The 288,358-nt window shown below is 40.4% G+C and overlaps 10 protein-coding genes and 1 long non-coding RNA gene across 15 annotated transcripts; 8 read left to right on the forward strand and 3 right to left on the reverse strand.

Annotated features, from left to right (window-relative positions):
• The first annotated feature begins 7,235 nt into the window (after window positions 1–7,235).
• LOC110952618 (RP1 axonemal microtubule associated) lies at window positions 7,236–10,388 on the forward strand. Its single transcript, XM_051940463.1, has 4 exons — window positions 7,236–7,881; window positions 8,342–8,498; window positions 8,897–10,335; window positions 10,380–10,388. The coding sequence occupies exons 1-4, from the start codon at window positions 7,237–7,239 to the stop codon at window positions 10,386–10,388; spliced, it is 2,250 nt and encodes a 749-aa protein (XP_051796423.1). The 5' UTR covers window position 7,236.
• Window positions 10,389–10,427: 39 nt separating this feature from the next.
• LOC127531382 (calponin homology domain-containing protein DDB_G0272472-like) lies at window positions 10,428–16,415 on the forward strand. The gene has a single exon (XM_051940571.1). It carries the CDS (start codon window positions 10,465–10,467, stop codon window positions 15,730–15,732), a length of 5,268 nt encoding a protein of 1,755 aa, XP_051796531.1. The 5' UTR covers window positions 10,428–10,464; the 3' UTR covers window positions 15,733–16,415.
• A 1,657-nt stretch (window positions 16,416–18,072) lies between these two features.
• LOC110952603 (microtubule-associated protein futsch-like) lies at window positions 18,073–33,056 on the reverse strand. Its single transcript, XM_022196218.2, has 10 exons — window positions 32,980–33,056; window positions 24,579–31,662; window positions 24,388–24,484; window positions 23,469–23,550; window positions 23,274–23,382; window positions 21,970–22,101; window positions 20,546–20,635; window positions 20,302–20,445; window positions 19,496–19,680; window positions 18,073–19,417 (listed from the first exon to the last, which is right to left on the reverse strand). The coding sequence occupies exons 2-10, from the start codon at window positions 31,659–31,661 to the stop codon at window positions 19,255–19,257; spliced, it is 8,085 nt and encodes a 2,694-aa protein (XP_022051910.2). The 5' UTR covers window position 31,662; window positions 32,980–33,056; the 3' UTR covers window positions 18,073–19,254.
• A 1,712-nt stretch (window positions 33,057–34,768) lies between these two features.
• On the reverse strand, window positions 34,769–56,694 carry vps41 (VPS41 subunit of HOPS complex). 2 transcript variants are annotated; one of them, XM_051940572.1, is made up of 29 exons: window positions 56,476–56,694; window positions 56,138–56,176; window positions 50,885–50,914; window positions 50,640–50,747; window positions 49,127–49,204; window positions 47,298–47,372; window positions 46,281–46,343; window positions 46,128–46,193; window positions 44,454–44,573; window positions 44,220–44,366; window positions 44,068–44,134; window positions 42,693–42,790; window positions 42,484–42,613; window positions 42,234–42,349; window positions 42,031–42,149; window positions 41,033–41,114; window positions 40,819–40,911; window positions 39,738–39,865; window positions 39,423–39,567; window positions 38,393–38,434; window positions 38,254–38,304; window positions 38,036–38,173; window positions 37,304–37,358; window positions 37,092–37,232; window positions 36,860–36,996; window positions 35,812–35,911; window positions 35,675–35,719; window positions 35,517–35,596; window positions 34,769–35,104 (listed from the first exon to the last, which is right to left on the reverse strand). In XM_051940572.1, the coding sequence occupies exons 1-29, from the start codon at window positions 56,494–56,496 to the stop codon at window positions 35,024–35,026; spliced, it is 2,595 nt and encodes an 864-aa protein (XP_051796532.1). In that variant the 5' UTR covers window positions 56,497–56,694; the 3' UTR covers window positions 34,769–35,023. The 2 variants fall into 2 exon arrangements, with proteins under 2 accessions (XP_051796532.1, XP_022051909.1); XM_022196217.2 differs by lacking the exon at window positions 50,885–50,914.
• Window positions 56,695–62,624: 5,930 nt separating this feature from the next.
• pou6f2 (POU class 6 homeobox 2) lies at window positions 62,625–131,035 on the forward strand. Of its 3 annotated transcripts, XM_051940574.1 has the most exons (10): window positions 62,625–62,947; window positions 63,820–64,007; window positions 78,578–78,675; window positions 83,715–83,934; window positions 99,174–99,505; window positions 111,051–111,188; window positions 116,756–116,965; window positions 118,748–118,901; window positions 122,612–122,780; window positions 127,512–131,035. In XM_051940574.1, the coding sequence occupies exons 2-10, from the start codon at window positions 63,836–63,838 to the stop codon at window positions 128,017–128,019; spliced, it is 2,001 nt and encodes a 666-aa protein (XP_051796534.1). In that variant the 5' UTR covers window positions 62,625–62,947; window positions 63,820–63,835; the 3' UTR covers window positions 128,020–131,035. The 3 variants fall into 3 exon arrangements, with proteins under 3 accessions (XP_051796534.1, XP_051796535.1, XP_022051907.1); XM_051940575.1 differs by lacking the exon at window positions 62,625–62,947 and having other exon boundaries at window positions 63,574–64,007; window positions 127,620–131,035; XM_022196215.2 differs by lacking the exon at window positions 62,625–62,947 and having other exon boundaries at window positions 63,577–64,007.
• A 12,467-nt stretch (window positions 131,036–143,502) lies between these two features.
• On the forward strand, window positions 143,503–146,266 carry otulina (OTU deubiquitinase with linear linkage specificity a). Its single transcript, XM_022196274.2, has 3 exons — window positions 143,503–143,752; window positions 143,889–144,010; window positions 145,670–146,266. The coding sequence occupies exons 1-3, from the start codon at window positions 143,639–143,641 to the stop codon at window positions 146,085–146,087; spliced, it is 654 nt and encodes a 217-aa protein (XP_022051966.2). The 5' UTR covers window positions 143,503–143,638; the 3' UTR covers window positions 146,088–146,266.
• Window positions 146,267–151,280: 5,014 nt separating this feature from the next.
• LOC110952637 (retinitis pigmentosa 1-like 1 protein) lies at window positions 151,281–175,799 on the forward strand. 2 transcript variants are annotated; one of them, XM_022196271.2, is made up of 11 exons: window positions 151,281–152,098; window positions 154,253–154,542; window positions 156,352–156,915; window positions 159,113–159,304; window positions 159,574–159,894; window positions 160,976–161,043; window positions 161,187–161,293; window positions 161,401–161,544; window positions 166,659–166,787; window positions 169,879–170,148; window positions 170,553–175,799. In XM_022196271.2, the coding sequence occupies exons 2-11, from the start codon at window positions 154,394–154,396 to the stop codon at window positions 170,760–170,762; spliced, it is 2,154 nt and encodes a 717-aa protein (XP_022051963.2). In that variant the 5' UTR covers window positions 151,281–152,098; window positions 154,253–154,393; the 3' UTR covers window positions 170,763–175,799. The 2 variants fall into 2 exon arrangements, with proteins under 2 accessions (XP_022051963.2, XP_022051964.2); XM_022196272.2 differs by having other exon boundaries at window positions 154,256–154,542.
• A 370-nt stretch (window positions 175,800–176,169) lies between these two features.
• LOC127531383 (nicotinamide riboside kinase 2-like) lies at window positions 176,170–178,339 on the forward strand. The gene has a single exon (XM_051940576.1). The coding sequence runs from the start codon at window positions 177,415–177,417 to the stop codon at window positions 177,856–177,858; it is 444 nt and encodes a 147-aa protein (XP_051796536.1). The 5' UTR covers window positions 176,170–177,414; the 3' UTR covers window positions 177,859–178,339.
• Window positions 178,340–180,009: 1,670 nt separating this feature from the next.
• Window positions 180,010–196,262, reverse strand: ankha (ANKH inorganic pyrophosphate transport regulator a). Its single transcript, XM_022196270.2, has 12 exons — window positions 195,656–196,262; window positions 194,219–194,435; window positions 193,916–194,034; window positions 193,597–193,680; window positions 193,338–193,508; window positions 191,802–191,936; window positions 191,017–191,109; window positions 190,834–190,926; window positions 183,650–183,779; window positions 183,404–183,527; window positions 183,117–183,216; window positions 180,010–180,907 (listed from the first exon to the last, which is right to left on the reverse strand). Exons 1-12 carry the CDS (start codon window positions 195,749–195,751, stop codon window positions 180,779–180,781), a joined length of 1,491 nt encoding a protein of 496 aa, XP_022051962.1. The 5' UTR covers window positions 195,752–196,262; the 3' UTR covers window positions 180,010–180,778.
• Window positions 196,263–213,193: 16,931 nt separating this feature from the next.
• On the forward strand, window positions 213,194–215,719 carry myca (MYC proto-oncogene, bHLH transcription factor a). Its single transcript, XM_022196269.2, has 3 exons — window positions 213,194–213,423; window positions 213,693–214,387; window positions 214,703–215,719. The coding sequence occupies exons 2-3, from the start codon at window positions 213,730–213,732 to the stop codon at window positions 215,323–215,325; spliced, it is 1,281 nt and encodes a 426-aa protein (XP_022051961.1). The 5' UTR covers window positions 213,194–213,423; window positions 213,693–213,729; the 3' UTR covers window positions 215,326–215,719.
• A 1,330-nt stretch (window positions 215,720–217,049) lies between these two features.
• Window positions 217,050–257,039, forward strand: LOC110952634 (uncharacterized). The gene is made up of 2 exons (XR_002595815.2): window positions 217,050–217,172; window positions 255,544–257,039. It is a non-coding gene; the product is annotated as an uncharacterized LOC110952634 (long non-coding RNA).
• The last annotated feature ends 31,319 nt before the right edge of the window (window positions 257,040–288,358 follow it).

Below are 288,358 nucleotides of genomic sequence, written 5' to 3' on the forward strand. Positions count from 1 at the left end.
TGTGGCGGTCAGGATGCCAGTGTCTCACACTGGGAGGCCGCCTGTCTCGCCCTCTGCGCTCAGCGACTGACCCTTAATCAGGGGAAGGTTGTCTGATGCGAGCACAGACGGATAAATCACTCCTCACCCCGGGCTGCTATCTGGGCCTGGTTGTCCCGTCAGCCGACTGGCCCTCAGCCCGGACCCACCAAAGCTAACAGCCATGTAGTATTGAGCCCTGCGGCAAGGAGGACGCTGCACCCAGGAGAATAATAGTCCACATTCTGGGCATATCAGTATTTAGATTTATGTTGAGAGACTTGGTTGTTGATGTGCTCTATCCTCACAATCTGCAGACAGTGAAAAGACACCGGCTCTCTACACGGTTTCTAATCTTCCATTGTACTTTGTCATTGCTTCCTTTATATAATTAGTTTCTTCAGCTCACATTGTCTCTCTCCTGTAGTCTTTATGTAGTTTTGCCCAGAGAAAATATTCTTCTAAATAGTAAGAATTGAAAACAAAAACGAGACTGAGCCCCAGATGAGTGGATATTTATGTAGTTAACTGATTTATTTAAAACAGTAATGCATGAATCTGAATCAAAATGAGACTTCAACATCAGCAGAAAAATGTCCATAAAAACTGTCATTATGCAAAGAATAGCTCCATTTTATTGTATGCTACAGTAATTATTACTAGTGTATTAAATTCTGAGCAGCCTTTTACTGCTATAGTCAATAAAATGGGAGGAAATTTGAACGGCTTTATATACTGCTGGGGAATTAAAGACATATGATATTTCATAAACTGACATTAAGATGGAAAGTTAAAGTAACTACAGCTCTTAAATAAATGTTGGGGAGAAGAAAGTATTGTAGATTCTAAAATACACAGGAGTACAAGCGGTAGAAAATGAAAGTAGTTTCTCCATCATAAAGTGGTTCAGTAAGACAACTACAGGGTTCTTCTGTCCTTTAACACAATGAACATTTGATTAGAAAAGGTTCAGTATTAGTCATTTTCTCTTTAGTGTGAGCCTTTTAACATTAGAGGCAAAAATCATACAACACCTAATGTGAGAATTCTGACAAACAAACCTAACTGTTAAGCTAGCGAGCTAATGCTAGCCGCACAGTTAGCTACTGTTTCAAGTTTTAACATAAAATTGAAAGCTCATAATGTAAGTGTATCAATGTTGAAATGATTCCACTTATTTGTCATGCCTCAATTTTGATTAAAATCTTTTTCCAGCTACAAATGAACTTGGCTAAATGTTAATACTAGCTAATTAGCCACACTGGTAGCTAATGAAGCTAGTGAGCTGGTGAAGGCCAGTGCAAGTGAGGTGAACCGCTCAACGATTTCGGAAATACTACCCTCATATTTAGACATTTTCTCTTGTTTTAAGCACCTCCGTTTCTCTGATTCTTATTTTATCATAAGAATCGAAATATGCTGTAATATTATGTCAGTTAAATGCCAGTGAAAGCTAAGTGAATGGTAAATGGTCTTTATTTATACAGCGCTTTACTATACCCGCAAGGTACCCAAAGCGCTTTACATGATATGTTACATTCACCCATTCACACACTGATGGCGGAAGCTGCCAATGCAAGGCGCAAACCACGACCCATCAGGAGCAATTAGGGGTTCGGTGTCTTGCTCAGGGACACCTCGGCATGAGCACAACGGGCCAAGGCTCGAACCTTGAATCGATTGCAAGACGGCCACTCTATCCACTGAGCTATGCTGCCCATCGTGCAAGCTAGCTAGTTAGCCCTCTTACTAACATGATTGAAAATTCTAAAGTTCCTCTTAACGCAGGTTACAAATTGCTAATAATGTAGAAACAGCTTCACAATTAGCAGTTTAATGAAAGATTTTGTTGTTTGTGAAGTAGTTGTTGCTTAATTCAACAAGGTTAATGCTAATGCTAGCTAACATTAGCCAGACAGGTAAGCTAGTGAAGCTAGATGCTATATGGGCTAACTCTGATTTTACTAGCAAAACTGATGTGAATTAGCTCTTGTATAAATACATAAAACTTAATAAATACATATAATAAATAACAAATTGTGCATTTGAATGATTTGTAGCCTACATGAAAATCTAAACAGTAGGAGGCTAAGAAACTAAATGCTTAGTGAATAAACCTGCAGCAGATTTTTATTTTAGTCCTAGTCTTGCTTCTTAGACTACAGACAAATCGTAGTTTAAATGGTTAATTCATACAGCGCAAATACTTCAAAACATGGTGTGTTTTGGAAAAACAGTTTATGCATGTTAGTGATTGAACAGTTGAAGCAGATGTTGCTGAAAGAACAAAAGCATGAGCATGAAAACAAGGTCCAGCCCTAATTACCAAGAACTGTGGTCAGTTTGAGCAGGGCCTAATTGAATAATGGCGATATGGGGGTATGAGTGGGAGTGTGGAGTGATTTACGGCACAGAGGAGTGTGCTTATCTCTGCCTCTGTCCCATGCAGGAAACACTGGGATGTCACCAGGCAGATTAAAAGCTTGGCACAGCTGATACGAAGCGCTCAAAATGGACGGGGTGGGGACCTCTGACTGCTGGTTTTGTAGAGGAGGGAACGGGCGTCGGTGTGACCTTATGAGTCCCGTTTGGCAGGGATTCATTCAAAATCTGGGAATTCCACTGGAAGTCGAGGGGGGAAAATAGATGCAACGTGAATGGAATTTCAAATAGTAAGCATGTTCGTGTCTAAACTGCTGCCAAGTCACATTTTTTAGCTCACACCAAATGCCCCCCAAAGGAAAAGTGGCATTTATCAACATGATTGCACATTTTTTTAAAAATTCAAGCGTGATTTTGGGTGTCAGATGAGGTAAAAAGAGATGATATTTGCAGGATCAACCGCCCGATTTTGAAACGGTTTGTGGCCATGGTGCAGCTGTATCACTTTTAATTGAATTCCTGACAGCTGCAATGCCAGGAATTTTAACCAGTTCTGAGGGCTGGAGGGAAAAAAAACAAAAAAAACAAGCTGACCATTTACTTTAATATGACATTAGCTCAACATGACAGCAAAGTTGTGTTATTTTCTACGTAGCTGCTAACATATTTTTGCTCGTTTTAAGCGGGAGCCTCTTGAATTGAGGGAATACATGCAGACTGAGGAGGTGTTTGATGGGAACACAGGGAGACAGATCTGGAGGAGCAGCTGCATGGAGGACGCTGGGCCAAATATAGAAAGGGGACAAGGGCCAAAACATATCACACATTTTTTCCCATTAACAACATAGGTTTGAATCTAACTTGGCGCCAATTAGTTGCAGTATAGGCGCAAGGGCTTAAAAATAGAGCGTGGCGGGGGGTTGCAGTACACCCGGAACGCGGAGACAGATACCTCCGACATGGCGGCGTGTGATTTCACGTGTAATCATGTGAAGGGAAAATAACAGCGTTCATATCAGCAGCTGGTTTGTTCTAACTCTGACGTGGAAGGTTATGTGACAAATGGCGCCTCAGACATTTGCTGCTGCTACCTGTCATGCTGCATTGCACTGGAAAAAAGCCCTTCTCAAAACAAGAAAAAAAAAACTTATTTCAAAGAACTTTTACCTTTAAATAAGTGAAAACATCTGCCACTCAAACAAATGAAAAATGACTTGGTAAGATTTCTTGAAATAAGATATGATATTTAGAACATTGAGATCTTAAAATTAGCTGGGAAAACTTATTTTAGGCTATATTTTACCAGGATTGTCAAGCTTAGGTGTCTTAACCCCCTGTTGTCCTCATCTACGGCACCAAAAATATTGTTACCTTGTCTGAAAAAAATACAAAAATTCAGCAAAAAAAATTCCCCAATTTATAAAAATTTGCAAAATCTTTAGGAAGAAAATTCCTTAAAAGTTTCCCTTAAAAATTGTACTTATTTTTTTTAAATCCCCAAATTTGGCAAGAAATAAAAATTAAAAAAAAAAAACACGAAAAATGTAAATATTTTCAAAAATGAATACAAATCCCGGCCCAAAAATCCTTGAAATCATTGAAAAAAGGCCCTCATTCTTGCTGAAATGTCAAGTGTTAAGTGAATTTATCTTAAATCAAGTGGGATGAGACATTTTGACTAAAGAAAGGACAAACAGACTTGGTAAGATTTTGGGTTTTTGCAGTGTGAGCGCAGAGCTTTGGCTCGAGCCTATTTCCAGTCCGATTGGGGTATGTTTGGCAGGATCCACACTGCTCTATCAGTGTGACCAGCCGCTTTTTACTCTCAACATTTGCTTGCCTCTTATCTCCGCAGTGAAGGGCCAGGAATGAGGGGCATGCAGGCTTTGGGCCTACCTGTTTACGCTGAGGGCTTCCTCCATTGTTCCACCCCCCCAGCTTCCTTTTGTAGGATTTTTCACATTTTTGTGCTCGCTGTTGTTTTTGCTAACAGGTCATGGGCTCGGATCACGGGGGCCTTCCTGAACCTCTGTCTGGTCGGCCTCGCCAGGAATCCTTTCCTCTGTGGTTCACCTGAGATATTTTGACAGCAGCAAACTAAACAGTATGACAGAGTGTCATCACTTTATCCTTTTATACGGAGCTGAAACCCGATAACTTTTGTATGTTCCTTTGATTCCTTCACTTCAGCCCCCAGGTTTACTGTGGAATGAAGTCATCCCTTTTCCACTAATCCCATACAGAAATAGACTCAGTTCAGTCCAGTTTTGGTGTCTGTTATGCAACACGAGATAGTTCATGGTTAAGGATATACATGACCGGTTAATACCCTCAGTAATACGGTTCAACCTAATCTACTGGACTCCACTACCCTTCTAAACTTAATTGTATTTTGAGAACACCAGCACTATTTCATTACGTGTATTTTAGTGCCGGCTGTAAAAGTCTTTGTGTGTTTGCTATAATAAGAATGTTCAAGTTATTTTTAACTTTCTGCTCATGCAGTGTGTGTGTGTGTTCACATCACACAGGGTCGAAGCAAATGTCCAGAGACAAAAGGAATCTCTGATATCATTTATGAAATAATAATCTATTTGGAGGTAATAAAAGGATGTTTTTTCTCCTTCCATTGAAAACAAGTGCTCCTCTCAGAGGGTCCTGAGAACGAAGAGCCCCTTAATCCTTATTACCTAAAGTGGTCCTTAATGAGATTACAACCTGCACGAAAATTACAAGTGGATGGCTATTTACCATCTGCTGTCACTGACAGAGAAACACCTCGCACATTTTAGTCTGTGCAGCTTCCCACTTCAGGCTCAAGGAAAAAACACAGAAGCATTTCAAATACTGGTGAGATTTTTGCCACAGTTCCCTCTACAACATCACCAGGTTAAAATGTATGCACAAATGTGCTAGAGGCCCGTTTTGATATTAAATATACAGTAGAATTAGCCCAATAACTCTGAGGTCCTCATTGATCACTTCTTCGGCCAACAGTGACAGCTCTGCCTGCATCTGTGTGACACACCTTCCCCAAGAGGATTTACAGGCACTGCACTTGTAGGGGAGATTAACTCTGAGCAAAGATTAAGCAAATTACCCACGATGATGCCTCCTGAAATACATTGTTGCTGTGCAGTTCGTTCAATGGCCGTCATGATGTAGAGCACGGAATAACGGTTCATGGGTTCTTTCAAGACTTTTGTGATGCCATCGAAGGTGAGTTTCCTTTCGAACCCTGCAGCTGCACATTCATTTCCAGGCTGAGGTTTATTTAATTTATTTGCAGGCTCCAGATGTAATGAAGTGTTAGATTTGTAGTATTTGAAATGGCATTTTGCCATAAAACTTTTACCAGATTTGCTTTCACTTTGCTAACTAAGTACTGCAAATATATTTGCCCTGAAAATGGACAAAAAATTATGATGGTCTGCTGATAAATGATTCTAATATTGCTACTACTGCTGTAGTAATGCAAAGTGACAACTCTAAAATGCCTTTTGTCAACTTACAAATTAAATATGAGAAATCATTAGCATATTTAACAACTTAGTGTTAGAAAAAACATTTATCTCTTGCAGAAAATCTGTAACAATTTTGAAAAAATGTATTGATTGATTTAAAATGTTTTAAGAAATCATTATAACTGTATAATATAAATAATACAAGTGGTATAAAATCGTTTTTGTACCCAAAAATATATAAAGAAAGTTCTGGGAGAATAGAATTATCTGTCAAATGTGTCTGTATCATCTGCTGAGCCTTGCTGTGTTGCTAAAATCCAGCTAATGAAATAACTGAAGATAATGTTCACCTGACCGCTTTACCAGAGGGAAGGTCATCCCACCTGATGACCGCAGTCTGACAAAGTAAACAACATATGCCTGCAAGACGTCACTCAGCTGTTTGCACATAATGATTTACTTAAGTTGCCTTGAACAAGATGTTGTGTTGTTTGTCTTGATCCTTTTACAAATATCCTGTGAGGCAGTTTTGTTTACCACAGAGCCTGAACATGTGTGGACAGATAATTAGTCAACTTCAGTGAGGTTCATTAGGTTATTTTATAAAATGTTAAACTGACATTAGGTCTATTGAATAATAGATTCAGTATAATGTCTGCTAAAATAATTAAATTAGGTTTTTCAGACAAACTCTCATTGTCAAGTTTAGTGCAACACCATCATTATCAAGATTACCTACACCTGGGAACTGCTCTCTGTTAAGGGCTCTGCTTTGTAACCTAAAGTCTGAACTGACTCTGCATCTACTATAAATTACTTTAAAAAAAAAAAAGGCAAAGACAAGTCAAATAAGTTCAGAAAAAAAGCAAAGACGGTGTTTGTTTTGCACAATGAAGGCCGCTTGCTGGTCAGATCACTAAAAACAATTCTCCAACTTTCATCCTCAACAGCTGGGTAAACTGCGAAAAAAGTTCAAGGAAGGAGGTCCAGACCAGTAGGAGATTTGACCCAACAATTGTGGGAGAGATCAACAAGAATTACCAAATACAGCTTAGTTTAGAGGCAATCTGAAATATGATCAAGTAAGAATAAGAAACCTCTTAAACTGTTTATAAGACTGAAGCCCAACAGCAACTTTTGGATTGCCTTATTTTTGGATAAGTCAGAATTCATCCTTTATGGATTTCATAAAGCATATTTGGACAAAACCAGGATAGGAATTCTAGATAGCACCAAAGGTAAAGAAGAAGTGTTTTTCTAACAAAAGTCCAGCAACCGAAAGGTAGCAAGCAGAAGCAGCAGAACAAGAGGAAAGTTCTTTGTTCTTTCTAAGCCACATCTTTCCTTTCTCTCACATTGCAGCCAGTCAACGATGATGAATGAAACGGGGCTTCGCAGGATCCTCCCTGAACAGTATTCAGGGAGTGGGCACACTTCTGGCACCTCACGCCACCCAAGCATCATCGACCCCATCCTGTCAAAGCGGGTCTGCTTCTACAAAAGTGGCGACCCTCAGTTCAACGGTCTGCGGCTGGTCATCAACAACCGCACCTTTAAGACCTTTGACGCCCTCCTGGACAGCCTCTCTAAGAAGGTTCCCCTGCCGTTCGGGGTGAGGAACATCACGACTCCTCGGGGAGTTCATGCAATCAACACTTTGGATGAACTCGAGGATGGAAAATCCTACATCTGCTCTGACAGCCGTAAGGTAAAACCTATCAATTTGGCCCTGGCCAGGAAGAAGCTGCCACCTTGGTACCATGCCAGACCTGCTAGTACACGTCGGCGGACTGTGCAGCAGGCCAGGTTCTTCCCAGGTCGGAGTCTCCATAAGCAGGAGCAGACGCTTGTGCGAACCCCAAAGAGGCTGCTGGTGTTTTGCAATGGAGACCCCACTGTTAAACACACGGTGGTGCTTAACAACAAGACCACACGGAGCTATGAGGCAATTCTGGAATATATCTCAGCACTGATGCAGTTCCATGTGGTGAAACTACACACTCCTGATGGCAGACGTGTGAGTGTTCTCCACCGTCACTACAACACAACTTTTACAAGAGAAAGGAGGTTTTACAATGAGTATAACCTTGCAACTTACTAGAAACACCAGAACAAATTCACAAAATTCCTTCTCTTCTGCTAACGCAAAGAGATCATTGTTATTAACCCGTGAAGCACTGATTTAACCCTGGAACAAAATGACCGTCACATGAGGAGAGAAAGTCCTAAGCTTCTTTGGCAACTCATCCTAATACCCAGAAAGGCATTCTGGGATCCTGCACTGTAAGGCTTTAGGTCAAGGTTCTGTTATCGATTCAGAGCCTGCTGGTACTGCAATAAAGAACACATTACATTTATATTTATTATACCCATACATTTAATTTAGACTTATTTGAGTGATTATCTGTTTTAACTTCAAAGGTAACTGTACCATTAAATAAAAGGGACTAATTCTTCTTTTCTTCTATCTGGTGCAGGTTGATGGTCTTCCAGGCTTGATATTGTGCTCTGGAACTGTGGTGGCTGTAGGCAGGGAGCCTTTTAGACCCGCAATCTACTCCGAACAGAAATCACCGGCTCCAAAATGGCTGCACACCAAGCCAATGGCTGACAGAAGACAAAAGGCTTTGAACTGTAAGTTATATCCAAATCTGCATTTTCAATAGATGAGACCATTTTACAAATACATTTCGAAGAGTTCTCTAAGTCCAGTGGACATTTATTAGCATGACACACTTCAGTGCATGGGCAGTAATCTACCTGCTCTCATGGGATAAAGCCTGGCAAAGTGCTGAGGCAATAATATTGAGCATAATACCATAGATGGCCTACATACACTGTCTGCACGGCTGCTGGCTTTTGTACTTGATGAGCAGCGTACTATCATTCTAACTTTCCTTTTCTTCTTTCTCCCTTCATGCTTCTCTGGGATTCTTCTTCAAATTACCACCTATCCTGCTTGATTCTTGGATATTTCTACTTTTCCTCAAACTTTTTTGGCAACTGATTGACTCTTTTGACTCACTCCAAAGTTAAAAAGAAGTCTCTACCATATTCTTCAAAGTCAAGGAATTTCTCCCCATCATCAGAGCGGTACATCGTTCATCAGATTCATAACAGAATCACAGAGAGTTCGTGTGAAATACCCAGCAATCCCACTAACTCAGTCGAGTTTGAGTCCAGTCGTATACTGGAGTCAGTATCGGAGACGGAAGAAGACATCTGCCTCGGCGATGGAGCTGACGGACAGATCTGCTCGCTGCCCAGCGAGGACGACATTGAAAAGTCCTTTCGGGTGAATCAAGATGGAAGCATGACAGTGGAGATGAAGGTGCGGCTGACAATTAAAGAAGAGGAAACTGTCCACTGGACGACCACCCTGTCACGCTCCAGCGTAGCCAACCAGCTTAATGCAGCCTGTTTACCGGAGCCTGAGGCAGAGCAGGAGATCTGCTCACTGAAATCCACCTCACTGGATTTACAAAGTCCTACTTCTTCCATCGACACTATCAACAAAGACAAATCTAAGGACAACGATGATGAGGATCCACCATCGCCAAGCAACGGAGCTTTCAGTGAGAGTGGTACTGAAGAGGATGAGATCAAAAGTCACACCGATGTGGCGTCCCCCACAAGAAATCCTACCCCAGGACACAAACAAATTAGCACAAAGCAAGCCTCTGTGGAGAGCATCAAATCGGTGACGGCAGGTGAGATTCAGGAGGGAATGATTGGCTCTTACTCCTACATAGAACAGACAGAAAATAGAACCATGACAGAGCAATACTGCATGATCAAACAGAGCAGCACCAGACCAGTACCCAAACCTAGAAGACTTGGCTCTGTGGACACCAACAGCAGAAATGTCTCTGCATTCAAATCAGCAGGAATAATGCAGATTGATTCCAGTGGAGAGGAGGTCACTGAAACTGTCTTACACATATATGAACAACAGACTTGCCAGGACAATTTCCTTGCAAATGTTTGCACACACAGTGTGTCTGCTTCTGGGATTACTTTCAGTAGACCGGCGACTGCTGAAACAGGACATCTTTCCTCGAGTAACGAATTTGAACCTGAGCTCTGGAGACCCTCAACTGCCTCTGAGTCCATTAATATCTGGAGGGCTGAGAGTGTGAAATCAGATTTAAACTTGCCATCATTGAAGACTGCTGCAGTTGAAGCTGCGAATAAACAGCAACAATTCCAAAAGTCCACAAAAAGCCAAATCAAGCCCCAAGAAAAGAGGGTATCCCCAAAACCCAAGGTGATCAACAAAGATGTTCGGCGGCTTCTGACACCAGGGAATAGACAAAAAGAGAATTCGACAGGAGCAGTAGAGTCACGGAAGAAAGTAAGGACGCCTCCAACTTTCTCCAGTGTTGGGTTTATTAAGAGGATTTACGGAAATAAATTTAAATCAGCAAAAACTATGAAAAGGCTAAAAAAGAGGCAGGCACAAAACAGGGATGTTACAACAAATAGCTCACAAGTGGCGGATGATGCAATAAAAAGTGTGGCTAAAGCCCAAAACAAGCCACCAGCACTGAAAGAAAACACAACTGAGAGAGCTTCTTTGGAATCAAACAGGTTGGGCGTTATGGTAACCCAACCACGACGAGTACTGACACGGCAGACATCAATGCACATGGAGAAAAAGAGTGAAAGTGAGCCTTGTGATATTAGTGAAAGCATGTCACTGCCTGCTTTTAACTCCTCCACGTCTGTTACTAATGAATATGTAGAGAACTGGCTGGAGAAATCCCATCATGACCCTCCATCCTATCGAAATGAGAAAAGTAAAAAATTAGACAAAGTGACAGAAAACGGCAAATGTGTTGAGTCTGAGAAGAAGCATGGCTTGATCACTGTGGAAGAAAAGGTGAAGTGTTTGGAGAAGACATCAGAAACATGCCAAACTTTTGAACCACCACCTGAGAATCTTCTGGGGACATCTGTCAAACTGAGAGCACAGTCTTTTGAAAACAAATCAGCCGAGAATACCACAGTCAGTCAGCAAACTCCTCATAATGAGACAACTACAGAAAATACAGGCAATCACAGGAGCTTATTTCAGAAAAACACTGAAGACACAAAGCCTCTTTCAAATGGCATCTGTTCCCAAATGATTCCACCAAGTAGCAAAACCTCAACAGAAAAGCCATTGGATGGTGAAATGGAATATAAATCAACTCCAGTCAAAATCGCATTTCAGAAAGCTACACCTACCAATACTCTTTCAATGGAGCTACCACCACCTCCACCTGAGCTATCAGACACTGAATGCTGCATGAGCGATGCATCATCAGTGGCCAGCAGCTCATTATACAGAGACTCTTCCTTGAGCAGTGAAAGAACAGATAATCATCCTTCATCTAACAGTCCTACATCAGACAAGGTCGTACCACCAACTGACAGCACAACGGAAATAACATCAGTTTACAAAGACGTTCCTCCCACGCTGAGGGATGCACCATCGCCAACAACTCCATCTATTAAAAGGGCCCCTTTAGTCAGTAATCTGTCTCTTGAAAGGAAAATGTCTCTCAGAAAGGCTGGACTGGATAAATACACTCTAAGTAGCGATGTCCATTCAGAGACAAGCCCATTGTCTGCTCCCATCAGCACTATGGGTGATGCTGTGCTGCCAAATGGCATCTGTTTAACCAGGACTCAACAATCAATCAAAGCAGCACCAGAAGACACCCAGCAATCAATCTCAGATCCGATGGGCAGTCCATCATGCTGTACTTCTGTGTCACCAGCAAGTTCAACATCTGAAGACCGAGCGCCATCACCCAGTGTTTTATCAAGTGAGGGTTCAATGCGAAAAAATCTCCACATTAAAGACACAAAAACATCATCTTTAGTGCAAAAAGAGGCATCATCACCCAAAAGCTTAGTGAAAAAAGCAAAACTACAAAGTAGCCCTTCTCCAGAGAGGAAATTCCAAATGAAGAAATCCTCCTTAGAACTTCCAAGTAACCCTCCAAAATCATTGTCACAACACATCCGTCTTCCAGAGAAAAATGCATCTCCAAATATTGAAATACAAAAACATGCAGCCCCAAATGCCGGCACTCCCACCGAAAGAAAGCAGAAGCTATACAAACCAAAACTGCAAAAAAGATCCTCTCCATATTCTCAGTCTCTGGACATGGTGTCACCACCTGGCAAAAACAAATCAAGCAGGAAGTCGCTCTCCATAAATCTCTCCTCAGATAATCCATCAGAATCAACAAACAGGACACAAAAGAAAACATCTCAAAGGAAACGTCACCAAACGCCACAGTCAGTAAAATCACAACCTGAACCGGACAAAACACCAACTGGTGGTGCTCTGTTACCACCGGCAGCAGATCAGAGAGATGAAAATAAGGCAGATCAAGAGAAATCTTTGATGGGCGTTCAAATAATACCACAGCCATTAAACACCACAGACCAGCCAAACATGAAACCAGTTCTGGAGAAGATTTGCTTCTCAATCAAGTCAATCAGACAAATAACCCAGAACAAACGTCCGTCATGTCTGGAAAAGTCCAACAGCTTGCCTGACTTCTCCTCTCATGTGGCGTCTGCATTTGGCTCCTCATCTAAAGCTCTTCTTGCTTTCCTGTCCGTCATGACCCTAAAGGAAGGCATAACTAACCTAAATATGGATGAACTGAATGCAAACAATGTCAGCTGTGCAGAGGCTTTAAAAATGATCGACTCTCTCAGAGAAATTGCCAGCATTGAAGACTCACACAAACTGCAAACTAGCTTGTCAAATCTGCAACATTCAGCGTCGAAACAGCTCCTGCAGAGTTGGAAGGGCTTTCAGGAACTAAGCGACAAATGCAAAAGTCGTGGGTCGATGCCGGAGAGCTTAGAAATTAGAACCGAGGATGGTCCAGAGCAAGACTGTGGCAGTGAAGAAAGTGCTATCAATGAGATCATGGGTAGTCTTGACATACCTGAGAAGCTTAAGAAGGAACTGGCTTCGTTTAGAGTCGAATCAAAGAGTGACAATGAAGAAAAGATTATTGAGAGAGTGGAGATGCCAACGAATGACAATGCAAACCATTTTCCCAACGAAGACTGTGTTAATGTTACTCAAGAACACGAAGCTAATGTTGATGTGAGATCCATCATTAAAAAATTCACAGACATTAACCAGAAAAAACAATCTGGAATGGACAATACTCACCAGATAACAGAGACAGCAAAACACAAACCAACCAACCAGGCAACTAAAGACAACAACAGCCAACATGGGCAGAATGGTGAGACCAGATATCCACCAGCTAAACCCAATTATCAACAGATTTCTGAAGAAAGGCAGCGTTACAGTGCAGCCCTGTTTGTACAAGAGAACGGGTTGGACTGGCAGTCATGTATTGATGCAGTACATCAAGAACATCAAGAAGAGAATGAAGACAACTCAACTGAAGACAGGGCAAATCTTGAAAAAGAGCCAGAGGAACAAGATGTAGAATGTAGGCAGCTACAGACGGACAGCGAGGAAAGCATGAGAATCCCCGAGAATGAGTCAGAGCATGATAATAAATCAGGTTCAGAGGGAAGACAAGACATACCAAGTGCCAATAAAGATTTAGCACAAAAAGACAGCTGTGAGCAAACTGTGTCCAGTTCAGAGGCAGGTGAGCAGCAGAATTCAGAAGAGGAAGAGCGAGAAGTTGCATGCGAGGAGATAAAACCGGACAATAGTGAAATCGAAGACTTGTCCAACCCTGAAAGTCACTCTGACGAGGAAGAGGACAAGATGTCGAGTTCCAACTATGTGGAACTGAATGCAAGAGAGAAAGAAAGCAGTCCTGAGAGTGAAAATCAGTCAGAGGAAGAGCAATCACAGGTCGAATGTAAGGAGCTGAGCAACAAAGATGACTCATCTAAACCTGCATGCCTGTCCAGATCAGAGAAAAAACAGCGGAGTCAAACACGCAGCATGGGATTGAATGTCAGCATTGAGGAAAGCACCGGAAACTCAGATGAGTCATCTTCAGAGGAAGAGCAGCCTGAGGTTGATTTTAAGGAGCTGCAGGTTATTGTTGAAGAAAGTCTGTCTGGCATTGAGGATGAGGAGGACGATGACATAGTCCACCTTCATAATCCTCCAAAGGATGGGGTGAAAACAAAAACATTCAGAGGGTTAAACGCTTTGATAGAAGAGCCAGAGGAAGACAGAGATAGCTCAGAAGATGAGAACCTTCACAGTAATCAAACACAAACTTGTGACAAGAATTCAGTCGGCAGAGAGCTGAGCAATTTGATAGAAAACCAGGATTCATATACAAAAAATGGCAGCTTCATTAAGTTTGACAGTTTAGAAAAACATTTTAGATTCAGTGCAGATGATGATAGTGGGAATGATCACAGCGGCTGTGACGATCATGTAGAAGAAGAGCAACCAAATGTCAACGAAGAACATATCAACAGCTCAATGGAAGAAGAATTAAGCTACTATGATAAAGAGTCCAGCTCAGAGGAGGAACAAGTCAACATGGAGAGCTACATAGAAGAAAGCTGTGTACAGTATCACCAAGTTCCTGCATGGGAGACACAACCTGAAGCTACAAAATGTGAAAAGGCTGTGGAAAAGCTCAAGCATCACTCTGAAGAGGTAATATCCCAGTCTGTCGCAGAGAGAATAAGTCTTCTACAAAAGCATGTGGCAGATGCTCAGAAACTAAAAGATAGGACAGAAAGTTCTCCCATAAGACGTTTCTCACAAAGAAACGTCCCTGTTGAGTCGGATGAGGAGGATTCGCCCTTCGATTCCCCCACATCTCAGCTCACTCTCTGCACCCGATCAGCTCCACAGTCTTCACTTTCTTTCAGTTACGACTCCAGTGGTGTTATAACCACAGAGCCTGAAGGCAACAGGGTCAGATCCATCAGGGAAATGTTCTTGGCAAAAAGCACCCCAGACGTCCAGGAGAGGCGGTTCCCGAGCCAACACGAGTTAAGAGCCGAGACGTCGGTCAGCGGCGGCTATCAGTCTCAGACTTCGAGTGAGCTGTCCAGTGGTGAAGATGATTCGGCACGGAAATCGATCACTAAAGGCTTCGTGAGGAGAACAATCGAAAGGCTTTATGGCAGGAAAGATGCTCAACCCGATGAGGAAGCAGGTGAAAGACTCCCGCCAGAGCCAAAGCAGAAAAGAAAAGAACATTTGAACATTTTCTCTCCTTTTCACACAGCTCGGGCGAAAGCAATGTCCGAATTATCTTACTTTAGCTCTACCAATGCTCTGGACACCTTGAGTGAAGCGACGAGATGCATTGCTTTCAACGCACAAGTCGGGCCTGGAGACGGCGTTCCTCTGGATGACGGACAGTGGCTCCTCAGAGACAACACGTTGATCAGGAAGTCCGTTTCAGATCCAATTGGAATTAACAAAACCTTTACAAATGCTCCTAAAGACGTATGTAAGGACACAGAGGAGGACACTCCATATTCTCTCTTCAGCACAAAGTCTGAACTGGAAGAGAAAAACAAGCCAATAATAACTAGGAAGTGCACCTACTTTTCTTTACCTCATGCTAGTGCTAGCGAGTCAGACGCATGTCAGGATGACGTTAGCATGGTGAGCAAGAGCAGCGCCAATGGCAGCGACGGCATCATCGAGGTCAAGGACGACTCTGAGGACACCAAATCATGCGCAGAGAGGAACGGCATGCTGCCTGGTGTTGGTGATTTTAAGATCAAGGACAACAAAGTTCACCCGCTGACCGAGCCTCCACCCGACGAGGTTGTGGTGGTGCAGCCGGGGAAAGGTTACGGTGTTGTTAACAGGAGGTACCAGGAACCTGATATGTTGGACATTCTGTATAATTTTTGTGGTGAACATTGCCCCATCTTATGAGGGCTTTCATTTTACTCAAATCATCATCACAAACACAGATTCAAGAACTTTTTTCATCTAAATTCTGTTGGGCGACAGTTGAATATTTTCTCTTTGGTGCCTACATTTTGATGTTGCCATAGTCTTGGCGTGACACAGTAACAAATGTCAACTCACTTGAGCTAACTGTTGAATGTGTCGCAGATGCACAAGCCAACGGGTTAACGCTTATTCAGCCGCCACGTGTTTATAAAGAGATAACATTTGTCGGTTTTATGCCACGTGTTCGGCGTAAAGATCAACCATGCACAGTCTAGAGCAGCTCTTCTCCTCTTGCAGGTTGCCTGTCAACAAAACAAGTAGCCAGAGCATTACTGTAATCTCATCTTAAAACTCTTTAAACAGATCAAGTTCCCGCAGATGTCACTGAGTGAACGGGTCAGCTTGTTGTTTGACTTCACATCACGATGGTGCTGTTTTCTAAAGCACTCAAAAAGCAGCTCACTATCAAACAGGTTGTCTGCAGATGGTAGAATACTAATGTTGTATATTGGTTGTCTATAATGTAAATAAGACTTTTTTTGATTTTCACTAAGTAATCTTCATACAAATTTAGATGAGCTTCATCATTAGGATAATCTGTTTAATGGTTTACAATGTGGCAGCTGTGACATTTTGTCTTTTTAAATTGATGTGTAAGAATAAAGGTGTGTGTTTGCAAATGTTTGTCTCTTGGTTCTTTTTAATTTGTCAGGGCTAAATTCAGTCCAGTTCATCTTTTATGTATCCTGTAACCCTCCTGTTGTCCTCATTTACTGGCACCAAAAAAATATTGATCCCTTGTCTGAAGAAAGTCCAAAAATTCAGCAAAGAAATTTCCCAACTTTCAGAAAATTTGCAAAACTTTCAGGAACAAAATTCCAATATTTACTTAAGTGTTTCTTAAAAGTTTTATTTAAAAAAAAAAAAATCCCCCAAATTTGGCAGCAAAATTCCTGTAAATATTTTCAAAAAAATGAGTAAAAATCTTCAAAAAAAATCCTAAAAATATCTAAAGCAAAATTCGCTGGATTTTGGTTTGAATGTTCTTAAGAAACATGAATGTTCTTAAGAAACATTTTAATATTTCTTTTTTCCACCAAAAAATGTTCAAAGATTTCCCAAAAATGTTGAAAATGTTGACATCAGAAGTTTCACTGAAGATATATTTTTTCCCCACATTTTCAAACTTTAAAACGGGTTCATTTTGACCGACAGGACAACACGAGGGTTAACTCTCTAAACTTCAAGCAGTTTGTGGGTGTATTTTCTCCAGTCATTTTTAATTGTTGATGGTACTTTTCTTACTGTCATATAAAGTTGTTAATCTCCATGGAAACAACACAACCATGACTATAAGCAGAGAGACTCAACTCAGTGTCTCTGTATGACACAGAAATAAGATAAGAAAAATTAACAAAAAAGTTGAATTTCTGAATTTGTTACAAAAATGTACAAAAACTAACATGCACATAATTTTGCACTTGAACAGATGTTACCAAGATTGTAAACAACAGGGGCTTTGCATACTAGAGAAGCTAATTCACTAATCTAACAATTTTAAAACCTATACACCCTCTGTTATATATTTCACCATGCTGAATGCATCTTCCAACAGTTTGCTCCTCTGCATACTTTTTTGAGCCATGCTGCATTTATTTTATTGATCTATTTAATGCATTTTTTATGAGACATGCAGAATACAGTGATTTTAATGAAATAACACAATTTTAAGCTGAGCCCTGGTTATTTTTCCTGAATACACAACACACATAATACCGTAAATAATCTGATAATTCTTTCTCTTCCTACTCTGATAAATGGTACATTTCTGATGATTTATAACAAAGGAAACATGTCATGTTCATGCCTGTGGTTCAGAGGGTTAACCTCACACTGTGTATTTACCGATTGATTTGTGAGGATGGCCCAGTAAAAGTCAAGAGGCCAAGGTGGACGTTGTGTTGCAGATACCTTAGGAAGCTCAGCGTCGGTGTTTTCTATTGCTGATTAGCATCAGATCTGCGAGGAGGAGCGGAGACCTGTGTTTTCTCACTCTGTTTGAGGAAGCATTCGTGTTGTTCTAAGGTTGTTTTGCTTCTCAGAAGTTGCCATCGAGCTGGCCCGTGTTGTGACAGGAGCGTCGAGGAATGCGCTTTAGAGGGGGAGTGTTTACATCTGCAACTACAAAGAGGAAACGTGACAGCCAGACAATTCCCACAATTTAAAAGTAACATCGAATTTCACAAAAAACACAACGACCACTAGATGGCATCAGTGCAACTAAACATGTAGTCATACACTCACCTGTAGCAAAAAAAAGTGTTTTAAATTGTTTATTTAAATAAATATTTACATAACAGCTTCGTATAAATCAAATTTCATTTTCTTACACAACACATCTTTCTAAAAGCGACTGCTTCAACAAGGAGGAAGAAGAAAATAAGGGATGGATTACAATGACACTGTTAATCTGTGTGTTGAGAGGCATGTTGATCACCTGTTTTCAATCATAAAGGCAGTTGATATTCGCTCATTTAACACGTACGACCTCTGCTCATCTTCCATTATAAATCTTGTTATAGTATGCATAAATCTACATGATAATTTGATATACACTTTAATCATCGTTACTAAGGAATAGGAGGATGATACTCTACGCTAACAGAATAAAAAAGCCACGCGCTGCTCAGAGGTGGCGAGAAAGTAAAGAAAATAAATCAACATTTTAAGTCAAACATGATTCATTCAGGCACAAACAAAGCAAAAAGACAGCCTCGGTGAAATTGTAAGACACCACTCATACAGTATAGGCTACAATGCCCTGCTAAACGGTGTACAGTATATATGGCTCGGCTCGGAAAAAACATTTCAGGCGGAGTGATCTAAGAAAATTAGAGCACACGATTAATGCCCAAGCTACACTTCTAACCCTCTCCAGATGAGTCCTGTTTCCCGTGGTTAATCTGAAATATTACAACAAAAACATGACACTGATCGATGGGACCAAATGTGGGGGGAAAAAAAAGTGAACCCCTCGGTAGAAATTGTGCAGTTGTGTCCTTTCAGCATCGAACACAACCAGAGACGAAGGCAGCGTCGCCGTCAACAGTAAAGAGATGAATGAGAATTGATGTTACGCTTCTCAGGGAATTAAAAGTCAAAACATTGAAATGCTGTTTCTATTGCTGTCAGGTCATGCATGTAAACGCTATACGCCTAATAAAACCAATTGTTTACTTAAAAATGTATAAAGAAAATAGTCTATTTTTTTACTTTTCAAAATACTATGCAGGGAGGGATTAAAGGGTGAATTTATAACATTTTTCAACAACACCTTGTTGTTTTCATCCTGAGATTTAAACCAATGTGTAACTTCTCCAAGGAGTAATTTACAGTTTTTGTTGTATTATTTTTTTTTTTTTTACACATGAAGATTCAGTGTTTGGTGAGGGCGGCTCCCACTGGTCGGATGAATCCGTCGTTAAGTTTTCCTGAAGGCCGTCATACCGTTTTGGGTTGGGACGAGCGTGTTCCACTCACAAAGTTATAAACCAAAAACTGAGAAGTGCCAAAATAATGCGTGGCGAAGAGTTTTCCGTCAGGAGTGGGGTCCGAGAAAGCGATCTCGTCTTTGCTCAGGTACGAACCGTAGATGAAGTTATTCCTGCGGAGAAACAGACACGTTAATGAACTCGTTTTCAGCGGGTGTAGTAAGATCGTAGCGGTTTGTAGACGCGCTGACCTGAGGCACTCGATCATACGCGAGGCGATGCCCAGGCGTCGCATCATGCTGACCACCCAGATTCGACTGATGCCGCAGATGGCCGGTTCTGGTGTTGTGGAGCAGCACCAAGCTCTCTGACGCTCGAACATCACCTTCTCCCCCTCTGAGCCCTCCGGTGCCGGCTCCTCTATCACCCTGTAGCCCTGTGAGAACCCACAATCAGCATGCAGCCCAGTCTACTGCTTATAGGTGTAATTTTACATCATTAACCCCCGTGTCGTCCTGCGGGGCCAAATTGACCTGTTTCAAAGTTTGAAGATGTGGAAAAAAAATAGATTTTCACAGTGGAACTTCTGATGTCCACATTTTCAACATTTTTGTGAAATCTTTGAACATTTTTTGGTGGAAAAAAAGAGAAATTTTAAATATGTTTCTTTTAAGAAGATTCACATAAAAATCAACCAAAATCCAGCAAAATTCGCTGGATTTTTATTTTTATTTTTTGTGAATGTTCTTGAAGAAAACAGAAGTTTTACTGATACATATGTAAACACTTTAGATATTTTTATGATTTTTTTGGAAGATTTTTACTCATTTTTTGAAAATATTTACAAGAATTTTCTTGCCAAATTTAGGGGATTATTTTTAAATCAAACTTTTCAGGAATCATTGGAATTTTCTTCTTGAAGGTTTTGCAAATTTTCAGAAATTTGGGGAATTTTTTTTGCTGATTTTTTGGACTTTTTTCAGACAAAGAAACAATATTTTTTGGTGTCCATAAATGAGGACAACAGGAGGGCTAACACACATCTGCAGCCTCCTACCTCTTGTATGTGCTCTGCTATGAGACACCCGGCCACTTTCTTGTCATTCGAGATGAACAGGAAGGTTTTGGTCTGAGAGGGACACTTGGTCTCCACCTGCTGGAAGCCCAGGTCGTTGTCCACCATCTCCCTGATCTCCTCCACCTGAGGAGCAGCGATCGCACAGTCAAGAAACAACACGCTGATGGCAGCTTCAAATACTGTGATATCCAACTTCTGAAACGCTTGTTCTCTGTGAACATACCTTCTTCAAGGCATATTTGGGATCATCTGGCAGCACTAGAATGATCTTCCCATCAGGATACTCTCCCAGAATCCTCTCTTTTTTCCATCCCTGATTAAGAAGGTAAGAAGTGTTTATTTACAAAAGAGAAACAGAAACAAGCTTTTATTGTCCTAATGAGGAATTCATGTTATTCATTTGCTTTATACCAGGGGTGTCAAACATGTGGTCCGCAGCCCAAAAGCAGCCCGCCACAGGGTCCAGTTTAGACCGACTTTGAAAAATGTAAAAATTACAGAGAAGACATTAATTGCAAATTTTAAATATTTTCTAGACCATGACAAATTGTTTTGATCATAAAGTAAAATACTAGATTGCTCATTGTTTGTCATTTTGTGAATCATTTTTGTAATGTTTTGTCTTGTTTTGTTTTTGTTGTAGTTTGTCTCATGTTTTTGAAGAAATCTCACCAAATCTTAAAAGCTTGAAGCTGGGATGTTTCATTAAATCACTTCATTCTACGTGTCGCATTAAAAATTGGGCAAAAATAAACCGTTTGTATTAGACTCCACGAAGGACAAAAAAAATCTGTGATTCGTGGTGCAACCTAGAAGTCACTTGTGACTCAGCTATGAGCAAAAATTCAGGGATTTTTTAGGCTGAACTCTAGCAGACAGGAAGTACGCAAAGTACGCAAACAAATTAAAAATATAAATTATCTAGAGTCTTTTTCCAGTTATGGTAACACCTGTAGGCACTTTCGTTTTCATTGTAAAAAAAATCCTCTTCTGTTTGTTATTTAATTTATGGCCTTATGTTGCACAGCAGACATCTTTGAGTTGTTTCTACTTCTAGTTGTGGTTGTGTTGTTTCCATAGAGGTGTAGGATTTAATATTGCAGGAAAAAAACGAGCCAACATTGAGTTAAAAACATCCAGAATCTGCTTGAGGTTCAGAGGGTTAATGACAAAAGTCACAGAGTGATGTTTTATATGCTCAGGCTGTGATCACACTTAACTAATTTTATTCCGCTGACCTACTTTATTGGTGATAGAAAGTCAGAACCAATTTGTAAGGAAATGTGCTCAACAGGGAATTTTCAGGAGGAATCTCACCTAATACCTGCAGCCTCTGAGCCACATTTTATTCCTGTTATTGTTTCAGGAAACCATCTCGCTTCCCACAGTGCAGTCTGCTCAGATGACGGCCAAGACCCACATGTTCAGGTGCCTTTAGTGGCTTAATTGGTATGCAATTTAAGCTCATTCTTAACACCACCGAAGCGCTCGGCTGTTGAAATAAATTACCAGCACATGCTCGGTGTGAACGCACCTCCAGTGTACGCTTTAGAGAAGCACCGTGCACGAAGGTGTCGGTGTTTATTGCCTTGATGAGCAGAGAAACAAAGAGAGCAGACAAACAATAAGCATGCAGCTTCTTCTCACCACATATTTGACAGCGCTGATGAACTGGTTGTGAAAGAGTAAATGCTGAGATTCGTCCTCGGGGTTGGCAGCAGAGTAGAGCATCCCACACACGCTGCAGGCCACTGCTCCGAAATGCTTCTGTCCTGCATCCTGTGAGACGAAGAGACAACAGTTCACTTCTTACATCCTGATATGTTCTTCAGACAAACTACACAACAAAAATATGAATGCAACACTTTTGTTTTTGCTCCCATTTTTTATGAGATGAACTCAAAGATCTAAAACTTTTGCCACATACACAATATCACCATTTCTCTCAAATATTGTTCATAAATCTGTGATAGTGAGCACTTCTCCTTTGCTGAGATAATCCATCCCACCTCACAGGTGTGTCATATCAAGATGCTGATTAGACACCATGATTAGTGCACAGGTGTGCCTTAGACTGCCCACAATAAAAGGACACTCTGAAATGTGCAGTTTTATCACACAGCACAACGCTACATGTGTGGCAAGATTTGAGGGAGCGTGCAATTGACATGCTGACAGCAGGAATGTCAACCAGAGCTGTTGCTCGTGTATTGAATGTTCATTTCTCTACCATAAGCCGTCTGCAAAGGTGTTTCAGAGAATTTGCCAGTACATCCAACCAGCCTCACAACCGCAGACCACGTGTAACCACACCAGCCCAGGACCTCCACATCCAGCATAATAAAACAAAACTGCACCTTTCAGAGTGTATTTAGCTTCTGATGGCCAAATGTTTACTGGATCAGACTGAAATTCAAATCTAACAACATGACATTTAACCCTCGTGTCATCCTGCAGGTCAAAATTGACCCGGTTTAAAGTATGAAAATGTGGGAAATAAAATATATTTTCAAAGTGAAACTTCTGATGTCCACATTTTCAACATTTGTGGGAAATCTTTGAACACTTTTTTGGGAAAAAAATGTTAAAAATATTTCTTAAGAACATTCACAAAAAAATTTGCTGGATTTTGGTTGATTTTTTGTAAATGTTCTTAAAGAAAGTATTAGAAGTTTTACTGATATATATGTAATCACTTTAGATATTTTTTGGAAGATTTTTACTCATTTTTTGAAAATATAAGAATTTTCTTGCCAATTTGGGGGAAAACTTTTGAGGAATTATTGGCATTTTCTTCCTGAAGGTTTTGCAAATTTTCAGAAATTTGGGGATATTTTTTGCTGAATTTTTGGATTTTTTTTCAGACAAGGAAACAATATTTTTTGGTGCCTGTAAATGAAGACAACAGGAGGGTTAAAATAACTGAGGTGGAGATCAACTAATTCACTCACAATAATAGTTTGGGTGCCGTCTTTGTCGGCCTCCTTTAGCTTCTTGACTTCTTTTTGCAGACAAGCATCAGAGAGAGGAGTGCCGCCATCCTGAGGCTTCGCTGCTTCGCTGTGATAAAAACAAACGTCAGATTACTACAGGTTCCAATCGCTAAAAGGAAAAACACGTCAGACGGCTAAAGACAAGCTTCTTACTCTTGACAAGGCTTTTCCAAAGTCTTCAGTGCTGTTTCGACTACTTTTGCCTCGTTCTCCGGAGAAGGATCAACAGCAGTGACTGGAAGAAAAGAAGACTTTTACACCAGAAGCACTATTTTGTAGGAAGGTAGTTGACAAAAAAAGGAGAAAATAACCTAAAATGTGTTGGTAATTTACTGAAGTCATCAAATTAAAACTTCTGTTTCCAATTAATCCTCTGTAGCCCAAGCCCACCAATGGGTTCACAAGGCGAGGACAGGCTTAAAAATGCCAAAATTACACCCATTATTCTAGAAAAAAAAAAAACACAGTTAAAACAGCCTCGTTTCACCAAAATCACTTCATTCTACGTCATTTAAAAATTTGTCAAAAATGAAAAAAAAAAACACTCTCACAAGATTTTGTAAAAAAGCAAAAAAAATTGTGCTCTTCAGTGCAACCGTTGAACCATTACTAACTGAGCTGCCACTAACAGTCATGTGAGAAAAATTCGGTGACTTTTCAGTTGAACTGCAGGCTGTGTTTACATAAAGCAGATAAAAATGTAAGCAGTAAAATATATGTAGTATGCAGAATGACTTTTTCTTCAGTATTAGTGACACCTGTGGTCACTTTGTACATCTAAGTTGCTTATTTTTTCAATTTTTGTAAAGTTAATATTTAAAGAAATTCAACTCTTTTTCTCCTTTTATGATTGTAACTTTTTTATGCTGCACAAAATACATTTTTGGGCTTTCTCTACTTCTATTTAAAGTTGTGTTGTTTCCATAGAGGTACAAGACTTAATATTGAAAAATAAACACAGGTCAGTGATTCCAGCGCAAATAAGAATAAATGCTTACTGGACAATTTCCTGAAATCTAACTCAGTCTTTCACTGAGCAATGCAACAACAACACATTACAAAAAACACAAACCTGGAGGCTTTTCTTCACCCTGCTGCGTGTCATCAGACACTTTGGAGTTTTCCTCAGGGGGAACAGAAGAGGCTGATGAAAGTGGATCAGCTGCAGTCTGTATAAAAGACAGAGGTGATAAACAACATCTAAAGTGAACTCCACAAAATTATCTGTGGCACACATTATGAAACTATTTATTTCTGACTTACCTTGCATTTGCCTTCTTCCCCTGATGGGACGTTTGTGGGTTTCTGAGGCACTGGAGCAGCATCAGCCTTAAGAGCAGCAGGTTTGGTGTCTGAAGTGGTAGAAACAGAAGGCTGAGCTGCTGCTGCTGGAGTCGACTGTTTCAACTGTGCAACACTTGCACCAGCTGTCTTTAACTGTGGAGAGGCGGCAGAAGCAGCAGGTTTGGGCTGACCTGCAGCTGAGGCAGCTTTAGACTGTGGTGCAGCAGAGGCAGGAGGCTTCGACTGTGCTGAGGAGGCAGGTTTCGATGAAGCTGTGGCTGTAGTCGGGGCTTTTGACTGGAGGGCTGCTGGTTTTAACGGAGCTGCAGCAGGGATCTGTGCAGCAGGCGTGGTCTGAGCTTTGAGTTTGGCCTGGATGGAGGGCTGCGATGAAACTGCGGGTTTTGATAGCTTAGTCTGAGCTGCTGGGTTGGGCTGAAGGCCGGGTCGAGGCGGTTGTTTGGGTGCTGCTTGTGGATTGGGTTTGGTCGGAGCAACTGGTAACGGATCATCGTCTAGTTCAAAATCATCAAAGGAGTACTTGGGTCTGGGTCTGTACGGTTTGTACTCAACCTCACTCTTCTGTTTCTGAGCATTAAGCCCGTTGGGCATAGGAGGAGGGACTGCAGGGAGGGTCCTCTTGGCTGCTGATCGGGTCACTTTAGGAGCAGGTCCAGGAGCAGCTGCTGCTTTAGAAGCCTGAGCCTTGCTTTGCCTTGTTGATCGACGGTTCTCAGTACTAGGAGGTTCAGTTTTAGAGGCTTCGGTTTTGGCAGTTGGAGTTTTGGTGGGTTCAGCTTCAGTAGCTTCAGTTTTAACAGGTTCAGTTTTGGAAGTTTCCGGCTCAGCCTTGGGAACATCCGCCTTGGGTGCAGCAGGTTTGCTGCTGGTGGCAGGACTTGGCGGGGGTGTTTTTGATGGACTGGCCGTGGTAGCAGGACTGACTGGAAACAAAGAGGCGGCAGACAAGGGTGATTGCCAATCCATGTCTGAGAACATCTGATTTGCTTGGTCAGACTTTAGTTTCTTTACACGCGCCCAAGACATTTTCTCTCTCTGCAGCTCAACCTGTCGCAGCCTTTGGTATCGAGTCAGCTTCTTCTTCTCGTGGGCTTTCAGGGGCACTGTAACCTGCGTGATGAAGAAACGTCTCTTTTGAGCCTCAGCAGCAGGTTTGGCTTCGGCTGATTCGGCCGTCGAGGGCTGAGCTGCAGCAGCAGGTGCCTCCTCAGTGTGGGTCACTGAGGCAGAGCTTCCTTCCGGTCCAGCAGGAGTTGCGACGTTGACCGTGTCTTCGTCCTGCGTGCTAACAGGTGGACGCTCTTTCTTGCTGGCTTCACTCTTGGCTGCTGCCGCCGCCGCTGCTGCTGCTTGTTTCTCTTCCTCTATCCTCTTCAGCAGCATGCTGTCTGTGGCAATGTCCTCTGCGATTTCCTGACACAGGGCTAAGAGGTTCAGCTGCTGCCTGTTTGCTGTTCTCTTAGACGCTGCAGCCTTCTGCTCAGCCAGAGCTGCTAGACGAGCTTTGGTTCTCGCCTGCGTATTCATTTCTTGTTTCTTGGGTTTTTCCACCTCCTGTCCCTTTTTTTCCTCTTCAGTCTTTTCACCTGTGCTGTTCTGTTTCACGCTGGCCCCACTACTGCCATCTTTCATTTTCTTATTCACCTTTTCCTCGGACTTCTGCGGAGGGCCTGCCTCAGGTGTTTGCTGTGGTTTCTCTATGATTGTAATGTCACCGTCTTCCTCATTCTCCTCCTCTGCCACTACAATCTCACGGCCGATCTCTATGTCCTCCAGAATCTGCACTTCTTGTAGGTGAAAAGGACTCTCAGCATTCTCCATCACCACTTCATCACTGGCTTCATTTGTGTCTTGAACATGAGAGTTAGTCACCTCCACCTCTGAGGTATTAACATCCATAATGCCAGATGATGTTTGCTGATTAGAATTTTCAATATTCTGAAACTCTCCCTCTAAAGGTGAAACGTTTGAGCCCGTCTCCAGCTGTGATACCTCACCTGAACTGGTCACTGCAGCATCTGTGACCCCATCACTTGTTTCACATGGCTGCACTTCTGCCTCCCCAGATACAATTTCTTGGGAACCAATTAAAATCTTCTGATATTCCACTTCACCCACCAGCGCACTGTCTGGACTGACCTCCTCTGACAGCGAGGCCGACAGACCCGACTCGGCTGCAGCTTGAGTGACGATATCAAAGTGAATTTCGCTCTCTGGGACCGGCTCTAAGATCACATACTCTTCAGATGCACTATCTGGCATCTCGGCTTCAGCAGCGGCTGTAGTCGTCGTCACCCTGACATCTGCAACCTCCTGAACTCCGGCACCCTCCTGCACCTGTTCAGAAAACTCCGTGGCACTGACGCACTCTGGAAAGCCGTTCCTCTCACTTTTTTCGGCGACATCTTCTGACCGACCATCTGGCGCGCTGACGTCATCGCTGGAGCTGATCACTGCGACTTGTTTCACATCCACAGCCGCGTTATTCTGCTCCAACTGTGCAGGAACAGAACTCTCTGGCACGCTCGCAGTTTCTACTTCCATTTCGACTACTTCTTGGCTGCCTGTGACACAAATTTCTCCCTCGTTGTCCAGCTGTGGGTCGACACTTGCTCCATCATCTGCATTTTGAGAAAAGTTTGATGCATTCTCTTCTACCTGCTGGGACTCCGAGTTCTGTATGTCCAGTATAGAAATGCCATCATGCCTCTCTGCTGCTGCTGCGGCACAAATCTCTCTTCCATCGTTACTCTCTGGACTACTAATGGGCTCATACACTATCTGGTTTTCATGAAGCTCAGCCACTGACTGATTAACCGTCTTAATCTGCTCTTCTGCTGTCTGAATTACAATATCACTGTCGTCTGGTTGGCCGCAAACAAAAACGATTACTTCATTGCTTTCAGCTCCTTCTTCAATATTCCTGACGGATTTGTCAGCCTTGACCTCATTAATCACTTGCCTCGCCGTCTCCTCTTCTAATGCAGAATCTGCCCTTTCTATTGATCCACTTATTGCATCCATATGCACTTGTTCATCCTCAGCATCAGGCTCCGTCCGTCTGTCACTGGCTTCATTCTCCAAATCAGCATTTGGCGAACATTTCTGAATTTCATTTGCTGGGACCACGGTGTGTTTGCTGATTTCTCCTGTTACGTGGTTTTGCCGTTCTGCTACAGCTGCTGGATTAGAGCTCTCCTCCGGCGCTGCAGTAGTTTCCACATTACTTTGAATCTCAGAAACGTTAACGCATTCAGAAGCAGCCCCGTCTTCATTTTGCACACTCTCACAACTTGAGCCAATTAAATCTCTTCCAACATTATTGACTTTGCTGACCTCCTGGCTTCTCCGGTTTTGTATTTCCCCTCCAGACTTCAGATCAGAAATCTCCCCTGGTGTCACTGTTGTCTGCACGTCCATGTCTGATTGATTCTCTGCAGCGCTTGCACATCCAGCGCGAACCTTGTCATCTTCACCCTCAGCATTGATGAAATCTTTTTGTACTTCAGGGTCTGCGCTGACTTCTCTGACCTCCTGACCTCCCTCCCGGTTTTCTGCTTCTATTGTAGTTGCTGGCTTTGTTATCTCCTCTGTCTGTGTTTCCATTTTCGCAGGACTCTCAGCTTCACTGACACATTCTGTGAACACAACATTGTTAATTTCTTTACAGTCGGTTGTGGGAATCCTTAGTCCTTCATCTGATATGTCAGAGATGACTTCTTGACTGTTCTGGATAGACGTCTCTATTGTCTTTAGACTCTCTGCTACAGTTACAGATTGTGTATGTGTGTCTGTAGCATGTTTTCTGACATCCTGTTCCTCCTGGTTTTGCATTTCCACTGCAGATACCACACTAGGAACCTCCGCTGATGTCGATGCTGCCTCCATATCCACTTCATTTTGGCTTTTCTCACTTTTGATTTCCACTGAAGGCGCCGCTGTAGAAATCTCTGACGTTGATGTAACCTGCAGTTCCATTTTGATTTGATTTTCTTGTACAGTAGCACATTCGACATGCATCTTGTCCTCATTCTTCACATTTTGACAGCTTTCAATCATTAGGTCTTTGCCAACCTCTTTAGATATGCCGTCAGTATTTTGTATTTCCACGGCAGGTGCTGATGGTGGAGCTATCATCACTTCTGTTTGCTTTTTTAGCATCTCCACAGAAGGGGAAACCTCCACCGTCGATGCTCTCTGCTTCTCCACTTCAACAGTCACAGATTCCAAGTTCACCTTGTTGTCACTTTCAACAGTCTTGAACTTTTCAACCTCATGATCCTCATAAAATTCCCTCGATACACCTGTGGTAGGTTCACTGACCACCTGACTCGTCTGTCCATGTGTTTCCAGAACCGGTGCACTGCTACAGACATCCTCTGATGTGGCTGGAGTCTGCACATTAACGTCTATTTGTTTCTCCGCAGCAGCATCTTCACTGCTCTCCTGAACTTCCTGAGCAGGTACCTCCATGGTGAGTTCACTGATTTCTTCTCTCACTTTAGCTGTTGGATGAGAAAATTCCAAAGCTGTCGCAGTGTGCATTTCCATTTTGCTCTCGGGTCTACTAACAAACTTAAAGGCTTCCATGTTTTCAGATGTATCAGCTGTCACATGATCATGAATCTCAGTAGATATGACTAGTGTGGTAGGTTCACTGACCACCTGACTCGTCTGTCCATGTGTTTCCAGAACTGGTGCACTGCTACAGACGTCCTCTGACGTGGCTGGAGTCTGCACATTAACGTCTATTTGTTTCTCCGCAGCAGCAGCAGCAGCAGCAGCAGCAGCAGCAGCAGCACGTTCAGCATCTTCACTGCTCTCCTGAACTTCCTGAGCAGGTACCTCCATGGTGAGTTCACTGATTTCTTCTCTCACGTTAGCTGTTGGATGAGAAAATTCCAAAGCTGTTGCAGTGTGCATTTCCATTTTGCTCTCGGGTCTACTAACAAACTTAAAGGCTTCCATGTTTTCAGATGTATCAGCTGTCACATGATCATGCATCTCTGTAGATATGACTAGTGTGGTAGGTTCACTGACTTCCTGGTTGTCCTGCTTTTGCTCTTCTGAAGTAGGTCCTGGATTAGAAATGTCTGGTGTCGCTGTAGTCCGTGTTTCTATTGTGTTTTGACTCTCAGCTCCACCACCACATTCCAAGTTCACAGTGTTTTCCACCATTTCACAACGTTCATCCACGTGATCCTCGTGAAAGTTAGTAGATGTGTTTGTGGCAGGTTTGCTAACATCCTCTCCTTTCTGGTGTTGTCTTTCCACTGTAACAGTTGGATCTGAAATCTCCTCAGATGTCACTGAAGCCTGTATGTCCATGTTGGCACACTCGCTGTCCTTTTCTTTTTCTGTGCTTGAATCATTTTCAGATTCGGCAGTTATTTCTGCCGTGTTGGTATAAAGTTTGTGGTTCTCCTGATTGTGTATTTCCACTATCGGTGCTACTTGACCCTCTGGAAGTGCGACACATGCAGAAAGGACCTCGCCTTGATTTTGCTCATGAACAGCCTCACAATCGGGTGTGAGTGTTTCTGTACACCTGTCGGTCATCAGAGAGCCAGAGCTCAGTTGTAACTCGACCAAGGCTCCGGGACAAACTCTTTTTCTGTCACTTTCCTCAAGCTTTTCTTCTGGCTTTCTAACGGTTTTGTTGGCATTATCACACGAGCTGGTGACTGTATCTGGAACCTGGTCCTGCTTGTGTACAGATCTGGATTCCTCTTTGAAAGTCACTTGAATTTTGACACTGAGGTCTGTTTGAGTCTCTGAACTGCCAACAGAATCTGTTAGATTTTCACAAGTCTGACTTTCTGGATTACTACCTTCTACCAGGAACTGTTCTGGTGCTGAGTTTGTTTCCTCTGACGGCGCTTCATGCAGTATAACATCACTATGGGTGGCACAGACTCTTGTATTCTGCTTATCATCTTCAGACACAAACTCTGTAGACTCATTTTTTTTACTGTGAGTGCTCAGGTCTGTCTGATTTTCTGATCTGCATGCCGAGTCTGTTTTTCCATCTGCCTGTTCTTCACCTTCACAGCTTGGACTCACCTCTCCAGCAACAGAACAAAGTGTTTCTACTTGTGCTTCGTTATCTACATCCTTTTGGGTTTTAATGGACTCTGCTTTATCCTTCTTTTCATTTTCCTCAGATGTGGCAGAGAGTTCTGGAGCTGCTGCAGTGACAAAGTCTAACGTTTGTCTAGATGACGCTGGTGTTTCGTTGTCTTTGAGCTTTTGGCTGTCTAACTTTTGTAATTCCTCACGTTTACTTTCTTCAGCTGCAGACTCACATTTGATGCTAACATTAGTGCTCCCTGTTAAAGACGCTGAGGTTTCCTGTGACACCTCTTGTGGTGCGATGTCTGAAATTTCTCGTCTCTCTTGTTCAATGACAGATGCCGCAGATTCTTTTTGCTCAGTCCGAGTAGCATCATCCACGCTTTGAACAGATGCTGAATCTGAGAATCGACCGTAATTGTGGTCCATCTGTACGGGGTCCACAGGTGCAGCTAGTAAACTCTCCTGTGGGTCAGAAGTCGACTCCTCAGCTTTACGTTTGGCTTTGACTCGATTAGAATATTTTCTCACACAGCGCGCCTTGTCTTCATCATCCCTCTCTCTGAAGAAGTCAACCTTACTGCCGTCACTACTTAACTCGTCATCAGACTCTGTGGAGGCTGTTCGCTTCAGGGAAGCTTTGGAGTTCGCTCTCTGTGAGGGAGCTTCTCCACAGGAGGCACTTGTGGCTTTTAGGAGCTTGGCTTTTTTGACAGGAGGGTCAGAAATGGTTTTGCTGGAATCTTTTGGAGGAGAACTGGATGACTTGGCCGGTTTATGTACCCCTTCTACCGATAGTTTTTTCTTAGTCCGTGGGGCTGCTGTCTTTTCTCGCATATTTCCTGTTTTGGGGGACTGATTATTGGTAGCTGGTGCAGTTTTGGATGGCAGCGCTTCTCCATCGTCATCCAACTTCCTTATCTTGGGCTGAGGATCATGAGGAGCTGATCCTCTCTTTGGGGCCGGCATTCTGTGAAAACACGACATAAAAACACGATGAGGACAAGAAAATACAACACATGAAACCTAATCTTACGGTTACTATTTTACTGAGCTGCACAAGATATCGTTTGTATGTATGAGGAATATATATGTATTTTTGCTGCTTGATCCAAAAAGAAAACCGTCATGGTTTTCATTTTCTATCTACAAGAAATCTGTTTGTCACATGATGCAGAGTTTGTTGACATGCAGGCTCCACGTGTGCAGAGAAATAAGCGAGAACCAGGAGAGACGCACTGAAAAGGTAGATTTGGTTGCAAAAAAAGGACACAATATCAGTTGACTGGAAATGTCTCGGCTATAGGAAGAATGACACTGACCAAAACAGTGTCTTATACTACATGTGGCAACTCAATTTAATTGTCTGACCATTTAAATACACATCACAAAGCCAGATCTGGATGCCATCAGAAGAGAGAAACTATTATGGATGCTTTTTCCAGTGCTACCACAAACGAGAAAGGTTATAAAAATCTTATATCAGCTTTCTTTACAGTCTTTTTTTATTTTCCAAGCAGATGTAGTTCCCTATAAATCAGCCCCACCTTTGTTGAATGATTGAGTAGAGCTATTAAAGCCACCTGGTGAAAATTCCTGCATGTTTTCATATGGTAAATAAAGATAATCTCACACCTGAGTTGTTCTGATACAGTCCAGCCTTGCTATTGAACACAACCGGTTAAGATTCACATTTTTGCCAAGCATCTTGTAGTTTCTCTTGTTGGTGGAGTAATAAAATGGGAAGTCCTGCTAAACAGAAAGCCTGTCTTCAAACACCACCACAAACATCACAGACGTGTATTGATATACTCAAAAAAAATTATAAGTTGGATTATACTAACAGAAGCTATAATCACTCCCCAAGTGCATTAACTGTTACCTGTTTTTTTCCCTGCAAGCAACAAGGCTGGCTAACGTTGGACATAAACACTGAGAAATCGCAGTTAAACTAGCTGGCTAACAAGTGACACAACGTACGAGCTACATTTACTCCCGTATCCTACACTAACGGCCTTACAGACAGTCTGACAGGGACTGTTGTCGGCAGGAGTTGAGCAGTCAGTCAGAAATGGTCAGTTAGCTAGCAGAGAGTGGCTAGCCTGCTAGCTGGAGTGCTCAGTGATGGGAGCTAACGTTAGCAGCAGCTGCAACTCGCAACAAATGAGCGAAGCGAAGTGAAGCTAAACAGCAACCGGACAGACGGAGCAGAGGTTAAACACAGCGGAATGCACCGTACTAATGTCAGAGAACAGGTAAAGACACGACGCCCCGCAAGTAAACTCACTTTGATGTTTTCTTTTCCAACAGCAGCTGTTTTTTTCCCTGTGAATAAAAATTAACTGTACTTCCGGAGGGAAGCTGCGGATGTGACGCAGGCGCACTGAAGAGCAGGGTTGTAGATTTTTTTTTTTTAATTTTACATAAATGTATATATACAGACATATTTAAATTTTTATTTCCTTTTTTGTGATACACAAAACGCACTAATTGACATTATAGGAACTCTCTCGGCAGCTTAATGTTAAAAGTTAATAACTTGCAGGCAAAATGACAACAAAAACAGCTGTATCCTTTATAATGAATCATGTAAGACACTATTTTCATACAGAATTACACACAAATCTAAATTAAACGTGACTGTGAAATTCTAAACTGTTCCATAAAGTGCACATTACTAATTTTCTAAACCTAAAGCTGGTGTTTCTTTGCTCCTCTCACATTTTTATTCCATGTGGGCTCATTTTTCACTGCAATAATATTGTCCCGCACCTCTGTGAAAATTTTAATCTTACATTTGGTTAATTTTCCTGACGGGAACCAGGCCTGATAGGCTCATCATTATGATTATGATTATTGAGATAGCGGCACGGCATCACTATAACCATGACAACAAGTGAACAATACATCAGCTGCCTGCTGAATGAACAGCCTTGGGGGAACCCTACGCTCTCTTGTTCTCTCTGTTTTGACAGTTTCCGGCTCTGATTAATGTTTTTTTTTTTCTTTTTTTTTAAAGATAGCACTCCTTAAAACTTGTCAGCAGGTTTTGGGGTTCAGAGGATTAAAGTCCAACATCTGACTTGAAGGAACCAAACAAATCATTTAGGGCTGTTGTAGTTCCTTACAGGTTTGCTTAAGTTGATGCAATCAGACCAGAGTTACACAGGTTCAAACTGTGGAGATAACTCCTCTGGAAATGTGTGACAGGACACTCTGGTTAACCAACAACTCAGGAGTAGTCTCACACTTAGCCTGGATCAGGTTTGTTTCCTAGTTTCGGTTTACATAATAACTATTCTTGGATTATACTGAATTTACTGCTTTATGGAACCAAGAAGTCAGACTGACTGAAATGAGCTCAACTCACAAAATTCACTTAAAAAAGGATGCCTGTGAAGTGCAATAACCAGATTCATTAACAATCATCACATGTGGAGGTCTTCGTGTCAGCCAGATGTCCACTCTGGTGTTAAATAGGGCAATAAATAAAATCATTCTCTTTTATGACACATCTGTTGCATTCATATGTTGGAGTCTTAAAACATTTGCACAGGTGTGTTTTAATGTTGCATCTTTACAGCATTTTTAGCACTTTATAGGAACCAAATATCAAACCCTTACTGAAGTAAAAACTTCAGTAAAGGGTTTGGAGATACTACAGTATAAAAATGCTCTGTTACAAGTGAAAGCCCTGCATTTAAAATCCTATTTAAGTAAAAACAAACACCCAAACAAAAAACAGAAGTGTTACCCTCCAGTGCCAAACGTTAAACATGTTTTTTGAGCTTTGGGAGTTTTTTTCTCAACTACAGACACTGCAGTAAAGCACAAAACATCAGGGTTTCTTTTTTTGCAATTATTAAATGAAGTCTTTGATGATAACAAAATATATGATAATGTGCATTTCTCAAAGCTTTCTCGGCATCTTAATGATTCAAATATTGGCTGGCCTCTGCATTTCATGTGAAAGACGTTGGCCACTAGACTGTCTTTAACTTTTGACTAAATTCTTTGTGTCCATTTTAACTGATGCATTCTTAGTTAAACATGTCATTTATGAGACACAAACCAAGGAGTTTTTACACACTTTTATTTTTCAGACATTTCATCACCAATTTACATTACTGAAGAGCAGAGCAAGCACAGCACTTTACAGTTGTTAGATTAAAGTATACAGAGACAGTCCAATGGAAATATTTAGCTTTTTTTGCCAGTGTACAGATCAGCGACTGGAGGAAAGTGATGTTTTTTGATCATTGCACCAGAGAAGCTGGGAGAAAATGAGACATAAAGCATCAATAGTAACAGTGAGAGTGCACGAATCCTGTTCACTTTTTCATCTCAAGGATTCCACTTCCAGGTCCTCGTCTCTTTGCACTGCAGATGTCACAAAACTGCAGCCCAGGAATCTGAGACGGGAAAGGAAACACAAAACAACAGAAACGAAATGACAAAAGTCGGACAAAAACAAGACAAAGTATCACAAAAATGACAAAAGAACAATGAGTAATGTAGTACTTTATGATAAAAACAACTTGTCATGTTCGAGAAATTATTTTAAATTTATAGTTTCACAAATTTATAATCTGCAGTAATGTCGTCTGTAATTTTTAAACTTCACAAAATCATCTGGCGGGCCGGTTTTGGACCGCGAGCTGCATGTTTGACACCCCAGCTATAGAATAACCAAGATTTATCCATTATGTGTTTATATTTTTATTTATATATACTTCTGAGAGCTGAAAAAGAGCTGGGGCCGATGCATTTCACTGCCGTACCTTCTACTTGAAGATATGTTTGAAGTTTTCAGACGTCACTTACTGTTCCTGAAGATGGCAAACACTCCTTGTGAAACATGTGTCTGCAGTGAAACACCACCACACTGAAGGGTTTGGCCATATCTGAAACGTGGGTGTGACAGGAAACGTTCACAACAAGTAGCTTTAAAACTGTTGCATCCACTGACATAAATGACCTACCTGAGGGTAATATTGTAGCGTGACACGACTCACAAATGTTCTCCTCTGAAAAGAAAAGCAGAAACATTTTCGGGAGTTTAGTTTGATATAGATCACCTCCAGTGCTTCTACACTGACAGCAAAATCACTAAACCCACCATCGACTCTGACTCCTCTCATCTGAGTTCGATGCATCTTCTGGAGGAGGGACAAGGAGTCGGCCACCAGGATCTTCTTGCATCCTTCCCTCAACAGAATCTTAGAAACGAGAGAACAAAATCCAGTTAATAAGAAAACATTCAGATGGTAGACAGTTGGCAGTCTGCTTGTAAACTGACATATAAGGTGTTAACACTGATTACACCTCACAAGCTTTGAACCACTTCACATATTTCTTCTTTCATTAGATCGATGTGCCAGGTATGCTAATAGAAGAACAGGTTTTACAGCTCTTAAAAATAAACTGTAAGCATGGCAAGAGCCACTGTATAAATGTAAATTATTTCAGCCTTTTAAGGACATTAACCCTATGTCACATTGTTTCCCACTATATGCTCACTTCTCACAGCAACATAAGGTCCTGCACCTCCATGAGAACTCAACAATATCTCCTGTGCTTTATGACACATTTATAAAGACACAAAAATTGTAAAAAAAAAAAAAGGTAAAACTTCGCATTTTCTTGATTATTTACTTCACAAAAACTGCATGGACCTGGAATCAAGACGTACAACATTTTGTCAGCAGATGCTACAAATAGTGCTTCTACAAACTCTATATATTTTCCGACTTGCCTTCTCTCTGCTCTGTAAAACACAACCTGCAGTTCAGCCGGAAAGTTCTTAAATTTTTGTCACGACTGTTGATCACAGCTGAGTCTATTATGGCTTCATGGTTGCGCAGAAAGGTGCAGAGTTTTTTGGTTTTTACAAAATGCAGCTACTCCCAATGGTTTGTTTTTCGGTATTTTTTTTTTAGATGAAATATGAATAAAATGATCTTTATGAACTATCACAATTTTGAGCTTCTGTTTTCCTGTGAATAACACATAAGAGATGATTGATTTGAGGACTTTCAAAATGTTCAAAATCTAACGATTCGCTCTGATGAATTCTGTAATTTTGTTGATTTACTAAAGATAACATTCCTCTCAAACCTGCTTGAGTTTTTGGTTTCAGAGAGGGAAAAGGCAGAAGCTCTTCTAACCTGCAGATTGTAGTCATGGAGGATTTTCACGAGTGAATCCCTGAGGTTTGGGATCTCCATGCCTTCCTTTATGCGATGGATGAGCAGAATGGGATCAACATGAGTACCGATGTTGTTGAGGAGCCCCGTGATGAAAGCTAGAATCAACAACAAAGAGAGAAGACATGCAGTGACAGTTACTGACAATAGGACAGAGGTTAATTGTGAGTCAGTAGGAGACGTGGTGTCATACGTGGTTTGTCGATAGAATAAGAGATGAGATCCTCCCACAGCTCTGCATCGTCCTGCTCTTTAGCAAACTCTATGGCCTTGTCCACGTCCTCCAGCTCCTCCATGATCATCTGCAGGGCTCGTCTGCAGTTCCCCATCCTGCCTGGGAGCAACATGCTGGATTAGTGTCCTTATTTCAGACACCAAACACACAGAACCTTATTTAACACTTACTGAGCAGGAACACGGTCTCCTCTACAAAGTTCCTCTCCTGACAGATCTCAAGAGCCTGAGTGAGAAGACAGAGAAGCAACACCAGATTACTCATGTTTTCTAGCCTAGCCGCGCTAGACAACCCACGGCAACGAATTTAATTCTCTGCCAGGGTGGGTCTAGTTACCCTCCATAAGGCTCGAGGTTGGATTCTCCTAAAACTGGCCGGACGAATCACCATGAAGTGTAGAGTCAGAAGGCGGGCGTAACGAAGTGATGACAGAGGCGCGACGATTCTGACAGAAACAACCGGCGCACAATAAACAGTTATCTTTCGACTCGGCTTTGGCCACAGCCCTTAAAGTTTTGAAGCTAATATTCAACTTGAAAGATAAACAAAGGACGGCACTGAAGTGTTTCATTGAGAAGAAAGACGTATTTGGACTTATGCCGACGGGATATGACAAATCCTTAATATACCAGTTGGCTCCGCAGCTCCGCTGGTTGGGAAGCTAATGGGACTTAGCCACAATCCGCCGGCACTCTAGGAACTACGTCAGCCTATTCGTTGCACTGATTGGTTGTATACCTACCCAATTACTGCAGAGTGATTTGATAGGCAACCTTTTAGCCCGCCTCCCTCCCTGTCGAGCGGTCCTAGACCCTTGTGCCTTCAGAACATGGGTCTAGCGCGGCTAGGCTACATGTTTTCTACATTCAGCAGACTTTAATGTGTGATGGGATGACATGTACCTTCTCAAGAGGGCAGTGTGTGCTGTCTCTGAGGAAAGGCAGGAGGTTTGGTCGGTCGTACTCGGCGTACAGCCCGATCTGCCTCTCGTGGTACTTCTGGCCTTTGTGGTGGTCCCGCTTGAACAGTTTATGGAGGTACTGCAGGGGGAGAAGCTTGGTCAAACTGGCTGTGGGATCACTTTAATATTGTGAGCTGAGATGTTTGAATTTAAATTCACCACATGCAGAAGCTCAGGCCTGTCTGCCAGTTCTTCCACCACTCTGTCTGTCTGTTAGCAGAGAGAGGAAACATGAGGATCAGTGGACTTAAAGTTCATCAGAGAGACAAAAAGATTCAACAGAGTCGTGTTAGCTCACCGATATCTTGTCTTCATTGTCGAGGAGCATGTCAACGGCTTTCTAACAACAGACAGTCATACAGCAGTTTACTTACAAACAGAATATACAGCAGGACAGAGGCGTCAAACTCATCTTAGTTCAGCGGCTACATTCAGCCCAATTTGATCTCAAGTGGGCCGGACCAGTAAAATCACAGCATAATAACCTATAAATGACCACAACTCCTAATTTTTCCTTTGTTTTAGTGCTAAAAAGCACAATTCTGAAAGTATTCACAAGTAAGGAATTATCTTTTTGTAAAACATCATGAACAACCTGAAATTTCTGAAGAAAAATGAGTTCAGTTTCAGCACCATTATGCTTCAGTTTATCATTTACACATTACAACCTACAGCTCACAGAGTGTCTACAAAGGAACAAAACCTTTAGTCACAGCCATCTGGAACTGAACGATATAGCATTTTACTTTATGATCAAAATGACAAAAGACAGACAAAAAAGACAAAAACAACAAAAACAAAGCTACAAAAAAATGGACAAACGACACAATGGAGACAAAAAAGACAGAAAACGTCAAAAAGGAGACAAAAACAAGGAACAAAGCGAAACACAAGATGACAAAAATAAGACAAAAAACATGAGCGAGACAAAAGGAAACACAAAATGAGAAACAAAACAACAAAAACACGGGACAAACAACAAAGCTCAGACAAAACAAGCCAAAGAAAATACCCAAAACAAGACAAAATATTACAAAAACAAGGCGCAAAATGACAAAAGAACCATGAGCAAACTACCGGTAGTATTTTACTTCATGATCAAAACAACTTGTCATGGTGTAGGAATAATTTTAAATTTACAGTTTTACTAATTTATAATTTGCAGTTAATGTCTTCTCTCTAATTCTATAATTTTTACACTTTACAAAGTCGTCCCATGGGCCTGATTGGACCCTCTGGCAGGCCGGTTTTGGTCTGTGGGCTGCATGTTTGTCACCCCTGGAGTAGGAGGTCTGATTATGATACAAATGAATGCGACCGATTTTCACCTCTTTGTCAAAGTCCATGAGGAGGACGATCTTGTCCTCTATGGAGGAGAAGAGGTTGTGTTTGTGGATGAGCTGGTAAACATCTTTGTGCCTCAGTCTCAGGTAGATTTCTAAAGCTCTGTCGTAGCGCTGGTCATAGGTGTATCTGAAAGAGCAACAACACAGTCTCAGTGTCACAAAAACACCAAATAAGACATCCTGACTTCCACAAAAATGGCTCTAAAATGATGCATAGAGTAAAAAACTTTTTCTATTTAGTTCTAATATGAAAGGAATCTTGTGATGTGAACTAATGAGCACGTTCAGCTCACTCACAGCTCAGCCAGTGTGGTGAGCAGCGTGCCGTTGGTAGGATCCTTCTTCAGGTGATCAGTGACGGCCTGAACAATAGCCATGTTGTTATAAAGCTCCCCAGGCCATTCTCGGATCAGAGTGGCAAAACCCTGTGGAGAGAGAGAAAAACGGGCAAACTATCAGCAGGATTTTGTTTAGACATTGCAGCAGACACATGAAGCAGCAGGAATACGGTGGTTTTCTAACTCGGTGTTACAAGATTTAGGATTAAATTGTGTTTATTTGTGACATATTTACACACTTTGTGCAGTGAAATGCAAGCTGAATGCTACACAAAGCTGTGGAATAAGACATCATTAAGACAAATGCTCTTTTAAAAGAATACTTTAATAGAATAAAGTTATAAATGTGTGTTCAGTGTCGTGCCCAAGGACGCTTCGGCATGCAGAAAGGCCGGGAATTAGTGAACAACCTGCTCTACTGATCTGCAGCCGCCCTGAATTTGTTATTTCATGAAGTTGTCCTCCAAAGATGGACAAAAAGTACTGGAAAAGTTTGGAATGGTAAGTCCTGATTTGTTTAGCAAAAATTAAGTTTTAAGAATAGAAATCACATATGAAACGGGATTTTTTTTCTTTCCCCTCAAAAACTGAGTAGCAATCAGTTCATTTTCTACATTCTGGCCTTTTTTTATGATCAATTTATGCTGTTTTTGCATCAATTTATGGTGGAAATGTCTTTATTTATCCAAAAGAAAACACAAAATTCAAGCACAAGGATTACAAGATAGAGAGTTTTTTCAAAGCCTCACAGTGGAAGCAGTGGTGGCTCAGAGTTTGAGGTTCTGGGTTACTAATCCAAATGTCAGGGTTCATGTTTCAGAGCTGCTGTAACTTCCAAACAAGCGGAGTTACATGAAGAAAAAAGGAATCTCACAGTGCTCCAATGTATATGTGATAAATAAAGGCTTCTCTCATGCTTGTTTTGAGGAGGAGGAGATTTTTTACATATTCACAGGGACACATCCCTTCTAAAATCTATGCACATCAAACAATCAGTGACTAAAGGATTTGTTAAAGGAGATTACAAGACGACAACATACCTCGTAGTCAGTTTTCAGAAATTCATGCAGGATCATTTCATAGATGGCTGGTCTCAGACGCAGGTCTCCTCTTGGCAAATACTGACTGATGGCCTGTAATTACACAGAGAGCAGGAAATATATTGACGAGAGACACAACTTTGCAAAGAGAAACTTTTTATTGCAGTTTCATAATCACTTTAAAATAAAGCCATTAAGGAAACACAGACACTACCTTCAGCTGTCCGATGGTCTTAAACCTGTACACTTCATTCTCCCACAGTTCCATGTTTTTCCCAAGAACCTTTTGGCACTTCCTGTGTTGAGGAAAAAGGACTTAAATCATTTAAACAGCAAAGAGAAGCTCCTGATTTTACATTCACATCACAGCGGACTTGCCTGTTGCTATAAAAGCCAAAATCGGGTTAAAGATGGTGTCTGCGATTCTGGAAAAATCAGAGTATTTGTCTAATGTTGACATTTATTTAGTTAGCATATTTAGATAGTCACCACATGCCAGATTTATTTCCTTTAATTAGCTAGTGGGCTGTGAGGACATATAAATGTATTTGAATATGATCGCATATCATTCAGTGTAAAAAGGTACCAAAATGAGTATTCAAGTTTATTTTTGACCTTTAAAAAAAGCAGTAAAACAATCAATTTTAAAAGTACCTCAAGGCCCACTTACTGCTTTAACCTCTGGAAAAATGGAGTAAACTGACCATGAGTGATAATTTTCCCAGCGTGTAGAATACTGTCTCTATCAGTAGTAAAGGTCTGAATTACAGATCACTAAGGTCTCCTTGTATCCATTCAGCAGCCACGTTAAGCTTAGATAAAATCAATCTAAAATTTGTAGTGTTTTGTTATTTTATAACTCTGTGTGCACTTTATTCAGCTTGTCTGCACTATTTTTTATTAATTTATTCCATTAATTTTTATAACATGTTTTATGTAATTTCATTTTTTACATCTTTTATTTGATTTAATTATCTCACCTTTACCTGCAAAGCACTTTGAAATTCCTGTGTTTGACAAAGTGCAACACTAGTATAAAGAAACCTGCTTGCTATAATTTTAAGCACTGATTTGTATAAATGATGTGAAAATAGCCTGAAAAGTTTCTGTAATATGGACCCAACCAATATGGCATATGCTTTTAAAATATTTCATACACCTTCTCACTGTGTCTGTATCTGCAGACCATCTAAAAAAATAATAAAAACCCACCTAGCAGCACTGTCATAGTCTCCCTTCTCCACCAAGTGATTGATGTAAGCCATTCCAATCTTCTGGACATCGTGTCTCTTAATGTTTTTGAAGCTGATCTCTGCAGCCATCAGTGCCTCCTGTCACAGTTAAACCACAGAATTAAACCCTGACATCGCCGACCGCAACCTTCAGCAGCATCCGTAACGTTCAACAACACAAACCTCATATTTCTTCTTTTCAAGCAGCCAATCAATATGGTCATCCTGGTCTCGCTCTTTGGCCACAACGATGTCTTTGGGACTGATGATGTAGAAGAGCGACTCTCCCTCTGCGTGCTCTGTTAATGAAAATACATTTATGGCTGTGCGTGCTGCGCATTACGCCTGACATTTGATAGTCGATGCATAATGAAATCAGGACGCGGTAAAAGGCTGCGTGACATTTCTGCCAGGGCGGGTTTTATGGTCTCACCCAGGCGGTAGTCTCTGCACTCGTTGTCTTGGAAGTTGCGCACCGTCAGCGCGTCCGAAGAAATCTCCTCGCAGCTCTCAGGAAGAGGCTGGATGATGTCCAGACGAGGCCGCGCACGAAACTCCTCATCCTGAACACATGATGGGTGATAACTTACTTTACTGCACTTCTGTCCCCTCTAAACTTATGTGTTGAAGCATCACAGTTACCATTTGATCGGAGTTCTCCTTCACAAAGAACAAGGTGACCAGCTGATCTGCCAGCGGAGCCAAACCGCTGATGAAAAACTCAGTTTCAAACGCGGACACTGAAAGAAGCAGAAACACCTTTGAAATATTTCACAGGTGAAAGGATGAGTGAAGCTATAAAGAGAGCCGAGGGGGTTTAAGGTGACAGGATTTAATTATATCGATCCTGTGCTTTGTATCGCACATCTGTTGGCTTTATAGCAGCTTCACTGAATCACTGTTATCTGTGTGTGAAGGAAACTAAACAGGAAAATACGAGTGAAAGTGATCCAGAAAGAGAATCAAATCATCCCTATTTATGGTGTATTTAATCCAGTTATTTGTTGGATTCTTAACACAGCTTCGTAAAAATGTGTTTTGATGTGGCATATTTACTTTTTAGGAGTTGAGAAAAGTAGCTTTACTCTGCGTCTGACAACCGTTTTATAAAATATACTTTATCTAATATAGTTTGACAAATGAATATGAGTTCTTCACAGTGAAAGTAGCAACACTACAAATGAAGAATTAGCATCAAAATATGCTTTAAATATGTAAAGTAAAAGAAGTGGACAGAGTGGCACACTTTAGAATCATATATGTTAAAATATTAGATCATAATAATTGATTCCTAAATCACTGCAATGTTAAAGATGGAGCTAATTTTGCTTTGTACGCTTCCAGACAGCCAAATCTAGAAAAATAATTTCACAACTTATTAGCCGATTTACATAATAATACCCTGACAGTGCAAAATAACTAGAAACTAAAGCTAAAAATGAACTGTAGTGGAAGAAAAGGTGCAATATTTGGATCAAAAATCTAAAAAAAAGTGTCATGACATAGAAGGATGTGAATAGAAATGCTTAAAAAAAATGTGCTTAAGAAACTGCAGCCAAAATCCTACTTAAGTAAAAGTACAAAAGCACCAGTATCAAAATAAACCTGAAGCTAAAGTACTCAGTACTGCAGTATTGCCCATTTAAGAAACACACATATTTTATTACTTGATTAAAATGATTGATTAAATATTTCATACATCACTTTAATTACTTTATGTACTGCTGGGTTAAAATACAAAAATAATATAGCACAGTTTATTTGTTGATTTGTGCATTAATCTGAATCTGTAAAATACCAACTAAGGCTTTCAAACAAGTGTAGTCAAGTACAAATAAATACAAAATACAGAGGAGTTGAAGTACAACATGAAAATATTGAAGCAACGTACATAAAACTGTACTTGAGTAAATGCAGTTATTTGTAACGATGTCCTGTAATGTTACATGTATATAAATTCCTGTACAGACCATAAATGCAACGACTCAATCCAAATCATGACTACTGTGTTTCTTACTTATTTCCACATAGCGGCTGGGCAGATCTCTCATTTCAGTGGGATTTCGCTCTTTTACGACGCAAATCTGACAGAAAAAATGAGAAAATCATGCTGATAAACAGTCACAGTGCTTGTAACAATTCGGCAAATGAACAAGAAACAAAGCGAACCTTAATGGAAGTGCCCCAGCCTACGATGAGGGTGGTGTTGTCCTTCCAGCACAGACTGCACGGGTACATGTCGGGCCTCAGACTGGCGTTATCCCTCAACACGTTGGTGATCCGCTGCTTGGTGCTGATGTCATAGATTTTAACTCCCTAAATACAAGAGGAGGGTAACATGAGCGTCTTCACATTGTACAAACGACGTGATTAAAGTCGTGTGGTTGCCACAGGGCCTCTTACCACATTGTTGGCCCACGCGATCAGGTTGGCCCTCCACTGGATGTTGTTGATCGTTCCCTCGCCTTCGTGCAGAACCGACGTCTTCCAGCGATTCAGCCAGTTTCTTTCATACAGGAGAAGCTTGGAGGAGGAAATCAGGGCAACATTTAGCACCACAAAGTATGTATGTGAAGAAAATAAAGAGTGCAGCGGCTCAGCTCCACCTACAGAGGGCAGTAGATGAACAGCACATTGCACAGGATCGAGCATTCAGAAGCAGAAGCTGCAGATTTAACTTAAACTGCAAATAATGAACCTGATTTTCCCCCTTAAACGGAGACTTAATTCCACTCCAGAGCACTTCTACACGAAGAAAATGAAGACAGATTGTTCATTTGACTTCACATTAGCTTCACATTCACTGGTGGAAGAAGTCATTTTAAAGATCCATTCGGCTGACGTGGTTTGCGAGTCAGAGATGGTGTAAGAAACCATAAAGGAAGAGTTGAAAGTGTGTTGCGTTTCAAGCATGATTTCATAAATCCTTCTCACTCCCATCATAATGGTTACAGCCTCTTCTGGATACACACCATTTATTTGACGATGTAAGTGGTGTAAAAATCTGAAGAATTTAAAGTGTGTGTTCATGTTATAGTTTGACTCTCTTGCCTTTTAACAGCAGTATAGAGACTGTTGTGTGTTTTTAACCAGAATGCAATGTGGCATTGATGCGCTAAAGAGTGACTTCATCAATAGCGGTTTAACGTCCAGGCCTTGTGCTGTACAAGGCAGAGGACAAAGCCTGTCATTCACATTCCCTGCATTGTTACTGTCCTCACTACATAAACTGATACAAAAAAGCGCCCAAAAAGTGCATAATATTACCAAGGAGGCCGCGAGAAGGTTGTATGGGCTCTTTAATTCAGCAGTTGGGCTATGTTAATAAACAGTTTGCTCTACAAAGAGATGATATGACAAAAGAACTGGGGAGACAAAATTGAATTTCCTTTGACAGGATGTGGCTCCCGTTGAGGCTTATTGATTTTCATCACAGGCACCTTGTGGAGGCCTTCACAACTTGGAGCTGAGAGGAATCAGCACCAATTGAACGAAAATGGCACTAACAATGGAGTTTCATGGAAAAAGTTTCCCCTCACCCCTGTTGTATAAATGTCAGTATACTTTATTTATAGACGGCGCTGCAATGACGCCACATCAGTGCGGTTTATCGTAGTGCGGTGGGCGCGCTGTAATAGGCAGCTGGTTCTACTTCCGAAAAACAAAATGACAAATCTAATGTCTAAAATACTTTTCACCTTCCGCAATGACACATCTACCAGAGACAACTTCCAGGAAAGAGATCACTGTATGCGCCCGGAAATCCAAAGACTATGTACCCTCTTGATAATGACATCTATTTGCTGTGCTTGTGAAGCATTGCCTTTCAAACACTGTTGAGCGAACAGCACTTTGTGAAAATGGGCAGCTCTCCCGAGAGCACTCCAGCAAAGAGACAGAAAAGTAAGAGTCTTTCACACCAGACAAAAGCCTGCGCATCGCCTTCAGCCGAGCCAAAGTGAGACGGCTCGCAGGACTCGGTTTTACCCGGACACAGTCAGGATGAATCGCCACAGCAGGAAATGTAAAAAAAAAAAAAAAAACGGACACATAATGAATGCACAGATAAAAACCTACCTTGTTGCCTCCAGTGACAAACTGTTTGTAATTTGATCTGGTGAACTGAGGGTGTAACGCAACCACCTGCACAGGAAGGTTCAAGAGACTGAATTAGGCTTCTCTTTACACACATGTATGATAAAAGTCTGTAAATTAGCAGAAAAAACTTACTTTGACGGGACAGTCAAAGTTCTCGTGGAAGCCTTCTCTCGTATAGAGGCCGAACACCTGAACCTGAAACAGAGACGAGGCAGCAGAAAGGTGAATAACTCAAAATTTCTCCTTTAATTGCTGCCTCTGCAACTATCGGAGGCCAGCGGGGGAAGTGTGGCCAGAAAACACTTTGATTGGCTCCCTACTTCTCCGCTGGGTCACCAATTAGTGGACAAGCTGATTCTCTGAACCCTGCAGGGTTTAGAACAGAAGTCCTAATCTTAGACTTGACCACAGCCTCAGTCGGCTACAGTAAGACTCTAATGTACCATTAAAGTACATGACACCCACTTTTCCTTTATCCGAAGCCCCGAAAAGAGAAATACTTTTAAGATGTGGGAATAATGTAAAACTCTGATGCTATCTCTCTTCTCGAGCCGCATCAGTGATTAGGGATTAAGTTAGATTTCAAAGGATTAAAAACCGACTGAATTGGTGAGGGCAAACAATTGCTGTAGCATTGATTTTAATTGTCTGCTCCACTTTTTGTGCGACAAGATCTTGTTTTTGCCACCAGAGTGCTGGAAGTAGGGGGGAGGGTGATATCAGAGAGCATATCTTGACTGCAAAATCCATGAAGGATGGTGGTAATGATGAGAAGAGACAAGATAACAGCAAGGTGGAGAACATGGAGAGGGTATCCATAGACGGCTGATGGCTGACTGACAGCTCGACGGATTTGAGTGCAATCCTTTCCCCCTACTCTTCAAAATTGTTACAAGCTTTTTATAAATTCCCGCATCATGAAAAAAATATGGCTTTATGTGTAGATATGGTGGAGATAAAACTCTGGGTTAATGCTCTGATTGTGGAAGAAGTGGCTTCTAAAAATTCACTCCCCAAACACCTCAAGTTCCAAATCATTAGCATAAAGTTTAAGGCTGATAAGATGAGTTTTAGAGGAATTATGGAAGATGAAAAACACTGATTGGTCCAAGGATCAGTGACCAGCGGTGATGAGCGGGGAGATCTCACCTTGCCATCCTCGGAGCAGATGCCCACATGCTCTCCACTTTCATCCAGACTGATCTGGTTGATCTTCACCGAACTCTGAGGAGACACAATATCACAGCATCTTATTTCAGAGGTGGGGGGAATATCATTGTGGCCGGCCAAATGTTGCTGGCTGACATTTTACCCAAACTAAGTGAAATGCCAGGAAAAGCAAAAGGCAAAAAAAAAAAAAAAAAAAGAAGAAGAAGCAGCGAGAATGTAGTAGATGCATGGCTCCATATGTGTCGATGCATAAAGAGTGCATTAATACTGAGAACGTTATGGGTCCATTTAGGGCTCTTAAGATAAAAGGATCAACCAAATGGCATAAATTACAGGAAATGTTGCTTTAAAAACATCCCTGAAGTGTAGATGGTGCCTCTGTGTAGAGTAAAGGGGGAAAAAAAAGTTCTTTATCGCCTATTTGCCGATCATATGACATCCTTCTGACTTGTTCATTTTAATACAAATCCTCTTCTGCTCAGTGAAACAACTTCCTTGTTTCTTTCAAGCAACGACTGCTAACCATAAACACGTTCCAGAGCTGTGAAGCACTTGAATCAACGTGCTCAGCAGGAACACTGCAGTCAGAGGCACAAGTGCAGGTCCAGTAATGTGATGTAAAACTGCTCATTTGTGACCAAATCAGGCCTGATTACTGATTTATTTCAGACTTTCAAAGTAAATTAGCGATGGGAGGTTGTTTTCTACAGATAAAGTGAGCAAAAATGTATAGAGAAAGTAAACAGTGTCAGCAAATCACACTATGTAACATAATTAATGGCTATAAGGTCTGCATTTATAGTATTTGTGTGAAACCCAAAAATATCCCCTTCTGCTTCCCTCTGGGATCCAGTATTTTGTCTGCAGGGCTTTAGCTCATTGTGGACACTGAGGTCTGTCCTTGGTGATTTTTCAGGAAGGTAATAAAAGCAGAAGGAGGTTTGCATCCTGCAATAAAAATTTTGATGTTGGAAGTGTTTTATAGGCCAATCTTGTTTAGACTCAGTATGTTTAAGTGGGACGACTTCCGAGTGGTTGGTAGAACTGGAGTCCGCAGTCCTACTAAAAGCTCATCTGATCAAATCAAAAAAGGACTAAAGCACATCATCAACATCCTTCCACGATTAATCTGCTATTTTTGCTAGCAGGACAACCTGCAAACACCCGCAATGCACTCTCTAACCTATGTTAGAGGCCTATGTTTTCCAACTTTGAGCTCATCCTACCTAGCGGACACTGCTGGGTGTTATTTATTCACCATCTGTAGAAAAAAGCAAGCATAAACTTTGCAAACAGTTTGCTAATTTGTCTGTGTTTTATTCCTCAATAGTTCTTGAGCTTGGATCATCAGTTGGTATAGTTCTATTTTGTAAAAACATGAATATTTTTCTTTTCTTGCACTATTTCTTGTATTCGCTGCTGTAACACCAAAAAATTTCCCTGCTGTGGGATCAATAAAGGTTTTATCTATCTATCTATCTATCTATCTATCCTGACTGGTCTGTTGGTGAAACAACCAACTTCCTGTGTTTTTTATAATTAGCATAACAGCAGCATATCATTTGTTTTATAGGATTTTGATTGCAAACTCAAGCAAAACTAAAATTTCTAACAGATGACAGCAAGTTAGTTCATTTTCTCTGCACCCTGAATTTCTGAACCAAATTTCGTACCAAAACCATCCAATAGTTGTTGATACATTTCGTCAGAACCAGAGTAGTGGACCAGTGCCAGCCTGAAAATGCTGTTCATAGAGCTAACATGTCTAAAAATGGGCCTAAAGAATCTAATCATTTCGATGTACTCACAATCTCAAACTTCTGAGTTACATTTCCTTGGATGTCCAGCAGAAACACCTTTCCAAAATGGGTACCTAAGGCAAGAAACTGAGAGGAGAGAAATGCAAGGTAAATGAAAGCAGAAGACAACCAGTTTGAGATTTTAAGGAAGAACAAAAAAAAAACCTCCTGTGTTTAAGCAGGCTGTGGGAGAGGATAAAAAATATTTCCTGGAGCTGCAGTGACATGGGCAGAGTGGGGATTGGGTGGGCTTGGAGGCAAAACTGTGAAATTGCAGGGGGTGGAAAAGCCCTATTTATTAAAGCAGACAGTGTGAAATGGCATTTTTTCCACCTCAAATTAAAATGCTTAAGCATAATAAATGCACTGTACATCTGACTTCTTCCCATGCAACCCAATCACCTCCCTGCCCGGCACAGAGCTATTATTTCTACTGAGCAGCAACTGGTTTCTGTGTTTTGTGCTTCAGCAGATGTGTACGTGTGTGTGTGTGTGTGTGTGTGTGTGTGCGCGTGGGTCCGCCGGGACAAAAAAATTATAGAAACTGGGGGCTTTTGGCATTAGATTAAGTGTGTGTTCTTCCACCCCAGCCCCTGCTCCATGCCCTCCTCCTAATCCCCCTCCCTCCTCGACCAGCATGTGGATGTGCGGCGAGCCCACCATGCTTCAGTGCAGTCTATAATGAAATGCTTATATTTACAGGCACAGCTGAGCATGTCAGACAGAGCCCCTGCAATCTCCCCAAATAAAATAACCAAAAATAAATAAATAAAGGGTTCAACCTTGTGAGGCGGAGCGACTTTTAAAGGGATTTATCAGAATGGAATTGTTCAAATGAAATTCCGATTCAGACACTTAAAATATGAGGCAACATGAGGCAATGTGTGCCGTCTGTGGCTTTAAGGTGGTGGGAGTTTGCCACGGTGGAGTGGGGGGGGGCGCTGTGACCGCACACAGGTAGCTGCATGGCAGAAGGTACACGAGCAAAGAAAAATCCCAGGAAGAAAGACGGTCGCATCAAATTTGGCGTTTCAGCAAAGCAGTCTGTGGCACGGTTAAAAAAAGAAAGGGACCGAATCCTCAAAGTAAAAATAAATAAATGAAAATCAATAGTGGTTAATAAAACATCAGGTGAGGAGACATAACCGGGTATGACTTTTTGCTCTGCTCAAGCGTGCAAGTGTGCTGCCGGTGCCACGACGATTAACCATCTCGCCGAGAGTGGCCCTCTTAAAAATATCAACATTCGACGAACAGAGGAGAGGAGCGAAAATATGTAAGAGTGGGAATAAGAAGCGGAGAAGACAATGGTGCCTGGTGTCTTCTGATGCACCTCCCTGAGAGGAAAAGCAGCGGAGGTGAGAAAAGAATGGCCTGCCTTCACAGATTGAGCAGAAAGGACGGAAACCAACTTTGAAGATGACATCTCTCCAATGTGTTCATAAACAATGTGAGATCTCTCGTTGAGATGGGTGGACTTGCAGCTGAAATGCCCTTGTGGGTGGCGGATTATAACGTCTACCTTGTCATGGACGGTCATACAGCTGGCTGCATCGTTCTGGAGGATTTCTGTCACCCCATTGGAGAGCCTCTCATACTTCAGCTTGGGCTCCTCCTCGCTGTCCTCCTCCTGGTGGAGAAAGCAGTCCGCTGAGATGTAACATTCTCTTAAAGGCATTCATCACAACAGTGTCACCTCACAAACTTTGCGGCTGCCAGTGCTTTTAGAAAGCCATGCAGTGAACTGAAATTTGCAAAAATGTTCACCTCGAGTGGTGTTCTGTCTTCAAACGTGATCTTTGATTTAAAAAAAAAAACAAACAAAAAAGAGTGGAAAGTTTTACAAGAAGGTGAAATAACTTCATATGCTCCCAAAGCAACTCAGTTTAAAGGCACCCTGTTGAGTTTTTGACCTCTAGTGACTCTTCAGAGCAGTTTTTTTTTTTTTAATGTTTTCGGTCCTGTTTTGTAAGTTTACTGCAGTCAAGCACAAAGATGTGTAGAAACCTGAGCACAGCAATCACTATTTTGTCCCCAAAAGCAGGGAAGTAGACAAATGCTAGCTAATGACTATCAACGCAAACAACACACGAGTTTAAAAACTTAAAAAATAGCCAATATTTTTACTGACAAAAAGTGAATGTATGGCTGCACAATTATTCACAATAACCGAAATTCTTTTGCTTAATATTAGATGACGATTATTCATTGCTGTCAGGGGCCAAATATGTTTATTGCATTTTCACATTTAGAAAGAGCACTTCTTCCATTTCATTGCAGGAAGCCAGAATTGCAGTCAAGATGAACTGTGCAGCCCTAATAATATGCAAACATAACTTCTGGTTGTGTACAAAAAACTCCACAGGGCACCTTTAAGTTCATCACACTTAAAATAAGCGTGTCTGAAGAGCAGAATGGTTAAAAAGCACAACTGAAGCATTAATAACATTTTCTTATACAATTATAAAAACGTATGAAAAATCATATTCAATGACTTAGAAGACTTGATGTTTATTGCAGTTAACTGTGACAAAATAGACAATGTAGACGGGGGTTTTTTTAATCGAAATTTTGCTTTGAATCATACATTTGCAAGCATAATTTTGTAATAATCACCACAATCAAAAAGCAACAATAGCTAATAAACAAATTACTTCTCATTTTAAGCGTTTGTGGCAACAAAACCTCATTTTTACAAAGCTGGATAACGATTTTTGCTTTTTGTTTTTGCACATTCTAGACAGAATATGGGACATCAGACAACATTTATCTAAATTGAACTGGAACGAGGTTAAACTTCCATTTGGGGCTGCTCAGAGTAAACAGCTTATTGTTTTTGTCTTGAGGGATCATTTTGCCCGTTACATGTGAAAAAAAAAGTAAAACAATAAATAAATCCCCAGTTTAATATCCAGAAAGTCGACAAGATTTCTTTAGATTCTATTTCTTTTACATACATATTTTGTTTAGTATGATACCAGATAAGTTAAAACATAAAATTCTCACTTGGGAGAATCTGAAACTAAAGATAATTTGCTTGCAAAATGATCAAAGTACATATTTGTCTGTTAATTATCTCTTCCTTAGCCACTTGCACACACATATACTGGATTTAAAAGAGCATAACAGTCAATAGCCAGGCCCTAATAACCAATATGCAGGTAATTCATTCTGGGAGGCTGGTGAGAATACATATAAATGTGTGTGTATACGCAGATATATGCACTTGTTTGAAATGCAGGATAAAACAGTTTTCATCTCTTCATGAGGCTGTTCATCCCCAGTGAAAACACATGAATTTAAGCCTTTTCATAAAGCAAACTTAAGGTATTCTACTGCGTTACACTTTCCAGCATGAGTCAACATTTGCGGCCAGTCACAGCCTGAATATTGCTCATAATTCAGTTTATAACCAATGCTGCACAGTCTGTGGCTGCCCAGAGGGTGCATCAACTCAAAACATTGTCTGCCATTATGTGCTACTGGGTTGGAGGTGGGGGACAATAGCGTGGAAAAAATGTTATTTTCAAAAACAATCCTTTCCCACTCAACAACGCTATATCTAGGCTATTTCCTGTGTATTCTGGTTGTGAGATTTCTGATGCGAGGGCATTTGTCACGGGTTTCAAAGGCGTATCAAACAACAAAGGAAAACTTCATCCCCAGAGAGAAACTACCCATTTTAAAACTTTTGCCATCTCTTGTAAGTTGCTCTTTGTTTTGTCAACTACTGAGCTGGCCTTTGTGCTGTAACCACTTGTGCCATTTTCTTTGCCTGTTGGCAGTTAAAACACAACAGGTTGAGCGTTTCCTTGTGTGTAAAATACCGCTTTAAATGCACACCGAGGACTGCACCAGTCCCAGACATTTAGGATGAGAAAAGAAGGCGAGTCCCCTTCAATATTAGGAAAACAATGAGTCACCCTGGCACCGAAATCATCTGTCTTAACACAAAATAAAGCAGATGTTTCTACAGTACACACAGCACATATGAAAATGAAGTGTATGCGACAGCCTTCACAGTTAATACAACTGAACACCTGAGGGGATTTTAGAGAATTAGAAAAGCACCAAAAATATATATGCTTTGAATTAGCGGTGTTGAAGCTTCCAGTAGAGCTGCAGAAACGTCTCTGTGACTTAAAGCTCTTTATGAGCATTTTGGGAAAGCATATTTTATGACTGGATTTCTTGTAACTTACCCTTTGCTTTCTTATTTTTCTCAGGTTGTCTGTGACTATTAATACGAGAGATATAACATGGCAGATTTAAGGATAAATCCCCCATTTTTCAGTCATCTGTAGATGTTTTTGGAGCATCTTATGAGCAGATTATGAGAGGGAATCTGGACAAAAGAAACCAGTTATTCTTTTTCCTTAAACTCTCTGAACCTCAAGGAAGCTTATATGTGTTTATTTTGCTCCTATGACATTTTTATTCACTGTGGGTTCATTTTTTCACTGCAATATAAAGTCCTGCACCTCTATGGACCCAGCATGACCTGTCAAAAAGCTTCGTGAAACTGTTATAATGCCAATAGTATTAACTAAAAAGACATAAGTGAGGGCTGAGTTTCTTTAATTATTCATTTTACAGGAAAAATTAAAAACCTGGACTCCACATGTACGAGATTTTTCCAAGCGCCCACAGGTTCTACCAATATTGGGGATAAAAACGGGGTCTCCAAATCCTATAGAAAGGTTAATTGATAAGCCTGCATTTTAATTTTTAAAATTTCTAAATCTAAGCATTTTTCATGCTACTCTGCACATCAACTCTTTTTAACCATATTTCACCATGCTGTCATTCAACAACTTCTTGTCAAGTTGGTCCTCTGTATACTAATTTTCAGCCTAGGGCTGGCCCGAATAGTGGTTTCTGGCCTCCGAATATTCGGGCCCTATTAAAGACGAATATCCGGATATTGCGGCGGCGGAGACGGCCCGAATAGTCGGATCCGTTCGTCTGGTCTCCAGGGTCCACATTTTGCCCTCGTTTAGTCTTTAGTTAAACTGAAGAATTCCCAAACACCAGTCTTCAGCATCTTGTCTTGTGTTTATGCAACGAAGTGAAGCGTGGCTTCAGAGTCGGCAGCCACCCGGCCATTCGGGTGGTGTTTACAAACACGAACGGAGGAGCCGAAATGAGCTGAAGAACATGGCGGGATGAGCCGAAATGGGCCGAAGGCGCAGGGAAGACGCGAGCTCCGAATAATTTCGTTTGGGGGGAGGAGGGGGTGATCACATCGACATATGTGTATATGTTTATGTGATCACAGGATGAGATGAGCCGATGTGGGCCGAAGGCAGAGGGAAGACAGTAACGCTGCATATTCTTTCCGCCCAGTGACGTCCACCGGCAGGGGGTGGGGGGCGAATATTCGGATACCAAAATTAATATCCGGATAGTGCCGTAGCGAACGAATATTCGGGTCCAGCCCTATTTGAGCCGAGGTGCATTTATTTTATTTTTTCTCTCAATCTATCCCATTTGCTCTGCCTAAACAAAGCCTGCAATTCACCTGAGAAGAATATTTGTCACAGGAATGTTGGTTTCAGATAAATCAGTCTTCTCACTTGTGCTTAGGAATGCAGATTTTTAAAAAAAAATTTTTTTTTTCAGTTTTAACAAAATCTGCTGCAACTGGTTTATTTTTGGACATTTTTTTCTGTTTATACAGTTTCTGGCTCTGATAAATTGTGCAATTTAGAAAACACAAACTTGATGGCAGGCTTTGGGGTTCAGAGGGGAGAAAGATATTAGAATGCACTGGAAAATGTAATTTCACAAGAGAAACCTGTTAAAGTTTTACACACAATCCTTCTTGCACTCTCCAGTATGAATTTAAATATATTGTTCCGGGCATTAAGTGAGGAAAATCAGTGCAATAGGTCAACTAATATACTGCTTTTATTTATTATTTCTCAGGGTTTGATTCTTGGTATCCCACAGTTAAAAGTGAAACATCTTCCCTTGACAAGGCATCAAAAGAAGAGCAAGGAAAAACACTCACAGATCAGGCTTATTACTGCATTTTGCCCTCAAAAATCAGACTGGTCTGGCTAAATTGCAAACATGGGGAGGAGTGAGCCTCAGTTTATCGAAAGCCACAATTATGACAAATTGTTACTCTGCTCATTTCTTGTGTGTGTGACAGAGTGTGCAGCAAACAGGACCTCGCTGCCTTTATCCTGCTCCACTGCTGTCCACCTTCAACTGCAGCAGACACGAAGCCAGCTACAGTATATTGCAATATTCTAAGCAAATAATCAGCTGTTTGCAGCCACTTGCAGGAGACACACAGTCCCCCAGTCTGTAGTGCTGTTTTCCTGTGAGTGTTTTTGTCCTACAGTGCTGAACACATGGCGCACGGAGAGAAAACAAGATGTAGGAGCTCTTTCTATTTACAAACTCGGACTTTTTTTTCTGCTTTCCTTCAGCTCGCTCTTAACTGTTTTCTTGAGAGAGGTGCAGGTGTCCAACGCAGCCTATCCCTTATATTTCATTCCACTCTGCTTCCTATAAAGACAAATCCCCCTTCCTGCCAGACTGATGTCTAATGTTATATTTTATTTAGCCCATGTGTGATTCTCAGAAGCACAGGTGTACTGTAACATGCCAAAGTTCAGTCATACTATTGATGGATCTGGAGAGCTATCTGTAATTCATGAGTGTTTGACACCTCTCAAAACCTGACAAAGATCCTTCAGGGATCAAGCTGTGCTGATAAAGGCTGGCTATGTATTACAGTCCTTTCAGTAAGCAGGAAGCTTTATTTGAGTCCAAAAATCACTCATGCTTGACAGAACTATGCACACCCCTGACACTGACAATATGTTGCTGTTGATGCATTTCTACATCAACATAGTGGTGCAACTGCATGACATTTGTAGGTCTAGTTTTTCCTCATGGTTGTGGCCCTTTATAAACTTGCCTGTACGGATATGAACTCATCCAAACATGATTCCTTTCAGTAGGAAAAAAGGCAGCACAAATTAATACAGCTGTTGTGGCTCTTACCTCAGACTCATCTGTAAATTCCTCACTTGGTTTCCTTCCCTGCATGAAGAGAAATGTAGAGTTTTCATTAAGGCAAGACACCAGTGTTTAGATTTGGAGGTTGGCGCATTTGAATTCAAAATACTGCATTTCTTTAAAGAGTAAATATAGATATAGCATCACTGTCAAGCTGTGGCATTCCAAATTTACGCCCTCCACGCTAGAGAAATACCAGATAACAAGCCAAATAATATCAAAACGCAGCTGACAACACTCCTGTAAAGATTTCGGGTGTATTTTGCTGCAGTTATGCATAAAACATCAGCATTAGCCAGTTAGCTTTAGCATGTTGTGCTTACCTCCTCCTCCACTTCCGCCATTGTTGTATTAGTTAGCGGTATATCCGAAGAGAGTAGTTATGATATTTCAACATGTGTGAAGAAAACACATGTTAAATATCCCCTCAATGTGTGTTTTGTATCAAAAATATCCAGTGAAACGTTGCAAAAATAAGTGAATTGTTGTTGTCGAAGGCTGCTGCTGTCATCAGTTAAATCACATGACTGAACCAACGCTGCGAGGCATTGTGGGTATTGGAGTCATTCAGACGGAGGGGAGACGCCAAGAGTCGAAACGAAAGATGGAGACGGCAACTATCAAAAAAAGCAAGTGAAAACTTAAACGTGTTTTCAATTGTCGTATTTTTTGTCTGTAAAAAAGTCCGCGCTCATTTTAAGTTGGTTTTTAGTCGGTTTAAACCTATTCACGTTCTGTTTTTTCATATTTCAGACAGTAAGTTTTTTTTTTTTTCCAAGAAAATGTTCCGTTTCTTCGCCGGAAGCTGACAAAATCTGAACTGCATCAAGAGCAGGTATGTATAACCACAAATCACGGCTCCACGGACATTTTATTACACCAACTTCAACAGTTTGAACAGGTGCCAAAAGCTATAAATTAAAGGAAGACTAATGTCCTCCAAACTTTCCCCAAAGGGATAAAACGGTTGATTGGTGCAAGAATTAAATCAAGTGATGTAAAAGTAGCTAATTCAATATATTCACTCAAGTATAGATAGTGCTAATGAAGTGTTTCTATCTTATTAAACTTTATACATCTTTTCTCTTACATTTTCTGGAGGAATGTGATGAATTTACCACCAGTATATTTGCTAATTAACATTTTCATACAAAACATATAATAACCTATTAAAATACAGTGTTTAAATTGACCCTCTAGCAGTACACAAAGTAGTTCAAACGACAGCAACAGACATCAAGGAATCAATAATAATAATAACAGCAATTTAACACTTTCAAACATTTACTTTAGTAGATTTTAAAAAAAGCAAAACATCTACTTTTAAAGGAGTATTTTTACATGGCTTTGTTAAATACCTCCCCCACCGAGTGAAATAGCAGTATTGCATTATATATGTGCTCTTTGATTGTGTGAGGAACAAAACAGCATTATTACAAGCATTATTAGCAAAACTTAAAAGTGCATATCGTGCAGAATGGTCCCTTTTATCTTGGTTAATTAACGTTTGCTGTCTGATAAATGTTCTAGAGCAAAATGCGCATTATTTTCATCTAAAATGCATAAAAGACAATTGTACAGTATTGCAATTTTTTCCACCCGTGAATGGCTCTTGCATGCTTTCCTGGACCCATCACTCATGTATTCCTGAACAAAAAGAAATCTTTTATTTAAAACAAATACCAACAACCCAACTGTTTGACGTAAGAAACACCTTCAATGATTTTCAATGCTTGTTCCAATAAGACTTAAAGTTACAATTAGGTCATTGGTTTTCCATATTTGCAGACATTCCTGAAGATAGTGGCTAAATCAAGCCTTCTGATATTGGTCGACTCCTGTGGTCCTTCGTCACTCTGCTGACAGCTGCTTGCCAGAGTCCAGATGAATGCCAACGGTATGATTTGCCTCTTCTTTATTGAGATTGTCTCACACCCCCGTCTTGCCTCATCCATCCTCAGGAGAATCCTAATGCACTGATACCAAGGGGGAATAATTTTTTTTCTTCACAATCTGCTTAGCAATGATTTATTGATTGCGGCTTCCACCCTCACAGAGAATTACCGATCCTTTTTGGGAAATCAGATTTTCACACCTTTCATGGGTGTGTATGTGGCGCAGGTCTCCAGAGACAGTGTGAAGGGAAACTGACTTTGAGGAGCAGCGGTGTGTGAATCTCTGCGGTGTCACTACTCTGCTGCCAATGGTATGTCCAATGGATGGCCCTGTGATTCTCTGCTCCTTCCCCATCTCTCTCTATAGTGTTGCATTATTTATTAGCTGATAAATACAGTGTCCAAGCGTGATTTCAATATGCTTTCATTCCCTTTCAAAGCATTAAAACACATGGTTTGCCCACTCTCCTATCATAAGCATGCATGACCTCCTCCTAGGCATGAGCATTTCTTAGACAAAAAAGGAAAAAATAATAAAAACAACCCTTGCCCTCATAGGAGGAGTCAGATTAGTGCACTGAAAGCTTTGATGCTCCAGAATGTCAGCTCGGTGGATCGATCTAGCAAAAAAACACACACGCACACACCTGACCAATCAGAGGCGTCTGTCTGTTGTGGACCTGCTGGGCACCGTGGTTTACAAGCTTCAAAGAGCTCCTTTTAATACACTGCTTTGATAGCCCTCAGCCTCCACTGACCCACCAACCATCCACTGGGGAGCATTTTAGCTTTAGCGGAGTACAGAGGGATAACTGTTGATCATATTAACGAGCATGGAATAAAAAAAAGGGAATCATCTCAAGTCTTCACTATGTACACTGCTGGCCTACTATTTGCAAAGGAATGCACACAAAACAAGCAGATTTACAAGTAATTTTGCAATTAAAATGATGCAAACCTGCATTTTTTTTATGAATTAATCACAAAAGTATTAACAGCATTCATAGACATTTGCATGCATAAATATGCTCTTTTGAAATTGTCACTCAAACATTCAAGGTTTCATTTGCTGTAGGATATAAGAGGGGACAGTTTGGTTAATAACCCTAAGGGGGAGACAAATCATCATCTACCAAACCACATTAGACATCTCAGATTTGCTGCAAAACAGTACAGCACATACATATATGCATGTGATATAATTAATGCTTCAAACTTTAGTTTCTTGTTACTTTCTTATTAATAGATTAGTTCCATATGCACAAAGTTAATATGCAGTATTTAATGTTCTTTGAAAATTTGCATTTGCTTATTTTTTTAGTTATTCTCTTAGTATTCAAATCAACATTGCACTTGAAGAGACACAAACGTATAAAGTACCACTACGTTTAGCATTAATTATCCTAATTGTGCCCATTGTTCAAATTATTCCAGAAAGCCTAAATGAAAGAGCGACATAGAAGGAGATATATTTTGTCCCTCTTACCGAAGCAATTAAAGCAAATGTCTAATGGCTGAAATTCAGTATTATTATTTATCATTATCTGTGTCCTTGCGTGTTCAGGTAATAACATTCGCATATTACCTGAAATTGTACCTTATTTGATTCTAACTAAAAAAAAAACCCCAAACTATTCACCTAATGACAGTGTTTACTTGCTTCTCATAACTAGTTCACTCATTCATTATAGATTGATTTCCAGGAATACATTTGCAGCCCCAAAAAGTCACATAACCTGACAAAACTGATGCATGATTTGACATTACATTGATGTTTAAGAACGCAGAAAGCCTAAAAGAGAATTCTGTCTTTCGGGTAAATTATAAACCTCGTTCTGTCGCAGGTTTGTGAGACTAGACTGTTCTGGTTCAGGGTCACTGGTGTGCATGTGTGAGCCACAAAAACGCCCTGAAAATGTCACTGGTGTGTTACAGAAATCCTAAAAAGCACAAGCTGTGTCTTAATTCCAAACCTAATACTTATTCTGAGCAGGTTTTGAATATGCAGTCCGTTCTCACTGGGGAGTGAGAACGTCACTTGCAAAAGTCTCTGCATACTAAAAATCCTGAGTGTGTTGTTTTGACTGTTACTTCACAATGCAATGTCAAAAGAAAACAAGTAGCTGGAGAATATTATAGTAACTGATAATGATACAGATAGAAGAAGATATTGAAAGAGAAAGTTATATTTTGATTAACTCTTTGAAGTCATTCTAATGTCCCTTTTTAAAGTTTTATTTGTGAGATGTAGTGCTCTTGAATCTATGAGAGTTATTATCTGCCAAGTATTTCTTCAGTTAAGCCATTAATCGTTTGAGAAAAGAGAGGAAAATGCTTTAAATATCCCACAGCGCAATGTGGTTTTCAACCTGCCTGTTTTTTGTGCATGTCGATCCAAATCCCAAACATATATATGAGTAAGATAAGGAACAAATTCTTACATTTGAAAAGCTGAAACCAACCCGCAAATTTTTATCGCCTTTGCTTAATTAAAATCACAAATAAACAGTCAAAGTAGTTGCTGATTAATTTTATGATTCACTAATTGAATAATAATTAACTATAGCAGCTCTATTTCTGTACTGTCTTTACCCTCATCTATGTTCTTGCTGTTATCTTCAATCTTGACTACTCTTCTCCATTTAATTTCACTCATTCTATTCATAAATTCTTAAGCTAGATTAGTGAATGTATTTCATACTTCTCACAGAACAGTGAGGAGCTTGCATTTTTTGTGATGTACATATATTTTGGTTTGCTGTCTGCTCACTTTATATAGAACAGGAACATAGATATATAACAGCAGTTAATACTGGTATCAGTACCAGAGCTGATTGTTAATAACATTTACTAGTAATGACAGTTATAGTAAGTATTTATTTTTTCTCCATTTGTAAAGCCTTGAGTGTTTGCTCACAGACTGAAACCACTCACCGAGTGTCCGTCACAGTGGGACAGCCCTGCTCAGACCACCAGCTCTTAGCATGGATATCTGATGGCGCTCGGGACTCTCTGCTAACCACTGATTCTCCGGCTATTGGGGGTATTTGCAGAGTGGGAGGCAGAGGCGGGTGGGGGGGCATCAAGTGCTTTTTCTTGTTTCAGCAACCTGTTCCTGAGCCGTGGACGGACTGAGTGAACACAGAAGAAATGAGACAAACCTTCTGCCGCCAGCCGTCCTCCACACTGACTTCCACCAGCTCCCGTTAGTTGCTTTAATCAGGGATGTCTGAGGGTTACTTTAAAAAAAATGAAGCTAATCCATTACACATCCGCTGCTTAGAACCAGTAATGTCATTTCTTATGGTAATTTCCTAAATATCCCTTTTTTATTATGTATTTTTACAATGCGATTAGCGTTATCCCATTACGTGTAATTACATTACTCCCTCGGCTTAAATTAATAAAAACATCCAATTTGGTGGCACGATTGCAGAAAAGGCGAGGCTGGCTGTTTGGAAGTAATTAACAGCAGCGTAAGATGGTGAGAGATGTGTTGCCCCCTTATCCTGGAGCCTCAGAGGCCAGGGGAAGATTAGAGCTCTGATCTCATTCCCAGCACTTGTTTGGAGTCTGTCAGGAAGAGAAATGCCAGCATTAGAGAGGTACCGCCACGCTCCTGATATGATGAAATAAGGAGAAAAGGGGAAAGGGAAAAAGATGGAGGGATGGACAGAAAGGACCCTGCCCTTCTCTAAAGTGTCAGTAGCTTGTTTATTCTATTTTTCATCGTTGCTGCTGGGGCAAAGATTCCCATTTTTCCTTTATTTTTTCCCCCCACCTCCATAACAAAAACCACTGCTCTCATTTTTTATAGGTCTTGCAAACTCTCATGCCCCAGTGAAAATTACATTGTGAAACGGTAGAAATTTTCAGGGGCTGCCTGCGCTCTCCGCTGTCCCTCTGAGCTTTCAAACAGTCAACAGACTGTGAAGAATAAATAATAAAAAACTATTGATTATTTTGATGACTGCAAGATTCAATTAGGTATTAATTTTGCCCTCCAGTGGACCTATCAAGCAACTCAAAGGAGGGGAGGTGGGAGGTGGGGGTGGGCCCAAATGCATGCAGAGTGTGGCCAAGCTCAGACAGAGGGGAAAATGTGTTTACCTCGGCGGGCAGAAAGGTGCATTGATGCGCAGTGTCCCACATTTAAGTGCTCCACAAATGAAGCCCTGATGACTAGTGACATTGTTACCAGGGATATGAGTATTGACCAGTCGGCTCACGCTTTTTAACGACAGCTTAAACTACTCTATTGATTAACATTTTCATAGATTATCATGTGTCATATCAAAGTGGGCAGATTCCCGTGATGAGCACATTAAAAAGGCCCCTCTGGGTAGGAATTCATCGACCACCCCGATAGACGTTGAGGTGGGGGGGGGCTGCTGATGATGATGGGTGCAGAAGCCAGATAAGACTCCTTTTTTTTTAAATCTTTCTGTGCCTCTAAGAGCTGGTTACCTGTCCTTTGCTCAGACATATTTAGGTTGGGCTCGAGTCATAAATAAGAAAGAGGGCCGTGGTCCTGCTGATCTGCGCCTCAGAGCCTGAGGTGGGGTGAACACTGTCTGAGGAGCTTTCCAGTCAGAAGACACAAGGGGGAAGAGACAGAGGGGAGTGAGAGCGGGAGGGAGAGAGTGTATGAACAAGAGAGGGAGAGAGAGGGAAGGAGGAGGAGGTGACATCTCCAGGGCTTGTCTTAGGAAGCAACCTCGGGCTTGAACCTGTGGTGGCCATTCAGATACAGCAAGGTTGAGGAGTCTGCTTGTGGTTCAGAAAGCATGAACTAGCTGCGCTGTTGTGGCATGTTGTAGCTGCTGTTTGATTGATTTCAACATTTGGACTTTCTGAAGACTTTTTTTCCCCCCTCTATTTCTTCTGGAGCTTTGTCTAGGTAAGAGAAGTTTTTTTTTTTTTTTCCCCAGCAGTTCTTTAAAAAAGTTTTCTTATTCTCAAAGTATAAAGAGAAAAAGAAATGAATTATTGTGCGCAAGTGTTGGGGAAAAAATGTTCTAGTTTTTGCATCACGATGTTTCAGTTTATTCCTCTGAATTGACTTTATTCCAGGATTATTCTCTTAATCTTGTCGTGTAGATGCTCTCCCTGCTTGTTTCTAAGTGCTGACAAAAAAAATGCAAATAATTGGGCTAAAAATTTGGGAACGTCGGCGACTTCATCTTTTGTTTAAATCAGGCCTTAAGTTCACGTCGTCTCACACTGTGCTGCAATATGTCACCTTTGATCTCATTTTGTGTCCCCAGCTATGGGAAAATTGACATAATCAGTGGTGTGTATTTTCCCCTCATATCTTTCTCTCAGATGTAGAATTAGATTTATTTCATTTATTTATCAGCGCACAGCCGATGGACCTCTTTGTAGACTGCTGTCAGCTTAGTGTTTGCTGAAGATGAGGCACATGTCAGGTAGTAATGAGCCCTTGGAGATGGATGTATCACCGTTTTAGGGCTGCAGGGTATAATGGTAAAGCCACGCGATCCGTAACAGTTCTTCACCAGGCAGCAGCCGGCAGTATCAGCGGGGTAGCACCAGCCTCAGATAAAAGAGAGAGCTCGGAGAGGGAGGGAGCAGGAGAGAGAGAGGGAGAGTGATGAGTGAGCGATAGAAAGGAGAAGCCGGGTAGAGAGAGAGTGAGTGGAGACATAGAGAAGGAGCCGGTGAGGGTGAGACGCCGAAGCACATCTAACCAGGGGCATTTTCTCTTTTTTTTCTTCCTTCCTCCTCCCTGTTTCCCACCTGGGCTCCCAGCTCCCTCCAGGATCCGATGATTACAGGGCAGCTGAGCAAGCCGCTGCTCTCCCTGCGCAGCGACATGAGCGCGGCAGAACTCCGGGCGGACGACAAAGCGGCCACCCCAGACAGCGATCTGAACGACGAGCCCCTGCTCCTGCCCTCCGAGGCCACGGACAGAGAGGGCACTCCCAGCAAGCTTTACGGTAAGTCCGATCACACCTCACATCTTGTGCCTTTTCCCTTCACAAAGCTGCTGGTTGAGGTCTGGGTTAGACAGCGGTGAGGTGCAAGCAGAGGGCTTCCAGTGCTGGGACAGGTGTCAGGCAACAAACTCAGTGCAGACACGAACAAGTCAGTGTGTGCCACTTTTAGGATTAGATCTGTTAGCGGTAACATTTTAGTTTGAAAGTCTTCACATTCATTCACACAGGAGGCAGTCTGTGTCAGTTTAAAGTGTGCTGACAGTACTACAGGTAACTGGAATGCACTTCATTTTTATTGCACAGTCAGTTCTAAATACGTCCACATATTTAAAATAGTTTGACCACTTTGTTGCTTTTGCATATTTTGGGGCATCAGCTTTGCAAAGCCTTCTTTATATAAAATCTAATAAAAAGTTTAACTGACCTGTAAAAAAATCTAATTTTACCTGTGAGGATATTTCTTAAACTCCATCGTCACAGCCCTCGTAGTGTTGAGTAATATCATGCAGTTTTCCTTAATTCAAATGGATGAAATGCTCTGATTGTCATTTAAATATCAATTAAATTAATCGAACATTATGCTATTAAGTCATAAATTAGTGCTGAATGAAATTAAAACCTACTTGTTGTAGAAAATGTTTTAATCTTCAGAACATCAGATATGATAATATTCCTTCTGGAGTCGTGCTGATGTTTCTTTTCTCTTTATTTTTTGCTCTTTGAGTTGCAAATTATGGACTAAATTAGACAATTTCTGTATCAGCATGCCCATTATTTTTGCAGTTATCTCATTAATGAAGTGTTGACGTTATTTTGGCTGTGTCTAGATACGTGTGTTTCTTTTATTATTAGTTGTTTCAGTCATGTGGACAAATTCAATCACTGGGGCTCGTTATGAATCAATAAGCATAATGACACAAAAATCTTTTAGCAAATTTCCTAATTATAATTTGTAATTAAAAAGTGAATCTAGCTCTAAACTTTTTTCTTCTTCAGATGCTTTCATTATAGAGACAACAAAGTGAATATCTGTATTTACATCAAACAGCACTGTCCAGTAGCTGTGGGTTTAAGACATTTATTGTGGAACAGAGAGCTTGAATGCAATGTATGAATTAAGCATGAATTAAATTTGAATTTATAGATTTAATTTCAGGGAAGTTATGTGCTCTGATCCTTATTGTTTTTCAAATTTACCCATCTCCACATACCACATCATTTCTGAGTTTCTTTTTATTTAATTTCAGTTGTAGATTTTAAATTCAAAATGTTGTTTAGGACAAATTTGAAGGATTTAAAAAGCTGATTTGCTTATCATTTAACCTTTTTTTCAAGCTTTAATATTGCTATCATATTATTCATTTTTTGATGTGGATGGAAGGCGACAAGTGACAAAATCCTTCTCTAATGGCTTTAGATGTTTGTTCTGAATTTCTGTACAGATTTGTGTGGTGCCTCCTCAGCTTGTTCTGTTCTGTTTTGCCATTTCTGAAAGTTAAACTGTGTGTATTTGTGTGTGTTTCCCTGCTGAATGTGTGTTTGTGAGTCAGGGATTTTGGTATATAATTGCTATTTGATGGTTATGAATTTCTAATGCAGTAAACTGTACATTTTTTGATTTGTTAGGATTTAATAAGAATTGTTAATTGAATATGACTATACATTTCTCGCTGTCTGATTCTGTGTGTGTGTTGCCTGATAAGTGACAGAAAGTATAGTAAAGTGACTATGGACTGAGCTTGCCAAACATTTGTGACCAAAATAAACTTAGAATTTGGAGGAGGGAAAGCCAAATATTACTCTCAGACCTAATCAGTGAGAGTTCAGCTGTCTTTTAAATCCTCATTTCAAGAATAACCTGAGGCTAGTCTTCCAAACAAGGACTGCGTACTGCAGGATTTGTCTCAAAAGTGTTGCAATTTGGTTTAATAAGCATCAACTCTCTCCCTCTTTCTTCCTTTCTGATCAGTTTTTCTTCTCTCCTGCCTCTCACTTTCTTCTTTATGTTTCTCTTTTCTCTCTCTCATGCACGTCCACTTAAATGTCATTAATGGCTTTTCTAGTTATTTATATTTAAAGCCATTAATTTTAGCATAATAAATGTGCTTCCAGTAATTTCTGGGTGCATGCGATTAAAAATTTTCGTGTACATTTTCTGCCTGGTGTTTGCTGATGGTCTGTCGTCATACTGGAGCTGGTCGGAGCCGCTCTTGTGTAACTCGTGAATTTTGGGGGATGGTTTCTCTCTGGCCGGTGGCAGAGCCCTGGGCTGCGCCAGCAGCAGGTTCGGCTGCCCACATGACCTGTCAGGGAATGGCGAAGAGACGTGGCACCGTCGTGTCTTCTGCAGGGGGAGATAGGGAGGAGACAGAGTGGGGGGGAAGAAGAAGAGAGACTCAGCATCTTTCTGTCTGTCTTTAAAAGCCTACAAACTAAAAGGTGTGTTGGTAGTGACTGGCCTCTCAAATTTTTGTACTTATGACGAATTAGAACAGTTGTCTCTTTGTTGCACAGATTGTTTTGTTTCTTATTTTGTTGAAGTTACAGTGAACATGATGGGCATTTTTCTGTTTTAACTGCAGTTGATGGATTCTATTATCTGCATGAGTTAAATGAAGCTCCTTCAAAGCTAAGTGAGTGTAACACATCAGCAGTGCAGTTGAAGCTATTTTAACCCTATGAATGAATAAATAATTTATATAAACAAACATTTTGGAAAGTAATTGTTGTCTTTAGATTTGTTTCCTTTGTTGGATTGGTTATTGTTGTTAATTGAGTTGCATTTGCTCGTTTTTGTGTTTGCTGTGAGCTCTCATGGCTGCAGAGAGATTGTATTGTATTAAGTTTGCAATTCACCATTCTATTATCAGCCTGAATGCCACTGATATGAGAGCAACCCTGAAACAAGCCTTTAAACTACGCCTTACATTATTCAGTGGTTTTCTTTATGTGGTTCAGCACCGTGCAGAAACCACAATATTTACATTCTTGCCCTTTTCTGGGATTGTGGGGAAGAAGCAAGGGAAGAAGGTATACTTTGATTCCTCATATTCAGAAAAAAAGAAAAATTAGCACTTTGTTCTGTTTTATGCCTCTTACTTTGAAAAATCTTCCCGATAGAATGCTCCAGTTTTGTGACTGACAGACGCACACAAACCAACATGCTTATCACACTCACAAAAAGAAAAAAAACACAGAACACTAATAGTTTCAAGGAAATGCAAATCAGGTTGAGACCTAATTTACTCCCCTAGAATTTGAGTATCATGCAGACAGAAAAAAAGCCTTTAAATGCAGTTAGAATAGTATTTATTATCTGCCTGAAAGTGCATCTTTTGATATAGGATTAAAACAGTTTCCGTGTTAGTCTGTAAGTTTTTGCTGTGGACAACCAGCAGCAAAACGTTACAGGCTCCCAGAAAATAGATAAAGTTGCGCAAGATCTCTTGTCAGTTGGGTTTTTATGGAGAAAATGTGCTGCAAATGTGTTTTTTCTGGGAATTTATATCAACACGAACCTTTTGCACTCATGATCGCAAATACTTTTAGCCATTTTTGCTGTCACATGTCCGAACATCGACATCGCTGCGTGTCTGCATTGAGCTGCGATTGCATGTGCCATATATTTGTTTTTATATCTGGAGAGAATAGCACAAGTTTCCTTCCCCGCAGAGCTAATGCATGACTTTAGTGTTGGTGCCTTAATACTGTTTATAAGAGTTTGTGCCAGTATGAGAAGGAGAAGTCAGTGGGAGACAATGACAGTAGCGGTCATGTTTGTCTACAGTAAATTGTCCACCTTCTACACCCACCACATGCTTACTGCAGTGGTGAAAGGGTCGTTCTCCTCCTAAAAGCTTGCCTGTGCAAATAGTCTTCCACTTCAGGTAACAGGGGCTACGAGGCACCACAAACATCCTGCTGCCTTGTATTTATTCCAAGTAGAAGTGGACATTAGGTGGGAAAGCTGTGGTTAGTAGGGCAAGCAATTTTTTTTTTCAAAGGACGAGATGGTGTTGGATGCGTACAGTTTCTGTCTTCTCTTCTCAAGCAAATCTCCCCCTTTCAGACATCAACAGACAAGATAATAAGACACTCAGAGCACAATTCCGTATTATATTCAGCAACCAAAGGCTCATCTCTTGTCAGTTTGCATTTACTCTCCCAAGGATGTGACGCTTCTATCATCATGCTGTCAAAGAGAGCCAGGCTGGAACGACAGGAGCACTCATTTCATACACTTACTGTCTACATGAAATGGTCTGCACTTATACGGATTCTGCCAAAATGGTGGAACATTTTCACAAAGGTCACCTCGAGACCCCCCCTCCCCAAAAAGAGCAAAATGAATCTTCATTGATTCCCGGTATTGGAGGTCATTCGGAACAAAAAGTCCACTCCGGATGGTGCGGCGGCTGCGATGCTGCATGTTGCTTTTATGTCTTTTTCTGGCTCATTAGGTTTCGTCTGAAATCCGATTGCACACTGGATTAGTGAAATTAATGTCATCTGGGCTATTTAATATGTGCATTGCATAGAAAAGTTGCGGTGCTTCGACTTAAATGTGGCCTTAAACAAATCTGTAAAACTTTTATGTATGTAGCAGTGTCAGCAGTTTAAAGATGTTGTGTTTAAATTTCTCATTCCACCTGCGTTTTTATCTGGTACTCAGCGTATAATTGAGCATATTCGGTATTCTGAAACTCAAATGTTAGTGTGCTTACTCCTATTTGTTAGATATTTGAGTGTGCTGTTCATGAAAGAATGCCAAAAAAACCTTTAATTAAATCTTTGAACTAACATTTTCTTTTGTATCGTTTCCTCTTCCTGCAAAATCACTAAACAACACTAGTTTCTTTCATATTAACATACTTGTTGTTAGTCATTGTTTGTGGGCAGAAGACAAAACTACTGTGTCTCATGCAAAATTCCCTTTCATACACGTATCTAATCACACAAAGACACACGCACAAACACACACTGCTTGAGGCTCGAGTTCTTATTATTTTTGTGTAATCAGCTTAGTGAGCAGGATGCATGGTGGGACAGGCTGCTTGCTGATGCAAAGAGCCTCGTAATGTTGTGTGGTGAGGTTAAGTAATAAAGTGGCGCAAACCCAGTGCTGAATGGGCCACGCTGAGTAAATAAGAGTGGATAAAGGAGACTGAGGGGGAACAAGACTCTCCCCAGGAGGTGGATCTCATTATAGGGATTTCAGCTGTCTGCGCAAACTTGAAAACAAGCTTAATGCATGCCTATAAAGCAGGTGTAATACATTTGCTAATGTGCCCGCAGTGCCCATGGCTACAGCAACACAATCACCGCGTGGCAAAGAGGACAGGGAGGGGAGGATGAGCGCGAGGCAGACTTCTTGTTTTTCCTCACAAACAGCAGCAAAGGTCATCAGGTTTCACCGATGCTTGTTTATGCAGAAATGACTTTGAGCAACACGTAGAGCTTCAAAAGTGACTGACAATGTAATTCTCTCCATTGTTTACATGTATGAAATTAAGATTATTTTTGCCTTGACTATGAAGAATTCCAAAGAAAAGTGCATGGCAACTTCTATAGGTGGGCATCAGTGGAGGAAATAAATTGAATTTCTGTATGCATCTATTTTAGTTGCACACTTTCTTTAAGTTGTGGAATAATTTTCAAAAAAATGTGCATGTCTAGTACGCGCTCCATAACCAATATCAATAAGCCTTTCATGTAGAGCTAACAAAGAGGCATCACATCTCCTGGCACGGACACGGTTGGTGTTGTTGAGATGTAATTGAAGCTGCAAGGGTCACATTTTCGGAATAGAAATTACAGTCTTGTCTTTGACTTGTGTGGCGTGAACCAGAGATGCATCCCACAGCCCTTGTGTCCTTCACAAGCCTTTATTATTTATAACGCTCACTCTTTGAGCAATGACCAGTACTAATGCATAACCTTCTGTCCTTCTGGCTGATTCGCTTCCTTTGAAACCAAAGATTGAGGCAGGAGAAGTGGGTGTATGGTGGATGAGGCAGGGGTGTGGGCGGGCGAAGGGGGAGAGCTAGTATAGGGCAGTGGAGATCCAGGCTATCGAGAAGTTATTATGTTTTTTCCCTTTATATCTGAGGATGTGGAATAACACTGTGATGCTTCTTTTCTCCAGAATAGAGTTATGGGCTTCAAAGCAATACTATTTCCTGACGTCCCTCCTTCCACTATTTGTCTGCTCCTACGGAATAATGTGCTGGGAGTGGTGGGGTGGGGTGTCTTTTAGCTACATGATTATTTGCTTGTTTCCACCTGTACCCACTCAGCTCTGTAAATATCACCACAACAGGGGAATACAGTAACAACGAATGCGGTACTTTTTCCAGATAAACTCATTTCTAGATAAACTCCGTTTAGCTCAGGTTCAGTGGAGGAAAGATATAGTCTTGTGCAGCCTGTATCACCTGATGTTATCCTATAGTGATTGAGCCTGTGCTGCAGCGCCGCTGTGATCCATTGTTATTATACCTCTATGACAGAAGGAAAGGGTGAGGAGGGGGGAGGAGAGGAGGCTTTGAGGGGCAAGGGGTAGAAAGTGGGACATAGGCAGCATTAGTGCCGGATAGCCTGGGGGGCCGAGGCTGATGTGTCAGGCATGACATGTGGGTGTCTGGCCCCCCACACGCACACACACCAACACACACACTCTGACTGGACTGCCCTCACACCCCACCGGCTACTTCTAAATGTCCTGCAGCTGACCACACACAATACAAGGTGGACAGAAAAACTGAAAAGTAGCTCTTTTAAACCCGATTGCAATCTGAAGATACAAGTTTGAGGCTCTTTAGTACAAATACAAGTAGTGTTCGTTCCCATTTTTATTATACAATTTATTTTTTGAGTTATTTTTAATTCAACTGCACCTCTAGCAGACCCTACGATGTCATCTTCATATTGCTTTGCCAACAGCCCTAAACTAAAAGATAAATGTTTTACAGTGCTTTAAATCAGCAAATACCTACATTTGAGATGCTAACACCACGAATATTTTGAGTTATTCCATAACAAATGACATTCAACTGACTGCTTGAGTAACTGGCTCAGTGTTAGTTGTAGCTCTACATGTGTTACTCATAAAAAAAAACAAATGCAGTTTTATTTTATTTACAAATCATGAAGTCTAGAGCATGAGATCTGAATCCATCTCTGTTCATAAAGTACAGTGGGATTGCAGCTAAAATGGTTTTCGTTATTGATTAGCCTGCCAATGATCTTTTAGTGAAACAGTCAATGGTTTGATTTATTGGTCTGTAGAACATCAGAAAAAGTGATTCCTAAAGATAAAGGTTCAGATGTCATGTTTTGTCTGAGCAGTCATCCAAACTACAGTTCTTTTCACGTCATATGATGTTAAACAGAGAAAAACTGGAAACCCTCACATGGGAAAGCATGAACGACAGAATTCAAAGCTATGGCTTTATATACGGACAAAGTGGAGGTGTGTGACATAGAGTGAGAGGAAGGACTTTTTTCATCACACGGTTGTAGGCTGCAGGCAGCAGAATCCTATTTACAGCAAATATCATTTAAGTAATTTAAGAGGAGGAGAAATAGTGAAGCAGGCATCTCCTAAAAGGCTTACAGCTTTCTAAAGCTAGTCATCATCCCAGCGTCCCGCCTTTGCTGATGGCTGTAAAAGGATGAAGAATAATTTGGATTGTTATTTGCCTCTTTCAACCCTGAGCTAATCAGGTTGACATTGCTTTGGGAATGAGGAGGACGCTCCATAACAGATGTGCTCATGTGCAAAGTGTCCCAAGTCCCTTGCGAGGATGCAACACAAAAGCCCTCTTCTCCCCTTCTTCTCCCCTTCTCCTCCTCCTCCTCCTCCTTCTCCTTTTCCCTTCTCCATTTTCCTCTCTCCATCACACCATCTCTCCTTCTTGACCTTTGAAATGGGCATTGCCTCTTCTCACCAATTTACCTCCCTCTGGTCCCTCTTGTGCTTGTGCTGCTTCCATCTCCACTCCAGCATCAAGGGAGAGACAGGTAAGAGCTGGAGCAGAGCACTCTCATGTCAGAGAGCCTTTTGGTGAAGACCTGTGGCCACGAGTGAGAGCTTAAGTGTTGTAGCACAGAACCCTTACTGCTTTAAGCGTCCTTTGCATGCAGATTTCCCCTCATTCATCAGAAACTGGGGGCTTTCTTCGACAAACTGAAGTGTACTATTTTCCGTTGTTTACATTCAAAACCTGCCGTGGAGACACCTATTACTCCATCTCATCCATTTCCTCTTTGCCCGTCCTTCTTCTTCTTCTTCTCCTTCTGCCCTCTGAGTCTTCTCTCCTCTGCTTGTGGCTTAACAGTCACCTCAGAAATAGTCGCAGAACTGCTGAGGTGTAAAATCCTTTCTGTTCTGCACACTCCACGGCACCACCTCCTATGTAATTCCCTAACTCCATAATTCCACTTTGTGCCAGAATAATGAATGAGATGGATTTTTTCTCCCCTGTAAGGTCTACGCCCTTGCGCGATGAGGAATCAGGCTTTAATGTTGGGGGCCTGGAGAGATTGCCGTGGCCTCTTCTCACTCTTGCCCCGCGCTGCGCTCTTAATTAAGGAAATGACAGCTCTCCTAGCAGCAGCGGTAGCCATAATGTGGCTAATAGTGTTACAGACAGACACTCAAAAGTCAGTCTCTGGTGATTTTCTATCCCCAGAAACACTATTGACCTATCCCTTGCAGCTTCTCCACCCAGGCCTCTAAACAGAGTATTACTTCCCTGCAGGTCCAGAGGGAGCCATCTGACTAAGAGCACCTGGAGTTATTGGCAGCAGATTATGCCCTGTGTTATTGTTGAGGGCTTTGGTGGGAGTAATGAAACACTGAGCTAAATCACTGGTGATTTTGGCTCTCTTGCATTCTACAAGGAGTTAAGTAAATCACTATAAAGCCCGCGCTGCATATTACAGGCTGCTCTCTTCTGCACGGCTTTGTGTGTAGCATTACTTTTCGGTCTTTATTCCGCACTGCTTGAAATAGAAAAATTAAAATGAAATGGCCTGTCTGTGTCCCTCAGCTCTGTGTGATGCCACATCAACTTTTCAAGTGGTATTAGCAAAATCAATGGTCAGACAATCTGGGACAATTGGTCGTGTATTGAGGGAATTAAACCTCGTGTATGATGTGGCTTGTTGTCTATCGGGTCCCATCATTTGCGCTCCAGCAACTCCCAGATCCCTGTCCAACATCAGCGCTCCGAGTCAACAGCAACACTTTTTGATGATGAAAATCATTATGCATGCTTTTTTGTTGTTTTTTTGTTTTTTGCACTGCTGCAATAATTCCTCTCAGTAAGCAATCAGGGCTGTAATTAACTCATAATCTTCGGTCTTTTTTTAAATGTGAAATTGTTTACCGTGGATTAGATTTCAGTGGGAAAATGATTGACAACATCTTAACAGCAAACACATGCACTCAGCCAGACATTTTCAAAAGGACCATTATAAAAAATGGGGGGGTTGGCTGTTCATTCTGAATAGCCCGAATCGTTACCAGGCCTCTCTCGTACATTTGACAACTTACATAATGCATTTCCAGTAAAATAGCTTAAGTGTTAAAGCTTCTTTTATGGGCAAAAATTGATTCATAAATGCACTGAGGCGAAAGCTAACGTGAACACAAAGCTTTCAATAACACCCATTTTATACAGACTGTCAATGTATGAAGCGGTTGCATTAGACAAGGTGGCATGCTGATTGCTTTATGAAATCCAGGCTAATTGTTTTGTGGTGCAGTCCTTGCGGCACCCTGCATTAAGACAGGCCGAACGAAGTCAAATAAATATAGCTCTTTGCCCCCCCCTCCTCTCAACACACACAGTCTGATACACACTCAGCCCACAGAGGCCTTCTGCCTTGTGTGGCTTTGAAAGTCGCTCTCCAGTGGCCACTTTGGTGATCAATGAAAGAGAATTTATATAGTGGTGGATACTGGCAACATTTCCACGACATAAGTCACATTACAGTGCACCCTGTACCCTGCAATAATAAATACCAGTACTAGAAATAATAATTAGTATTTCTCCTAAAAAGCCCATCATGTCACCGTCAGTAGGAGTTTGGAATTCTTCAGACTTGTTCTGTGTCAGCAGTCAAGGTCAGAAACCATACATGTTTTTTTGTACATTAGTGGAGTAAAGGGTGCTTTTGTTGTCAAGAATGCAGCTGTGATGTAAAGATACTTGTGCCGTTATAACAGCAATTAAACTGCTCCAGAAATTCAAAAAAGCTATAGCCTGAATGTCCTGGATAAATGTAAAGCTATGCTGAATGTGCGTCGCCTGTTCTTTCATCCGTTTGGCGTCTTCTTTCATCTCCACTCACGTCAATACATCCATTCATTCCATTTTATCCGTTGTGTGACCTGTGTATAATCACAGCATCAAAGGACTATCTTTTCAGCAAAGGTTTGATCGAGATATTTTCTCCCCCCCCCCCCCCCCCCCCCCCCCCCCCTTCTCTCTGTATGCAGTATTAATCTCCATCTGGAAATCCATTTAAGAATCATTCACATTGGATAAGTAGATTTTTTTTAAACCGAAAAGAAAAGCAAAACGTGTACCGAGATTCTAGTAATAAAACAGAATTGAAGATTGACTCCCTGGATATTTCTCCTGTCAGCTATTTAATTTAGTTAAAGAAATTACACAAATCCTTCGGGGGACGATGTGCATGTGTATTTATTTATTATTGATTTCTTCCCCTGCGATAAACATGTTAACGTTACAGATATTTACAAAGAGATGAAGCTTTCTAAGTTATTGTGAAATGATGCAATGAAAGGCATCAAGGAATCGTTACTCAGTAAGTCTCAAACACTCTTTATCAGATAGAATACATTATTCACAGCCAATATCTTAACTACAGTCATTAGCCGTACTGGCTGGAGCTTATTGATGATTTTATAAAGTCTTGTTCTTTCATTATTAGCTGAATATCCTTATTTAGCTAATTGACTTTGTTATGATGGTAATTGGATAATACACTGGCATAGAAGTTGCTCAGTGGCACTGCTGGGTTTGTTATTGTTATCACACTGTGGCAGCTGCATTTAGAGAATTGCCTTTGAGATGGCTGGAAAGTTTGAACGGCAGTAAATGAAAATAAGAGTGTTTCAAGTCTGAAGGAAAGAAATTGCTTCAATTTGATAACATCCAAACTGAGAATTAACCGCACAGAGACAATACCGCTAATGAAATCCAGTACAATAATTTATAGCCTCATAATATCCACTCTCTGCTTTTCCAAATAAATTAGTAATTAAACAGCAGGTCGTGATGATCTTGTATTTTATCCGTAGCTTCATAATACAGCCACATAGTATTTCCTGCGTGCTCGGATTGATCTTGATTCCAGACACTGAGTGCACAGGGCGGGGCTGGGCACAACGTGATCTGTAATGGGTGAAATAATTGGTGAAAAGAGACTCACTTGTCAAAATAGCCACTGCGTTTGCGAGGCTGATAAGCGAGAGGATGTGGACCTTTATCGAGACGCAGGGCCAGTCAGCCAGAGGTAGAAACCAGCTAGAAAAGCAGGCTCCCCCCTGGGCTTTCACATCAACCATCAAATGCTTGAGGTTCATTTGTTAGGTCATGCCATTCACCAATTATTTGGATTTTATGCAAAGATGAAATGATTTTAGTTGGCGGAGGGGAGTTTAAAATGTACTGCATAAATATACTTGACAGGCAATGAGATCTTGCTGGCAACGCTATTGAATTGTACGTTTTGTATGAAGCTTTTATGAAAGGACTAGAAACCACTGCACGCCTTGTATGTTTAACAAAAAAGAAAGAAGAAAAAGACCTTTTCATCCATGAATAAAAAGACACAATGAAACGGGGAGTTATTCTTTATTTAAAAGCTGCGATATTCCATTTAAGAAAATCGATCTTACAGTGGAAATGTGATTACGTTTTTTTTTTTTAATTCACTGCCAACATTGTGTTGTTTAACAAGGTTTTGTGGCCTTCAAATGCATTTCCACATGGTTTGCTTGATTTCATCCACAAAATCCATTTTGTTCAGGGGGGAAGAGCTGTTAAATGAGACAGTGCAGTTAAAGAGATGTTCTGTTAACTTTTTGTGAGGGTTTTTTTTGTATCTTGCATTCAAAACAGGGTCACCTTCCCTGAATTACAGATAGCACATCAGCTTTTCATACAGTCGTCACCTCTGTGCTTTCAAAATAAGTAAGTCAATTTTTGGGTTGCCTGTAAATTGACTTAGTTACCATGAATAACAGAGGTTTCCTGCACACATCTGTACTGTCAGAACAGAACAAAATAGGTTCATTCACCACATGTTTTCCAGTTCCATAATAGTTTAATAATAAATGTAATACACCCATATTTACTTTAGATTTCAGTTCAAATCAGTCTGTTTCCTACACTATAGCATAACAAAGCCTCTAAAAAATGTATATTTCTCTTTAGTGTGATATATTAATGACCTGATAAGCAACAGTCAGTTCAAAAAAATTGAGCTAATCTGCTGCACATTGGTTTGTTCACATTTAATTAGCGACATCAGTAGACATCCCACTAAACTATCACCACACTCTTGGTATGTTCCAGTGCTTATACTACCATTTTATATACAATGTCAGGAAAAGATTTAGTCTGTCAGGTGACAGAAACCCCAGGATGTTCTGGTACATCCAGTAACATGTTGCAGTCTGCAAGCCAGCATGCTTTTATGGCCATTCTGACCCACAATCCTGTGCACAGACGAAGATACGTCACATATGTCACCGTGTCTTACGCAAATACAAACAAGCTCGAGCAGCTGAGATCGCGTGGACAGGTGACAGCTCATTTCACATTACAGCAGCGGCAGATATATGAGCAAGACAGTCAAAGCTTAAGGCGCAATGTTATGATAAAGTAGTATGTCCCAGTTGTATGCATACTACATGCAACAGTACACACTTTGTAAGGGCAGCTGCAGTACATACTGACAGTACAAAGAAAAATTCTGTGATCTGGAATGCAGGCTTTGAGTCAACTATTGCTGAATCCTGATTGGTCAGTGGAATAATGTAACATCATGTCTGTCCAGTGGTACCTCGACCAGTTAAAACAAAGTACAGAAATACAGAAATCCTTCAGATGAAATAGCCAAAAATGATTTAACTGCGACAAAAGACGTTGTTGTGTATGACCTCATTCATAGCAAGATTCAGTCTGGTTAAAGAACTTTTCAGCTAATCAGCCGAATCAACTGAAAGAGACCTTAAAAAAATGCGTACATTCCTGAAATTTCAAACTCAATCAAAGCTGCAAACTCAAGGAACAAAATGTCACACTGATGACATTTTCGTACAATCGAGAAAATCCTCCAGTTAATAAAGATGTCTCCAAATGAAAAGCTTAAATAGTTCTGAAGGTCAATCACAGGTCACTTTGTTCACTCAGGTTAAGGCTAATGTTGTGAAACATGGCACTTAGTAATACTGAAAGCCAAGAATCAGATCAGAAGATTAACCTCTGAGTAGTTATCCACTGTTTGGCAGAGTGTGTGTAAGACAATGAAGGACCTTGTTTAAAGCTGAACTTAGTTTTGCAAGAATTTGTTTCTACAGCACTACGCTCTCATCTTAATCAACTTATTCAAAAGACATCAATCCTCTGAACCACGAAACTGCCTCAAATTCTTTCAGGTCTTCACATGTAAATCAATCCCTGGTTGCCGTTTGCGTTTAATGGGATGGTCTCCATTTAGTTTTGTATTGTTTTTAGAGTGTGAATGTTTACAAAATCAAAAAATGTGCCGGAAATCAACCTAGGCATCTTGTTTTCACACCCATATCAGTCTTATCCTGTAAGATTGAATTCCTTCAGATTCAGAAGATAAAGACTCCTCAAGTCTTTGTGTCAACCGTGAGGCGTCATGCGATCTCCACGTCACCGAGGTTAAAGGATGAGGGTCAGAGCAGGCTTTCGGACCCTTCAGAGCAGTCGGTGCACTGCTGGGAGATTCTGCGAGATAGGGATTGCTATGATAACCAATCATCGGTGTCCGTTGTTTTCCCCGCAGCCATCAGCAAGCTTATTATCATGTCCCTGTCTGCTCCGCTCCACTCTGCCCTCATAGCAAACAGGTCTAATTGTGTCTCATAGCTGCAGGCTCAGAGCGGAGGGGGGGAGTGGGTTTAGATGAGTGATACTCAGTGATGTAAATGACTGAATAATATGGCCCCAGCGTTTGTGCTGGAGCTCTATCTCTCAGCAGTAATCTAGGCCATCGGGGACCCGCCAGTATGCATCATCCCCCATCAATGAGCCTCTCTGCTGGTTGGTAATTTATTCAGTGCTACAGCAGTTATTGATAAAGCACTTAAATACAAATTCCCCCCCTCTTTCCCAGCTGCCCTCCTCTGCTCCGTACGACTCTCCGTGTTGTAATATCACAGCGTGGTCCGTGTTGTGTGTTTATCTACTTATACTGCCTGTGTTGATCTCAGGTGGAATCTTTGTTTTCTCTTTTTCCTCCTGCCTTTCTACATGAATCTCTGCCTGTTGCTCTTTCAGGAGCTCGTGACGGATCGGTTCAGTCTGACGCCAGCAGCAGTCCTTCTGAGCAGAGTCACCTGGGCCAGTCTCACCCAGGATACCCGATGGGTCCACAGGTGAGTGGGAGGATATGAAGAAAAGCTCATAAACTGTGCACTGCTGACAACCTGAACACAAGACATTTACTGCATTGTGTGTATATTTGTATCTCTAGCAGTTAAATAAGCATTTTAATGAAAAACAAATGAATATGATGTTTTGTATTGTTGACTCCTTGCTTTTTTTTCAAGAAGTAACACAGTCAGGTGTGTTTAGAGAAAACAAACACACGTGCAACTAAAAAGGACCCAGAAATGATCACCTGATGGGCAGCAGATTTAGATTTCTTGAACATTTCACTTCAAATTTTAAGTGTTCCTCAAAACCACCCAATTTAAATTAGATCAGCAATATACAACAAACCATGTTTGGGTGATATTTATTAATAGTTTAACACTCATATGCATTGCTAATCAGCTCTTCATGACTGTATGAGTGGGGTTTAATCAGATGTGATTAAATATTGAAAAACCTTCCTCGGTACCTACAGTATCCACATATGGCTTCACGAGTATTTTATTCTTTTCATATGCCCCCTTTAAACCATTGAGATAAGCACAGAGAAGAAAGGAAAATCAGAAATCACAAATGTGAAACAACTGGAACTTCTCATTTTGACAGAAAGCAGTGTGTTCATCCCTTTTCTTACAGTTACAAGTTCATTGAGAAAGCACATTTTAAGGCCTTTAAATCACATTTTGTACATGCAATAAATATATTTTTTCATTTGAAGGCTCTACTTTTTTCCTATCACATTCTTCACAGCCTGTGTTTTGCTCCACAAACAGAACCTCTTGTTGAGTTTCCATTGGTTCCCTCATATTCTTCATCATGTCCTTTTGTTGGTTTGAACTACTCCAACGGCCCACTGTGTCTCTAATCTCTTCTGTCTGACTTCAGACTCGTATTTGTTTTATTTCTCTGCGACCACTAGCCATGCTGTTCTTTTTTTAAATACATCACCTTGCATCTGGCTCACAGGTCACCCATTGTGGAACGTGTGCCGAATGCACAAAACGCTCAAAGAAACCAGACCAAGTTTTGTACATTTTAAAGCTTGAGCGAACTCAAATTTTGTTTTTTGTGATGACAGAAGTAAGATTAAAGTGTTTGCGTGGAAGTCACCTTCTTAATGTGCTCACGTTCAGGTTCTTTTAGTGCACGGCACACATAAACACCCTGACTGAAGCTTTTCCGGCATAAATCGTAAAATGTTTAGTCATCACACATCATCTTCAAATGTAATTGAGCTGTGGCACTAATGAGCTGACAATACAGGCCTTGTCAAAACAAGCAGGGGAGCACAGAGCCCGAGCCTGCAGCCTTGTTAATAGCTCAATCAGGCATTGTCCTATCTGATTGGATTTATTGGCCTGGTGGCTCGGCGATGTTTAATGAACATCTATCTCATTAGTGTTGCTCAATGTCACCGCTCAGCACACACACGCACACACTAACTCGCACAGAGCATCAGGTTTCCTCCACCCTCTTTAATAAGGCCATTCCCCCTGCACTCGGTGTTACTCAGTGACAGTCAATCCTCATCAGGATAGACAAAAGAGGAAAGACGAGAGGAGGAGGAGAGCCGCTCGGTTTTGTTGGGCAGGCTTGCAGGGTGAGAAATCCCCAGTGAACGAGTCAATCTGCTGCAAGTGGAGATAAGAAATGTGCTTAATTAAAAGCACTTTTCTGATTACGCACATTCTCGCCGGTCAAAGCTGCTGTTTTGCTAATAAATAAGGAACAAACACAAAAGGGAAGCGCATCTCGAGCAGGCAGCAGTTACAGTCTGAGCCTCAGCAGGCGGCTCTCAACAGTCACCATCTAATATATTAATGCTGTCAGTACAGTCTCTGTGAAGCTAACACTTTTCAGAAACAAAGGCGCTCCGCATGCCATACCCAATTCTCTTGTTCCAGGATCAATATGTTTTGATAGATTCTCGCTCCAGAGCCGGATATTGTTCGAACAACCATTATCCGATGGTAGTTTACCCAACATGAATCTACCTTCCTTCTGTTTCCCACTCGCAGTTAGGATGACAAAAGTCTGCTATCTGGGTGATTATGGGCAATTTCTCAGTGCCAGAGCTGCCAAGCAGATAGAAGGGCCTATTCTCCCCCTGATGGGCAGAGAGGCTGGGTACCACATCCAGTTCTGAGTGGGGCTGCTTCCCCATCCAGAACCCAACACACACCCAGTCCGAGCGTCTGTGTGGGCCCTGGGAGACCACTTCTCAACACTTAGCTGTCAGGTCTGCCAAGCACTGTACGGCAGCTTTCCAGCAGCACCTATGGAGAGGAGGAGTGAGAGTATCAGGCGAAAAAGGCAGAAGGTGAACTGCTTGCAAATCCAGATGAGTGATGCTGGGGATTCTCACAGCAAACGCTTGTTGTGTGGCTGCAGCGCCGAGCTAATTATGTTCTCAAAGAATTTGTTCTTATCTGAGTTTTTGATGTGTGCGTGTGCAGTGTTCTCACCTCAGATGAAGATCATAATCAGCCTTAAACTGGCACAACAAACAGCCTAAACACCGAGAGCTCTTGCATGCTTTAAAGAAAGTCTCCACAGTGCTTCCTCTTGGCAGCTACATGTGTGCCTCCCAGCTGCCTGCTTCTCCAAAGCTGCCTGTAATGATAAATAAATCAGGGCTACATCTGATAATTGCAGAATTGTCTTTTAATGTTATTCCCCTCTCTATGTGAGGCTGTCTTTGCTGTCAAGCCTGGCAATCTCATTTTGTTTGATTCAGACATGAAATGTTCAAAGAGCGTCTTTGATTATGTGCTGCTTCGATTTGAGATTAAATTTAGTTAAAAAAGCGAGATTAAACATATGTCACTTGCAGCTAGCAAACGCGTCGCCTTTGTTAGTGTCCTTTGAGGATTCTTTGAGCTCTCGAATTATTAATTCATTTTTCAAAGTTAATGGCAAATGTCATTCTGAATGCTCTCAGAAGCGTCAGATTGTCATTTATTATGCACTGTTGTTGTGTATCAAAGCAAATGTTGAGAAAGAGGAATCCTTTACGCTGCGTTTGAATACTCCTGCCAGCAACATTCACCTATCCAAGCCTTTTTTTAAAAGTTCTTTCACCAGCTTAGAAGCACAAACAGTTGTTCATTTTTCTGTGAATGCAGATATTTCGGCCTGAGATCGTTCTGTGCTTTGCGGCTTTAAACCTGCGTGACCTTCTACCTCTTAAACTGTGATCACATGTGTGTCAGAGCGGGTGCAGGCGCTGTGCACCATGCGGGGTTATCACAGCGACATGCCTGTCACCTACGAGCACCGGGCTCCAGAGTAGGGTGGGCTCTTCGCACCAGTCAGCCCGTTCTGCATCCTGTGCAAGCTGCAGACACACCATGCAAAACAGAAGCAGATAGCTGACAATTGGAGTTAAAGGCTTGTGAACTTAAGTCACAGTGGACGAGTCAACACAGTGCTGCCAGGCTCACCTAGCAACATCTAAAGCGGTCTGCTTTGCCGTGGACACAACACAAGCTGACAATGTACTTTTGTGATTTTAATCCAAACAGTTCAGTTCCATATTTAAACGGTTATTTTGTTAGATTTTGCAGCACCTCCAGTCTCTCCCATATCTCCTGCAGCAGCCTGATATTGTCAAATGCTGATATAATTTGAAGAAGGTTTTATTAGAACTAGTAAATAATTTCCCGTGTGTTCATGGAGATTTCAGCCACGGTTCAAACCTTCCCACTTCTGGCTCAAAACTCTCGATGAAAAACTGTGTAGGTGTATTTCCAAACCCAGTTCCTCGGAAAATACATTTGAAGAGATCTTCTACTGTGCAAAATATCTCAGAGCGATACTTCTGATAACATATCTTTCCCTCTATGGGTATGACTGCGCCGATTCCACTTTAACTAATATGAATGAATGGATACATGAAGAGACGAGAGTGATGTGTTATATCCCTCATCAAAAGAGTAAAGTACTGCTACTTTTTTTGAAAAGCGCTGTGTATTTCAAGCACATTATTCCGTGGTACCAGGGATTTGTTCAGTGGGATGAAACATAAATCACTCTGCATTTCTGTGAAAGAGAAATTCTCAGCTCTTTCACAAAGATGGAGTTTGATTTCTGTCAGTACCAACAGCAGTGTGTTTTGGCTGTCAGTCTGTGACACAGCAGAGCACGGCGCTCAGCTGCAAAACAGCTTCATTCATCAAAACACATTGATTAGTGATGCAGTCTGGTTGGTGACATCTGCTTTGCTTCTCTCAATTAAGCATTTCAGGATAGAAAACAGTGTGTGCATTCATCACTTAAATATGATGCCCTTATTCTGTGTGTTACTTCTGTATTTTGAAGCGCACACAACCAGTGTAAAATGATAATTCAGTTAGCAGTATCATTTACCCACCACAGAGGAATAATGTGTTATTATTCTGAAAAAGTCTGCAGTTAATAGTTTTAAACAAGCTGTTGTTTAAAAACTACCAAAATTGGTTTATTAAGGTATTATTGTGTACATATAAATAGTTTGGTGTCATGTGATACCTACCACTGGATCATAATTCTTTGCTCTACACATCACGTAGAATATATATACTTTCAAATCAATTTCATATTTTGTCATACTGTTTATTACTTTTGGACTACAGCATAAAATTGGTCTTAACCAACACATCATGCTATGTGAATCATAAGTTTGGATTGTATAGTAACACTTTATTTTGCATTAGGGGTGTATAAAATGGTTTTTAATAGAACAAAAATATTGCTATACTACACAACTTTACATAAAATAAATATGTACTCTGTTTAGAGATTTGATTACAGTAAAGGTGGCACTATAAGGGTGGAGTATGTTTAAATGTGTCATTGTAGAGAATTTGAAATATTTTATTATTATAAAAAGTACCATATTTCACACAAATGTTAAAATGTACAGGTTCACACAAAAAGTGCTTTGTATTAAATAAATGATTGTATTTTTATTACATTCTAAAGAAAAACTGCCCATCTGTGTGTGTATAACAATGGTGCTCTGCATGTGTGTTTTTCTGTGTGCATTTGTGCGTTCCTGTAGTCTCTCCTGGTGGCGCAGCAACTGGCCAACGCGGTGGGTGGCGTGATGTCCGGGGCGGCGCCGGGCATTAACCAGCCCATCCTCATCCCCTTCAACGCAGGCGGACACCTGGGCGGGCAGCAGGGCCTGGTGCTCTCCCTCCCCACAGCCAACATCCAGAGCCTGGTGGCGGCTGCTGCTGCAGGGGGCATCATGACGCTTCCCCTCCAGAACCTGCAAGGTGAGAAAAAGGCCAAGACAAACGTGAACCTACAGGAAGTCTTATATTAGAGCAACATCAATGTGATGTCTGAGGAAAAAGATAGAAAACAACTCAGCTATCAAAGATAAAAATAAACATTGAACTTGAAATTCCATTTTCTCATGACCATGTAAAGCTGTTGGAAGTGTTTCTGTGTTATGCGTGAAGATTGATAGAACACAAGACTCCAGAACTATTAGTAATACTTACAAGAAATAGTGCTCCATATAAGAGTTTGTTATACATTCTTTCAATGACATAGAACAGTGTGTTTTTTCCAAGAAAAATGCTTTGTAGAGGTCCTGACCAGGTAAGAATCCTTCAGGGGTTTACATCCCAAAAAGCAGCTATCCTCATCTTGCCCAGAGGAACAACCATATTAATTACAGGTCAGCGTTTTGCAGTGCAGCGCAAAAGCACTTTATGCCTCTTTCCTGTGCATAAGAGTGCACTGTACTTCACTTTTTATCTCTTTTCCACCTCATCTGTCCATCCACATGGCTGTACTTATCCTTGCCTTTTAAACTTTAATGCCGAAGTGTTCTCTTTTGATCACAGTTGTAAATGGTTTTCATTTTAATGTTTAAAACATTGTCTCTTTTATACCATTAGATTGAGGGATGGATGGGGAAACCATCAGTCATAAATCTTAGATGAGAGAGCCGCACTAATGTAAAAAGATGCCAGGCTACATGTAAAGCAGTGTGTTTTTAGGATGGAGATTACAATAATGCCGGTGCAGCACAAAGTGCAGGGAAGGCTCCCTTCATGTGAGGAAATGGATGGACAGATGCCCTGAGTGAGGAAATGTGGAGGTAGGAGCCTAATGGACACAAACATGCATAAATAACAGCAGCCATCGCTGTGGGCAGAGCTTTTAATAAACCCGCATCTATCCAGCGAGCCCTTCAATGTATCCGTCAGTAGTGGACGATAATGGGCCCAGCAGGCCCGTCTGACTCACACTTCAACAGATCTTCATCCTGGTGTGTGAGGGACAACCCAGAGGCTTCAGTGATCTGATGAACTGATCGACAAACACATTGTCAAGGTGTCAGAACACCAAAACAAACACCTTTCAGTCATCCATATTGTCCACTGCCAAACAAACCCACAAACAGTCTGAATCCAATGTCCTGAAAAAATTCTCCAGCCACGAGAGATGGAGAGAAAAAACTGTTGTGGAGAAATGCCTCTGTGGCAGATCTTTTTTTAAGCGTGTGGACTGACAGACTGCCTGTTCGCACGTCCTCTTATCTGAAGGGGATGCATTGAAGGGACCTCCGTGGAGAGAAAGTGACACAAGTCACGAGTGAAGCTAAATGTCTTGACTGTGTCCGGGCCCCTCTGGCCACGAGGCGCTCCTCCACTCTCCCCTGTCTGAGTTCATCACAGCTTCGCTGAATGAGGCCTGCTGGCACAGCACCTCTGTCAGACAACTGCAACTCTGGCCTCTGCCCTCGTGTCCCCCTCACTTCCCCTCCCAGCCCCTCCAGGGCTCCAGGCCTGATTAATCACACATATAATACAGCGCCGCACTGTCGCCAGGGAGCAGTCAGCTCATTTCACAACCTCAGGAGCAAGTGTGCTTTACAACACTCACACTGCTAGCTAATTAGCGTCAGATCAGACACAAGACAACAGCGAGGCACAGTAATGAGACTCTGAGAGAAGCCCAGCCAATGGCTGTATTTAAATGTAATGAGGCAGATAATGACCAACTAATAAGGCTGTTTGTCTCAGGACTGGGCGGGTTAGGGTGGAGGAATTGTGTGCTTTACATGAGAGCCTGCATGCTTGTATTCTGATAGTCATCAGGCTTTCATTCTGTACACTGTGAGAATGCAATATTTCATGAGTTACATGAGATCAAAAATAGAGTTTTCTGTTCAGTTCTTTTGCATTTTGTGCATTTTTATATTAGATTTTAATGAGGGCCTTGAATTGGAACGGCTCACATTGACAGCAGCATTTTCATGATACGTTCTGATCATGCTAATCAAAGCTGGCCCTCTGAGAATGAATGTTGACAGAGGAGAACCGGCTGGACTTGTGTGAGCTTTAGGAGGGCATTCCTCTCAGACTGTGATGAATAACTATCTCTGTAATGGGGTTGTGCTATAAAGTTGGAGCAGTTGCTTAAATAAAACTGAGCAGCATCTTGTGGCAGACTCAGTAAACACAGGCACCAGTGTAACTGGTTATTTGTCAGAATGATTTATGCCTGCAAACATGCAGTAAAAACAAATTCCCAATGAAACTAAACAAGGGAGAAAGTTATCTTTTGTGACAGAGTGCACACAATTCTAGCTGACTTCACAGAGGCAAAAACTAGGTTGGGTCATGCTAGAGGTCTGTAAATATGACGGCTGATGAGAATAAAAAAATCATACATGATTTTCACATTTTCAGATCTAAGTATGTACAACTGATGGAGACAAAACATTTGCAGATTTTTGTTCTTGGATATGATGCTGACTTACTGCTGCATTTTTAATAGGTTTTCATTTCATATGATTTTCTAACAAGCAAAGCATGATTACCATACTTGTAAAACTAGTTGTATCAAAGCACTGTACATGTAATGCTCAATGGGAGGAAGCAGAACAAAGTCTCATCTGTCTACTCCTCTCCTCTATGACTCACTCAAAGGTAATGCAAGAAGCTAGTTTACTGGAGCGCTTTCATATTAATAAGCATATCCCATCTTATTTGCTCTCAGCAGAAAGTCAGGCAGCACATCACATCAGAGAGCTGAGTTCTAATGGTGAGGTGAGAGCATTGTTCCTCTGTACTCGTCCGCAGGAAACACAAAACAGCACTCAAGCTTCCCGATAAAGGTCGGCATCCCACTCACCTGCAGTAATGAGACCCGGTGTCAGTGCCAATCAAAGGCATGTCTGTCGTTTTGATGAAAACGCTCAGCGGTGTCGTTCGCAGGTTGCGGGTTTTGGCATGATACAAATTAGGGAAATCACTCTGCTCATTACACCACCAAAGGGTGGGCTCCTGGGGGAAAGAGCCAAATGTTTCCACACTAGTTAGACATGTCAGACTGCATCTCTTCTGCCTCAGCTGACTGCTGCTCCTTTAAGATGTTAGCTCACCGGGCCGGGCCACTGGCTTAACCTCTGTCTGCTGTGTGGAAGCCTCCATACCTCTGTGTCCCTTTACCCATTACATTATCAGAAATAGAGAATTTCAGACATCCTTTACGGCCTTGTTGTTGCCACACTAGTTGCTCATTGTGAGAATCTTTTTCTTTTGATGCATCATTTTGGGAAAAGAAAAGAAATAGGCTGCTGTTTGTGGCCACATTCAGCCAGGAGAAGACTACATTAGGATGACCGTGTGCAAGCAGTGCTCGCTTCCTCACAGCCACATCTGCCATCTTGACACAATAGAGGCCAAACCCATCCCTTCTCCCTTATCGCTGTTTAATTTGAAGCGCTCTCAAGCAGTATGTATTCCACGTCGTCCTTTAATGATTTAACTTTGCTGTGGTTGTAAGATGACTCGCAGGGGAGAGAGCTGCATTAAATAAATAACAGTGATAAAATGTAGACCTCATACATTTCAAAGCTAATGCAACTAGCGGTGCAATAGGAGCAGCTGCACACAGTCCTGGAGCGGTAATTTGATTGATTTGTTGTGACAGCAGCCAAATAATTGAGAGTGAGAGGTGCTGCTGGAGATGAAGCGCAGGCAGAGGCAGGTTCGCCAGGCAGTCCCAGCAGATATGGCACCCGGGTTCTCATCTCTGCCATTGATATCTGCCACTGGATTATTGTTTGTCTTCAATAAGCAGCTTGGAAACGTGTGGGGTTACTGCCTTTGTGACAGTTTGGCGATGGAAAGAAGAAGGGGAAAAAAATCACCAGTCAGATGTACAGAAGAGCACTGAGAGGGTTAGAATCAAACACACAAATGTACACTTACACTCAGGTTTACTGTACACACACACTCCCATGAGACTGATTTTACTCTGATGTCTGTTTTGAATCTTTAAGTAAATTATGCCTCCTGCTGTTTCACTTGTTGCAGACATGCTAATCATTTGTTCTGAATTCAGCTTGCATACTTTTCATAATCGCGCCAAAGCAGCAGCACAAATGAGCCACAGTGTATTTGAATATACGGCATGATTCTTTAAATCCCCAGACGTCTTTATGTTTTCAGTCTGCTAAGAAAAAGCAGGGCTGTTTGCGTTAACCTCCTGGCTCTTGACTCGTGTTTTGTTGCGGTGGATGGTGGCAGTGTCACTCCGGTTCAGCCATGCCACAGGACAGCACGCTGCCAGAGCCTGAAATAGACAGAAAGAAAAGAAAAAAGGGGGGCAGGAGGAGGAGGATGAGTCTTTATGGCGGTGTGGAGGAGGACAATAATATTGTTAATCAGATGTGGCTGTGTCTGCTCCTCCACAGCAGACCCTGACATCTGCCCTCACTGGTAAACACTGAGGGAGGCTTTTTGCAAACCTCCTCCCATAAACACACAGTCTACAAGACAGTCACTTTACATTACACAGTGTCTGTCTGCACTGTGCATGCAGGGAGAGCAGCGCATTTATTTAAATGGATTTTTACTCAAGGTAGCCATAAAAAAACAAGCAATGTGTTTGAGGAGTTTTCTGCATTAGCAGGCTGAATTACAACATGACGAGTTTTGAAATTAGCTTTCAGTTATATGACTAATCACAAATACGCAATATGATTCCATTTTAATCCGCCTGTTTGCTTTTCCCTTAGCTCCTGAGCTAAAACAGATTAACCACCGCCTGCTGTAATTAAGTTTTTAAATGTGAAACATTCACACCGTCAGGTTCATTTAACCAAATTAACAATTTAGATAGGAGAAAATATTAGATCTTTTTCAATAAAACCTCGATTGTCTGAACCTCTTCTGAAATAGTCTGCACATTAATATTCTAAATTAAATATCCAGTGTTTCAGATTATTGCCTAAATTGATTAAATATTCCCAACAATTATGCTCCATCAGCTTTTCATTATGACATACTGTCATTGCTTCTGTTGAGCAGATAGAGTCTTAAGTTTCAGTAAATGAGGGAGCGTTGTATGTCACATAAATTGCAGTACATATTAGTGTATTGTTTTCATGATATTTCTTCAGCACTTGTGAAGTGCTTCCAGTAAATGCCTTGACCGCTTGGCCCCAGAGTTGTTTTGTAGAAATTACATCTCACTTTTTTCCTCCCTTTTCCGGCCAGACTGTTTCCGAAAGATTTGCTAAAGGTCTGCCATATTGCTGAGGCGCAATTCAGAAGCTTTCAGCAACAATCTGTAGTCAAGCATTTTAAATGAAAATTGATTTGTGATTTACATGGTCAGTGAGGGGAAAATGAACTTATGAAATGTTGTAAATGAAATATTAGACAAGGTGCAGTGGGAGAGAGCAGACAGAGATGGTAATCTTGTGGAACTGGAATTCCTGCCTGGCAGAACTGGGTGACATTTTACATTTATCTGTGTTCTGCATGAGTTGTAATGTTAATGGTAATTTTATGGGACTGAACTGGAATGAAAATGGTGTTATCACCGATTGCCTCAAATGTGGAATTGTGTAAAGTAGCACAGCTGCATCCTTTATTTCCCATTCCCCAATAATGTGAGTTATTGCATGATGTGTCCTCTGAGGTTGAACGTGTGTATTCAGCCTGTTTTTATCAGTCTGTTCTACTCAGAGCTTTTATATCACACACCTTTTCCACAAGATGAAATGCACATACTGCTGTCTTTTGAAATTATTATAAATGCCACTTTTATTAGTGAATGTTTCTCACATTTATTCAGCAGGTCTTTGCTTTTGTTAATGATTTCTTGTGTATTTATTTAGAAGACTGTTCTCGTTAAATTGACTTTTATGCTATAAGCACTTCATGTTCAGCAGCATCTTCATATATCCTCATTTTCAGTATAACTGTACAAAACATTATAATATAAACAAACATATTTTCAATACAGATCCAGTTTGGACTTAATAATACAAGCAAATCAATGTAGCATTACTCTCTAATCAATACTACTTATACTGGGCCCAGATGTTTTAATTTTGTTCGATATCTTGTGCAGTGAACGTTTCCTATTCCCACTCTGGCCGTGTACGACATGTATGGATTTTCATAGAGCTTGTTCTGCCGTGTTTGAGAGAGAAAAGAACCAAAGAAGTGAGAAGAACAAACAAAGTGATGCAGCAGCAGCACAGCAGCTGTGGGAGTCTGGGAGGCAGCCTGGATCACACAGAGGTCATTTTTAAACACGGCTCTCCAGTTCCCCACGTGTGAAACCAAAGAGTCCGTGGTGACATTTGTCAGCAGATGGGATGGAACCAAACCCCTCACTAGCGGGGATGTCTTAGCCACTGCTAAAAGCTATCTGTGGTTACTAATTGCTGACCAGGGCCTAATTACCTTAATTAATGGCAGAGGTATCTGGGGTCCAGATTTGTGGGGGCTTTTATCAGTATCAGTGCAGCTTAAAAGGTCCCGCAGGAGGCCTGAGGAGTGTGCAGGTCCCGCGGGTGCTATTTCTGGACTAACTGCAGACACATCACAGATGGATCCTGTGGCATCAGTACAGAACGGCATGTTTGGAAAGAGGTATCTGTTACTTACAGATCATAACAAAGCCTCGCTAAGTACATGTGAGGATATGGAGGAAAAGTCTTCTCCTTTCTTTTTTTTTTGCCTTTCTTTCTGAACATATTTTCTACTCTTCTCTCCCGTGCACGAGGCCGTTTCCTGAATTACACCGCCGTAATTCACAATGACAAAGTAGACTTAGCACCTTTTTCCACAGACCGTGGGGGGTTTTGTTCAGTGAGCTCTCACTGTGAAATTAGCCCTGGTGCTTTCATTTTCCAGCTGCAGTGAAATGGTTAAAAGACACAGATCAGCCAGTATGAAAATAGAACTGATTCAACAAAATCTGCTGCTTGCTCCTCACCCATCCAGCAAAAAAAAAAAAAACCCTCCCCCCTCTATTCTCCCACTTCCCCTGCTTTTTCCTTACTCCCCCCTCCACCTCACCCTTCCCCCAACCCCGTCAGGCACCTTGTCCGCATCTGAAGAAGGCTTGTAAGTTTCGGGTGCATACATTTCTTTTGATGATATATTGTCCTGGTGCGGAATTTCATTTACTGCCGCTGCCCTTTGCTGAACCTGTTGCTAGTCAGTGAGCACGATAAGCGTATAAGTAGCATGCTACTTCATTCATCATACATCGTTCTGGGCTCTCAAATATCTCATATGCGATTCAGGAAGAAACTACTAAACCGGCACAAAGGATCCCACCAGGATCGGCTGAGGTTCCATTAAACGCTGTCTACAAAATAGAGCACACTTGGTACTTGTTATCGAAGACACATTTCCATTGTTGCATCTACAAAACATTAGCCTTCATTTGGTAGTGTACACATTGTTTATGTAGCAGGGGGGAAATGTATCTCAAGTGCAGTGCTCATGTAGTACATAATTCCATTCACATTGCATTTCGAATGCATGCATTTTGAAATCTGTTTTTTCCCTCAGTCATAGTGGCTGCTCTGTGTTGTATTAAACAGCATTAATAATCACAAGAGGCTCAGTGTCACTCAGAAGTCTCCACATCACTAAGGCAGACAGTGTTGTGCTGCTGGGCATGTTGTGCTGTGTGAAAGTGCTTACACGCTCCCTCAGACAACCAAAGGGAATAATTAAAGACAGAAGATGGAGGCAGAAGAATGGAAAGCAAATCCCATTGTTTGGGGTTATTTCATCCCACTGAATTTCTTTTTCTCACTTTCTTTCGCTCTCTTCTCACATTCCTCCCCAAATGCACTGTGGGTATGTGGCACGTTATCAAAAGCATATGTAAGCGAAGCAGCGCAGAACAAAAGCCCTATGATGTCCTCCTCATACCCACATTGTCTTTTGATTATTCTACAATCATTTTATATCTGTGTAAGTTGGGAAGGAAGGGAAGGCTTAATAACCCCATAATATACAATACTGTAGCTGCTCAGAAGCCGCAAATGCAAGATGTGTTTTAGACGATTTGAAAACAAGCTTGCTTAGTCCTCTTTTGCTCTCTTTTTTTTTTATCTAATGGTGTAATTTTTCAACCCCTCAATATCCAAGTTGTTACCAAAATAATCCACAATGAAATTCAAATTTAAGGTGAACTAGACTATTAGGGCAACTCTGCTCCACTCCATATCTAGAGCAGTAAATGTAGCCCCTCAATCTCTCTCAGCTTTTACTGTCAGTCAGAGAGCACTCAGTCATCTCCGTGCATCAGGCCCGCAATATTGATTTTTCCACCCACTGAAACAGCCGCATGAACATAAATTTTGCATGAGGCTTTTACTCGCGGCCTCCGCTTTGGTCTGACGACACATGATGGGACCATGAACACGCTGTAATAACCCAGTCTGTCCTGCCATGCAGACAGGCTCCTTTTTCAAGGGGTTGGATGGGGGGGGGGGGGGGGGGGGGGGGGGGGGGGGGGTGTCCAACACCTTCTGGACTCTGAAGGACAAAAGCAAGAGACCCCTTACTGAGTTCCACCGCACTGCATACTGTCAGAGCCGAGCTGTGTTTGACACCAGAGTGAAACTTCAAAAAATGTGTCAAAAAATGAGACATCTTTGAATGTATACAAGAAACTTGGTATAAATTTGAATTAAGAAAGCACTTTGAGCCATTATATATGCATAATTAATATAGTTAAAAAGCTTCTTAGAGGTTTTCCTTCAAAAATTAGACTAGTGGAACTTCGAGGAAACATTTTTTTATTTTTAAATCTGCTGCCTGTCTCTTGAGATTTCTCACCTTGAAGGAAAACACATCTTAAAAAATGCTTTTCACTTAATGAGGATTTTGTCCTAAATAGACCAAAATGAGTTTTTTTTCTTCTATGTTTTAACCAGGGAGAGTGCCACTTAACTGATTAACAAACTTTCATTTAGAGAAGGTTCAACTGAAATTATCTCAGGCAGTCTTTAGTTCTTGGGTGAAACCTGGTCAGTATAAAAAGCAGAAAAAAATGTCTTTGTCTCTAATGGAGGAAATCATTGCAAAAATAAACCACATCTTACTTTGCTTGGGACCCCCTGGAACTTTGTCAGGGGCCCTCGGAGGTTCCTGGACCACACTTTGGAAATCAATAGCAAAGCGTAAGCAACACCAAAAGGGCAGCATTATTGAGTACACAGGGATTTTCTTGTATGTGTAACAACTCCATGGAGAGGATTTGATTCTTTGAAATGCTTCCCCCAGAGTGAGAATTCTACAACACTGCTTGATATTGCCTTGCATCACAAAGTGAAAGCATTATCTCTGGATCCCTACAAGCGATGTGGTTTACTCTCTAAAATCCTGTGGCTGCGACTCAAATCTTAACTGCCTATATATATATTTATATATATTTCTGTACTCGCAGCGTTCCTCCTGCAGCAGGACTGAAACACTCATATTGCCCGCTGTGGCTCTGAGTAATGTTTTTATTCAGCACTTCACTAGCTGCTTTAACATTTCATTTTCTCCATGTTTATTCCAGCCATCGCAAAGGCAGGAATCTATTCTCCACTTCTTAAATGCGATTACCAGTTCTGTGGATTCTTTGGTGAAAGGAGAACAAATACATGTTCCAGTTTGTAAAAAGAAAACATGTGAAAGAGGAACATTTGTGCAATTTTTCTGCCATTTTCCCCCCAACTTTGAGCCATCACACAATTAATGCTGAATGATGAGGTTAAGCAGAGGTTTTCCTGCACAGAGATTTCTGCCAGCACCAAAATGATAAGAACTGGGAATTTCTAAAAATGTTACAACCTGTTTTTTGTAATTGAGGTTTTATCAATAAGCATTTTTGGTCATCGAATGACCAGAATTAGCAGAAAATGGCAAAGCTTTCTGTCCAATAAAGTAACGTAGAAGCATTGCTGTTCGTGTGTGGGTCCGTTTTTCTTACTCACATGCGTAGTCACCACCCAGAGGTCCGTTCTGAGCCATTTCATGCTAGCTTTTGCATCTTCTCCACCACTTTTCAGAGTAAAATATTGCACTTTTACTCCTCTACATTTACCTGACAGCTGCAGTTACTTTACAGACTAGAACTTTGCATAAAATAAATAGAATAAGCCTACAAAATACGATGCACTGTTAAAGATTGGATACTACCTCAACCGACAGTCAAGTACTCTTTCACATTTATGCATGAGTAATTACAAATGATTTAATTATATGCAGTAATTACATTGCAATCGCAGGGGCCATTTTTGCATGAAAGATGCTTGTATCTTTGTTCTTTTAAGTACATTTTTGCTAATAATGATGTCATACTTTAACTCCAATAGAGAGATTTTCCTTGCAGGACTTTTACTTTTTACTTTTTTTACGTTGTAGCACCGCAGTATCGCTACTTTACGTCACTAAAGGATCTAAAGATTTCCTCTTAGACAGTGGATGAACCAGTTGTTTGATAAGCTGCTAATCTGATTTTTAGTTTTGATCATTTAAGAAGCAAATACCAAAATTCGTACCTCAAATTCCAGTTTCACTTCTTGTTTTGCATCTCTCCGTGTGTTTTAAGAGATCACCTTTCAGTCTGCTAACTTTTAAAAGGCCTATTGACAGAAGGATTATGAATGAAAATAATTAGTTTTAGCAACGTACAAGTGTTGTCAAAGTGACCCACAGTGATAAAAGTTAACAGTGAACAAAGGAAATGAGTGCAGAAACAGTGATGTTATCGCCTTCATCAGTGTGCGAGTGCTCCCATCTAATCCACAGAGTAAAAAATGACCTTCCTTTGACCACCTTCATAATTACCAGATCTCATAGAGTCTAAATCTCCTTACCTCCAGTGCAGTAATTATCAGTGTGACTCACTGAAAAGGCAATTGAGACAGTGGTTTATGGACTCCCATAGTGGAACGTGAGGCAGAGCAGTAATGGGGAGCTTGTTTGTCCCCTCTCACCTCTCTTGTTTGAGAATGACAGCTGTGTTTAGACGAGAGCAGTTCCTAAAAATACAGGTTGGGTCACTCCGGGCAATTTCATTAACTCCTGACAGGCTCCTCTGCAGCTTGTGATTAGCTACTGATTTGCAGCACTCCTCTCCAAAGCGATACCAGACATTCAGATGGTGCAGCAGCAGTTAGATGAAGATGTTTTATGTAAAAGTACAAGAACTACTTCAGAATCAATAACCACATTTTTAAGAAAAGCAGTGTGCACACTTACACGTAACTTACGGATGTGACACAAAAGGTACTACGAGATTTTATTCATTCCTGTGAACTCAATACATTCTTTTCAAGGTTTGTGAACTATTCTTTCTGTCTTGATGCCCAAGAATCTTGAATTTCTTTGACACGAGATGATCATCTCCGCCTCCTTCTGACCGTACTTTATGCAATGTGGAGCGCATGCACTTTGATAGAATGAAAGACAGTCAAAGTCCTTCTGCTTTTGTGCAGATGTGATTACTATTATATTGCAGTCAATCTTCATGCTGGCCTTGGCTGGGCCTTTTCTAAGGACTATAGGATGATGAGCACCTATTTGTTGCTTTTTAGAAAGAGTAAATGCATCAAAAGATGTTTTCAAATTTCATTTAACTCGATAAATGTACAGGGAGAGTTACTTTGACATGAAATGTGGGTTTATCCACCGTATACTTATCATTTAAACAAAGATGGAGCTTAAAGATTTGCACTTACATTAGACGTATTTAGAATTTGTGGCAGCTTGTGAATTCACTTCACAAGTGTCGGGACTTTGACTACATCTGTGCACTAACATGCACACACACAGGCATTGTATACGGTAAGTTGTAGGGAATAAACGCAGGTGTTGTGCACCGGGAGGAAAACAAGGAGTCGAGCTTGAATCAGCCCCAGAGAGAAAAGTGCTCTAATAGGTGGGTTGGCAGGGACTACTGAGACAGCGCTGGTAATGAGAGAGCAGGCTGCCCTCCCACCCCACTCCTCAACCACACAGGAAACAAAAATAGCATTTTGTCTGACGAATGAGCCGGCTTTGACCTAGCCTTTCGACCTCTGACAATCAGTCTCGCTTCGTCCTCCAGTACTTCAGAATCCGGGGCCGGGACAGTCAAAGATAACAGTTGATTTCTTCTGTGGCACTAAAGCAAAAAAAAACAAAAAACAGCTCTGGAACAGCGATGGCAGACACTTTCTCAAAGCACTGAGGTTGGAGGTCTTAGACTTTTCACTGCTGGCGTTTCAGAACCCCGAATGATTGTTGTTAAATATTTCAGCGGAGCACAAAACGCCAGGCTTGTGTCTGATCATTTAGCTCCGCGATCTGGCCCATTCTTCATTATAAACATTAACATAGGCAAGTTGTGACAACAGCGAAAGTGAGACCCCTGCTCCTCCACCCCTCGGGCGTGATGACTAAGTGGGAGCGCTGCTTGCATCGCAGTAGACAAGGACTAGTGAATATGAAACACAACAAAGAGACAGTGGGAGATATAATGAGCTCTATAGGATCCCGGCACCCTTTTGCCCTCTCTCCATCATAAGTGAAGCTCCCACTCTCATCCTCGGCCCTGTGTCTGCTGGAGGAAGGAGCACAAACAATTAGCTGAGACAAGCCGTTTGGATTATGTGCTCAACCAAAGCAATCAGACAGCTGTGGTTAAAAGAATGAGCTTCAAAATGCCAGTTGCCCAGTTAGAGGGGAAGGGAGGGTCAGTGGTCCTGACAGTCTTAACAAGATGACAGAATTTATAAAGCACTGCTGTTAAAGAATATAGTTACCTGCAGTGTAGCCCTTATAATAAGGCCACATGGGGCTTCTTCCATATTCCCTCTGTATTTGTTTTCTTTTGCCTCATATTCTTTTGTTGTGCCTCTTGTTCTTCGGCGTAATGGTTGGCGCTGGAGGAAATTCTTCAATCGTCTTTGATCTTGGGCTGGTTTCGATAATTTTTTGACAGAAATCTCATTTTGCCCCCCTTTTGTTTTCTCCGTCTTTGTTCCCTTTTACTCCGTCTTTAAATAGGGCTCAACATTTTGTCGTCGCGAAGTTCCAAAGGAAAAGAGTCGGTCCTGTCAGGGGCTCAGCACTCGCTCGACAACTTGCCCCAACATTTCAAGTGAGAATTGGACTCTTGCCGTTTGCACAGATGATATATAATTCATGGTGGGGGTGTGAGAGAGGTGTCAATGTGTCAGGAGGTTGAAGAAATGTAAAAGTGTACTGTTTACTGGCCGAGAGATGCCGGCTTTCTTTGACTGCGCTTCTGCAGAGTGAGGAAAGAGGAGGATGATCTGATCTTCATCAAATGTTCATCTGTGCCTGTCCTGCAGTCGTAGTGACCACGCTAATCAAAGACTTGTCTGCCCTGATGTTTTATTCATCTTTTATGAGACAAGCATACTTAAATTATTTAAGTGCATTGATTCGGTGTGTATACAAGCTTGTCTACGCCGTGTTCACAATTGCTGGGCTGCATTATCAATGGATTCTCACAAGCACTCTTTTGAACCAGCGTTTGTTATTCAGTCCTTTGTGCTTTAAATCGTTTTAATGGTAAACTGTGAATGTGAGGCCAAGTTATAAACATATCATCCTGAATGAAAGCAGTTGTAATGAGGCTGAATCTTTGAAAATACATGCACTATGTGTAACAGTTCTTTAGTAATAATTAAAAAACATATTCTTATTTTGTATAGTTAAGTTTTTACATGCAGTGTTTAATTTATTGAGGAATTCAAATCTTGTGTGAAGACATTTTTATTGTACTGTGTGAAGCTTGGAGAGAACATTTGTGTTGTTTTTAGAGGAATGTAATTTCTTTTTTGCTATTTAAGCAGTTCTAATACTTACTTTATTACTCATTATGTAGGAATTGTATTATTGAATGTTTTAATAGTGGTGTCATTCTTTTTAACAAACCAATTCTAAACATGGACAATACACTTTATAAATCTTTTATATATATATATATATATATATATATAAAAGTATTCTATACAGTATATCTACTGTTCTTTTTTCTTGTTGTTATTTAATGAATCATTATTCGTGTGAGCTATTAAGGAAATTAAAAATGATGACATAAATGTCTTTCTGTAGAAAAGTCCAGTGTTTGAAATCCAGTCAGATATCCACATATGGATCAGTCCCTTTCAAACCTTATTATATCTTAATCAACAGAAATCAGGCCATGATTGTGGCTGATTTTATCCTTTTGTTTTCTATTTAACAGTCAAAAGCAAAGTCAAGAGCTTTCTGAATATGACCACAGGTTAAAAAGAAATCACTCCATCCATGATAAATAGAAACTCAGCTTGTCCTTCTTCTATTTAAGGAGGTGTGAAGGTCAGTTTGTTGTTTTTCAGCCCAATTCTCCACATATGTTATTACGGTTGATACCTTTAGTAGATAATGTGTATTGTCTGTGTTGTGTTATTGCTTTCTTCTGACATTCCAACACAAAGTACTTGTGAGCTGATAGAAGATCCACCAGATTCTGCAGTGAGATGTTTTTTAATGAATTGCGACATAAAATTGCCATGAAGTTGAGGAGCGCCTTTACAATGTTCACACCCAGACGCTTTTACATCTATTTTATATTATATTTCACATCCGCATTCTGGGTTCTTGGAGGTATTTGCCTGCTTGGTGTCGCTGCAGCCTGAGCGTTAACTGATTTTTTTTTTTTTAAACAGCATAAAAATTTATAAGCATTTAAATGTAGAAATGAGGTTCTAATGGCGTGCCATTATTGGATCCAATTAGTTAATGGGTTTATTTCTGAACTCTTCCTGTGAAGATGGATGTCTCTTTCTTATGAGATTTTAAGCCATTAAACCAAAGATTCTGTCATTCTCCAAGTGACAATGATGACTTTTGGCTCCAGAGAGAGCAATTATATCAGTCAGGCTTGATAGCTTTGTCCTCCAACTAGCTAAATTAAATTCACTGACTCTATCACGCGGGCTAAAAACCCTGGAGGACCTTGTTGTGGCTCTGTGCAATTTACATCTGCCTCTCACTGTTCACCCTATGTACCCCACACCTCCAATGTGTGCGTGCATTTCCATCTCAGGTGATTCTTCAAATAATGAGGTCTTCGTGTTGATGTGCTAAAACACTTGCTGTCAGGTTTTCAGTCGAAGCTCAGCCGTGTTTGTTGCTGTGTTCTGCGTGAAGAATGAAAACAGCTGCCCTTTGCTCAACAGCTACCTCATCACTGAACTCCCAGCTCCAGCACCTGCAGCAGCTCCAACAGATGCAGCAGCACCACCAGCAGCAACAGCAGCAGCAGCAGCATCAGCAGCAACAGCAGCAGCAGCAGCAGCACCATCACCAACAGACCCACTCCCACCCCCAGAACCAGCTGCCACCCCAGCATCACATGACCCCACCCAGCCAGCAGCAGACCTCAGTCCCGTCTCCAGGTTCTGCCTGCTCCTCCACCTCCGGACAGCCGCAGCAGTCCCCGCCACACCGGCCGAACCAGTCGCCGGCCCGCAGCCTCCCCTCACCAGTCACTCCGCCCATGCCTTTGCCGGTGAGTGCCCTGATCTAGTATTATGTCTTTCTGATGTAACTCATGGAAGAGGCCAGAATGTTTATTTTCTGGAAGATTTATAATATTGTGCCTTTACTGTTTACACTATTTATTGCAGATTAGTCACTTCTGACTGATAGCTGCTTTGTTTATTCCAACTTATTCCACTTATGTCGCATTTTTCACATTCCCTCTACTGTGCAAAGCTGAAATCACTCCCTACTTCTAGTCCATTCATATATGTTTTATTAATATGTAAGGTTCTATACATAGATAATTAATGTAACAGGCAGAAACTAAGTATCTAATCTCTTTTACATAGAAAAAAACACCTCAAGAGCTCAAGTGTGCATGTGAATCATCTCATTATTAAAGATGTGATTTAGACAGGTCACCCTTAAGCAGTGCTTAAGCAGCATTCACACTGCTTGATGTCAGCACTTGATGTTTATCAAGTGACGGCGTTTCAATGCAAGCTGGCAGCTCTTCTGTCCATGTCGAGCTTTCAGAATATGTATTTTGTTGCTGAAGCCTTGATGCACTTGAGCACATCCAACCTCCCAACCAGGCAAGAAGCATGAATCACATCCTCCTGCTGCTGCAGATTCAGGAGAGATTCTGAGGCTATCTGTCCTTAGGCTTTCCACTCATAATCAGTCCCTTAATCTTTGCTGCTCTTCCTACTCAACCTCCTTTTTAGTCACTTTGTCTGTCCATCCATCTCTGCCCTTCTGTCCGTCTGCCTGTCACTGTTTGACGATAATAACCTATTTTATATCCCTGTGGTTTCATTTCTGGTGGAGACTGGCCAGGGTCGCCTTTCTGTCCCCGGTCACATTCATCAGCGTCAGACCCTTATTGGGTTGTGGTGCAAGCTTCTTTATGGCCAGGATGAGTTGGGCTATTTGTTTCCCCTTGCAGCCCTCTCCGGCCCTGTCACGGCCTAGTGAGACTCAGCAGGAAAAACAGCCTCTGGATTTAATGGGCTCCAAAGGCTAGCCGGTACATCGCACCAAACACACTGTCCAGTCTGACTGTGGATACAAGAGCTACTGACCAACATACAGATTCACACATTAAGCTTGCGTCAGGCAGTGTACAAACACCTTAGGTAACAGATAGTCTACAGTCAGACTCTCCTACTTATAAGACTTTGTTTTGCTTTGTTTTGAAATCACCAACTTGCTTAAATTTCCAAGGAACTGTGAATATCTTCCTCTGACGCACAACAGCAGCAGAAGCACAGTTGTTTTAGAACAACCTCACAGCATTGAAAACACTCAGACTCTTTATATACATTGTCTTCTTCTAAAAGAAGCAGCATGGCTGATTATGATGACTTAGGACAGACCTCCCTTGAGGGGGGCCAGAGGGGCCACATCAGGTATCATTAAGATATTGCCTCATCAAATAGGATTATGGAGTGTGTGTGTTTGTGTGTGCGGGAGAGGCAGAATGGCCGTAAAAGGTTTAGTTTCTCTGGGTCAATGCTGGGTTTGTCAAAGAGTGTGTCACCCAGCGAGGGGCTCGCTCAAGGACAGGCCCCGGCCTCAGCACCCTCTCAAGGCTGCAATAGGATTTAAACTGCAGCTCCGCCTCTCGCCACCGCTTGGACCAGTGATTGGATTTTCCGTCCCAGAATCCCCGAGCAGCTCATTGGTTAATTCACAGAAGTTTTAAAATTCAAAGGAACTCCCAAAGCACAGAGTTTCTCACAAACACATGTGGCTTGTCACTTTGATCAGCCTTTTGTATGTTTTAATTAAAGGCACAGAAGGGCATTTCTTGTGTTTCCATGCTGTACCCAGAGGAACTGGTCTGTGCAGTAAAGTGGAGTCATAATTACCATAATACAATGAGCATTACACAGATAACACTCCTATTTCCGACTGTCATTATTCAGGCAAGTAGAATCACTCAGCCATTCAACTATTTGCTGGAAATACAGCACAGAGCTGCAGAGAGACAAACACTCATTATGTTCCAATTAATGTCCCATTGTAATTCTCCTCTCATGGGAGGTGTGTGATATTCTTTGTAAACTCCTAGTGAGGAAATCCTGAGCATTCATTACATCCCTGGTGTTTTTAGTGTTTTGTGTTTTTAATTTGTGAGACAAAATTCATTAATTGGTTCATTATTATCACTATTAGAATACAAATCACACAACAGCAGACTGTGTCCCCTTGAGCCAGTAGGCTAAACTTAGATTATTGCAGCTAATTTGTCTAGATTGAGGAAGAATTTACCTTTCTACGCCTCCCACTACAGTTGGATGCGGCCTGTAGCTGCCTGAAATAACCACCACAGTGATGACAAATAGACGGAGGAAGATTATGAAATTTGCTTAAGTGCGTTAATGGGCTGATTGCGGGAGCCCGCTGGATTTTGCTGGAAGTTGATTGATTAGAGCTGCGGGTTTTCTCCACGCCCGGAGAGCTCAGGGATTTGACGGGGTAAAGGCGCGCCAAGTCTGTTACACCGGAATTGATCTTAATTAGATCTGAAAGACCTGCCACAGCAGAATGGTCGCGGCGATTAAAATGAAAAACAGGAGAAATTACTGATCAAATTAATCATAATGTCGGGCTACAGCTGTAGGTCTGGTGTAATTTGCCACTCCAGTGAGTTACATCAGCCCAGGCAGGGAGAGGAGAGGCAGTACATACTGATCCGTGGCAGCGGGAAGCTTAGGCCAGCCTATCAAATCTCTTATTCCAGTTCGCATGCCCGGACCCTCCTGACCCTGCTGCGCCATCCAGTGGAGCCCCAGCTTTCCTCTCTCTGTGCCTTTGGTCTAATTAGTTGCTTTTTATTGCCCTTGTTTCTTTTCCATTATGTCTTTCTCCATCCAGAAACCGCATCATCTGTAGCTCTGCTGTTCTTGTCATGGCTGTCTTGTCACCAGCGTGTTGTGTGTTCACTAATAGCCTCTGACCTTGGTCCAGTGTCTGGCTGGCTGGTTTTTCGGGGGGCCTGGCGGAGGTGGAGGCGTCCTGTCTTCCTCCTCCGTCAGACTCCCGCCGTCTGTCTCTCTCCCCTTCGCAGTCGTCTCCTTGATCGCTGTCAGAGCCCCACACTGGGCCTGTCCACTCTCCATCCGCACACTCATAGGGGTAATTACAGCCTAGGGGCCTGCCTCCTGTCCCTGTGCTCCACAATTTACCACCAAAGCGTCCACAGACATCTCTCTTCTTCCCCACTGCACCCCGACATCACAGGACTGCAGGGCCTCAACCCACAAGTGCTGCAATTACCTGAGTCTCTCCTCAATCCTTTTCTCTCTCTGCCTCTCTCTCCTCACTCTCCCCTCTCTCTCTCTCCCTTCTCTCTCCCCCTGGGCTCCCTCACTATTCCCTGGCAATCAGCCTTCATTAGAAGCCTCTGGTGAAAACCCATCGTCACCAAGGTCAGCTGCTGCCAACCACAACGGCCTTTCAGAGGCCTGGCTGTCTGCACTCTCCATCTTTTCTCACTTCCTTGCCATCCTCCTCCTCCTCGTCCAACCTCCTCCCCCTCCTCCCCCTCCTGCTCGCTCCACCATCTCTCCTCAAATCTCGGGCCCATCTCTGCTGCTTTTGTCTCCAGCTGAGGCCCCTTCAGACACTCATGTCACTGTTTTCCGCCGCAGTGCACTTTTACTTCTGTCAACCGCTGTTAAAATCACCACTGTCCAATTTGCTCCAAATGTCTCTTTTTTATGGGCGGTGGGTGTTTCTCCCATTATATTAACATGTGTATTCAATGAGCCTTGCACATCGATTAATTGATTTTCCAGATCAGGCCCGTGTTCATTCAATTTAGCGAAACAGGCCACCATCATTCTGGGGGATATTAAATCAAAATTAAAATGACATGCTCAAATGTAGGCCCAATGGCTCATACTGTGAATGAAACTGGCAACGATTAAGAGGCAAGAGTCCATTATCTTGTGCCTCAGAATTTAACAGTGGACTCTATGGTTTGGGAAAAAAATGCATTCTACTCATTTGTTCCCTATCATGTGCACATGACATACCAGTATAGGGATGATCTGTCAATTTGGAATCCAAAATTGACAGAAACTAGTTTGGTAAATGAATCATTTTAATTTTTTTTTAAAGTACAAGATGTTGGGGTTCTAATGGAGAATCTTTGCTACAGTTCTGCTTAAGTCCTGTCCTTCTGTTTTCATTTTAATTTCAAGTAAAGTTGCAAATAATCTGAATTTGCCTGAGCTTTGAACATCCGAGCGTCCGAGCATTATCCGGAAAAACACCTGTTTTAAGACCACATATTTCTAATAAAACTTTTTAAATATATACATGGTATGTGGTGGCAGGCGGTGTGTTTAAATGGCTGCTGGTGGCTGTGTGGTGTAGAGCATGAACAGGCCCTCAGCTCTCCAGCAGCTCAGCCCAGCCTCTTATTAATGCACAGGAGATCCGGCTCTTAAGAAGGCAGAAAATTGCCTTACATAACAAGCGCTCCACAATTTAGAAATACAAATGTGCACTGTTGACTGAAGCAGAAAATAAGACTGTTGCCCATCAACAGCACCACATTTCATATGAATAATTATAAAGCATGGGAGCTAGATGAGGAAAACAACCTGACCATGACAGCTCTACTACTTTTATTTACTTCAAATGAGGGATTAGGCAGGGAGAAAATCTACAGACTTAAGGACCAACGATGAGCCTTGAATTTCTAAATAAGGAGAAACTTAAATTTATCATATTTCCGAAGGATCATGTGGAAAACTGTGAAGGCACTTTCACTTTTAAAATTGCACCTATAATGCGCCTTGCACTTACTTTTTGGCTTCTCTGGCTTTGTCGGGTTTTCAGACCTCACCAAGTGGATATTTCCTACGCTTTTTGAGGTCTGCAATTCTTCTAAGCCTGGCCCTGTTACTCTCGAGGTGGGCAGAGGGCTTCCAGCTCAGACACCCAGCAGAAAGGCACAGCTCCCTGATCAGCCCACATGCACACTGGGGGCAACACGCATTAGACGCCCACAGGGGAGCCCTCGGATGGAGCACCAAGCTAGGGCTCACCTAACAGTGGATAAGGAATAGGGTTTCTTTAATTATGAGGCAGGGCTGTGACATTGAGTTCCCCCCTTTCTCCTCCAGCAGCCTCCCAGACACCGTCTAAGTGCTCCGCTCCGCTGAGGAGGCCAGTCCCCCCGCGGGGCGCGATTCCACTGCCTGTAATTTCTGATGCCCATTAGTGACCGCAAACAGAGCACCGGGCTCACACGAGGAATACAGCTGCGCAGCACTGCCACGCTGTAAAAAGACCCTTTTAATGCAATGTTATTGCATTATGCCCTCCTCATAGACCAAGTCAAAAGTCCCATTTGTGGTCCCTGCAGAATATTATCAGAATTTCTTCTCCACAGTGTTTTCAGTCGCGGTTAGTTGAGGCTAGATTTGGTCCATATTTTGCAATGTATAGTGGGCTGCGGGACTGAAATTCCTCTAAACTGTACTCTGTTGCCCTGCACTCTAAGAAGAGCATTTTGCATTTTTATTTTTTTCCCCCGCCGGGTGATTTTATGCCCTTTTTCATTATTAGTGGGAATGTGCAATTGATGGGTTTTGTAAATAGACTCAGTTAGAATGCAAGAAGAGAGCATTTCCTTAAGTCAACTCCTCAAAGGGGGCAGCCTTTGAAGTCAAAACTGAAGTAATCAATACAAATACGGCTGTACATTTCATCAATTCATCTCTCCACTTATGCTGATTTAGCTTCTGCCAACAGCTGTGTATATTTTGGGTGGAAAAGAGAGAGAGACAGTGAAGCAGGGAGACACAGAAGAGAGGGGAGGGAGGGAGGGTGGCGGATTTATCGATCAAGGGTGACCACATCTTAGCCACAGAGCCCCTCTCTCGTGATTAATCTTAGGGCTTAGAGTTGGCCAATGACACATGACAGGCCTCCTCCTCAAACTCCTCCATTTCTCTTCATTACTGGCCGTATTTTTGGACACCACAGTGGAGAGTAATCATTTACCTTTATTGTGTTTATAAAGCTGCGGCATGGATGACCCTTCCTATATTGAATTGAGGACATCAAAAGATCACTGGACATTGATTAGGAGGATATTAAAGTCATTCAAATGCTATATTTATATGTCAAACAACAGCAGAGTGAAAAGAGATGCCATTTCCGCCTAAGCGAAAAGGAATGGGATGTAATCAGTCCAGTTGAAATAAAACTCTTAGAATCAAGAAATATGTTTTTATTACGTATTGAATATTTGAGATAATGGTCATCTAAAGGCTGAGGATGCACCAATATAATAGTCTTCATATTTTCTTCATAGTCTAATCTCCTGACTCTAATGATTATATTTTTCATTTTCTCACGGCAGCTGAAAACATGGCCAGGTATCCACTTTAAAATCATAGCGGGTGCAGCAGGAGATTTACTGCAACACCGGTTGCTGCTATGATTTCCAGCCCAGCACTGGTATGGTACAGAAATAACTGCACCAAATATGTCACATCATGAGCTGAAATGGTCAGCACTTTCCCGTAGATACTTAATCACCAAGTAGTTTCAAATTTAATACATCTGGAAACAGCTAAATATTATAGATCATTCCTCAGGAAGAGAAATAGTGTAAGAGGATTGTAGTATAACTTATATTTTTACTCGCCGAGTGTCCCCTAACCAGAGGAAATATACTGCTGCTGTGATTGATGACAAAGAACCCACTCTGAACCGCTGTGCCTCACAATTATCAACAAATGGGCTGGAGCAGATTTTATGTAATGATTAAAGCTGCTGTTAATTTCACATGAAGGTAATGAGTGGGGAGATTGACGGCCACTGTCCGACACTCCATCATCCCTTTATAGTTAGTTTAAACGTTTTCACGACTCTTTTCCTCCTTCATTTGCATTTTGCCTCATTAGATATGGCCATTTCTGAGACTGCCCGCGATATCCATTTCCTGGAGTTAATGCATTTTATTTGATCAGCCAAACCTCCTCAGTTAACTAGCTGTCATTCTGGCGTTTCATATGACATCACTCCATTAGCACCCGCCATGCCACCTCCGCCACCTCCACATCCACACTCACTGCCACCGCCGTCCCTCCACTGCCTTAAGCAATCACAGCGTCCGACTGTCACCGGATGCAGCGTTATTGTATTTTGCCAGGTGTTATCTGCCCCAGTTGTTCTATCTGTCTTTCACTTCCCAATATTTCTCCTCAAGAATGGCTCTTTTTCGGGGGTCTATTTTTCACAACGGCTGGAGCTGAGGCCCAGCGGTGAGCAATAGTCGGCGCTCGGAGGGCTCAGAGTGCACGACCGCGGCGCGAGGCCCCGCCAACCAAGGGACCAGAGGTGTTTTGGAGGGCCTAATGGCATTTTGATGTTCATAAGCACAGCGGATGTGAGGAAAGGGGAGACGGGGAGGTGGGGGAGAGGCCGTTTTGGGGGAGGAGGAGGAGGAGGAGAGTCAGCAGAGGACTGTCAGCGGAAGAGTAGCAGAGTCCTGACAGACAGAGAACGTGTTTTCTCATGTCACAGCTGATTACATTCACTCTGAGTGGGAAAAGGAAAAGAGCAGGGAGGAGACAGAGATGTGGGGCCGGGATGGACAAGGGAAACTTCCATGTTGTTCCAGATAAAGGACATTCTTCTCATCCGGACACAATAGTGGTGTTGACTGTTAATTCACCCTGCTTGGTCCACTTTGACACACTTTTAGCTGAATAATGGCGAGACAAGCTTTGGTACGAGTCTCACATTTTACCACCTTCTACCTGCAATCAAAATTAATTTCATTCTACACAGGTTTGTAAATCTGTATAAGTATCTGCTTTGATTTTTTTCTCTTTTAATTTTTCCTGTTAGATTAGACAAACAATTGATTCACTTTGAGACCCTTAGATGAGCTCAAAATAAGTTTTACACTTCGCTGGATCCTGAGCGTGGACAAATCTAACCCTCTTTCTGCCGTCTGCACCACTTGTCCATTTATCTTTGCTCTTTTTTTTCTTTTTTTTTTGTCCTGTGCAGGGAAAAAAAGCAATTAAGTTTAAAACGGCCACATGAAAAGAGCAAAACCAAGAATAAACTCCGGTTAGTTGGTGTCAGACGATTTCAGTTTCCCGGGGTCTCTCCACGGTTTGCGGGGACACCATTTTTACCTCTATTCCTGAGATTACACGGGTTGCTGCACCAGGTGACCCTCATGGTCAAACAGGGGACGGAGAGCCCGGCGGAGTTTGGACTCCCTTCCCTTCATAGCGTACAGAGAAAAGATGCATTTTTAACAATTTGCAGGGATTTTTTTTCCTTGCCAGAGACATTTATTTTGTGTTTGTTGATCCCCGTGTGGCCCTGTATATTTGGCTATATTAAACTGGGATAGCAGAGAGAGTGATAGCAGCTGAAGTGAGCCAAAGGTGACGAAATGGTGTCACATGATATCGGGGAGGCTTTGGTGGTGCTAAAGTTTGCTGCTTCAAAATGTGGCTGTAAAAAAAAACAAGCATTTCTGACTTGAATTTAACTTTAAAATTGTCAACATTTTTTAAAAACTAACACAACGACTTCAGTTTGCTTTTGTGTTATCGCAACCAGCTGACCGGAGTGCCAAAAATCCTCTCGCCGCCCTTTTCATGGCGAATGAAAAGAATGAAACACAATGGTTAACATGCAGGCTCTACAAACTGGAAGATCACTGTTTATCTCGTCCAACACATGCAATCAGCACAAATGCTAGGCCAGGTCTGTCATTTCGTGCCTCCTGCCGAGGTGTTGAGAGGAGTCACCGTGGCGGAAAATCACCTGTTTAGGTGTTGAATACAACCTCGCCTCTCTTTATTCCTGGCTCTCCTTCCAACTGCTATCCATATTACCCAGTGCCAGGGATGCAGCAATAACGCCTGCTCTCTTTTCACCTAGATTTACCAGAATAACATAGCATCTGAAAGGGCTATCATCGAATGAAACACAATGATAATATTTCAAATAAATCTGAAAGCTTCTCCAACAACCTATCACTCACACAATGACACCGAGCGCAGCAGATTTTCAGGGAGACTCGGGGCGTGCTCGCCTGAGCAGATCACATTATCTGTGTGTTGATCTGTAGCCTCTGTTTAACTCTGTTTAACTGGCCGTGTTGGCTTTTCTCTGCGTCCCCACTCACTATCACAACAACCCCAGTGCTCTGTTTTCACCTACATGGCTTAAAGACCCCTTAAATCAGTGTTTTATATTCACAGCCTCTCTCACTCGAACCACCACAGCAGCTGCAGCGGCTTTTATTTCTACTTCAGACAGAAGTGGAGGGGGATTATCTGCTGAGTTTCAGTTCCTGGCTCATATCAATATCCAGCTCAATATCAAACTCTCTCCGTCAGTAACCCCGTTCTGGTCACATCATTTCTCGGGATTAGCAGTTTTCCTGTGTTGTTACTGAGGGTGATGTGCTCTGTAATGTTCTTAAAAAGTTGATATTGATGTGTTGTGTTTAGATTGGTGCCCGCATAAAAATTTCATATTAAGTCAGTGCTGGCCAAATCTGCCTTGGCATGTGATCTTGATTACTTTTGAACACACATTTTAACAACCATGAAAACACGACGGGAAGCTGCGTGCTGGAGGAGGAGGAGGAGATGTTTCGGCTTTCATGTGTTGCTGCTTTTAGTCGCTGCCTTATGAAAACATTTTGAACTGATTATTGAAGTTTGTTTGTTTTTTTCCAATAAAAGATGACAAATGTGAGTGAAATAATTACTGCGATATGAAAATGATAATGCGAATGTATGTAAAATCGCATAAAATGACCTACTTGTTCATACAAATTAACAGCTTTCTTCATGAAATCAAACTCTTGCAGCCACTTTGAAATAATTTGGGTGTCAGATATCTGAATATTAAACGGCCGTGTCATATCAGCATCTTTATGCTGTATTATGTCACTATTCAGCAAATATTTTGTTAAAAGCATCTTTGGGTAAATATAACTCTTATCTCTTCATTAGCATTAACATTTTCAGGGGTGGAATGTCAAATATTTTACTAGAAATTACAATGTTACATGCCATTTGATAAATTTGTGCATCTTCCACTGTTGATTTTGAGTTTAATGAACCTGAACAATAATGTTGCAGCTTTAAAAAATCCAAACAAAAAAATCATATCATATCCAAGTGCTTTTACTCTAGTTTTCCTATGTGCTTCCTAATTCCAGATTGAATGATGTTCTCAAATTTTCGTATATATGCAGTCAGATTCAGGCTTGCGTTTTTCCAGCATCTGAGATGTTCTGATTTCCGAAGGACAACCGCTGGACACATAAAAGACAATCTTGCGATTATCGAGGAAAAACTGGATGACTTTCAGACGAGGGGAGGCAATATCAATCACGGCCAATTTGAGGCCACCAACATGAAATATGATTTCATAAGACAAATGCAGTGTCATTCTTAATGTGCTTAACCTTTACTGTCAATGAAAAAGTATTGATCGCTCGGTGGCATTTTTTCATCATTTGATTTCAGAAAGTGTAATAATATATGGTGGTGGGTACGATAAAAGATGAATGGCAACTGAATGATCTCAGATGAACAAAGCTGAATTCTCCTCAGAGTACAGAGAGTGTGGAAAAGTTGATATTTCGGGAAAGGATTTTCTATTGCAGCCTTACAGCCTTGTGCATAAACTCTGCTTTTAATTTCTTGTTTGAATTTGTAGCCAGCCAGCATTAGCAGCAGGTAGCAGCCGGCCGGCTTCTAAGCAGTGTTTCTATTATTTCTCTATTCTGTTGAGTAATTGGGAGGTCTCCTATCTCTTCTTGGTCTTTGATCTACTTACTCAGCCTAATAAGACTTTGCTCTGCTGCACTACAACCAAATCAGCAGTGCATTTTCAGCCCCCTAATAAGTGGTTAGCTTGATTTATATGGGTAATCTCAGCGATGTGGCGGGGCTCTACAACCTCTCCCTGACGCAAGGAGCCTCTTTTCACAACCACAGGCCAGGCCAGATGAGTCCATTACAGCGGGGGTAAAGATGGTCATTTTAACCCTCCTCTGCTGCAGCAGTATCAGTGTGTTACAACCTTGTGACGCCGGAGGATTTCTTAGTCGAAGCGTATTGAAGCGGTTGACGATACGGTGATGCATGGCCACACTGCCTGGCTCTATTGTGAGGCTGCTGGGCCATTGCTGCGGGTGGAAAGACTCGACTCGGCCCGTGGGGAGCCCCGGGGGCCAGAGAAAGCACTTAGAGTGGTAAAATGGCCACTTATTCACAGCCGCCCTCCCGTTTTCACTGCTCCTCCCCACCCTCGAGCCTCCCACTGGGTCCGGGAGCACAGACCTCTGGGAACTATATGATGGACTGCATAGCCCTCGCTGCTGGACTATACAGACCTCACTGCAGTTGGCCTATTCTGGCCTTTGCGGCAAAAAAACAACACTTTGAAGCCTGTGAATCTGCTTCTTCAGGAATTTGTATTTTATCGTAAACATCTACACTGGTGATATTAGCAGATGCGGTTGAGCAAAATGATCTCTTTGCCCTCTCCAGCTGAATCCTCTGGCCAGCCAGGCAGCGGTAGCAGCAGCAGCAGCCATGGGATCCATCGCCGGCTCTCAGGTGTTTGGCAACGCCCTGTCAAACCTACAAGGGGCCACTGGGCAGCTGGTCACCAATGCACAAGGACAAGTGAGTTCTGCACACTGTACACAAGCATGCTGATTGATCACTGATACATACAGCTAAATAAATACTAGAGAGAAAACAGTTTCCTTGGAAACCAGTCTGTAAAAGATGGTTCAGGACCATCTATCATGTATGAATGTGCAGTTCCAAATAAACCAATTGTATAGTATTTCTGATCTTTCGTCATAGATTTCTAGTGGTGGCTTTCCTGCAGCTGTTTGTCTACAGTCCAGTAACCACCACACCACATATTAAGCATTTTGGGAATAAACAAAGGCTTTCCCTCTCTTATCCGCATGCGCTTGTCGCAGTAAAACGCTGACCTTGTCATATTTACAGGGTGGCTGCAGAATTGTTCCATCAGTAGCCAGAGGCTTGAACGATGATGCTTGTCATTGTGGGGCCCTATCTAATGAATCATCTTATCTCAGGTGCACACAGCACATATTAAAGGAAGATTGTATGGACAATGTGCCCTTTCGTGCCACTTTGTGTTATTTACCTTAACCCCTGTTTCATCTTTTAACACTTGCACCTTCCTCCTAGTGTTGACTGAACAAAAGCATGATCACACCGGAGCAGCAGGGGACATTTCTGAGCACGCAAACGCATGCAAGCTGCTTGAGTTACATTTCAGAGCCACCAGTTTGACCATGCTTGATTGTGTATAGAAAAGTGTTGTCCATGTGCGAGTGCTTGATGCTAAACGTTGCTAATGAGACAGTATGGACTTCCCTGGCTCACAAGGTGCCTGGAGCACTGGGAACAGATCACTGTGGATACGGACTTGACGGGATGCTGTGTGCTTTTGTAGTGTCTCGGTGGCTGACACTCCCTGACATAATCAGGTCACAGAGACGGTCAAAGCCCTGGGCTACAGCCTTTGCTCCCCACCTCATTATTCCACAGCATTATTCAAACGGAGAGCTCTGAAACATGCACTGCTCTATCAGAAGGTCCTGCCCCTCCCTTCACCCTGAACACAGAAGATATTATACAGGCTAATACGTACCTCAAACAAGGCTGGAGGTCCAACAAATGCAGGCATTTTGGTTTGTACTTGCTATAGAGCTGATTTTTATCCATTTAGTGTCGTGTTTCATTGAGGCAATCTTAATTTTCGCTCAACCCTTTGTGTAAAAAGTCACTTTTTCTTAAATTTTTAAATTTAAAAAGCCAGGTAGACTCTCTTCAGCCTCCTAATTTCCTCTACAGCTCTTTCAAAAGGCCTTTTCATAAGCGAGAGCTCTGGGGACCTTGAAAAGTGCCAGGTCTGATGGACAATCAGAGTTCAGTATGTTTTTAAACCTTAATTATATTGGCCCAAGCTTTTTTATTTTCCAAGGAGAATCAATGAAGCTCTTTTATCCTCGCTGCTTCTACAACAGTGATTAAGGCTGTGGATAAAAGCCACAATTATTAAGTCACTCTGACTCTTGAGATTTATTTTTTTTTGCCTTTACAAATCTTAGACATTTTTGTGAACATCTTCTCTTCAGTGCAAATTCTCATTTTTTCCTGCCCCTTTAACATGCAATTAAAACTGTATTGGTAAATGCAGACATTAAGTTCTGTTGGCTGTCTTAAACCGTACGTTCTGAAAGGTGTATACATCCCTGAAATGGCCTTAGTTCTTTCGATCCTGGTGCTTTTGCTTTGTGTATGAAAACCATTTACTCCCAGCCTTCTTAACCTTTGATCAGGCCTTGATCCCCCCACACTGATGCAGAAAGCAACAGGTAAAGATCAAACTCACTGTCAGCCCACAAAGCAGGCAGGCCTCCAGGTTTGGCCTCAGGTGAAGCTGAACTACTACACGAGCGTGCCCTGTGTATCGATGGAAGCCTCCAGTCCGTAGATCAAGTGTAGCCACAATGTGCACGGCTATTGACCTTGTAATTGTAAATCTACTCTAGGGCTGCAACCATTGATTATTTTCATTACTGATAAATTTGTCAATGCCCGGCAAGTTCCCAGATAACAGTCCACAAACCAAGATTATTAAATGTATAATGATATAAAGTACATAAAAGCTCTAAACATGCGTGTTAGTTAAGCGGTTATCAGTAAGTATTGCATTTGTCTTGTGCTATATTTGAGAAATTGAAAGGAAGATTTATCATGTGTCATGTTGTTTAGTTTCTATAAGGTGTAGAATTGGACAAGAGACGGAAAACATCCTCTGTCCAGCGCGCCATTATGAGTCTGCTGTTTTAGGCTTTAATTTGCTCTGAATGTTAGCTTCTTTGGACTTGTGTGTTGACACGAGTCCAAACTTCCCAAACATTTCCTCTCTCGGGTCTCAATTCACTGCATGAACAGTGGAGGAGAGAAAATGGGCAGAGATATTGCCTGGCGACCATGGCTAAAGACACAGATTGCCCTGGCTGGAGAGATGAGATGACATTTCTGTGGAAACAAGAGCAGCATAATCTTAATGAGTTCTGCTGGGTGAAGAGAGGCACGTTTCTCACATGCCATACTACGAACTGGAGCGGGAGCACAAACACAGGAAGCCAAATAAAGACGAAGAAACCGAAGGATAAGTGAGGAGAGGGACTTAGCGGCGAATGAGAGGAGGTCCCGAAGGCCGTTTGTTTATGAAATGTGTTGTACGATGAAATTGCGCCTTAAGATACCCGCAGTCAGGTGGAAATGACTTCAGGTCTCCATCATATTCAGACTAGCCGAGGAGCGGGTGAATTCCCTGCTGGCTGCTTTAGAATACTGCAGGTTTGTACAGAAACATTTGCAAGACCTGAACAGAGCAGCCTGCTTAATATACACCATCATTAAATAGATGCAATAATTAACCCTTAGAGCCCGACGGATGCAGTTTGTGTCCAAAATCTCATCTCTTATTCTCAGTTAGATTGCTCTGAATATATTTATAGCCAGCTGCTTGTCTAGACAATGAAGTGAAAAAACAAATGTTTGAATTGAAATTTGATTTACATCCAATTTAATCATAATTACAGTACATTTATCTGGTTCAACACCCAGTACACTTGTTTGGATTACTCATGAACTCGTCATTGCAGAGATCAGCTAATATATATGCATTATGTTAATGCCACATATCACTTGAACAAGCAGAATCAGACCTTATAATTGTGCTTGTTACATATTAGTATATACCGCAGTCATAACTTTATAAAAGCAGATGGAACTTCTGTTTTCATTTAATAATATTATGTTAATTTTCACATTCCTGTTTTTCAGCTGAATAAGTCGTAAAGTTTCCATCATCTCATAGTATTGGTCGACTGCATGTCAAATTAAACAGCAGAACTTAATCTTTACAGTAATGCTAGTTGAAATTTGAAGTTACAGCAGATTTCTGCAATGTCACTCAGCAACGCCACCATCATGATTCGGATATGAAAAGATTCCAGACATTATTTCCTACGCCATTATTAAAGAAATATCTATATTGGTAGTATTTTACGATGAGACACATGTACAAAGATAATAATTTCATACGACAAAATATTTTTCCCTTCATATGACGTCTTATTATAAAAAATCTGCAAGTATTATATCATATAATGGAAACATCTGGATGGCCTTGACTTTTCTTTAAAGGAACAAGATACTGCATGTAACCTTTATAATGACCAAGATGAGAGCTGAATCAAAGGGTCAATCACAAAAATATAATGCATTTTTCTATTAGGATGACTTGATTTTCTTGTATTCTGACCTAAGCATACTGTAGAAAATGATTAAATCGTGTTTATGACTGAGTATAATTTTAAATTTTTAATACTTAACCGAGTTGACTTAACACAACCAAATGTGGTTCGATACTTTGGTTTGAAAATGTGCCCTCTTAGCACCGATGAAATGTCCATTACATGACTGTTAAATATGGAACTGTGCCTAAATAAAACACAGACTAAAGTTACAGTTCAAAATCCATTACTGAAAAGTCATTAAGTTTCCATACGCAGATCTGATCATGTGTAAAATGAAAAAGACAGCATCATTACGTCACTGACCATAAGTTAACGCTCAGACAGCTGACTGCTCTAAGATCTGTACCCTTCCAGTCTGAGTGGAGCTTTGTAGCAGCGCCATGAAACATCTGGCTGAGACATTCAGATGGAGAGGCATGGCATGGTGGGACAGGGATGAGAGCAAAGCTGTCAGTTGCCTGCTCTTTTATTATGCTTATAGAACAACCACTTAGTCCAATGACGATGAATAATTGAGCGGAACAAGTTCCCTGCCACTGTGGCATGCAAAGCGGGATCAGTGGGACTCAGGAGACACAGGCGTCAGGCAGGGCAATAAAATATGCTAAGTGGCAGGAGAGCATTACAGGGAATTTGTAAAGCCGGCGCAGAGAGAGAGATAAATTATCTCTCCCCTAATGCGAAGCAACGTAAGCAAATGAGCCGTGGCAGGGATGAATTACAGATTGTCGGCCTACCTTTCTCTCACTGATCCCTCCCTATTATGTCAAAGAGACAAGGGGGAGAGAGGAGGGGGAGGCCGACCATGCGCTGAAGCACATTAGCAGTGGTGGCGATGTAGTCGAGGGAGGCTGCTTGTAGCTTTGAGGGGTAGAAGCTTGGACTGAAATGTAAACATAAAGAGAAGGAGTCCAAGACAGTGCAATTTTAGCAAAAGTAGCTCTCTGCCCAGTTGCCAAATAACGGAATTTAGAATGATGGGCGTCTCATCCGTGTTGAACTGCTCTCTGGTGTAATGAGGCTTGGTGGAGGAGCGCTGCCAGCAGGGGGGTCGGGGCGACGGCTGCTCAGGAGCTGCCCAGAACCAGTCCCCAGATGACATTAACCTTCATCATGGTGAAGAGGCGCTAAGTCCCCCCTAAAGCGCCACTCTTGGCCACACTCTGGCAGCTCTGAGAGCTAAAACGTTGCAGTGACACTCTGCCGCCCCCTTTGATCTGCCCTTCCTGATTACAGCCACAGAGGAGAGGAGAGCAGGGGATACAGGGAGGGGGCTGGAGGAGGGGTGAAGTACCCCTGGGACCCTGAGAGTTGAATTAGAGACACTGGGTCCTGTCTCACTCTCTGATGCTCCTCTTATTGTTTCTTTTCTTGCTCTCCACCCCTTCCTGTCTGTGTGTGGGTGAAATGGGGGTCTGTGTCTCTCGCCAGCCTCAGCCCTTCTCACCAGAGACAGACAAAGACACTTAAGCACAAACACACACACACACACAATCATGTTCGTCCCAGTCTTGGCCTGGTGATGGATAATACAGTCAGTGGTGTGCACCATCACACACACAGGTATTCAGCGCTGACCTTTGCAGTGCGCTCCCAGCAGTCTGCTCGGCCTGTAAAACCACCTCAGTGACAGATGATCAGTGGACACTTCTGCATGTTTTTCCCTCCAAATCACACACAGACCAACTCCGAGGCAGCGTGCCCTGATTAGCCTCGTAGCATGCAAAAATGAGCAGCAAAGAAGAAGAAAAAAAATACACGCAGCAACAGATATCATTACGACTGATGTCCCCAGTAGTTTTTACCCTCCCAGCTTCTGCTCCTTTTTAAAACTGCCCAGCTGATTTCGTCTCCTCTCTACCCCCTTTGTAGATAATTGGAACAATCCCACTGATGCCCAACTCTGCAGGGCCCTCCAGCCAATCAGGGGGTGGCAACCCAGCACTGCAGGTACAGCCAATTACACCTCAGCTTCTGACCAACGCTCAAGGCCAGATCATCGCCACGGTGATCGGCAATCAGATCCTGCCTGTCATCAACACCCAGGGAATCACGCTGTCACCAATCAAGCCTGGACAGCAGGTAACATATACACTCAAAGCCACACAAAGGAAGACAGCTTGTAGAGCAGCTCATTACATTCTTAAACTCCAAAAATGATCAAGAGCTCTTTTTAAAACTGTCGAATGAGCAACACCTAGTGGAGTCAGACCAGACACTTGTTTATTCATGGCAGCAATATTCCAGCACTGCTAGCCAGGTTTATTTTATGCTGAACACAACATGTTTTTCCCGCTTCAACGCTCATAACGCTCATTTGCATCATTCCCCCTCGGAAAATTGTAATATTTGGTACAATTGTTCGCGATTATGTGTGTATGTGTGTGTGTGTGTGTGTTTGCATGTTTGCAAGGTACTTGTCAGACTCACTCTGAGCGAGACTGCTAAACCCCTGCAGAGCCCAAACTAAAAAAAAACCCACACTTTTCATCACCCCACTTAAAACTCACACTCCTGACTTTGTTCTCCACCTCCTTCTGTTTTCACTCCCTCTTCTCCTTCCTCAGTCACCCTCTCCAGCCTTCTGATTTGTCCTGCCTGACCTGAAACACGAGTATTTTGTTTTGATTTAAAGGATGCCACATAAAACAATAAAGTTTTTGTTCCATTTTCGCACACCCGATTTGAGTTCGCGCCGCAAGCAGAGCGCAAAAACACTTCTCTCCTCCCAATTTGGTGATCCATACAGTGCACGAGTGCGGCGCCAAATGCATGCGAGCTGACGGTGAAGATGTTATTGACTCGGTAATGGTGATGTCAGCGCAGAATTACAGGGCAAAAAGTTCACATTGAAGGCCTCTACAGTGCAGAAAGGATGAACCCTTAGCAGATGGACACCTAATTGTGGACCCCCCGAAACAGCAGATCATACTCTTGAATGAATTAATGCATTTGTAATAATGTTTATGCTTTTGTCTCCACTTCAAAGCCCGCATGTACACATTGTTCCGCGGGCATAATTTACGGTTGTCAGAGCCTGCAGTCTCGAATATTTCCAGTGAAGCTAGATAATTCTCCAAGCCTGTCAACAGTCCTGACAGTGTGTGCATCGCTGTTGACACCCCCCACCATCCAAACAAACACATGCCACGGAGAAAATAATTAATAGCAAAGAAGCAGAGGAGAAGCCAGCCCAGTTTATGGAGGAGACAGCTTTTCGCTTTAAAAGTGAAGACGCACCATCTTGATCTTGTAAAAGCAATTCAAATGTGCATAAAACATGAAAATACATCGGTTTTTTTTGCCATCAGAGCGCGTAGCTTGTGGATCATGAATTATGTTTGATATGGGGACTGCTGTGTCCACATGTTTTTATTTCACATTCGGGCTGCCATTATTAGCAGCCTCACAAGCCTGATGACGGGAGGGAAGACTCTAATTGTCATGAGCCGGTTTTCTCTTTTTTTAAACTGAGTTGATTTCTGCGAAGAAGCGATCTTGAAAGCTCATACAGGCAGAAGAATCCTGAGCTGAACCACTTCTTTTTAGACTGTAAACTATCGCTGTAGTCTATTGAGCACACTATATTCTCCTCTGTGGGTCTGAATACTGCAGGCAGTAATTCCATTTACTCATCATCAGGTGCAAGGTAAATCTCATTACATTCAGCTTCTAAGTGGCTAATTTAATAGCTGCTGATTGGTTGATTAGATTTGATGTTGTGGTCCAATCACCATAATGACATGATTACTGCAAATTATGATTATTATGATGACGTGCGGAGGGAGTAATGGATCTTTTCCTGTACTGCTTTCTGTCAGCATATCGTGTCAGCTCTGGGTGTGTTTGTGTTTGTGCGTCCAGCTGCCTCAGGCTCAGCAGGGTCAGACGGGCCCGGCATCGTCTCAGCCCAACCTGCTCCACATGCCCCACAGACAGAGTCCTCTCCACCAGGCCTCTTCCTCCTCCTCCACCTCCTCCTCCTCCTCGGCTCTCAGCGTGGGGCAGCTGGTCAGCAGTAAGTGTCTAGCACAGCTCGCAGAAGCACAACATGCCTTCAAACGCTCAGAATAAGGAATGATGTTCCCGCTGACACATTAGAACATCAGCTCACCTGCATTTCAGAAAGCTCGTTTTCCTCTTAGTTCTGATTTGTCTCTGAGATTTTTACAAGTAAAATTGCAAAAAAAAAAAAGAAGAAGAAGAAGAAGAAGAAGGGCAAAATTTTCATTATTGTCACATCTCAGCTTATGTCTGGAGCCCTCAGTCCCGTCTGTTATCACTGAACATATGAAGCTTTGAAAAGCCCTAAAACAGCTGCTCACTCCAGTTTTTCGCAGCATTTCCTCCAAACAGGAGGCTGTGGAATAATACACATTTGGAAGGCCTATGTGAGAGCGACCAAAAATAAACTACGGTGTCTGTTTACATCATAATGGAGGGACGTGTCACCCAGTGCAACAGTGTGGCTCATTGTTGTGTTTTTAATACTTGCTGGACCACAATGGAGCTCTGCGACACAGGGGACTAAAATATCAGGCTTTGGCTCCATAAGCAGTACCTGTCAGCAGCACGGTTCACTGTTCTGCTGGTTTCTGTCTTTTCATGGGATTTGTTGGCAGTAAGAAAAATGACAATAATCACCAATGTTATCCTTCAAAATATCTGTCAGTGTGAAGTATTTTCTTAAATACTTTCTAGTAATTTTTGCTCTATTGCAGAGCAGTAATCTGCCGTATTCTGTCTCGTCTCCAGATCCCGACTCATCCTTGTATAGTCCAGTTGAAATATGCTGGCATATTTTTTCATTATACATGAAATGACAGCTGAGCATCTTGATAAGAATGAGATTTATTGCCTACAGTGTGTTTTCAAAATGCCCAGCAGAATCCAGTATGGACAGAAATACAGGCAGAAATCACATGATAATAATAAAACTCTGGTCTGTTTTCAGTGAAAAATCTTGTTCATTGAATGAGACGTCATGCTAGAATTTTTTTTAATGTATTTTGAGCACAAAAAATCCATTCACCTCCATTGTACTGGAGTGAGGACAGAAATCTCAGAAACAAATATGCCAAAATGTGCATTGCTGTGATCACTGCATGTATTTTTTCATGTAATTCTGATAAACTGAACCTTTAACATGGCTGGCAGTAGGTTTAAGGGTACAGACACACATTACTGCATTACTCTCAGTGTGGACAGCCTCTGGATGATCCCCGCCTCCCTACGATTGTTTTATTTTTTCCCTGACTGTCATTTTTTTGGTTTATTAGACAATCCAAAGTGGCGTGTGTTATGCATAATGAACATAAGTTTCATTCTCTCAGGGCGTGGGGCTTTGGCAGGGCCTTATAAATCACTGGGCCACAGCCTGTCAGCATGCAGCTACTGCCTTTAAAAACTCTGTTTTATTCAGATAAATTTCATTTGTCAGAGTCGATTCTCTTAAACTCCATGTAAACTCATTTCAAAGGCAGCTACAATGCCGCGGAATTTAATAAAAAAGCAAGTCGCCATTGATCAACTTGTTGTAGACATTGTGTTTAGTTTATGTTTACTTGTAGCTTGGAAAATATCTTATAAACCATAGTGGCTCAGTTCTGCAGTAAATAGACTTAATGCTTTATGCTGAGTTTGAGCCGTATCACTTCCTCTCAATATCATTTACAGCATACATACACAAAGCAGAATCCCCTGACAGAATCAGAACGAGAGAAGATGAAATGCCATTGCATTCACTGGCCACAAACAAAGTGCCAGAAACAGATTGAAAAGCAGAGGATGTCTGTTAATAATCAGATGGGAAAATGTCAGTCATGAAGAAGAATGCCGGCGATGTTTTGTATTCAGGTTGCTTTTATTTTGTATTCTTATCTCAAGTCAACTGAGCATGCCTGCTGTTTTCCAGCCGCATTAAAGGGAGGTTTAAGTGAGTTACTCAATGGCACATTTATACACCAGCCATGAGCAAACAGTTTATCTTAGAATGTGCATTCTGGGTAAAGACAAACACAAGTTAATGCAGGTGTGAATGCACAGGTTGTGTACAGTGACAAAACAACACTTAGAGCATTGACAGAAAACCAGGGAACACTGTACAAAGAGCTGAAACTTACAGGAGCTCGTATTTACAGTGTGATTTGAATAGATGCATAGAATTTCATGAACCAGCTGCCTGGAAAAGTAAGTAGTAAAAATGTAATTACAGTAGCAATAAGTGATTTAAAACACTTAAAACTGACTTACTAACATCATGTCAGATACATGTCACATGTTAGTAATTGGAGAATATCGCTCTAATTCACTTTTCTGAGTGACATTTTTAAGGTTGTGTAGGGATTTAAGTCCAGATTTCTAACTTTGACGCTACAAAATCCATCACTTGTGAGCCAGCCATCAAAAATGCTTTTTTTTTTTTGCCCTGATTTGAAAGACAGACAAAACCTTGACTTCTTTGTGTCCCGTAATAGCATGAGTCTAGCCTATAATTTATAAAGGGAGCTTTTTTCTCCCTCGTTTTCCCTTTCAACAGAGAAATTGAGTGTTTAACTTGTAATTGTCCTGTTGTAATTATTGAGCTTATTAGTGCGTTATTGCCATGAAGAAAAGCCCTTTTGGATTCTGACAAATCGTCTCCATTGTTTCAGCTTTTTCTTAAATTGCCTTTAAAAACCTTTTATTCGCCATTATGTTTGTTTTGCAAAGCTTTACCCCGTCATTCATTACTGCAAAATGAATGAGAAAAACCTTAAATCATGTTTGGATTGTGACTTAATAATGTCTAAAGAAAAAAGCAAAAATGGATCCAGAGCCTGGACCAGTTGCCATTAGTCTTTCAAACCACTAAGTAAATAGGCTCCTCTGGGAATGATGAAGAGCTGCTCATCACTGTGGAGATGATGGGACCCGAAGCTGTGAGTGCTGCGAGTCTGCAGTCCCTCATCCTCCAAGTGTTCACACGTCTGGAGCACGCCGCATACGCTGCACGTCACTTATGAGGCACAACGAGATGGCAGCCCCATAGATTTTTGCTTAAATACGCTTGGAGGATTCCTTTAATAATTCATTGATAATGACCAAGATGAATAATTCAGAGGCACAAACTTTGCTTTAGTAAGCAGGATGCCAGGGCACCTGACATTGATGTACAATGTGAAATCACTTTTTATTAGCGGAGAAATTCTTCAAAATGCTTCAGTCAAGTTTTTCAGATCCGCTCAAATGTGGAGATTCACAAACAGCATTTCTTTGTGTGAAAGGAGTTTTTCTTTATGGACTGTGAGAAGCTGAAGACTTGAACTGTCTTTACTGAGGGTCAGATGGATGAAATAATGTCTTTAATGTGAGCTAACTTGAAAATGTATGTGTATTCATGCACAAGGCTACAGCTCTCCACTGTCTGTGTGCCCGCTGAATTAACAACTTGTGTGTTTTTGTCCATATGCTTTTATATGTGAGATTAAAGATTTACACTTGCAAGCCGGAGCCGTGACACGTCTGTATTCACATCTCAGATTTGTCAAAACATCTCTCAGATGTGTGTGCTTTACAGCAAAGAGAAATAATAAGTTCTGACCCGGAGCAGGACTATTTTTTTCTAAGTTGTTTAGAGACGATCATGATCGCATATGGCTGGATGTTTGCCTCATTCACTCTGAAAAATAAGGTAAGCGGCGGAGGAGCAAAGGGCTAATAAAATGAGATGTGTGTGTTGCATTGTAGACCCGCAGACCGCCCCCAGCGAGGTGGACGGGGTCAACCTGGAGGAGATTCGCGAATTTGCCAAAGCATTCAAGATCCGCCGGCTGTCCCTGGGCCTGACACAGACTCAGGTGGGCCAGGCACTCAGCGCCGCCGAGGGGCCGGCGTACAGCCAGTCTGCCATCTGCAGGTAAGGACAAACAAAAGGGAGACTAAAATCTGACTGTAAATGCTCGCAATTATTTCCAATCAATATGCCCTGATTCTGTCAAATGAGAGCGGATGAAGCGGTGCGGCCTCAATGAGCTGTCTGGTGCTCTAATCTATTTTTCATCCCGCGTTTTAAGAGACATTATTAAGGTATTAAAATACATAATTGACTGACAAACGAAGCTCTCATGTCTGTACTTAGCCTCCATCCTCTGACATGACAGCCACGCGTTACTTATGCAAAATACATACACAAGTATTCCACGAAGCACTTAAAGCATTTAATAATTACTAAGGCCGGTCGCTGCTCGCTCCGCCTGAACATGAGAGAGCTTGACGGCGATGATCTGTTAATAAGATTGCCATGTTTTACTGCTTCCACGAGGACAGTTTAGCCGTAAATGGTGCATTATATATTCATGAGACAATCAGACAATCAGTGTTTCATTCCTCCTGTTGTTCCACTTGACTGATATTGTGCATGAAGACGGCAAATGAGCCACATTTCTCTTTGAGGACAGAAAAATTGGGCTACATGGTGTCTAAATATTACTTATTCAATAGTAAAATTATGTAAAAAAAACCCAACTATTTTAATGTCAAAAAGTTGGCAAGTGGAGGTTAACGGTAAATGTGTGGTTGAAAATCCAAACTTTCATCATTATTAATAAATTCATTTTAATGTCGCTCTGCGGTGCGGGTGCTTTGCTGGTGACCTGTGCTGTTTATGTGACACAGCGACTGCCACGCACCTCTAAAAATTTCATCACATCAACATCAAACAGCCGATAAAATGTGAAACAGAACAGGAGCCGGCGTTCTTATGAGGCCCAGACTAATGTTTAAAGTCCTAAAATCACACATGAATTATTAACGGACAGGCATAATTCAAATATTTATAACATACATTAAAAGCCATTAGCTTCAAAAATAAACAGTCTGTGGGCTGTTCCTCATGCCGTTAAGACAATTTTTTTTGTTTGTATGACATTGGACATGACATCCTGATGTTTTAAGTAGCGGGGCAAACTTCACATGCTTTAGTTTAGTTAACATCAACATAGACGTGAAGTTTGAGGTGAAGCGGGACGTCACGGTAGCTCTGGGGCTGCAGCTCTGAGCTCAGACAGCCAACAGACACTGACAGATGCTTCCATCTTGTCTGCTTTCATTGCTCACTGTGTTTCCAGGCATCTCATTAGTTTATCTAAACAGGCACAGGCATTACACCGGGGTATCTTCAAACCAGTGGTGGCCCCACTTGGGTCTGAATTAGGTGAAATGAATTCAAAAACTTTTGGAAAGAAGGAATCCGACTGAAAGCAAAGAGCTTTTATCCTATATTTTGGAGTCATACTTAATGTTAGTGCTTCAAACTGTTGAGATTTCATTTAACTTCTTAAGCTCTGGTTTCTGTAGCCGGCATAAATAAACACAATCATAATTTTATCTTCTTGTGCCACCTTATTAAATCATAAACTTAGCCTCATTTCATCAATAGGCCTAAGCAGGGTTGGACAGTAAACCAGCTTAAACAAAATACTGACATCATGAATCTGGAATGGTGTATTGTTCCGATATATAATAGCTATTGTTAAAATATATTTCAACAGACCAACATAAAGAAGGTCTGCAAAAACTGAACCTATAGTGTAAAATCAGCAACATTCATGGTAAAATTTAAAGGACATACATCCAAAGATGAAATAGAATTAAACAGACAAGTTCAAGACTGGATAAAAGTAAGTTTTCTGTCATGATATTGGTAAATACTGTCACTACATGAAATAAAGTTACTCGAATGCATCAGACTCAGTTTATTGCCAAGCAGGTTTCCAGAACTCTGATGTTGTGTTTTGGTGCAAAACATTAAACGCTCACAAGTGGAGCATTTTTTAGAAAAGGATAAAAAAGATTTTTTTTAAAGCAAACAATAAACAAATAGTAAACAAATATGAAATTACTGGCAAGTGGAGCAAATTTAAGCGATTGTCAGAAATAAAAAGAATAGTAAAAATATTTGCAGCCTGCTGGGGGGTGGACATTATCTGAATGGTTGTTTTTGACTGAATTCAGTTCCTGACAAATCAGAAATATGTCATCATGTTATTTAAAAAAAAATCCAAAATTGCCATGAGACATTCTGTTCTTTGCTTTGTAATGTTCCCCACAATCATCTAAAACAACCACAGGGACGTTCTTTAGCTTCATATAATGTCATAATGGTGAAGAGTCTCAGCTATTAGGTTGATTCAGCCTTTAATATCACAGATTAGATCAGATAAATATTTTCTAACCAGCAGTAGCTGAAGTCAACCACCTGACCAGTATATTTATCTGATCATTCTGTCAATTAAACAAAGCAAACATGACCAAATGACACAGAAAGCTCATCCACATATTACAACACTTCTGTTAATGTGATGATTTATTCATAGAGCACACCTTATAAAGCGCTTTATAGACATTTAAACTTTAGAACAGGTTGGAAGCACGTTTTCAAAGCCTGAATAAACAAACATTTTGCAGATATGCTGGTAATTCTGATGTAAACATGAAAATAAGGTAAACTGTAGATTTCAGGTCACATCACTCAGCCTTGATTTTAAGCCTGTAGCTCTCAGATAGCTCTCTGTGGTTCAGGACTGTAAACCCTGAGGCGGACTGTAACTCAGGCCAAACATGCAGCATGTCTAAGCAGAGCTCCGGAGGTACTTTTAAGGAGAGCCAGAGAGGCTGCCTCCTTCGTGCTGATGCGCTGGAGGAGGGAGTGCATACCCCAGCTGAGCAGCTCTCAACTCATTTTAGTATCTGCAGTTCCTGTTGATCCATGAAATGTCCTGTCTCTGGTGACTCTTCATATTTACTAATGTATTCCCCGCAGTATGGAGCCCTCCTCTTTCCACTGTTTAGGAGGAGGACGGGGTTATAAATAATACCGCCTGTCGACAAGGAGGAATGCACCAACGAGGTGTAGAAACAGAGGAAGTTCATGCATGCATGGGCATCTCGCCCTCAGCTCACCTCGCCATTAAAAACAGTCTTTTTTTTGCGTTGTTTGTCCTGCAGAGAGCTCAGCTGCCTTTCCACGAGAGTTACCTTACTAAAAGCATTTGCTCACATTTTTAGGTTTATTTAATAGTTTCAAGTCTTTAAGAGCATCTATTGTATGAATGACACCATTCTTCTATTAGTAGATGTTTAATGACTCTGTGGTTAAACTTTATTTCAGACATTAGATCAAGATATTTTTTGTGAAATGTGAATGCGTCCTGGTGACTCCGGGGTCTTTGCTACGTCTCTCTGGTTTAATTTCCTGTGCAAAGAAATCCTGAGAATAAATTAAAAGGATTCAAAATCACCCAGGACACAAAGCATAAAATATCCAACAGTCCTGAGTCCCTTTGCTCTTTTTATTAAAAAAAAAAAAATACTGTAATTGGACATTTATTGACAAAAAGTAGCAGTTAAAACTGTCATTGGTTCCCATCATCCCCCATTTCTGTCAGCTTGTTTCCTAGCCAAATCCCCTCATGTAAATATTAAAACCCAACCAGCTTCTTCATATGTAGTCCTTCTATTTGTAACCAAATATCAATGTGTCCCATAGATGTGTAATATTGATCTTTTTATCATTATAGAGTGCTTTGGAAAGCCACATTTAAAGAATTCTTACTTGAAATGTGTGTCACTGTCACTACTGATTGTATTATGTACAATCAAAAAGCAAATATCTGCACAGTTTTTCTTGTCATGTCGGTATTAAAATGAAAGTCTACTGTTGTCAGGCTCAGACCATATATATATATAGCTCATGTGGAATATTGCTTCAACAACAGGCTGTTTCTTTTTCATTAAGATAAAGAGATGGTCCACTCTATTTTAATGATAATAAACCTTACAGGCATGAGAGGAATCCTCTCTAATTCAAACTCCATCATACATTTCATATCACGCACAAAATGCACCTGACGGCCATTGAGCTGCCACCCAGCAGTGTTTTCAGAAAATGCATCGTTTTCCGTTCTTTCTGTGACTCGCTAAAACGCCGAGTCCATGTGAAGTCTGAATTACGTGTGAAGTTGCAGGAACTTTGAGTATTAGAGTGTGTAAATGTATCCTTATTAAATATAAAATGAGAGGTTGTTAGAAGATGAAAGAAAGTTTGAAAAATGTATTAAATGTACATTTTGATTAATAATTCAAGCTCTTTTTGTAAATAAATGATGGTGCCATATTTAACTGCATGCATTAGTGGATTTTTTTTTTCTTTCTTTTTTTGGTTTTTAACACCTGAATGAAAGAAATGGAATGTTTGGGAGTAATTCCTGTTTTGTTTTTCTGTTGATTTATGACGACTTTTGGAAGTACAGTAATAAAAGCTTTAGTTAGATGTTTGCTATGTCTTTGGTTCAACTGGACCTGACTTCTAGACATTGGCAGTATCTCCTTGTTCCACTATTGCCAATTTGGGACAGAGAACCAGAACCTCGCCCAGAAAATTTACACACTGCTGGCAACCGTCACCTCCAGCTGCTGCAGCTGAGGTGTTTCCAGGTGCAGATGTACAGAGGAGTTTGTCCCAGATGTGCACCTGGATGTTAGTCTCAGTCCCTGTGGCATTCTGGTTGAGGAGACTAAAAGGCAGGCAGCTTATCCCTTGTTCTGGCAGGGCACCTAAGTAAGATTCTTTTTTCTCAATTCTCCCCAGACACACCATCCTGAGAAGCCACTTTTTCCTACCACAGGAAGCCCAAGAGAACACTATAGGTAGCAGTCTGACAGGCAAACTGAACCCTGGCCTTTTATATCCTGCCAGGTTTGAGAAGTTGGACATCACCCCTAAAAGCGCCCAGAAGATTAAGCCCGTTCTGGAGCGCTGGATGGCCGAGGCTGAAGCCCGCCACCGATCCGGCATGCAGAACCTGACTGAGTTTATCGGCAGCGAGCCCTCGAAAAAACGCAAGCGGAGGACCTCTTTCACCCCGCAGGCGCTCGAGATCCTCAACAGCCACTTTGAGAAGAACACACACCCCTCCGGACAGGAAATGACGGAAATAGCCGAGAAACTGAACTATGACAGGGAGGTGGTGCGCGTCTGGTTCTGCAACAAGAGGCAAGCCTTGAAAAACACAATAAAGCGTTTGAAACAGCCCGACCTCGGCCCGGCTGCACCAATGGACCCTCTCACTGATTCTCTAGAGGAGCTGCCCAAATGAACGAGCTCTCCGGCAAAACAGTGGAGTGGAAAAGTGGCAGCCATTAAAAACAACAAAGGTGGATGAACTCCTCTTGAAATGAGAACTGAAAAATGTTCCCAAGTCACCTGGATGGACAGTCCTGAGTTTGCAAACAAAAACTATGTGTTGTCAGTGTGATTAACCACAGTTATGTAAATGGCGAAACCAAAAACACGAAAAAAGAGATTAATATCTGAGAATTATGTACAAACATACGGTGTGCTGTTTCTAAGAGTTTTAGATTCTGGCCTTACAGACCAGACTGTCGCCCAAATTTTGGCTCCCACGAGGAGGGATTTAGTAAAGAGATCATACCAAATCTAAACAGTATTTACCAAAGTCTGTTGCATCTGAGTACTAAGAATAATTTTGTAATGTAAATGTGCTCTAAATTTTTACATTTGTACTGGCAAAATCTAAGCTATATGTGTGAGGTTGAGTATACATTTTATCTTTGTCTCGCTTACTTTTTTCTTCATTGTTTGTAAATATCCTTATAAAAGAAACAAAAAGAAAAATGCTGTCTTCAAATTGAAATCACGACTGAAAAAGTTCTCTTTTGGACAAAAAAATGAACCTTTGCTGTTAAACGATTGCATAATAATGTTGTTTGCCTCCGATTTGTGTTTCATCTGCAAATATTTTCAGTCACGGTGTAACTTTGTACAACTTTTACAGGTATTTATTAATGAGTTCATGAGATTGTTTCAGAGGATGGACAAAAAGGGAGAGGGAGCTGAGGACTGTCACGCGATATCGATGGTGATGAGGGGTTTCGGTGTCTGTCGAGTCTCCTGCAGCTTTGTTTTGAGCTATTGTGTCATTCTGTTGCCAAAGCCTGATAGCCAAAGAACACACACAACTTCAGCTCAAGGACTGGGGAAGATTTTACCCTTTTGTTTATTTGTTCACATGGCTTTTCTCCCCCTTTTTCTAAAGTGTTTTACTCTGTGGGTCTAATTGAAAAGAAAAAAAAAACACTATCATGTCAAACAGCTACAACGGTGTCTGCTGTAATTTCTTACCACTGCAATATAGAAAATGGGTTTTCTTTTCCCTGCATGCTTCAACTTATACCACATAAAGACATGTTTATATATAAATTCCACCAGGCAGCCCAAACTTTACACCATTTGACTGAAAAATAGCGCTCCATTTTACGTTACTCTTTAATTACACCCTAAAATGAACTAAACGTGTGTGGTTGAAGTATTTTTGTTGCCACTGACCAAACTACTGAGCTCATGTCAGTTTAGATGTTTTTATAAAGCGAATATCTCACATCGGATATGCTTTTCTGCTAAGATAACGTGTTGTTTTTCCATCATGTTCTGCCTACTTTTCAGCTAAATTAAGATTACAGAAATGTTTTTTTCACCGCTGATTAGATCATCTTAAAACTGCTAATTTAGTAGATTATCTTCAAGAGTTTATGTATTTGTGGTGTTTGCTATTATGGTTTGCATGGGTGGAATTAATTTCAGTCCACTGATTTCAATAATCGACTCTCCATCTCTGCACACTTTTACTTTTACATAGTAAAACCTTGTCAGAAATGTCAATAATCCAGACCAAAAAAAGGAAAGAAAAACCTCTCAGACCGTCACTACAAATATTTGGCTCTTACAAAAACCCTCACAGGAATAAGGAGGGGGGAAAAAGAGGTGTTTGTTGAGAATAAGTGTCACATGTCAGGATGAGTGAACTTAATTTGAAGTGAGGTGAAATTTGATGCAATTTTATTCAGAATCATGTGTCTGCTCGATATATGTCCCTCCATGTCACATCGGTTATCTCAGTTGTTTTTTTTTCGATCCCCTGTGCACTGCTGTGTTCTTCTTCACTGCCTGGAAAATAATCACACACACTGTAAATGTAAGAAAACACACACAAAAAAGCTTTACATGTCTGTGTTTTTAAAGGATTCACAGAGAAAAGGCAGCAAAACCATACAGAATTTTAGCTAAATCATCATCTGCACATCCACAGTGGCTCGTTTTCACCTCTAGATTTTGTGTATTTTTTATTTCCTCCCGTTAGAAAAAAACTTCAGGCAAACCTTTGGCCAAAAAAACGCATCATGTCTCCACAGATAATTATATGAGAAAGCAGCAGTGGATCAGTTCTGAGGCTTACCAATAAAGCTGTAACCAAAACCAAAAAAAAAAAAAAAGAAGAAATAAATAAAAAGAAGACACGGAAAGGAGTTATGCCTTTGCTCAACCTTTCAATGCTGGACCAAAGCTCTATAGTTATGCACATTGTACAGAGAAATAGATTCATGATGTTGACAATCTTTAAAAATCTGAGAAGAAAAGAATTGAAGAGTAGAAATGTACAGTAGTTTCATCCAAGGTTTACCTCAGTACTGTTCTTGTGAGAATCATACAAATGCCATAAAAGCAGTCGCAGGTCAGTAGAAAAGACAGAAGATTACTCTGCACTGTGTGTCGATGTTCACCTTCAACGTGGAGGGAGAGGCTTGTGGTTTGATTTATTTTTTATGAAGTGACACATGATTGTTTTATTTTTTTCTTTTTGTGAAGTGGTTTCTGAGCCACGCGTGACTCATCTGTTTTCTATTATTGTAGAATTATTTCTCATTCCTTTGTGTCGTACGTTCACCTCTCAGTTCTCACAGCCCTATAGACCCGCGTAGAGGAAAAAAGGAGATTACAGTGATGTTGCTCTTAACCCAATTAGGATGATTTGTTTATCACCTTAAAGTACATTTGTGAAATTTTACTAACACAGCCAAACTGGTTTGATGTTTTGTTGATAGCTGAAGACCTAGAAACCAAAGCTGAAGAGCCTGCAGAGGTTGGTTTTCATTTTTTTATAGACTGAAAACTGTACTTAATCTATAGAGCAATATCTGTTTGGTCAGTTAAGCAGCACTTTGTGTATTTCTTAAAAAAAAGAGAAAAAAACAAAGCTTCAAGTCTGTCACATTGATTTGTACCATAATTAGTAATAAACAATTGTTTGACATGAATTCTGTGTTGAGTTTCCAGTGGAATTACTTGTCTAATACCCAGATGTGTCTTTACAGCATAATTACAATGCGTAAAAAGTCAGGAACCTACCTTTTTACATTTACAATATATTTCATACCATTTAATATATTTATTATGCTGTAGGAATTTCTAATTTAAGTAAAACAACATCTAAAACGGTCAGACTAACACTGACAGCCAAAGTCTGAAAAAATGTCAAATAAAAACTAGCCACAGTTAGCAAATGATTTTTCCAAAACTGTAATTCTGTAATTTAAATATGTGTATGATATGATGCAGTTAGCTAACAGTGCAGTAATCAGTAGCCTGTTCCATGCAAATAAATGGATCAGTAGTTAGATTGGATTTAACAAACACCCAAACTTTAAAAACACCACAACTAAATAAATGGCTTCTAAAGCTAACTAGCTAATTTAGCTTATTTGTTTTCACTAACCTACCACTGAATCACATATTTAATTGTAGAAGGTTGTGTATTTTTATTATGTTATTTAAATTTGTTATTACGTTGGCAATTCTGTTTTCATTACAAATCAAATAATTTTAGTCACAATGGAGAAAATACCCAAGATAACCACTTAATCAACCCCTGCTAACAGTAACTAGCTTACAGGAGATGTTAACTGCCAGCTCGTTTTTGACTCTAGTGAATTTCAACCATTTAGTTTGATATATCTACCTCTAGGTTACATTTTAAATGTAGATTAAACTATTTAATTTAATCATTCATTCCTCATAACTAAATGAGACAGGGTCATGAAGGCGAAAACAAAAGCTAGCTAATAACTACCTTTAAAGGTGTTATTTTCATTTGCTGAATCTGCATGAACTCAAACTTAGCTAACTCCTGCTAACAGTGACTAGCTTAGCATGGCTGCAGCAACTGTCATCTCAGCTCTTGACTACAGTGAGTTTCATGTGAGTTGTCTGATCAAACTTGAGAATTACTTCTCAAATAAATGTTAAAAACAACCTCTAAATTACCTGCAACCAGTAGCTAGCTTAGCACTAGCTGCTTAGTTATTACATGATACAGCAAACTTAACTAATTCCTGCTAGTGATAACTACCTGGAGTGGCACTAATCGCTGAGTTATCACTTGGCCATGATGAAACAGACAATTCATGCTAATGATAACTAGCTGGAGAAAAAAATTAGCTAATTCATGCTAACGTTAACTAGCTTGAGTAGCACTACCAATAAAGTTTTCACTTTGGTTTGACAAGAAAAACTTAGCTAACTCTTGCTAATGGTAACTAGCTTTAGTAACTACTACTAAAGTATCCCCTTGTCATGATGGAACAAACTTAACTACTTCCCGCTAATGGTAACTAGCTTAGCATAGCACTAGCTTCTTAGATATTGTTTTGTGAAGATGGAACAAACTTAACTACTTCCCGCTAATGGTAACTAGCTTAGAATAGCACTAGCTTCTTAGATATTGTTTTGTGAAGATGGAACAAACTTAACTAATTCCTGCTAATGGCAGCTAGGTTTAGTAATTCTTGCTAGCTAGCTATCCCCTTGTCATGATGGAACAAACTTATCTACTTCCTGCTAATGGTAACTTGCTTGTGTAGCTTCTTAGCTATTCCATGTCAAGATGCAACAAACTTAACCCTTTAACCTGCAGTCAATTCCAGCCATTTTCAGTACAAAAAAATCGCTAATATTCTATTTGTAAATAAAAATATGACGAGAAATACAGGGAATATTGGACGCGCATCGTGAGGTGCATTTCCTTGAAAACAACCCATTCGTGGATTATATACCGACTTCAAGACATGTTTTGGACAAAATATGTTACTGGCTTGTTTCGTCTGGATGTCCAAGGTTGGATTATGGCCGTTTTTTTGTGGAATATTTTCATCTGTGTGTAATAACGAACCCGGAAATGCGAGTCACGCTGTGTAACAAACCGCCGTGTATAGAGAACGGATGGATGGATATTCATTGTTTGTCGGACAAATGTGTTTATATTACCCGCTGTGGTAATCACATCTGAAAGTGGTTTATACCAGCGGATTCATGAGAATCTAAGCTTTCCATCGTTGTATAATGTTTCTATCATCGAATTTGCAGCGTCGGTCAATTAAGCGAAATACTTTAGCGCATTTCAAAGTGTACCGTCGGGGGGACACTGAAGCGCACTGAAGCGCAAAGGGTTAACTAATTCCTGCTAGGGGTAACTAGCTTAGCGTAGCATCATTAACTTTCATTGTGGCTTTTGTTGCTCCAATTTAATGATGTTACACTTCCTTTAAACATCAAATTTAAGAGTGTTCAACTAAGGATTTGTATTTTATATGTTTCTATAAATCTTTTTGTACAAAATAGAAAAACCCCACTGCTTTCTGTAACTGGCTGTAATTAATCTGAATTGAGGTAGTCGTCTTAAAGCTCCTTTTAAATATAAAACTGCATTTCTCTCACCTTTCTACTGTTGACTTCATATTTTGCGTTTCAGAAAAATATGCAGTATATACAGGTGCAGGATGCTGCATGAGTTCAAAGTTTTCAGCAACATACAAATATTCAAAAAACATCACGGACTCTCTTTTCATCTTTTCCAGCTGCACACATAAACACAGTTATTGACGAAATCAAATAAAACCCAACTTGTCTTTGAGAGGTCATGGTCAAGTGCATCTGAAATCACCTCAGTACAAACCTTCCTTTTTTTAAGGTGGTGTGCAGTTATTTGACCCGTGCGACCTGATGTTCGTGGAGGGACGGATGAATGAATTTAAGTTGCCATTTGATGTGTTTTAATGAGAGAAGACGCTATAAAAAGAGGCTCGCATACAATATTTAGCAACTTATTTAGATTTCCTCGGGGTCAGTGGAGAAGAATACATGTCAGGTTTGCTTCTCATCAAAGCTTCATGTGTTTGCCTCGCCAAATAACAACAAGACAAGTGTAAAAGAAGGAGAAATATATAAATAAACAAGGAGAAAGCCTTTTGAAACTAAACTCAAAAGTTTGATACAGCTTCCCTGTCCATGATGCCTTTGAAAAACGGGCAGGCTGCTGAAAAGAAAGTAGTAAATAAATAAATAATAATAATAAAAAGCACAGACAACATAAATTATTAACATTAGACTGAAAACTGATGTTCAAGATGCTTTTTCGTCTTCCTTTCAGCTCTCTCTCCCCCCTTCATTTCAAAACACTGGATGTATTTTTGAGCGGTGATGGCTGAGGTGTACACGGCTCCAGCAAACTTATTTGATATTCTTTTGTTTTCTCCCCGCACCATTTTCATTGTCTTTTGCCATTAACAATGTAATTGTGCAGATGCAGCTCCTGACCCATATCTGTTTTCTCAAACTGTTTGTATTCCGACGCTGATAAAAGTTTGCTTTCCATCGTCGTCTCTCCGCCGCAGAGCTTTTGAATGAAGACTAACAGCTCAGTTAAAAGGAATCCTCACGCAGATATTACAGAGTAAATGTCAGCGCTCCAGCTTTTTATCAATCATCCCTGGAGGGGAATTTGGTGAGAATGAGTCATGCCCGAAAAGTTTTGTTTTCATTTGTGTGCAATCTAAAGTTTTCGGTATTCCAGATTTAACAATTTAATCTTGTTGAAGGATGAATGTTTAATCCCGTTCTTCATTTCTGTCTTTTGTAGAAGCTCATTGTAGTTTTAACTGCGTAAATTTGCCAAACTGTGTGAAAACACCTTAAAAACCTGACATATTTTGATCTAAATTCATCCATATCAACAGCAAATGACCTGAAAAGATAAATAGATCCAACATGCAGGAATTATTTTGCATGTGGTTTAGTGAAAACAATCCAAAGAGCCCAAATTTAGTTGCTGTTTTAGTTAGAGGAGCAAGAATACCGTGGCACGTTTAAATGTCTACCTTTATTTATTTACGTATTTATTAGTGAGCTGAATAACTTTGGATTTCAGACAATAATGTGAAAATCCTGTTGAGTGTCTCTTTAAGTCAGGGGTGTTAAACATGCGGCCCACGGGCCAAAACCGGCCCTCCAGAGGGTCCAATCTGGCCTGATTTTGTAAAGTGTAAAAACTACAGAGAAGATATTAACTTCAAACTGTAAATTTGTAAAACTATAAATTTATAATAATTTCTAGACCATGACAAGTTGTTTTGATCAAAAAGTAAAATACTAGATTGTTCAGTTCCAGATAGCTGTGACTAAATGTTTTGTTGTTTTATGGACACTCTGTGATCTGGAAGTTGTAATGTGTAAATGATAAACTGAGGCCTGATATTGTTGATAGTGAACTCTTTTTCTTAAGAAATTTCAGGTTGTTCATGATGTTTTGTAAAAAGATAATTCCTTAAACATTTTAAATTTTGAAAATGTACATTTTTGCACTAAAACAAAGGAAAAAAATTGGAGTTGTTATTATTTATGGGTTTATTGTGTTATGATTTTAATGGTGGCACACTGGAGGTCAACTAACATGAGTTTGACACCGCTGCTTTAAGTGACAAAATACACTGTAAAAAAATTACCAATTTTAACCAATATCTTGGAAAATGTACAGTTTTTTGCAGATTTTCTCAGTTTTGCTTCAGATAACTAATAAAATCACTTAAAAAAGCATTCATGTATCATTTTTTTGATAAGACCATTTCCTTTAACAGTGTTTGACTGTAATTTTACAGTATTGTTTTAACTAGACTTAAAAATCAGCCAAAAATATTATTTTACAGATTTTTTTGTTAATCTGACAAAGAAATAAGTAAATATTTTTTCAGTTTTTGCTTTTTTGCTAAATTACAGATCAATTTTAGTAAAATCATGGAACAAAAGCATTAATTTATGTTTAGTGTAATCTGTGACAGTAAAACTTTGCAGCATTTAAATTAGCTGAAAGTATCAAACTTTGCAGATATTTGGTACTTGGATAAAAACTTCATATCTGTTTTTAATTTTCTTCTTTATAAGACCGAACCTGAAGGAGATTTCTTTATCCAGTTTGCATTTTATTTTGTTCATTTCATTAAACTTTCACTTTTTTAACTTCATAACATTCTCCATGTTTATGTTTTGGTTGGGTCGGACACATCTTTGCTTTCTATCTATTGAGGGAATGCACAATAGAAGTTATTTGCTTGTTTTTACAGTTTTTAAACAAAATTCCACCGTCTTTAAACATGTTCTATTCTGGTACTGATTTTTAAAGTTAATGAGTTAAAAATATTTCCACAAACTGAGGCAGTAGACAAGTAAAATATGAGGAAACACACACAGAAAGTTTGCAGACTCAAGCATATACTTTTAAGAAAACGCTGTTTCTTGGAAATCCTGCATTTTATCATTGTTTTCTTTGCGTATCGGAGATCTAAGAGCGGCGTACAGTAGTGTGAGGATTCACATCGAAGCCTTTGTGGTGTCTGATGTTTCTAGTAAAGACAGACGCCCAGTAAAGACAAGTTTTGATCTCTGAATCTTTGTGGTTTGCTGTTTTTTCTGAACCCACAGAGGCTAATAGGGGCAGGTGAGGCCTCCTTAAGAAGGATTTAAGGTAAACCGTGAGTCCTCCCTTGTTTTGTGTGTGTGCCATTTTTTTTTCCCCCAAAGAGAATCAAAGTGAAGACTTGGACTGTCTGACTTGTTGAAATAAAACATTCCTGTTCAACCTGCAACCACCTGAAATTGTCCTGAATGGGGGGGGGGAGGCCGGATAGAAATATAATGACATGTCGGCGCTCCAAATGGATTATGTTTCAATATCAGTCAGGACACAGAAACAGAGAGGTGGAGGGAGAGAGTGCATGTGTTGGATGCAGATGGTTTTAAATTGCTGCCTTTGTTTTCCATCAGGCATGAAGCATTCACTTTCCTTATCTTTCAGACAATGTGCGGTGGGCTGATGTTCTGGGTAAATGAACTGTCTGTATATCCCTCACCCTGCGCTCCTCCGCCTTCTTGTTTTCACTTCCTCCTCAGGGTTGAGATGTTGCTACACTGACTGTGAAGCCCGAGCTGCTCAGGCGTCTCCCACTTTGCTGCTCTGCACACCCAGATGCCTCTGGGGGTGCAATTACCAATCCTCACATGCAATCGAGGTTGGCCATGCATATGATCCCTTTTGCTTTCACTGTTGTTTCTGTTTTTTATGCCTTTTTTCAGCGTTATTAGCAATGACACACTGTGAGGTATTTGCAGGTAGAGGAGTTAATAGCCCGGGTCTTTACAGAGACACCTGTCTGACTTGAGCGGCTGATTGCATCGGCACATAGTCCATTTAACTTTCTAGCAGCCCAGTTTTTGAATGCATGTCTTTAGGCTGTGATGTCTCTGTTTTCTCGCAGCCCCGGACAGGAATCTTTTCCCAAAGTATCACCAGCAAACAGGTGAGAGGCTGCAGCTGCACACCTGCTCACTCTGCTCTCCACCTGCCTCACACAAAGAGAAGGAAAATGATCGATAACGCTGCGTTTTAGAAGTTCACATCATTTCTCTTTAATGCTGAGAAACACAAGGACACAGCGAAAACAAACACAGAACTCTTCAGTGTCGGTGGAAAGTTTTGATAGTTTAATCAAGACAGAGTCAAAGGAAGAAAAATCTCTGTGTTAACTTTGACCACCATTTTTTAAAATTATCATTATTATTGCTAAGTGATGTCCGCTGGGTAATTAGATTCAAGTTTTGTCCCTAAAGAGAAACTTTTATCAGAAATAACTTTCAAGATAAACCCTGATACTAAATCTTGATCCCAACACAAACTCAATGTTAAAATGTTAAATATAAACTACAAAATTTGGTGGTGTTGATGCTGCCCTCTTCTTCTCTTAAATTGGCAAATTCAACATCTGTGTTTACAGTTAGCCAGTTAGCATCTGTTAGCTACAACAATCCTAAAGTTATTCAACAAACTACAAGACATATTGCAGTAAATAAACACTGATGCAGAAGCTAAACCTCTTTTGCTTTCAAAGCTTAGTTTAACAATGCTACTCATGCTATCAGGTAGCTGATGAGCTAGTTCGACCTGCTAGTACCGTGAAGAATCGGTGTTAGCATTGCTAGGTAGCTCCTGCAGGCTACAGTGAGCACAGGAGAAGTTTTTGCTTTTAACAGAGTTGTGTATCTGTCACTGAGGAACATATTTAGAATAAGTAAGAATTAACCCGCTAATGTTAGCAGCTGCTGTCAACACTTATAACAAACCAAATTCACAGTGTTGCCTATAGTTAGCAGCTAAGGTAGGAAACTAAATAAAACAACATGCTGTGTCCATCCCATCCATTCCCTATACAAAGCTTTATCCTCACTAGGGTCGTGGGGGGTGCTGGAGTCTATCCCAGCTGACTCGGGCGAAGGCAGGGGACACCCTGGACAGGTCGCCAGTCTGTCACAGAGCTACATATACAGATGAACAATCACACTCACATTCCCACCTACAGGCAATTTATAGTCATCAATTAACCTCAGCATATTTTTGGACTGTGGGAGGAAGCCAGAGTGCCCGGAGAAAACCCACGCATGCACAGAGAGAACATGCAAACTCCATGCAGAAAGATCCCTAGGCCGGGATTTGAACCGGGGATCTTCTTGCTGCAAGGCGAAAGTGCTAACCACTAGAATAGTTCAGAAATTCGGAATGACGCTGACATTGTTTTCACTATCAGAAGCTAGCATATTAAGACTTGACTTAATTACTTTATTTTGCGAATTTCGCTGGATTTTGGTTGATTTTTTTGTGAATGTTCTTAAAGAAAATATTAGAAGTTTTACTGGTATATATGTAATCACTGTAGATATTTTCAGGATTTTTTGGAAGATTCTTGCTCATTTTTTGAAAATATTTACACAAATTTTCTTGCCAAATTTGGGGGATTTTTATTTAGGTAGTGTCTACAGATACGGACCCGTACCCGTAGCCAGTGGGCTACGGATATGGCACTTTCCATTTGCCCGACAGATACGGACCCGTACGCGAGTCTCGCGAGTCAAGAAGCTGCTAACCACTGCAAACTGTTGAAAGGTAAGCAAAGGTTAAGGTTAGGGTTAGTGTTAGGGTCAGGTTTAGGGTCCGTACCTGTAGTACCGATGCTACGGTCCGTACCGCTAGCGTCTACCGGGAGTCACGTGACCAGATGTCGCGTATCTGATTGGCAAATGGCAAGTGCCGTATCCGTAGTCCACAGGCTACAGGTACGGGTTCGTACCTCTAGCAACAACCTTTTTTTAAAAAAAAAAATTAAACGTTTAAGGGAAATTTTTAGAGAATTATTGGAATCTTCTTCCTGAAGTTTTTGCATATTTTCAGAAATTTGGGGAATTTTTTTGCTTAATTTTTGGATTTTTTCAGACAAGGAAACTATATTTTTTGCTGCCCAACAATGAGGACAACAGGAGGGTTAAAAGGAATTTTACCCAATCAACGATTAAGTAACACGGCAACACAGGAACCTTTAGTCATTTTAGGCACCACAATCTACCAAAGTTACACAACAAAAGGCCTCTTTTGACCACAATCCTGCTTTTAGTCGGGGTAAAATATCTGTCTAGTGCTGGAGACGATGCATGAGAAGATTTAATTGATCAGTTTGGACAAAGTGTTTTCGCCCAAGAGGTCACTGTCTGTTCACACACAAAAAATGTGCTACCTATCTTAAATACGCCCAAACAGAAACATCAAACAACATTTTTTACCTGAAATGGATGATTATGAGTTGAGAGCAGCAGATGAAAACTGAAACAGTTTCCCTCCTGTCAGGCACTTTGTAAGCAGCGCATGAAAAAACCCTTTGGCAAAGTGCAACTCTCCCGCACATGGGTCATCGCAGCTTTAAGAGCTAGAGGAAAATAACCGGCCCTGCCCTCCATCATCCTCTCATCCCGCTGACCTCTACGTACGGTATAGTATACTTACAGACGGGGAGAGGACGAGGGGGGAGAAAAGAGAATGATTGCATATCTGAAGGCATCAAGAGAGCAGATATGGATGGGAGAGGAGTGACATGGTCGGACACATCTTTGCTTTCTTATTAGCGGGGGCCTGCACGGACACTTTGGGCCCTTTTTATGGGGCCATGATGAAACCCCTCTTCGTGCATCTGCAGAAAATGGCCAGGGGAAATCACAGATGAGAATCACTCAAAGACAGGGAGATGTCAACAAGCCCATAATGATAGCTGATGGCCCCAGAACACTCTCCCCTCTTCCCCTCTCAGCCTCACCTGCCCAAGTTGCACTACCCTAGAAAACATAATTAGAGGTAAAGCAGAGAGGACGGAAGCTTTATCTCTCTGTTTTCTGTAAGCAATGCTCTTTGTTTTATACATCTGGGAGTCCTTTTTTCCCCCCTCTTCCCAATCTCTCTTTCACTTCATGGAGAGCAAGAGGCGGAGGAGAGCTCCCTCTGTGAGACGCCAAGGTGCTCCCAGTCCATTGTGCTGCTGGCTGTCAGGTTAAATTAGGGAGTACAGGCTCCGTGAGTGTAAAAAAATCAATACTTGATGGAAGATTGCTCCCCGGAAAATCTGTTTTGATTCCAGGATTAATTCTTGACCAAAGGCTCCTGCAAAATGACATGCCATTAGCCTGAAAATGAACACATTCTGCAGTGGAAATTGGATGGAAATGTGTCAGGTGATTGCCCCGGCTGGTTGTTTTGACTCTTCGAGCGAGGGGACTGAAGGTGTGGCTGCTGTGAATGAGGCCTCCGGGCCGACTCCATTTTCCAGAACAGAGACAACTCCGCCGTGGCCTCCGAGTATTCTCAAGGCCATTGTTGTCCAGCGGCTGCAAATGCACTCCACCAAGGTGAAATGCATTTACCCGCTGTCCACCCTCTCCTGTGTTTTCCATAAAGCGTGGCATGAAGAATGAGAAAATCTGAAAATAAAACAAGGAGGGGTTTTTTTGTTGTTGTTGTTTTTCCCTCTCTCTCCCTCTTCTCTCTCTACTCAACAGTGAGAAAAAGGGAGGTGAGATGCATTATTGATGAGTGAATAATGTGTTTGTCATGACGGATGACATTTTCTTGTTTGAAAACTTAAACAGGAAGCTGCAGAGATGCACCGGACAGTGATTTGAACAGCCGGAGCGTTCAAGCTGCACTAAACATTTGTATGGATGTTTGAGTGTTTCATGGAAAAAACAACAACAACCCGACACGTCTTCTGAGACAAAATGTTTCTCACTGAAACATATAAGATTTATTTGCTTATTGTTTATTTTTTTATTTCATGTTTTAGCTGTTTTTGAACCGTTTTCATCATTTTTACCGGAAATATTTTAGATTTTCTTACCTTAGATATAAGTAAAATAACATCATGGTGCATTTTTCTTCTTTCTTGAACTTTATATTTTATGATATCGACCTAAAACCGAGACTAAAATAATTTTCTGATTGGATTTGATCAGGTAAATGCCAAATAAACACACCCTGCCCTGCCCACGTCACATTTTATTTCATCTCATTTATGATGCTGTTAGAACCTTAAACTACTGCATTTTTTTAAAGAATAACAAATGTGACAGCGCATTATTAAATATAATTTTACAGTTTGTCAATCTTAAGACACTAAAGAACTGCCTCAATCCACATTTAATCCTTTCAGAGAGACACAATGTGCTTGCACAAGGAGTAAAATCAAATTTGCAGTTTTTCATCTAAATCTTGATGTTTGAATTTACTGTGTTAAAGAGAAGAAAGTGTAAATAAAATGATGTTTCAACGTTTTATGATCATTTATGCAGCTATTTTGTGAAAATTAAAGTGAGCAGTAGACTAATAAGGAATGACTGCAGAGTTGTTATAGTGATAAGCAAACAACGGACAGATATGACGATTTAGCAGATCAGGATGATGATGGTGGTGATGGAGTCTGTGTGAACCAGTCAGTTTTACAGTAAGGCTTCATCGCCACCTGCAGGTTTACACTGATAGTGTCTAGAATGTGATACTGCTGAATGTCAGTGTGCATCTGGAAGGAAATTCCACACCAAAATAAGATACTCTGCATTGCTTTTGAACTGAATCGAATGCCAAATACGAATGGGCGACAAATTAAAGGAAAAAACAACATGAAGTGTTCAATGTTTTACTGAAGGGATGGAGTAATATTTTTCTAAAATATCAGAATCAGAATCCACTTTAATGGCCAAGTACGTACACCACATGCAAGGAATTTGGTTTCAGCTGTTGGTGTCACCCTAGGAATATGGAAAGAGAAAAATAAAAATAAAGAAGCAATAGAAAGAGGAACAACAGGGAAAAAATAGCAGTGATGCAAATAAATATAATGCAATATATACAGATATTTACAAGCTAGAAGGGAATGTTTAAACACAGTAGTGCAAAATGATACTTGCATGATACAGTTCATAGTGCAAAAAGTACTGCACATATCCATTGGTATACTGTCTATAGATGTTGTTTTGTTAGTGGTAGTAAAGGGAGCTGTGTACCATGTTGGTCCAAATCCCCCATGAGTGTTCCTTTGATTGTGAAGGCCATAAAATATGATTCACATCATTTTCATCAAACTATTTAGATTTTTTGCCCTTCATGCATTATTGATGGAGGCGTCGTCATCCTGGAAAAGACAGAAATGTTTCATTATAGGATAAAGTTGATCACTCAGAACAAGTTTGAATTGAGTCAGGATGTCACTGTGCAGCAGCCTCATTCATCTCCCTCTCTTCCTAACCAGTAACACTCGTATCCATTCTGTTCATCTGCAGCTTTTTGCCACATGGGTGACTTTGTTAATTTGTAGGAGTTCACAGGAGAGGATAGTCATTTATTCTGACCTTGTTTGCTCCACAGACTGGTTAGGGTTAGGGTTATTGTCATCATTATCATTGTTTTTATTATTTTATTGTTACTATTGTTATTATAGCTACATAATAATAATAATAATAATAAACAAACAAACAAGCGAATAAATAAATAAATTCAGCAGAATTTTCTGCAGCAAAATGTAATAAATTATGAAGAAAATATAATGTTACCCTTTTCATTAAGCAAAAATAATTAATTGGTCACAGACACATTATTATTATTTTATTTTATTTTATTTTTATTTAACCTTTATTTAACCAGGAAAGATCCCATTGAGATTAAGAACCTCTTTTTCAATGGAGTCCTGGCCAAGACAGGCAGCAGCAAATACAAAATTACACAGTTAAGACATGATTAAAATACGAAAAAGAAAATAAATAAAAAAAACAAAAATAATCAAATTGTTTTAATATTATTATTATTATTATTATTATTATTATTAACAACTCTTTTAAGGTTTTAGTAGCATCCACGTGTCAGCAGCATTTCTGTTCCATGTGGAGTTCCTTTTCTTTCTCTCTTTTTAGTTTACTTTCTTATTTTCATTTAGTTTTTTTGTTTTCTTTTATTAATATTAACTTATTGTTATTGCTATTGATTTATTTTATGATTACTGTATATTGTAAAGCTAAATAAAGATTTTTTTAAAAGTTCCTCTTTGGGTCGCAGGTTGATGACGTAAGCTGCTAGCTGGAAGCCGTTGCTGAGGCAGCAGCTGCTCTCAGGTGTTTCATATGTCGCTAAAACACCGGACAGTCTCCTTAGAAGCAGGGTTTACTGTAAACTCACCATGTCTTGGTTCAAATCGGTGTCTGTCAGCGGAGAAGACGTGTTCGACGAGAATGGAGACGAGCTGAATTTACAGAGTAAAGAGTGGACGTCCAACATGAAGAAGCGGATCAAGGTAAGTTACTGTTAGCTTACCTCAGAAAATACACTGAAAATGTGATCTTTCCTGTATAATGTAGTCGCTGACTTTTGGTTTGATATGTGAAGCTTGTGTGACTGTTAGTTTGTTAACGTGCTGGTGTTGCGGACAGGACGGGTATGTGGAGGGAGTGGATGCCGGGGAGGAGGCCTCACTTCAGGCCGGATTCAGCCAGGGCTTCAGGGAGGGAGTAGCTCAGACTGCAGCTGTGGGTCGCCTCAAAGGAATAATCAGGTAAACCACCATAATATTTCATTTAGTTTCCTCCCCAAGAACCAAAAAGAGACATATAGCTTATTTTAACTGAAGCTCCTGTCACCTGGATGACTGAAAATCTACACAAACTTCATTAAATATATTACTCACAGTGGGCAAAGACATGAGACAGACCTATAATAAACCTAAAACCAGGTAGATTAGATTAATTAGAATAGATTCACACACATCTATTTTGAATGTAATGACAATGTTTTTTTGTGACTAAACTAAACTCACTCTATAATTTCACTCCATAATGTTCCAGATATATTGCTATTTAGACACAATACAATAATAGACAAAACATTAGTCTGTTTTCTCAGTAAAAGACTATTAATCAGACAGTGTAACTATTTGTATTCAGGAAATCTGCTGTCTTCAAACAGAGAAGCACCAGATTCAGCTACAGTTTGCAGAAAGTTCTGTTATATAAAATATCCAACATGTGATTTATTATGACATGTAGTTGGTTGGTGTCAAGGTTCCAAAGAAAAACCAAAGTTAAGATTCTCAAGATTTAATTTTGACACTTTTTTATTTTATTTTTTTGGAGAGACACTGCATAGTTTCACCTAAAAAATATTTAAAATCCTTCAAATTTCACAGTCCAAGAATAAAAAAATCACTCTTTGGTGGTTAAACTGTTTATAATTTCTGTTTACATTAAATCCTGCGATGAGAAGCCATAGATTGACATTCCTTCATTTTACAGCCGGAAATGTTAACTTTCTAACCAAATATTTTATATCATAACTGGTGTTTCTGAGCTGTGAATTTTTATATGTTGTGTGAACATCCGTTTCTGGAAAAGCATGCGTTAATTACTCTGGTGTTTTAAAAATATTATTCCAGATACAACACCACGACTACGCTTTTTTCAGTACCTTAATTGGACGAATACAAACTTAGAGACGTTTTCTTTTAACAGAATAAGAAGCCAGATGTGTTAGAAGTTGTAGAATAACTTTGCCTAATTAAAATAGAATATAAGATTGATACAAGTTATTTATTAAATTACAAATATAAAGAAGTATTTAATCGATAAAACAAGACAAAAAGTGAGAGGGCATTTCAGTAATTGATGTTTGATACTCGGATCAGTTTTTGAGCTGTTGGTTTGTTCATTCAGACCGAGAAAAGATCATTTAGACAGTTTCCCAGATGACCTTTATTCTCATCACAGTATTGATGCGGGAAAATCTCTCTATCAATAGCTTTGAAGTTGAATCCGACATCGACCACTAGAGGCAGACGAACTGTTTAAACTGTTCTGAGCAGAAATGTTTAAACAAGTTTAACAATAATGTTGCTTAATCACGCTGCAGAATATAGTTGTATTTTTTGCTCCACTAGCTAATGAGCATCAATAATAGAATGTAGTGTCTGATTATTCTTGATCTTTAAAGTTATATTCAGATAATTTGGGATTTAGGTGGTATTTTCCATGGACATGTTTTGAACTCTTTAAAAGTAACCCTGAGGTGTAAAACTCTTTAAATATTTCAGCCTCTTTGTTGCACAGAAACATCCTGAGTCTCTTTTGTACGGCGCTTTATTGAAGTCTCTTTTCTGTCCCAGTCTCTTCTCTGGTCCATTGTGTGTGACTCTGTTGCCTCTTTGTGTCTCGTGTCGCAGCGCTATATCGTGCTGGTGCCAGATTGAGCGTCCGGAAAACCCCGTCCCAGCCTCTGTGACCGACCTGCTGCAGCTGGTCACGCAGCACGAGGACCGGGTCGTGGACAGCATCAAGAGGGCTTTAGAGAATCCTCCTCCCAGCGTGAGCGACGTCTCCGAGAGCATGGAGGACCTGGAGGTGGAAGCTGGTCCAGGCTGCGGTGGAGAGGAGTGTAAAGAGACAGACTGCTGCCAGAGAGCAGAAAGCATGGACTGGGACACTCGACAAAAGCCACAAAAGCTCCGTTCAAGGTCAGCCGACTGCTCCTCAGGCTCAGGTCTGAGCCTCCTCCTGCAGCGCTGTGTGGACGTAGCAACGGAGCTCAGACTGCCACAGGAGCTGATCGCCCACATGCAGGAGCTGAAGAGCTTCCAGTGACCAAAACATCTGGGAACAATCAGAAACAAAACGAGTTTGAACGATGGGAATACTGGAATTGTGAAACACAGCAGGTTTTAGTTTGAATTTTATGTATATAATGTAAAATAGGATTTTTGCATTTTCATAAATTGATGTTTTAAAAAAGTTTGAAAATAAACATAAGATTTCCTACCACATGTCTATACTGTTGCCTGATAAATGAAGAAACAATCATATTAGCTCTTACTAAGACATCTGTTCATTTAACGTTTTGAAATTCTAACTGAACAAGTGCATCCATTTAAACAAAAAAAAAAAAGCATTGTTTATTAATGAAGTTACTCATATTTTCCTTATATTAGATTAACAGAGGAATCATGAGGACTCCTCAGACACTGTCATAATAAAAAATAAATAGAGAAATGTGTTGCCAATGCCGACAACAAAAACTTTTGGTCAACTTCTCACAAACTAGGTGCTGATTCTGTTCTGTGTTTTTTTTCTCAAAACGTTTTTTCAGTCACTGCTCAATACCAGTTTTCAGATTTTTTTTGTTACTAAACTATATTTTAAAATGTATAACATTTACAAAAAGGATAATTTCCCAGCACTGTAAGGTTTGTAGAACATTTTATGAAAAAATGTTTAAAACACATACCAAATAACATTTTTGCCAAACGATTTTTGTAGTTATTGTTTGTTTTTTAACTGTCGATTATTATTGATTAATATTATTGATGTACAGATTGCTTGTGTTATTTATCAACAGTTCAACAGTCACATTTACTTTGATATAAAACAGCGAAAAGCAGCAAAACTACATATTTTTAAATGCTGGTTTATCAGTAAATTTATAAATACTTTTATCTGTCTGACAATGGATTGATGGGACTCGAGGTATAAAAACGATTTGATACTGTTATAGCTCATTTAATAAACAAACATACTTCCTATAAAGTACAGGCAATTTCCGCCCGAAATTTCTACTGAAGATGTACAGAAAGTAAATTGAATGCTGTTCTTGAACTGTTTGGAGTACATGCATGGTTGGGGTCTCATTTGAAAGCAGACAACCTGAATTTTCAATTTTCAGAATTACTCTAGGTGCTACTGGCACAGAGAATTTCATGTTGGCACACACTGAATTAGGATGAATTTTTTTCTCGCCTACATTTTTTCCCTAATAAAACACCTGAAAATCAGTGTGGCAGCACTGTGAGAGCTTGAAAACACAATATTGCAAAAGCCTGGGGTCTTACATAGTTCAGGTCAAAATTTCAGAGCAGTACTACAAGAAATGAGTGTTTCACACATGTATTTGTACTGCTATGCCCCGGCGCTGTCAATTTTGGACACCCTCTGTATACCCTCTGCACAATGGTATATGTTCGTTTTCAGCCCGTTTTCACATTATTTTCACTCCAAAAACTCATAAAGAACTCAAAAAATCACTTCAGATAGGCTTCAGTGTCGATCAGACACAGACTGACAGGAACAGAGAGAGGCAGCAGGTGGAGCCCGGAGCACACGTCTGAAATGACATAAACCCGCTAGCAGAGGCGGGATTTATATGCAAGCCATTCAGCAAGCTCATTGGCTACCAGGCCTGTCAATCTAACGTTTTCTCCAACATGATTTGCTGAGAAGTAAGTCAGTCAGTGATGTAGTCCAAATCTGTCAGTCTCGGCCACGGTTGGCTGTTTCGCCGTGGTAGGCGGACCAGAGACATATAGCTTAAAAAAAAATTGGTTGAAGTTTGGTTTGAAGCAGAAGTGAAGCCTTCAGTATCCATTGAACGAAGGAAATATAAGCATGTTTGATAAACTTATTTACAAAAATGCAGTGAATATGAAACGCACGGCGCCACCACGCGCCGCGTGGCCGCGCACGGAGCCGCGCACGGAGCCGATCGATTTCTGGATTTTTTACTTATTTCGAGACATGTTTTGGACAAAGTATTATACTGGATTGTTTTCCCTGGATGGCTAAGCTTGGGTTCTGGCTGGTTTTTGGGGATTATCTTCATTTTTGACCAGGAACGAGCGTCCAATGGTGAGCTGTACACCTTTACGTGATTTGTTGTTTGTTGGACAAATGTGTTTATATTACCCGCTGTGGTAATCACATCTGAAAGTGGTTTATACCGGCGGATTCATGAGAATCTCAGCTTTCTATGTGTGTATAGTGTTTGTATAATCGCGTTTGCAGTGTCATTCTATTTTGAAAAATGCTTATGCAGATATCAAAGCGGCCCGCCCTCGGGCCGGTGTACGTTAACGGGTGTGAAACCTCTGACGACCTGCAGTGACACTTGAAGTCAACAGATACCTGATTAACAAGATATATGTTCATGTATGCACATTAGAGTCCTCAAAATACATGTTTTATTCAACAAGAACTAAAAATAATCAGTTTAGTGTGGTATAAAATGTAGAACAGCAGTATATTTGAAAAGATTGGAATGTTGAACATTTTATGTCTCTGCTTTAACAATTAAATGGTCTAATTCTATTGACCAGTCGTCTCACTGGCTATACAGTGAAGTGCACATGTGAAGTAGCGAGGTTTCCAAGGAGCACCTGAACGCAACATAGCTCTCAGATATTACATTTATCTGTGTAAGTCAGATTAAATAGCAAATGCGCACATTTTAGAAGCTGCGACTTGTTAGGGTCCGAGCACCGAACGGTGCGAAGACCCTATTGAAACCCAAGGGTTTTTTATTATTATTTGTCGGCCTCGAAATCGGCCATTTTGAAGCCCTAAACATCAATGAAAACGCATGAAAACACATCAGGACCTGCGAAAAATTTGATATTTTTGGGGATTGGCACGCGTGCGTGCCAAAATGGCTCAACAGCGCCCCCTAGAAAATTAAGAAAATTCAGCCCCGGACAGCCTTTCACTTAGAGCCACGGAATTCGGTACGCATATCTAACTCGTCAAGACACACAAAAAGCCTCTTGGACCATTACCCATAATCCAACAGGCAGTCGGCCATTTTGAATTATGAATCATATTTTGGACAATTTTGTGTCATTTTTGGATACTTTTCAAAATCCATAAACTCAAACAGCGTAACCCCGAGAGAGCTGAAATTTGGCCTGGATGTACTCCAGTCATGGGTGATCAAAAGTTATCAAAGCGCTCCACAAAAGTCTGAGGGCGTGGAAATGGCGACCCACCGAATGCGGCCATTTTGAAATATGATTCATTTTTTGTCATTTTTGGACATTTTCAAAAATTATTAACGCAAGCAGTGTAACCCCTACAGAGCTGAAATTTGGTCCGGATGTACACCAGTCATGGGTGATCAAAAGTTATCAAAATTGTCCGCAACAGTCTGATGGTGTGGCCATGGCGACCAACGGAACGCGGCCATTTTGAATATATTCATATTTTCGACAAAGTTGTCATTTTTGGACATTTTCAAAAGCTATAAACTCAAACACACTAACACTGAGAGAGCTGAAATTTGGCCAGGATGTACTCCAGTCATGGGTGATCAAAAGTTATCAAAACGCTCCGCAAAAGTCTGAGGGCGCGGCCATGGCGTCCCACGGAATGCGGCCCTCATCGCGTCCATGCCACATCTGGCGGCCATTTTGGATTTCTCGCCATGAAACAGGAAGTGCTGTGTAACTACCCTATACGTGGTCTAATCTGCTTCAAATTTTACAACTGTCATCAAAGTCGGGCCCTAATCACATCCAAGTGACAACCGGCGGCCATTTCGGATTTCTTGCCATGAAACAGGAAGTGCTGTGCAACTAGCCTGTAGGTGGTCCAATCTGGCTGAAACTTTACACTCTCAGTTATAGCAACACCTGGTGGATACGTGTGGACCAGCCGGGCCAGCCGGGCTGCTCAGATGCGAGGGCCTGACCAACGCTGCTTGCAGCTTTAATTGCTAGTTTAGTTACTCCTAACATTTGTTTAATGAGTTGAGTGAACTGTCAGCTGTTCATTTGTTCAGCTCATGTGAAAGATCCCATACCCTGTCCCCTTTTTCAGCAAACTTAATGCACAACTTCACAGTGTGTTTTAATGTTTTATGTCACAAGACTGTGAAAAATGGTTCATTTCACCATCATGGCAGTATAAGGATCATTCCAGAATTGGAGGACATTTTATGTCCCACCCATCAAATTTCCAATAATCCCTGTACAAAATCTCAAAACATGCAGTTTTTGTGTAAATTTACTTGTGCTGGGACCAAATCTTAAAAAACTGGGAGAAAAGAGTGTTTGAAAGCATTTTTTAAAATACTAAATAAGTCTGGAGTTCCCCCTAAAATGCCCTTTTTCTCTTTTCCCACCTGGTGATCAAATAGAATCTCAATTAAAACGGTTAAAATTAAATTTAAGTCTCCTTTTTTTTTTTTTTCATTGATGTCTCTTGCAGTTGCAGGATTTTTTTTTAATAAACATAATATTTTAAATAGTTATTATGGGACGGCGACCCTGTTAACGTAAACTTTTTAGCTGGTAGAAGAAGAAAACAGTGAATCACGTGAAACAGTGGAATTAACCTTCCTGTTCTCCTCATTTACGTTCACCAGAAAATATTGTTTCCTTGTCTGAAAAAAAAATCCAAAAATTCAGCAAAACAATTCCCCCAAATTTATGAAAATTTGCAAAACCTTCAGGAAGAAAACTCCAATAATTCTGTAAAAGTTTCTCTTTAAAAATGTATTTAAAAAATCCCCCAAATATGACAAGAAAATTCTTGTAAATATTTTCAAAAAATTTGTAAAAATCTTCAAAAAGTCCTAAAAATATCTAAAGGGATTACATATATATCAGTAAAAATTTGAATGCTTTTTAAGAACATTCACAAAAAAATCAACCAAAATCCAGTGAAATCCACTGGATTTTGGTTCATTTTTACATGAATGTTCTTAAGAAACATTTTCAACATTTCTTTTTTATCCACTAAAAAAATGTTCAAAGATTTCCCAAAAATGTTGAAAATGTGAAAATTCATTGTGAAAAAAAAATTTTTCCCACGTTTTCAAACTTCAAAATGGGTCAATTTTGACCCGCAGGATGACACGAGGGTTAACGTCATCAGTTTCCCAAAAGAATGAGAAGAGCAAAGCTATGTTCTCTCTTCTATTTTTCATATTTTCATAACATTGTCAGCCTTGACTGAATGTCTCACGCTACCTCATGCAACCCTGTTATGCATATTATCTAGATAAGACAATTTCTTTTTACCTTTGTCTTTTTTCTAGCTGCAGGTTTGTCCTCGGGCTGCATAGTGTGTACTGGTTAGTACTTCCGCCTTGCAACAAGAAGATCCTCGGTTCAAATCCCGGCCTGAGCTTGGGATCTTTCTGCATGGAGTTTGCATGTTCTCCCTGTGCATGCGTGGGTTTTCTCCGGGCACTCCGGCTTCCTCCCACAGTCCAAAAATATGCTGAGGTTAATTGAACACTCTAAATTGCCCGTAGGTTTGAATGCGAGTGTGATTGTTTGTCTGTATATGTAGCCCTGCGACAGACTCGCGACCTGTCCTTGGTGTCCCCTGCCTTCGCCCGAGTCAGCTGGGATAGGCTCCAGCACCCTCCGCGACCCTACTGAGGATAAAGCGGTGTATAGAGAATGGATGGATGGATGGATGCCACATCTGGAGTTGTAGGTTTTCCGAGGAGCTCCTGAACGCAGCACCACTCTCGGCGCTCACGAGGATGACGTCATGGGCTTCTGCTTGGACCGAGCCATGACCTGCTGCTCCGGCTAAGCTAAAGGCTCCGCACCGACAGATGTTCCGCGTCGGGGGACGGCGAACGACGGCTTTCCGTGAAATGCGCCGCGTCCACCGGCACCAGCTCGGCCTGAGGAGACGCTAAGCACCGCGGCAGCAGCGGTTCCAGCCAACGGCGGTCACTCTTTAGCGGCGCATGTTTGTGTTTTAAGTTTACCGCAGCTAGCTGGCTAGCTAAGCAGCGCAGCAAAAGTGAAACCAGAACAGGAGCTGCATGATCGACACACTGAGGAGTTAGACTTCTGCAAAACTGAAACAAGGTTCGTCTGCAGCTTGTTTTTATGTTTTCAGTGACAGGTATGTGTGCAGCTGTCAGTGGTACCGTTACTTCTATGTATTGTGTTGACAGCAACAAAGGACTGAAGAAACATTCCACCTCAAATTAAGGCTCAAACTGGAATTTTAGCCACATTGCCATTGAAAAGATCTGAACAATACATGATCACATGCTTTATTTTGATATTATAAAGTGTATATTCATTGTGTTGGAGTCATAAATGGCAAACGTTATGAAAAATACTGAACGACATACAAAAACATTAATACTGCTATTAATGTTGACAGATAATGTGATCTAACTTCTGTAGGAATTACATTTTCAAAATTATTTTCGAGTGAGAAAATTCATAAATGATATGACTTTTGCGGCAATCTGTACAAAACATGCCTTACATCTAGAGAGCATGATTAGTACCATTAATTGATTAATTGTCAGCTATTAAAGTAGCCACCAACTATTTTGATGATCAGTTTGTCTGTTTGAGTGTTTTTTTAAGAGAAAAAAGTATAAAATCTCTGATTCCAGCTTCCTGAATATGAATATTTTCAATTTTCTTTGCTTCTCTGTGATAGTAAACTTTGTTCTGTTGTCATCTTAGACTTTGGGAAACACTAATAAACATTTTTATTCACTATTTTCTGGCATTTTATGGACCGAACAACTAATCAGTTGATCAAGAAATACCACAGTTCCTCATTTTGTAACATTTTTTGGACACATCTTACCTTTATTGAAATAAATACAACTTCTAAGATTGGTTTTTGCATTTGGTCATACTGCGGTTTTAATATAATTCTCATTAATAATGTGTACCTCATTGCGAGCCTGACAATATTTATTCAACTTTTGTTGTTTTTGGTTTAGGCAATGCTTTAGATCAGGGGTGTCAAACTCATCTTAGTCCAGGGGCTACATTCAGCACAATTTGGTCTCCAGTGGGCTGCACCAGTAAAATCACAGCATAATAACTGATAAATAACGACAACTACAATTTTTTCTCCTTTGTTTTAGTGCAAAAAAGTACAATTCTGAAAATGTGCACATTTAAGGAATTGGCTTTTTACAAAACATCATGAACAACCTGAAATTTCTTATCGTGCCTCAGTTCATCATTTATACATTACAACTTACAGATCACAGAGGAACAAAACATTTAGTCACAGTTATCTGGAACTGAATGATATAGTATTTTACTTTATGATCAAAATGACAAAAGACAGACAAAAAAAATGAGACAATAACAACAAATAAAGTGAAACACAAGCGAGACAAAAAGGAAACACAAGACGGCAAAAACGAGAAACAAAATGACAAAAGCATGAGACGACAAAAATCAGACCAAAAAACCTGCAAAAAAAACAAAACATAAGACAAAGTATGACAAAAGTGAGGCACAGAACAACAAAAGAACTATGGGCAGTCTAGTATTTTACTTTATGATCAAAACAACTTGTCCTGGTCTGGAAATTATTTTTAATTTTACAGTTTTACAAATTTACAATCTGCAGTTAATGTCTTCTCTAATTTTTACACTTTGAGGGCCTGATTGAACCCTCTGGAGGGCCGTTTGTCACCCCTACTTTAGATAAACAAAAACACTATGGGGCATCATGTTGTTGTTTTTTTAAACTTTTGTTAAAATATAGCATGTAATTAAAAAGGAGATAAAGCAGTAGTAGTCGGGCTGCATCTGAAAATTGTTTGTATTGTCAATCTGTTGATTATTTTATTGAATTATTTTTTTAGTTTATTTTGTCTATATAATGTCAGAAAATGGTTTTGAAAAAGTTTTTCCCAAAAGTCAAGATGACGAGTGTCTCATTTTGCCTACAACCCAAATATAACCAATTTCCTTCCATACTGGAGGACAGAAACTAGAAAAGATTGAAATTTTAAAATGTTTTTTTAGAAATTGTTTATTTCTTTCTTAAATATCTGCTTGATTATTTAATAGCTGTTGATTATTCGTCGTAGATCTAATTTTTAGTGCTGATAGCTGAAGTTTCTGACCAGGTCATGAACACATTAAGTGTTTTAATCATGTAAAAGTGTTGTGTTTTGCGGCTACATCAATAAAACTCATTAGATATGGACTCTGTCATTAAACTCAAATGTGGTTGTTTCCTGTTTCTAGCAGCAGCTTGACCCGCTCCATCATGGCCTCCTGAGGTCTTCAGGCTTCGGCGACTCGTCAGGTCGCTCGCGGCTGTTTTGAACCAGAGGCCAGCGTTCAGCCCACGACCTGTCTGACCTCCCGAGCAGAGGGAGCGAGCAGATGGGGAACAGTTGCTGTCGCCCTGAAAGTCCCTGTGGCAGTGCCGAGGAAAGAAGTGGTTTGCTGACAGATGACTCGAAGGGCAGAGCGGGCACGGGCGACACGCTGGTGGTCGGCACCTGCGGTCCTCAAGGCGACGATGACACGAGGTAAGATAACCAACGGGGGAAAATATCCTACTCTGAGTGTGTAAAGGGCGCTGGGCAGCTCACATAGAACGGTTTATTCCCCCTCAGGTTAGATTAAGGAGGTAGATCAACATGTCAGAACTGGCTCATTTAGGAAGTTTAAAATGTTTGTCAGCATCAAAATGTGTAAAAGCATTGAAGGTTGTGGAAATGTTTGATTTTTAGCACTAATTTCAACTCAAAACAAACATTTTACCTTCAATACAAAAAGTAGATCAATGTTCAAGGAGGAATTTCCCTTGAAAGATCATCAAATGCTGACCCAAACAGGTGTTTTACCCTGTAAAACCCACTGTTGCAGAAACACAACATCAGTTTTATTTTTTTTAAATATTATTTTCTATCTGTTTGTGCTTGTATGTGTATATGTGTATATATATATATATATATATATATAATTTTAAAGAAAGTTTTTATTATTTGCTCATTCACTTCTACAGTTGGATTTATATATTATTATTATTACTTTTATTTGTATTTTTATTTTAGTTTTTGCTATTTTTTCCTATATTTGAGTTTATTTGTTATTATTATTATTATTATTATTATTGTTGTTGTTATTTTTTACTTTTTCTATCTTTGATTGTATATATACATATATATGTTTGTTTGTTTGTTTTATGTTTTGTTTTATTTAATTTTTTCTATATTTGAGTTTGTTATTATTATTATTATTATTATTGTTGTTGTTATTTTTTACTTTTTCTATATTTGATTGTATATATACATATATATGTTTGTTTGTTTGTTTTATTTTTTGTTTTATTAAATTTTTTTCAATATTTGGGTTTATATTTTTTTTTTATATCTTTTGTTTTTTGGGGGGGTTTTTTGCAAGTTTTTTTCTATATTTGGGCCTTACAAGATTAACCGTGTTTCCCCTGATTTTCTTTATATAATTCATCATCACATGCTGTATTTTAACATCATAAATTATTATATTGAGGCCATAAAGTTCAGTAGTTAACCAAACATTTTAACGAGTGCTGAGTGACATTCAAAATCAGTCATTTTGCTGTTAAATGTGACATGTGGAAATGGTATAATTTTTTTCTTTTTTACTAGTAAATAAATACATAAATGATGAACTTTACTGCAATCTAAACCAAACATGCATGTTTCTGTATGACTTCTAAACTAATAATTGATTCAGTGTCAACTATTAAATTAATTACTATTTTGATAATCGATTAATCAACTTGAGGAAAAACCCAGCTTCTTCATGTGAATATTTCAGTATTTTCCCTCCTATATGACCGTAAACAGGACATCTTTAGGTCAAACATGACATTTTAGGACGTCTTCTCAACACACTAGAAACACTGGTTGTTATTTTTCACCATTTTCTGACATTTTATTGACCAAAGAACTAACCAAGACTCATGAAGGCAATAATTGTCAGATGAGTCACATGGAAAATCCATACTGGCTGCACCACAGTGCTTCTTGTCTAATGTTACGATGCTGGAGCATCAGTTAAAACCAAAAGACGATTAGGTTTTCCCCTGTGGTTTGTGTGGGATGTGTTGTCCGATAAACGGAACGCTGAAGTCATAAAATCAGGCCGGGGGAACTTCCAAAGGTCTTAAAATGCTACAATTAAAGGTGGCTTAAGGTGGTATAAGTTTCCTGAATTCTGTAGCGTCTTTCTGCTGCGTCTGTTTTTGTTTCTGGTCATGAAACCGACTCAAAATATGAAAGCTGTGGCTGAATAGGAGTTTATGTTGTGGTCTGTGATTTCGCTCATGCTCGCTGTGTTCTGTCGCTCAGAAAAACTCCTGTGGAGGACGTGGTGCAACTGAAGCAGAGTCCTGAGAATGGAGAGACGGAGCTGAACAACACTCAGGAAAATGGACCCTTGCCGAAGGAAAGCGTCCAAACAGCGACGCCTTCTCCCCGGAAAGTGTCCGAACTCAAGGAAAACGGCACCAGAGCACAAGACAAAGAGATGAAGGAGACCGCTGCAGACAGCCACCAGGCTGAACTTCTGCAATGCACTTTAAACTGTCCGCAGGAAGACCTCGCTGCTGCGGCGAGTTTGGAGGTTCGTGACGCATCAAAGGCAGAAGAAGAAGAAGAAAATCCAGCCTCAGAGCAGGACAGAATCCTGGATGATGGCACTGAAAACACAGAGACGAACACAACAGCAACAGAGCACATTACAGCGAGCGGTACTCATGAAGATGAAGAAGCACGCGCCAGAGTTGCTGTTGACACTGAAGTAGCCAAACCTTCAGAGGAGTCAGCTGAAAGTAATGAAAATGTGCCAAAGGCTCAGCCGGCTGCAGCAGTAGGTCAGGAATCCACCGTCTCAAACACAGAGTCTCTGAGCTGGTGAGTTGTGTACTGTTAATGGTTTGTTGTCATCTTTTAGTTGCATTTTACTGCTTTTCTAAATTTTAAATCTGATAAGTGGTGGTCGAATGTCTAGCATTTGGGTTAGATAAAACAATCCTTTATTGCTCCCCACGCCAGAGGAAATTTCCATTGTTACAGCAGCAACACTAAACATCTCCATAGTCATGTTGAATGTGTTCGTTTTTTGAGACAGAAGACAAACCGCTTCTCTCCAATTAAGCTGTTTAATTTCTAAATATCAGTGTCTCAAAAGATTCTTAATCAAGGACCTTTTTTGTTTGGAACAGCCTCCCAGAAAAGGATAAAATCAAAAGTGAGCCCAACATTTTATTCAGGAGTGCCACACTCAACCCAATTTCATCCCAAGTGGACCAATAAAATCAACGCATAGTAACCAATAAATAAAGACAACGCCAGATTTCCCCTTTGTTTTTGTCCAAAAAAAAGTACATTCTAACAATGTTCTCATTTAAGGAATTCTCTTTTTACAAAACACTATGAACAACCTGAGTTTTCTTTAGAATAGTAAGTTCAATTTCAGCAACATTATGCCTCAGTTTAGCATTTACACATTACAACTTCCAGATCAGAGTGTCTACAAAAGAACAAAACATTTAGTCACTGCTATCTGGAACTGAAATATATGGTATTTTACTTTTAAAAAGACAACAAACAACAAAAACAAGACGAACTATTACCAGAATGAGAGACAAAATGACAAAAAAATGAGGCAAACGGTACAAAACAAAACAAAGAAGTGACAAAAAAAAGTTACCAAGCGACAAAAAAATGGACAAACGAGACAAAAAATGACAAAAGCATGGAAAAAACAGCAAAAATGGTACACAAAACAATAAAGCAAAATGACAGAAATAAGACAAAAAATGTGAGGAAAAACAGCAAAGGCCAAAAAACAACAAAAACAAGACAAAAAATGACAAAAATGACACACAAAACTGCAAAAATGAGACAAACAAATCAGAAAATTTGTCAAAAAAGTTACAAAGCTACAAACAAGACAGAAAAATGACAAAAGCGTGAAACAAAACAGCAAAAACGATACAGAAAACAATGAATAAAGCAAAACACAAAATGACAAAAATGAAACAAAAAACACGTGAGACTAAAAAACAAATCAACAAAAACGAGAAACAAAATAACAAATGTGAGAAAAACGATAAAAGTCAGACAAAACAAGACAAAACATGATAAAAACGAGACACAAAACAACAACAGCGAGAAACAAAATCACAAAACATTAGACAAACAAAAAACAAGAAAAAATATTGCAAAAACGAGACACAAAATGACAAAAGAACAATAACCAATCTTGTATTCAACTTGTCATGGTCTAGGCATTATTTTTAATTGATAGTTTATAATTTTACCATCTGCAGTTAATGTCTTCTCTGTAATTTTTACATTTTACAAAGTCATCCAGGGGGCCACATTGGACCCTCTGGTGGGCCAGTTTTGGCCCGCAGCTCGCATGTTTGACACCCCTGTCTTATGCCATTTGTGTGACTGCCATGTAGTTTGAATACTGGAAATACATTGAGAGCATTTTTACATTCTGTCAGACTGAACAACATTTCCTGGTCTCCACCTCTGTAATTATTTTCTCATAACTTATATCTGTTGTTGCCTTACGCCCTCGAGGTGTTGCTAAACCAGAAGTCAGGATTGCCTAATAGCTGCTTGTTTTACTTGATTGTGAAGTGTGTAGTAGTTTGATGACTTTCTTTGTCAGTCGACTGTTACAATACAAATATAGGTGTGATACTTCAGTACTGAACCTTACTTTTTGCTGTCAGAATCAACTTTAATTGCCAAGTATGTTAACATATGCAGGTTGCAGAAATAAAATTAGTGTTTAAATACTATTTATAGCTATAGATATGGGTAAAATGAACTCAAGTTTAGTCCAAAAATAGTTATTAACAATAAATAGAGACTCAAAGATGATGTGGGTGGATGATGTTCTACACAGTACATGTAGGGTTGGGTTTCACAATGAGTAGTTCCTGACTGATTTTAATCGGAGTGATGGCTCGGGGAAGAAACTGTTCCTGAACTTCCTGTCTCTGGGTTCTTCTCAGTTTGCATTAATAGACCGAGCACCTGTTAAACGGCCAAACACACATTTCTATCTGTGTCGTCTTTCTGGTTCCAGCGCTGTGGCGGAGGATCCAGACAATAGCAGCTCTTTGGTCTGCAGGGAGGCCGCTGCTGAGGACACAAACATCCCTGATGTGTCTTCTTCTGGACCGGAGCCGGCGAGACTCAACCACAGCGGAGGAGAACGAGACTCTGCCAGCTCAGAAAAAGAGCCAGAGACCACAGCTCCAGCAGACGCCAGCGAGAGGTTAGCAGGTTCACAGCTGATACCAAAACAAGACGCTTGTTTACATAAAGCGTGTACTTTTGTCTTTTGAGAGCATCACTGTGGCCACTAGGGGGCGACGTTGCCTCTTGTTGTTGTAACACAAAGCTTGTCAGAACTTCTTAGTTTCTGTTCCTGCAGCGCTTGTACACTTAATAGTGATTTAAGTGTCACATTTGCTGTAATAATTTTATAGCACGAGTGAACTTGGATTTGTGTATAAAACAGTCAAAGATGCGTTCTCTCTGCAGCTTAAAGTCTGATCAGGACCCAGAGCCAGATCCTGAGTGTGCAACTACGAGCTCAAAGGAGGTCACTTCCTCAGAGAAACTCAAACAGGATGCCGGGAAGGAAGTAATGCTGAAAGTGCAGGAAGGACATGTTCCCAAAGTGAAGGAGGATGAGGGGATAGAGGAGGAGGAGGAGGAGGAGGAGAGTGCTCCAAGCGAGGCTGGAAAAGATGCTGAGATTCAGGAGGAGATTGGAAAAGAAGAAGAGCAGCAGGCAGAGAATGAAGCGACAGAAATAAAGGTTTTACCTGCTACAGAGAAGGAAGAAAGCCTCGGAAACAGGTCTGCAAACGTCACTTTTGGTTTCCTTTTCACCCTGAATTGGACTTTAGCTTCTCATGCCATGTGGCATCGACATTATCTGCTGACAGATGTGGCTCGCTAATAGGAAAGTGGGACACAACACTTGAAGGGAGTGTTTCAAAGTGTGTAGCATTGTGACAACTGAGAGCACAGAGAAAGTGGAGCCAAAATACCAACCATGCCTGCATTTGTCATGTTTTTTTGTTTTGTTTTTAGCCTTTATTTTACCAGAAAGTCCATTGAGATGAAAAATCTTTTTTCAGAGTTAGACCTGGCCAAGATAGCACAGCATCACAGAGAATGTAAAATGTTCACAGCACGTAAAAACAATTAAGACAATTCAGATACACTTGTATAAATAAAAAACAGATCAGGATTACATTTTCCTTGATCAAGTTTTTGAATTGATTCAGCGAGACAAAATCACTGAGCTTTAAAGCGTTTTGGAGGTTGTTCCATGTCCAAAGTGCATTATGGGAGAAAGCTGCTCTGCCAAGCTCACAGTGAACCCTGGGTATCTGTAGGTGTAGCTGTCTAGCAGAGCGAGAGTCGTAGAAGTTCGTAATGGGTGAAAGAAAAGTACCTAAATACGATGGAAAGGCCAAAAATTAGAACTTTAGAAACAAAACAAGGAGTCATTTTCAGTTTATGGTTTGAAAATTGGTGGTGTTGTTTGTATTTTTGGTTCAAAAAGCTTAAAAGAAGTCCAAAACAAACAGTGTTAATCCATCTCTGTGTGCTTTGTGACTTCCTTGACAAATTTCTGAAAGTATAGAAGCCTTATGGTTGCTGGAAAATGTCACTGAAACAGGTGAATCTGTTGGATTAGCACGTACACCCCCTGTCAAAAGTTTTAGGACACTTTCTCATTCAAATGAATGAGAAAACATCCTAAAACATTTGACAGGGGGTGTATATCTCAAGCTAATAAGAAAATGCTCATGTATGCTAGCACTGTGGAATCAAACACACTAAAAAATGTAAAATTGTTTCTGTTCTTTTAATAAGATTTGTTGACATTGAGATAAATCTGAATTATTGCCACTCCGTTTCCTCACAGCGAAGAAGACCTTTACAGAGGGGCTGAGGAGCTGTCGGCATCTCAGAGTAACAAAACAGAAGCTAAATGTCAGTACAAACTTTACATCTACTCGATTAAACTGCTTCAGATGTTTGAGACAGCTGCTGCTTCCGTTTGTCATGTGACTCGTGGACGGCGGTCGTTTTGTTCGGTCCATCGTCTCACCTTTCTGTCCTCTCTGCTGGCTCAGTTTTGAAGGTGGAGGACAGATGCAGTTTGGCCGCGGCGGTGGACATTCTGTCGTACAGCGAGAGAGAGTGGAAAGGAAACACTGCCAAAAGTGCTCTCATTAAAAAGGTCGGTGCCTGCAGCTCCTGGGAAGAAAGGCTTCACGTTAAAGCTGTTTGGTTTTTTAACATTAACGGCTAAGAGGCTTCCTGTGGCGTCCCTGTGTGTGTCTTTAGGGTTATAAAGAGATGTCCCAGAGGTTCCGCAGCTTGAGGAGAGTGAGGGGCGACAACTACTGTGCCCTCAGAGCCACGCTGTTCCAGGTGTTGTCCCACAGCACCCAGCTGCCTGCCTGGCTGCAGGACGACGACATCACTCAGGTAAATGAGACGCTAGCTGGCTGTCAGCTAAACCCCAGGTACCTCCGTGCTGATTATTATGATAACGTGTGCAAATGTACAGTACCGTTCAGAAGTTTGGCAGACAACTTCCTGTTTTCATAAAAACTCACACTTTTATTCATGTGCTAACATAACTGCACAAGGGTTTTCTAATCATCAATGAGCCTTTCAACACCATTAGCTAACACAATGTAGCATTAGAACACAGGAGTGATGGTTACTGGAAATGTTCCTCTGTACCCCTATGGAGATATTCCATTAAAAATCAACCGCTTCCAGCTAGAATAGTCATTTATTACGTTAACAATGTCTAGACCAGGGGTGTCTAACATGCAGCCTGCGGGCCAAAACCAGCCCTCAGAGTGTAAAAACTACAGAGAAGACATTAACTACAAATTGTAACGTTGTAAATTTAAGATAATTTCTGGACTGTGACAAGTTGCTTTGATCATAAAGTAAAATACTAGATTGTTTTTTTGTGTCATTTTGTGTCTCATTTTTGTAATATTTTGTCTTATTTTTGTTGTTTTTTGTCTGCCTTGTCGTTCGCTGAAAATCCTAAAGCAGGATTCTTATTTCTAGCTGCTGCTGGTTCATTTTACTGGGTTAAAAGACATTTTTTTTAACTTTCTAATTCCTGTAAATTCACTAAAATGTGCCACACAACACACACATTGTTCTTTTGTCGTTTTTTCTCAGTTTTGTCATATTTTGTCTTATTTTTTGTTTGACTTTTGTCGTTTGTCTCATGTTTTTGTCGTTTTGTTTCCTTTTTGTCTCTGTGTCTTTTGTCTTTTTTTGTCATTTTGTGTTTTGCTTTATTCGTTCTTTTTGTTTGTATCGTTTGTGTACTTCTTTTTCGTTGTTTTGTTTGTGTCGTTTGTCTGCTTTTTTGTTGTTTTGTTTCTCGCTTTTGTCATTTTTTCTTTCATTTTTGTCATGTCCATTTTTTTTGTCGTTTTGCAACTTTTTTGTCTAATTCTTTTGTCTCTTTTTTGTTTTTGTGTCGTTTGTCTCATGTTTTGTCATTTTGTGTCCCGTTCCTGTCATATTGCGTCGCATTTTTGTAGTATTTTGTCTTGTTTTTGTTGTTTTTTGTCTGACTTTTGTCGTTCTGATCATAAAGTGAAATACTACATCATTCTGTTCCAGATGCCTGTGATTAAATGTTGTGTTTCTTTGTAGACACTGATCTGTAAGTTGTAATGTGTCAATGATAAACTGAGGCGTGATGTTGCTGAAATTGTACTTATTTTTCTTCTAGACTGTATTTCTGATTAATTTCATGTTATCTTCATTGATAAAAAAAACTCCTTTTCTTTCAACAATAAGCTGCTAGAATAGATCCATAGATGCTAGATGGTGGAGGATTTAGTGTCTCTGTACGCCAGAAATACTCTACATCTGTGCAGTATGTCAACCAGCGTGTTTTTCCAGTCGTTCTGACCCACAGTCCTCTGCAGAGTTACATCACATATGTTACAGCATTTCGCGTGAGAATAAACAAGCTCAGTTTGCATTACAGACAGTTAAAGGCGCCTTATTATGACAAAGCAGCACCTGCCAATTGTACGCATACGACATGAAACACTATATACTTTAAGTTAAAAGGAGATGTATGTAACTTGGAACGCAGCCTACATTTTCTGTCCGAAAAATGAGTCATTGCAGGAGAATTACATACATTTGTGTCTTCTTTCTGACAGTGAGAGTCATTACGCAAATGTTGTCGACTGATCTCAGCGTTACTCAGCTTCTTTTTTAGACTTTAATCCGCAGAGTTTCTGTTTTTAACTTTCCACCATGGGTTTCAAACTCCTATTTTTTGTTCTACTCCATCTCTACTGTTGCTCGCCTCTTCAGCTCTGGCTGGTTGATCTAAAACACAAACAGAAATGTCAATACAGACATTTGAAAGTCCGCTTTTGCTGCCAAATACACAGATATCTGCTTGGTGCTAATAGGCTTAAACCTCGTGTCGTCCTGCGGGTCAAATTGACACGTTTTAAAGTTTGAAAATGTGGAGGAATAAAAAAGTATTTTCACAGTGAATCTTCTGATGTCCACTTTCTCAACAATTTTGGGAAATTTTTGAACATTTTTTGGTTGGGGGGAAAAATAGAAATGTGGGGGAAAAAATGTTTCTTTAAGAACATTCACAAAAAAAATCAACCAAAATCCAGCAAATTTTGCTGGATTTTGGTTGATTTTTTTTGTGAATGTTCTTAAAGAAAATGTTAGAAGGTTTACTGATATATATGTAATCACTTTAGATATTTTTAGGGTTTTTTGGGGAGATTTTTACAAATTTTTTAAAATACTTACAAGAATTTTTTTGCAAAGTTTGGGGGATTTTTTTAAAATAAAATATTTCAGGGAAACTTGTAAGGAATTATTGGAATTTTCTTCCTGAAGGTTTGTCAAATTTTCACAAATTTGGGGATTTTTTTGCTGAATTTTTTTGGATTTTTTCAGACAAGGAAACAATATTTTTTGGTGCCAGTAAATGAAAACAACAGGAGGGTTAAATAAATAGTCTAAACTGTTCCGTTAGCTTATAATGAGCTGCATCAGTGCACATTAACTAGCATACGCTCACTGACAGATTAGCCTCATGTGACATTTACTGCGCGTGACGGCTGTTATATGAAATTAGATCATAATAACTGCATTTGGTTGATGTGCTCCAATAAAGGACTCGTTATTTCAGGAGCAGATCTTGGCATCCTGAGGGTCCGAACATGATTTGTTCACATTGTGCTTTATTAGTTCGATCCAGCGCTCACATGACGACGGTGTGACTCTGCATCTCCTGGCACTGTGTTTTATTGTTTCTACTGTAAACTTTTTGCGGTTTGTAGCCAACATACACCCCCTGTCAAAAGTTTTAGGACACTTTCTCATTCAAATAAATGAGAACCTGTCCTAAAACTTTTGACAGGGAGTGTAGACGACGCTGGAATCATAGCCAAGGTGATACTGGAAAGTTAGCGTATAAAAGTTAATAGTTTCCCCCTTAAATCTTTCACTGTGTTGCATTAACAGCATAAATCATCACCTCTTCATTTGAGTCTAGCCGTTCTTGTTTGGCGTCCGGTAGCATCGACTCAGGATCTCATAGCTGATAAACTGCGTGTAGACTTTGTGTGTTGAAATGTAGTATTTGAGCCCCTTTCATTCGGCTGGTCTCTCTGATGACGATGTAGAAAAGTGATGCCGACACGCAGCAGTATGTTTTGAATTCCAGTGTTTGGTTTTGGACTCGTAGGAGGTAAATATTTCCAGAAATCTGTGGTAAATGTAACCATACGACCATTTATATATACGTCCTCCTGCTTTAAATCACCAGCAGAATGTTGGCTTTTGTAATCTTGGAGTCAAACCATATTAATGTTGAAGAAAGATTTGTTTTAATGTAACTTCATGCCTTTTTTAACTCCACACCAAAAGAGCGACCTGTTTTAGTCACTCCTTGTAAACATTGGTTCTTTAATTACACAGAGGTAGACAGAAGCAGGATTCTCTTCTAACCTACTGGGTTAAAAGACATTTTTTAACTTTCTAATTAAGCAAACAGTCACTGTAATGCGCTACACAACACACACATTGTTCTTTTCTCGTTTTGTCTCATTTTTGTCATATTTTGTCTTGTTTTTTTGTCTGACTTTTGTTGTTTTGTTTGTTTTTTGTTGTTTTGTGTTTCCTTTTTGTCCCCCTTCTGTTTTTGTCTTACTTTTGTCATTTTGTGTTTTGCTTTATTCGTCGTTTTGTGTATCGTTTTTGTCATTTGTGTACTTCTTTTTTGTTGTTTTGTTTCTCGCTTTTGTCATTTTTTTTGTCTCATTTTTGTCGTGTCCATTTTTTTTGTTGCTTTTTAACTTTTTTGTCTAATTTTTCGTCTCTTTTTTTGTTTTGTTTCATGTCGTTTGTCTCATTTTTGTCGTGTGTCCATTTTTTCGTCGCTTTTTAAATTTTTATATAATTTTTTGTCTTTTTTGTTTTGTTTTGTCGTTTCTCATTTTTGTCGTATTTTGTCTTGTTTTTGTCTTACTTTTGTCATTTTGTTTTTTGCTTTATTCGTTGTTTTGTGTATCGTTTGTGTCATTTGTGTACTTCTTTTTCGTTGTTTTGTTTCTTGCTTTTGTCATTTTTTTCATGTGTCCATTTTTTCATCGCTTTTTAACTTTTCTGTCTAATAATTTCTCTTTTTTTGTTTTGTTTCATGTCGTTTGTCTCATTTTTTTTGTCATTTTGTCTCATTCCTGTCATATTGTATGTCATTTTTGTAATTTTTGTCTTGTTTTTGTCTTACTTTTTTCATTTTGTGTTTTGCTTTAATTGTTGTTTTGTTTCTCGCTTTTGTCATTTTTATCGTGTGTCCATATTTTTCATCGCTTTTTAACTTTTCTGTCTAATTTTTTGTCTCTTTCTTTGTTTTGTCTTATTTTTTATTATTTTGTGTCTCGTTCCTGTCACATTGCGTGTCATTTTTGTAATGTTTTGTCCTGTTTCTGTTGTTTTTTGTCTGACTTTTGATCATAAAGTAAAATGCTACATCGTTCAGTTCCAGATGACTAAACGTTTTGCTCATTTATAGACACTGTGTGATCTGTAAGTTGTAATGTGTAGATGATAAACTGAGGCTGAATGTTGCTGAAATTGAACTTATTTTTCTTAAGAAATGTCTGGTTGTTCATGATGTTTTAATTTCCTACATGCAAACATTTTCAGAATGTATTTTTTTGCACTAGAACAAAGGAAACATTAGGAGTTGTGCTTGTTTATAGGTTGCTATGCTGTGATTTTACTCGTCACTTGAGATCAAATCCGGCTGAATGTAGCCGCTGAACTAAGACCTGTTTTAGTCACTTCTTGAAGTTCTTTTTCATAAACAGTGGTTCTGTAATTACAGAAGGAGGTAGACAGAAGCAGGATCCTCATTTCTCGCTGCTGGTGGTTCATTTTACTGGGTTAAAAGACGTTATTTTTGAACTTTTTAATTCCTGTAATGTGTAACCCCACAATGTCAGTAACTGTAGCAGCTCTCCTGAACACATCTGATCTCACATCGCCTTAATGCTCCGTGTTTACAGCTGCCGGAGCAGCTGGAGGCCCAGGAAGGCCTGATAAGTCAGTGGACATTTCCTGGAGAGTGCCTGCAGGGAGACGGGACGGCAGCCGCCCAGCAGCTAACCGGCTACATGGAGCTTCTCCAGAACAAGGTAGAGCTGCTCAGAGACCTCCATACAGTGAGAAAGTATTTTAAAGCCACGGCTCGAGTAAACCGCCGCACTATTTTTATCCCACGCGTGGACCGTGAGGGTGCTGATGTTCATGGATGTGATTGCTACCATATGGTAAAAGGAGGTCGCTCTCTAAAAGCTGCGTGGCTTTTTTTCTTCTTTTTTTTCTGTGCTTCATTAACAGCCTGGTAATCTTCTGGAGGATTTGGAGGGAAAGATGGACCCTTTGAACTGTTACAAGCCTCTTTATTTTAACGGTATGAGGCCTGGAGCTGAATTTATAGTCAGCCTCTAGTAGGTTAAAGAATTCTGCTGTTTATTGCGCTAGTTTTTTGAAGAAGTCAGACCTCTGTTGCTTTATGGGACGGAGCTGTGTGCTGGTTCCTGACATTATAGGTTCCTTATAGTAGACTCCGTTGTCTTCCTCTGTTGTCTGTGCCTGACTTTCCATGTGTAAACAGGAAATGCTCTTCAGTGAGTAAAAGCTGTAATGTTTGAGGCTGCAGGATGTGTCATTACTAAGAAAATATCCAATCAAAGCTCCCCTTTTTCACAGATAGCCCCAGGCACGGAAGTTATGAATCAAATCAGTGACTGCTAATCCGTTTTTCACATTCTTGTTTGTGCTGTCACCACGTGAAGAAGCAAAAAGATGAGTCAGATTAAGTGATGACGCATTAAAGCGTGATGGCGCTGTGTGAAGTGGCAAAACTTCCAGAAAACAACAGAGTCTGCTGTTGGATGTTGCATCAGAGACAAACACCGCTGAAATTAAACTGTCAGTTAGCAAATAAATAAATGACTTCATGCTGGTTGAACTGTGTGTCATGTGGCAGTTGGTCCAACGCTCAACTCCACAGCAAGACGTTTATCAGATGACTGCACTACTCAGATAAGACTGAACGTTTTACTTCAGAGTATTCAACCCTCATGTTGTCTTCAGGTCAAAAATGAACCAGCCAAACATGCTGTGTTTAATAGCATAGAAAAACCCTGAATGACCTCGTTCCAGCTTGAAATTTGATGACTTTTCCATGCTGTGTACTGTACAGTTCCATTTTGCAGTCTACAGTACGCTGTTGTTTTCCTTCAAATATGCATTTTAAGCTACTTTCTGTACATTTCTGGTTCTTTTTAAGATGTAGAAGCGCTATCGCTTGCTAAACAATGAATGTTTACACCTATGCAGTACCTTTAGCAGCAATAATAGTGATAATAAACCTCAACTTTAGTGAAGGAAACAGTTCTAAGGTGTGATCCAATAAAAACGAATGGTGTCCACTGATTACAGTCTCTCTGCCTTCTGAAGGGAAAAACCAGACAATCACGAAGAGTGTGATGCAGGACAGGTTGTTTGTTCATGTAAGATGTGATTTTTGGTTGAAAATTCAATTAAGCTGCTGGACGCGGGTCATTTTTGACAACACGAGGGTTAAACAAAATGAGCATTATTGGCGTTTCGTCTTCTGCCACCATCGAGCCTGTGTGAGAAGTTTTGACCCAGACTGTGAGACCGATTGAGCCGATCCCAGTCTGCTTACTTAAGGACTTTAAAGTGTTTTCCTGCTAAGAGCATCAGGGGTCAGATCTGTCCCATCTTTCAAAGTGCATGAGGGCTCTGATGCTGAGGTTCTCCTCCATCCTGTGCCCTTTCTGTGACTCTCAGGAGGAATTTGCATATCGTTAATAAGCAAAGTTGTGTAAATGTACACAAACCAAGCATGGGATGGTGCTGGGAAGAAATCCACCAGGAAGTTTTTCTCTAAACGGCAGTGTCTGGTTGCTCACTGTTGTGGTTATTTAGTGGATATTTGTGCATGTGTAGAGTTGAACGTGTGCTGGAATAGCGTTGTGTGGAGCAACCAGAGCTGCTTTGTTTCTCATGTGCAGAACGAGTGTCGTGGATGAAAACTGTATTTTATTTCAGTTCATAAACAGAGCAGACAGGTAGCACGCTGAATTTGACAAAATAAATAAAGTGTATACGCTTAAAATCCCTGATTCTGCCTTCAGTCGGTGAATAAACTGACCTGTAAGACAATTTAAGAATCACAGAAGCTGAATGTTTTGTTTGACCAACATCACAGAACCTAAAGATATTTGGTGACCATCACATAAGGCAAAAAAATGAGACGATAGACTGAAGTAAAGTTGGCATCTCTGCTTGAAACATGACTTACAAGACGGCAAAGTTTTATTTAAATGGTCCCATGACTTCTCCTCAATCCCGTGGCTGCAAATACTAAATATCTTTAATTATTCAGCATCTCCTGTCACATTTTTACCCAGTGTGAGCTCATTTTTTACTACATTACAACAGCACAACCATGGCTGGAAGTAGAGAGAAATCAGAAATGTCTTCTTCCCACTGTAATAAAGTTGTAATGCCATAAAGTTATAAAGAAGTGGAGTTTCTTTTGTGCTTTTCTACCAATACTGAAAAAACCCGCAGCGACAAGTGCCCACATTTGTTTGCAGTAGCTGAGAAAAATGGTGGCTCTACATTTTTATTTGCAGCATATATTTTTAATTTGCTTCCATGCTTATGTCTGCAGTTCAGCTGAAAAATCCCACAGTTTTTTTTCACATGACTGTTATTCACAGCTGAGTCACTCGGGGCTTCCCGTTTGCGCCACAGAATGCAGATTTTTTTTTATTTTTTTTTTACACAATATGTTAAGAGCAAACGGTTTATTTTGGGGCATTTTTTTAACGAGACATGCAGAATAAAATGATTTAGATGAAAATCTCCGTATTGAATGACATGTCACAGATGAGTAGTTCAAGGAGGCTCGGAAGGTACAAAATCCAACGATTCTTTACAGTTTCTGGCTCTGAGAAATGGTGTAATTTTGGATATTATGTCAAAGTAAGATGGCTTTTGAACCTGTTTGTGGGTTTTGTGGTTGAGTTGCTGATTTGAAAATGTCAAAAAAAATTCACTACGTAGCTGAAAAACAATGTCCTACAAATGATCTTTACAACAGAGAACAGTGCACAGTCTTACATTTGTAAATCTAGTGGCATTAGTAACAACAGTCTCTGATTTATCCCCGTGCTTCGTCTGCAGTGGCAGGCAGCGGTGGACTGTTCCTCGGCTGCAGAGCGGCAGCAGCTTTGTGAGCGAGTGTTTCAGGGCGGAGAAGAGGAGCTGGGGCTGCTGGAGGCGCTGAAGCTGCTGATGCTGGGCCGAGCGGTGGAGCTGCACGGCTGCATGCAGGCCGGCGGAGACGTGCCTCTGTTCTGCTGGCTGCTGTTCGCCCGGGACTCGTCCGACTGTCCACGCTCCTTCCTCTCCAACCACCTCAGCCACGTGGGGCTCAGCGCCGGGCTGGAGCAGGTGACGGAAAACCGCATTTTTACTCTTCGCTTCACGATCAACAACATGTTTTGATTCCAGCTTTAAAGTGTTGCTGAATAAACTGTTGTGAGCAATTACCAAAAACAGCAATCGATGTCGTTAAAGGGTTGCGTAACACTTTTACAACCTGAGACCTGAGCAGTAAAACATGCCGCTGCTTGTGCTGTTTTCTCCGCTACCCCTCTGCATCATCAGCCCGCGGGGCAAGGAGGGATTTAATTGTTATTTTCACCGTTTTGATTAAAGCTTCTCCCCGGTCGGTTTCCATAAAGAGACTGCACCCATAAGTATCGTGTGCTCGAGCAGCTGATGTTTGAGAAGTCTGCTGGAGTTCCTTCGGTTACCGTGCAATTATGCCGCCATCTTTGTGTGTTTTTGTGCAGGTGGAGATGTTCCTGCTGGGCTACGCCTTGCAGTGCACCATTCAAGTTTACAGACTGTATAAGGCCGACACAGAGGAGTTTGTCACCTACTACCCAGACGACCATAAGGACGACTGGCCGTTCGTGTGCCTCGTCACAGAGGATGATCGCCACTACAACGTGCCGGTTGTAGAAGCTGCAGAACTACACAAGGAGCTCACCTCCAGCTGATCGCAGCTGCAGAGAAACCTCCTGCCATACAAACACCCCTCAGGTCCATCAAGATGAAAAGATTTACGCCAGTTTTGGGAAAAGTACACTACCAGCCAAAAGTTTGGACACAACTTCTCATGTAGTGGTTTTTCTTTACATTGCAGATTCTCTATGAAGGCGTCAAAACTATGAATGAACACATATGGAATTATGTAGTGAGCAAAAAACAGTGTGAAATAAATCAGAACGTGTTTTATATTTTAGATTCTTCAAAGTAGCCACCCTTTGCTTTGATCACTGCTTTGCAAACTCTTGGCTTTCTCTCAGCGTTCTTCATGAGGTAGTCACCTAGAATGGTTTTCACTTCACAGGTGTGCCTTGTCGAGGTTCATTTGTGGAATTTCTTGCCTTCTCAACCCTTAGATGCACAACATGGGTCAAGGTTTCTCATTTTCCATTGAACATGGCTCACTTTTGACCCATGTTCTGCATCAAAGGGTTATTGAGGTTGGGACTATCACTTGTGTTGTGCAGAAGTCAGGTTGGTTCAGAGTTGACAGTCTTATTTGACAACTGTTGAAGTCTATATTTTTGCAAAAAACATTCAGCTACGTAAAGAGAAATGACAGTCCATCATTACTTTAAGAACTGAAGGTCAGTCGGTCTGGACAATTGCAAAAACTTTCAGTGTATCTCCAAGTACAGTCGCAAAAACCAGCAATCATTACGACTAAACTGGCTCACATGAGGACCACCTCAGGAAGAAAAAGACCTCTTCATTCACCCACGGAACAGGTCTGGTTGCCACATTCACATTGTGGCAAGTTCTGTGAAGAGCAATGCACACCGTCGCCGTTGCAGTTTTGTTTTTCTTAAACGCCAGGTTTGGTTTTCTTGACAGTCGCTCTCGTGTGTCGTCACTCCTTGTCCAGTCAGTGGCCTGCACTCTGTAGACGTCACATTATCGCCTCGACTCGGCTCACCTGGAACCCCGGCTGAGTAGGTACTAAAATAAGTATCAGGTACTACAACCTAATGGAAAACCTGACAAACCGAATAGACCCTTTAATGACGGGCCGAGTAGGTGCTAGTGGAAAAGTACCACGAGAGTCACCTCTGCTGCTGAGGATAAGTTCACCAGCCTCAGAAATCACAAGCTAACAGCCCGTCACATAAATGCCACACAGAGTTCTAGCAGCAGACACGTCTCTACATCAACTGTTCAGAGGAGACTGAACCGATCAGGCCTTCATGGTCAAACAGCTGCTAAGGAAAAGCAACAAGCAGAAGAGATTAGTTTGGGCCAAGAAACACAAGGAGTGGAGATTAGACCAGTGGAAATCTGTGCTTTGGTCTGATGAGTCCAAACTTGAGCTGTTTGGTTCCACCCACCGTGTTTTTGTGCGACACAGAAAAGGCAATGACACCAAGCACACCTCCAGGCTGTCTAAGGACTGTTTGACCAGGAAGGAGAGTGATGGAGATGACCTGGCCTCCACAGTCACCTGACTTAGACCCAATCCAGACGGTTTGGGATGAGACTGACCACAGAGTGAAGGCAAAAGGGCCCACAAGTGCTCAGCATCTCTGGGAACTCCTTCAAGACTGTTGGAAAACCACTTCAGGTGACGACCTCATGAAGCTCATGGAGAGAAGCCAAGAGTGTGAAAAGCAGTAATCCAAGCAAAAAGTGGCTATTTGGAAGAAACTAATTATTCCATGTGTTCATTCATAGTTTTGATGCTTCAGTGAGAATCTACAGTCATGAAAATTAAAAAAAAAAAAAAAAAGAACATTACATGAGAAGTTATGTCCAAACTTCTGGCTGCTGGTGTACTTGTTGGCTTGTTTGTGGAAGTTGGTGTCTTTACATTTACAGTTTAGTTACAGTCTGCAGCGTGGCTTAGCACAGAGACTGGAAGTTAAGGGGAACGACGAGTCTGTTTTTGTCCTGAAGTAGAAAAATACAAACTGCAGCACCTCTGCATCGCTAACACGTTGCATCATGTTCTTTAAAAAAAAAACAAAATATAAAATGACACATTGTGGTTTTAAGCAGGGCGTAGTCGTGGAAAAACAGAGTCTGACAGAGATATCTCTAACGTCTACTAACTTCCCTCATGTTTAATTTCACCAAAGTTGTTTATCCATTAACCTGGACTTTAGTCAAGAAGCAAAAAATCTCTCGTTGGTAACAAACACTGTTTAGTTTTGTTGTGTTGGTGTTAAGACATATCAGTAACAAATGAAATGCATCATATTTAAAGTAAATCCAGGCATTTTTACAAAACCTTTACAAGTGAATGTTGTGTTGCAGAAACATGAGCTAGTTTACTAAAAGTGGACTTGACCTGGTGGAGAAACACTCATGTTGGCCAGAATGACGGTCAGATGTGAGATCGTACAGATCATTTGTCAGGACCGCCAGATGGAAAACGGGTCTGTAGACGGGGTTGTTTTGAAGGTAGAGTCAGTGATTGCAATAGAAAACATTTATTCAGATTCCCTTTATGGTCTGACAGTTGTCTATTGTGTGTTCTAAAAAAAAATCAGGTGGTGTTGTACATCTCTGGCTCTGTAAATGATAAAGTGGCTCCAGACAGCGCTATTCCTACACTGGGGGCTTGTGCTGTTGCTTTTGCATTTGACAGGGAGAAAGGAGGTAGTGGTGGCGAGAGTGATGGTGAATCTGGCACATATTTTTAAGTTAGCAGACGGTCACTTGTGTCTAAATGTCAACCTCCTGCAGTTCCTCGAATGGCCACTTGAGGCCGAACCCAACAGCGAGTCGATCCTCTTAGACCTGGATGTTAAAATGCCTGACTTTACAGCAGAAACAAACATGTCTACAGCCTGGTAGTAAACAGGGCTTTGGACTCAAAGCTAATTTTCCCATTCATGACAGTGGTACATGCAGTATTTGCTTTATATAACACGCTAGTTTACATTGTATTAAGGCTGAAAGGTTGTGGATAGTTAAGGGTGTGGTGGCTGTGAGTGACCAGGCTGTCCTTGGATTGCGTCAACTCAACTCATTGTTAGTTTAGCTGGGAGCTGGGTTCATATTTACTTAGTTTCCACGAGTACAGAAGTGACCGCAGTGACCGTATTACAAGGGCAGTAAAGGCCATGTTGTGGTATCTGTAGATACAGCCATGTAAAAAAAACAAAAAAAAAAACAGAGCTATCCAACTGTTCTTCAGGGGATTACAGAAATAGTAGAATAGTTTTTGTTTGTAAGCCAGCATCATTAACCCTCGTGTTGTCCTGCGGCTCAAAATTGACCCGTTTCAAAGTTTGAAAATGTGGAAAAAAAATATATATTTTCACAGTGAAATTTCTGATGTCCACATTTCAACATTTTTTGGAAATCTTTGAACATTTTTTTGGTGGAAAAAAAGAAATAGTACAAAAAATGTTTCTTTAAGAACATTCACAGAAAAATCAACCAAAATCCAGCGAAATTCGCTGGATTTTGGTTGATTTTTTTTTGTGATTTTTTTTGGTGCCTGTTTGACTGACATATATGGAATCACTTTAGATATTTTTAGGATTTTTTTGGAAGATTTTTACTCATTTTTAAAAAATATTTACCAGAATTTTCTTGCCAAAATTGTGGATTTTTTAAAGAAAACTTTTAAGTTTTAAGTTTAAGTTTTATTGGAATTTCCTTCCTGAAGGTTTTTCAAAGTTTCCGAAATTTGGGGATTTTTCTTTTCTTTTCTTTTTTTGCTAAATTTTTGGATTTTTTTTCAGACAAGGAAACAATATTTTTTGGTGCCTGTAAATGAGGACAGCAGGAGGGTTAAGGCACAACCAAGATGAAAATGGCCGGAGCCTAAGCTTCGAAACCAAAGTTAAGGAAACAAAACGTGTGTTGTCATCTTTATGTCAAGTCAGAAACACCTAATGTGTACAATAAGGAGCAAAATTTAGTTTTCAACTTCTATAATATATCACTTCCGTAATATCAGCAGTTAGAATAAACAATCGGCGGCTAATTAAAGTCACTTCTGGAGTAAATAAATTAGATATATCAAGTTTAAGGGTGAGTTTTAAAGGGCCTGCTAGATGGATTTTGTTTTTGTTTCCCCCTGTTTCCAGTCTTTATGCTAAGCTAAGCTAACAACCTCCTGACTGCAGCTTCAGACGTCTAACTCTCAGCAAACGAGCGCGTCCCAAAATGTTGGCCTGTTCCTTTATAACATATGCTGATTTGAGACCCCGTACAAGATGTGGTTGACACGTCCTCGTACACACTGTACTGTACAGTTTTCTATGTGGGTATGTGTACATATCTGTTATTCTGGGATCATCTCGGATCCACATTAGCTTGCAGGGTGTCATTTTGAGTTACAGATGGTTAAAAAAAAAATAGCCCAAATTTTCTTTTACATTTTTCTTGTAAAATTTTTCTCAGTATGAAGTGGAGCTGCCAACAGCACCAAAAAAAGATTAGATGGTGTTTACACTGGAGTTTGGGCACTTTGTGTATTAATTTATTGTTTTTGATGACGTCAGAAATGCATTTAAAACGAATAAGTGTGACAGTCATAAGCGACGCGGCTGAATTAGTCAATGAAGGGTTCGATGATTTATCAGGTTACACCGGATGACGATCGGAAGACTTGGAAGATTAATCGCAGCCTCTGTGTCAGAGGCGTGATTTGTGCTGGTCCGTGTGTGTGTTTGCAACTCTGTGTGTGTGTTTGTGTGTGTGTTAAACTCAATGTGTAACATGTTGCCTTTAACCAAGCTGTACTGAAAGGAAGAAACGTGCCAATGTTGCTGCAGATAACTGGCAACAGTCCAAACTACCAGCTGCTGGATTCAGAAGAAAAGGCTCGCTTGGTCCTCCATGTTGCCTTAGAAAAAAAAATGCACAATAAGAATGAATGTTGGTGATTCGTGATCAGAGGCCGTTTCCTCACCCTAATTCCAGAGCAGGTGGCGGTGAAGCTAACAGTAAAACATTGATTATGCCATTTTGCAGGAAATGTTCCTGAACTGTCAAAGTTTTGGACAGCATTTAAATAAAATGACATTTTTGGGAAAGTCTCTTTTTCTGTATGATTAAAGTTTGCAGACTTTAACCCTGGTGTTGCTCTGCGGGTCAAAATTGACTCGTTTTAAAGTTTGAAAATGTGGAAAAAAAATATTTTCATAGTGAAACTTCTGATGTCCACATTTTCAACATTTTTTGGTGGAAAAAAAATGTTAAACATGTTTCTTAAGAACATTCACAAAAAAGATTTTTTGTGAGTGTTCTTAAAGAAAATATTAAAAGTTTTACTGATGTGTAAGTAATTGAGATATTTTTAGGATTTTTTGGACGATTTTTACTCATTTTTTGAAAATATTTACAAGAATTTTCTTGCCAAATTTGGGGGATTTTAAAAAAAAACTTTCAAGGGAAAATTGAACTTTTCAGAAATTTGGGGAATTTTTTTGCTGAATATTTGGATTTTTTTCAGACAATGAAACAATATTTTTGGTGCCTATAAGTGAGGACAACAGGAGAGTTTAACATTGTGTTATTAGGTTCATACTTGAATTTTCTAATTTTTTCTGACATTGTTGCTGACTGGTGATGAGTTTCAGACTCGAGCTGCAAAACTTGCCTGTTCGGTGTCAGTAGCAGTGGCGGATCTTCCGTGGGGGACAGGGGGGCAGTGACCCCACCCCCACCCCGTGATCTGAGTGGCCACCTCGTGTGCCCCCTCAAAATTTTCGTTGGAAATTTACATTACTGATACTCCGATTTCCGACGTTCCTGAACGGAACTCCGTTGTCTGACTGCACCCGAATGCACCAATGACGTTAGTTTGATCTTTTGATTGTATTTTGTTTGGATTTGAAGAAACTTTGAAGAGGTTTACTAATGCCGGAGGAAAAGACGAGCAGCTTTGTACCTTTGTGGTAAGAAGACAATGGTCGTTTCTCAGTACTCGTGAAACGTCATCATGGAGACTGCATCGGACCAGATAAGTAAGCACAGATATGAATCAGTAGGTAGATAAGATATATACCGATGGCTGCAGCTCCCAGGGAACAGGAGGTTTTATTACAGGAAGTCAGACACAGTCACACAGAGACATTAGAGCTCACACTGAAACGGAGCTACAGCTCTGTGTCTTGGACAGGATTTATTTTCAAAGCTACATGTGTGACAACAACAATCCGTGCCAGAGCAGACCTCATTAGCACTTCCGCTAGGTCGGCCAACTTCCGGTCACGCCATGTAGCTACAATATGGATTAATTTTTCGTTTGGGCTTGACAAATATAATTGCAATGAAACAGCAGCAACATAAGAACCGACCAAATATACAAAGGAAGTGCTGCTATTTTAATATAAAAAAATGATCTATCTGAACATGGTGAAAGTGCAGCTAGAGTAAAGTTAGTGAAACTACGGATAAGCAACGTTTCCTTTTTCTTCCAGAAAAATTAAAGCCTCAAATTTGCTGTTTATTAAAAATCACTAAAAGCAACACTTCCACGAGTTTGTTTGAGTTTGTTAGTATTAATCGGTGGAGCAGCAGCATATTTTCCACAGACAGTTTTACTGTCCATTGTCTTGTTTTAATCACTTTTCAGTTCAGTAATTCAGTCCTTGGGCTGATTGGACCAACAGACACTGAAGGACTAATAAAATAATAAATGAATAAATGATTTTGCCTCTTATTCTGAGCTTTGACCGATCCAAGAGCATGAAATACATCATCGGCATCGGCAGCATAACCGATGGAGGGAAAACCACCCTCACCAACCGCCTGATCAAGAACCTGCCCAACTGCTGCGTGGTCCATCAGGATGACTTCTTCAAGCCCCGAGATCAGACTGAAGTTGGTGAAGATGGCTTTAAGGAGTACGATGTCATCACTGCTCTGGACATGAACACCATGAGCAGGATCTACGCATGGCTGGAGAACCCGGTGAAGTTTGAGAAGTCTCATGGCGTTAAGAACACCCTGGACACAGAGATCGTCCCGAAGTCCGACCACAAGGAGAAGGAGGAGACTCACGTCCTCATTGTGGAGGGCTTCCTGCTTCACACCTACAGGCCTTTGATGGACGTGCTTAACCAGCGTTACTTTATCTCCATCCCATAAGTAGAATCCAAAAAGAGGAGGTGCTCTAGGAATTAGACGGTGGCAAACCCCTCCGGCCTGTTCGATGGCCACGTCTGGACCATGGACCTGCAACACAAGAACATCTGCTCACTGGGAAAGATTCTTGAGAGCAGCTTTTTGTGATTTCTATGCAGAACACTATGATGATGCTGTGCACTATTAAATGATTTAATAATATGGAGTATTGCTGCTGTTTATTATTGTTTTCAGGTTTATTGTTAAATATATAGAGCAGTGATCATCAACTGGCGGGCCGAATACGGCCCGCCGAACCGTCCAATCCGGCCCGCGACTGGATTCCAAAATTGTGAGGATCAAAGAGAAAATATCATGTGGTCCACACTATTAAAGCAGTCAGTCCAGTCATTATTAAAGGATCTGTTTTCCACATCAACTTTTCGTTTCGTGGCCTTAGAGAGTGCCATTTTACCCGTGTTAAGAGGCCTTTTCCTGTCACTTCTGCGGTGCTTCTTTTTCAAGTGCTCTGTGAATAAAGTTGACTTGAGATGAGGCAAAATATCTCTATCACTCCTAGTGGTTGACTGTGGTACAGGTGATAGGAGCACTGACTCATAAAGGCTAAAAATGCCTTCAGTTTTGTAATGAAATGGAAAAAATATAAAAAATAAACATCAAATAATAATGTTATGCCAAAATTCGATTTTTATTTAATTTTTGTTTGAGGGTCCGGCCCCCAAAGTGACTGTCCGGTAAAATTCTGGCCCTCTGGCAAATATAGTTGGTGACCCCTGATATAGAGTGTGGCTTATTGTATTTGATTTAAGAATATGGAGTATTGCTAATGTTTAATATTGTTCTCAGGTTTGCTATTAAATGTATAGAATGCTACTTACAGTATTTTAAAATTTACATTACTGCACAGAACATTTTGGATTATTTCACCACAGATCAAGGGTACAGATTGTTGTTGGTCACTGTGTATTGGGTAGAACTCATTTTGATTTAGACTGATCAGCATACAGAACCCTGTGATGTTTATGGCTTACAGCTGAGAACTAGTTGCTAAAAGTACAGAACATTATTTCTTATTTTAGGTGTGATAATTGTCAGTAAACATCCTAAGAAGTGGAAATCCACAGGGTTGTATTTCGTGCTGTTCTTGCACAATATTTCTCACTTAATTGCCCTCAGGATATGGTTGTTAAGCTTAAGCAGATGCTGCAGCTAACAATGCTCTAATTCACATAAACAAGGAAACAAGTCCATCATAATTTGAATGTTAACAGTCCAAAATGAAAAGGTCACGTACAGCTTTCCTATTGGGTTAAAGAGACAAAAACAAACAAACATGAAAAATACTTTGTAAAAGCGAGAGGTCGGTAGCAGCTTTCATTTTTTCTTCCAACTTTTCGGTGGCCCCTCCACTAAAATTAATCTGGATCCACCTCTGGTCAGCGGTCTTCCTTCCCTCCTCCCAAATCCCAACAGAGACCATTTTTGTTTGTTGTTTTGAGTTTTATGACATTTTGTCTGTAAGAGATCTAACGAGGAGCCAAACCTCATCGCGGTTTGACAAAACATAAAAAAATGTCGGCAGACATACTGCAGATTTTTTAGCGTGAGAACAACTTTTTTTGGCAAACAAAAGGACGATGTTTGTTCAGACAGATTCCTATTGCATAAAAAAGTGAAATATTTCAGTTTTTGCTGTAATAACAGGGCAGTGTTGCCTATTTTGTACTTTGCCACCTTCAACAAATGTGCAACAAAAGCTCAGTTTGTGGCAGAGGGAAGCAGGTTGAGTAATTTCCTACAATTTGTTAAAAACTGGTTAATATTTCAGTGGTTATTGGACCTCAAACTAGAGCTGCAATGATGATTTGATCAGCTGTGAGCTATTAAATTTTTAATGGAGTCATTTTTTTTTTTAAAAAAGGAGGACAAATATTCTTACTTTTGCTTTTTAAATAGTAAATTGAACAGGTTTGGGTTGTAGATGAAGACAATCGAGCCGTACTCTTGGCCATTTTTCACTATTTTCTGACATTTTATCGGTAAAACAACTCATCAGTTATTTGGGAAAATAACTCCTGAATGAATAAAAATGTTAGCTGCAGCCCTACCCCCAAAAGCGAGGGGGTAAATCCAATTCCAGTTGAGCAAAAGGGGTTAATAATAAAGCAATTTATTTTGCCAAATAAGAATGCCTATACAGTATATACAGTACATACGACAGCCTGAATACTACCAGGGAAATGCTTGGCAAAACAAAAGTAGATCGACTCCCAGACTGCATGGAAAGTGAACAATCATAACTGTATTCTGTAACACGCAGTGATATAACGAGGGATTCCCGACCCCTCTGGGCAATTAAATATACACAATGCATTACCTATAGAAAACGACAATAATCTGTACACCGTTGTATGTAAAATACGATTGCACAACCCAACAAGTCCCACAACATGTCTATATTTGAATTCAAGCAAGGCCTTGCCGCTTAATCTGGATAAAATAACATAATGAACTCGGTATTTTGGCAACTCCACTACCACTCGAGACGTGTCATTCTTGCCGCTGAGGAGGAAGAGCTTCTCCCGTGTCGATTTTTCCCTTGTTTACCGGTAAACACATGAAAACTGTTAATACACCCGCTGATGTGATGATGATGCAGAACTATGAGAACCGTTGAAAAGGTCGGAAGACGTATTTACACAGATGGATGAACACTTGGAGGTGCATGGCTTTCTTTACAGTGTGCGTTTTAATGGTGTCGGTCGACGTGACGAAGACCTCAGTTCTGTCAGGAGAACCTCTGAAACCAAACCACTCTCAGGTCCTCCCTCCCCTCTCCAGCACCGAAACACCCGGCGGTCTCCTCTTCAGCAAAGTTCCACGTAGAGGTCGGCTTCACCTCCCCTCCCTCCCTGCTGCCGGGTCACTCCTGCTCCTCCTCCTCCTCCTGGAGCTCCTCGATGGCGTCCATCTGAGTCCTGGAGCAGACCTCGCTCATCGGGGCCGAGTCCTCGCCCTCCACCACCAGCTCGTTGGACATCTCGCTGTTTTTCTGTGGCAGAGCAGAGAGGAAGAAAAGAACATTCTGTGAGCTGGAACTGAAAAGATTAATGATGCTAATCTAAAAAGAAGACAGTCTGTGAGTAATCCAGTCCTCATGTCAACATACAACAAAACAGAGCATCCTGAACTTAAGAACCATAAGAACCAATTCTAATACTAACTTATTACAAATTAGAACAGAGAACACATTAGAAGAGGGGGGCTTTAGAGGAACATCACTTCATTTGGGGAGCTTTAAAGTAAAAAAAAAAAAAAAAACTCAAATATGCACACAGGTGGTTCCTCTAGTACAGGGGTGTCAAACATGCGGCCCGCGGGCCAAAATCGGCCCTCCAGAGGGTCCAATGTGGCCCTCAAGTTGACTTTGTAAAGAGTAAAAATTACAGAGAAGACATTAACTGCAAATTGTAAATTTCTAAAAGTATAAATTTAAAATAATTTGTAGACCTTGACAATTTGTTTTGATCATAAAGTAAAATACTAGATTGCTCGTGGTTCTTTTGCCATTTTGTGTCTCATTTTTGTGATACTTTGATGTTTTTTTTGTCTGACTTTTGTTGTTTGTCTCATGTTATTGTCATTTTGCTTCATGTTCAAGCTTAAGCTTTCCTCGCCTTCTTTTGCCTCTCCCAATGGGCAGAGATCAGGAACAGGAAGTGTAGATAAGGTGGGGGCGGGGCCTGTTAGAGCCTCTCTGGGACCATGTGGCCATCTCAGGTAAGTCTGTGGTGTAAGGTAGAGGCTGTGTCTTTGTCTTTTTTTGTTTCCTGTTTGTTTGTTTTTCTTGTTAGGTAGCATTAGCAATTGGTACGTGCATCCTAGATGAAGTCTGCTTGTATAGTCTCCGTCTGTGGTGAGCTTGGCTGAAGTAGTAATGTATTTTAGCAATTAGCAGTTAGCATTAACATGCAGCACTAGCAAATTTGGTGAGCTGGCTTGTACAGTTTCTTTGTCTGTGGTAAGTTTGCTTTGGACAGGGTAGTAGTCTTGCAGCTAGCATTAGCATTTAGAGGGGTTTAAATATAGTTTCTTTGTTACTTTTTAGCAGTTGGCACTAGGTATTCAGCATCTTGGACTAGCTAACTGGTATGTTAGCACTGGTCACTACCTGGTGCATCTCCTAAACGGGCCTGGGTCAGATGAACGTGGCAGTGCTGTTTGGATTGTGTAGGAGCAGTGTGAACTGGGACACCAGAGTTCACCGCCTCGCCTCCTGGAGGTGTTGTGGGACTAAATAGGTGACACACCGTTGAAGGGAGGTTTCCATCCAATGAGCCCCAGAGACGTGTTGGGAACCACTGCTCACTGGTGTGTATAGTGATGGTCAGGGATCCTAGATCCTTCATTGGGTACGCATCCTTTTTGTTTGAAGCACAAGTGTCTTTCGTTTAAACTAACTGCAACGTATCAATTTGTAAGGTGTAAAGATGTTGCTAGGCAGATTTTGTTCACTTTCAACAGGGGAAGGCTAGCTGTTTCCTTTTGTTTCCAGTGTTTTATGCTAAGCTAACAGTTTGATGGTTGCAGCTCAATAAAATAAGTTAAATTATGAAAAAAACACATATTTCCGAAACTGTTCAGTGAATCTTTAAAAAGTGGTGAAAAGTAGTTAAGAAGGTGCAGGTTGTACCCAAATACAAAACTGTCAAAAAATGAGTTATTTTGGGACAATGGAGGATCCATTTGAAGTTTCTTGAGCTTTGAAATCTTGTTCTTTATGAGAACCTCACAAAGGCCTGAATAGAATACGGCATAAAACAGTAATGACTAACATTCTGCATGAAAATGGTTCTGCTTGTCGCTTGAACAGTCTGTTGGAAGTAACAAGGCAGTTTTTGTGAAAATGACTTTCCTTTCAATGGACGCGTTTGTGAAATAAATGGAGAAAAAAACTGTTCTGACAATCAGAGACACAGAGTTACAGAACAGGAAGCACATTGTTCAAGCTGCTCTTTATGGTCTGTGTGATGCCATTTTTATCCTTTAAATGCGATTTTAAGCATTATAGATGGCCACGTATAGGGTTTTCACAGCCTAAATATAAACTAGCTGTAAAGAAAAAAGTCGATGTTCATTACTTTCCTTATTCGCACTAAACAGATGAATTATTTCTGATTCACAGCTATCAAAAAGGCTGGTTACTGAGCCACATACTAAGGTGTGTATTGTCATGTTTGCATGGACCCAGGTATTCTCACCTGTTGTCGATAAACATAGCAGGCTGCTATGGCAACCATTGTTGACTCCCCTATGAACCCGGCTAAGAGGGATCCAACCCCGAGTGTGGCCCCGTGAACCCTGAAACACAAAGGAGAGCGCTAAAGTAAAGCCTTTAAATTCATTGTTTTGTGTAGAGGTGAATCTGTCATGATTCTGTGTTAGAACAGGAAATCATTTGTGCCACAGCTCTGTACTACACTGCAGTAATCCTGAGTCACAGCGCTGACCTGTGTGGTCCTCAGTGCTCTCTGAAGTGTTGACTTACCCCATATAAGGCAGCACAACCAGACTGGTGATGAGGACAATGATGCGGAGAACCGAGCTGGGGGCCAACACAAAGGTCTTTTTCAGGGTCATGAGCCACCCAGTCAAATGAGCCCGAACAGTCACTGCAAACACACACAAAAAGAGGAAACATCACCCCACTGGTCAGAGCTGCAGTTAAAGCTACAGCAGGAAGGAAACAGAATCCAGCTGGACTCTGATGTCCAACAATAATCGCCCGTCTTACCTGGCAAAGGAAAAAAGGAGAAGATTCTGAGCGGGACCACGCACAGCTCAGCGAAAGCGTACTCCACCCCAATGACATCAACCAGGATCTTCTCGGACACATGAGGCGTCCAAAACACCACAAAGCAAAGCTGGAACGAACAAAAAAGCAAATTAATTTGGTTGCGTTCGCTGCATCACAATAGAATCGTCGGTCGCGCCTCATTGGATTTCATTACTTCATTAGCTCAAGGGTTTGGGGGCTGAATGCGAGCCTTTGAAGCTCACATAAAGCCAGCGAGGGGACAAACACATGACGGACAATGTTATTGTTTCTGGAAGCAGTTGGCGAGGCACGTGCAGCATCGCCATAGACTCTCAAAGCTAATGGCGTGCGATCAGAACGTCGGTGGGCGTCAACACGTGTTCAAAGTGTCTGATCTGAGCCTGAATTAAACATCACTTTGTTTGTTTTTGCATTGAGATCCAGAAAAGGAGTTTCCTGAAGGTGCTGCTGGATGTTTTAATGCTTGATGCATGTGACTCAATCTGTTGCTAAAAGCTGCAAGTGTTCGTCATACTCCAGTTTAAGGAGCACTTCTGCAGGATTCACTGACTCCTGAAGTGTTGCTGATTTAGTTTCAGCTGTGAGCAACACGCTGATGATTTGATCGTCAACGTTTCAGCCGCTGGATATCTGGCATTTTGCATTTAACCCTCCTGTTGTCCTCATTTACGGAGAGCAAAAAAATACTGTTTCCCTGTCTGAAAAAAAATCCAAAAAATTCAGCAAAAAAATTCCCCAAATTTCTGAAAATTTGCAAAACCTTCAGGAAGAAAATTCCAATAATTCCTTAAAAATTTGACCTTAAAAAAATCTCCCAAATTTGGCAAGAAAATTCTTGTAAATATTAAAAAGAAAAAAAGTAAAAATCTTCCAAAAATATCCTAAATATATCTAAAACGATTACATATATATCAGTAAAACTTCTAATATTTTCTGTCAGAACATTCACATAAAAATCAACCAAAATCAAAATTCGCCGGACTTTGGTTGATTTTTAGGTGAATGTTCTTAAAAAAAACATTACTAAAATTTCTTTTTTCCACCAAAAAATGTTGAAAATGTGGACATCAGAAGTTTCACTGTGAATTTTTTTCTCCACATTTTCAAACTTCAAAACGGTCAATTTTGACCCTCAGGACGACTCGAGGGTTAAATAAAGGGCAGCGCTGCAGCATCAGCCGTCACACTCAGCCCTCCTCATGTCATCATCTTGTCCACAGTTCTCTGTATCTTCCCTCATCACTGCATCATTTCTTGAGTCACATTTTATTTGTACTGCACTTTCCAGCCACACACAGAGCAATAAATCAGTTAGAAACGGAGGCCTCGATCAACACAGGGACTGAGCACACACTGAGGAATCGCTTTCAGAAATAAATCCCATAAATTTGCAATGAGGAAACACCAGAGGCAGGACAAGACGACAAGTCAGTGTAGCAAAACTAGACAATAATATTTTTAAATAAGTGTACAAAAGAGATAGAACGGGCTAAAACGTATGAGTAAATCGACACATAAAAATCTATTACAAGCCAGGTTTAACTGATAGGATCTTGCTTCCCTCAGGTCTTCAGGAAGGCTTAAGTAGCTATTAGTTCAGAGTCTGGAAGTAATTAAAAGCCTGCTACTCCTCATCCTTCAAATCTGGCTCTAATGCAAAACAGCAACGTAATCCTAACAGCTTCCAGTCATTCTAGTGGCTGAACCTCCTGTCAGCTGATGACTTCCCTCTGTCACACGTTTACATGGTAGCCCACATTTTAACCCGAACATGTTCTGAAAACACTCATAGTTCAGCATGAAATATCATTTCCACCCACTGGAAATCTCGCTATCGAACCAGAACATGACAATCTGACTGGCTGTTTATTGCATCCTACGTTCAGCATGTTTCCCAATTGATTTATTTTACCTTTATTTTACCAGCTAAGTCAGTTGAGAACTAGTTCTCATTTTTGATAACCACCTGATGAATTCTGTTTTGCTTTTTTTTTGGTGTTTTGTCAATTCTCTTCAAAATAAATTAATTTGAAAACACACAACTTTGGCTTCTCTCAAGTAGTCCCACAGCTTTTGAACACTCTGGTTCCACATCATGACTTGCAGCCCATCAGCACTGAACGAAAGATGCTGAAAAGTTCTGTCTTAATTAACAATGTGTAAAACATTTAACGAAGCCACTTCAATGAAGGTTTATGCTGCCTTATACAGTCAAGCCTGAAACTATTCATACCCCTAGCAAATTTGACTTAAAGTTACTTTTATTCAACTAGAAAGTTTTTTATTGATTGGAAATGACACAGGTGTTTCCCAAAAGATAAGATGATGTACAAGAGGCACCATTGTGGAAAAAATAATTTATCAGCTTTTGTTAACATTTAAAAATAACTTTAAGTCAAAATTTGCTAGGGGTATGAATAATTTCAGGCTTGTCTTCACCTGCAGTCTACATCCAATAGAAAAGTTTCCTTGATTAACAAACATTTAATGTCATATCAGAAATAAAAAAAAACACATTCCACAGCATCACAGACTCATCCTGGTAACTGTATTGTTTTAACAGCCACTCAAAAAGCCGTCTCAAGTTCAAAGCTGCAGGCTGCTCTCTCTATATATCTACAGTTTAAGAATGAAAAATGTTCACTCAAGTGTCAGATTTCCTTTCCCAAAAGAAAAAAACCCAAAACAAAACTCTCCCCGTCTGGCTCCAGACCAGTCATTCCACTGCAAGGTCACTGCTGTTGTTGATAGAAACACTGGCCTCAGCAACAACTCTTCTCCTTTTGCTGAACTTGTCGGCAGCCTTTAACACAATGAACCACCAAACTCTTGTCTGACCTCGGTGGTTAAAAAAAAACGGCGTGATGAGGAGAAAAAAGCCCTGGGGTCACTTCCTAAACACAGGGGGAAACCGTAAGGATCTAATACTCCTCACATTTTCCTTTACAGCAGCTCTATCCGTCATACCGATAAAGCTCAGTCTCACAGACGATGAATCCGGTCAGTCCGTCTGTTCTGTGCGACGTCAGCATTCGGCTCGGCTCAGCGACAAATCTAGACCTTGCGACTGATGACAGACTAACTTCCGCTGAGGACGCTTCATCCATCATGTCGCTTCTCACTATATAGCATCACAATTATGTCTCATCTGAGGCACATCCTCATCTGTCCACTTCACTTCTGTAGCACCTGCACGTTAGGAAACATTTCTACAAATATGCAGCCGTACAGCTGGTCTTAAAGAGCCACAAACAACCCGTCACTCCACTAGTTTTCCACTAACCAGCTGTTTCTACAGAGCGGCTTTTACTCTGGATGATGTGCAGATAAATGACCAGCAGAGCCCCTCCATCTTCTTATCTGTCCCCATTTATCATCAGAAAATGCAATTTTCTATGTTTCATCAAGATTGTGGCAGTTATGAGAGGTGGAACGCTTCATCTCAAAGGCCTCTCTTTGGTCGACTGGATTAATTTACTTTGGACAAAAGGCTCGGCCACAGAAATTAACTAAAAAAATAATAGAAAAAAAGAGGAAATGAGATTTGATAAGGCACAATACTAGACAGATATACACTATTTTCATCATCTCACTCTTGATGAATTGCCCCACAGCCTTAGAGGTAGTTTGTAACTTTAACCCTCCTGTTGTGCTCATTTACAGGCAACAAAAATATTGTTTCCCTGTCTGAAAAAAATCTAAGAATTCATCAAAAAAAATTCAATACATTTCTGAAAATTTACAAAACCTTCGGGAAGAAAATTCCAATAATTCCTTAAGTTTCCCTTAAAAGTTTTATTTTAAAAAAATCCCACAAATTTGTCAAGAAAATTCTTGTAAATATTTTCAAAAAATGAGTAAAAATCTTCCCAAAAAAATCCTAAAAATATCTAAAGCAATTACATATATTAGTAAAACTTCTAATATTTTCTTTGAGAACATTCACAAAAAAACTTGTGCGATCAGAACGTCGGTGGGCGTCAACACGTGTTCAAAGTGTCTGATCTGAGCCTGAATTAAACATCACTTTGTTTGTTTTTGCATTGAGATCCAGAAAAGGAGTTTCCTGAAGGTGCTGCTGGATGTTTTAATGCTTGATGCTCATCAAAGTCTTGCTGCATGTGACTCAATCTGTTGCTAAAAGCTGCAAGTGTTCGTCATACTCCAGTTTAAGGAGCACTTCTGCAGGATTCACTGACTCCTGAAGTGTTGCTGATTTAGTTTCAGCTGTGAGCAACATGCTGATGATTTACTCGTCAACGTTTCAGCCGCTGGATATCTGGCACTTTGCATTTAACCCTCCTGTTGTCCTCATTTACGGAGAGCAAAAAATACTGTTTCCCTGTCTGAAAAAAATCAAAAAATTCGGAAAAAAAATTCCCCAAATTCCTGAAAATTTGCAAAACCTTCAGGAAGAAAATTCCAATAATTCCTTCAAAGTTTTATTTTTTTTTAAAAATCCCCCAAATTTGGCAAGAAAATTCTAGTAAATATTTTCAAAAAATGAGTAAAAATCTTCCAAAAAAATCAAAACTATCCAAAGTGATTACATATATATCAGTAAAACTTCTCATTTTCTTTAAGAACATTCACATAAGTTTTATGTGAATGTTCTTAAAGACACATTTTTAACATTTCATTTTTTCCACCAAAAAATGTTCAAAGATTTCCCAAAAATGTTGAAAATGTGGACATCAGAAGTTTCACTGTGAAAATACATATTTTTTCCACACTTTCAAACGGGTTAATTTTGACCCACAGGACGACTCGAGGGTTAAGAACACATTACTTGTAGCTGATGATTTCATTCAGTATCACCTCACCAGCTATCATTACATTAGCAATAACTAATTTTTAGGGCTCAAGCTGAAGCCGCCGTCTCCCCTGACTCAGCCGTGGTTTCTCTAAACAAGGTGACGCATTCACACTCACTGCTGGATTGATTTGTTACAGATCGTGTCTCTGCTGAAATGCACTTCCTCCTCTGCTGTTTTTCTGACGCTGCCCTTCCCTGATGTGAACCCAGAACAAGTCCGAGCACGAGGGCTTGTTTTGTTTGCAGCCTGTACCTATCCGCCTGCACACACCCTCGTGTACATGTTTACAACTTTGGGATTCCACATCTGGTGTGCCATTCTCCTCCTCCTCCTCCTCCTAAAAGACCCAACCTTTGCCACAAACTTCCTGTTTTTCTTATCCGAGCAGTTGAGACAGCAAACTGGGGCAAAGGCAGCTGACAGAAGAATCGCTCGTTACATCAACGCTCACTGGAAGGCAGATGCGATGAGAAAGACTGGGTCACACTGTGTTCTTGCTGATCTACTGGCCTAATTATCCCAGAATTTAGCTGAAAAAAACACCAACATCCCTCAACAGCAGTGTACACAATGTGACTGCAGCACTTAGCAGAGTAATATACCTGTAAGGGGGCTTTTGGAATCTGCTAACAATATGTTTTATGTGAATGCCTGTTTTATTAAGCATGGGTGGGAGTGTCGGAAGGGATAAAATCCCTTCTGCCTCTTGACGAATTCCACCCTAATGCGTCTCCCTCTCTGCCTGCAACCTGAAACCAACACAGGAAAAGTACATTCAGTCCGCCCACAGCTAACCGTGAGCCCGCATCACTTGTGTACAGTAACGGCAATTATCCTAAACATGTAATCTTCTTTAAGAACTTTAAATATTTGTTCTGTCAGGTCCAGAGATGATTTAGTAGAAAACCTCTGACAGTGCTGCCTTCAGAGAGTTTTGCAAAAAACTGTGTCAAACCTGTTTCTGCATAACACCGGACCGGTTCAGTCAGTCTCAGGGATGAACTCTGGCCCACATACATTATGTTCTCATCTGCCATGGAGCAGGATTAGTGCAAAAAGGTAAACAAAGCACATGCCAGTTTTGTATTCGTGGAAACATGCTCTGTGTGCTGATGAGCTGCTTTTACACTTTGAATCTAATTTACATCGCCATGTTCAACAGCCCGAAAACAAGCCGGAATGCAATTACTGCCATGAAGAGACACGTTTCTGCAGTGAAAGTGGGTTTTTGTGTTGTAGAAACAAAAATAATTGCTTCGGATACGAGGTTAGGACATTACTGAACAGCTGTGGCAGAGATGGACACCTTAGACTGTAAACTAATACTGTGCAGGAGTGGGGCTGAACATTATGACACCGGAACTGCATGAACACTGTATCAGGTAACAATGGGAGGATACAGTGTCCCCAAACACTCACATACAGTAACACCTGGAACTACAAAAGAGGAACTTTTTTTCTTATTTTAGCAACCTTTTACTGAGTATGTTGAATTGGCCTCACGTCTTTAACCCTCCTGATGTCTTCATTTACGGGCACCAAAAAATATTGTTTCCTTTCCTGAAAGAAATCCAAAAATTCAGCAAAAAAATTCCCCAAATTTCTAAAAATTTGCAAAAACCTTCAGGAAGAAAATTCCAATAATTCCTGAAAAGTTTCCCTTAAAAGTTTTATTTTAAAAAATCCCACAAATTTGACAAGGAAATTCTTGCAAATATTTTCAAGAAATTAGTAAAAATCTGCCCAAAAATCCTAAAAATATCTAAAGTGATTGCATATATATCAGTAAAACTTCCAATATTTTCTTGAAGAACATTCACAAAAAAAAAAAATAAAAAAAAAATCCAGTGAAATTCGCTGGATTTTGGTTGATTTTTTTTTCTTCTGAATGTTCTTAAAGAAACATTTTTTTACCATTTCTTTTTTTCCTCCACTAAAAAAATATTCAAAAATTTCCCAAAAATGTTGAAAATATAGACATCAGAAGTGTCATTGTGAAAATATATTTTTTTCCCCACATTTTCAAACTATAAAACGAGTCAATTTGGCCCGCAGGACGACACGAGGGTTAAATTTCTTGTTTTGTCTGATGAACACAAGAAAGAAAAAGAGCTGCAGATCCTTTATAATTGAGAAGGTAGAAGCAAAACATTTTGACCAAACTGATTAGTAAATCTGATCATTTTCTGTTGCTTGTCTGATCATTTTAGCGACAAAGATGACCGTTTGACACCGGCCACATAAACAAGCCACAGTTTTGGAGCATAACTGCAAAATTCATGTAAAAACAAATAAAAAATAAAAGATTCATCCTCCTCTTACCGTGAGTGACAGCGCCAGACAGCAGAATGTAAACTTTTTAATATGCAACTTGGTGACGGGGCTGCCAGCATTCAGCTTGTTGCTCGGATTGTTCTGTCAATAAGAGAAGCTCGTTAGTGACGTGGACAAAAATCAACATGCTTTATTACTTCAGTAAACCCCGGCGGGGAACGTGTAGTTTACCTTGTCAAAGGCAGGGTACACTGCCCTCAGCTCAGTCAGCCAGCCGTAGGGCATGTGACCTACAGGGTATGTAGCTGTGAGAACAGCCACAGCCTGGAATGACAAAGACACGGCAGCCATAAGTCATCGGCACGCCACCACTTTAATGCTGCAAATACCACTCGCACCGCACACAGCTAAATTAATAACAAGTGCCTAACAATAGCCGACATGAAAGCAACACGCAACTCTCGCTTTCCCAGCGGTGTGCCTTTTTTCACAAGTTTATGATTGTAGAACAGCCTTGCGCTTGTTATTGTGTCCCCGACAACAATGGGCCATGTCAGGCTTTACGCAGCAACAGCGCAGCCATGTAGGAATGTTTTCACCCAGTGTAATCATGCCCTGAGTTTCACATGTACATGGTGAATCACCCAAACCACTGGCAGCCAGTGTTGTCAATGATTTCCAGTTCATTCTGGTAAACAGCGTTGTATTGTCTCTAGTAGTTAGGGTCTCTGTAAGCCAGAAAGCTCCAGAGGGAGTCTGTTAGCATCTGGCGTTTCATCTGCAATAACTTGAGGGGAAAATTAGTCCACTGGCTCCACATAGCTGTAAACTCTCTGTTAATGGTCCTGTATGTCTCAAATACTGCTCATATTACTATTAGGTGATTTGTGGCAGCTTTACTAATAAAAGCCAGATTACATGGGAAAATAAAACCTCGCTCTTTCTCAATGAAACTTGGAAGTTAGCTACTGCAAGAAGTGACTGAGTGGTGGAATTCAGTTTCCTCATACACCCACCTCTGTGGCGTCGCTCGTCCCCTTGAGGTCGCGAGAAACAAAGAGGTTGACGATGGGTCGACTGATGCGCTGAGTGGCCAGGATGAGGGCCAGGGGCCACCAGAAACTCAGCATCTTTTTGATGGTGGCATCACCCTGCAGGCACCAAAGCACACCCGATAAATCCCTCTTGCTCCAGAAGAATGCACTTATTTTATTATGACAAAATTCAGCTAACATTGTCCCTTTGGATCACTTCAACTAGACCAGCGGTGTCAAACCCATTTTAGTTCAGGGGCCACATTAGTAAGATGACAATATAATAACCTAGAAATAACCACAACTCCAAATTTAGTTCGTTTAGTGCAAAAAAGTACATTCTGAAAATGTTCACATTTAAAGAATTTTGTTTTTACAAAACATTATGAACAACCTGAAATGTATTAAGAAAAATAAATTCCATTTCATCTGGAACTGAAAAATACAGTCCTGTAATTTATAATCAAAACGACGAGTCGGACAAAAATAAAACAGACAAAATATTACAAAAATGAGACAAACCACATAAAACAAAAAGAGACAAAAATGGACACACACGACAAAAAATGACAAAAAAAAGAAACAAAATGACAAAAAACACAAGCCAGACAAAAAGGAAACACAAAATGACAAAAACGAGAAACAAAACATGAGACAAACGACAAAAGTCACACAAAAAGACAAAAACAGGAGAAAATATTACAAAAATGAGACAAATGACACAAAACAAAAGAGACCAAAAATTAGACAGAAAGTTATTAGACAGAAAAATTACAAAGCAACAAAAAATTGACAGAAATGACACAAAAAAATGACAAAACAACCAAAAATACAAGTGAGACAAAAACGAGAACATAACAAAAATGAGAAACAAAGCGACAAAAACTTGGGGACAAATGACAAAAGTGAGACAAAAAAGACAAAAAAAACAAAGACAAGACAAAATATTACAAAAATTAGACTAAATGTCAAAAATTAGACAAAAAAATTAAAAATGAGACAAATGGCACAAAAAACAAAAAAGAGACCAAAAACTAGACAAAAAAATTACAAAGCGACAAAAAAATGGACAGAAATGAGACAAAAAAATGACAAAACAACCAAAAAATATACAAAAAAATACCAGTGAGACAAAAAGGAAACAGAAAACGACAAAAATAAGAAAAAAGCGACAAAAACTTGGGACAGACGACAAACATCAGACAAAAAACAACAAAGACAAGACAAAATGTTACAAAAACGAGTCACAAAATTACAAAACAATCAGCAATCTAGTATTTTACTTTATGATCAAAACAGCTTGTCATTATTACAAATTTACAATCTGCAGTTAATGTCTTCTCTGGAATTTTTACACTTTACAAAGTCGTCCTGCCGGCTGGATTGGACCTTCTGGAGGACCGGTTTTGGCCCTCGGGCCCTATGTTTGACACCCCTGAACTAGACAAAAATCCTCATTTCATTCCATCTAATTTTCTTTCCTGTGACAAGTTCAACAAGAAAAAGGCCAGCACGTACCCCCACATCGAGCCCACTGGAGTCTGGGATGTTGTCGTGAATGTTACAGTAGTAACCTAAACCCACGATGCTGAAACGGACCAAGGCACCCATATACAGGGAAAGGATTGGGATGAGTAAAGGCTCCACACACTCCAGGTTGCTGTGGAGCAGAATGGCCACGAACACGATCTGCAGGAATAAGAGACGGCAAAACTGGCTTCAGAACGAATTCAACTCTTCTGTATCGAACCAGAGTCCAGTGAACGGATCTCATTACCTGGGCCACAACATCGGAGATGGAGGCTGAGCCTACTATGACGCTGAACTTGTGCTTGAGCAGTATCCCTGCATGAATCCATGCCTACAAAGCAGAACAATGGACAGAGAGGTTAGTCCAAGACACAAAGCGCTCAGAGCACAAACGCTAAAAACAAAAGCCCCATTTTCTCAACCACAGCTGGCTGACAGCCTCTATAATGGAAGTGTCACTTGAAAACAGCACGAACAGAGGATTAAAAACCGTCTATTTCTCGGTCAGGTGTTCCAATCCAAGCCTGCATGATAAATTATCTGATAGAATAATCCTGTATACTCACCATTGCATCCAGCAAAGGGAATGCAGCCAGGTATAGGAATGCCCTTCTTGTCTTGTGTCCCACAGAATCATCCACATGGTGGAGCTTATTAATAATGTAGTATCCTAAATCTGTGTAAGCTATAGAAAGAAAAGAAGGGAAAAAAACGCCGGTGAGCTGAGGTGAAGGCGGTGATCTGTTTTTGAAAGAAGGTGCTGCAGCAGTGAAACTTTTGGTTCACCACAAACACCAAAACATTTCTACAGGACGCGGTTTAAGCACAGCGTGTCATCATGTGCTCACAAACAACCCGTAAACACACACCTATCAAGATATGCAGGACGAATGCGATGACCCCGGCCGCCACCATGCACAGCACAGCCTTCCTCCGGTCCCGCTTGCTGTTGACAAACACCAGGCCCACATTCTTGAAGTCGCTCATGGGTCCGGTGAAGAACTTCATCAGGGAGTAGGCCAGGCCATAGCTGGCCAGCATTTCCACGGCATCCTCCTTGACTGTGGCTATGCCCCGGTTGAGGGCCTGGAAGAGATGTGACAGAGGGCGTGAGAACAGAGGGAGAGGTGAGACAGCACAGGAGAGGGAAAGAGAAGTTCAGCTTGACCCACATGACCATGATTTAGTCCAAGTTTATCTCTGAGCGGACTGAAAATACTCCTCCAGCACAGCCCTCAACTGTCCTCAGCTGAAACGAACACCTGACAGCGATTAACCAATTCACTGTCGGTCTGAGTAATTTGAGGGAAAAAATGTGTATAGTGTCTGGTTTGTGTATTCCTCTATGACATTTAACTGATTATCTGTGGATTGTGTGCAAAATATTTGGACATTTTAAAGCATAAACAGCTATTTGAGGGGGAAAAATGTTCAGTTACAGCCCTACCTGCATGTGTTTTTACAGACACAATAAAAGAATCGGACCTTTGTCTGGTGTAAAATGCTAAGTAAGGAGAAACCAACAGTCCTTTCTCCCTAAATACACTTTTACCTTCAGAAATGACTACTACAGCTGCCCCTTTCCTTTGCAGGACGCATGGTGTGCTATTTATACCAGCTAACAGAGCCATTACATAAGCTTAATCCTGACATCTCCGAGCCTCAATGTGTTTTTTTTTACTCGCACTATCTGCCCAGAGTCCCCTGAGTACTGAGCAGCCACCAGACCACTCATCTGGCTCAAAAAGAAAAAAGAAAAAAAAACAGGAAATGTCCAAACAGGAAAATATGATAACTGGAGCCAAACACTCAGAAAATGCTGTGAATTCTGAGTTTTACTGTGTGTTACAGATGATTTAGATTCACTGACAGGTGCTGCTAACAGTCTGTGCAGTTCACGACAGCAGTGACGACGTTAGTGTTTGGTAAAAACAGAATAAACAGGGCCTTCATCTGAGAGAGACTCCATACGCCTCCTCTGCTCCTAAATAATGTATATGAAGCCTAATGGATGTCTTCACATACCGGCTAAGCTAGCTCCGGCTACGACCCGAAATTTGACCGAACCGGGCCGAGAGGCTCCGTGTCAGCCCGGTGAAAGTGTGTCGGTGCTTTCCGGAGCCATTAAAAACTGATGCTCGTCACTGACGCACCGAACACTTTTACACCCAGAGGCGGAAAATGAGAAATAAAAGCCGCTAAAAACCAAAATTCAGCTGTTAGCTAAAGCTGCTAGCTAGAGCCGAGCCGAGCCGTGTTGATACCGACCTGAACGTGAAAAACAGCAACAAAAGCGGAGCCGTTACCTGTTCCCCGAGGTCGATGGCAACATTGGTGATCGCCAAAGGCACCAGAAAGCGGATGAGAGGCCAGTAAGGGCTGAGAGATGGAAACTCCACCATAGTACAAGCCGGGATGACAGAGCGAGGGGCATCTGCCTCGGTCTTGATTGATTGAAGGGAAAATCAAAGCTAGAAGTCGGTCACGGCACCTGCGTTTCTAGCGAGATCAGGCGGATTAAAAGTGAACCGGGGCGCTCCGGTGGCGGCGCTTCTCCTCCTCCGTCTCCTTCTCCTTCTTCTTCACAACGCCTCGGTGCTGCTGAGAGGATTCGAAGGTCAGCGGAAATTTCAGACTGGCGGCGCATCTTCCCCGCAAATCATCGTGGAGGGGGAGGGAGGGGGGACGCAAGGTGACATCAAACGGCGCCGAATCCGCGGTGGGAGGCGTCCCGGGTTAAGGTCGGCCGAGGCTCGGGTGAGGCTGCTGGTTATAATCCGGGGGGCTGGCGGCGGGCTGGGATCGGTGTCTCCGCTGCGGACTCACTGCGCCTCTGAGCTGCGCAATCCGGCTGCCGTCGACCCCCCCAGAGGCTCGAGCCCGCCGCACGTGGGCCTGGCACCCCGGCCGTGACGTCAGCGGCAGGTCAGAACCACCTGGGCTTCATTTAGGGCCGCACGCGACCCGCAGCGGAGTGTGTTGACATGCGAGCAAAACACACACACACACACACACACACTACATTAAAGTGGACTCTGGGTTTGATGTAATTTAATCACATGATTCATTTTTACATAACAGCGTCACACTGCGGAGTAGTTTGATCTCATAAATGTTCTTATGTCACTCACCCCTGCTCTGATTACTGCCATCACATTCATAATAAACACATAAACCCTGATTTAGTGTAATAGTATGTAGTTCAATACTGACACCTGGTGGACGAACAGCTCATGTTTCTTTTAACACAAATTCACTACATTTTCATTAATTATAAATTTTCTAATTTGTTCTGAAGAAAAAAGCAGATCCCATTTAAAAAGAATATTTTTCTATAATTTTTATTTAAAAAACACTTATTCACACTTATTTTTTTAATTAATATAGTAAAATATATATTTTTAATTTTATATATATATATATATATATATATATATATATATATATATATATATATATTTAAAGCCATTTTAATTTAATTTAGAAAATTTGAAAAGTAACATAGGTATAGGTAAATATTAATAAATACTGCATAAATTGTTAAATATATCCATGCAATTATTCCAATTTTTTTAAGTCATGAAAAATATTTTAACCATATAGATAAAGATTTTACTTATTTTCTGGGTTTACATTTTTATTGTAATATTTATTGCTTTTATTCATTATCATTATTATTATTATTATTATTATTATTACTACTACTACTACTATTATTGTTTTCTGTGTTGTTGCATAGTGTCAAATCTGAAAATACAATTTGTGGCCGAAAAAGAAGAAAAAATGGCTGAAAAAGATGTTAATGATTAAAATGTTGCATGACAATTTTTTTTTAAATTGATTACTGGACAGCCTGGTGTTGGCTTTTTCTTTTTGCATTCTGTTAAAAACAAAATTTACTTAAAAAATTGTTTTCTCAAAAAAGAATTACCCAGCTGACATTGTGCAATATTGGTACATTTTATATTTCCCCAAACAGGCACAAAAGTACAGAAACATTTGTATTCCCTTGAAAAATAATCCATTTATGTGCTATTTTACCTCTCTAAATATAAAATAATAGATGTAGGCTATTAGATACAGCAAGTTTACAAAGAGCTAAAAGAGCACATTTGCCAATAATTGATTATTATTTCCTATTAATTCAGCCTCTAATTGATTGGAAATCAACAACATAGAGACACTGGTGCTGTATGGCTTCATCAAAGGTGATCTCACTGCTTAAAAACATGCTGCTGTGTGCTGTGCAGCCTTTGCTTGAGCATGAAAGTTTATTTTTGAGCTTGGAAAACAAACACCGTGAGAGTCTGTTTGTTTGTATCTGTTTCGTTTTTAGTGAAATTCCTGAATTCCTTTGCTTACTTCAACCAATAATGTGAGGAGTTGGTAGAGCACCATCCTGTCAAAACACAGTTGTTTGTGTCTCTGCCTGCTGCCTGAGGGCATCTCTGCGGTGGTTTTAACAGTTGACACAGTATTTTATGAGCAGTCATGGCTTTCCTTTGCAGCCGTAACTAAAGTCAGATGTTTAGGGGCTCGTACCTGCGAGTGCACTTTGAGTTAAATCCTACAGCTACAATATAACCCCTTTATAATGTCAGGATAGTTTTATTACTGACGCCGCTAACTGCAGGGCTTTCCAGGACAATAAAGGGCTTTTGTGGGGTTCCTCTGCTGAAAGTAAACAATAAGTTTAGTGCAGCCTGTTTGTGCACTGGTACTGATTAAGTGGGTGGGATTCATGATAACAAAGCACAGAGTTGTGACCAGCAAACGTTGCAACAGTCAGAGCCTCCTTTGAGTAAATGTGCTTCCAGATGAGAGTTTTAGCACAGAGGTGTTGTCTCTAAACCTGGTACCAACACCATCCTTTTGTTCTTCATTTTCCTCACAATGTTCCCACATTATTAAACCTCCTGCAACATTTATTTCATTGCATTCCACAGTAGAAATGGCTTTACATTATCAGAAGATTAAATTAGAGGACATCTCACTGTCACGCTCATCCATGAGGCCGTTTGCTTTTAACATTTATCCTCATCAACATGTTGAGGTTTTGTGGTGACTCGGGGCATCGATGCTCTGAGAACATTCAGCTGCCAGACATTCAGAGGATGTTTCACAACATGCTGGCAGTACCGACTGCAGGAAATCGTGAAATTATGCAGAGTTACTCCCTAAATGTTGACTCTGTTGGCTACAATATGTAGCAGCAGGGTCCCTGAAGAGGCCATTTAGAGCAGATTTATATAGAATGAAATTAGATTAATCAAATCAAATTACTCTAAATGAACTTAAATCTTGCTTTTGAAACAAAAAGTAGCATGACATAATGTAGAAAAAGCAAGATTTCTAACTATTGTTTCCATCAATGGGAAACAAATTGGATTTATTTGTCCTTTGGGGGTTTGCAGGTGATATAATTCGCCCTCTAGTGGTCAGACTGCAGCTCTGAAGAACAACCTGCAAAGAAATAATTGAAACTTGTTCCAAAATTCAGCTACAGGCGGGTGGCAAACTAAAGGAAAAACCTGAATGTTTGACACCATAACGAGCCTCTGTTAGGCTGTAGAGGGCCTTTTGTTGGCATTGTTTGGATCCATTTTGAGGGAAGAATTGCAGCAAACACTTCAAAGACCAAGGAGGTGATTGAACGTCCTAAAAGACACTTCTCACCCCAGCCACTCACTGTTTAAACCTTTGTCATCAGGTCTATGAAAACACCGACAAAAAGAGTCAAAAACGATAAAATAAGTGCAAAATATCACAAGTGCAATAATGAGAATATGTTGGAAGTGAATATGTACACTTGTGTGAGGGTGAGGTTTGATGTTTTATTAATTTATTCTAGTGTTTTATCTATTATTTATCTGCTTGAGCCATTTTTATACCTTGTTTTTGTATTAGTTAGGCCTATTTGTGAATGAAGCACTGACTAATTGCAGTTTTTATTTTGCTGTACTTGTTACAATAAGTCCTAAATGAAGGTCAGAGGTCACAGACAGGAAGCTCTTTAAACAATGGAGATCGTTTCAGATTTATAAATGCAGTGGTTTTGTGAAAGGGGGAAATGAAAATGTGACAGAAGAAGCACATCCTCTTTGTTAGTAGCCGGTGGACATGTTTGTGGATTAGTGTGAGCTGAACCGTCTGCAGCTCAACGTCAGCAAAATGAAGAAGCTGGTGACAGACTTCAGGAGAACCAGGACTCGTATTTCTGCTCTTTCCATTAGGTCAGAATTAGCTCTTTGTGTCGAGCATCATGCTGAGGTCTGTGGTCTGCTCAGACAAAAGCAGAACTGCTATTCCTAAACTGGATTAGGTTTTGCGTATCTTTAGTCTCTTGGTTGATTTAATGAGCTTTACCTTTGCCCTCTGTCTGCTGCTGCCATGCTTGATCTTATCATCGTTTTTAACTTTATAATCGAGCGTCTTCTTGGCCAGGTGTCCCCCGAAAAAGATTTCAGTCTCAAGTGACTTTCCGGTCATGTAAAGGTTAAATAGATTAATTAGGATTCACTGTCTTCTGATTCAGAGGACTGGCTCAGCGCTGAGGGTGGAGTTGGACAATCTTTTACAATAGTGTAAAACTGGTTGGTTTCCTCCATCCATCCATTCTCTATACATCACTTTATCCTCACTAGGGTCACTGGAGCCTATCCCAGCTGACTCGGGCAAAGGCAGGGGACACCCTGGGCAGGTCGCCAGTCTGTCACAGGGCTACATATACAGACAGACAATCACACTCACATTCACACCTACGGCCAATTTAGAATAATCAATTAACCTCAGCATGTTTTTGGACTGTGGGAGGAAACTGGAGTGCCCGGAGAAAACCCATGCATGCACAGGGAGAACCTACAAACTCCACGCAGAAAGATCCCAGGCCCACCCTGGGATTCAAACCAGGATGTTCTTGTTGCAAGGCAAAAGTGCTAACCACTCCACCACTGTGCATCCCTGGTTGGTTTCCTCATTCAAAAAAACATATAAATCTTGTTCAGATTTACACTGCAGGGATGGATTATACTGAGACTTCACCCATTCAATCAGTACATCAGCTCCGCAGTTTTTCTTTTACATGCACTTTTTTCAGCAGTCTTGCCAGTGAAACAAACCAGTTAAGGTTTAAGCTCTGTTGAATTTACCTTGGGATTAATAAAATATCTATCTATCTATCTATCTATCTATCTATCTATCTATCTATCTATCTATCTATCTATCTATCTATCTATCTATCTATCTATCTATCTATCTATCTATCTATCTATCTATCTATCTATCTATCTATCTATCTATCTATCTATCTATCTATCTATCTATCACTGTTTTTGCTGTGACTCATCCACGTTTCTACAACAGAGTTCCAACGACAAGATCTAAAAATCTGTCGTGAGCGAACTGACAGCCATCGACGTTCGACTTGATCAGATACTGTCGCTCCAGTCGGAGGCCATCAGTGGTCAAAGCTTCCTCCTCGGCAGGATCCATCGTCTCTATTTACAGTCCATTGATCTTGGCCTAGGTCACAGAGGTTTGGCATGAAGGTGGGTTTGGGTGAGGACACAGAGGAGGAAGCTTCCCCTGGGTGTCTCCAGTGCCAGCTTCCTCTTATTTAGCATTTGATCCTGCTCTTGGCTTTACTGCTCAATGCAGCAGCCTTATTTTCAGCACATAGTCGATGGCTGCCAATATTTAGGACAAAGTCCCGTCGCTGCTCTTCAACAGAAGCTTAGAAATACTGTTAACAAACACACCTGATCTACTTGAGGCCAAAGGTTTGGAGGTTCATTTTTGTGTCAGTCCTTTTCTCCATTTTTAACAGGTGACTAAAAGAACAGCAGTTTGCATTATGAGCTCCTGCTTTCCACACTGTGCCAGGTGTTCTGTCCCTCCACACTTGCCGCTCAGCTGTGGGCTTTTTCTCACACTTGCTGTTGTTATTTTACTCTCCAGTCCATTAGCGACACTGCTGCCATGAGCAGGGGCCGATAACCCATCTGGCCGGGCTCCTGAAACAGATAGTGGCCTCTTAATGGAGTGAAAAAGTAAAAGCAATTAAAGCTGCAAGCAGCGTTGGACAGGTCCTCGCGTCCTTGCTGGTCGGCGAGTCCATGCATGTCCACCAGGTGGCGTTTCAATCGAGAGTGCATGTCGAACTGTGAACGTGATGAAGGTTGGACTCTGATCACACATGTAAAATTTCAGGCAGATTGGAGCATGTACAGGCTAGTCATAGAGCTTTTCCTGTCATCCACCAGGTGGCGCTGTGACCGAGAGTGTATTTTGGCCGATGACAAAAAAAAATGACACAAAAAAGACGTATGAGATAAAAGAGACATAAAACAGCAAAAGTGAGAAACAAAAGGACAAATGAGAGAGAAATTCGCAAAGCATGAGATAACGTAACACAAAAGGAAATCCAAAATGGCCCAAGTAAGACACAAGATGACAGAAAGAAAAACATAAGCAAAAAACTTGATTTAAAAAATTAATGAGGCACAAAAGAAGATAAGCGAGATATAAATGCAAAAACAGAAATTGAAAAAGACAGGAGACAAAGCAACAGAAGTGAGACAAAATGACACAAAAAGGACACAAAGCAACACAAATGAGCCATTAAATGACACAAATGACCAAAACAACACATAAAATGGGAAAGATGAGTGACAAAACAATACAAAGCAACACAAACAAGACAAAAACAATGATAAAACAAAACAGGAAGATTTCACAAAATGATAAGAATGGACACAGAGCTACAGTAACAGTAAATATTTCTGGCAGCTCCATATAAATACATTATATTACTAGAAAGCCACAATATTAAACAGTAAACCTCATATTTTACTTTATTTTTGGAGAAGTACCTGAACAGAGCTAGCAGAGGTTTATGTACATCTGTTTCCAAAAACTGCTGCCTGTACAGGGTGAAAACACGTCTTTTAGATTCACGATAACGTCCATTTCAAGCAGTGGAAACTCAGCTTCTTCCACTGTCGGTGTTTTCCAACTTCACCAAAACATTCAGATTTAGCCCAGACTCTGAGCGTCAGTGAAGCAGCTGATGTTGAGTGTACAGGAGACATCTAAAAGGGAAAAGTGTGTCATTGTATTAGTCACATACTGAACTACACAGACAGGAACCAGCAGAAGTTTGACAAGAAAAACTGAGACATGAGTAAACAATCTCCAACCTCAGCTGACCCCACTGGAAGTTAAGGACACTTTAGCTGATTACCTTCACCTCTCCTTCCTCTCCTCCTCGTTTTCCCTTCAGGTTCATCTTGTGACTTCTTCTAACAAATTAAGAACAAGCACAAGCTCTGCCCTCAGATCACCTCCATTCACAAACAACCCAGAAGTTACATGGATATTGTTTATTGAGTACCTTCATTCATTTCATTTTCCTCCAAAATTGCATAGTTATGTGGTGTTTTTTATGGTTTATTGCATGTTTATGTGCTGGACTGTCCTGATGCCTGTACAGGAACCTAATAAAGACAAACTGAACTGAACTCTTCACGCTGCAGGTGTGATCTGTTTTTACAGACCCAGTTTTCCCTGAAAATTCATGGAACTGCAGAAATGTTTCTTCTCCACACAAGAGAATGGGATTTAATTGTTCAGACTTGTACGTCTTTAGAAAATGTGAAGCTTTTAAAACCTCTGTAGCTCAACACGGAACAAACTGAACCACTACTTGGCATGAATGTTCCTGATGTGTTATTTGCATAAAGTGGTTTCTGGTGATTGCGGGAGAGAACGGTTTATAAAACAGGCCAAAGAGCGACGACAATCAAATCACAGCACTCACGAATGATGGAAAGCATTGTTTCAAATGGAGAAAACAGAAAAACACTTCACTTAAACTGCAAATATCTATCCATCTATCCATCTATCCATCCATCCATCCATCTGTGTATAAAGTAGTTTAAGTTAGCTCCATTCCATATTTATATAATATAGACCACTTAAGCATGTTTGAGCCCTAATGTCATAGAAATAGGAAAAGGACACATTAAATCTCCGAAGGTGAGAAACACATTTGAGCTCTGTTAAAAGCTGCAACGGGATCAGTCTTAGTCCCACTCCGGGCGGAACAATCTCAAGACAAATTCTCATTTTTGTTTAACGTGTTGTTTTTTTCTATATGCAGCTTAAATCTTATCATCTTATCAACATTATCATGGGGTAAATCATGGTTTAGAGCAAAACTGCACCGGTCCAGTCATAGAAACATTGCGTTCCGTGGATGTCTTTTCTGTTTTCTGATAATTCACTGAAGAAAAACAAACTTTAAAAAGTGCATTTTGGGGTGCCTCAATGGGTTAAGCAGGCAAACCATGTACAGGGGCTGGTTCCTCACGCAGCAGCCTGGGTTCAATTCCTGCTCGCAACCCTTTTCTGCATGTCTTCCCCCAACTCTTCTCCTTCATTTCCTGTCTCTCTCACTTTGACTATCAAAATAAAGCTGAAAATAGGCCAAAAAAAGAATATTTAAAAAATAAGTACATTATGGGTAAATGTTCAAGTCTCATATCACCATGCCGGATAGGTGGTTCATCAAAACAGGTTCAAGCTTATGAAAGGTTTCCTTATTTAGCTACATTTTGATACCAGGCTCTAGCCTAGCCGCGCTAGACCCAGGCTCAACTTCCAGCCATTATTCCTTCTCTGTCAAAGAAATTTTCATAATATCTCTGTATCTTAATGAAATCCGCTGATTCTGAGGCAGCGATTGGTTTTTCATCTGCAAACTGTGAAACCTAGAGTGGATGTAAATCTGGTTTAGTTGCATTTTCAAAACAGAACTGAAATGTGGTTTGCAGCCCTGAAAACGGAATGTGCTTATCTCCTTTATGTGTAAAATTATGAGGGCTTCGAAATGTCAACAATTAATTAAAAAGCATGAAATTACCACCCACACCTATGTGTAATAGTCATAGTATGGAGGCAAGATTATTTACTTTTTGTAGTTTTGTTTTAAAATCAGTTTTCAGGGATTTTCAGGGATCAGGTTTAATATTTTACCTACATTTAGGTGAGATTTCTCGTGCAGGACTTTTATTTGTAATTGAGGGTTTTTACGTGGCTGTATTGATACTTTTACTTATTTATTTTTATGCTTTTACTAAGATCTGAACACATATCACTGCCATCTATCTATCTATCTATCTATCTATCTATCTATCTATCTATCTATCTATCTATCTATCTATCTATCTATCTATCTATCTATCTATCTATCTATCTATCTATCTATCTATCTATCTATCTATCTATCTATCTATCTATCTATCTATGTTTACTGAGCAACAGAATTCAGTGTCTGTTATGTAATACAGTACATATTTGAATATATAGAAATGCATTTCTTAGATATTACGCCTTTGATTTTGAGGTTCTAATGTTAGTGGCATTGCAGGTATGAGGAAAGAGTGTACAATGTGGAGACCTACTATAAAATACATGTTTATTTGTGGCTGCAGCACATTGTGTTGTTGTTGCGCCTTTACTGAGTTTGGCCATTAGGGGGCATCAAAGGGCTTAAATAACCCCACCTACTGGCCTTTTCCCTGCAAACAGCTGCACAAAGATGACAGAGAGATCCACTGAGAGTTTAAAAATTGAATTTCTAACCAACCTCTGTTCTGTATTTGGTTAAAATCTTGCAGTAATGAGTATTTTATGATTTCTCTGAATGTCTTCACTGGGTTGTTCTTCTTTCTGGATCTTGTGTGAGCCTTCACAAAGGTCCAGTCAGGGTATCCATACGTTTTCAGTACCCCAACTTGTTGATACCCTGACTGGACCTTTGTGAAGGCTCACACAAGATCCAGAAAGGAGAACAACCCCGTGAAGACGGAAGAGGAGAGCAGGTGCAACAATATAGTGATCCTATATGTGTCTGAAAAACTGAGGAGGATTTTCAACAAACACCAGATCCCTGTCTTTTTTAAGCCAAATAACACCCTCAGGCAAAGACTGGTCCACCCAAAAGACCCCACACCACCCAGCAGAAGAGCAACCTGGTGTATGCACTTAAATGCAGGGAGGAATGCTCAGATCTCTACATAGGGGAAACCAAACTTAACAAGTGCATGGATCAACACAGGAGAGCAGTTCCTCAGGACAGGATTCGGCAGTCTTCCTTCACCTTAAGGAAGGACACTTGTTTCAGGACACCAATGTTCAGATTTTGGACAGGGAGGACAGATGGTTTGAGAGAGAGTGAAAGAAGCCATCCATGTCAAAGTAGAGAAGCCATCTCTGAACAGGGGGGGTGGTCTGTGACATCATCTTTTGCCAATTTACAATCAGGTCCTTTCAAAACTCTCCAAAAAGAACTACTCAGCAGACTCATGCTAATGACCACCATTAGCACACGAGGGCTCAGTGACATCTGTGCAGTTCAACAACCCCCACCGATACTCACAACGACCATCGTTGAGTGGTCAGATGAGTCTGAACACACCACAGAGGTTTAAAAGCTGAGGCAACACCAACCACCACCAGAAGTGAAGAAGCCTCTTGGATGAGAGGTGAAACGTCTTCAAGGAACTTTCTTAAAGTCAACTCCTCAACTCCTCCTTTGCAATCAAAGTGAAACTCACCAATGGCATACAATACTTAAACCTCCTAACTAATCTTTGGTAGGTCCTCCTCACACTGCTAAATTAGTTCTGGCCCATCAACTCTGCAGGTCTTCTGTGTTTCAAACAGCAGATCCTTGTAAGCTACAAGATAGAGAGTATATGATCAAGCTTATCTTCCAGCACATCCCACAGATACTTAATGATCTTTGTCATGTTCCTGTAAACATTCCTGAAGAAAGAGTGTACAGATCAATGTAGCTGAAAGAAGGCATCTGGGTCAGTATATGATTGTGGGACTTCTTGTATCGTACTTGACATTTTTGCTGTTTTCAGGTCCAAAATCAACACAGCCACCTAAAACCAAACACCACATGGCATTTTTACAGAATATAATTCTTTAAAGCTGACCTTCAGCTTTAGAAGATGTAATAAAAAGGATGAAATTCATTATATTTACTCTGTGCAACACACTAACTAAATCAGACCTGCAGAATAAAGCATCCCTCTGTTACCAGGACTTCAGTATAGTTCAGCTGCTCCAGGTCAATAAAGTGTCTTTTGTCACTGTGAATAATTAATGACACAATTAGCTCCTGAGCAGTAGGACAACTCTGCTGCACTCTGACTCTGTCTCACTGCTCAGCTGGCAACTTCCTCTCACCCACTGAGCTGAACACTTATTGATTTTCAGCCTTGTTCCAAGTGATCAGAAGGAGAAACTTCCTGTGTGCTGATCAGTTTCCCTCTTATAAATACTGATCTGTTGTGTGGACAAACACTGATCAGACTGCATCGACTTCCCCACAGTTAAAACCACCTACGAATCTATAATTAAGTACAAATACCAGCAAGACGGTGTAAAAATACTCCATTACAAATAAATGTCCTGCACTGAAAAGTGAAAGTATGTCAGTGTTGTCAATAAAATTTACTCTAAAGAAGAATAAAAACATCTTGCCTTCATTTAAATCATGTTAACCAGCTGGTTTCAGTACAGATTAAACTTTCTTGATTAATTAATTGGTTATCTGGGTCATAAAATAGTGAGTTGTGAACAGGCCAGCTACTGCGTTAACCACAGTGCTGGGAAGCAGTACTTCTTTAACTTCGTGTACTGCGGTATTAAAATGTAGTTTTCTAGTGAATTGCTGAAAAGACCACATGTAGAAAAAAAATCAATCCATCTAATCTGGGACAAATCTGACATTACTGTGTCCTAGTTTGCCTCTTTTCAAAGTAATTTCTGGTCACACACCTGTCAGCCACTAACAGCCTGAAATGTGGGGCGTTTAGGGAACATCAGTAAATTGTGGTGTCTAAGTGAGAAAGTTTGTTGCAACAGTGCAACCACAGAAAAAGTGAGCATGTCTGAACTGTCTTATCCCCTAAAGTGACCCTTTTATAAAGCCTGTTATGCTCACCAGTGGTCTAAATACCCAAGTTAATAAAAATGAATTAAAATTCTTGAAATTATCAAACGGAAAAGCTACAATTTCATGATTTTAGAGACTAGAACTCTTAAATATCATCTTTTGTCTCGCAATAATTCCCAATATTTTTTTCTGTTTGCACTTATATTTACTATTAGTACACTTCAACTGATCTTAGTGGAAAATTTTATAATTTTTTTTTCATGTTTAGTTCACATCAACAGTTATTTGCTGTGGAATTTATGGCTTTATTTTACAACACAGAACAACTCATTACTTCATAATTGATTTTAGATCTCTAAAGTAGAATATGAGGTTTTCTGTTAATTACTGTAACTGTAGATTTTCCAATAATAAACAATATTTATAGTGTTGTCACTGCAATCAGTATTAACTGTAACTGTAGTTGCCTGTAAACTACAAGACTTTCTTCTTTTAAAATGTCTTAACAATGGTAAATTAAAGGCATCTTATGAGCTAGAATTGAGATCTACCGGTTCAAAACATGTGAAAATGTGTTTACCTTTAAACACCTAATATAATAAAGAATAAAGGATAAGACAAGTTACATTTTAATGGATTGGAAACATTTATTTAAAGGCATTTTATTACAGGAACCTTGGAAAAACAATTTAGCTTATAGTTTAAAAAAAGAGAAGACATTTTAAAAATGGCCTGTTTTAGAGCATCAATGATATTTAAAATTAAATTCTCTGTCCAAACAGTGCTTTGCTAACTGTTGATTTTGCACCATTGTTTTTTGTTGTTGTTTTATGTTTTTTACAGCAGTTAGCTCTGTCATTGTTGTTTTTTAGCTGTATTCTGGGACAAAAGATTTCCACTGCTGTTGGGATTTGGTTGTATTTACACAGAAATATTGTTTAATTCATACAAAGGATCATATTTTAAAAGCACTTCATATATTTTCTTATAATCGAGAAATGTAAAGTACAATTTTTTCCCCTGAAATGTAGCGGAAACAGATGAAAAGACTAAACTAAAAAGTGTGTTTTTCAGAACTTAACTATTTAAGTAAATGACACCAAAGCTTCAAACTACAACACACAGAGGAGGTTATGTCATCCAGACCTCCTCTTTTGTTCTCCAGAATCTGCTGAGTTTGCTGCCTGTTTATATTTATGAACGCAGATCGTTGGATTTGTGGTCAGGAATTGGGGAACTTCAGAAAATCTGCATGTGAGTCAAAAAGGAAGGAGGGCAGTTGGTGCCCAAAGCGTATCGATGTGACTAATCCAACAGTTTGCTGTATGTTCAAGTGTATAGTTACAGTTTTAAGGACTTGTGCACATCAACACAAAGTTAAACAGCTACACTGGACTCACAAAATGTGGTCACATTCTTAGATCTAGGATTCAAGACAACTCTCAGTATCATAAAAATGTTCTTTTCTGACATAAAGATTTGCAACCTGCAAGATTAAGATGAGCTTTCTTGATTTTTAAATCCAATTTTTGTGCAATTTTCTCATTTTCTTTTCCCTGCAATCAAAAGTACATTGTACATTACTGAGCGGAAATTTCAGAAAATCATCCATCGTGACAAGTTTTCAGTGTATAAAAGGTGAAACATTGCAAATCCAGTTGTGTACATGCTGCAGATGCTTCCATTGTTAGAGAACTGAACGCTCAATGGCTACTTTATTCAGTAAGATCTAATGCAACCCAACACAAGAGCTCAACTGTGAATACTTTCACAACATAATGATGCTGAGTTTTCATCAGAAATGCATTCAATATTTATTCCAGCACAACACGAATCACCACATGTGTTACAAGTTTTAAAGAATGTGGTAGATGTTGTATTGGACTGTACCTAATAAAGAGGACATCTGCATAACTTTTACACATATTTAAGCCTCAGATATAGTATAGAAAGTAAATGTAAGGGACTAAGAAGTAATTAGGGCATGGTTTCAGACAGCTTACATGATTCTGATGCACTTTTAATTTGTAGAACAACAATTCTGATGACAGTTCTTGAGCTAAAATGCCAACATTTGACATTACAGCTTGTCAAATGTGAGAATTTGCTGCATTTCTCTCAATTTCACTCAACTCTTTTGGCTCCTGGAAATTGGTTTAGTATTATAATTTTTTTTTTATCCCTTTCTAACATTTTTTAGCAAATGACTGAGCGCCGAACGGAAAAAATATTCAAAATAATGTGGTGTTTATGTACCTTTTTAACTGTATCTCTTGTCAGTTCTACCTTACAACCTGAAATGTGCTCTCATTGTATGATTCGACCTGTCTTGCACTGAATTGTGCACAATTTTGGTGCATTTTGTGAGTGTTTTTTCAAGTCATGAGTTGACCAACAATCAATCACTTTTGAGAAATATTTTCGTTTTTTCAGCTAAAATGTCCAAATTTGAAATTACGGCTTTTTAAAACATGAGCTTCTGCTGCATTTCTCTCAGTTTCACTCACTTCTGGATAATGGTGGCACATTTCTCTGACATTTTTTAAGCTAAATGAAACACAGGTCAACTGAAAAAAACAGTGAAAGCAAAGACAAAAATGTTAGCTGCATCAATAGTTTCTTCCTCATAGTGACTGTGATATGCTTTATTTCTTTCATATGGTAGAATACAGTGGTAACAGAAACATCAAAATAACAAATTTGTTTAGTTTTTCACTTTCGTCCTTTTCTCTTTATTTTTTATTGCTCAGTTTATTTTGGTTTGGGCTTAAATGCTACTTTTTTTTAGCTGTATTTCTTGCTATTTTCACATTTTTTTGTCTCATATAAGCACAGTTGGATTATAAAATGTGTTGTGATGGCATAAATTAACCTCACTTGCACTGAATTGTGTGCAATTTTGGTGCATTGTGTGATTGATTTTTCAACAGGAATCACTTGCAATCAACTGCTGAAATATTGCAGAAATTATTGGTATATTGTGCAAAACAGGCTGAAGTAAATCCACTCTAACAGCAGCCTTTGACCTCTCTAGAGGCTGTGTTGAGTTTTGCTGTGTTTTTTGTTGTCTTTGATTGAAATCTCTTCTTTCCTCACCCAGACAGACCCTCTGCAGGTTACTGTGCACAGAATGTGTCAATCAGAGTTTAACCGAGGGGAGACAAAAATACAATCAAACCTCTCCTGAGCACCTTTAGTCTGCACTTATCAGAGCCCAAAAGCTTCCCTCTGTTCCCCTCAGAAACACAGAAACATCCGGAGCTTGAAAACACTCCGACTGTACCTCGTAAATCTGTCGGTTGTGATCGTTATTCTCCAACCTGCATCCCACAGGGACCAGAGGAGAGGAGCAAGAGAAAGGATGGAGCAATGAGGAGGGAGGAAGTAGGAGAGGCTGCATTTTCAGTTTGGGGATTTTCTTTATCACTTTCTGATAACAAAAGAAACTCAAGATGATTGTCTCAACTTGTTCCTCCTGTATTCGCTCTCCTCCATCAGCTGGCTCTGGTTTTATTACTGTGACTCCTCATAAATAAGGTCTGTACACGTTATGTGCTACATGCTTTTCTGTCAGGAAAAATGTCCAAAAAATAATCTTAAAATTATTATATTTCATTCAAAATAATTTATTCTGTATGTCTGAAAATTGAAAAACAAGTCTCCATTAATGTCAGATTCCATTAAAAACTAAAAATTCTGTGTTCTGACAAGCCATTTGTGACCAACAAATATTTAGTGGCTTTTAATGTGAACTTTAGTTGTGTTTCTAGAGAAAATGACAAGAGAGATTAAGAGGAAAATATATCATATTTGATTAATAAAACAAATGCAGCATGGCTCAGAAACGGTAAACAGAGGAGCAAGTTGTTGGGATACATTCAGCATGGTGAAGCATCTTTCTACTATCAGAAATAATAGTTCTCATGTAGTTCCTTGGAAGATTTTCAGGTTCTTCAAAGAACTTCTTTATTTAGAGGATGATACTTCAGCTACTTCATGTTTTTTTTAAGTACTAAACTTTTATTGTTGTTGGAGTTGTTTGGTTTGCTGGCAGGTAGATGCATCATTTTATATACTCTATAGATCCTAAAAGGGGGAATCCTCTTTTTGCTTATCCCAGCTTGTTGGGGATCAGCCACACTAATTTGTACGGAGCAGACAGGGTTAAAGACCCTGAACTTCTAATTAGCAGCTCAAAGCCTTCAACACTGAGCCACCCATCGATCAATCGTTTGGTCTAAACACCGGAAAAAATGCTCGTCATAGTTTTCCAAAATTCACATCTTATAATATGTTCGAACAATAGTCCTAAAGAAACTAAATGAATTATAATGGAGGAGACCCAGAAATGTTGGATGGATGGATGGATGGATGGATGGATGGATGGATGGATGGATGGATGGATCCTTTTGTTAAAGTTCTTTGGAGCAGCATTAAACCAAACCACAAAGGAGTCTCAGCCTCAATATAAATCAAGCAAACTAGTATTTTATTTTTGAGAGTTTTAATTCCCAGTTTGTATTTTTTTTTTAACCGAAGTTTGAAGGTATTGTATGAAAAGGAACCGTTTTTCAATGATTCTTGGAGGCAGCTTTCGAGGACTTTTAACAAACGTCTTGGTAAAAGATTCTTTGTGAGACTACAAATGGTTCATCTGGCAAAGAACCAGTTTTAGTTCCAGTTGGCGTCTTGATTTTCTGAGTGAAGACCAGTTTGTAGTCATTTAGCTGATCGACAGCATGTAGAGCTACCTTTTTTAGGTACTTCTAAGACCTCAGTGGCGAAAAATAATGTTGCATGTGTTGATTCTAGTTTTGAGTTCTTTCTAATTCTGGCAATGGTTGTGTTTCCATAGAGGTCCACAAAACCCACTGAATTGTCACTTTTACAGTCTTCCACCCTCAACCAGCCCTCTTCTCTCTGATCCACTGTCAGTACATAGTAACTCAGTCCATGCGTGATTGGTGGACTTTGTGTTCACCTCTGTGCTGTGACCCACCACCCAGCTGGCTGCCGTCCAGCCCTGCAGCTCAGTGCCCAGCAGAGGGCGCTATAAGCCCGTCAAATCCCTCCACTGCCCTCTCCAGCAGGAAGAGGACACCTCCATCCAACTGTGGCACCCATCTGATCCCTTTAATTGCTTCCTTCCTGCAGTTAATTGGTGCCAATCCGTCCAACATCAAAAACTGAGCCGCGTTTCACGGTGAGCGGGACTTTTCCACTATATTATTTTATTTTTTTGCTCGTGTGTGTCAACTTACTCCTACATAGTGCACATATGTGGCGTGTCCTTGTTGCCATCACCTGTTCCAGCCAGTTTAGAGCTGTCATTGGCTGCAGAGGTGAGCTGCCGCACCTGTGAGCGCTGTTGTGAAACCGCTGCGCAAACTGTGCGGCATGCGCGGTTTAAAAGCAACAATGCCTTTTTTAAAAATCGCAATAAGTGCACTTTTGTGTTGCACGTGTGTGTTAGGTTGTGTTGATATCCGCTGCGACACTGCGCGGCTTGCATGAGACAGCTTTGTGTGTTGTTTGTGTATTTCGGGCGGTGTAGTAGTAAAATAACCTAATTATGTGTCACTACTACTCGCATTAGTATTTTTTGCATGCAGTCAATGGGAGCGCTACTCTACTATAACCCCTCCCACGAAGTAGTCCGCTGCAAATTTGTGCATTTGCGCGTGGAAGTGGCCCAAAATGCCGCTGGATGTGAGCATGGATCGACGTAGAAAGTGTCCCCGGTGGTAAAAGCGAGGGGTAAATTTGGAGTGATATACATTCTCAATACCGGCGTCTGTTTCGCGGGAAAACATCGCGGAGGGACACAGGAGGCGCAGAGGGGCGGAGTGATGCGGTCGCTTTTATTGCGGCCGGCGGAGCGCTCAGCTGTGATTCTCACGCTGCTCAGGACAGACGGAGCTTCGTCCTCACCGGGTCGCTGCTGCAGCCTCTCTGTCCTGCATGCACGCTTCAAAGCCTCTGCAACGCCTCTCTGGAAAGGATTTAATGTCACTGCCGCACTGGAATAACTTTCCTGCCCCCTTTTTTGCGCACCTCGGGTCGTTTGCGCCCCGTCTCGTTTCGCAGCTTAAAATCTAGCAGGTAAGAAAGCATCGGAGCTGGTTGGTGCAGGTTCCCGCTGCAGTTTAGTTTTTTTCAAAAAAAGAAAACGGACTTAGTTTGACAGGGAAGGTGGCGTCTAGTAGTTGAGCACCTGCTGCAGCTGCAGTGGTGCATGCATGCACGGCGTGCAGCGGGCTGTTTGGAGAGAAGCCTGCGATGTTGCTTACATCTGCTCAGCTTTGAAGCTCCGCACCTTTTTTCTTTTTTTCTTTTTGTTCAAACAAACTAAACTCTTGTTTTTCCTTCAGTCAGCTTCAGCATAAGGAGAGAACCAGCGCAGACATCATGCCGCTGAATTCAAGTTTGGCGAGTAAAAACTACGACTACGAGTACGACTCTCTGCAGCCGTATTTCTACTACGATAATGAGGAGGAGGATTTCTACCCGCAGCAGCTTCAGCCTCCGGCACCGAGCGAAGACATCTGGAAGAAATTTGAACTGCTGCCGACCCCTCCCCTCTCCCCGAGCCGCCGGCCGTCCCTGTCCAGCCTCTTCCCCTCCACCGCCGATCAGCTGGAGATGGTGACCGAGTTCCTGGGCGACGACGTGGTCAACCACAGCATCATCTGCGACGCCGACTACTCGCAGACCTTCCTCAAGTCCATCATCATCCAGGACTGCATGTGGAGCAGCTTCTCTGCCGCCGCCAAGCTGGAGAAGGTGGTGTCCGAGCGGCTCGCCTCCCTCAACGCGGCCAGGAAGGAGCCGGCGGCCGGTGACGGCGCGGAGCCCGCCGGTGCCGCCGGAGCTGCGTGGAGACTGAACAGCAGCTACCTGCAAGACCTCAACACGTCCGCGTCGGAGTGCATCGATCCGTCTGTGGTTTTCCCTTACCCCATCGCCGAGACACCCAAGCAGAGTTCGGGGTCGCCGCCCAGTAAGGACCTGGGGCTGGACACTCCGCCCAACAGCGGCAGCAGCAGCAGCAGTTGTAGTGACTCAGGTAAGACATGCAGACACACCCCTCATGATCTGAGCCAGGAGGAATCTCCCTCCCTCTCCACTCAGTGTGCACCACAGAGCTCCATCCTGCAGCATTTCACTCCACCACTCAGAGCAGAATGAGGCTGTGCTGGATGTGATTTGCAGGCAGAGACTTGCTGCCACTTCCACCCATGTCATGCTGCAGACTGAGACTAGCCAGAGGGAAGGGCTGCATGCTCAGCAACCAGGAGGAGATGGACTGCAAACTGTAGCCCCCTCCTCCCCCTTTCCAGCTGTCACTGATGCGTGTTGTTTTTGCTTGTTTTACTTGCAGAAGACGAGGACGGAGACGATGACGAGGAGGACCAGGAGGAGGAGGACGAGGAGGAGATCGACGTGGTGACGGTGGAGAAGAGGCAGGCGGTGAAGCGGAGCGACCCCAGCCCGCCGGAGAACCGGCATCCCAGCCCACTGGTGCTGAAAAGATGCCACGTCTCCACCCACCAGCACAACTACGCCGCCCATCCATCCATGAGGCACGAGCAGCCGGCTGTCAAGAGGCTGAAGCTGGAGAGCTGCGGTGGATCATCAGCCGCAGCAGCAGGAGGAGGAGGTGGCAGCCACAGCAGGGTCCTCAAACAGATCAGCAGCAACCGCAAGTGTTCAAGCCCCCGGACGTCTGACACGGAGGACTATGACAAGAGAAGGACTCACAATGTTCTGGAGCGCCAGAGGAGGAACGAGCTCAAGCTGAGCTTCTTTGCTCTGAGAGACGAGATCCCAGAGGTGGCCAACAACGAGAAGGCGGCCAAAGTGGTGATCCTGAAGAAGGCCACAGAGTGCATTTACAGCATGCAGACGGACGAACAGAGACTCCTCTCACTCAAAGAACAGCTGAGGAGGAAAAGTGAACTTTTAAAGCAGAGACTCGCACAGCTGCAGAGCTCTCGCGCTTAAAGTTTGAATCATAGACTTTGTTTTTTTTTGCCTTGTTTTGTTTTTTATGCAAGTTCAAGACTTTAGGGTGTACAGTTGTTGTTGCATGTAAATGCAAAAAATGGAATAAGTTGTTTGGAATCTTGCTTGATTTCAATGTTGAAACTGCCTCAACTGAACTTATGGTTGGATTAAATATTTAAAAGTTTATTTTTATTAATAAAATGTTAAAAATGGGGCTATCCTGTTGTGGGCCCGCATTAAAATATAAATTTTTACGTTTTGTATATAATTAATATTTCCTAAGAAAATGTATTTTTGGATCTCAATTGTCTGGATGTTCAGACCCAGTGTTTGTTTTTTTCCATTATGTTCGTAGATTCTTTTTGAAATATAAAAAAAGAATGTTCTTGAAGTTGTCCGTTGTTCTTGCAGTGGAAACACTCATCACAGTATGAACACATTCACATGGGGTTGGGTGGGGTACATGACGCAGAGTGGGTGCAGCCACATGAATGATGCAGTGCTGGGATAACCGACTGAGACAAAAAGCCATCTTCAGGTGTAATGAGGCACTGAAAGTTAACAGCGAGGGTTTAAATATACTTGAGCATGCAGCTTATAGCATATGAACTCATGATGGAAAAGGTAAGCTAATTAACACATTAAAAAGCATTAAACCTCACACTAGTGCATTTTAACCTCAAGAGAGATTTTCTCACAAATGCCACTAAAATGAAGAAAATCCACTTGTTTCATGGCCATAAAAGGGGAAATGTGCCACCTGAGATGCTCTATAGACTCAATTTTACAACTTTAAATCCAATTTATGTCACAATTTTCACTGTTTTGGGAGCCTTGTGCAGTGAAAAGAGGAAAATTAGGTGCATGCTTAAAGAAAAATGGTGAGTGAAGTTGGCTGGTCATGATTTTGGCTCTTTTTGGTAGAACTGTGCAGTGAAAGGTTGGAAACTATAATAGAAATAGTTGCAAATGTGAAGAAAAACAGTGAGTGAAGTTGGCTGGTCATGATTTTGGCAGGTTTTTTTTTTTAGAAGACTGCACTAAAAGGTTGGAAACTAGAATAAAAATAGTTGCAGGCTTGAAAAATGGCGAGTGAAGTTGGTTGAACATGATTTTGGCCTTTTTTGGTAGAATTGTGCAGTGAAAGATTGTAAACTAGAATAAAAATAGTTGCATGTTCGAAGAAAAATGGTGAGTGAAGTGAAGTTGGTTGAGCATGATTATGGCTTTTTTGTAGTAGAGTTTGCACCAAAAGGTTGGAAACTCGAATGAAAATAGTTGCATGTGTCAAGAAAAATGGCAAATGAAGTTGATTGAGCATGATTTTTAGCAGAATTGTGCAGTGAAAGGTTGGAAACTAGGAAATGAATGTTTAAAAAATGGCAGGTGAAGTTGTTTTTTTTTATAGATTTCATGTTGTGCACAAAAACAGCTTCTGCAAAATTGCTTTTATCACAGTCTAAATGTGTATTTTTCAGCAGAGACCACAATTTTCTATGATATATTGGAATAGAAAAGGTTTAAATTGTAAATAAAATTCTAAATAATGATGAGAAATAATAAATAATAGTAAACACACTTCCCAGTGGAGTAAAACAGAGTTAAATCTCTATAATATGCGGTCTGTCTCACATGGGGATATAACTGATAGATCTGGGTTATGATTGATTCCTTATCGAGTTTTCCAGTCTGGCCGTGACGTCACGCGCCGTATCCCGAGCGCTCCCCTGAGCGCGTGGTCCTGGTCGCGAGCACATGGAAGTGAGGTCGAGATTTGTGTCTGAGAGACGATCACGAGAAAAAAGGGAATATAAACAGCGCAAAGCGGCGGCAGAAGCAGCCCGGTAAGACCTCTTTGTGTGCTGCATTTGTCATTTTGCGAAACTAAACCTTTATTTACCTGCACAAGGCTAAAACAAGCAAAGTCAACCTCTCTGTCTCCTGTGTGCCTCATGAAAACTTCCATTTAATCGTAGCTGTGGATACTAATGAGCAGTTTGCATCGGTTTAAATGTGCCTGGGAAACTATTGTTGTTATTTTCTGTGTGGCTTCGCTGTTGTGCGTCCAACTCCTGCTTTTAATGCTGCAGAGTTTGGAGCTGGAGGTGTTTAAAAGCACGTGTTCTCCCAGTCTATTGTTGCTGCAGGTGATCAGATGCCTTCTTTATGTTGTGTGCTGAAGCTGCTGCTGCTGCTGCTGCTCCTGCTCCATGCTTTGCTTTATGTCTGCTGTGACAGTGCAGCTAATATGATCAGGGTAGAAGACAACAAAAGGCTTCAGCTCATGCTGCTGAGTTTCAAGGCTGTTTGGTGCATGGAGGTTGTTTTTATTGTGCAGAATTTTAGTTCTGATTAATCCTTGTTTGTGGATGATTGCAGTTTAAGATGGTGGAGCAGAGGCATGAGGTGCAGCCACACTGAGACATGGGAGGACCACAAAAGATGGGATTAGTGTGGGTTCATTGTGTGGACGTTGTGGGGGGGCAGGGCGACAGATAGGCAGCAGGGAAAGTGTGCTGACCTGACGCTGCATGTACAGTAAAACACCAAATCTGTGTGTGTGGAGGAGGTGTTTGAGGTGTGATCGGTGCCCAGCATTGCAGTTTACAGGTGTTTGCTGACACAGACACGGTGAGGATAGAACTGGGCTAAGTTTGTTTTTTGTTTCTCCATCTCTTGCTTCCAAATAGGTGTCACTTGAACCGCATGTCGGTGGTTGCATTTCTGCTGCACGCGCACTGAGGTTTAGCCCCGTTTTATTTCACCCTGATGCGAGCTGACCTGCAAATCACAAAAATCATGTTCACTGGGTGGAGTTGTCATAAAGACAAAGGAGCTCTTCGTACACACATTTATGAGCCAGGAGGTGGAGGAGCTCTTCTAAAAGTTGTCTGATTTGCAAAAAACATTTTTTTTTGTTTCAGTTGTACCTTCAAAAACCATCATAAATTGATTTAAGGACCTGGTCATATTGATTCTCCCCCAGTGGCATTTGGAAGTTAGAGCCACTTGATATTTAACATAGCTTTCCTTTGTACCAAAACAGTTGCCAGATGAAAGGCTACGACTGAAATGACGCAAAGACACTTAATTTTTCCAAGCTGTACAGTGTGCAGGAGTCTGGTTGAAACTGGTTATCATCAAGGATGAATACAAAATGTTCTGTAGCAATAAAGCAGTTTTTCATTGATCATCTGTTTCAGAATTTTCTCAACACACTTAATAATAACTCAAATAGAATGTACCTTTTTTCCCTTTTCCAGTCAGTGCCTCTCATGTAGAAGCACTAGATCAGAGCTCCAAAGCTATAAGTATCCAATTAGTCCTAAAGATAACATTTTGGATATTTGGAAACCTCACCAGGTCATTTTACAGCAGTTATATCTGTTGTTGAGGTGTTTAAGGAATCCTTAAACACTCTTTAATCGTTTAGATGAAAAAATGAATCATCTACAAAGTGAAAAAAGAAAATTAACTTGTGCGCCAAGTTGCATGTCTAGATTTTTGCAACTTCAGAAACTTTTATATTGTAATCTTGGTTATTCTTCGATAGTTTTCATCACAGTCCTTATAGGCAAGTCTTGCAACTCAGCAGCCATGCTGGAAACACCCTTGGACATCAGACACTCAGACTCTTATCTAAATGAATAGAAAACAGCTGTATCTGTAATTTCAGTGGTCTTGGGGACATAAAAACTGCACGTCGTCTTGTCAATTGCGATAAAAACTGCTAAAAAACTTTGGTGATTTGCCCCAAAATAGGTTTAAAGTGTTTTTCTTCTGCAAGATGGTCATACTCCTACAACACACAGTTGCAGTAGAGCTACAAAACCAGCTTCATTTCCAGCTCGATCCAGAGGGCCTGATGTGACCAATTCCTGTCTAATCCTACTAGAGCCATTAGACAATGATTCACATTATGGACACAGTAAGCCTGGAAAATTTCAGTTTTATTTGTAGAATATTTGAATCAACAAACTTTTTTGAGATGATCCAGGCCAGTACAGGTTGGTTCACCAGGCTGGATAGATTTCTGCCAAAATTGATCCCAACTTGCAGCCATATGTTAAGTGGTAGGGATTGGCTTGGGATCTCCAGGTGTGAGGCCATACAGTTGTCCCTCTGTTTTGGGGATGATCTGCTGCACCAAGTTTAAGTATCTCAACATCTTCTCCATGAGTAATGGGAAAATAGAGCATGAGCTAGGGCAGGCGGATTGGTGCAGGGTCAGCAGTAATGTGTTGTACCGGACCATCAAGGTGAAGCTCTCGATTTATCTGTGTTTCAACCATTGCCTGTGGTAATGACCTTTTGATAAAGAGACAGGGTGAGGAGCTCAGAGCTCATTCCTGTTCCTTCATGTCAAAATGAGGCAGTCGAGGGAGTTTGGGAATCTGAGATGGATGCTTCTGGGACTTCTTCTTTTGAAGATTCTCTGGATATTGACTAGACCAAGGATTAGACCCAGAACTCGCTGAATTACAAATCTCATCTGGCCTGGAAGTGTCTTGGGATCTCATAGTAGGATTTCTGCTCTTTCATTCAAAAGGAGTCAACTGAGGTGGTTCAGAAATCTGGTGTGGATGATTCTAGGATTCCTTGGAAGGTTTTCCTGCTTCGTCCAACTGAGGGGAGACCTCAACGTAGACCTATAATTTGTTGGATTGCAAATCTCATCTGACCTGGGAACACCTCAGGACTCACCAGGAGGAACTGGAAAGTGTTGCTGGGGAACAAGAATGTCCTGCTTAGTTTGTAGCCACCACAACCCGACTCTGGATGAAAGGAAGAAAATAGATGGATGGATTGATCCCAACTTACTCTTATGTCATGCAAATGTAGGCAAAAGTAATCTCCTGAGATCAAGGAAGTTGCAGTTCTTTCACTCAATTTAAATCCTGATTTATGTAGATAGGGCTTCTACTAACTTCTTTAGTTAAATTGGAGGGATTTTAATTTATTTGTCAGATTTTGTAGTTTCATTCCATGAACAAAACGCATTGTGTGGTTGATGTTCATTAGTCAGACACTGAATACCTTCAGGTTACGGATTATAAATGAGTCTAGTCTGTTGTATGTTAGCGTTGAAACGATTTAGGTCTTGAAGGCTTAACAACACAAAAGCTTCTTTTAATTGAGGTGTGAGGATTTTTAAAATCCGCACCGACAGTCTTAATATCTTGTAAACATTTCCTATTTATTGCAGTTTGAGAATGACCAGTCAGCTCAACTGGTTTGTGTACAAACAATTATGAAGCTGATTTACATGAGAATAATGACTTTATTTGAATAGCAACTTTCAAAAGTTACAAATGCTTTGCAATAAAATAAATGTCAAATTAGATATCGACAACTAGTTACAAATAAGATAATAAGCAAGCACTATAACAAGATAAAATAGTTAAATGGAGTCAAAACCAGGAACAGAGAGTAATAATAGGCAATAATCAAAGCTATCAGTGGCTGAATACAAACTGATATGCGGGTCTGATTAGTTGTTCCACCTATAAAACAGCAAAAAAAAATGGGTGAAAATCACATGTCTTGCTAGTTTACCTGGCTTGTCTTTAAAAAAAATTACTCAAATTGCAGATTATTGCTATAGTTGACAGTAATCGGTCAACTGTTGCGTCTCTAGTCCAAACTGAGGGCTGCTGGACATTTTTGCTGCTTTTTGCTGCTGCTTTTGTCCACTTTCCCATCGAGGTGCGGCTCATCTGACAACATGTTTGGCTTGTATGTTTCCTGGTTGCAGACGATTGGTTTTTTGGGTGGAGAGGTGGGATATGTGTCATACAAAACCGCTGTCTTTGGTGTTACGTAATTTTCCCATAGATCTCTGTTCAGGATTCTTCAAGTGGTTTGTCTTTCCCTTGTAACGTCTCTGGTTTTATCCATGGAAAAGGTTGTTAAATGGCCATCTGGGTTTTTCAGACATCGCTGGTTGTTAATAATCTTATGAAACAAATGGAGACTGATGCACCGTGACTCACTAACACCAATGCAAACCAATGAGAGGAACAAACTGAAGATTGTTTTCTTTATTGGTTAATCAAAATTGGCATTTAGTCTGTTACATATCAGAAAACAGTGGAAAAAGCAACATCATCATGAAAGTTTTTACTTAATGCAATACTCAAACTAAATTATTCGGTTCTGAAGATTGCATAATCGACTCTAAATCTTCACATATTTTCTGACAAATCTAAAATCACAAGGTTCGGAAACATGAAGCGTAGCAGCTGACAGTCATTTGAGAGAGTTTGCAATTGTTGGACCCCTGGATAAAGTCCACGTGTTTGCTGCGTGATACGAATGTCATGCCGACGGAGTCACAGTGGAGTCGGATCCAAAGATATTTTCTGTTCCTCGAGTAAGGAAAGGAATTTTTATTTTCATCCGCAGTTACATCAGCTCTCAGCTTGTTTGATACACTGAGGCCTTGTCCTCCTCGCTGGAGCTGTTTTTGCAGTAAACGTTTTGTATATTAGGGAGTATCTTAGAGACGTGTGTGATTTCCAGGCAAACGTACAGTGAGCCAAACTCCACCACAAGGACTGCACACATACTCAGAGGCCCAGGAATACACGGAGGTCTGCTCTTATGTAATCTGTGTTTTTCAGACTTGCAAGCTGGAATAGATTAAAGCAGCTGATACTCCTGAAAACTTTAATCGCCTGCCAGTCTTTTCTTTGCAGCGCTGCTATTATCCAATGACATCACTTTCCTCTTTGGGAGTCCGCTGCCTCATTTGCATTCTCTGTTTTGGTGCTGTCAGTGTGTTTTTATTGGCGGTGACGACCTGTGTTTGGCTGCCAGCTTCCTGACTGCACAGTGTGAGACCTTTTACCATGTGAGTCTCTGTAAGAATGCGTTGCTGAGAAATGTGACACGTGTTCTTCTGGACGCAGCACTGCAGCACACGAATGTGCACATTTACTCCTGTCTCCATAGCGGTTGAGGCAGCGTTTGGTCCTATTTCTGATTTGTAGAAATCAGTGTAGCTTTTTGGAACTTTAAAAAAAAACCTTTTTGGTGGGTTATTATCATGGCAGCGGTTGAGTGACATTTGAGAGCAGGCGTTGGTAGAATACACACTTTCTATTGGCACTCGTAATGTTCGTTATGCACCGCTAACATTGGTGAAGCTGGTTTTCCACTAATCGCAAGGTTGGTTTCGATCCTTGGCCCCTCTGCATGCCAAAATGTTCTTGGGCAAGACACTGAACCCCAAGTTGGAAGGCAGGCAGGTAGAAAGGCAGACCATTTATATTCCACTTGAAAAGTAAAAGCTCACAAGCTAGGTTAACAGACTTCCTCTTTCAAAGTGAAGGCTAGCACATTAAACTACCCATTTTCCTCTTGCAAAGTAGACTGTAGGACGCTAAGATAGCTATTTTCCTCTCAGAAACTAGAAACTGAAAAGCTAGACCAACTATTTCCTCTCAAAACGTTGAAGGTGGCAAAGTAGGATAATTGGTTTCCTCTTGTAAAGTAGAAGCTAGCAAGTTTAACTAATAGGTTTCCTCTTGTAGAGTAGAAATAGCAAGCTAGGCTAATTACATTCCTCTCACAAAGTGGAAACTAGCAAGCTAAACGTGGTTTACTAACAATACTGTTGGTCCCCACTAAATGTTAGTTTTTGTTCATGTTATTTCAAACCTCTTTTGGTTTCTCTCTAAATGTAGCACAGATTTTAGTTTTCAGAAATCCTGTGAATCAAAACGTTAGTTTCTATCTACTTCTTTTATCCGTTTAGCTGTTAGTTGCTTATGAGTCATTCCATCTCATTTCAACAAATCTGAGGAAATTTTGTTGCATGACCTCCTCTGATCATCTCCAAACTTTTTTTTAACTATCCCAACATAAGAATAGATTACTTGCAAAGTTTTAACATCATATGATTGCTATTTGCTAAGTTATAAAATATTTAAATCCCTATTTTTCCACTCGGAAATTGATATGTTAGGTAGAAAGGCTTGATTTAGGAAGATAATACTGGGAACTGACTGATTATGATATAGACTTACAAGTGATCTGAAGGGTTCAAACACCTTAACAATAGAGCAGGAAAAAAAATTTGGAATGAATATACCCATTTCTCTGTGGTACAGGGCAATTTAAAAATTTGGCGAAAATGGCATTTTTCAAGAATTTAGGCATTTTTTTCACAAATTTTAATAAGTAACAAGGTTCATATGTTATAAAAATCTCAAAGTACCTTAAAAGTTCTCTCTAACCTAAAAATATCCAAGAGCTAGCTAGTCTCCTTAGACCTCAAAACTATGCCTATTTATGAAACAGACTGAAAAACACCATACATATATTGGCACAGAAACCAATGTGGGACATGGAGTAGAAACATGAAACTTTGTCTGTATAACAATAAACATCCGAATAATTGATATCTGAAGTATCAACATTGTTTCTTGAATCCTTCATGGCCAATTTAACCAAGAAATGCACTATGTTTTATAGGCGTTTTTTTAGGAATTCTAACTAATATATTGCAGTTAAAATGAGTTATATTGCCTTAGGTCCCATGTAAAACATGTAATTTGTCCCCAACTTATCACACCACTATTTCTGTCCTTTGAACTGCTTGAATTTCTCTGAAATCAGGCCATCATCTGCACCAGATATGTGGTACTGTCCACCACGGCGTGTTGAAGGAGCAGTGATTGGACAGAGGATGTGGGCTGTAGGCACCCACACTACGTCATCCTTTCTAGGCCATGTGAACTTCTTGCTGGGACCTTTTGGGTGCATGAATTTCACTTGCAAATCTTCAAATTCAGCTGATAAGTCAAATACGATACCGAGGCTGTCCTGAGAATGCAGTCTGGGAGTGATGCCATTTCTTCTTATTCAGTTACTGTATGAAAGAAAAAACAATGTCTATATAATAATTAACTTCAGATATGCCCTTTGTAACTTATACTACGATGCTGATGCTTCAGATTCATCTTTCATCTTTAGTTGGTCATGTAAATGGTTCCTAAAAACAAAAACGAGGATCAAAATGTATAGTAAATTGATTCAGCAGTTGCTCATCTTTGGCACAAGAAACAAATATGAAAGTAAGTTCACACATACTTCACACATACTAGTTCCTCCAAAAAAATTTGAACCGCATACCATGTATCCCACATGCACTTTTTAATGCCTAAAGTTAGGCTATTTTGGGTCTACACCTGAGTTCAACAGCCTATAAATCAATAAATAAGCTTTATTTTAATGTTTTAAAACTTTTACCTTATGCAACTTTCATTAGTAAAGAAGAAAATTCATTCTTTCAATGTCTTTTCACAAGAATAAGTCCTAAAATAGAGGCATGAAAAACCCAAAATAAAGTCGCCCATGAAATAATAAGGATATTTTGGGAAATTCCACAGTCCAGTATTTTTTTATTTTCATTCATTTCTATACTTTTCTCACCAGAAGGGTAAAAGTTTTGGAAGGGGAAAAAATTCTGACCATGTAAAAGGAGTATAAATTGCTTTTTTTAGTAGTTTAAAACCCTAAAATCATAGGCGAGGATTAAGTTTGGACTGACTATGGGTATTAGATTAGATCATTACTGCTTATACTGTATGTTTATAACCATAATACTTTGCATTTGTTCATAAAATTACCCAAATAAAGCCCAAAAAAAATTTTGGGAGGATCTGAGAAAGTGGTGCAACAAGCATTTGTTGAATTGACATGGAATGACTCTTATGCTTATGCTGTGCAAAAGATGTAGTTTGTCATGCTCAGCATTTCTGTATTTGTTAAATGTTTTATTGTGTGCTGTCTGTTGTTGGTCTTATCGCCATGAATTGCTGCTTGAGATATGAATGAAGTATTTGACTGAGGGTAATGAAATTGCAAATTTAAAACACCGGTGAAACCTTAATGGAAAGCATTGCAGAAATATGGAATTTATTCATATCGTTGTCTTCATCCTTCCTTTTATTTCATGTGTAGATACACAAATACTTTTGACAATTCAAAATGCAAATAAAAACAGGCAGACAGAACCTCTTGCAGCTTCTGTACAGTCAGTGTTGAGCTCATCCCACATTGTAGAAACAAGGAGGTTTCATTTTTCTCTGCCTCTTCTTCACAGTTACAGTCATGTTGATGCAACTGACCAGACGGATAACTCACTGCAGTAGTCCTGTTACTTCAGCACCCAACATCTGAGGTTTTCTTTCTTTTGGTTGCTGCACTTTTGCCAAATATGTGCACAATTCCAAATAAAACAAACCCCCAGATCCTGGTTTGCCAGCAAAAACTCCTCTTTATTTTAGTTTAACTTGAATTTACCTCAGGGGTGGGATTTTAGTGGTGACTTTCTGGCAGATTTGAGGTCAGTATGTGACTGCACAGTAAACTTCTGAGATTTAAATAAGTAAGCTGGCTTATGCATCCTCAGAGAGAGACCAGTTGGAGAAGTGTTGTGGGGCGCTCACAGTAATGTCTGGCTGTTATGTAACAGTATCGCTCCCTCTGGTGAGTGATGTCATGGGTTACGCTTATAAAATCTACACTTTGATAAAGACAATACGTTTGGAAAAAACAAGATGTATAAGTTCTACAGATGCCAAGCTCCACAACTCTTCTTTTGTCAGATCATGACTTTTCAAGCAGCTGGTCAACATTTTTTTTTTTTTTAATTTCCAAGCAGAAGACATGGATGCGTACTGTAGTAGACTCACTATTGGTTGCATTATATTGTAAAGCACAATTCTTGCTAAAGTAGCTGGATTAGACCAAAATATCCTACAAAAGTTGGAGGCCCATTGGAGGGCAGGACTTTAGGGCATGTCTTGTGCAGAAGAGGAATGTTGTGCTATACTGGTTTTAGCTATATGAACTGTAGTCTCATGATGACCATTTCTAATTTAAAGCTGCTGTCCGGAGTTTCCGTTTGTTTTCAATTTATGTATCATTGTTTAACAAAGCTTAAATGTGTTAGTCTAGTTCGATACTATAATATAATGTTAGTATGACGCGATATGAAAATTTATTCCTGAGCTCCGCCTTCCTCTCATAGACCCCCATGTTATTCCAAAAAGCGCCGGTCGCTGCCGACCAATCAAGTTCGAGCTTCAGCTTTGTCATGCTGTCAATCAACGGTTACGCGCACAGCAAGCAAGCCCATGCAGAGGTGGGCAACCGCGCGCACATTTGTTTTGCTTGTGGAGGAGAGAGCATCAGGGATCAGCAACTTCCAGAAAAGTTACCAATCCCACGGCTTGTCAGGCCAAGAGACTGCAGGACGTTTTTTGGCTCGGGGTGCTCGCGTCGCTCCCCCACCACGGCCTCCATAGCCCGCCTGACGGCTTCGTTTAGATGCCCGACCTCTGGAGGAAGATGTTGGGGCGTCTGGGACATACTCTTCGTCAGAGGAGTCATGCAATTCTGAACTCTAGATAGAAATAAATAAACAATGTAACACATATACACGCGTAAATGCACTAAGTTTGATAAACAACATCATCGAGAGGGATACAGGAGTGTAATCACATATTGAAACTTTACCCGTTCGTCCTAGCAGATTCATGTTATTTTGGTATTAGGACAAGTTAGACTCAATACAGCATTCTAACATAATTCCTTTATTATTTACTAAATGTACTAAATGTAGAAGAGGGGAAAACAGCAAAACAGGCGAGATGCTGCAGCACTCCGGGCACTTCTCTCATGTACTGCGCACGTGCACAAATAAAGGGGCGAAATCAGAGGGAGGGTGGGACCAACAGCGTTTTGGGAGACGCTGCGATTCAAACTCCGGACAGCAGCTTTAAGTCACATGACAGATTTGGAATATGCATTCAAAGCTAGGAAGCTGGTTGATCTTCATCTTATTTAACAGCAAAACATAGCGGAGATGTTTAATGATAAAATGCCATCCATTTAATTCAATTTAATGCTAGATATTTACTCTTTCTGCCTTTTTTTGCTGTAAAATGATGCCGCTTTCCTTTGTTTTGTGTCAGTGTTAACAGAAAAGCTGTGGGTTTTTGGCTTTGAGTCAAACAAAACAAGCAATTTAAAGATACAGCTTGTGCTTCTGCCTTTTTTTCATTATTTTCTAATATATTACACCCAAAATTGATTTAAAAAGCACACAAGTAATGGGTAGTTCTCTACCACAGCTCCTCGCTCGGCTACCAAAGGGCAAACTATTTTAAATTTTGCGTTAATTGGTTCGTTAACATGAACATCTTGGCGGCACAGTTTTGATTGATGACCCTGATGGCAGCGCTGTGACCTGCATACCAAAAAAGAACAGTAATGTGACATCGACACTGGCTTAAGTTGCTGTTTTTGGCATTAAACGTTTAAAGTTGTGCATTCTTCTTGTGTTGAGTTTAAAGGTCCAAATGCTTTGAAACGAGGACCTGCCGCACATGTTAAAAAGGAATTCTCCTCGGCAGAAAGTCCAAGGACTCTCCAATCAGTGTTCACCCACATTAACATCTTCCCCCATAGAAATTACTGCCTCTGTGTTCTAATCAGTCACGCTGATGAGTTGCTACATCAAGAATGAAACTTCTGTCATCTGACCTTCTGAAAATGTCCGACCAGAACGCTGTGTTCCTGTGGTCTTTTAAACTGAATTAGTATTTTCATGAAGCTTTTTAATTTTGTTAAGATCATGATTATTGTGCTGTAAAAGCTATTGACATTTTGGGGAGAAAAACGTTGCACTGTTTTGTGTATTTACTGTTGGGTTTTATCATTTTTTCTGGTCTTTTTGGCCTAGAGGAGCAAATTATGGCATTTTATTATCACCACATCGACCTTTCTTGACTGTCAAAGAATTAGTTACCGCCCTGTAATTGGTCCTCATCATGTGCAGATCTCTAAAAACTTTAGATTTTCTCTTGTTTTTCTAAAGAGATGCATCTTTTTGCTGCACTGCTTTGATTTTTGTGTGTTCAACCCCAAAACTCATTAACAAGTTTGAAAAGCATGTCAACTTTTTGAAATATTGCCGAAATGACACCATTTATCAGTGTCTACAGATACGGACTTTCAATTTGCCGACAGATATGGACCCGTATGCGAGTCTCGCGAGTCAAGAAGCTGCTAACCATTGCAAACTGTTGAAAGGTAAGCAAAGGTTAAGGTTAGGGTTAGATTTAGGGTCCGTACCTCTAGTACTAATGCTACGGGTCCGTACCGCTAGCGTCTACCGGGACTCACGTGACCAGATCTCGCGTATCTGATTGGCAAATGGAAAGTGCCGTATCCGTGGGCCACAGGCTACGGGTACGGGTCCGTACCTCTAGCAACAACCTTGAGAATTGGTAAATTCTCAAACTTTCTTCCAATCGTTCAACTAACTATAATTTCTGACATGCATCCAATGGGAACACTGACCAGACGCCTAAAATAATGGCATTTCATTTGCTATTTTTGTTGAAATCTAGAAAATGTCAAAAAATAACCTTTTTGCGGTGAGCAGGTTGCGTAAAAACCAAAAGAAATCTGCGATTCTCGACACAGCGTGTCGGCTGTGAAGCCATCAGTACCTCAACCGTGAACAAAAGTCGTGTCACAAAAATTCACTGACTTTCTAGCTTAACTAGGGTGAACTGCAGGCTGTGTTTTCATAGGGCAGAGAGGAGACAAAACTGAAAACAAAAGATATAAGCAGTAAAATATTTTTTAGCATGTACACACACCATTTCTTTACCCCCAGTACTGGTTACACATGTAGGCACTTTGAAAAAATGTTACCATGTTTCTTTACCATTTCTGTAACACAAATAATCAAAGAAATTCACCTTTCCTTTCTGTGATTTATGGCATTATAGCGGTGTCACACGTTTCTGAGTTCTCTCAACTTCTAGTCCTGATTCTGCTGTTTCCACAGAGGTGCAGGACTTTAAATTTCAGAGAAAAATTAGTCCACAGTGAGTAAACCCATTTAGAAACTGCTTAGAGTTCAGTAGGTTAAAACTAAATTTAACTGAAATTAGTATCAGTGGGTCTTGGGTCATGTGGGATGTAAACAACCAATCCAGTGAGGAGCTACTTCATCTTTAACCCACTGAACTTTACCATGAATCCCTGCACCTCCCTTTCACAGTCACTTTAAAGTATTTTTTCCACCCTGGATGATGTCCCATATTCTGTGTCTGATTGTTCCAGCGCTGGACTGAAACTTCAGCAGACAAACCCATGACGGCTGCAGCTTAATATCAAACTTGAAACGCCGTGAGTTTAGTGTGTAATTCGCTCGCTGCAAGTAGCTCGACACAGTTTATACCACTGAACTGTAAAAACACCCAGGAGGTCCGTGTTAACCTGCTGTCACAGGAGAGAGGAAACGTGATCCTCAGCGGCTGTCAACAGTCGCACAGGTACAAAGTCGGTAGACGCAGCGAACAGTAGCGTGGAGGGGAACACGAAGGAGGAGGAGACGAACCTTGTTCCACTTCCCAGGTTCTCCGGGGTGAGATGAGTCACACTCGGCAAACAATGTGTTTGATTCTGCTGTCAGTTTACCTCAGGCGTGGAGGCAGAGAACAGACACAAACTGTTTGACTGACCTACATACTGTGTTTATGTGTCCTGCCACTAGCACTCGCGTTTGAAAGGAAACATGCCCACGCATTTAATAAGCCGACTTCAAAATTCCATTGTCGAGCTGACAGAGCAGAGGAGGAGCGAGAGACGGATAGACACCTTTTGTTTGCCCACAGCAGCGAAAGGTGAAGCCCACATGCGTTGCGGTGATGCCAAATGTGATGAGTAATCTGACATGTGTATTGCCGTATAAGCTCCTTTTTCACACGTCGAATGCGTGGCTTTCAAGTTTCTAAATCGCTCAGCGGGCACCGAGATGAATTTCAGTGTAGAAAACAGGAGGAAAACTACACTTATTTCTCTCAAATGTCAACTTTTTTGAACTATTTTGTAGCTAAGTCTCTTCACACCTCAATTTACGTCACTTTAACCGCTCCCGAGTCAGAAAAAGGCATTATGCCATCCCAAAGACACAATACCTGCAAGATATCTGGCACCTGGTGGGTAATAGGGAGTGGTACGGCTGCGAGAGAACAATGACGGCTATAAAAATAAGGTTATAAAGGAAGATGAGTTCGCTGACTGCGTTAGTTTGTGATTTTAAACTCAGTTTTTCAGTTAAATGACTGTTTATCTCATTAATGACCTTCATAAGTGTGTCTGATGCCGTATCTCGGTGGTATAACCAACCCCCGGAGGTCCTCTAATAGATTTCCCTATGGGTGTTATCATTCCTAGCCTTGTTCCAGACTTCTTAAAAAACTGCCCACATGCTCGGTTTCTTTCAGCAGTTTAAATGGATCTGCTTTTGGTGCTCATTGTCAGAGTAAATCAGAGCTTTGTCGACGGGATTAAGAACATCTTCCTGAGCCACGGCCAGAAAAACGGAGACGTAATTGGCACAAGAATAGCAGCGAGCGTGGATGAGACTGACGCACTTTCGCCGGTTGTTCCTAGTCAACTTATTAAAACAGCAGAATGATTAAATTGAATGTGTTTATTTTCTGTTGACATCAAAGACATTAACTACAGCCACAGCTAAGAATACTACCACCTTGTCTTTAATTTTTATCAATATTCTGAAGGGTTGTTAGAAAACATCAGAGCTTTTAAAAATCCCCTTCAGTGAAAATGTAACTTTTACCTTGTTAGCATGTCCACATGGTACAGGATCCGTACAATAACGTATTTGATGTAGTTCTCTTCTTAATAGCAGCAATTTTGCAACCATTCTGAATTTTTTGTCAACTTAAGTTTACATAAAAACCTTATTATACTGTATACTGCGGTCTTGTCTGTGTAAGCCAGTGATGAGCCAAAAACACTTTATCTTGCCTCAAGTGATATGCTATAAACATAAAAAAAGAGTGTGAGTGTCTGGTGAGTGTGAGTAATGGTCTCAGGCTGGTCACACTTGTAAAAATCATCTGGCTCCGGCATTAATTGAGGGAATTTGTTTGTGATAATTATCGTTTTATTGCCAGACTGCAGATACTTGCGCTATTTTTACATCTAGAACATCAAAAACGACTTTTCAAACGGCCTGATGATTAAAGCGGTAATTCAGACAGTTTTTTTATGAGACAGAATATAAAATTATGCCGCTTGTTAGCTTAAAACGTTATATTTGTGCCTGTTTGTGACTCATTCAAGTCCTATTTGATCACATGTTGTATTTGAAATGTGTTCTGTTTTTCATCTTTTGAGGGGAAAATGACGAAAATGAAAGCACATACATGGTATCTTCTCTCAGTAATTGCTTCTCTGATAAAGACATCTTCTTTCCTCGTTAGAAGACAGTAATCAGATTACAGCCTCCACCGCCCCGCCCCCATCGTTTACATTCATCTGTGTTTAGTACAAAGAGGAGCAGGTCGTACAACGCTGGATCACATGTTGCCAGCGGAGTTCGCAGTGCCGTTTAATGATCATTAAAGCACCGTTAATGAAACATTAATGCCGTCTTGTCAGTGCCAACTCTCTCCATCACTCGCTCATCAGGGGTTGGAGGTCAGCCGCTGTCTGTCTGGCAGCGATCATTAGGCTGATTAAAAGGCTCTGCAGAAGGTTAATGTAATTTTCGCTCCTGCACCGTCAAGGTGGGATCCGCTGGCTTCTTTGAGTAAAAAGAGGTGAGATCAGCGTCTGGTGTTTGGGTGGAAAACGGCTTTCTCACCTTCCCTCTGTCCTCCCCCTCCTCCACCCCCTGTCGTTATTTAAAGCAGCTGCTGAGCAAGTGTGAAAGCTGCCGGCCTCCTAAACAAACCACCAGAGGCTCGTCTGCGGCTGTCGTACGGTGTGTTCAGGTGTCACAGGACGTCCTCCGACACCTGGTCCTCACTAAACAAGGCGTCGCTCAGACGGCCTCGGGTTGTCACTCAGGATCCCCAGTTGTCTGTCTGGATGAGCGTTCGTAGGGGAGGAAGTAGTTAAAGTCGAGCCTGTCAGGGTGATGCGTCTCCCAGTGACAGGCGGCAATGCTTTAAGGTGGAGGTGGGTGTTTACAGTGACATTTAAAGGTTTTCCTTAACGTGCGCTGCCTTCAAATGGAAGTCTCTGGGTTGATTCGATTTTGTGGTATTTTCGAGTACATCAACTTCACACTTTGCAGCCTCCCTCCCTTCGTTCCCACTTGGGTCTGACGGGCCGCCTCGGGCACACTGATCCGGCTCCCTTTTGATGTGCTGACTGTCCGTCCCTAGGGTGGTTTTGATTGCCTCTTTACTCCCCTCCTATGTAAGTCAATAGGAGCCGGCCTGCCATCTGTGGGAATTGATACCTCTGCTGAATCATACTATTAAAGTGCTCCTACATCTTTCCACTATCTCTGCTTGCACTCTCTCACCCCTCCCCCCCCCTCTCTGGAGCTGGGCTGAAGGGGGCACGTCTTATCTTTCTGCTGGAGGTGCAGGAGGCGCGTTTGCCAACTGGGGCTGAGGCCGTGATCGGGCTGAAAATAGCACCGCGTTACAACAGTGTGAGCATTACGGGTGAAACGCACACGACCGGGTCCCATTTGAATAATGATTTGGAGGCCGAGCAGATGCCAGAACATTGCACGGTGTTTTAAAATAAGACGGGATCTGTTAGAGCTGCAACGTTTATTCTAAACCTCATCTTTTGATGAGGTTTAGAATAAACGTTGCAGCTCTAACAGATCATTAAAATACCTGCAATCTTTAAAAACAAAATCAGGAAAATGACGCCATTTATCAGAGGCAGACACTGTATGAACTGACAGAATCAACAGGTTTTCAACTTACCAACATTCCCTGAACTAATCCTTTGTGACGTGCAGTTCTGTTAGGAGAGTTAACTAAATCTAAGCTTGACTTTTTAATAGTCATTCAAATTCACTTTACATGTCTCAAAATGAAAATTCGCCAAAAATAAACCGTTTGCAGCAACTAGATTCTGTAAAAACTAAAAAATTCGGTGTTCCTTAACGCAACTTTGAAGCCATTAAAGAGTCAGTTGTGACCAGTATTCACATGACCAAAATTCTGGGACTTTTTGCTGACTTACCATCTGTAAAACATCTAGAGTATGTGGAATCACTGTGTGTTTTGTTATTTTCTTTTTAATGATTTAAGACACAATTGTGTCATACTACTCTCTACTTCTAGCCACAGTTATATACATATTGATTCCTTCTTTTTTGCAATTTTATGTAAAAATAATAATAAAAAGAAATTCAAGTTTAATTTTTATTTTTTTATTTTTTTACATTCTAAAGAAAAAAGTTAATTGTTGAGATTATTTTTGTGACATGATTGATGGTTGCAGCTGTAAATTGTTTATGTTTTGGTGAATTTTTAAATGAGATGTGGAGAATGAAGTGGCTTTGATGAATTGTCATGATTTAATGCTCAGATTTGGTTACAGATGAGTAGTTCAAGGACTGTCAGAAAGCTAAAAATCTGACAATTCTCTCTGACAAACAGCGTCATTTCAGTAGTTTCTTCAAAAAGAAAGCATGCTTCAGAGACCTGTTGCTGGGTTTTTGAGTTGGGAGGATTAAATATTCATCAGTTCTTAAAATTTGTTTAATTTTCTTTTTCTGCTGCTGGATCGCAGATATGTTAGTTGGGCATTTGAACACACCACAGACCTGTTACCCTGCTGGTACATCGTGCTTCAGCAGGTTGAGGATAAATATCACTCATGGCTTTGTCTTAAATTCTTTGTTGTTACAGAATCTAGTTGGTGCAAATGATACATTCTTGGTGATTTTTTTAAATGAGACATAGAATAAAGTGATTCAATGAAATGTGACAATTTTAGCTTGGATCTGGTTCAGTTTCCCAACAGAACTATGAGTGATTTATGGACAATGGGAAAGTAGAAAATCTGTTGATTCTTTGTCTTCACATTCTCTGGTTTAGATAACTAGTTTAATTTTGGTGATTTTTAGAAGATAACCTACTTTTTAAACCTGCTGGTGAGTTCTGGGGTTCAGAGGGTTAAACTGTAATTGCTTTACCATCAACACTCTACTTTCTGATTAATTCCTGCTGTGACAGTCAAACATACATTTGTGTAACTACTGGGTTGGTTGTTTGAGAACGTTGAGTCAGTCGTTTGTTTTAGGAGCTGCTGAAGCACCTGACAGCCGTAAATTATTCCACTCCTCCTGTGTTGCTTTTTTCCGGTTATTCTTGGAGTACAGTTGTGAAAACATCAATCGTGACAACAGAGGAGCAGGAGTGACAGCCAGGTGACACCTCCAGTCTCTAATGGAGATCCAGTGTGAGGAGCAGGAGGACAGTTTGTGCCGCTGCTGACTGTGACTGCAGCCCAGCAGGCCCATCCTGCTCCTGATTAATGGAGCTGTCTGCGGGGCCTCGCAGGGGGAAGAGAAGCACTGTTTTCCCATTCACTGAAGCCCCCGTTTATTTGCCCACAACAGATGGGCCCCCCGGGGCCCCTGGCTCGTTTGCACCTCTCCCGCCTTATGCGCTCAGCATCCTTCATCTCAATCAGTGAACAAGTTCCATCGCTGAGCCACCTGACCTCCAGGTGACCTCAGTGACCTGTCTACCTTCACCAAGTTAGCAGATCCTCTAAAAACAGCAGCTCATTACTCTCAGATCCTCAGACTGAAGGAGGTTTTCCTCTTTTCATCCTCACTCTGCTGGAGCACCGTGTACCAGGATGACAGATCTGTGGTGTGTTCAAATGTCTCTTGTTTATGCTGAAGGTATATTTTTCGTGCAGCTCTTCTTTATAATGAGCAATAGGAGGAACACTGGATCTGAGTCCACAGCTTTTCATGCCCACTTTTAAGGGTCCAACAGCATATCTGAAGTCTCACTAAAACCAAGAAGCAGCAGAAAAATGAAACAAAGTAAGAACTGATTTAAACATCTGAACACCAAAACCTGCCTCCAGGTGTGTAAGTTTTCTGTATGAAATCAACTGAACTACACCATTTATTAGAGTAAAAACATGAAGAATCCTCAGAACTAATTGATCTCACGTTGTATGTATGTAATGAATGCCAGCACTGAAGCACTGAATTTTATCATCAGCCTGACGAGAAAGCTGTATTTTAATGCTTATTTGTTACACCAGCTTAAAGACGTCAGCATCAACACTGATACTAATCTGATCTTAATCAGATCAGTTCATCCCCACAATTCATAACTAAGTTCAGCTTTCCTACAGTCATTCAACTACTCGTCTGTGACATACAGTTTTATCAGGAAAAATACCCAAATCTGAGCTTCAACTCGTGAAATTTCATCAAAACCATGTAATTCTACTTGTCTCATTTAAAAATCAACAGAGACGAGACAAGTATGTAAACAAATTTTAAAAATGCAGGTAGTTAAAATCTGCATTATGTAGAGTCACACTTTCTTTTTCTAGTCTTGGTGACACTTTGATTCCACTTTTTTCATTCTTAGTTTTTTCTTTATTTATGTTTTATCACATTCTAACTACGTAAAGACATTTCTGAGTTCTCTCTACTTCTAGTCATGTTGGAGGTTCAGGACTTTATGTTGCAGTGAAAAAAGATCCCACAGTGAGTGAAAATGTGATGTAACAAAAAAAAAACGACGCCCAGAAACTGCTCATCACTGTGTGAACAAGCTACGTCCTGCAGGCTTTTAAGAGATTAAACCTCTAATAAAGAAGCATCGTCTTGATCCAGGTGTTTTAGCAAACTTTAGACCTTCTACACTCAACAAAAATATAAACGCAACACTTTTGTTTTTGCTCCCATTTTTTATGAGATGAACTCAAAGATCTAAAACTTTTTCCACATACACAATATCACCATTTCTCTCTATTGAATGTTCATTTCTCTACCATAAGCCGTCTCCAAAGGCATTTCAGAGAATTTGGCAGTCTAAGGCACACCTGTGCACTAATCATGGTGTCTAATCAGCATCTTGATATGGCACACCTGTGAGGTGGGATGGATTATCTCAGCAAAGGAGAAGTGCTCACTATCACAGATTTAGACAGATTTGTGAGCAATATGTGAGAGAAATGGTGATATTGTGTATGTGGAAAAAGTTTTACATCTTTGAGTTCATCTCATAAAAAATGGGAGCGAAAACAAAACTGTTGCATTTATATTTTTGCTGAGTGTCTAAATCTAAAATAACTAACTCATAGCGGGGATAAGCTGATCTGATCTGACAGATTACTATTGACCTTATAAAGCTGATGTGATCACTCCAGATTAAATACAGCTTCTTTGTCACGCTCAAGATAAAATTCACTTTTTAGTGCCACATTTATCATATCTCATGAAATTATTTCAGCTAGTTCAGCATGGTGACAAAGAATAGGGATGAAATAAAGAGTTGATTAATCAATTAGTGGTTAACATGAAAGAAATGTTTACAAATATGTTGATGATTATGTAATTTTTAAAGCAAAAAAGCCAAATATTCAGCAACATCATAGGAAGATTTGCTGCTGTTCGTGTAAACTGAATATCATTTTGTCAAAATAAACCATCTGAAGACGTCAGATATCTTGAATTGAAGAGGCTGGATTGATTAATTTCCAGTTTATCAGTTATTAAACTTACAGCTGCAGCCAGTTCTCATGATCAACTGTCAGGAAATGTAAAATATCATCTTTAACATGAAGAAATTAGCAAACATTCAGATGTGAGAGGCTGAAAACAGAGAAAAATGAGACATTTCTATTAATAAAAGACTTAATTAATTGTCAACACAGCCTCCAGTTAATGCTGTGTTGATTAATTAGCTGAGTCATAGTAAATGATCGGTGCTTTGATAATTCTGCCGTCTAAACCTGGCACCTCCTCGCCTCACATGAAGATATCATTAAATTTAATTATATTCGCTGACACCTCTCACCAGGATTAAGTTTCAGGATTCTTGGATGGATGTGAGTCACATGATCCAAACAAGAGCTTCAATTGACATTAGTTTAATTAGAAAGTGATCTGCTCGCTGGTGAGTTGATCGTCCTTAAAATGTTTCATCAAAGTCACTTTATTCTACAATAGAAAATGAACAAATAACAAATCATTTATCATTTCCTGATGTCCTTGGGTCATTCTGAATTTATTACTGAATTTCCCTTCGGGGATGAAAAAAGTGATTCTATTCTATTCTATTCTGACCCTAAATAAAATCTTTTGCTGGTGTATACTTACATGTAGACAAGGACTATTTCGGCCAAAATTCCAAAATGAAGGGAGGAATTTGGTTTAATGGGTTGGACTGAAGTATGGCTAAAGGTGTAACACAGATTTGATTGACAATTTATACAATATGCTGTAAAACAAAGGTCAAACCAGGCGAGATCATTTTTAATCCCAGAGGGAGAAAGGTGTATGGCAACTGGGGGGACGTTACAAGGGTTAAACCAGCAGACACATTATACAAATTTAGAAACTTTTTTTTAGTTGAACTAGGATAAACTGCAGGCTGTGTCTGAAAAGAACAGAGAGGGGACTGACTAAGTAGCAAATATGGTGTGGAGAAACAGCCCAAAACATGAATATACACCCCCTTGTCAAACGTTTTAGGACACTCTCATTCAAATAAATTAGAACCTGTCCTAAAACTTTTGACAGGGGGTGTATTTAGTTTAATATCATATAAACCAAGAATTTCTGACATTTTCTGTCCCTGAAGATTAGTTACTTAATAATTTGACACTCGAATCGAAGAAACTTCACAATTAATTGATCTCATCTGTATTTAATTAATGAATGCCAACACTGAAACACTGAATTTTATCATGAGCTTGGTGAGGAAGCTGTACTTTCTGCTAATTGATCACATCAGCTTAATAAAGTCGATCAAGATTAGTTCATCAGCACAATCAATTATTTATTTTAAATTCATAGCTTACGGTAGTTCAACTTTCCTACAGTCCTTGAACTACTCATCTGTGACGTTTAGGAAAAATAACCCAAATCTGAGCTTGAAATTTCATCAAAATCACTGAATTCTATACATGTCTCTTTTAAAAGTCAACAAATCATTTTCCAGCTGAACTAGGATGAACTGCAGACTGTTTACACAGAGCAGAGAGGAGACTGACCAAATTAAAATAGAAGTAGTAAATACACCAAAAACAGCCCAAAACCTGAATATATATTAAGTTTAATGTTATATAAACAAAAGAAATTCTGACTTTTTCTCTCTCTGAAGATCAGTTAATCAATAATTTGACACTCAAATCCAAACAAAGTAACATTTTCTGTTATCAGCCATCCAACTCTTGCAGTTTTCAGTCTTTTGTGTGCCAGATTTGAGTTTTTTTCCCCCTTCCTGATTAGAATTATGCATTTGTACTTGTGAATCTAATCATCAGTTTGTGCCAAACGAGACAAATGCGGCACCAGACTGAAAACGCCGTCGTCCCAGCGGCGTCTGCCATGTCTCCGTGAGCCTTTCATTCGCGCAGCAGATTGTCTCTGCTTGTCATAGATTCATTAGAAATTCTGCATCTTGGATCAAGAAGTCCCGAAAACTGCCGGTTAATTGTTGTAAATCCTTTTGTTTAACCCTCAGGATTTCGAGAGTTGAGCGCGTCTTATCCCGCCGCGCTGACGTCGGACATTGTTTCCTCTTCCTGCTGATGGCTGTTGTTCTTTTCTCTATCAGGGAGAAGCAGGACGTTTTTGTTTTTTTTTCGGCTGCTGCTGATTCACCACAGATTAGATCGCTGTCCTGAAGCGTAGGATCGCTCGGTTGCACTTTAACCTCACATGAAGCGACCCATAATGCTTTATACATGTGGCTGCAGAATGTTGAGAAAAGGCTCTTTGATGTCCTACAGCTGGTCCTTTCATTGATAAGCTGTGTCCGAAGCATTTGTGAGATTTACTGAAGCCCCAACAGCTGACATTTGTTGCTTGATCACATTTAGTAAAAGCTTCCTTCCCCCTCCTGATTGTTTTCCCTCCAGGTTGAACTCTTGCTCCTCTCAGACTGACCCAGGCACTTTTTAGACTTAGTGGCGGGTAAAACAGATGCTTCGTTTAGGGAGAATTAGCCGGATCTCCAAATGTAAACTGATTAAGGATTAAGAGAGTCAATCCTACCCTCACTGCTCTCTCCCTTCACTGCCTCCATCCTCTCTCTCTCTCTTTCTTTGTTGCAGCTTAAGTGTCACAAAAACTCCTGAATTCTTGCTCATTTTGGGTCTTTATGCTGCGATCAGAATGGAAAAAATGTCACAGGAGCAGTTCTGTGGGTCAATTTGACCCATTTTAAAGTACAAAAAAAGTGGTTAAAGTGTTTTTCTTTGTGAAACTTCTTCTGCTTGACTTAAGTGTAATCAACATATAAAATGAAAATATTCACCCTGAACAGGTGTCTTGTTTTAATTTATCAACATCCCTCCATGAAAAGAAACAATGTAAAGTAAAATAAAAAAAACAATCAATGTCAGGTAAAACGGTTGTATTTTATGTTTAAGTCTTTCCAATGTACATTTAAAAAAGTTTTAACATGCATTTTTTGATAAAAAAAAAAACAAGTGAGTTATCCCCATTGAACTGTGATCTGTGAGCTGTAAAGAACACCATTGTACTAAATATTGAATGATGAGTAATTAATGGAGTTAATAATGAGATATACACAAGGTTTATTGGTATTTTTTGGAACTAAATATCATCAGAATCAGAAAAGCCTTTAATGCTGACAGTACTCACACAACAACAGACAGTAAAAGAATAAATATGCAAATCTAAATCTGGGAAATTCTAAACAAAAATGCTATAAGTAGAAGACGTACTGTGTAAATAAAGACATAAATTTGCTGAACCAGGGGTTGAAATCTTGTCCATGTATTAGATATTGCACTGGCAGTGAAACAGGAGCTTTAATTCAGAAGGAAGCAGCTTAAAGGTTTCAAATGCAATCAGATTTCCACACTTCTACGCTGTCATTTGGCTCCACTAAACACAGGTGACAGGATTAATTGACTGGTCGCTAAGCCCCGCCCCCCTTGGTTACTGTTGCTAAGCGGAGCTGTTCAATTGGAATTTCTCTTGTAGATTTATCACCGAAACTCTTTGTTTGTTTTTTCTTTTTTGAGACTGTGTTAATTTCAAACAAAAGCAGAAAAAGCAGCTTTTTAATTTTAGCCAGTGGCTGTTGTGCTTTTTGCAGATTTGACCGGCTACTTATCCAGTTATTTTAAAATTATAAAAACAAATAATAGCTACATGTACTAAAAAAAAAAATTAAATTTTACAGATTTTTGTAATTTTTTTTACAGATTTTTCTTCACATTTTTTAAATACACACAAAATGAAAGTACAGTAATAGACTTCATGAATCTAATGTAACATAGCATTCTAAACTGATTACTGTGAATAACCACAAATTTTCCATTTTTAAAGGATTTGTTTTTAGAAAGACTTAAAATATATTTGCATTTTTTTCTTAATTTTGCTTAATTTTTCTTGTTTTCTATTTGATTGGTGAACCTGTCATACTGTAAATATAGTCCTAAAGCTTCAATGTATTGGCTCTGTAATTGTAAATAAATTTTTTTACAGTATTTTTCAGGGCTCTCGCTGCTTTCTTACAGGTTTTTTGTTTTTTACAGTGTGTAAAAGATCAACATAAAGTATTGTTTAGTTTTTTGGTTTTTAAAAAGCCAGTCAGTGTTTCCTGAAGCCCAAAATTAACTCCTGAAATGTCTTGTTTTGTTTAGAATCTAAATATATTCAGTTTAATGTCACAGAGGAGTAAAGAAACCAGAAAAGAGTGAAAATTAAGAAGCTAAAATCTGATGCAAAGCCATGAGTAGATTATCAAAATAGTTGCCGATTAATTTATTAGTTGGCAACTACTCGATTAATTCATGAATTGTTGATGTTCTGATATCATCTTGCTGAAATGTTTTGAGTTCTCTTCCACTTCTTTTCTGTTTAGTTTACACTCTTTATTTTTACTAATGTTCCATGAGCATGCATCTGTAATTGGACGAACAGATGTTTTTGAGTGTAATCTGAATAAAAAGGAGGACGAAACTAGATTAAACTGCATGTCTTTTACACTACTCCTACTGGGAATGAAGCTTTTATTTTGTTAATAAAAACTACAAAACAATCATTGGCCTTAAAGCAGCCGTCTATGAATTACAAACCAGATGCTCTGTTACACTGTTATTGGACCAAATGGATCAAAATTTAACAACTGTGAATTCATTCATATTCTTCACAGTTCCACAACTTCTCTTTTCCAATGAATGTGCATGAAAAAGATTTTTGTCTCTGTGTGCATCTTGTATTAAACACAGAAGTCATAGTAAAGCAGTTTAGCCACTTCCCCAAACTCACCACAGTTCAGCTTCCTTTGCTGACCTCTGAGGACATTCAGCTAAACCTGCTATCAGATCCTGTTAACACACTTTTTAACCGGTTCCTTAACTGAAAAATGCAACTGGAGATACTCACTTTTACCATTTAGTTCAAGGGTGTCAAACATGCGGCCCGCAGACCAGAACCGGACCGCCAGAGGACCCAATCTGGTCCACAGGGCGACTTTGTAAAGTGTAAAAATTACAGAGAAGACATCAACTGGAAAACTACAAAATTTAAATAATTTCTAGTTGGTTTGATCATAAACTAAAATATTATATTGTTCTTTTGTCATTTTGCGTCTCATTTTTCTAATATTTTATCTTGTTTCTGGCTTTTTTTAGAATTTTTTTTGTCTGACTTTTGTTGTTTATCTTATGTTTTTGTCATTTTGTTTCTCATTTTTCTAATATTTTATCTTGTTTTTTGTCTTTTTTTGTCTTGCTTTTGTCGATTGTCTCACGCTTTTGTCCTTTTATTTTAGTCCATTTGTGTTTCCTTTTTGTCTGGCTTGTGTTTTTTGTCTTATTTTTGTCATTTTGTTTCTCACTTATGTCATTTATGATCTCGTTGCTTCCATTTTTGTCACTAATTTCTTTCTTATGTTGTTTCTCATTTTTGTAATATTTTGTCTTGTTTTTGTTGTTTTTTGTCAAACTTTTGTCATTTTGATCATAAAATAAAACACCATTGTTCAGTTCCAGACAGCTGTGACTAAATGTTTTGTGCCTTTTGTGGATAAGCTGTGATCTGTAGGTTGTAATGAGTAAATGATAAACTGAGGCATTATATTATTGAAACTGAACTTATTTTTCTTAAGAAATCTGAGGTTGTTCATAATGTTTTGTAAAAAGATAATTCCTTAAATGTGAACATTTTCAGAACACACTTTTTTGGACTAAAACAAAGGAAACATTTGGGATTGTGTTTATTTATAAGGTTACTTAGATTTAGTTAAATCTTCATCAGCTTTCTGCACCTAGTTACAGTTTCTACGCTGTGATTGGACGCTACACGTTTAGGGGAGGGGTTTCACAAATAGTTAATTAAGGAAAAAAAGCTCCCTCGCCTTTGTACGCCTCATTCTTTTGTGGTGATGAATGCAGCGCTCTCAGCTGATCAGATGGCTTTGTCTGTAATGCCCTCACATGGCGCTCCGGCCCACCTCGGTTTAATCTCTTTGGACCTGAGCCAACTCTAAATGCACAGATTGCCCCTTTCCACAGAGACAGCAGTGTCAGCAGGGCCGTGCTTCTCCGCTGAGCCCCCCAGCGGACCCCCGGGTCCCCCGTCTCCCAGCGATGCCCTGAAAAGGAGCTTGAACCCGCGGGACCGGCACCGAGCAGCGGCCTGGTACTCATCAGCCACTGGAGGTGTTTTGTCTAAAGCTTTTTTCATTCATTTACTCTGCAGTGCCGAGTGTGCCGTTAACATTAAACAAGCAAGGGCCGACGTGTAAATATTTAGCCTTCCGTGTTTGAGAGAGTTCAAAGGCGTCCGAAGAAATGAATGGTGGAGGTGGAGGTGGCGGGGGGACATGGTGCGAGTCCTGCGACCCAGATAAAAGAAGCTGAATTAAAACTTCACAGCTAAACCTGCAGTTTCATTGTCAAGAGGCGGCAATTAATCACAAACCAGCCCTTAATGTGGAATAGAGGACACAAAGCGTCCAGGTTCACATGTCCCTTGAGTTGCTGATTAATGCGGTGCCTCAAACTGAGACTCCAGCGTCCTGTGAAGGTAGGTTAGCTATTGGTTATTACTTACAAATGACAGGTCTGCTGGGATGTGTAGTGTCGAGGGTCTGGGTGAAGGATGACGGGTCGGGTCTGAGGGCCCAGATAGGTCATCTTGGGCACGAGTGTGTTGCGTGAAAGAACAGTTTTCATTGCCGTCCAGACAGCTTGATCAGGAAGATCACGACCTTTTGACCTTCAGATCCCCAAAACCCAGCGGCATTATGTGGCTGCACATTGTGTTTCAAAAATGTGCAAAAATTACACCATTTATCGCAGCCAGAAACTGAAAACAAAGAAAAAATGGTCATATTTTGAACTTTCTGCTCATATCTGCTCTAATCATCTGTGACGTACCGTTTAATTGTAAAAAAAAATACCTTTATTCTTCATTTCTTACTCAAGAATTTCTCAAAAATAATCCATTTGCTCTAATCAGATTCTGTAAACAATAAAAAATTCATTGTTTCTGTGCAAAACTGTGAAGCCATGGCCGACTCAGCTGTGACCTTCAGACAAAAATTCAGGGACTTTTCAGCTGAACTGTTGAACTTCAGGCTGTGTTTATACAGAGCAAAGAGGAGAAGGGTGCAGTAACCAATTAAATATGGAACTAGTAAAGTATCAACGATACATAGAGAGTTCCTGTTATTTCCAGTGTTGGTAACGCCTGTGTTAATTATAGATTTTTTAGTTATTTAAATAATAATAGATAATCAGTGAAATTAAACTTTTCTTTATCTCTTTATTTATGGTTTATGGTGTTAAAACTGTGTCATATTGGCATTTTTGAATTGTCTCCGCTTCTACTAATGGCTATGTTAGTTCCATAGAGGTGCAGAACTTTATATTGCAGTGAAAAATTAGTAAAAGTGAGTAAAAATGTGTCCGGAATAAAAAAAAGGGGGGGAGTTTAGGGGTTAAAGGCATTAGAGCTGTGTCAGAAGCACAGTTAATGTTACACAATTAGACTTCCTCTTTTTTATTGCTTCATCTATTTTATTTTATTTTTTAAAACATCGCACATTAGTAATATTTCTTGGGTTTTACATGCATTTTCTCCTCGGTATGTTTAATAGCAGAGCTGTAGTTGTCCCGCAGTATGTGAATAATATCGTCTTTCATCTTCATTTCAGTTCATTTGTCATGTGTCACATTGGTATGAGCTTCATGCCTTCACTGTTTCTGTTTTATTACTGTTTCTTCCTGTGCATGCAGATGCTTCAGCTGCTGCCCTCTAGGCAAAGAAACTACACAGAATTCCTTGTGACATTTAGAAAAATCAGATATGGTGTATCTTCGTTATCTACAGCATCCGATGGTTCACAGTTAGGTCAAGCAGATGAACCAACATCATGGAAAATGTCAAAGCTGTCAGTGTGCGATAAAGATTAACTACAAAGGCAGTAAGTTTTTGCAAGAATATTTCCTAAAGTTTGAACTCTTCCCCGCAAATTCTCCTTAAGTGAAAGTGCCGGAGACTTTCGTCATTTCTCTGTGAGCAGACAAGTAGAAGTGGAAAGGCCCTAATTAAACGTTTCAGAGTATGATAATGGTGTCATTCTTACAGCAGGAAATGCACACTGTCCCATCAGAATGCTAATGTGAGGCCTGGTTGTTCCTTTATTGGATTTGTGTGGGATGCTTCTTAGCGGCTGGATGTGGAGATGAAAGAGGAATAAACGGGATGAAATTCCATGAATGTCATTGAGAACAGTTGGTGTTAAACCACCGTTGATGAGCATGACGGCTTTCCATAGGAATCATATGCATCTCCTAACTTCCTCTGCTGTGCGTTGGATCAATGTCACGAATTATACTGTGGGTTAAATCAGATGTTTATCATGTTAAACTGTGACCCAACATCTGCATTTTAGCCGATAAGTTTCTTAAATTGTTAGAAAAAACTGCAGCATAACCTGCTTTTCTGCTGTCCAAATACGCTTCCTGCCCAAAAAAAAAGTCGCCATTTGAATTTAACTAAGCAAATGGGTAAGATCCTTCCATTGGATAATTACTTATTTAACCTTAGCTGATGCAGCGAGGAGCTTCTCATTTCTTGAACAACCGTGTCAGAAGACATATCCTGTGGTCATGGAAAGGATGTTAATCTGTCTCAGAAGGGTCAAATTATTGGCCTGCATCAAGCAAAGAAAACTAAGGAGATTTCTGAAGCTAATACACATGGGTTAAGAACCGTCCAACGCATTATTAAAACCTGAAGGATAGTGGAGAACCATCATCTTTGAGGAACAAATGAGGTCCAGCAAACTCTTAGATGATTGTAGGAAATCAGCAGTAGAACTCACAGCTGTGTTTAATAGTGAAAGTAAGAGCATTTCTGCATGCACGATGTGAAGGGAGCTCAAATGATTGGGAGTAAACGTCTAAGAATACCACTGATCAGCGAGGCTAAATGGAAAAAAATTGCTAAGTGGCATAAAGATTGGAACAATGGAAGAAGGTCATGTGGTCTGATGAGTCCAGATTTACCCTGCTCCAAAGTGATGGGGGCATCAGGGTAAGAAGAGAAGCGGATGAAGTGATGCAGTCATCATGTCTAGTGTCTACCAACCTGTGGGGGTTAGGGTTATGTTCTGGGGTTGGTCAGGTTCAGCAACGTTATGTTTCAAAAGAATAAGGTCAGCTGACTACCTGAATATAATGAATGACCAGGTCTTTCCATCAGTGGAGTTTTTCTCCAAGATGACGATGCCAGGATTCATGGGGCTCACATTGTGAATGAGTGGATCAGGGAGCATAAGAGGTCATTTTCACACATGGACTATCCTCCACAGAGTCCAGACCTCTGCCCCACTGAGAATCTGGAGAAGATTTTGAACAGCAGTCCGACTCTCCCATCATCAATACAAGATCTTGTTAGAAAATTAATCCAACTATGGACAGAAATAAATGCTGTGACATTGCAGAAGCTCATTGAAGCGATGCCATAGTGAATGACTGTCATGTTCAAAGCTAAAGGCAGTCCAATGAAAGATAAGAGTGTGCGACTTGTTTTTTTGGACAGGCAGTGTATATCATCTGTTAACATTAAGATACAATGCCAAATTAGCTTTTGCACTTGGTTGTAAATCCTCATATCTTATTTGCTTTTAATAGGTTAGAAACTATTTGCATTCTCAGATTTGCAACAGAAACATTTCTACATGAGAGTTTTCCTGTAGTTTTTTCTTGTTTTGATGCTGCTGTTCCCTCACAGTTGCTGCCAGTTTCATCAGAAATCTTACATGTTTTATTTAGTACTTGTATTTCATATTTGATACCTGTAGAATTAAAAAGTATATGGTAGACTTAAATTTAAATCCCATCAAATTTTGCTTCTTTTTATAAAAGAAAGACTCGGAAACCTATAAAGTGTGTAATATGTCTGTGTTTTCAATTAATCGGAGACATTAGCTGTGTTTCCATATGATTGCAGCGTGAATCTAAACATTTGCAGTGCCTCACAAACAAATATACTCCAGCAAAAAATACGTTTTCATCACACCATAATGTAGAATGCAGTTTAGTTGTGCAGAAACATCATTTTTGGGACATCAATTTAATTGAAATGCTGCAAATAAACCATCTCCTGCCGCTCAAATCTGGATATTGCCTAGTTATCTTTGACTTCTATGACACTAAATTGAAGGTAATGTTGTTAGTTTGGGTTTTGGGAAACTTAAAGGACATTTCTTAAGTATTTTCTGACATTTTTTGACCCACATGATGTGAACGCAGCTTGAGTTAATTGAGGTTGTCAGTATAGTGACAATTAAACCACATGAAATTGCAGCAGAATCATGTAAAAGTCTTGCGTTTGGTTGGTTTAGAAGACCTTGAGCATGCAGGGACAGATAGTAGAGGAGCAGAAAACGCTGTAGGACAAGTTTAAGACGTTTCTGAAGATGTTTTTGCGTCAACTGTGACTGAATTGAATCCGAGCTGATCACAGTGGAGCTTTGTGGAGCCTCTTCTCAGGAGGTGTCACCGTTTGATAGATTCAGTCTGAGGTGAGTGTTTATCCACAGACATCTTTGCACTCTGAAGCTGCTTTCAAAGGACAGAACTAATATCTCAGAGCGTGGGTGCTGATTTTGGTTGAGCTGTCACGTAGCGATTAAATTAAATGTGTAGCAGCAGGCAGATTTATGTTAGAAAATCCCAAACAACGAAGTAAACATTCATGCATTATTCATGTCCTGTAGGCGCCTCTGGAATATACAACCCTGGTCACTGTTTCACTTTCATTATGTGTCAAATATTTCATCATGAGGAAGTGAGAAATGCAAAGAATCAGACCAAGAGGGGGGTTTAGTTTAAATCCTCCAAGACCTCACGCCTGCTGTGCGTGTCGGATACGAGCGCCTTATTGTTTCTACTGCTGCATTCACGCGAATTTACAGCCCCGAAATGAGTCAAGACGAGCCAAGTTTCTGCCTCGGTTCTTGAATTTGCAGAGGTTTCATGAAGGACGGTCGTTGTTTTAATTAAGGCCGTTTGAGCATCGTGAGTTCCCGAGGTCTGAATGCTCCTGTTTCACCCCTCTTTGTCCTTGCTCCTTCTGAGGGGAAAAAAAGGGTTGACTGTTCATTCTGGATCTGCACTTGTTGAATGGAGCGTACGTCTTTCCCGTTTTACGTCTTGAATTTACGACCCTCAGCTGGAGGGATGACCTTTCATTCGGCCTCTGCGGCAGAGCGGCAGCAGCTGTGGTGACTTCACTGGCTCCCCGTTCAAAAAGACATTGAAGGCGACGCTCTCTCTCCGCACCTTGAACCTGATAGCAGCCCGATTTGGCATGGCGCCTCCATCAGCTGTTAGTTTTTGTCCGATTGCGCGGATTTTCAAAGAAGCAAAAAAAAGGTGCATTCATCCCTCCTCATGGTCTCATTTGTATCCATTCATGTGACTCAAAGAGATGCAGGAAGAGACCGCTGAAATGTCCCCAGTTCTTCGTATGTGTGGTCCTTTGGCAATGCAAAATGGACTTTTTTATGGCGCCAGCAGCTGTGTGAAGAGAAACATTAGCAACGCTGACTCATTACAAAGAGTAGCTCTAAAGTCAGGGCCAATTTATTTCTGGTTTGGCAGCGAAAGAATCCTGCAGCACACTTCCACTGGAGAACAGAAAGAGGAGAGATCTCTGCTTTGTAAATAGGGGGTGATTTTAGGAAGTGCCTCTTTTCTGAGCAGCTCCCTTTTGCCTGCTGGCTTTCCTCTGGAGCAGCTGTCAGTCAGCCAGTCAGTTGGTAAATCTCACAAATACAGATTGCTAATGAGGCTCTCGAAGAAGACTCGACTTTGCGCTCGCTAAGTGATGAGGATCCCCTGCTGCAGCGCATCTGAATATTACATCTGATATCTGTAAATAACTTTTTAGTAAGAGAGCCTGACTGTAGTGGTCGTGGAGCTCGGGGTGGTCTCTCAGACCCGGAACAGTCCAGGTCAGACCTTTAACCTCCCTCCAGGACTGCTTCTTCCGACTCCTTCCGTCATGTTTCTCAGCTCCTTTTGAGAGGTTTTTGGGGGTAATGAGCTTATTGTCGATGAAGGATGGGTCGCAGATCGTGCTAGCATCGGCACTGCTGCACATTCCTGCCGGTTCACGTTACAGCAGAGACACGCAGCAGCTGGAGTCGGTTCAGTTTAGTAACGTGCAGCTGAGAAGGTTCTGACGTTACGTCCATCTAGTTAGAATCAGATCTTGTATCCTGCAGATCCTCCATGAACCATTAGGGGATTTATGGAGGTGCAGGAGAGATTTTGCTCAACGGCTTTTCACATTTCCGTGCTAAGTCGGTTAAAGTTGCAAATGCGTCCTGTTCTCTCCATCCAGATTCAAGTTTTTTTTTCCTCCAAGAAGGAGCTTAAGGAAGGAGGATGTAAACCGTGAAACACTGATTTGGTAGATAATAACCTTCAGCCACCTCGGATTTTTTTTCTGCGATTGTTCAGTTCGAATGTCAGTGGAGCTGAACACGCAGCAGAACTGTAGTGAATAAGTGGATTTATGTTAATTTTGTTGCTAAAGTTCATTTTTAACCTTGGAAACAGCATGTAACAAAACAAAAGGTGGACCTGAAGTGACAGAAAACAGAAAAAAGTGACAGTAGTTCTGGACCCAGAGGTCAGAATGTGAATGTAAACTGTCAGGGTAGAAAAACAAAAAAATCGTCTGCAGCAGAAATATTCCTCTTTTTAGACTTAGACGTTTTCGTGTGAAATAGTAGTAAGTTTCACCTACAGTACCTCTCACTAGTTTTGAACTCCTTTTGATGAAGAGTCAAGAGCCAAAAAGTTTTTTTAGAAGCTGAGATTAATGTTCATTATTGATCTTAAAAACTTTAGCTATCCATCTGTATACCAAGCAGCTTCTTTTTTTTAGCTTTTGTCTTTACTAGTCACCTTGGACTCATTCTTCACTGCATTATAAAACCCTGCACCTCTAGGAAAACAGCACAACCATAGCTAGAAGTAGAGAGAACTCAGCAATGACTTTTGTAGTGTGACACCCAAAACAGACGAAACAATGGTTGAATTTCTCTTATTTATTTCACAAAAAAACTTAGAAAATACTTCAGATCAACCCACATATTTTTCCAGTGCCCATTGTTGTTACTAATTTGGGAAAAAATGGTGACTCGACATTTAAAGTTATGTTCCATACTTACAGTACCTTCTTTCTGCTATGAGCGTTGCAGTTTAAATGAGAAGTCTCTTAATTTTTACCAATTGAATGTTTGTCGCAGCTAAACCATAATTGGCTTCCCAGTTATGCTGAAGATCACAGAATTTTTTTGTTTTTCCAAAATCTAGATCAAGCAGACAGTTAATTTTTGGCAATTTTTAAAATATTACATATGTAGAATAAAACAATTTTGATTAGATATCACGATTTTAAGCTGAGATTTGGTTAATTTTCCCTATTAAACAAAAAGTCACAGATGATAAGTTCCAGGACCATCTGAAAATTGAAAATCTGCATGTTTCCCCTGTTTTCACAGCTTCTGGCTCTGATACATGTTGTAGTTTTTATGATTTTTTTAAAACAAAGATGGCATACCTTTCACACCTGTCGGTAAGTTTTGGGATTCAGAGGGTTCACAAAACAATCTTAATGAGTTGCACTTTCGAACAAGACGAATAACAAATCCTGAATGAAAACTGCTGGAAAGCATTTGTCAGAAGCAGCAAAGAAGCTGAGCTGAAATTGTTTAAAATCAGTCATGTGGCAGCATGTATACGCCGTTCATAAGCCTCTTTTTTGAGCTTAAATTTGAGTACAGTGCATTAGTCTCTTTGCTGATGATTTTCATGTATCTGTGAACAATGAAAACAAACAGAAAAGGAGGAAACTGTAATTTGTTTTCATCTATTTAGTAGCTGGGTTTCCATTACCCTTAGATATGCGCAAAATGTAAATAGTGCAATAAAAACCTGGTAATGGAAACGCCTGCATTTCGAAAAAGGACTAAAATATCGCAAAAAAGTTTTTACGGTCTCATGAGGTGGTTTTTCAGATGTTTCGATATTGAAAAATATCGCAATGGAAACACTTTTTCTGCAATTATACGTCACCGGACGTGACGTACCTGGTCACATGACCAGTTCTCTCGGAGTAAACATGGCACGGTACGTGTGGACAGAAGAGGAGACCGAGACTTTTCTTGCCATTATTCTTGAGAAAAACATCACTGCCATACTAGACAGCAAACAGCAGAGGAATGCAGAGTGTTATAAGGAGATAGAAACAGGTTTTGGGCGTCCATCTTCCTGCAGTGAAATCTGGCAGGATGATATTTTACGAGTTACGATGCTTCTGCCCAGAACAACCTTCAATGGAAACACGTTCAAAGCGCAAATATACTTTGTCAAAATTTTAGAAATATCGCTTTTATTTTGCGAAAAACTAATGGAAACCCAGCTAGAGTCTTATGTAAGGAGGAAGGATGTAGTGGAAACTGGATCACAAGAAAACTTTTGTCTGCTGTCGTCACTTTCATCATCTGTTGTCTTACACGTTTCTGTCTATTCTTTGCACCTCTGACCACTTAAATGTCCTCCTTTCCATAATAAAGTTATGTTTGATTTGATTAGATGCTGGCTGCTAATACGCATCGTCTAATACTGATAAATCCTGCTGGACGGCAGCCAGCCAGTTCCCCGTGTGACCTATTGCAGACGAGACTATCCCTCCGAGCGCCATTGTTATCAAGTGACTGACCTGGTTTAATCAGCATCAGATGAAATGGGATTTCCCACAGCGCACCAAAGTCACAGTGGGAAATGTCACCCGGGCTCCTCTGCATGCATCAGTGTTTCAGCAGCAGTCACTTTGGTTGCCGCTTATCGTGTATAAATAGCCATGGTGCATAAATGAAAGTGTGATACACCGTCGGGTTCAGATATGATCATGCAGCACCAGCATGTCCATGAGAGCTGCTGCATAGTGTAAAGGTCCATGTGACTCACTGCTGCTCTCGGATACCAAAACCTCCACAAATAGGGTGAGATCTCGTGAGGAGGCAGCGGGGCACGGTGCCAGTTGGGTCGTGTTGGTTACAACCTCGCCCACATTCTTTTTAATACTCTGTCAGCCCCCTGGAAATACATTTTCGCCGACACGTGGCGCCTCTGCTTTTACAGCGACTCAGCTGCCCAAGAAGTCAACCTCTGCGTGAACCGTAACGCCCCCGAGGACGAGGACGGGAGCACCAAATATGTCAGCGTGAGGCAGGACATTATCTGATACTTAACTGCTTCGTATACGGAGTTAGCAGTTTATGCTGGACGTTACTGGATCTTTTCTGTGTCCAAATTTCAGCACGAAATACAGGGCCATTCAAAAAGAATGAACGGATTTCATTATGCAATATTTTAGTAAGGAAAAGCAATAGAAAAGTCCAGCTAAGTCTCAAGTATTGGACTCACAATCAACTTTTATTTCCTGTCTTACAAGTGTTCAGTGTGGCCACCGCCTGCAGCACGGCCAACATCAATGCGAGAAAAGAATTCCTCCCAGACGTATCAGCAAATCATGATCCACTGAGTTGATCGCTGCTGTTATTCGATGACCTTAAACATCAAATAAATGTTGATTATGAGTAGAATACTTGTGACTTGGCTGGAGTTTTCTATTGCTCTTCCTTATTAGAATACTGCATAATGAAATCCGTTAATTTTTTTAAATAATCCTGTATAAGCTACGATGTGCAACTAGGCATTCAGTTACTGCCAAAATAAGGTCACAGGGATTCTGTAAAGTGCAGCTTCGAAATAGCATTTTCTCAAAGAAATGTATGATAAACATACCGAGGAGATGCAACAGTTTCCGCCCCTTCAATAGATTGATATAATCAGGTTTTTGATTTGTATTTTTTGAGATTTTTTTCTGATTTTTTTTCCTCCCTTCTTTTCTCATAAGTTTTTATCACACACTTTGGGATAAATTTGTAGAGCAAGGTGTCGAGTGTTTGAGGTTTGTCAGTCTCCTGTGTTTTTAGCAGATGTAGTTCAGGTGATGGACGGGTTGTCGGTTTGATGTCCGGTCCCTCCACATGCTGAAATGTCCCTGTGCAGACCTGAACCTCATGCTGATCCCTCTCCCACTTGGGTAGAAAAACACTACAAGTGCGGACCGTTTGCCATTTAACGCTACATCAAGTTTAAGTATTTTCTCTCTCCAGCTGTTGATTAAACCCCTAAAAACTCATTTCTGTGTATCAAATTTGTTTATTTAGAGATTTCTCCATAAAAGTACAGTCTTATGCACTAAAAAGACTTGGATGAAACTTCACACCCGCCACTGCTCCTTTGGAACGAAGAAATCTATAAAGTTCCTGCTTCTATCTACACTTACTCTTCTACCACTCACTGCAGCTCAGCACACCAGCTCACCTTCTGGAACACTGTAAAAGCTACTCTGCCACTACAAAGCTGCAAGATGTAATGTGAGAGTAATTTAGCCATTTATGGTCTAACAGGAAACCGATTCTGAAGAAGAAGAATGATAAAGAAAGTCCGGCTCCTGCAAGCTGACAGAATCAGTCCTACAGTTCTACAATTTCATTTATCCTGAGTGACCTACATCTGAGAGTAAACACAACAAATGTGGGGATGTAATCAGGAGAAAGCAACATAGATAAGAGCCATAAAACAAGTTCAAGTGTGATAATTGGTCCTTACAGGCAATGAGGGAGGTAATATGGATTTTTTTTTGTAGTCTGTGAAGTGCAAACATGTTCAATGAAGAGCTAAGTCTTTGGTCTTTTCTTAAAGACTGAGAGACACTGCAGATGGAGCAGATTTCGGTAACTCGTTCCACCACCAAACCACAGGGGAGGAGAGTCTAGCTGTTGACCGGCAGTGTTGTGGTGCTTTTATCAGGCGCCTTTTGCTGGCGGAGCGTAGTGAGCGTGACGGACTGTAGACCTGAGTGAGTGAGTTCAGGTAGGAGGGGAGTACTTCGATTTTTTTGTCGTAAAAAACCCTGGAGGTCTGCTTCAGTGTTTTTGAGACATGATCTGTACGCTGCAAGTTCAAGATGGAAATGCTCAGCTGTGGTGTTAACTGCTTATTTAGCTCATGATGTGGCTCATGTGTGAAAACTGGATGGGGTCCTTCAAGAGCCTCCTCATATCTGTGAACTTTATGTATAAACATCACTTTACACTCCTCCCTCCGTGGACACTAATACAGCTCATCTCTGCACTTTTCCACTGACAAACAAACAAGGTGATGTCCCCGAAAAATGTTTGAACTTTTTCTTTTTGCAACAACCCACTCAAACGTGAGGCGACTCGACACCCTCGTCATATGACGTGTTTTGCATTCCCGGCTGACTTTCCACAACAGGCAGGCGGACACACTCAGCGTTAGGTGCAGGGGCAGGAAGTGGAGGAGGACTCCAGCAGCCTCACAGAAGCTCCACTTGAAAGCAGAGCTGCCCGCCGCGACGTCAGCGCCGCCTCTTTGAATCGCCGCCCTGCTGGCTGTGCGACCAGAGGCCACGGGGAGGCTGTTATGTGGTTTACAGGCTGATATCATTCAAATGTATTCACCGGGTTTTACAGAAACTTTGTTCACACTTGATGACCTTTAGTTTTAGCTCCTGGAAGTCACAGTGATGTCTCAGGTTTTAATGTCAGATATTTCCATTTGATGAAATCGTGCAGATATAGCATGAAGAGACTAGAAAGTTGGTGGTTTATCAGGCACACATGATGAACCTAATGCAGAAATCCTGCCTTATAAGGAGCGGTTCCTTGCATTCATCCTGAATGTGTTAAATGTAGTGGATAAAACAATCGAAAAACTTGTCAGAAATATTATAATTGAACAGAGCCACTGAAATGACCACACATTTGAGTCACTTCAGAACACTTCTAACGTAAACGGAACATTTTAGCCTCAATAAAGAGACAGAACTGTAGATGTGCACGATAGATTTCATTTTATTTTATTCATTTATTTGATCAGGGACCATGCAATTAACAGAACACATCTGATGCGTTACATATAGAGCATATAGCATTGTGCTGTGCTGTGCTGTAAACAACATAATGAGCTGCTATAAACTGGGATAGACTGTACAACAATAATCAATAAAACACATCCTCACTATTAGTTCATGCTAGAAATGAACATTTTTGAGTCACTTTGATTCATCGGCTGTACTTGTGCTGTTCTTTTAACTTTTATCCCATAATCTCGTCTTAATCACTAAAACTTTCACGGCTTAGCTTTAAAGCTGCTTATATGTGGAAAAAATGTGAAAGAAAACAATTTGTTTAGGTGTTAATTGTTTCCAAAATAATCTGTGGTCGCTTGCTCACACTAACTGGAAGCCTTACAGTATGATTTTAATCTCCTATTCTTGCATACTGTTAGATATGTTTTTGCTCCAGCGGTGGCCAGAGTTGAGTGTTTGTGTTGGTTTTTTCCCCCCCCTGTTATCTGAATTTCACAGTGAATTTACAACTAATGACTCCTAGCTCATAATGAAAGGAGCGGCTCATTTGAAAACCCGAAAGCGTTTCTCGATAACTCGCATTATGAAACAACAGCTCGTTTGCAAACAGTCATCTCGGGACTCTTACACGCTCTTCTCTCCTCTCTGTGTTTTTGCAGGATGGTGGCGTTTCTGCAGGACCCTCATGCAGGCCGAACCTCACCACAGCTGCTGCACCAATACGCCACTGAAGATACTGATCTGAATAGGGAGGATGCAAAGGTGGAAGCAGTCAGTGCTGGATTCAGTTTCACTGCATCTTAATGGAGCACACATACACACACACGGTTTTTTAATAGTATCTACTTCCCCCTTTTTTTTTCTGAGAGGACACAGATACACCCTGAATGGGCCCCTGTGGTGCTCTACATTGTGGTTGGGAAGTACCTAATGTTACAACTGTCATGCTGGTCTGCTTAAAGGGACAGTGTTGATCACTTTTCTCAGTATTTTCTCATCGGTCATGTAGTGTCGCCCTAAATAAGAGGTTGAGAGAGGAGGTGTCTGTATTATACAAACACATAAAGAGCTAAGGGAGACTTACCGTGCTCATTTTCAGCTCTTATTTGTCTCTAGAGTAGCCTTGCATGATTCACAGATTTAAGAAATCTTTATGTCGTACTGCTGCGATAATTTTGGACAATACATTGTTGTAACCAACGGGTTTTTAGTGGTTTGTAGTGTCAACATTCGAATAAGAGAACCTAATTTAACATCTGTACCTTACATCTTAACATGATAGCATCGGTTGAGTTTCTGTCTGAAAAACACAATATTACCTCTCGTCTCTTTAAGAGCTCCCCAACCCCTCCCTAAAAGCCCCCTTTCTTCTGATTGGCCCACATCTGGAAGCCTGCACTCCAGTTCTTGTGAGCACCACCCATTTGTTTTCAGGTGTGTAGGTTTCAAAAGCAAATTGTAAAAATACTAAGTAACATATTTCGTTGTTGTCGATCAGAAATGTCAGCTTCACAAAGTTCAAGTCTGACTCCAAACTTAGACTAAACGAAACGAACACGTAATACTGCAGCAGGACGTCTTTGGTAAATTTACCACGTTACCCACTGATTGTGCCGTAATGGTTGGATTTAGTCTTTCAGTCATAAGCTGCATGTAAAATTTGTTTGAAATGTGCTGAAATACCAGCTGAGCAAATTGTTGCTGATGACTGTAGAAGAAAATCTACTCAAGAAAAGTGGAAAATCTGTTGGAAACCTTGTACTTAGAGCAGTTATTATCTAAAACTGTGGTCACATTTATACAAGCATCCAACATTGTAACATATTAATGACTAAAATTAAGAGAAAGCACAAGAATAATGAAGTCGAGAAATAAAGTGAGACTCTCACCACTCGATGAATCCATCGTTGCTGGAAGTAATGAGACTTTTGGGCCTCAATTCATTGTGAAGTTGTGATGTATTGTCAGTGAAATCCAACCACACTGAGGTGAAAGGGGAGAGGAATTTGCTTTGCAATCATTTCTAAAAACCACATAAATTTTTACTTGCATAATCCCCTGTGAGTTTTGTAAGTCTCTTCTGGCACTTGACACTGTTGAATGTTTGGAAAAAGCTGCACACTTGTCTGAATAAATTTCTCCGTCTGGCAGCATATTTACTGAGCGTGTGTTTTTCTTAGTGTCCAACAAGTAAGTGAAGTGTGTTCATTACAGTCCTGGGTGTTCTGCATCACTTCCTCCTGTTTACAGCTGCAGGGAGTGAAAGCGTTTAATCTGTACATGAGCTTCGTGCCCTTTTCACCGGGGTCATTTACACACAGAGGACACTGTATCCACACTCGTTACGAAACCCTGACCGCAACACAGCGGCATTGCTTTATGAATCAGGTGTTGTCCTGCAGCATTTTTACATTTTTTAAATGTTGCTCACAGCTGATTTGGGTCGATTGAATTCCTTTGAGTCTCGGTTGCAGCGCAGACTGAAACCGTGTTAACCCTTTAAACCGCCAGCATGTTTAGAAGGCGTGTTAGTCTTTAAAAGCCACCATAATTACATCATTTATCAGAGAAAAAAAAAGGAAAAACTGAAGGAATCTGCACCCATCATTGAAATAGTCATGTTTGATTTGCAGTTTTGTCTTAAAATGACCCAAATTTTAACTTAAAAAAAATGTGATTTTTCATCAAAATCACTTCATTCTACATGTCTGTCATTTAAAATTCACATAAGATCAACAGAATCTGTAAAAAACAAAAAATTCTGCACTCCTTGGCACAACCGAAAAGCCTTTATTGGCTCAGGTGTAACCAACAGTCACATGTCAACAATTCAGGGATATTTGGGCTAAGCTGCAGGATGTGTTTACCTAAAGCAGATAGGAGACAAGTATGGAAGTAGTAAAATATCTATAGCTTGTGAAGTCACCTTTTTTCAGCAGCGGGGAGAAATGCTACACATGTTGGATCCAGGTTTATTTTTTGTAAAATAAATAATCAAAGAAACTAAATTGAACTGCTTCTTCTGATTGTGTTTTGGAGTTCTCTACTTTTAAGTATGGTTGTGCTGTTTCCATAAAGGTGCAGGACTTTATATTGCAGTGAAAAATAAGCTCACAGTCGATAAAAAATTAGAAAAAAACCTACAGAAGCTTCTTGGGGTTCAGAGGGTTAAAGGATAAGTACGGGAAGGCTGTGACATGAATAGAAAAAGACTCAGTTTTATTTTAAATGAACCCATGATGTAGAAACCGTGTGAAAAAATAACATTGCCTCCACACCTTCACAGGAATAAGGAGTGTTCATATTTGCACAAGTCGCACTCTCGTCTGTAGTGGGCAGCTTTACGATGCTATAAAGGATAAATCTTCAGCAAACAAAGGAGAATTGTGCTTCTGAGAGCAATTAAAGCAGGAAAAATTGGCCAATAGCATCCGTGTGTTGAGACATTCATAATGGGTGCGTGTCGATACTGTTCAGCGTGGATTCCTCGTTCTTATTTCGTCTTGAAAATACTTTGGCCGTCTGGTTTGGTTGTGTTTCAAAGCAGGTGGCAGAGGAAGTGTCTGGCCTGGTGTACCACAAACAAACAAAGCCAGTCATTGATGGCAGGCGATTGGCTCGCCTCTCGAATCCGCAAGACTTCCCGACTGTGTAATTGTAGGCGTTCGCCAAGACGAGTTTAAAAAAAGATTAAAACGTATTTTAAAGTGAAAGTGAAGGTGAGATTATGACCCCCAACTGTCTGTCTCGGTATTAATCACAGTTTACAGACCGTATCATTGATCCACCCTGCTTATCGTAACTCTGCAACTTTTCTGTGCAACTGTTGATTATTACGAGCATTACAGCTGCTTTCGCTTTCAGATTTTCCACATCTGCAGCAATGAGTGCAATGTTATAGACAGAAATGAGCTAAAGAGAAGTTATTTTAAGATCAGTAATGTTCTTCAGCAAGTCAGACCCGACTATGTACATCTGAAAGTTTTGATTTTTTTATATATAGCCCCAAATCGTAAACTTGCCTCACAAGGTGTCAAAATCTTTATCGTATACGTCATCCTGGGTCATTAGATCCCAGTTTGGATGATATTAAAAAAATGATCTTACCAAGAATAAAAGTGGAAGAAGCCTCGTTGACATGCAAGGGTTTACAAAGTTGAATAAACAGGAATTTATACACGTTAACAAATTCACATCTTAAAAGCTACACCACTGGTTAGCTTAGCTTAGCATTAAGATCAGACAAGACAAAACCTTATTAATCCCAAAAAATATTCTTGAAAATAAATCCACTCTTTAGGAGCAGGACCACTGATTAGCTTAGCTTAGCTTTTAAATAAAATAAGCTACACCTTTATTAATCCAGAAGGAAATTCTTCCAGATATTGCGTAGAAAAAATGACACTAACTTGAGAATAAATCCACATTTTAGGAACCACACCACCGGTTAGCTTAGCTTAGCATTAAAAAAGTTAAGACAGACCCTTATCAATCCCTAAGGACATTCTTGTCAGATATTGCTCAGAAAAAATTACAAGAACATAGGAAATACACCAGCGATTAGCTTAGCCTTTAGATAAGGTAAGTTAGAACTTTAATCATCCTGAACTAACTTCTTGTGTCAGATATTGTTGAGAAAAATTGACAATAACATGAGAATAAATCCACATTATAGGAACTACACCACCAATTAGCTTAGCATTTAGATAAAATAAGTTAGAACTTCATCAATCCTGAAGAAAATTGTTGTGCCAGATATTGCTCAGATGAAAACACAAAATATTTGAATAAACCAAGCGCAGTAACGCTAAAATGTGTAAGGAGCATAAGCTAGCAACAGTGCCTAATAGAATAGCAACAAGCAAGATTTTTTTAATTAAAATATGCAAGCTAAAATAAAACTAGAGCAGATAAATAAGAAGTAATGCTGCCAAAAAGTCAGTATAATGTGCAGTTTGTTTCATTGGTAGAAAAAACGAAGACCTAAAACAACAATTAGCTGTTTATGCTAAGCTAGGCTAACCACTTCCTCTCTGTAGCTTCATGTTTAGTGTACTGTTGATCTTCTCTATGACTCTCAGAAAGTCACCAGATGAGCGTGTTTCTTGGAAATGCTGCAGAGTTTCTTTTACAGTCCGACAGTTATCCAGGTTTGACTACAGAGCAGGTGTCGGCTCATGTCATTAACTTCACCAAACATCCTTTTTTTTTTTCTCTCTCCCATCAGCGCAGCAGAGACCTTTGGATGTGGTCAGCTGAGCGGTTAGTCATGCTCACTAGACTGGATATCCTCCTGCCACCGTTGCTTTCTTTATCTCCCTTTTTTTTTCTTTACAAACTACTCCGGTAACTCGACCCCTCCTTCAAATTCCCCGACTTGGCTTTCACCTGAAACACTCATCCTGAGAGGTTTTGGTCGTTTTTCTACGTCGACGGCAGCAAACAACAAACTGGGCCGTGTGAAAAAACTCCTTTTAATGTGAAGCCGTGGTTGGATCTGGGAAGAACAGAGAGGAGGTTAAACAAACACAAAGCTCATTAAAATAAACCCTGTCAACTCCCACTCCCTTTTTTCTTTCTTTCTTTCTTTCTTTTTTTCTTTGCGAGGTACAGGAATGTGCTGTCGTGCTTCACATCCCACGTAGAATTTGCTGCAGGACTTCAGGTAATGAATGAACAGGGGGATGCCCACCCAGCAACCAGAAAACAAAGACAACTGGGCAGACTGGTGAAGGATGAGTGAGTTTCCCACCGCCGTGCCACCTCATCGACACACACCGGGCTGCATGTTAACACAAATCCACTGTGGGAGCTTTTAATGAGGGTAGATGTCTGTTTCTTTACGTAACACTTGAAAGGTATCCATCCCAGAGGTAAGTGGTCTTCTTAAGTTGGTAATAAACTTGTTTTGCAGCCCACACTGTAAAAAATGACCCTCTCAAAACAAGAACCAAAAAAGCTTATTTCAAGGAACTTTTACTTTGAAATAAGTGAAAAAATCTGCCAATAGAGCAAGTGAAAAATGTCTTGGTGAGATTTCTTGAGATAAGATGTGATATTTAGAATATTGAGATCTTAAAATCAGTTGGGGAACATTTATTTTAAGATATATTTTACCAGTATTGTCAAGCTTAGGTGTCTTAAAATAAGCCAGACATGCAAAAAAGGGGGTTTTCACTCAAAAATAGATTTTTGTTTTCATGTAACCTCTTAATTTAAGATGTATTAACCCTTCTGTTGTCTTCATTTACGAGCACCAAAAAAATATTGTTTCCTTGTCTGATTTTTTTTTTTAGATCAGCAAAAAAATTCCCCAAAATTCAGAAAATTTTCAGGAAGAAAATTCAAATAATTCCTTAAAAGTTTCCCTTAAAAGTTTTATTTTAAATAATCCACCAAATTTGGCAAGATAATTCTTGTAAATATTTTCAAAAAAATTATTAAAAATTTTCCAAAAAAATTCCCAAAAATATCTAAAGTGATTACATATATATCAGTAAAACTTCTAATATTTTCTTTGAGAACATTCACACAAAAATCAAACAAAATCCAGCTAATTTTGCTGGATTTTGTTCTTTAAGAAGCATTTTTAGAATTTCTTTTTTTCCACCAAAAAATGTTCAAAGATTTCCAAAAAATGTTGAAAATGTGGACATCAGAAGTATCACTGTGAAAATAGATTTTTCTCCACATTTTCGAACTTTAAAATGGGTAAATTTTGACCCGCAGGACGACAGGAGGGTTAAACTTATTTTGCGTTTTCTTGTAAAATTCAACTCAAAACAAGATGATTTCAAGATTGTTTGACTTAACAAGACATTTAAGATGCACTGTCTTAAAACAAGTCCCTCCATCTTGCTGAAATGTCTCTTGTTCAGTAAATTTATCTTTAATCACGTGGGATGAGACATTTTGACTAAAAATAAGACAAACAGATTTTGAGTTTTTGCAGTGCAGAACCAGACTGTGAGCAGACTTTGGGTTCAGGATCCTCCTTGTTGTGCAACAAGCTGACGTCTCTGATGAGTAGCTGTGTCGGCATCTCATGTGCCGACAGTGTGCAGCGATGCTTTACAGCCCAGTGAGTCAAGTCAAGTCAGTTTTATTTGTCAATTACATTAAACATACAAAGAAATCGAAATTGCGTTCCCCGCTATCCCATACGGACAAGTGCAAAGACAGGACAAACAATAAATTTCACAGTCACAACAGAACACACAAATTAGACAAAGGAAATAAATGATAAAAAAATGCTAATAAAGGCACTGTGGTTCTTATAAGAGACAAGATAAGATAAAGATTAGTAGTGTACTGAGAGGTACTGAGGTTTGTTGTGCAAGTAAGGTGCTTAGTCCCAGTTGACCAGTTTGCTATGGTGCAGTGGTAGTGCAAAGTCAGTAATAATTTAGCAGCAACAATATGGACAATAGTGGCAGCAGAGGCTATATACAGTTTTACATATAGCATCAGTGGGTCAGAGTCCAGGGTGGATATACAGTTTACATAGTGTGTCAGAGTCCAGAGTAAACCTGTTTAGATGTTAATGTAAACCAGCTTGACATCTCACTCTTTCTTTGGGTCACAAAAGGGAGCAAGGTGAGGAGAAAGACGTGGACAGGTAAACAAGCAGGGGAAACGTGTAGGTCCAAAGGCTTTCTGTGGTACAGAAACAAGAGGTCAAACATTCATCATTTAAAGGGATAGTTGGATATTTCTGGGAATACAGTAAATGTAAATGTGCAGCTAGCAAGCAGTCGGTTAGCTTAGCTTAGCACAAAGACTGGAAAACCACTGTCCAAATGCAACAAGAAGTCATTAACATGTTTTATAGTGTCTGTTTAATCTGGGCTGCTCTACAGAAGATTGCTTTAACTTTTTAAATCAATGAGATGTGTGTTCTGTTGTATTTTTGCTTTTTTATTGTATATATTTATATTAGAGTTGGTTTATGCTACATTTTTTTGGTTTACTTATTTGGTATGTATGGTATATATGTTCCTACTGGAGGATGGATAGATAGATAGACTATAGATAAATAGATAGATAGAATTCTGTTGCACCTAGCTGCTACATTTTAAAAAAATAGGAAAAACAATCTAATAACATACGATTAAACAGAATAAAGATAATAAATAACTATATATATTCTAGAAATACTGCCTAATAGATTCAGGTTGTCTTGTTTTGCTTCTGTAATCTTGACACTTGGAGAAATGTTATTGAATAACCTAGATAGACCTATATTTTGTAAAAACCCATAGATATACTGTACAACTTGTACTAAAGCATCCCAATAACACTTTCATTCTAAGGATTTAGAAAAGAATGTACTTGTGAGGGTTTATGTCGCCACATAAATGTCGACAGAATTATTATTTTTTTATTTTAATGAAATATTTCCTGAGGTCCTGAGGTGGTAAAATAAAAAGGAATTCATAATTACCAATGTAAATGACAGAATTTTCCTAATCCGATTTAGCATCTAACAACCATTCACTCTGTAACAGATCTACAATAAAGATTACATCAGGAATTAAGCTCTCCTTACAGCCGTTTATCTGTTTAAATCAGTGCAAATTGATCCATCTACATCATAATAACTTTCCCTGTTGTCGTCATCCAGACTGTTTCAGGTTGGGAGAATGTCTGACCTTGTCGTCGCGTCTGTCTTTTGATGTGACTGCTGTGTTTGTTCACCAGCGCCGGCGGTCTGCTCGCTCCCATTCAACCCTCCGCCACTTGCTAAATCCCACACTCTGGCCGGCCGGCAGCCACGGCATTGTTTGCGTTTTGCACCTGGAGGTGAGAAACATGCGTTCACACCTCGCGAGCGGGCTGCAGAGTGAGTTCGGCACAGGTCAGGCGTGACTTCTCACCTGGATTCAAACTCAGCGGGTTTCCATTAGGCAGCGAATGATGCTAACACCTTTAGTGCTTGATTTGAGCCTTTCACATCATTATTTGTGTTTGAACCAAGTGAAATAAGCATTTTAGCATTCTAGACATTAAATTTTGTCCATCCCTCCAATGGCAGATGTGCAAAAACACTGGAGGGAGTTTTTCACGTTCATCCGCTCAAGTTTGTTGTGTTTGAAAGACTTACAAACAAGTCATGGACCAGGATGCTTTACATAAACACGATCCAGAAGCCTGTCCAGCAGTGAATAAACATTCATAAATTTTGGATTTTTCACTGAGAATGATATCTCTAAGATAAGATAAGATAATCCTTTATTGATCCCCAGAGGGGAAATTCAGGTATTGCAGCAGCACAGGGCAAGTACAAGGATACAAGGGTAATTACATTACTTTAGAAGATTTCTTTGTGGAGAGACAAGTTACCATCAAAACAATTTAGTCTGTATGCGACAAAACGCTCTAAAAAGTAAATTCAGCCAGGTACAGATATAAAGAATCTATTTTTTAAATAATATTTTGTTGCGTTAGTAATTATTTCTACATATTACATCAGAAACTTATTTCTTTAAAAAGCGTCTTTGTCCTTGGCCAACAATGAAAACATTAGAATAACTCAAAGGATCTTTTAACACCAATTAATTAAATGCACTGAGCTAAACTTTTTGTTTTTAGATGGTTGAGTTGACATAATAATGTTGTTATTTGCATCAACTTAATATTGTGTGTAATTTAAACTCAAATTCCTGCATTAGTTGATTGAAGGCCAAAATTCAAGTTGAGGAAATTTAATAAAATTGTCTTAATAACTACATTTTTCTTGACCTTGAGGTTCGGATTTCTAGGCCCCTCCTACTGAACACTGGAGCAAAAAAAAATTTATGTTCATAATGGTCACTAAGAATGCAAATGTCTTTAAAATCACATGAAAAACTAGCTGGAGCTAAAGCGTGGATTATGTTTGCTGCACGAACGTTAGCATCTGCTCCCAAACTGCAGGGGGCAGTGTATTGCCAACACTCGTCTACCACAGCACTAAACTAGAGTGGAAGAAGACAACATGGCATTTATAGGCTGAATCCCAAACCACCCCCTACACACTCCCCCTCCACTACCGAGTGTCACTCCAAAAGAAGTCACACTCGCAGCTGTGGAGGGCACCTATTATTGAAGGGGGAGGGTATAAATACGATCGTCAGGAATGGGACGCCCTGTCGCCTCACCAGAAAACGGAAGACGTCATCGCCATGGTAACACAAAGACGCCTACTGTCATGGCTGTAGCGCTGTGGCACAGGTTTCAACTAACAAGGATCGCTGCTGCTTCCAGAAGACGAAAGCATCCCACTTTTTTTTCACTCACATGTTTTCCAATCCTATTATCTGGCATTTCAAATCCAACAAATGAATGAATGAATAAATGAATTCTGTCAGTTGTGTTCAAATTTTAAGGTGTCAGGGGGTGCACAATTAAATCAAACGTCAGCAGAGAAGAAGATTTGTTTCTTTCGATTCATCTTTTTTCACCACTCTTTTTGTGATGTTCTGTCAGTGTGAAAAAGGCGTGGGAGAAATAATGGACACATGTGGAACTCACATCGATATGTTGTTTCCTCCTCCATTTCGACGTTGCACTTCCTGAAAAAATTGTCCAGAGTGAGCATCGATGCAGACTCGCTATTTAAGGGCTGAACAGTCCACTCTCCCTCCGCACTACGCAGTTTGGGACAGCCCTTAATATGGAGGACCCTCCGCGGGAACGCGCAAACGGAGGGGTAGTGTGTAGGGATAGTGTGTAGGGGGCGGTTTGGGATTCTGCCATAGTTGCATTTCAGCCGTTAGTTTTCATTTCAAGCCATGAATTGTTCATAACCCAGTTACCTCGGTGATCTCTGTGTGATGAACCCTGTAAGTGTCTGTATTTCTGAACGTGTGCTGCTACAAGCTCCTGGTCTTCCACCATGTTTTGCGTGCGTCTCCATCCGCGTTGTTAGAAAAATTTGGAGGCGCGAAAATTTTCCGCTTGAGGACAGCTTGAGGGGGCGTCAAGCATAAAACAAGTTTAAGATTTGTGCTACCATTCAGTAAATATACATAAATGGAAACTGAAACTACCTTTGACTGAAGACGAAAAGTTAATTCCTTCATTCCATGTCATCTGAACTGCTTCTTTAACGTATTTTGTTGGACCTGAACATTATTTTTCAGTGTGAATTCCTGGAGATGATCATTCAGCTAGTTTTCCAACTTTGTTGGCAACTACAATGAAAAATTAAATCTTCTTACTTTGTTTATCCAACACTAAAACAGCAGCATTTTGTATATAAAGTTAAAAAGGCTAAAATCTTGGAACCATGTGGCAGTGGAATATTTAAATGGGTCGAACCATTTGAATCAGAAGGCTTGGAGCTTTCAGATGTTTTACCTAATTTGCTCGTCAGTTCAGTTCAAAAGACAGCTGCAGAGTTTTCACTTTCACTAAAATGAACTACAAAGTGATGAGATATCCGTATCTCCCCCATCTTTGCACCATTCTTTGGTTAGACAAGTTGAGGAAATGTTCTAAAAATACTCTTCACTGCAGAGCACTCAGACTATTTGTGGTGCAGCCGAACAGAAGAGTTTCTGAGGAATCTGAAAATGTCTTCACGTGTTGTCAAACAGCCTGCAGGGTTTTCCAGAGCTTGTTCTGAATTTACTGTAGCTGCAAGAAAGAACGCTGCCATCTGACTCAGAAGCACAATGCAAAGCACTCGAATGTAAAACACGAGAAGCACGAACTACCTGAAACCGTGATTCACTGGCTGGTTTTAAAGCCACTCAGGAAATGGTGAACGATCACACCTCTGAGGGCGGTGCATTATAAAAGCATCCTTCTGTGTACAAAGTGGAGAGTCAGAAAAGTAAAAGCATTTTTGGTAACAGTAAAGTTTCCACAGATAAAAACATTATGACTCATCAGAAACAGGAACTATTAAAGATACGGACAGTTTGCTTGAAGTTACTCATTGATATCTATTCCAGACTGCAAGGCATCGAATTAATTCGAGAACAAATAATTCCGTATTTGCTCTCACTTGGAGAACAAATATGAATGTATTTACACATTTTAACACCTGTTTGCTTTATCACAATGAGCTGCTGAGTCATGGCAGCAAAGAGCAGGAGTGCAGTGGATTTTAAACTCATTGACGAGGGGGAAGCAGCAGCTGAAACTGCACAGAGGAAACCATCGTGTTATGTTGAGTTCCTCTTGTCTTAACAACTCTGGCAGCACCATAAATGGAAGGAGCTTCATTCACAAATTTGCACCCTGTGAACTCAGGACCAGAGACCCGGTGTAACCTCTGATACTGACACCACAAAGTGCTTGAGCCAAGCAGAGCACTACATGAGTTTTAACTTTCTCTTTAGCAGGGCAGCAGCATAAATGCAAATATAGCTCATGCATGTGCCAAAATAGCTAATTGGAGCATTGATTTTTTTTAGGACAAACTGCATGCAAAACTGCAATCTTGTTGCTTTTGATCTAGTGCACCCCATACATCCCAGAATGCAGAGGTGTTTTCCACTACAGAAGGCTCCGTAGATCAGATTTCAGAGGATAGAAATGACTTATTTAACAGTATTAATATCTGTAATGTCGCTTTGCTGTGACTTTACAGGCCAGTATTTTTACTACTAAAGGTCAGTGAGTGTGTGGTGAGATAAAAATAGAAAAGGCCCATTAAGCATTAGTACGTCTTCATCAGCAAATCTTCAATTAAAATAACTGCTCAGACTGCCAGTCATTTAATCCCTTTATCTACAGGATCTGGTCTACTGTATACGCACATGGATGTGTACATGTACACGTGTGCCTTTTTGTTTCTATGTGACTGCATGTTCTTATCTCCACCATCAAGTAATATTATACAGCCGCCCTCACAGCAGATTATCTCATCTATCTTTTCTTTTTTTTTTCCACTTTGCACAGATCTTAGAGGTGCAATGCTTCCCATAACTCCCTGGAGCGGAGAATCTGTAGATTAAAAAGTGTCCAGACTTGCTGCAGGTGAGCGCTTCGCCCTGCGTTCCCAGGCTCCCTGTAAATAAAAAAAAGTCAGACAGCTGTGGGAGGTCTGCAGCTTGGCAGGAGTGTCTTCAAAAGTATGCCCTCTCTGGAGTCAAACACCGGCACAGGCTGCTACTTGCTCCTTTCCAACCGATCTGCCCGCCCACACATGGGAAAGCGCTCTCCAGGAATCATGCTCCGCCGGCCTCCGTGCCCAATCAGGCACTTTTATTTCATTTAAACCCATCACTCTGTTTGGGTTAAAACGATTTCTTAAAATAACACTGCGTCCCTGTAAGGCGCAGTAAAAGGCTATAAAGTTCCAAGTTGAATTCAAACAGCGGCCTTTAATCAAAGCCTTGGCTCAAAGTCGCAAATAACGATGATACGACCGGAAGTGATCTCAATGCCGCCAGCGTGCGCTACGCAGCCGGACCAGCCGCAGTATACAAAGCTGTCATTTTGTGTAGACTTAAACAGCGCTGCATCAAAAGGCTCGGTCGGGCAGGGCTGCTCGGTCCTGGGAACTGAAATATAGGTTGTGTCACGAACTGAGCTTTCACTTAGGTTGAATTTCACTCTGGAAGATTGGAATTTATCTCTGTCAGATCTGTATACTGCTGATCCAGAGGTCTACTGACAGCTATATGACATTAATGGAAAAACAGACCGAGTTCCGAAAGAGGCTGAAGGTCCGAGACAAACGATCCGATCTCGAACGGACCAAAAATCAAGAGGATAAACTCTAATCTTAAACTGTCAATTCTCTGTAGACAGGATCCTGCATTCAGCTTGCATGTGATGTTCTGTTGTTGAACCAGCAAGATTTAATTAAAAGTTCTGCTTCAGAATTCAATTCAGTTTTATTTATATTGCGCCAATTACAGTCAAATTGTCTCAAGACACAATAACTCATGCTGAGCAACAACTCTCACCCAGTTAACAGCACTGTGTCTTCAGATAAGAAATGTGTGCTGAAGAAGCATGGATGGGCTGATTTAGACTTGTTTAAAAAAAAATGTCTGAATGTTCCATTTACACATGTTTGAAGAAGTTCACTACCAGAGAATTTAGGTTATTTAAACCTAAATTTCACTTTCAATAACCTAAATTCTCTGGTAGTGAACTTCTTCAGACATTTTTTAAACAAGTCTAAATCAGTCCATCCATGCTTCTTCAGCATTCAGCAAGTAGAAGAATGGGTTTTTTTTTTTAGGAAGTCTGCCTGTTTTGGGGTAGTTTTCATGTGGTGCAGATTCATTACTGCACATTCCAGCTACAAGAATCAATAAATACCAAGAAAATAGAACAAAAAGACACAAACTGTGACTACTTTACACTACCGAGCAAGAGATTTGTTCACTATAAGTATCAATAGTTAGTGTATTCAAACAAAAAGTAGTGTCAGAATGGATGCATGAGGGTTAAATATACAGTGTTTCTTCTATATAATGCTATATTTATCACATTTCAGTGGCAGACTTTGAGTTGACGACCACGTCTGCTTGATTTTCTGGACTTTTTAGCACCAAAGTGGAAATTTCAGAAATGTTTTTCATGTCAACACTTACGCCCCCATTGTTTCCAAGTGCTTGCTCTAAAGGAATCCAAAATAAGCTTCTTCTGTCATGCAAAGAGCCTTGAGGTGACATTTGCTATGAATTGGCGCAATATAAATAAAACTGAGCTGAACTGAATCGATTCAAGGGTTGAAAACCTGACGTCTCAATTGTCTCAGTGTCAGGCGTCTCCTTAGATTAAGCGTCTGTCTGACAGCATTTTATTGGGGTTTCGGTCTGATTTTGCTTTCTGGGAATCGACCCCCGGCTGATATACAGACATGAAGGCGTTATCAGTCATTTTATCTGCCAGCGTTAGGGTGTACACAAAGAAAAAGAGTACACATGTATGTGTCTGCAGAGGTAGCCTCCAGCTACTACGGCTCTCAGGACTTTTTGTACATCCATCAATTGTTGTCATGTCGCTTTTAACACACACATTCACCAAAGCATCATGCAATAATGCTGCTTCATACTTCTCTCTTGCTGCTAAAACATTATATTACATGCAGCACTTATTCAACACTGTTTTCTTGTATATTTACTGTACATTAAGCTGCACTGACTTTCCAATGAATGCCTTTTCTAGTGACTCTTGAGATGCATTTGCATGTATGTTTTTGTTTGCAAGAATTCTGACTGCTCATTTCTCACCACAATATTAAAAAAACTTCACACTCTCACACCCCAGCTGTCACACAAACCTCAACAAGGTGTTTTTTTGATTCCTGGGAAAACACAGCAATGCCGTTGATGACTGTGGAACACGTACAGCCATATGGGTATTGAAAAATTCTGCTCTGCTTCATCTACTTTGTTCAGCATCTTCGCTCTGAGTCATGGTTAGGGGAAGTTGCCGCTCTCTTTATGCATATAATCTGGCTCTGAGAAGTCGTGCTGCTCCTGTAAGGTGTCGTTTTTATCTCTGTTCTGTGAGTGCTGGGGCCTCCCCTGGTCACTGAAGGTCTCAGTTCTGCTCAGCAAAGAGCACATCCACTCACTATATCTCACTATCAACCTCAATGAACTTGCAAGTTGCGATTTAGGGGGAAAAAAAAAATCACATCTGTCTTCTTTTGAATTACTGTGCATACCAGAAATGTACATTCATACATCGCCTCCTCAGAAAACCACAAATATTTAAATGTGACAGGTGCTGGTATCCATGAAGAAGAATTAACATCAGAGAAAGGAGCAGCTGATCCGGCGAGGATGTGAGCGCTGAAAGTGATTCGCTGCTCCTCGGCTCTCTCCACGCTCACAGCAGGGAGTGAATTACCTTAACGTTTAGACAGATGCTGACATTTAGACGGGGCCATGAGAAAGGGGAAAGACAGAGCGATCGGGTTGCAGACAGTGAATCATTTAGTCCTCCTGAAACTTCTGTTTACAGCGCACAGAGCGTGTTGTGGAGGTTCAGCAGTCGTAGGAGAGGATCTCGCGTGTCTGTTTACCTGCTGGGGTTTGTGCTGGTTGGTGGGTGCCCCCCTCCTGGGTCAGTCGATAGGAGTGTGTGAATGTTGGTTAAGCAAACGAACATCACTCAGAGCTGCTTTCTGACACCAGTTTCACAACAACCTCCCCACCGTTTGACTTTTTTCCACATTTAAAGCCAGAAAACGCAGCTTTTGAGGGCCTCGTCTGCATCTTCCTTCACTAAAGACTCAAGCTTTAACATTTCAAATTGCACAAGGCTATAGGAAATTGCATCACCGACTTTTGAGAAGGAAGTTAGCGCGCGTATTCTCAATTGAATGTGGTAAACCGCCCCACTGCCTAACTTTAAATATATCTTGAATGGAGGCCGTGTGTTTTGACTTCGCCACAGTCCTTGCATGTTCATCACCCGCGCTGACACTTCTAGGAACGATGTTTTGTCGCGTCTTCACAGAATACCGAACGTGTTCTTTGCAGCGACGACTTAAAATAAAACAGCAGTTTCCTCTTTGTCTCGACGCACGTTTACAATTTTGGAGGTTGGCTGTAGCTTCTCAGGTTTTCTGCACAGGCTCATTAGCACGCTAATATAACAAGCCAGAGGTTAATATACAGGAATAACCCCATTAAGGTTTGGCGCATGAAATATGCATCAACAAAACACACAGGCTAATTTGTGTGAGAATAATTTAGGGGGTATTTGTCGGGATATTTCGGAAGCTCCCTCGTGGCTGCGGTGCTCCTTGAGGTCGTCAGCGTTTTGAGGTATAATTTAGGAAAAGTTGCAGCAGTCGACACCTCTCACCTCCCCGCATCGTATTCCCCAGCGCCGTCTTCCCGCTTCCACCTCCTGTCCTCGCCTGCAGTTCGAGCATCGGTTATCAGAATTGCAAATATCGAGCGGGCTACCTCCTAAATGGGAATTATTAATGACCGAGCCTTTTGAAGTTGACTCGGGGAGGATTCACTTCACAGACAAGCACCGAAGTATTTTAGCTTTAGTGGGTTTCATTTGCACATTTGAGCAACATATTTGTGACCTGGTAACACTGAAATTTAACCCTAGTGTCGTCCTGCGGGTCAAAATTGACCCGTTTTAAAGTTTGAAAATGTTGCCAAAAAAAATTTTTCTCAGTGAAACTTCTGCTGTCCACATTTTCAACACTTTTGGGAAATCTTTGAACATTTTTTGGTGGAAATGAAGAAATTTTAACAATGTTTCTTTGAGAACATTCGCAAAAAAATCAACCAAAATCCAGCAAAATTCGCTGGATTTTGGTTGATTTTTTTGTAAATGTTCTAAAAGCAAATATTAGAAGTTTCACTGATATATATGTCGTCACTTTAGATATTTTTGGGATTTTTTTTGGAAGATTTTTACTCATTTTTAAAAAAAAATATTTGCAAGAATTTTCTTGCCAAATTTGGGTGATTTTTTAAAATAAAACTTTTAAGGGAAACTTTTCAGGAATTATTGGAATTTTCTTCCTGAAGATTTTGCAAATTTTCAGAAATTTGGGGAATTTTTTTTTGCTGAATTTTTGGATTTTTTTTCAGACAAGAAAACAATATTTTTGGTGCCCGTAAAAGAGGACAACAGAAGGGCTGAATCCAGGATTTAGAGTAATAAAGTAAACAGCACAATTAGTCTGATTCAGTGCAGTTTCCAGCAATCTAGTCCTCAAATATCAACCCTCAGGACTCGGATATTGGACAGTATAAAACAGCTGTAATCAGATTTATGAAATATTTATTAATGATGTTTATATAAAGTTATACTCTCTGTATAGTAATTTCCATTATTAGTGCTTCCCATTATTAGGTTTTCCTTTTTTCTAGCTAATATCTGCCTGACTGTTCTCTGTCCATTCAAGTTGCTCCTAATGCAGACAGAACATTCGTGAAATTCGTGTTAGAAGATGAAAAAGCCGCTGCAGCGAGCAACTCTCTGAACTTTACTCGATTGTTGTGTGGAAAACAGCGCATGGCGTTTAATCAGATCTCCGTTGTAATTATTGTTGACTGACGTCTTTATTGAAATGTCATGAGCCTGTTTGGCTGCACTGTAAACAGATTCACCACCATTTCCTCTGATGCATCTCGAAATTAGCTGCCTGCATCGTGTTTGCTGTCGCTTTGTTTTAACCCTCTTAAACCCAAGCAGCCTCTGGGTGTTTTTTTTTTTGCTCCTGTCACATTTTTACTCACTGTTGACATGTTTTATAATGCAATCTAAAATCCTGTAGCTCTATGGAAGCAGCGCAACCATGGCTAGAAGGACAGAGAATTCAAAAATGTCGTCTAAGCAGTGTGATGCACTTCTAACGAATGAACAAAAGCTGAATAAACTTTATCCATATTTTACAGAAAGTTGAACTGGAGTCTAGATGGAGTCCAGAGAGGTGTTACCAACACTTCACATGTTTAACTGCTTACATTCTTAATTTGTTTACATACTTGACTCCGCTCTGCTCTGCATAAACACAACATGCAGTTCAACCCAGTTCACACAAAACCTCCCAGATTTTTTGTCCTGTCACTGTTGGTCACAGCTGAGTCACGAATGGCTTTACGGATGGGTAGTGTCTACGGATACGGGTCCGTATCCGTAGCCCACAGGCTACGGGTACGGCACTTTCCATTTGCCAGACAGATACGAACCCGTATGCGAGTCTTGCGAGTCAAGAAGCTGCTAACCACTGCAAACTGTTGAAAGGTAAGCAAAGGTTAAGGTTAGGGTTAGTGTTAGGGTCCGTACCTGTCGTACCGATGCTACGGGTCCGTACAGCTAGCGTCTACCGGGAGTCACGTGGCCAGATCTCGCGTATCTGATTGGCAAATGGCAAGTGCCGTATCCGTAGTCCACAGGCTACGGGTACGGGTCCGTACCTCTAGCAACAACCTTACGGATGCGCCAAAGAGTGCAGAATTTATTGTTTTTGGCAGAATGTTTTTGTACAACCTATTTTTTTTAAAATGAGACATGTATAAAAAAGTGATTTTAATTCGCACTATTTTCAGCTAAGATTTGGCTTCTTTCCCAATGGAATGGCACATCACAGATTAATAATGATTCAAGGACCATCAGAAGTTGAGAACCTGGATATTATTTCAGTTTTTTAAAAACAGTTTCTGTACTTTTTCATAAAGATATAACGTGACTTTGAAACTAATGGCGAAGTTTGAAAATTTTTAATATCCATCTCTTCCTCAAAAACTGCTCATGAGTTTATTTAAGTAACATAAACTTCTCTATTTGGCTTTATTAGACAGTATGCAAATGTTTAAGTGGAGGTTTTAATATTATGATACAAGTATAGAGATATGTAGGTTTTGCCTGTGTTTAAAAATATACGGTATCTGTCAAACATGACAATTTCTCAAAGATCAAGGTTCAAGGTTTATTGTCATGTGCACATTTAAAAAAAACCTGTTTCCTTTTACTGTGGAATTCTGCCTCTGTTAATCACAACAAATGCCAAACAATCTAAATCCAAGTACAAAATAGATTAAAAAATACTAAAATAGACAAAAAATTATAAAAGAAATAAAAATAAAATAAATCAATTCAGCAACTGTTTTTAAATGTCTTTGTCTTCATAAATTTACATGTTTTTACACCAAAATCAACTAATGAGTGCTCATAGTAGGTTTTATAGTTGCTGACATGAATTAATAAACGCTCATATCTGCTTACAGCTACATAATAGTGTGTAATAAACTGTTTATTAAATAATTCTGCTGTGCATGAATCCAAAATGGGGACATAAAGTCAAGATTATTCATAATCTTGCATTGTAACAAACACATCCTGCTCATAAATGCTGAAAAAAAAAGAGTTTTGTTTGTGAGGTTAGAAAAAAATCCCATGGAATTCCAATTTTATGGTTGCATCAGGAAACTGAACTTCAGCACAAATACTTTATCTGGGCCACGAGTCCATGTGGGGTTTTCAGGTCACACTCACACTTTTGTCTCCAGTAAGTCACTGGTAGCTCATTTCTGGTCTGAGTGGGCTGCTGTGATTCACACAGAATGAAATCCGCAGACAGACGTAGCCGGTAACAAACGAGAGATTTCAGAATACTCCAACATGACATCACAGGACTTCCTGATTCAATAATGTGTACGGCCGCATTAATCGATCAATTTGATTAAATAAGGAATGTTCCCTTGACTCGTGGAGGCTTTGTGAAGCGACAATGAGAGCACAGAAGAAGCTGCTGTCCAGATGTACAATGTTCCTCCAACGTGGAGAAACTTATGACGCAAGAAAACGGCGCAAACTCTCTCCCTCGCACTGAAACCACAATTGGATCAAAGCTTGTAATTTTCAGTGCAGCGGCGTTCAGGCATCTCCCATCTAATGTAGCGCCTGCTGTTTGGGGTGAGTATAGTCCTGGAGAAGCAGCATAGAATCATGTGCATCCGCAAATGACAGCTCAGGCTCAAAAAAGACAGAGTTCACCGAGTGCAGCTCCACCGGCGCCTGAAATTAATTCAATGTTTCTCTTTTTTACTGTCAAGTGATCAGACGCAGCAGCAGGAAAAGGTCAGAGAAAAGAGGATGTTTGATGATTTAACACATGGTAAAAGAGGACGATGACTCTGGGGGAATAACGCCCCTGACCTCATGAAGAAGCCTTTATTATTTAAACCAAATAAATCAATTATTGTCTTTGTGCACAGTCACTACCCCGAGACGAAATGTCTTTTTTCTGTGTCACCACGTTGGTAAATAGGCTGATTAGGCCGGCTGTGGGTGTGAGGATCATGTGCTGCAGTGTGACGGACGCTGAATGGTCGGCTGTGTTAGCTCACAGAGGAGGAGACTCGGGGATGACGTGTACATGAAGGGCCCTCTGTATCTCTGCCGTGCACACAAGTATGCATGTCATTACTAACTTTGGAATGAAATAACGCCACGGGGTTTTGGGCTTGAGGCCACCTCAGCTGAGCCCTGACCTACGCCGTCCACAAACTTGACCCTGCAACGTCATTCAGGAAGCCTCTTGTCTGTGAGCGTGAGCTTCTCCTCCAGAGCCTTTGTATGAAATGACTGTTAGCATTTGGTGTTGAAATGTCAAAAACATAAAATAACAAATGGTACATTCACAGAGACAAAAGATAGCAATAAAAAGACACAAATCAACGATGTTGAAAGGCAAAATGATCAAAAATAGACACAAGTCAACTACAACGAGATGCAAAACATCTACAATCAGTCACAAAATTACTACTATTAGCGGCAAAATTATCTAAAGGAGACAAGTCATCTACAAAGAGACACAAAACCACTAAAATGAGACACAAAACAAGTGCAAAAAGAGTCAAAATCACCTAAAAAAAAGACTAAAAACATAACAAAAACCGTTACGTGGGAACAAAAACCGACAAAAACCAGCTACAAAGAGATTCAAAACAATTACAATTAGACACAAGATTACTATAATTAGAGGAAAAATTACCAAAAAGAGACACAAAACAACTAAAAACAGAGGCAAAACAACTACAACCAGACGCAAAACTACTACAATGAGAGGCAAAATTACAAAGACACACAAAATAAGTACAATAATACAGAAAACATCTACAATGAGACACAAACAACTACAATTAGAGGAGAAATCTCTAAAATTGAACAACACAACTATAAACAGATGCAAAACAACTACAACCAGACACAAAACTACTAGAATGAGAGGCAAAATGGCAAAAAGCTACACAAAACAACTAAAACGAGACACAAAACAACTGCATAAAGAGGCAAAATGATGAGAATGAGGCACAAAACAAAAATAGTGTGAACCACAGTGACAAAAAACTGAAGAAAGAAATTACTAAGAGATTAAAAACAACTACAATCACACACAAAATTACTATAATTAGAGGTAAAATGACAGAGAAAATGTATCCAAAATACATTTCTTGAAAGTGGCATCGAGCGACGAGTCTTACTCTAAGAAAGGAAGCAACAAAAACATAAAACTATGTTTGATTTATTTGGTTTTAATAAGACTTTGCCAGTGTGGCATGATTCATGAATAGAAATGGAAAACATGAAAGTGCTCTCTCCAATGTCATTTTTAAAATGTTTTTATAACTTTTGCTAGTCTTTTTTAAGATTTGTTTTTTTCTTTACCTGTAAATATAATTTAGAGAACTAAATTATACTAAGCTATGACAAAAAAAGTCATAGTTTAGTATGTCGTCCAAAAATGTGACAAAAACTTCGTAATTTAGTATGTCGTCCAAAATGTGAAAAAAAGTCATAGTTTAGTATGTCGTCCAAAAATGTGACAAAAACTTCATAATTTAGTATGTCGTCCAAAATGTGACAAAAATGTCATAGTTTAGTATGTCGTCCAAAATGTGACAAAAACTTCGTAATTTAGTATGTCGTCCAAAATGTGAAAAAAAGTCATAGTTTAGTATGTCGTCCAAAATGTGAAAAAAAGTCATAGTTTAGTATGTCGTCCAAAATGTGACAAAAATGTCATAGTTTAGTATGTCGTCCAAAATGTGACAAAAACTTCGTAATTTAGTATGTCGTCCAAAATGTGAAAAAAAGTCATAGTTTAGTATGTCGTCCAAAATGTGAAAAAAAGTCATAGTTTAGTATGTCGTCCAAAAATGTGACAAAAACTTCATAATTTAGTATGTCGTCCAAAATGTGACAAAAACTTCATAATTTAGTGTGTCGTCCAAAATGTGAAAAAAAAACGTCATAGTTTAGTATGTCGTCCAAAATGTGACAAAAATGTCATAGTTTAGTGTGTCGTCCAAAATGTGACAAAAACTTCATAATTTAGTATGTCGTCCAAAAATGTGACAAAAACTTCATAATTTAGTATGTCGTCCAAAATGTGACAAAAACTTCATAATTTAGTGTGTCGTCCAAAATGTGAAAAAAAAATGTCATAGTTTAGTATGTCGTCCAAAATGTGACAAAAACTTCGTAATTTAGTATGTCGTCCAAAATGTGAAAAAAAGTCATAGTTTAGTATGTCGTCCAAAATGCAGAAAGAATGGGCAACCGTATAGCTCGTTGGGTTAAGCAGGCGACCCATGTATAGGAGTGGCCTGGGTTCAATTCCTGCCTGCAGCCCTTTGCTGCATGTCTTCTCCCCGTTTATAGTTTAGTATGTCACCCAAAATATGAAAAAAGTCATATTTAGTATGTCTTCCAAAATGTGACAAAAACGTCATAGTTTAGTATGTTGTCCAAAAAGTGACAAAAACATCATAGTTTAGTATCTCGTCCAAAATGTGAAAAGAATGGGCGCCTGCATAGCTCGTCGGGTTAAGGAGGCAACCCATGTACAGGAGCAGCCTGGGTTCGATTCCTGCCCGCTGCATGTCTTCTCCCTGTTTATAGTTTAGTAGGTCACCCAAAATGTGGGGAAAAAAACGTCATAGTTTAGTATGTCATCCAAAATGTGTAAAAAAAAAGTAAAAGTTTAGTATGTCGTCCAAACTGTGACAAAAACGTCATAGTTTAGTATGTCATCCAAAAATGTGACAAAAACGTAATAGTTTAGTATCTTGTCCAAAATGTGGCAAAAAAACGTCATAGTTTAGTATGTTGTCCAAAATGCAAAAAGAATGGGTGCCCGTATAGCTCGTCAGGTTAAGCAGGCGACCAATGTACAGGTGCAGCCTGGGTTCGATCCCTGCCTGCAGCCCTTTGCTGCATGTCTTCTCCCCGTTTCCTGTCACTCTCCAGTGTGACTATCACAATAAAGTTCAAAAACAAAATCGTCATAGTTTAGTATATCATCAAAACTCTGACAAAAATGTAATAGTTCACTATGACATTCAAAATATGAAAAAAGTGATAGTTTAGTATGTTGTCCACAATGTAAAAAAAAGGTCACAGTCTAGTACGTCGTCCAAAATGTCACTAAAACGTCATAGTTTAGTATGTCGTCAAAAAAAGTCAGTTTAGTATGTCATCCAAACTGTGACAAAAACATCATAGTTTTAGTATGTCGTCCAAAAATGTGACAAAAACGTCATAGTTTAGTATCTCGTCCAAAATGTGGGGGGAAAAACGTCGTAGTTTAGTATGTTGTCCAAAATACAAAAAGAACGGGTGCCCGTGTAGCTCGTCAGGTTAAGCTGGTGACCCATGTACAGGAGCAGCCTGGGTTCAATTCCTGCCCACAGCCCTTTGCTGCACGTCTTCTCCCTGTTTGTAGTTTAGTATGTCACCCAAAATGTGGGGAAAAAAACATAAAAGTTTAGTATGTCGTCCAAAATATGACAAAAACGTCAGAGTTCAGTATGTCATTCACAATGTTAAAAGAAACGTCATAGTTTCGTATATTATCAAAACTCTGACCAAAACGTCATAGTTTAGTATGTCATCCAAAATGTGTAAAAAAAGTCAGTTTAGTATGTTGTCCAAAAATGTGACAAAAACGTCATGGTTTAGTATGTCGTCCAAAATGTGTAAAAAACATAGTTTACAAAATTACAAAAAAGGGACACAAACGACTACAAAGAGACACAAAATAACAACAATCAGACATCAATTCCTGCCATCTGCAACATATTTAGGTCACGTGATTTGGTATCTGTACATAATGTACACATGCATAACACACGCCTGTGTTCAGCAAAAGGTCATTCTATTTGTGGGTACATCTATATTAAAGCTATGTTGCCACAGTTTCTGATCATCAATAACTAATAAAAAAATGCTACATTTCTACAAAAATATGCTGCATTTTTGACATTGCCATATGGGGGAATGGACAGCCTTGGCGGAGGACTGTACTGTGTTTTTCTTGTTTCTTCCTTAACACTGTGCTCCAGTCAGAGTCTCGAAAGCCACCCTGCTCTCCTTGTAGTGAAAGAAAAGGTTCAAGGTTCACACCTAAGAGGACCGTCCTCCGTCATGGAGATTGTGAGGCTTTTAGACAGTTATCTGATAACCAGACTGCAAGATGAGTGAAGGAATCAGACAAAATGATTTACATAAACACACATACACACTAAGCAGGGTCAGTAATTAACAATGGCTCAGGGCAGAAGCACCCTCAACGGTTCATAAAAAGTCTGTAAAATTAGGAGGCAAAAAGCGCCCCTGATAATTATGAGCAGCCTTTTTTTGCATTTCAGTCTGTTCTTTGATGGGGTGTCAAATATTCATATGGATGTGACCGCTGGTCCCCAAGGGCCACTGAAGGTGCTTTCAGTAGCTTTTGATCACATCTGATGGATTGTCTATTCAGCTAATATTATATAATCAGATGCACAACTGCATTTTTAAAAAAGAATAAAAAACCTACAGAAATCAGAAACAGCTGAGTCTCCTTTCTCAGGGAATTAGAGTTAGGGTCTGTTTTCGGAAAATAATGGAATTTATTGTCTTTACATGTAAAATTGTGAAGCAATGCACTGTTTGACTAAAACTGCATTATATAATAACAAAATCCAGCCCAAATCCTTTATTATTGAGCGGGTGTGAGTTTGTAACAAACCTGTAAACAAAGGGTAAGAGTCTTTTGTTGCGTAGCCTTTTCAAAAATAAGTGTTGTACAGTACTTGAGAGTACCCCATGTATTCGCTGATTTTTGTGACAAAAACGGCAGTAATCATTCACCGTGACACTTTCTCGGCTGCATGCCATTGTTGTTTGGACTACATGGACTTCAAGGTCGATTTGTTTGTGCGTCACATCTGTGTTACGCTGATTGGTTCTTTCTCGTTCAAGCTGCATTCGTTAGCCCCTCCTTTTTGAAATCGTCTCCTGTCATCACAATGCCAGACTGCCTTTATTTGTATTTATATTAATACATAAATAAAGTCAGTCTGGATTTTCCAGGCAAACAATAATAGGCAAAATGACTGAAGGTAGATACAAAATAAGTACAATAAAAGACAAAGCAATTACAGTGACACACAAAACAACTAGAATAACAATAAAAATGCCCATAAAGAGACACAAAAGAGCTACAAAGAGATGTAAAACAACTACAATCAGACACAACATGACAAAAATTCAAAGCAAAGTCACAAAAACAGACCCAAATCAGCCACAAAGAGACATAAGGATAAGGCTGATATAGGTAGGTCCTACCCTGCAACCCACAGGACCCACAGAATTCACTGCCACCATCCTGGTGCCTAAGGACATCCCAAGAGGTCCTGTGTCCATGATCCACTGGGTCAGAGGAGTTTTAGCAGCATAAAGGGACCAACACAATATTAGACAGGCAGTCAAAATGTTATGCCTGATCTGTGTATACTGACATAAGCCACTGCTTCAGAAACTGTCATATAAAAACATAATACAGTTTGCACTTGAACATGTAGACAAAGATCATATTTTCTGGAGACATTTCACTGGCTTCATGAAACAAAAATCTAACTTTTTGGCAATAATGCCCAATAAGTCTAAAAGCACCATTAAAACTGTAAAGCACGGAGGAGGCAACATCATTATGCCAGATGATTTGCTGCATGAGGGACTGGTGCACTGCACAAAATACATACACTAGCATTCAAAAGTTTGGAGTCATTGTAGTCTTTGTTTTTGAAAGAAAAGCAGTTTTTTTTTCAATGAAAATAAAATAAAATTAATCAGAAATCCAGTCTAGACATTGTTAATGTGGTAAATGACTATTCTAGCTGGAAACGGCTGATTTTTAATGGAATATCTACATAGGGGTACAGAGGAACATTTCCAGCAACCATCACTCCTGTGTTCTAATGCTACATTGTGTTAGCTAATGGTGTTGGAAGGCTCATTGATGATTAGAAAACCTTTGTGCAATTATGTTAGCACATGAATAAAAGTGTGAGTTTTCACTGAAAACGTGAAACGAATGGGTGACACCAAACTTTTGACCATTTATAGCGTAACATCATGAGGAAGGAACATTATGAGGAAGTATTTGAGCAACACTTCAAGACAAATTGGTCTTGACATGAATAATGACCTCCAGTCATTTCTGAAGACCTGGCAAAATAGCTTAAAGAGAGCAAAGTCAAGGTAGTGGAGGACCTCAGTCCAACAGAAAATTTGTGGGCAGAACTAGATAAAGAAGTTCCAAAAGGAGACCTACAAACCTGAATCTGTCACTGCAGTTCTGTCAGGAGTAATAGAAGAAGCTTGAGAAAGGTTATCTGAAATGTGGAGGCCAGCAAGTTGTCGCAGATGCAGATCCTCAATGCATGACATAGATGGCTATTTTTAAGTTTACTTGTAGTCAGACTCATAAATAAACATTTAAAGTGTTTAAAAGAAAAGTTGCATTTTTTTCGAAAGCCACAGGAAACTTGTGCCGTCACCATGATATGCGCTGAAATGTGTGAATTCTTGTCTCTCTAAATCTGTGTAACGGATGTGTAGAGTGCAGAGTTAGCATAGAGCCATGTCACGTTAACGGGAAATACGCCAGGTTTAACCGTCCATGTGTGATTTGTCAGGTCATCTTTCCTCTATTTGGAATGTAGAGGGCAACAATGCATGAACGCATTCAGATATCCGCCCTAAATAGACACCATCTGGAAACGATATTTGTGTATTTTTAAATATGGTGCAAACTGTTATATTAAGTTCAAGCGTAGCAGACGTAGCAGATATGGCCACGCCTTGGCTTCCAGCTCCTCGGAGGATCCTGCTTTAACATATCATTTGCTGGGTCATAAATCTGTCCCCCCAGGCAGGAAACTGGTTGAGCCTCGACCACAGCGTCACCCAGTGAACTCTCTTACCTCCCGCTGCTGCCCTGTGACAGAGACCCACAGCTGCTGCATGGATGTCCCCATCCCTCACTGTCAAAACATGGCAACCGCCCAAAGTCCTGCTCAGTAGTAGCTGCTTACTACCTGGGAACGCTGCCAAAGACTTCGCAAAAAGATACTGTATGTACGATAGTTGTAGCTTTTGACACTAATCCCCCCTCAGCTGTATTATGGGTGTGTGTGTGAACGTTGGATGAGTTGTACCCTTTACTTTGTGTCCAATCAATCACACTGTGTTCCTTTTCTTCAATCCTTTCCTTATGAGGCCTGAAATAAAGCGAAGGAAATTTAACCGGAATCGAATTTGCTCATTAACTAATAACGTCTGGCCCTAAACGCCATCAGCAGGTGGACTGTGAGTACCAAGAGGCATCTAAGTGCAAAGATCACTTATTTATGGTGGCCAATCTGGATCATTTATCTTTAGGCTCACACATTTGTGGGTGGCTCTGACAGTTCCTAGGCATCCAGTCGGGTTTATTCAAAGTGTCCAACGAAGACAAACCTCAGCAGGCTTTGAATACTGTAGGTGTTAGATCGGTGTTGAAAGCTCATCTAAAGAGCGGTGGTCACCTCGGGTTGGCTGGCAGCTCTTGCAAAGCACATGTTGCAAAACGGAGAAGTTTAGATAACAGCTGCGGAGGATTTTTAAAAAAATCATTGTGTCGTGCTTTGCTGATTATTCCCGCGCTTGGTTGTGTTTATTACCTTCACACCGCCCCCGGACAGAGAGTAAAAGGTAATCGTTTGTGAGTTTCCTGGTATATAAATGTGCCCGGCTTGAAGCGGGTTGGACGGGTGCAGGAAAAAAGCGGATGGCCCGTGGCTTCACGTGTAACCGCTCCATGTGACGTACCTGTTACTGACGCTGAGCATTCAATGGAGCTCCTGCGGGACCCTTGAACTTGAGAGGCAGTCCCTGGGAGCAGCACTGGAGGGCTGAAAAGTTCAGCGCGGTTAATGTTCAACCCTTTTGATCTCTGCCGAGAAGTTGCATTCCCTGAATTCCTCACCAGCATTTCTAGCGGTAGAGAGACTATGAATGGCTCTACAGAAGACAGTTAACACTCTCTCATGCCTTCTCTCTCCTTTTTTTTCCGTCTCAGGAAAGCAGGAATAAAGAGCTTGCGGGTTGTTAAACTTTGGAGCTTACTGTCAGCTTACAGGCTTCTTCTTTTTTTATTGTTGTCGTATAAATTTATTTATCCAGAATTTCCTGCATCATCACTATTTGCTGCAGAAGAAGTGCTTTCTGTGAAAAAACGAACCCTCGATATGTCACCATATCAGGGGAGGCTTCATTAATCATTGGCAAATGCGATGAGCTCATGCCGGAAAGCTGTTTTTTTTGTTGTTGTTTTTTTTTTAGGATTTTACTCGTTCTGTGTGAGCACCACATGTGGTCAGAGCGACCCAGTGCTTTGGACTCTGGGTAAATTGAGCAACAGGTCAATCAAAGGTGAGTGATACAGAAGTGTTATCTAGAAATAACTACGCAACCGTGTTCCCTTCAAGCTGGGACGTTTACTGCCTGCCGAGCGTTACAGCCTGACACATCAAAGCAGCTTTTTTACGACAATAAAAGTGATCACGCCTACAGCGGTGGGAATGTGTTCAGTAATTTACTTAAAATGTCTGCCATGTGGATGCCAGACTCCCTTCTAAGAGATAAAACTCAGCAGATGTCACAGCAGAGATGACAAATTCATCGGCCGTGTGAATAATACGAGGCTGTAAAATGCTGATTGATTGTATGAGATGTTTTCTATTGTTCGAGCGCCAGGCTTAGAAGGTTTAGTGTGAGGGTGATTAACTAATGGAGAGACATAATCCCAGGTAAGAGTCAGATGCTGGAGCCCAAAGCACAATGAGCAGCCCTCACTTAACCGCAAGCAAAGTGCTGAAATGGCAAACAGTCAGTCACCCGGCAGACGTCGTCCCTCCCTGAGAGCCATCTGTGTTTAAGAGGACCGGACTGGAGCTGATCTGAGAACAGCCGAATGTTAAACTGACTAGACTGGCTGCAGAAATCCCTGTTGTCTTTGACGCTGACAGCAGCAGAGAGCTTCACTTGCAGTTTGTTTTACATTCGACATGTTCACACAGCTAAAGGACGGAATGTGTTCACTGCCAATCACTCCCAAAGAGACATTTGTGAGCGTTTTTTTTTTTTTTCCAAATTAGGGGATGACAAGCAACAAAATCCTAACCCTGTCTCCACAAAATTACATTCACAGTTACGTTTTGAAGTAAAATAGCAGCTGGACTTTCCCTTTGAAGACCAGAGTTTGCCCTCTGTGCTGGATGAGAGGCCATCAGTATCAGAATACGTTTTCATTGTTTATCAGTTTTCATTCACTTTCTGGTTAGATAAAGACGTCAGAGCTTGATTTAGAGAGTTATGAAGCCCTGTTAAACACCTTTTAGAAGCTTGGCTAAGGTTAAGCAGCAAAATTTCTTGGTTGTTGTGGAAAAGATGTCGTTTGAGCCTTTTCTCTACAAATTTCAAGCATTTTCTGGGTAATCGAGGCGACATGTCCCACCCTTTCTAATATACCGGGCTTTGCAAAAGTTCTGTTACACTCAGTTTCATGATCTTTAGAGACGTTTACATGTCGGAGTGAAAAATTCCATTAAATAAACTGAAAGTTCTACCTTATAGGCAGGTGTCCTTAATACAAATTTTTTTCTCCGGTGAAGTTGTATCAAGATGGAAGTCAAAAGAGTTGAGATATCTGCTCTCCTTCGTGCTGAACATCAGCCGGATGACCGTCCACAGAGTCACGGAGAGGCTAAAGAATGGTGAAGATCTTTCAGGTCTTCACCATTCTTGAAAGATTATCTGAAAGATCTTCACCATTCTTGAGCCTCTCCGCGACTCTGTGGACGGTCATCCGGCTGATGTTCAGCTGCTTGGCTCTGTCAGACTTGTTGTGGCCAGCATGAAGGAGAGTAGATATCTCAACTCTTTTGACTTCCATCTTGATACAACTTCACCGGAGAACAAATTTGTATTAATGACACCTGCCTATAAGGTAGAATTTTCAGTTTATTTAATGGAATTTTTCACTCCGACATGTAAACGTCTCTAAAGATCATGAAACCGTGTAACAGAACTTTTGCAAAGCCCAGTATAATTTATTGGCTGAAAAGATTTGACAGTGATGCTGTAAAAAAAATAGCTAAGATATGTTAGAATACATTACAAATCCCGCAATAAATATGTTTACACTTAACTCAGAATGTAGTTTAATTCTATAGGAATAGCATTTTTTAGACGGCGTTACAAAGTCCACATTTGGAGCTCGAACTGTTATGAAACTATGTAGCTCATTATTCAGTGTATTTTTATGTCCATTTTATTTTCAGTTGTTGTGTGGTTGTAATTATGCAGCTAAACTACTTGGTTACATTCAGGAAAAGATCTTGGTTTGGACTAAAACAGACCCTTTCACATGTGAGGGAACCATCTCTCCACTTTCTCAGTAATGACTTACCGAATATAGACTTTGGGTATACGATAGTCACTTCTACAATGCATTTTATGCAGTTTTCTACATCCTTCTCCTTTCAAAAAGCTACAGAAAACAACTACAACCTCCGAGCAGCAACCTGGAAATTTGGAGTTTTGCTGACAATTTGGATCTTGCAGGAAGACAGTTCTGCTAGTTTTTTTCTGTGAATGAGCCATTTTTACTCAGCGGAGTTACGCGACAATCAGTGCTGATTTGTCTGTTAGCAAGATTGCTTAAAAGCAGGCTAACAGATTTGGAAGAAATTTTCAGAGAAGGTCAGAAATGACACAAGGACCAACTGATTACATTTTGGCAGTGATACCAGCTTATAGTCTGGATTCACAGATTTGTTAAAGATTTCTGTATCATTGCCAGATAGTGAATGTCACATCAGCTGCCTGCTGACGACCACATGATTGTGATCCTACTACAAATCGACCGCTGCAGACTTATCAGGACTTATCTGTCTGAAACGATACAAGGAACAGTTGATTAAATTGTGGAGATGTTTCTGAGTTCCATCAATTCCCACCACCCGCTACATATTTAGGTCACGTGATTCGGTATCTGTACATAACGTACACATGCATAGCACATGCCTGTCCTCAGCGCAAGGTCATTTTGTTTGTGGGTACATCTATATTAAATGGCTGTGATTTCTGCCACAATTTTTTTCAAGATTCCATTCGTTTGCAGCCTTGGTGCAGGGCCGGCCCTAGGACTTTGGTGGCCCTAAGCAAGATTTTTTTTGTGGCCCCAAAACATGCACAGGGCAACTACCAAATCACGTGCACAGCTTGTAATTGGGTTAAAACACACATGCACATGATTAACAGCAAATATTTATTTTTTTAAAAATGTATCCTTAAAACGATGGAGACAATTACCAATAATGACACACCGTGTGGCCCCCTCCAGTGGATGTGGCTATAAACAACGGCATAGAGTGTTTATGCCAGTGGCCGGCCCTGCCTTGGTGGATTACTTTTTTTGCTTTCATAGCGCTCTCCTCCTTGCATGCAGATGTTCCACTGAAACTGTTCCACGTGTCACTATTTTTGATCAAACACCCCAACCTTTGCCCCAGCCTTTGCTTAGCTGATTGGTTTAAGGAAACACAAACATGCCAAATAGATTTTTTTTTCTCCCATAGCAGAATGACAATGAGGTGCAGTCAGACCATTCTTCAGAAAAATGCAAAACTGATTTCTCAGTTAGCAGATTGACGAGTCTTGCCCCTGCTTGTCTGCAACATCCAGAGATTTCAGTCAGAGGTTGCCTGCATAAACATCTGTCATTCTGATCCCTTTAATCAATCAACGAGTGCTTTAGTTTATCCGAATATGTTGGCTGTTACGTTTTTCCAACCAGTAAGCGGGGATTATGAAATAAATTCATACAATATGGAGACCTTGATTGTTCTTAAAACGTACTACTAAATCCATCTGTCAGAGGTCTGGCTACAGACACAGCAAATTAGATTTATCTTTGTAAAGAGAGACGTGGAGTCAGGTGATATAACATAAGTTTTGCTGACAGAAAATTCTACTTTTCCAATTGTTTTGCTAAAATCTTTAGTTTAGCCTCTGCAGAAAAATGTTGAATGTTGAAAGAATGTGTACTCGCTGCTTTTATTGTCATGCCAAATGTCTGTAACTCTGAATGAATGAAGGTCAGTAATACAGAAATGTATTTATTTTAACTTGTCATTGACATCTCTTTTGGTCATTTCATCAGATTAGACAATATAACCCTAAAATCACACCAGCCCTATCTGTAAAGTTAGCATTGGCATGATTTACCTTTTTCACACTGCCGTATTTGGAGGATTTTTAGAGGAATAAAAGGATAAAACCATCCACTAGAGATTAGGGAAAAAAGGGCTTTAGTGCAGCAGAAACACGTTATGTTGGTTTTCCTAGAAAGCGTGGGAAAGCTGCACACTCACAACTCTGCTGCATTTGTTTGTTTGAAGAGCGACAAGCAAAGAATCCTGAATGAGGCAGTTTCTGCAGAAAATGTCGATCTTCGGAAGCCGAAATAAATAATGATTTGTGAGCGTGCAGCTTTCATTCTTTGATCCCCGCCTGAGAGCCGAGACCTGCCTAGAATAAATGTGTTTTCTCCCTTAGTTGTTCATATTTTCTTCTACCGTGAATCATTTCTTGACCTCTCAGGCTCATTATGTGACTCTTTGTGGGGAATCCTGAACACCAGGGTGGGAAAGCCTGTTTTAG

This window comes from Acanthochromis polyacanthus, chromosome 20 (assembly GCF_021347895.1).
Source record: "Acanthochromis polyacanthus isolate Apoly-LR-REF ecotype Palm Island chromosome 20, KAUST_Apoly_ChrSc, whole genome shotgun sequence".
Classification (NCBI taxonomy): domain Eukaryota; kingdom Metazoa; phylum Chordata; class Actinopteri; family Pomacentridae; genus Acanthochromis; species Acanthochromis polyacanthus.

Excerpts from the sequence above, each read along its gene's own strand:
- pou6f2 (XM_051940574.1), top strand. The coding sequence starts at position 63,836 with ATGATTACAGGGCAGCTGAGCAAGCCGCTGCTCTCCCTGCGCAGCGAC. Across the intron at positions 116,966-118,747 it reads CAATCAAGCCTGGACAGCAG|CTGCCTCAGGCTCAGCAGGG; the intron begins GTAACATATACA and ends TTGTGCGTCCAG. Across the intron at positions 122,781-127,511 it reads AGCCAGTCTGCCATCTGCAG|ACACACCATCCTGAGAAGCC; the intron begins GTAAGGACAAAC and ends AATTCTCCCCAG.
- LOC110952618 (XM_051940463.1), top strand. The coding sequence starts at position 7,237 with ATGATGAATGAAACGGGGCTTCGCAGGATCCTCCCTGAACAGTATTCA. Across the intron at positions 7,882-8,341 it reads ACACTCCTGATGGCAGACGT|GTTGATGGTCTTCCAGGCTT; the intron begins GTGAGTGTTCTC and ends TATCTGGTGCAG. Across the intron at positions 8,499-8,896 it reads AAGACAAAAGGCTTTGAACT|TTAAAAAGAAGTCTCTACCA; the intron begins GTAAGTTATATC and ends CTCACTCCAAAG.
- LOC110952637 (XM_022196271.2), top strand. The coding sequence starts at position 154,394 with ATGGGGAACAGTTGCTGTCGCCCTGAAAGTCCCTGTGGCAGTGCCGAG. Across the intron at positions 159,305-159,573 it reads CCAGCAGACGCCAGCGAGAG|CTTAAAGTCTGATCAGGACC; the intron begins GTTAGCAGGTTC and ends TTCTCTCTGCAG. Across the intron at positions 170,149-170,552 it reads TCAGCGCCGGGCTGGAGCAG|GTGGAGATGTTCCTGCTGGG; the intron begins GTGACGGAAAAC and ends GTTTTTGTGCAG.
- LOC127531382 (XM_051940571.1), top strand. The coding sequence starts at position 10,465 with ATGGTAACCCAACCACGACGAGTACTGACACGGCAGACATCAATGCAC.
- LOC110952603 (XM_022196218.2), bottom strand. The coding sequence starts at position 31,661 with ATGCCGGCCCCAAAGAGAGGATCAGCTCCTCATGATCCTCAGCCCAAG. Across the intron at positions 24,485-24,578 it reads GGGAAGAAGGCAAATGCAAG|ACTGCAGCTGATCCACTTTC; the intron begins GTAAGTCAGAAA and ends TCTTTTATACAG. Across the intron at positions 20,446-20,545 it reads CCAAATATGCCTTGAAGAAG|GTGGAGGAGATCAGGGAGAT; the intron begins GTATGTTCACAG and ends GCTGCTCCTCAG.
- ankha (XM_022196270.2), bottom strand. The coding sequence starts at position 195,751 with ATGGTGGAGTTTCCATCTCTCAGCCCTTACTGGCCTCTCATCCGCTTT. Across the intron at positions 194,436-195,655 it reads CCATCGACCTCGGGGAACAG|GCCCTCAACCGGGGCATAGC; the intron begins GTAACGGCTCCG and ends CATCTCTTCCAG. Across the intron at positions 183,217-183,403 it reads GTTGTGCTGCCTTATATGGG|GGTTCACGGGGCCACACTCG; the intron begins GTAAGTCAACAC and ends TTTGTGTTTCAG.
- vps41 (XM_051940572.1), bottom strand. The coding sequence starts at position 56,496 with ATGGCGGAAGTGGAGGAGGAG. Across the intron at positions 50,915-56,137 it reads AATTTACAGATGAGTCTGAG|ATCACGTTTGAAGACAGAAC; the intron begins GTAAGAGCCACA and ends TTTAAATCAAAG. Across the intron at positions 46,194-46,280 it reads ACTTTGACTGTCCCGTCAAA|GTGGTTGCGTTACACCCTCA; the intron begins GTAAGTTTTTTC and ends CTTCCTGTGCAG.
- otulina (XM_022196274.2), top strand. The coding sequence starts at position 143,639 with ATGTCTTGGTTCAAATCGGTGTCTGTCAGCGGAGAAGACGTGTTCGAC. Across the intron at positions 143,753-143,888 it reads ACATGAAGAAGCGGATCAAG|GACGGGTATGTGGAGGGAGT; the intron begins GTAAGTTACTGT and ends TGTTGCGGACAG. Across the intron at positions 144,011-145,669 it reads CGCCTCAAAGGAATAATCAG|CGCTATATCGTGCTGGTGCC; the intron begins GTAAACCACCAT and ends CTCGTGTCGCAG.
- LOC127531383 (XM_051940576.1), top strand. The coding sequence starts at position 177,415 with ATGATTTTGCCTCTTATTCTGAGCTTTGACCGATCCAAGAGCATGAAA.
- myca (XM_022196269.2), top strand. The coding sequence starts at position 213,730 with ATGCCGCTGAATTCAAGTTTGGCGAGTAAAAACTACGACTACGAGTAC. Across the intron at positions 214,388-214,702 it reads CAGCAGTTGTAGTGACTCAG|AAGACGAGGACGGAGACGAT; the intron begins GTAAGACATGCA and ends TTTTACTTGCAG.